This window comes from Cynocephalus volans, chromosome X, assembly GCF_027409185.1.
Source record: "Cynocephalus volans isolate mCynVol1 chromosome X, mCynVol1.pri, whole genome shotgun sequence".
Classification (NCBI taxonomy): domain Eukaryota; kingdom Metazoa; phylum Chordata; class Mammalia; order Dermoptera; family Cynocephalidae; genus Cynocephalus; species Cynocephalus volans.
In genome coordinates, this window is record NC_084478.1 from 67,636,963 (window position 1) to 67,924,548 (window position 287,586).

At 44.7% G+C, this 287,586-nt stretch overlaps 6 protein-coding genes and 3 pseudogenes across 8 annotated transcripts; 5 read left to right on the forward strand and 4 right to left on the reverse strand.

Annotated features, from left to right (window-relative positions):
* The first annotated feature begins 553 nt into the window (after positions 1 to 553).
* Positions 554 to 3,000, forward strand: HSD17B10 (hydroxysteroid 17-beta dehydrogenase 10). The gene is made up of 6 exons (XM_063084013.1): positions 554 to 621; positions 988 to 1,152; positions 1,854 to 2,018; positions 2,147 to 2,275; positions 2,357 to 2,465; positions 2,670 to 3,000. The coding sequence occupies exons 1-6, from the start codon at positions 595 to 597 to the stop codon at positions 2,858 to 2,860; spliced, it is 786 nt and encodes a 261-aa protein (XP_062940083.1). The 5' UTR covers positions 554 to 594; the 3' UTR covers positions 2,861 to 3,000.
* Positions 3,001 to 3,136: 136 nt separating this feature from the next.
* On the reverse strand, positions 3,137 to 15,532 carry RIBC1 (RIB43A domain with coiled-coils 1). 2 transcript variants are annotated; one of them, XM_063083150.1, is made up of 8 exons: positions 15,498 to 15,532; positions 14,492 to 14,581; positions 8,310 to 8,426; positions 6,921 to 7,002; positions 6,381 to 6,725; positions 4,327 to 4,445; positions 3,502 to 3,896; positions 3,137 to 3,386 (listed from the first exon to the last, which is right to left on the reverse strand). In XM_063083150.1, the coding sequence occupies exons 3-8, from the start codon at positions 8,424 to 8,426 to the stop codon at positions 3,305 to 3,307; spliced, it is 1,140 nt and encodes a 379-aa protein (XP_062939220.1). In that variant the 5' UTR covers positions 14,492 to 14,581; positions 15,498 to 15,532; the 3' UTR covers positions 3,137 to 3,304. The 2 variants fall into 2 exon arrangements, with proteins under 2 accessions (XP_062939220.1, XP_062939219.1); XM_063083149.1 differs by lacking the exon at positions 15,498 to 15,532 and adding an exon at positions 14,990 to 15,130.
* SMC1A (structural maintenance of chromosomes 1A) lies at positions 15,228 to 50,016 on the forward strand. Its single transcript, XM_063083148.1, has 25 exons — positions 15,228 to 15,408; positions 19,544 to 19,732; positions 19,843 to 19,955; positions 20,956 to 21,159; positions 21,253 to 21,491; positions 22,168 to 22,426; positions 22,520 to 22,660; positions 23,635 to 23,717; positions 23,871 to 24,078; positions 26,490 to 26,675; positions 26,755 to 26,934; positions 27,036 to 27,182; positions 27,277 to 27,414; positions 28,393 to 28,509; positions 28,614 to 28,720; positions 31,910 to 32,051; positions 33,991 to 34,136; positions 34,224 to 34,377; positions 35,372 to 35,482; positions 43,248 to 43,404; positions 43,883 to 44,037; positions 44,160 to 44,311; positions 45,440 to 45,509; positions 45,795 to 45,905; positions 46,347 to 50,016. The coding sequence occupies exons 1-25, from the start codon at positions 15,300 to 15,302 to the stop codon at positions 46,428 to 46,430; spliced, it is 3,702 nt and encodes a 1,233-aa protein (XP_062939218.1). The 5' UTR covers positions 15,228 to 15,299; the 3' UTR covers positions 46,431 to 50,016.
* Positions 50,017 to 99,267: 49,251 nt separating this feature from the next.
* Positions 99,268 to 100,047, reverse strand: LOC134368029 (small ribosomal subunit protein uS2-like; annotated as a pseudogene).
* Positions 100,048 to 101,974: 1,927 nt separating this feature from the next.
* Positions 101,975 to 183,865, forward strand: IQSEC2 (IQ motif and Sec7 domain ArfGEF 2). Its single transcript, XM_063083278.1, has 15 exons — positions 101,975 to 102,681; positions 126,136 to 126,165; positions 164,812 to 165,073; positions 165,954 to 166,355; positions 168,847 to 169,742; positions 170,814 to 170,975; positions 171,584 to 171,706; positions 172,706 to 172,872; positions 174,920 to 175,059; positions 175,834 to 175,959; positions 177,945 to 178,044; positions 178,652 to 178,813; positions 180,410 to 180,583; positions 181,050 to 181,099; positions 181,700 to 183,865. The coding sequence occupies exons 1-15, from the start codon at positions 101,975 to 101,977 to the stop codon at positions 182,663 to 182,665; spliced, it is 4,467 nt and encodes a 1,488-aa protein (XP_062939348.1). The 3' UTR covers positions 182,666 to 183,865.
* Positions 105,223 to 117,316, reverse strand: LOC134367062 (vesicle-associated membrane protein 4-like; annotated as a pseudogene).
* Positions 183,866 to 191,722: 7,857 nt separating the features above from the next.
* Positions 191,723 to 221,649, forward strand: KDM5C (lysine demethylase 5C). 2 transcript variants are annotated; one of them, XM_063085115.1, is made up of 26 exons: positions 191,723 to 192,189; positions 196,019 to 196,096; positions 198,370 to 198,492; positions 198,785 to 198,955; positions 199,484 to 199,618; positions 200,410 to 200,533; positions 200,632 to 200,813; positions 201,826 to 201,984; positions 203,840 to 203,959; positions 204,075 to 204,233; positions 204,916 to 205,097; positions 205,195 to 205,357; positions 211,646 to 211,765; positions 211,875 to 212,069; positions 214,649 to 214,830; positions 214,920 to 215,044; positions 215,172 to 215,319; positions 216,061 to 216,166; positions 216,878 to 217,236; positions 217,883 to 218,021; positions 218,527 to 218,706; positions 218,865 to 219,002; positions 219,188 to 219,793; positions 220,067 to 220,136; positions 220,279 to 220,478; positions 220,582 to 221,649. In XM_063085115.1, the coding sequence occupies exons 1-26, from the start codon at positions 192,040 to 192,042 to the stop codon at positions 220,945 to 220,947; spliced, it is 4,680 nt and encodes a 1,559-aa protein (XP_062941185.1). In that variant the 5' UTR covers positions 191,723 to 192,039; the 3' UTR covers positions 220,948 to 221,649. The 2 variants fall into 2 exon arrangements, with proteins under 2 accessions (XP_062941185.1, XP_062941186.1); XM_063085116.1 differs by having other exon boundaries at positions 199,487 to 199,618.
* Positions 221,650 to 238,308: 16,659 nt separating this feature from the next.
* Positions 238,309 to 239,634, forward strand: LOC134367063 (large ribosomal subunit protein uL6-like; annotated as a pseudogene).
* Positions 239,635 to 274,652: 35,018 nt separating this feature from the next.
* KANTR (KANTR integral membrane protein) lies at positions 274,653 to 274,883 on the reverse strand. The gene has a single exon (XM_063083272.1). The coding sequence runs from the start codon at positions 274,881 to 274,883 to the stop codon at positions 274,653 to 274,655; it is 231 nt and encodes a 76-aa protein (XP_062939342.1).
* Between the last annotated feature and the right edge of the window lie 12,703 nt (positions 274,884 to 287,586).

Genomic DNA, 287,586 nt, shown 5'->3' on the forward strand with positions numbered 1-287,586 from the left:
CTCCACATCCCTATCTCTGCTGTCCGATCTGGCATCTCTGTTCCTCTCTATCTCTGCCTCAATGTATTTCTCTCTATATCCCAGAATCTCTTATCTTCGGATCTCCGTGTCTGTGTGTTCCAGAATCTGGTTCTCTGTCCCTTCCTTGTCTGAGTCTGTCTGTACGTAATTATCTTTCTCCAACCGAACTGTGCCCTCCTGGAAGGCATGAACCTTTCATTATTCCTCTGGGTATCCCCAGTGCCCCGCACAGAAATCTGGCATACAGGAGTCTCAGATATATTTACACTTGAATGAAAGCTTTTTCTGAGGAGAAAGGGACTCACTCTCTATCTCCACCCCAAAAAGCCACCTAGAAAGTAAGGCGGAGGGTGTGGTGGTATTGCGCTGCTGCTATTGGGCTCTTTCCCCGAGATGAAGTAACTCTCTAGGAACACCTATCAGGACTTCGCCCTCTTGTCCAAGAGACTGCAGCAGCAGGCCATGCCCCTATGACCCGCGGCGGACCTTCCGCCCCGTAGGCCCCGCCCCACGGTCCTCCTTGACCAATCAACGAGCGCCTGAGCGGCCATCCAGTGGAGAAGCCGGCGCAAGATGGCTGCGGCGTGTCGAAACGTGAAGGTAGACTGCTGTTTGCTGCTTGCCCAGCTACAGGGGGTGGGACGGCGCGGCCATGGAACTAGGGGAAAGAAATCGGTGCTAGGAGAAAGGGTCATGCTTCTCTAGGCCTGGTATTGCGGCGGTTGGGCTCGGGACGTGAAAGAAAACACTAAGCAGCGTATGTACGTGAGGTAACAGGACAGGCTGTGTGGGGATGTGACCCCCCCCCGAGAGGTCCCATCGGTGAGGAGAAGAAGCACACCTGAGTCACGCCGCAAGGGTGACCAGGAGCCCCCTCCCCCTTCTCCGCAGAAGACTGGAGGACAGGCAAGTGAAAGGATAGGGGTGGGCTGGACGGTGTAGCATTGATCATGTACCTTTTCACAGGGCCTGGTCGCGGTAATAACCGGAGGAGCCTCAGGACTGGGCCTGGCCACTGCGGAGCGATTGGTGGGGCAGGGGGCCGCTGCTGTGCTTCTGGACCTGCCCAACTCGGGTGGGGAGGCCCAGGCCAAGAACTTAGGAAAGACCTGTGCCTTCGCCCCTGCCGACGTAAGTGGGGTCGCCTCTCCTCTCACAGGGCGTACATGAAGTCACCAACACCAGCCTGGGAACCCGTGTGGGTCCCTCCCATAAGGGTGTCGTCTGTGGGGGCGGTAGACCCATCTCGTTGTCCCTTTTGGCCTCAGCCTTCAAGCACTGGGAGCACCTGCCATAAGTACTCTCCAAAGCTGGGATCCCAACAATGGAGATGGGGATTGAACATATCAGAAGCTCCTGGAGGGGGTATGCATAGTTTGCAAATACATATCGTGCCCTGTAACTTTATATTTACAAAGTCGAAAACTTGTTTTCATGAAACAAACTACAGAAAGTAAAGCTTGATGAAATCATCTTAGCAGGTAAAGACACAAAAAAGCTAGTTTATCTTCCTATCAATAATTCTCAAAACAGGATTGTGTTAGTGCCCTGATCCACATCAAATGAAAATCTCCAGGGGTATATGAATTTATCAGAAGAGGGTATAGATTTGAAAAATGTTTTGCAACACTGCTCTATAGTACCTAACATTTCCACCTTTGCCCTACTCTTCCTTCTTTTTAAGTTTTACCACAACCCTTTCTCTTGGCCTGTCCCTTGCTCACACAATTCTGTTCTCACCCAAGGACTGGGCCTGTCCCCCCCCCCCCCCAGGTTTAGTGCTGAGCGTGTGTGCTAGGAGATGAATACCTTCTCCACTTCTCCCTTTAAAGGTGACCTCTGAGAAGGACGTGCAAGCAGCCCTAACTCTAGCAAAAGAAAAGTTTGGCCGTGTGGATGTGGCTGTCAATTGTGCAGGCATTGCAGTGGCCATCAAGACATACAACTTAAAGAAGAGCCAGACCCATACCTTGGAGGACTTCCAGCGAGTTCTCAATGTAAGGCCTTGGAGGTTCTCCAAGGGTAGGAGTAAGAGGTGTCTGGCTGTGGGTGCCCCCAAAGCTTTGAGAGGACAAAAGACTGCCTCTGCCTCAGGTCCTGCACCATTGCTCTATCCGTTCTCCAGGTGAATCTCATAGGTACCTTCAACGTGATCCGCCTGGTGGCTGGTGAGATGGGCCAGAATGAACCAGACCAGGGAGGCCAACGTGGGGTCATCATCAACACTGCCAGTGTGGCTGCCTTTGAGGGCCAGGTATGTGGGCAGGGGCAAGGCCTGTGCCTCCTCAGTGACTTGTCGGGGCCCTCCCACCTATAACCTCCACTCCTTTTCCAGGTTGGACAAGCTGCATACTCTGCTTCCAAGGGGGGCATAGTAGGCATGACACTGCCTATTGCTCGGGATCTGGCTCCCATAGGCATCCGGGTGATGACCATTGCTCCAGGTAGACATATCCTCTGTCCCTGCCACACCTGGGATTGGGCAGGATCTGTAGACAATTGAGAGGGAAAGGTATCTACCACCTAAACAACAGCAGCCTTCTATCCGTGGGCCCTGAGGAAACACCAAGAAGTAGGACTAAGGTGAGGAAGGGCTGGGTAAATATGAAAGCAAGGGTGGGTCTCATTACTCTGCCTGTCTCATCTAGGCCTATTTGGCACACCACTGCTGACCAGTCTCCCAGAGAAGGTGCGCAACTTCTTGGCCAGCCAGGTGCCCTTCCCCAGCCGACTGGGCGACCCTGCTGAGTATGCTCATCTGGTACAGGCCATCATTGAGAACCCATTCCTCAATGGAGAGGTCATCCGACTGGATGGGGCCATCCGCATGCAGCCTTGAAGGAGAAGGCAGAGAAAACATGCTCCTCTGCTCCTCCTTCCCCTGGGATACTACTCTCCAGCTTAGGAGGAAGCCCAGTAGCCATTTTGTAACTCTGCCCACCAAAAACTCTCTGTGCCTAATAAAGTCTCTATTTCTCACAGGGTGTGAGCAGTGCCGTGTGCTGGGGGAACTGGCATGGGGAAGACAGGCGAAGGCTGACAGTTGGATGCTCAGAGCCCAGGGGTGGGGTGGGAAAGGCAGTATTGCACACTTTTGGTGTTCTAACACATGGCCTTGATTTTAGTGAATAACTTTATTACCCAGAGTAGAAGGTGGGGGTACTTGCTCAGCTCTCTCCCATTGGGAAATGGATTAGAAGTGGGGGTATGTGGCATTTTTCTCTTTGGCTCCTAGCCATCGGTAAGCTTGATGGGGAAGAAGGGAGAGACGACCATCCTGAGCTCAGCGGCTGCTGGTATTGAACTGTAGGTAATATTGGGTTGTAGGCTCATTGGTGTAGATCATTGAATTCAGATAATTCTGCCTGTGAAATAAGTCCAGAGGCCTCAGATGATGTGCTTTTCCTCTCTCCCTTGTCCTCGCCATCCCTCCCTGCCCTCCCTTGGCATTCATCCCCACTGCCACCCCTGGGAACTCACTGGGATTTTTGCTCCTTAGCCAGCAGCTGGTTGAAAGAGCCCAGCCCCCTCTGAAATTCAGCACACAATTCCCTCTCCTGCTCTTCTAGCTCCAGAGCTGCCTGGGCTGAGCAGATGGTCTGGTTTTCCCATTCGGTATCCAATGCTTGTTCAGCCTGGAGCTGTGCCTTCTTCTCACAGCACTGTGCCTCCTGGACTTTCCTGATGGCAGCTCGTTGCACTGGAGTCATGCCCTTCCAGCAGTAGGGCAGAACCCGGTGGGGAGCCGTAGGGTGTTGGGCGACCTGGGGGTTCTCAGTCAATAGGTCACTTGTGATTTGGTTCTGGATCTCCACAAGGTTGGCCTCCTGTTCGTGCTGATGCTCACGGCGGTGCCGTTCAGCCAGCTCAGCTGCCTGGGGAAGGGGCCCAGATGTAAGCATTTGGGTGCCCAACCTCAAGAACCTTCATAGGGAAGGGGGGAACATGGCCCTATTCCTCTTCTCAGGGAGAGAAGGAACAGATACTGCATGGCCTTTTAATGACACTAAGATGGGGGGAGGGGCGGAATGGGCTGGGAACTTCTCTCTCTTCAGGAAGCCCTTAGATTGAGAGGCTGGGGATGAGAGGGCAATGTTCTGTTCTCAAGTCATCTTGCATCTGAAGGTGAGGAGAGGTGACTTGTGTCCTAAGAGGGACTTTAGGTGAAGAGGGAGTCCTCAGGTAGATGAAAGGGCCAGTGCTGATTTGAGAGGGGGTGTGAGGGGAAGGATGTGGCTAAGGTTCCTTAGGACTTTGTGCAGGGGGTTAGGGAGAGTCCAGTACACTGGATAGCTCAGACCATACCTGGGCTTTGTTGACATTGGCCACGGCAGACATCATGGCCACGCGACAGGACTCCTCCAGCTTGGCCAGCTGGGTGGCCCGCATATCCATGGCTAGGCGCAGCTGGTCACTGAGCATATCTACACAGAAAAATATGGCTGGAGCACAGTACTGGCCTGCTCCGTTCCTGGTTTACTCATTCACCCATTTGTTCAACAAGCTTTGTGTATGTGTGTGTACATATGTTTGGGAGTGGGGTAGTGTCCGAGTTGTAGGGATGTAGAAGGAGCTACTCTTTGGGACTAGGGATAGCCAAAGTGCAGCAACAAGGATTTCTCAAGTGCCTAACTGAAAAATGCCTCCAATGGACCTGGGTCCTAATGCCAGCTCTGCCGCTTCTGAGCTGTGTGGTCTTGAGTAAATCATTTCATCTCTCTGAGTCTCAGTCTAAGGGCCATGTGTTGGGCTCTCAGGACACCACGGAATTAGATTCTATCCTCAGAGAACTCCCTGTCTAGTGAGGGAGACAGATCAAACATAGATAACCAGACCACAATCTGGTAAGGGCAATGGCAGAGATGTGTACAGGGCATTATAAGGGCTTTGGGTGGTGATAAGTGAGAGGAAGGCTTCCAGGAGGAAGTGGTATTTGAAATACATTTTGTAAAAAGGTAAAAAAGCAAAGGGCATTCCAGGCAGAAGGCACAGCACGAGCAAAGGTACTGACTTTTTCTATTCCAGCCACATTGATCTTGCTGTTCCTAGGACCTAGCAGACACTGTACTAGGAAATTGGGATAAGGGGTGGATATGAGAGAGATGGTCATTTATCTTCGGTGAGCTAACATTGTGGAGAGAAGACAGACATTAAATACGTTCACAATTAGTTAAAACTATGATGTGTGGTCCTACAGTACAAGGTGCTGTAACAGGTGATTTTGAAAGGTGAACAGAGCAAGTAGATAATGACATGATCCTTGTCCTTGAAGGGCAGGGATCCTTCAGAGCAAGTAGATCCTCCCTCTAGGGTGAAGAGAAGGACGTGGCCACAGACAATATCATGATAATAGTAGCTATGTGGTATAGATTATTATCCCCATTTTTTCTCTTTTTGTGTGTAGCTGGCCAGTACATGGATCAAGTCCTGGACCTTGGTGTTATGAGCACCATGCTCTAACCAACTGAGCTAACCGGCCAGCCCTTTTTCTCTCCATTTTAAAGATGAAGAAACTGACGCACTGTAGTAGATTCAATTATGTCCCCCCAAAACTCACTGAAGCTTGAATTGTGTCCCTAAGTTTTATGTGTTAGAAAATTGGTACCAGAGAAGTGGGTTGTTGCTTATAACAAGTACCTGAAAATGTGGAAGCAGCTTTGGAACCGGGCACTGAGGAGAGGTTGGAGGAGTTTGGAGGACTCAGAAGACAAAGAGATGAGGGAAAGTTTGGAATGACTTAGAGATTGGTTACACTGTGGCAAGCAGAATGCTGATAGAAATATGGACTGTAAAGACCCTTCTAAGGAGGTCTCAGACAGAAATAAGAAGGAGTTTATCAGAAACTGGTGCACAGATCACCCTTGCTGTGAACTGGCTAGGAATTTGGCCACATTATGTCCATGCCCTAGGAATTTGTGGAAGTTGGAACTTAGGAATTGTGAACCAGAGTATCTGGCGGAAGAAATTTCTAAGCAACAAAGCATTAAGGAAGCTGCATGGCTACTTGGAACAGCCTACACTGAGTTATGGCAGCAAAGACATGACATAAAGCCAGAATTAGCACAAAGAGGACAATTCATTTGCCCAACCCAGCTAGTAAGCAGCAGAGCTGTCTGGTCTGTCTGTACTGTGCTGCCTCCAGGTAACAGAGTGCCAGGCTAATAGGGAACAACAGCTACACTGTCAGTCACTGAAGAAAGTCAGGGAGGTTGGGGTCTGCACAGCCTAGCCTTTCAGCATCAGCCCCATGGGTAATTGGACCTCCCCACACAGTTCTGGTCTTCTGGCTACTGTTCCCAGCTCAGGACCGCTCCCCACTGGGCCTCAGGTCTCTGAGTCTGGACTGCCAGGCTGCTTACCTATACATGTCTCATCAACCTTAGCTTGTTGTTGCTCCTGCAGCTGTCTCTCCAGGCAGTACCTGGACTGCTCCTGCTGCATTTTCAGGCACATGGCCCTACCTGGGTCTTCCCCAGAGAAGTACTGCAGGCTGGCTGGGCCATAGTAGGGATCACTGTCACTGAGATGGGGTGGAAACTCCTTCCAGAGTTGGTCTGGATCCCAACGGTCAAATTCATGCCTGTTCTTGAGCTGCTGCTTCTGCTCCCGAAACTGCTGAACTTTCTTGGCTAGTCGATGAGTCCGTTCTGCCTGTTCCTTCTCTAGCATCTGGACTACCAGATCATATCGCACCTGGTTGGAACCTGGGGGTGGTGGGCAGGGACATGGAGAAGGTACCAAAGGAGGGACAACCCATTTGGCATGGCCTCTGCTCCCAAAGCCCATCTGGTTTGTCCCACCACCCTAGGGCCTCAGGTCCCACTCAGAAGTAGCTCTACCTCAGCCCACTCAAGTTCTAGCTTTATCCCCTTGTCTGACCCCTTGCCTTGGGCTTTTACCATAAGCTGCCTCCCTGCTCTGCTCTGTTGCCTCCCGAAGCTTTCGCTCTTCCACCTGGTTGTTCAGGGCTTCAACATCCACCTGATCCCAAAGAAAGAAGCTAAATCAGGGTAGGGACCCAGCAGAGGGCCTTGAACACTCTAACATGAACTGCTTAGAATTTACCCACTTCAAAATCCTATAGCTTCCCAGCACCTACTAGATAAAGTTCCAGCCCCTGAGCATGGCTTGTAAGTCCCTCCATGGCCTAGTCTCTACCTCCTTCTCCAGCCTCATCTCTTAGTGTCTTCTTCCCCTGTCCTACCCTCATACTAGCCATAGGTGCTGCACTTACAGTTCCCTGCATATCTTAGGCTGTTTCGAACCTATAGCCTTTGCTCAAGATGCTCTTTCCACTTGGAACACTCTTTCCTCCCCTCTTTACCCAAACTCCAACTAATCCTTCAAGACCAGCTCAGGCTTCACCTTCCTGACCCCTCAGGCAGGTTCTATTCCCATAGAATCTAGGACCCATCATCTACATCACAAGTTCACCTCACTCTATTATCTCCACCACCAGATTGTGAGCCCTGCCAGGGCAGAGACTGGGCCTTAGTCAACTTTGTATCCCCACTGCCCAACACAGTGCTTGGCACAGAGCAGGCCCCGAGGAAACGTTTGCCAACTGGATCTTAATCAGACTGTTCATACCTCAGCCACCTCCTTACTCGTGTCAGGCACTATGCTCTGGTTTCTTTTATTCAGCCTCATTTTAGAGAGGAGGAACCTGGAGCTCAGTGATTTATCCAAAGACACACATCTAACAAATAGCAGACCTGGCCTTGAACAGGGGTATGGTGTCTTCCAGAATACCATGCTGCATCCCCTCTCTACCCACCCAGCAATCTTTTTGTTATTGTTGTTTCTTAAACTATCAATATTTTCTCTTTTTTTGATTATAATTTATTTAAAACATTTCAAAATAGTACAAAAGGGAATACGTTGTAGCGAAGAGTAAGTGTCCCTTCCATCTCTGTCCCTCAGCCTGGTTAACAGTTTCTTATGTAGCCTTGCAGAGACAGTTTAAGCATATGCAATACCAAATATTCTTTAGGTGTCTTTTGGCTCCATATTGCCTGTCTCTTGAGAACCAGGCCACCTAGCCCAGAGCTGACCAGAGAAGAGTCAGTTGCCACCTCACTCTACTCTCTTCCCCTGTACCACCGCATCCTTCTTCCCAAGCCCTTTCTGGGCCTGTGGGGCTGGGTGCCTTCTCCACATCTCCTTCCTTTCCAACCCTAGAGCCTGCTTGAATCGGAGGAAGGACTATAACAGGCACTGTTATGCTCTCTCCAGGTATAAGAGTGAAGTGGCCTTGGTCCTGAGCAATACCCCTCCTGCCAACTCACCCCCATGACTCGGTTCCGCACATTGAAAAATCGGCTCTGTCGCTCCTTTTCTCGATTTCTTCTAGCCTCGATGGCTGCCACCTCCTTGGGATCTGATGACAGGTCTACTTTATACATCTGGAGCAAGGGGGAAGTGGAATGGCCAATCAGTGCTGTCCACCATCCTAGACTCACCACCACTCCCATTCTTTTCTCCCCACAAAATCTCACCAGTTATTGATTCCTACCAATTTTACTTCCTGATTTATTTCATATCTGTATCCTCCATCTCTGCTGTCACCACTCTAATTCAGGCCTCACAATTTGGTGTCAGGCAGTATTCCTAGGTGCCTCACTGGCCTCCCTTGCTCCAGTGTTACTCTCTACTTCCTTCTCTGCACTGGCTACCAGAGTGACCTTTCTGAAAGCACATCTGACCATGGCACTCCTCAGCTGAGCTTTAAAACAAATGGCTCCACGGTGCTTACAAGATAAGGTCCAGGGCCGAGCCCGTGGCGCACTCGGGAGAGTGGGGTGCTGGCAGCGCGGCGACACTCCCGCCGTGGGTTCGGATCCTATATAGGAATGGCCGGTGCACTCACTAGCTGAGTGCCGGTCACGAAAAAAAAAAAGGCAAAAAAACCCCCAAAAAGATAAGTTCCAAGGAGGCTAGCTGGTTAGCTTAGTCAGTTAGAGCATGATGCTGATAATGCCAAGATCCAGGGTTCAGATCCCCTTACTGGCCAGCTGCCAAAAAAAAGATTAAAGTCCAACCTCCTTTGTCAGATTTATAAGGTTCCTTATGATCTGACCCCTGTTCACCTTCCTAAGCCTCAAACACATTTACAACATTCCCCCTCTTCCATTACATTCTACTCAGTTTTCCTCATTTCAGTAAATGGCACCACCATTCACCAAGTTGCCAAATACTCAGAAGGTATCCTTTAATCCTTCCTTTCCCTTACTCCCTCTTCTTTCAAAATAACCCTGGTTCAAGTCACCATTGTTGCCTTCCTCTGTTGTCTCCTACAGCCCACTCATCACACAGAAACCAGAAGTTTTATTTTCTGAAATAAATTTCCCCCTATTTATTTTAATTACTTTTCTTTGATTATTATTTTTATTACTTCTTGTTTTCTAGTCAAATGAAAGGCTAGAGGGCTTAAGTTTGCTTGCGTTCCTTCATATTTTGGGACGCCCACTTTTGGCATGTGAGCCAGGTGAAGCCACAGCCAAAAACATTTTTGCTAAGATAAATATGATCATGTCTCTCACCTGCTTAAAATCCTCCACTGGCTTCCGACTGCACTTAGAATCAGATCCAAGCTCCTTATCATGGACTTTCAATATCCAGTTCCTGCATACCTCTCCAGTTTATCTGATACCACTGTCCCCCTTGCTTACAGTGTTCCAGGCATACTGGCCTCCTATCAAGTCCTCCAACACAACTGTTCCCACCTCAGGGCCTTTGTACCTAGTGTTCCTTTGTCTGAAGCATCATTCCTCAACTCCTCCTATAGCTACTTCCGGTTTTTTTTTTTTTTTTTTTTGTCTTTTTGTGACCTGCTGTACAGCGCTCAGCCAGTGAGTGCACCGGCCATCCTTATATAGGATCCAAACCCGTGGCGGGAGCACTGCTGCGTTCCCAGCGCCGCACTCTCCCAAGTGCGCCACAGGGCCGGCCCTCCGGTCTTTTTTTTTAAAAAAAACATTTTGTAACTGTGAAATAGTTGATACATACAAGAGAATATATATATAACCCAAACACATATGTAAGTTATGATAAAATAGAGACCTATGAACCAACTCCCCAACTTAAGAAGCAGAACATTATCGATACCATTGAAGTGTCCTGTGTCTCTTCTCTCATCCTCACTCTAAAAGCACCTCACACACTATCAAAAATGTTACCATTCCTTCACTAATATTTGAGATACTGTGTATGTATGAATCCCTGAATAATATTTTTAAAAATTTTCTTGTTTTTGTCCTTTATAAAATATCAGGCTTTATGTATTATTCTGGATCTTGCTTTTTTCACTCAATGTTCATTCCATCATTTAACAAATATTTGTGGAGTGCCTACTAATGGTCAGACATTCCTTTAAGCATCTGGGAGACTGTGAAGAAACAAAAGTCAAGAAAGAAAACCAACAAAAATCCAAGTCCTTATGGAGGTTACTTTTTAGTGGGGGCAGGTAGACAATAAAGAGTAAAACAGGGGGTTGGCTGGTTTGTTCACTTGGGAGAGCATGGCGCTGGTAACACTAAGGTCACAGGTTCAGATCCCCATACTGGCCAGCTGCCAAAATAAATAAATAAATAAATAAATAAATAATTTTTAAAAAAGTAAAACATAATATGTGCATTAGTTTGTAAGATAAGTGCTATGGGAAAAATACAGAGCAGGATACGGGGAATTGGAAGTGCCATGGAAATAGGGGAGTGTTGCAATTTTAAATATGGCAGTTAGGGGAGGCATAGCTGAGAAGGTAATATTTGAGCAAATACTTGAAGAAGGTGAGGAAACTGCCCGTGCAGGTTTCTGGGAAGAGAGCAATCCAGGCAGAGGGGACGGCAAGCACAAAGGCCTTAAGGTGGAAGCATGAGAGGCACGTGTTCAAGAGAACAGCAAGGAGGCAAGTGTGGCTGGAGTGAGTAAGTGAAGGAGAGAGGGAGAGAGAGGTAGGAAATGAAGTTAGAGAGATAATGGGGGGCCAGATCATGCAGGAGCTTGTGGGCCACTGTAAAGGCTTTGGCTTTAACTCTGAGAGAAATGGGCAGCCACTGTAGGGTTCTGAGCAGTGAAGTCATGTGTTTTGACTTTGATCTTTAAGGGATTGCTCTTCTGGCTGCTGTGTTAAGAACAGACTAGGGGAGGGAAGGCAAGGCTAGAAGCAGGGAGACCAGTCAGGAGGCTACTGCAGTTGTCCAGGCAAGAGATGATGGTGACTCACACTGGGTTAGTACAGGTTGAGCCTCCCTTATCCGAAATGCTTGGGACCAGAAGTGTTTCAGATTTTGGATTTTTGGAATATTTGCACATACATTATGAGATGTCTTGGGGATGGGACCCAAGTCTAAACACAAAATTCATTTATTTCATATATACCCTATACACATAGCTTGAAGTTAATTTTATACAATATTTTAAATAATTTTGTGCATGAAACAGTTTGTATACGCTGAACCATCAGAAAGCAAAGGTGTCACTGTCTCAGCCACCCACATGGACAATCTGTGCTTGTTTGGCATCATCATCACTCCTGACTCTGAATTTATATCTTTTTTTTTTTTTTGTACGGTGCTGACTCTGAATTTATAAACTACTGATAAGCGATCATTTTCTTACACTTATTCACACATAAACTGTGTGTTGTGCATCTGCGTTTTGACTATGATCCCTCACATAAGGTCAGCTGAGGAATTTTCTACTTGTGGATCATATTGGTGCTCAAAAAGCTTCAGATTTTGGAGCATTTCGGATCATGGATTTTCAGATTAGGGATGCTTGCTCAACCTGTAGCATCAGAGGTGGTCAGATTCTGGATGTATTTTGAAGGCAGAGCCGACTGGACTTCCTGATGGATTGGATGTGCAGTGTGAGAGAGGTATCAAGAATGACTTCAATGATTTGGGTCTGAGCAGTCAGACAGATGGAGTTGCCATCAACTGAATAGTCTGTGTGAGGTTAAGAAGTATGGGGTAGGGTGGGGGTGGGGATCAGGAGATCCGCTTTAGACATGTTGAGTTTGATAGCATACAGATGGCATGGTAAATTTTATTATTGCTCAAAAATATTTTCTGCTCCTCCTTATGGAAGGATTATACATCCCTATCTCACTGCCCTTGAGGTTAGCCATGTGATTTGCCCTCTGCAATGTGAGGAGAATTGACACATGCCACTCCCACGCAGAACTAAGAGCCATTAAATGATCACCACTTTTTCTCTTCACTCTCTACTATGAATGAGACTGGCAATGTCCCAGGGAAGGGCTGCTCTTTCAGCCTGGGTCCTGGAATGATGACACAGAGCAGAGATGCAGGCAGTCCACAATGGACAAGAAGCATGAGTGAGATATAAAGCTTTGTTTTTTACAGGCTACTGAGATTTTGCGGTTGTTGGTAACCTCAGCATAATTTAGCCTATCCTGACTGATAACAAAGGAATTTAAAGCTATGGAACTGTAGGAGATCTCTAAGTGTAGATGGATAAGAATGCCCCAGAGGAGACAAGAAGAGGAGGAGCCAGCACAGGAGGCTGAGGAGTGGCCAATGAGATGGGAGAAAAACCAGGAGTGTGATGTCTTAGAAGCCAAGTAAAGAAAGTGCTTTTGGGAGGAGAGAGTGATCAACTGATGACGGATTAAGTAAGATGAGGATTGAGAACTGACTGATTTAGTAACATGAGGGTTACCGATGATCTTGACAAGAGCATTTATGGTGGAGTTGTGAAAATGAAAGCCTGACTGGAGTGGGTTCAAGAGAGACTAGGAATCTGTAGGACAAATATCCTAGTTAATTTGTTTTTTAATTGCAAGAGAAAAAAGACAGAGAAACCTGTAGATGAAAAGAGATTTATATATACAGGTGGAAAAGTTTTTTTAGTATATACCTAGGAGCAGAAGTGCTGGATCATAGGATATATGCATATTTAACTTTACAAAATAACACTAAGTTGTTTTCCAAGGAAATTGTACCAATTTACACTTCCACAATAGTGTATAAAAATTCCAGTCACTCCACATTCTTACCAACACTTGGTATTGCAGACTTTTTAATTTTTGCCAATTTGTGGGCATAAAATTATAATTACTGATTTTAATTGGAATTTTCCTTATTGCTAGTGAGTTTTCATATTTTTTCTTGTGGTTTTTGACCACTTTTGTTTACTTCTCTGTGAAATGCCCCTTCATATCTTTACACTTTACTCCTCTGTGAAGTGCCTTCATGTGAGGTTCATTAAAAAAAAATCAGGTTGTTTGTCTTTTATTAATTACAGGAGTTCCTTACATATTTTACACTCTAATTATTTCTTAGTTTAAATGTGGCAAACATTTTCTCCAAATATGTGACTTGTTTTTTTATTTGATTATTATTTTACAATAATTTTTAAGGTAACAACTGATACATACAGAGGAAAATGGTTAACACACATGTAAGTCATGAAGCACAATAACAAAATGAACACCTGTGAACCCTCCACAGAACTCAGAAAATAGAACATTATCAATATTTTAGAAGCTTTCTGTGTGCATTTACTCATATTTTCAGTTTCTTCATGGTGAATTTGAATGTAGTCAAATTTACCCATCCCTTCTTTTCCTTTGAGCTTAGAAGTTATTATTATTTAAGAAATCTCTCCCTATCCTGAGGTCATAAAGATATTCTCCTATATATTCTAAAACATCTCAAGTTTTGCCTTTCTCATTTAAGTACTTAATCCACTTGGAATTGAACTTTGTATTATGGTGTGAGATAAGAATCCAGTTTAATTTTTCCCCCAAGCTCCATCTCATCTTTTAATATAGAACAATAGTTCCCCTTGAATTATATGAGATTGCTGTCCTTTGGTCATTTTATCCCTTCAGCATGATCCTGATTGTTTCTCCCAATCAAACTTCATTTATGGCTCCACTACCAGATTCCATCAACCAAGCTTTCTCACTTTCCTGGCCTTGTCCTAAGTCTTTACGACTCTTTCCAGCTTTCAGACATCATTTGAAAAATAGTTACAGGAATGGCTATGGCAACCATCAGATCCATTCCAAGTCTAAGATTGAGAATGTCACCAACCTTAGCCTACTGGTTCCATCTGCCACCACAATATAAAGTCACTGAAGGAGAAGATTCAGCAGACATTTTAAGCTTCTTGGACTGCTAAGTCCCTGGCGTTAGTAATGAGCAGGTATAAGGTGATAGATAGTAGGGGTATGAGGGGAAGGAGAAGTGGGAAACAGAGTGGAGAGGGACAGGGGTGCAGAAGAAGAGAGAGGAGAGCAGCGAGGGGGTGTGGAGGTGAAGGACAGAGAGCAGAGAGGGAAGAGGAAGAAAGGAAGAAAGGGAAGGTGGCAGAGGGGTATGGAGCAGTGGGAATAAGACGGGGGAGAGGCAAGAATGGAGAGACAGATGGAAGGGAAGAAAGACGGAGGTGAACAGCACTGGCGTAGGGACCCTGACTCCTGGGGGTTCACACAAAATACCTTTCTCAGTAAGGAATCCCGATTTTTGAAGCTCCTAGGTTGGATGTGGGTCCAAGTCTGTTCTTAGTTTACAACGGCAGTCTCTGAACTCTGGAGGAATAGGAAGGAGGCAGGGGATAGGGGCAGTATCTCAGACCATAGCCTTCCTCAGCCAGTATCCTTGTCCCCCGGGAGTACCCCCAGCCTCATTCACATCCCACCCCCTTCACACCCCATCCCGTCTCCAATTCCACTCCACCATCAGCAAGGTCTGAGCTCACATAACACCTAACTCTTCCTCTGGCCTCTCCTTCCCGTCTAGCCCTCCGCTCTGTAGGGGCCTTCCAATTCCTGACCCCGTCCTTGTTCGAGGCTTCAGGCCGGCCAGGCTAAAGTCACAGCCGAGCTCCCACCTTCCTCTTGCCCTGAGGGGCATAACCCTGATGTGACTTCGGCAAGCGTGGGCTCAGGTCCTGCCTGCCTCCTTAGATCACAAAAGCTACTGAGTCCCCCACGTACCAACTCCTCCATGGCTTAGTCAGCTGCAGCAGCGATTTGTTGTTGCCAAGCAACAAGAAAGGGGGGCGAAACCCAAACGGCGGTCGTAAACTCGCGCCCTGGCAACGGATCTACAAAACCTCTACGCCAGATTGGAGTCCTCGCCCCTGGTTCCCGCCTGCGCCGGAAGCCGGAAGTCCCGTTTGGCCTGGACTTATTCTCGCGAGGTTTACTATCCGCCCGCCCTGCACTGCGGCGTTTCCCGCGCGGACAACCTCAGTTCCCGGGCGTACGGCGCGCCCTGCCCTACTGCGCCGGGGCCGCCGCCGTCATGGGTTTCCTGAAACTGATTGAGATCGAGAACTTTAAATCGTACAAGGGTCGACAGATTATCGGACCATTTCAGAGGTTCACCGCCATCATTGGACCCAATGGCTCTGGTGAGATAAACCTGGCTGCGGGCCTGCGCGGGGGTCCCGGCCTAGACCCCCTATCCGGCGCCGGAGTAGTGCAACCCACCCCATGTAACCTGAAACTTCGCGAACCCAAACGGGTTCCTTGCCCCTCCTGAGGGGGTTCGCCTCCAGCCCGCCGTCCCTGCTCGGGTGCTCTTAACTCGAACCTCTTCCCCAGGTGTCAGTTGCCTTGCTGTTTGCGCGGCCCCCGCCCCGAGTGGTACGGGCCGAACGGTGCGTTGCCCCGCCCACTACCCCTCCCGCCAAAATAGGAGCCACCCGTCGCGCGGCTCCCAGCCTTGTACGATTTCTCCGGAAATGTGGGACGGCTGGTAGCTTTCCTGTGGCGTCCGGCCCCAAACGGTGCACTTTTGCTTCAGCCCAGCGCCCCCTCCCACCTCGCATTGGTACGCTCCAATTCTTTCCTTTTTACTCTCCTCCGAGGCGGCACTTTTTGAATTTAGGATCCAGCGCTCGAGTCTTAGGAGTGCTTGGGGTCTCGACCCCCATCTCAGAGGTAGTTGTCTCGAACTCCCCCCTTTCCTTCCACCGAAACTGTGAAAAGCCGGAACTCATTCGCGTACCAAATTTGTTGAATGCTTACTGTTTATCAGTTCAAGTTGTGGAAAGAGCGGAAAATAGAATAAACCAAGTCCATGCTTTCAGTGCGCTTATATTCCAGAGGGGAAAGGAGATAAAGAAGGAGAAGATAAGATAATTTTAGGCTGTCATAAATGCTGTGTAGGAAAAGAGACGGGTTGGTGTGATAGTGACTTGGGAGGTGTCTTTAGAAAAGGTGGCCCGGTAAGGCCTCCATTTCCTATCTTAGCTTCCCATCTGTAAATGATATCCCTTGGATTCTTCTCGCCTACCCCTAGAAGTGGCCCCTTTGGAATCCTGCTGTGTTCCTCCATCCTAGAGATGTTCTAGCTGAATTATTTCCTAGCCTGAGAGGCTGCCCTTGCTTCAGTAGCTCACACTGAATACCTTCCTTGGATCTTGCCTGGGTTTGGCTCTCCGCCTAGAGCAGGGTTTCTCAAAAGTGGCACTATTAACATTTCCAGAGAGATGATTCTTTGCTGTGGGGTTGGTCTAATGTTCAGCAACATCCCTGGCTCCTACCCACTAGATAACAGTAGCACCCCCACTTCCCAGTTATGACAATCAAAAATGTCTGCAGACATTGCCAAATGTCCCCTGGGGGGCACAGTCACTCCCCACTCCCACCTTGTTTGAGAATCACTGGCCTAAAGGGTCAGTGCTTGGGATTCCAACCAGTTTCTTAGGGTTTTGGTGTAGTGGCCCCTGTGGAAAGAGCTAGAATGCACCTCTCGGCATTCAATCCCCTCAACATTGGTAGATTTGTATATACCCAGCTGTTCCGAATAGGCCCTTGGCCTGATTGCCGCACCCCCCCCTTTCCCCCATTATTCAAGGCCCACCTCTACAAGGCATTCCTTGATTCCCCTCAGTGAATTGCTCTTCCTCTCTGGCACACACTAGACACTTGGTACACATTAACGTTTATTTTCTTCTGTCTTGTATTCATGGTGTATGTTTTTGTATCTTCATCACTGGTCTATGAGTGCCCTAAAGAAGATATTCCTTGAAACGTTTTACCAGTTTTATCAGTGTTCAGCTCATAATATATATTATAAAAATTTTTACAATATTGAATGGTTGTGAGTAGAGAGGCCTGTGGTTGAGATGTCCTTGTCATTTCTGGAGATCATGGGAGAAGCCCAAAGGTTGGAAATTGGTCCCTAAAAGGCTGACTCCTGGTCTGCATGGTGTACTAGTCCTGCTGTGATAAGGGAGACAGTGCTGAGAGTTCAAACTTAGGATAGGACTGTCATTTATTGAGCACCTACTGTATGTCGAGTGCTTTGTTTATTGGAACATTTTACATTTAAATTCTCACAATGTGGCCAGCCGCCCCTCCCCCCAAAATTCTCACAATGACACTAGGAAGGATATACTATTAGCTTTATTTTATACCCGGGGAGACTGAGGCACAGAGGTGTGATAACTTGCCCATGGATCTCTGAGCCAGGATCAGAATGCATGCATGTCATAACTTCAAAGCCTTTGCTCCTGCCATTCCCAACAGAACTATGTGCCGAGCATTTGTTTAGACCTATGAGTCATGGTTTTTCAATTTTTTTAGTTGAGGGAATGGAAGGTCAGCTAAGAAGTAGTGAAACTAAGATTAGAACCTGGTCTGTTGGACAAGCCCAAGCTCTTAATCACAATCTTTTACTGCCTTCATGGAAGGACCTGGGTTGCTAATTTTATGGCTGGGTAGAAAGGCATTGGAAATCAGGTCCTCAGTTCAAAGTCATATAACATGTTTGGCAAGAATCTTGAGATAGAATTTATAGATATTGAGCTGTTCCTCCTTACCCTCCAACCCAGGTCTAAACCTTTAAAATGTCTTTTTTTCAGATTCTGAAATGAAGAAAGTAAAAACTGTAACTCCACTGCTGAAAAAATAGCCACTCTTGGCTGTCCAGTTAGCTCAGTTGGTTAGAGTGCAGCCTTATAACACCAAGGTCAAAAAAAAACACCACCAAGGTCACAGGTTCAGATCCCCCCATACCAGCTAGCCACCAAAAAACAAAACAAAACAAAACAGATAGCCACTCTTAATGTTAAAAACCTTATTTATTTGAATAGCTGATACATGGATACATGGACATGGTATGAAATTCATAAATCCCAAATGATGTGCAGTAAAATGAAGACTGCCCTCTGACCTCAACTACCTAGTTTCCCTCTCAGAAGCAGTCGCTGTTATACTGTTTATATTTTCATATATTTTTCCTGTGCCTTCCCCTCTCCCCAAGTTTTTATTATGAAAATTTGCAAACATATGTTTTGCTTAATCATTTGAAAGTAAATTGCAGACTTAATGACATTTCACCCCTAAGTGCTTCAGCATTTATCTCCTAAAATCATCATTCCCCTGTATTACCACTAACTATTCCATTACCACACTAAAAATTAATTTCCTTTCATCATCAATTATCTAGCTTTCCTAAGTGCTCCCCAAAATGTCTTTTCGTTTTTTTGGAAGCAGAATCCAATCAAAGTTCATGCATTGCATTTTCTTATGTCTAAATAATCTTTTATGTTCAGGAATGGTTCTCCCAACCTTTCCTTTTATTAATTTTCTTTTTTTTTTTTTTTTTTTTTTGGTGTCTGGCCGGTACAGCCAGCCTTTTTGTTTAGACATTGACTTTTTGAAAGGACCAGGAGGCCAATTGTCTTTGTTTTAAGGTTTCCTCATAGTATTATTTACCATGTTCCTCTATCTGCTGTATTTCTTAGAAACTGGGAGGCAGGTGGAAAAGCTTGTTTAGATTCAAGTTAGGTATTTTTGGCAAGATACTTTGTAGATGATGCTCTGTGCTTCATATTGCATCACAACAGGAATATGTCCTTCTAAAATTGTGGTAAAATGCACATAACACAAAATTTAGCAAATTAACCGTTTTTAAGTATACGGTTCAGTAATTTTCGATATATTCACATTGCTGTGCATCAGATCTCCAGAACCTTTTCATCTTTCAAAACTGAAACTCTACAAGGATACTTCAAAACGTTCACGGAAAGATTTGTATGTATCTTTTAGTTCTATTTTTCCGTGAACTTTTCGAAGTACCTTGAATACCCATTAAAAAACAAATTCCATTTCTCCCTCCCCCCAGCCCTGTTGTTATTGTTTTTTTTGTTTTTTTTTTTTTCTTTTCTTTAACACTTGAGATCAAACTATACAGAGTCTTGTATCTTGCTTATTTTACCTATTGTGGGCATTTGCCCATGTCATTAAAAGTTGCAGAACAATCCATTCTGCGAATATACCATTTCCTTAGATGGGGTTCTAGTTTCTGGCTGCTCTAATTAATAAGTGCAAGGAGACTGTTTTTTCTAAGCCTTTGACCCAGAGCTTTGGTTTGGCCCAGTCTTTATGCAGGGCAAAGGAGTATTCTCTCCTCCCATTAGTCTGAGCACTGAGTGATTAGGGGACAATTTTGTTCCTCTGAATGTCTCCTTTATTCCTTTTCCTCTCCTCTCCTTCCTGACTTTCTCTCCTCTGCTTTGTCCCCTCCTCCCTTAGGTAAGTCAAATCTCATGGATGCCATAAGCTTTGTGCTGGGTGAAAAAACCAGCAATCTGCGGGTAAAGACCCTGCGGGACCTGATCCATGGAGCGCCTGTGGGCAAGCCAGCTGCCAACCGGGCCTTTGTCAGCATGGTCTACTCTGAGGAGGGTGCTGAGGACCGCACCTTTGCCCGCGTCATTGTTGGTGGGTGAAACTGGCCAGAAAGCTCTCCTTGGGTCCTGGGAGGTGGCTAGACTAGTTGGCTGGGATAGAAGGGAGGCTTGACCCTCGCCAACTCATGCGTTGTCTTGTAGGCGGTTCCTCTGAGTACAAGATCAACAACAAAGTGGTCCAGCTACATGAGTACAGTGAGGAATTAGAGAAGTTGGGCATTCTCATCAAGGCGCGTAACTTCCTCGTCTTCCAGGTGGGCATTTTTAACAGTTATTGGCTATCTGCTTTTTGCCAGCCCTACTCCAGTCCCCACTGGGCCTGCTCCGTCTCAGTCTACATCATCTCTCCCCTGAACTAATGTAGCACCTTCCACACTGGGTTTCCAGTCTGGCCCTTCCAGTTTATCCCCTGGGCCAAGTACATCTTATAAGGACACAAATCAGTTTTTCTCCCTTCTTTCCTTAAAGTGTTTCAGTGATTCCTTATTGCCTTATGATGGTAATTCTCAAAACTGTAGTTTCCAGACTGGCAATATCAGCATCACTTGAGAACATGTTAGAAGTGCACATTCTCAGACCCTATCCCAGAAATACTGACTCAGAAGAGACTGTGGGGTGGGACACAGTGATTTGTGTTTTACCAAGCTCTCTAGGTTATGATGATGCCTGCTGAAGTTTGAGAACCATTGCCTTAGGATGAAATCAAAATCCTGAGGCTGTCATTTAGAAAACACCATCATTTGATTTTTGCCCACTGTCCTAGTGTCATCTGCCAATACTCTTCCCCTTCAGCCTTGCACTCCAGCCTAATTAAACCATGTACAGTTCTCCAAATTCACCTGCTTTCTTTGGCCTGCAGGCCTTTGCATGTTAATTTTCCTCTACATGAAATAACCTTTTCTCTCTTATTTTGTTGGTTAATTTTTCCCCATCTTCCAAACTTAGCTTAGATGTCACCTTTGAGAAGCCTTCCCAGATGGACATCCCTACCAGTCTCCTACCCCCAAGCTTCATTTAGTCCTTTTTCTGTGCTTGCTTCTGTCATTGCACATAACACTCTGTGTTGTCTTTGTTTCTGCCCCCTGTGCTTCTAAAAAGGCAGAGAATCTGCCCTCAAAGCCCATTGTGAAATGTGGCACCCAGTTGGGGGACAGGCGGGTGTCAGTGAACTTGTTTCTGAATGAATAAGTGGGAGTGGGTAGGGGAACTGGGCTGTCTGGGGTCTAAATAGGAGTGTGTTTTGATCTTTACTAGGGTGCTGTGGAATCTATTGCCATGAAGAACCCCAAAGAGAGGACAGCTCTATTTGAAGAGATTAGTCGCTCTGGAGAGCTGGCCCAGGAGTATGACAAGCGAAAGAAGGAAATGGTAAAGGCTGAAGAGGACACACAGTTTAATTACCATCGCAAGAAAAACATTGCTGCTGAACGCAAGGAGGCCAAACAGGAGAAAGAAGAGGTAGGTGGCCAGGCTACCTCTTGAATCTGAGGGGCCAGGATGGAGCCAGTGCCTTACTGATGCACCCCTTCCCCCCTTCTCCTGTTTGTGTAGGCTGACCGCTACCAGCGCCTGAAAGATGAGGTGGTGCGAGCTCAGGTACAGCTGCAGCTCTTTAAGCTTTACCACAATGAAGTGGAAATTGAGAAGCTGAACAAGGAACTGGCCTCTAAGAACAAGGAGATTGAGAAGGACAAGAAGCGTATGGACAAGGTAGAGGATGAGCTGAAGGAGAAGAAGAAGGAGCTGGGCAAAATGATGCGGGAGCAGCAGCAGATTGAGAAGGAGATCAAGTAAGAGGCAGAACTGGGCCTGCAAAATGTGGGAAACCAAGAAGCTGCGCTATTCCCTAGGGCTTCTCAGAGCCTAGAGTCCAGTGCCTTATACTGGTTTCTCTATTTTCCCCTTGACTTGCTTTGGCCAGAGCCAGGCACATTTCTTGATTTGCATTTTAGACAAATAGAATATTTAAGTATTCGGGCTCTGGATAGACAGGTATTAGGAAGAGGGAGAACTTGAAAGGAGTGGTGGTCTTGCCAAGTGAGAGGAAGTGATGGGAAGCTCAACCACTGGAGTGGCTGGGAAAGCCTTCCTAGAAGAGGAAAATTGAAGTTAGAACTTTAAAGGATAGGGATTTGAAAAGGCTGAATCAAATAGGGGAACAATTAAGTAAACACAGATGTGCTTGGGAGTTGTTAATGAGGGGCCTAGCCTGGTCTGGGTGGGGTTGAGGCAGAGGTGGTAGCTTTGCCTTATGGAGTGGCTGGAATGCTGGGCTGAAGCCATAGGTCCCAGGGAATAGTTGGACCCCTTTCTTGAAGTTCTGTGGGCATCAGGCTTTTGTTCTTTTAGGCAATTCCCTGAGGCTGGCTGGGGGACTCAGGCCCTCCTTTCTTTGGGTAAAAAGCCTAGGAACCTCCCTTCTTCCACAGTGCTAACTGGTCCTCCTCCCCCTCCCCCCGGCAAAAGGGAGAAGGACTCAGAGCTGAACCAGAAACGGCCTCAGTACATCAAAGCCAAGGAGAATACCTCCCACAAAATCAAGAAGCTGGAAGCAGCCAAGAAGTCTCTGCAGAATGCTCAGAAGCACTACAAGAAGCGTAAAGGTGACATGGATGAGCTAGAGAAGGAGATGCTATCGGTAGAGAAGGCCCGGCAGGAGTTTGAAGAACGGATGGAAGAGGAAAGTCAGAGTCAAGGCAGAGACTTGACCCTGGAGGAGAATCAGGTAAGCCCTGGAGGAGGTTTGCAGGGAGGAGATTGCTGAGCTGACATGGGCTGACTTGGTCATCCCTGTCCTCCTTCCCTGTCCCTAACATAGGTGAAGAAATACCACCGCTTGAAAGAAGAAGCCAGCAAGAGAGCAGCTACCCTGGCCCAGGAGCTGGAGAAGTTCAATAGAGACCAGAAAGCTGACCAGGACCGTCTGGATCTGGAAGAGCGAAAGAAAGTAGAGACAGAGGTGGGCAAGAGTTGCAAGATTAGGGATGATGGTCTTGACAATAATGACAGTAGTTAACATTTATTGAGCACTTACTATGTGCTAGGTACTGTTTTTTACATGAATTCACTCATTTAATTCTTCATTTATGACTACGTTTATGGGATGGCTACTATTATCCCTGTTATCCAAATAAAGAAACTAAAGCACAGAGGTGATGTAATTTGCCTAAGATCACATAATTATTAAGCAGCAGAACCAGGATATGAACGTGGGCAGTCTAGCTCTAATGCTTACACTCTTATCAAATATACTTCGCTTACTGCCTCCCTAATATCAATAATAGTAACAGTAATAACAGTGACAAAGTTTTTATAGTGCCCCAAGAGCCTACAGTGTTCCAGGCATTCTGCTAAGTACTTCTTTTCATGTGTTCGTTTATTTATTTGTTTGTTTGTTTGTTTGTTTGTTTATTTGGTGGCTGCCCAGTATGGGGAACCAAACCTGTGATCTTGGGGTTATAAGGCTGTGCTCTACCCAACCGAGCTAACTGGCCATCCCTAAGCACTTCTTTTAAATATTTAAGAGAGTGCAGTAGGCATGAATATTAATAGCTACTCTATAATAAGCACTTAATGTGTAGTCTATGAAATGGAGATTACCTACATTTTACAGATGAGAAAGCAGAGGTGCAGAAAGGCCTGTGAAGCTTTACTTTGCCTTGGTTTGAGCCTCCGTGATTGGTGAGGAAGATAGCCTGGGCTGGATGGAACACCTATGAGAGGTTCTGGAGCCCTGGGAGGCCCAGTGCCCCATCACTTAGCAGATCCAAGCTGAACACCATCTGTGTGCCGGCTTTTTAGTAGGCCTCCTGCATTAGTGACAATTGTCCTGGACTGTTGGGCTCTTGGATGGGTGGGCACATGGGGGTGTAAGCCAGGACCCCATGTAGTAACGTGTTCAGCCCCTGCTGATGGAATATATTTGTTTCCCAGGCCAAGATCAAGCAAAAGCTGCGGGAGATTGAAGAGAATCAGAAACGGATTGAGAAACTGGAGGAATACATCACCACTAGCAAGTATGTGTCTCTGCAACCTTCCCCCTTACTTCTGGTCCTGTTCTTGTGACTCTGCCTGTCTTGCCCGTCTTCAGGCAGGGCCCCCAGAATCCCTCTCAGCCAGGAATATTTTCTGACCAGCCAAGGTAACTCCCCTATTCCCTCACTTTGTAGGCAGTCTCTAGAGGAGCAGAAAAAGCTAGAGGGAGAGCTGACAGAGGAGGTGGAGATGGCCAAGCGGCGTATTGACGAGATCAATAAGGAGCTGAACCAGGTGATGGAGCAGCTAGGGGATGCCCGCATCGACCGCCAGGAGAGCAGCCGCCAGCAGCGAAAGGCAGAGATAATGGAAAGCATCAAGCGCCTTTACCCTGGCTCTGTGGTAAGAGTGGATAGGGAACTTATTTCCTGATCACTTACTCTCCTGCTCACTGTCATATGATTTTCCCAGCATGGCTGGCTGGTTGACTCAGTTGATCAGTGCGTGGTGGTACAACACTAAGGTCAAGGGTTCAGATCCCACTACTGGCCAGTCACAAAAAAAAAGTGATTTTTCCCAGCACCCCTGTGAGGACAGGGTTGCTAATCCCATTTTTATAGCTGGGGGCTCAGAGAGGTTGAATGACTTGTCCAAAGAAGCACAGCTTATAAGTGGAAGAACTGCAATTCAAGCCCAACTTGCTCTGACTCTTAAGCCTATGTTTTCATCACACCAATTGCATCTTCCTGAAAGGTTTGTCTTCCTGTGTCCACTCCTTTGTGGGGGATGGGGAAACCAGGAAAGCCTTTTGAAGGGGGAGTGGCCATGGGGCTAGAATTACTCTCCCAGGAAGTAGCTCTGTGCATTTTCTATATGAGCTTCCTTGGCATGTACCAACTGGCCCATTAGCTTTTAGGGACACCCTGGGCTCCATCAGATCTCTTGGTCTCTCAGCCTCTTTGATCAAATCTTGAGTTCCCAGGTTCCCTGAATATTATCCCTCTATATTATCCTATCCCTGGCTTCAACTTAGTTTGGTTCCACAAATATTTCCCAGTCACTCCTTTAGGTAATGTTGGGGAGATAAATATGAATTAGGCTCAGTCCCTGTCCTTGAAGATCTTATCCTTTATCCAGTAGTTCTTAGGGAACCATGCTTGGTTTTGGGGGTAGGGGAAGAGAACTGGTAAAAGATTTATTTTGCTGGGTGCTTGTTTGAGATAATGTATATAAGGTATCTGGCATAGTGCCTGGGTGGCAGTGGTCAGTGAAATGGTAAAAGTGAGGTTTAGGAATATGATTTTGGATTTAGACATGACAGCCTGAAGTAGTTGCTTGGGAAACCACAATAGGCTTTTCTTCCATAGCATGGGGGCTGTGTTCCTCTGTGAGACAGGAAGAAACTAAAGTGCTTTTCTTACTCTCACACAGCCAACATGATACTTCACTTCCGTGACCAGATGTGTAAGAGATTTTCCCCATACACCAAGCAATTCTCCAGTGGACACCAACCTGGGTGTCCTCTAACTCAGTTGAATTCTGACACTGTCTACCTGGAGATAAGGTTATATCCCACAGGTTAAGGGCTCAGTCCCATAAGACTGCCCTGTACTTCAGATGCCAGTCGCAAGTCTCAGGTTGTGATCCACTATGCTTCTAACTGGCTGGCTATAAATTGGGGTTGCCATCACCCACTCCTTGGGTTCGATTAATTTGCTAGAGCAGCTCACAGAACTCAGAAACACTTGTTTACCCATTTCTGGTAGAGAATATTACAAAGGATACAGATGAACAGTCGGAAGAGATGCATAGGGTGAGGTATGGGAGAAGGGGTGTGGAGCTTCCATGCCCTCTTGGGTATACCACCCTCCAGGAACCTCATCGTGTTCAGCTATCCAAAAGCTCCTGGAACCTAGTCCTTTTGGGTTTTTATGGAGGCTTCATTACGTAGGCATGATTGATTAAATCATGTCATTGGTGATGAACTCAACCTCAGCCACTCTCCCCTCCCTGGAGGTTGGGGGGTAGGGCTGGAAGTCTCAACTCTCTAACCTGCCTTCGTCTTTCTGGTGACCAATTCCCTTCCTGAAACTATCTAGGGGCCCCCAGCCATTAAGTCAACTCATTACAATGTAAAAGACACTGATCACTCCAGAGATTCCCAATATCACAACCTACCCCTATCTGAGAACAGGGATCCTTTACATCAAAACAGTCATGTAAGTCAAAAGATGCTGGCACTAGAATCCCATTCAGTCATCAGTTCATAATTAGTCTAGTCTATTGTCATATCATATGAAAACGTCTCCCAGGGCAAGGCCACTCAGGTTTGTAGGTTTCCATTCAATCTTGTCAGGTTCCAAAAGCAGGAGTAGTCTTGGCAAGCATATAGCTTCACCCTTTCAGGCATCTGATATAACTGAGCTGAGAGACAATATCATCTCTTTCTCTGAGCCTCTTTTGAGGTGTTAATGTGATATTGGGTTTCCCTCATTTCCATAACACATTTATTCATTCCTTTATCCTCCTCCTCTTACCCAAACTAAAACCTTTGGAAAGGATTGGCTACTGTCCTCATTTAGATTTCAGGCAGCAATACTAGTCTAGCAAGTGCCACCGCTTTGGTCCATTCCCATTTATATGGGGTTACACAGGTGCAGAATTATTGCTATCTTGACCACTAGGCAATACAGTTGCATTCACTGTTCCTGATACAGATTCTAGCCTGCCCCTCTTTCCAAGCTGGGAATTGGGATTCCTGAGCCAGCTTCCAAAAGCCTCATGCTTCTGTTTTCCCTTTCTACTTTACTTAGTACGGCCGCCTCATTGACCTCTGCCAGCCCACACAAAAGAAGTATCAGATTGCTGTAACCAAGGTTTTGGGCAAGAACATGGATGCCATTATTGTGGACTCAGAGAAGACAGGCCGAGACTGTATTCAGTATATCAAGGAGCAGCGTGGGGAGCCTGAGACTTTCTTGCCTCTTGACTACCTGGAGGTGAGGTTTGTGGGGATGGGGTCAGGGCAGTGTTCCAGAGCCCTCCGTATTCTGTCACTTACTAAGCTTCTTCCCACAGGTAAAACCTACAGATGAGAAACTCCGGGAGCTGAAGGGGGCCAAGCTAGTGATTGATGTGATTCGCTATGAGCCACCACATATCAAAAAGGCCCTGCAGTATGCTTGTGGCAATGCCCTTGTCTGTGACAATGTGGAGGATGCCCGCCGCATTGCCTTTGGAGGCCACCAGCGCCATAAGGTGTGGATTCCCTTGCCCAGGTTGGAGCAGGACAGGCTTAGTACTGGAGATTCCTCTTTTCAGTTTATCCTCTTCTTCTCTCCTCTCCCTGCTCTGTGTAGACAGTGGCACTGGATGGGACCCTGTTCCAGAAGTCGGGTGTGATCTCTGGTGGGGCCAGTGACCTGAAGGCCAAGGCACGGCGCTGGGATGAGAAAGCGGTAGACAAGTTGAAAGAGAAGAAGGAGCGGTTGACAGAGGAGCTGAAAGTAAGCCACAGGCAGTGCTGTCCCTAGGAGTGGAGGTTCTAAGCCCAGATCAACCTTCTCCTTACCATCTAACTCTTCTCCTTGTCCCCTTCAGGAGCAGATGAAGGCAAAGCGGAAGGAGGCAGAGCTGCGGCAGGTGCAGTCTCAGGCCCACGGACTACAGATGCGGCTCAAGTACTCACAAAGTGACCTAGAACAGACCAAGACACGACATCTAGCCCTGAATCTGCAGGTGGGGCCTGACCTTCAGTCCTGTCTGCCAAAATCTGTCCTCACATTCCTGACCTAGGTTTTTTGGGAGTGGAGAACTTGTTCCACTTCCCTTTCTCCTCCCAGCCTGCTCCAGGAAACCAAGCATAGCATAGAGTCAGCCAGCCAGGGGTTCAGAGCTTGGCTCTGCCACCTGTGTTATTAGGCAAGTTACTTAACCTCTCAGTGTCAGTTTTCTCATCTTTATTTGTAAAATAGGAGTTAGAATGATACCTACTTTATGGAGTCATTGCAAAGATTGAGTTAATACCTGTAAAGTTCCTACATTAGTAAGTGCTCAGTAAATGTTAGGTACTATTGTTAGTATAGTTCATTCAGCAAATATTTGAACTTTGAAATGAGCTATAGGCGTTTTAGTCCCTGTGGGTGGGGGTACTGTTCTAGGTATATTAATGTTTTTTATTATCGGGAGCTTCTGCAGACCACCCTGGAGATGTTTATATAATATGTAGTGTGTATGTATGTATGTGTGTGTATAATTTTACCTTTTTCTTTTTTTCTTTTTTTGACCGGTAAGGTGATCACAACCCTTGGCACGGTGTGGTCTGCACCATGCTCAGCCAGTGAGCACACCGGCCATCCCTATATAGGATCCGAGCCCGTGGCCTCGGCGCTGTCAGTGCCGCACTCTCCGAGTGAGCCACGGGGCCGGCCCTTTACCTTTTTCTAAACTCAAAAAATCTGCATTCTAAAACATCTGGTCCCAGGGGTTGATTCTCTGCCCAGTCCTGTGGATTGAAGCTGGCTAAACTGGAGGCCAGGGCGGAAGCGATGTGATGGCGAGAGATGATGGAGACTTGACTAGGACAGTGGTGCTAAGTCAGGTTCTCTCATTGTGCGGAGAACTAACCCTTCCTGACTGTGGGGCCAGTGCAGTCAGGGTAGCCCTTTTCCTCCAAGGAGCGTGGTCTGTCTTGTCCTCTCAACCCATTGCCTGTAGGAAAAGTCCAAGCTGGAGAGTGAGCTAGCCAACTTCGGGCCTCGCATTAATGATATCAAGAGGATCATCCAGAGCCGAGAGAGGGAAATGAAAGACTTGAAGGAAAAGATGAACCAGGTTGGTAGAGGGTGAGCCATGCCAGCATGTACATCAGGGCAGGATGGGCTGGAAACAGGACTCTGACCAAAAGGGCCTCTGCCCTCCCTGGCTTCTCCCCTCAGGTAGAGGATGAGGTGTTTGAAGAGTTTTGTCGGGAGATTGGTGTGCGCAACATCCGAGAGTTTGAGGAAGAGAAGGTGAAACGACAGAATGAAATTGCCAAGAAGCGGTAGGTAGAGGTATTGGGAGAAGAGACTGGGATGCCCTGAGCCTTCAGCCTGACATCCTTGGAAAGTCAGGTGGCATTATAAGGTAGAGACCAGCTCTTAGAACTGTGGGAATTTATTGTAGGTAGGCTTTAAAGAACAGGGAAATCAGAGAGGCAGAATGGCATACTATAGTGGTTAAGAGTGCCAGCTTTAAACTTGGTTTACCCAGATTAAAATCCCAGTTCCACAACTCATTATCCTCGGCAATGACTTGACCTCTCTAAGCTGCGGTTTCTATAGAATGGGATAATAATGGTACCTATCTCATGCCATTGTTGGGAGGATCAGATGAAGTAATCTTTGTAAAGTATTTAGCATAATATTTAGCACCTACTAAGAGTAAAAACATTAGCTTTTATCATTGTAATTGTCCTGATGGGCAAAGGGGGGAAGGGGGCATTAGATAGGAAGTTCTAGGTTGGAAGAATAGCCAGAATAAAACAAGCTTCTCTTTTCTTTCTGTTTAGTTTATTCATTCAACAAACCTTTCTTGAGTACCTACCTTGTGCCAGGTTGTCCTGTGCTAAGTATTGGAGGGGAGTGGGGGAGAGGGGGGTAAGACAGAGATGAACATGATGTAGTCTGCTGAAGGAGGTCATCCCCTGGACCCTGGGCTTCAATCAGCAGTTCATCTAGCCCTTCACCCATACAGTAAATATTCATTGTTCTCCTGTCCCAAGCCATGCTGCAAGGATATAGAATTGAAGCAGAAGCTGTTTTTTACCTCAGGGAACTTATGGAGCACTGGGGGAAACAGGTAGATCAGCCTTTTCAGAACAGTGTGATCGATGGTATAATTAAGATAGATACACAATACAGAGGAAATTTTCAAGGAACTGCAAATCAACAAGAGGAAAAAAAACAATGACGAGAAACCCAGTAGAAAAATGGGCAGAGGATGTAGTTGGCATTTTATGGAAAGAGAAGCTTAAATTGCTAACAACTGTAGGAATTGATGTTCAATCTCTTAATTGGAGGAATGCAAATTTAAAACAATCAAGTGATATTTGGTGAAAATAAGTCTACTTATGTCCTTATGTGGTACAGGTTGAGTATCCGTTTTCTGAAATGCTTGGGACCAAAATTTCAGATTTTTTTGGATTTTGGGATATTTGCATTATACTCACCAGTTCAGCATCCCTAATCTGAAACTCTGAAATGCTCCAAAAGAATATTTCCTTTGAGCATCATGTTGGTGCTCAAAAAGTTTTAGATTTTGAAACATTTCAGATTTTCAGATTAGGGATACTCAGCCTGTCTGTTTATGTCCTATGGGTATATCCCAGAGAGAGAATCACAAAGAGACACATTCAGGGTTGTTCATCTTGGCATAATTTGTGGTAGTGAGATGTTGGTGGCAATGTAGATGGCCATCCCTGAGGGAAAGTATAACTTAAATGAGCTGAATATGCAGACGGCAAAATACTGTGTAGCATTTCAAAGCAAGAACTAGATTTATAGGCAGTAACGTAGATAAATTATAAAACTGGTGTTGACTGAAAAAAATAAAATTCATAACACTGTACATTTGTGTAAATTTTAAAACAATGACATTTTACAAGTATATGCATTTTTAAGGCTGTGTGTGTGTATGTCACTCTGGGATACACATTTATAGTAGGGAAGGTAATGGGAGTGTAAATTGGGGATTGAAACAAAGGGGACAAGGGAAGGATCTTACACAGATATTGATGATAAGTGGGTTGTGAACTGTTGAATATGATTAACTCAACTCTGGACCTGAAGTCTAAAAAGGGAGTAACCCAACAAAGTGTAACAAACTAAGAACCTGCTCAGAACTATCAGGAAAGGTTTTACAGAACAAGGCATGAACCAGAGACCTGAAGAGTGAGTAGGATTTAGCCAACCAGGCAGCAACAGAAGGGAGTTCCAGGTAGTGAGAACAGCATGCTCGGAGGTGTGAGAGAGCATGCCTTGTTCTGGAAACTAAGTAGTTTTGAATGTCTGGAGTATAAAAATGGGGTCAGGAGGAAGGTGGGGGTGATGGAGAGGTCAGCAGGGGCCATATCACAGAGGGCTTTATGAGTCATACTTAGGAGATTGGGCTTAAAATTGCATGGCTCAAAATTATAAAGTTAATTACATTCCATTTGGATTATAGTGACTAATAGGTTTAAGCTGCTAGCATGACATCTGGCAGCATCTGTGACACCATATTGGGGGGTGGGGGGGCAGCTGGAAGTTAGCCCAATGTCTGTGTGTGTTGGTTACGTATTGAATTTCTGAAGAGATGGGGAGGAGGACAATAGCAGAAATCCAGTATTTTCTCCATGTTTTTGTACTACCCAAGCTTTGCCCCTTAAGAGGTTTGGAATTTGGGGGCAGAGGTTGGGATGCTAGAAAGAGTCAAAGCCCTTGGGCAAAAATGAGCTTCATGTAGCCAGTATACCTAGTAATGATGATGATAACTAAAATTTACTGAGTAATTACTTTATGCTAGGCATGGTTCTAAGGACTTTATACCTATTAACTCATTAAAAAAATCTCCAGTAACTCTGAGGTAACTACTGTTATTATTTCAATTTTATAGATGAGGAAACTGAGGCATGGAGATTATAACTAACTTGCCTGAGATCACAGTATTAGTAGGTGACAAAGTTGGGATACCAATCCTCTTAACCCACTACATTATATTGCAATGATGTATACAGGAAAGAGCCTGGGTTTTAGTGTTCGAACTGGGTTCCAGTGTCACATGTGCCATTTACTAGCTGTGTGGCCTTGGGTCTTTTACCTCTTGGCCTAAGTTTCCTCATTTGTAAAATTAGGATAATAATGCCTGCTTGTGGAGCTGTTGATTAAAGGATTAGAGATAATGTATGTAAAGTACATAGAAGCTTAATAAATGGGAATTACCATAGCTGGTGGATTCAAATGGACCTTTTTATGCCTCCTTATAGGAACTTGGGAGGGCGCTGGAGTCTCCAGTGTTTAAAAGGGGATAATTGGGGTTTGGCCCAGTCTTCCCTGCCTTGTGCCATGTCCACAGGGCTAGGCTGAGGAACTTAGTTCTCCAACTGCGGGGGACAGTTTTATGTGCATATGGGTGGATAAGCTGACTGGTGACCAAAATTCAGCAGTAACTCTGGGTACCTAAGCCCTGGCCTGATTCCCCTTTCTCCCCACAGTTTGGAGTTTGAGAATCAGAAGACTCGCTTGGGCATCCAGTTGGATTTTGAAAAGAACCAACTGAAGGAAGACCAGGATAAAGTACACATGTGGGAGCAGACAGTGAAAAAGGATGAAAATGAGATAGAAAAGCTCAAGAAGGTAAGGAAAGAGAGAATGAAAAGACAGACTAAAAATGAGGAGGAAAAAGTGGAAGAGAGATGTCAGACAGAAGGATAATGCCTATAATTTATAAATTTCTCATCTAAGTCAATAAGAAAAACAAACACCAAGACCTAAATAGGGAAAAAAAATGGGTGAGTGGCACAAACAGTTTAAGAAGAAATTCAAATAGCCCATAAAATAGAAATAATTTAGCTTTACTAGAAATCAAAGAAATGTAAATTAAAGCAAAAATCAGATGTAATTTGTCTCCTATCAGATTATCCAAGATTTAAAAACAAAAGGACAGTGTTAATACCAGCCATGGCACAGGAGATGTGTATTGTTTATGCAATATGGCATCATCCATTAAGAGGCTTCAGAATGTATTTAAATATACCCTCTAACTCAGTAATACTTGAGGAGATAATCCAAAATGCTGGCAAAGCTTTGTGCAATCAGGTTTTTTTATTTTTGCTTATTTTTTGATGTTTATTACAAGCATTATTTATAGTTCCAAATTGGAAACTACCCAATGCCCCTTGGAAAGTAGGAATTTAGCAAATCATGCTGTATTCATCTAAGTATTTGTGTAGTTAGTAGTCTTCAAACTTCAGTAATGCACGGAATCCCTTTTAAAGGAAAAGTATTTCCTAAGATCTCCAGTGTACAGCGTAACTGTGCTACTGACTGCTATAGCTTAGATCTTTTGAGTTTAGCATACCTGTGCCTACCGTGTATTGTGCAATGACTCAATTTTCTCACACCCTTTTTCTTTAAATTACTGTGAAGTCTTTGTTTCTTACAGCGTTCCGTCCTGAGGTGATTTGGTCTTCTCTTGGTTTGAACATATCATTTGACTTTCATGGCTGCCTATCTTTGTTGCTTGTTTGTATGTTTTCTTCATTAACCCCTGATGATTAAAGTGATTCTCTTTGGTGTCACTGGAATCTCAAGTGCAATTTCAGATTGGGTAGTAAAATCCTGGGGCAGGCCTAGATGGATATCTAGATGATCCAGGATAATATATTTATGTGACTTCTTGACTGTATATTTTGAAATAATTTTCAACTTAGCAGAAAGTTGTAAGAGTAGTACAAAGAACTCCCATCTGCCCATTGCCAAGATTCATCAGTCATCAACATGTTGCCACATTTGCTTTTGCATTTTCTATATGTGCTTATTATTTTTTGTAAGCCATTTGAGAGTAAGTTGCAGATATGTCCCCTTTATGTGACTTATTAAGATGAAAAACAAAAATTCTCCTTTTAAAAAATCAGAACTTTAAAAGTAAGGCAATAATCCCCTTTGGCTGACCACTCTAAGTCCAAGTCCCCTTACTGTTCCCAGAGGTAATCCCAGGTTAGTGTGTATTCTTCCAGAGCTTTTAGAGATTTACTTAAATACTTGTACTTTCATACTCTTATATGTGTACTCATAGAAAATACACAGTATTGTTTGTATGGGTTTTTAAAACGTTATTAATACTGCACACGACAGAAAGTTTTCATGTGGAGAAAATGCTCAAATATAACATTAAGTCAGAATATAGAGTTTTAATTACGATCTAATCTCAACTATGTAAAGCTGTCTATAAGTAATGCTGAGAGGAAATATGCTAGAATGTTAATTGGTTATCTCTGGCTGCTGAGATTACAAATGACTCCCCCCCTCACCCCTGCTTCATACTTTTTCTATACTTTGGAACTTTTCTACAGCAGGCAACTTATATAATTAGAGTGTGTGGAGGAGGGCAACCAAATAATTTAGAAAAAGATAAAAGAGGGCTAAAGGGTGATGGGGGCTGTGAAAGCAGAGCCCATTGATGAGCATTTCCAACAAACTGCCTGATGGGAAGGGTGGGAGCAAGAGGAGAAGATCCCAAGGTTGAGATGGGGAAAAACTTCACCTCTTCTCCTGTTCCCCCTGCTGGGACTAGGAGGAACAAAGACACATGAAGATCATAGATGAAACCATGGCCCAGCTACAAGACCTGAAGAATCAGCACCTGGCCAAGAAGTCAGAGGTGAATGACAAGAATCACGAGATGGAAGAGATTCGTAAGAAACTGGGGGGCGCCAACAAGTGAGTGGGTTTAGGCCTGGGGTGGGAGGAAGTAGGTAGAGCAGTCTGCCAGATTTGGGTCTCACCTAGCTCCCTGCACCTTTTTAGGGAAATGACCCATTTACAGAAAGAGGTGACAGCCATTGAGACCAAGCTGGAACAGAAGCGCAGTGACCGCCACAACTTGCTACAGGCCTGCAAGATGCAGGACATCAAGTTGCCACTGTCGAAGGGCACCATGGATGATATTAGTCAGGAAGAGGTGAGTATTATGGCTGGTGGCGGGAGTGGGCTGTGAACAACATTAACCAAGGGATGAGGAGTAAAAGTAACCAGGAAGGGTAGGTGAGAGAGAGAAAGATGGTGAGGGACAAAAAGAGGTATGCAGGAGAGATGAGGCAAGGTGATGTGGTGAAGGCAGGTGAGGTGCAAGGCCTTGGTGTAAGAAGTTGAATTGGGGGAAGAGCTGCAAGCCAATGGGTGGTGAGCCAGTTGAGCCAGGAGAGGATGAAGTCACTAGTTAACCATAGGGACCTGAGCTATGTTACCTCCAGCAGGTGATGGATGTTGGTAGGAGTGGGAATTGAGGGACATAAGCCAAGAGCAAAGGAAGACAGGAAGGTGGAGGACCTGAGGGATGATAGCTTAGCTGCAGTAAGGGAGGTAAGCCAAGAGAGGATTGGGTAAGGGACAACAGCATGCAGAGGCTTAGTTGTGGGAAAGGGAAGGACACTGGCCAGTAGAAGAGCCAAGGCATTTTATCCATTGAAAGCGAAGATTGGTAGCAAGGGGGTGGGGAGATTTAACTGAGAGGAGGTTTCTATAGATCTTGTTTTCGAGCTGGTCATGTATCTCAGTCCCATATTTTTCTCCTTTCCCCCCTTCCCAAATAGCATTTCAGTTTAACTCCATAAAATATTTTAAATACTAGAAATGTTCTAGGCATCATGGTAGCACATAACATTGCCCCTAATCCTAACCACAGTCCTGCCAGGCAGGCATTGTCCCCAAATTACAGATGAAGAAACTCAGGATCGGAAAGCATGACTTGCCCAGGATCATGCCGTTAGTAAGTGGTAGAGCCCATTTTGAACTCAGGTCTTTCTGCCTGCAAAGCCTCTGTTCCTTCTTCCACAGTGCTTTCTCGCATCATGCTTTCTCAAAGACATTGAAGGCTGCAAAAGAGCCTCCAGCCTCCCTCTAGAAGGGCACTATGGCCAGTCTGCTCCATTCGACTCTCCCTATCGCCATTGCAGGGTAGCTCCCAGGGGGAGGATTCAGTGAGTGGTTCCCAGAGAATTTCCAGTATCTATGCACGAGAGGCCCTCATCGAGATTGACTATGGCGACCTGTGTGAGGATCTGAAGGTAAGGATCAACCATGAGGGTGGGGTGTGGAGATATCTTCCCAGCTCTCCAGAGAGGTCAGCCCATCTGGGACTGATGGAGACCATAGCTGGAAAGAGGGCAGAGCTGGCAAGGGAGGGAGGGAGGATGGAGTTGTGAGCCAGGGTCTCCCCCTCATATGTACATGTATGCATATCTCCCACCCTGCTCCCCCAGTTGATCCTGTCCCTGCCTGCTGCCAATCTTCCTTCCCCTTCCACATAGGTACACATTTAAGTCCAGATACACACACAGAGAACAGACTTCTGTACAGTGAACAGATTGGCTTCAAGTGTTCCGTAGGGCTCTGTCCCGGGTACTCTTTCCTCCTCACTTGGCATTCTCTCATCCTGGGTATCTCTTTCACTCCCCTGGCTTCAGCTGCCATCTCTATTCTAGGTCCCACAGGTACCATAAATCCCAGCCTTCATCCCCAAATCTGCCACTTTTCCTCAGTGCCACCACTTGTTCAACCAAAACTCTGAGCCTTATCCTTAACTCCTCCCTCTCTCACTTTACATAGTCAGTTAATTACCAAGCCCTATCCATTCTACCTCCTAATAACTGTTGAATTCTATTCTTTTCTGTCTCCATTGTCTCTCTAGTGCAGGCCACTTTCATCTCACATAGACTATTTCAGGAGCCTCCTAAGTAGTTTCTGATGCTTTCCAATCAATACCTCATCATTATATCCAGGGAGATTTTATTTTATTTTTTTTAACTTATGGAAATTTTCAAACATTGGTAGAAGTAAGGAAAATGATATAATGAACTCCAGGCACCCATCACCCAGTTTTAACAGTTAGTAACATATGGTGAGTCTTGGTTTTTTATTACCCCACTCCCCATTGGATTTTAAAGCAAATTCCAGACATTATTCCTTCCATAATTACCTCAGCATGTATCTAGAATTTGAGAATTCTAAAAAAAAAAATACCAAAAAATATTTAACAATAACTCTGCAATATCATCTAATATTCAGTAAGTGTTTAGATTTCCATGAAAGTCTCTTTTTTTTTTTTTTTGGCAGTTTATATGGTTAAGTCAGGGTTCAAGTGAGGTCCATGTGTTAAAATTGGTCTCTTCTAGTCTATAACCTTTTTCTATCCCTTTTTTTTCTTCCTATTTGTTTATGGAAGAAACTGGGTCATTTTTGTCCAGTAGAATTTTCTGCGTTCTGGATTTGGCTGATTTTGTCTCCATGATGTTATTTTAACATGTTCTTCTATTCCCTGTATTTCCTATAAGTTGGTAGGTAAATATAAGGGTTTGATTAGATTGTTGGGGGTTTTTTTGGCAAGAATATATCATAGGTTATGCTGTGTATTTGTGAAGTTTTGCATCACATCAGTAGACATCTGATGTCAGTTCACTCCCCCACTCCTCTAATGTTAAAATTGATCTGTGTTCAACATAACCTATGAAGTATTCTTGCCAAAAAGTCAAAAATGGATCTCATCAGGTTTCTATAGCCACCACTTGTAAGAAACACCGGCACCAGAGGAACATGTAAAATAAAAGCACAAGGATGCAGTTAGCTAAATCAACTGTGGAAAACTCTAAAGGACAAAAGACCTGATTTCTTCCATAAATGGGAAGAAAAAAATAATGAGGGAGGGGGAGTTGTTACAGACTAAAAGAGACAAATCACCAATCGAAATGTGTGGACCTCATGTGAATCCATTGCAAAGAAAAGAGGGGAAGAGGGAACTTATACAGTAAATGAGGCTTAAAAGACGTATCAGCCAATTATAATGTGTGTACCTTATCTGGAACCTGCTTTGAAAAACCTATAAAAAAAATTTTTATAAATAGGACAATTTGAACACTGACCAGAAATTTTACGATGTTAGGGAATTGCTGTTAATATTTTTGATATGATAATGGTATTGTGGTTTTAAAAGTTCTTATCTTTTATAGGAGTGATCTCAGTGGGAGGGTGGGTATTTTGCCCCCCCTCAGGGCACATTTGACAATGTCTGGAGACACTCTTGTCACACCTACTTGTTACAACTGGGGTGAGGAGTTACTACCTGCATGTAATGGGTAGACACCAGGGACACTGTTAAACATCCTACAATGCTCAGGACAGCCCCCCCAGCAGCAATCACCTGGCCTGAAATGTCAGAGGTGGCACCCTTTTTTAGACATGTGAGGGTACTTCAAAAGTTCGTGGAAAAATAGAATTGAAAGATAATACTAATCTTTCCATGAACTTTTTGAAGTACCCTCCTACGTACTTAAGTATGGATGAAATACGTTTTAAATTTGCTTTAAAATGATTGAGTATAGAAAGGAGTTGGGATATATAGATGACAGAATATTGGGCATAAGTTGATAATTTTTGGAACTGGGTAATAGGTACATGGGGTTTTGTTATATTATTCTGAGTTTTTGTGTATGTTTGATGATTTACATAATACAAAATTAAAAAAAGAAAAACAACCATGGTCACTAGGTTCAGGTGTTGTTAGCCTGATCCACTTTTACAAAGTTTCCCATTAGCCTTACAGCTGTTGATGGTCATAGTCTAGACTCGTTAAGGGTTACACAATGGTAATTTTCTAATTTTTTCGTTCCTCCATTTGTTAGTTGGAATTCTAGAAAGAACTTTCCCACATCCACTATTTAGTTCCCTTGAGAAACAGTTAGTACAGGAAAGGTAGGATAAATACTAAATCATTTTCCTTTGTTTACCAGCTTTCAGAATAATGAATTGGTTGCCCTTATAACCTTCAAAGATGACCAGTGAGATTTTTAATTTGTATTCATTATAAACTTAAGTGTTCAGATGTATTCAATATGTTTTAGTCTGTTGGAGTCTTTTTTTTTTTCCTTGATGTTCAAATTGTCCCATCCTTGGCCAGTGGGAGCTAGTTCCAGTTTATTTTGTTATTGTTGCTATTTTTAGATTTTTAGTAAGGAAAATTTCATGTGTAAAAGTAAAATAGTACAGTGCTCCCTCATGTAGACATCACCAGTTTTGACAACTATCAACTCGTGGCCAAACTTGTTTTACCCACACCCACTCCATTCTCCCTCCCTACCCCCAGGTTATTTTAAAGTAAATTCTGGACATCATGTCATTTCATTTGCAAATATCGCAAGAAGTATCACTAAAAGAGAGAAGAATTTAAAAGAAAAAATAGAGCCTTATAGAGCATAGGCAGAGTAAAAAAAAAAAGAAAAAAAATTAGTACAATTATCATACCTAAAGTAATAATTCCTTAAAACGATGATTAGTCTTACATGTCCCTGATTCTCATTTCTCATTCTCTCCCCGCCCCCACTCTCTCACTCTCATACACATACGCTCTTGTGTGTGTGCTCTCTCATAGTTTGCTGGCTTGAATTGGGAGTCAACTAAGATGATATACAGGTAGGTAGGTAGGTAGATAGATAGATAGGATTGGTGAAGCGATTAGTTGATATGTCTCCTGTCTCATTTAATCTATAGGGTTCCATCTGTTGTTTTTTTTTTTTTTTTTTTTTTTGGCAATATTTTTTGGTTGTTGAAGAAATTGACTCGTTTTTCCCAAAGGGTTTTCCACATTCTGTACTTTGCTGATTGTATCCTATCATATTTAAAATGTCCCCCCAAAACAAAACAAAATAGTTCTGCTATCCTCTGTATTTCCTATAAGTGGGTGGTTTGATATAGATCAGTGCTGTTCAATAGAGATAAAATGTGACCCACATGTATAATTTTAAATTTTCTAATAGCTACATTAAAAAAGTAAAAAGGTGAAATTAATTTTAATATTATATTATGTTTAACCCAGTATATCCAAAACAGTATCATTTCATTGTGTGAACAATATAAAAATTATTGATGAGATATTTGATCTTTTTTTGTACTAAGTCTTCAAAATCCAGTACGTATTTTACACTTACAGTACATCTCAGTTTGGATGCTAAAATTTCCTCAGAAATACTTGATCTGTATTTAGATTTCCTAAAATTTATAATTGAAACAGGAGACCTACATACCCAAGTTGTTCCAAAATAAAAGTTTTCCAGTAACTGGATTGAGTATAAGGTTTTCAATTTAAATGAACTAAAATTCCATAAAATTAGGACTTATAGTTAGTTCCTCAGTTGCACTAGCCACATTTCATGTGTTCAGTAGCCACATGTGGCTAGTGGCAACCATATTGGACGGCACAGATTAATAGGCTTGATTAGATTCAAGTTTTGGTGTTGGCTTGTTGTGGTCACGACTCTTTCACAGGTGGTGGTGGTACTTCCATCAGGAGGTACATAATGTCCGGTTGTGGCTCTTTTTGTATGGTTTGCAGCCATGATGATCATTGCCTAGATCTGTTAATTCATCAGGGGTTGCAAAATGGTGATCTTATTTCATCATTTGTTTATTAGTTGGAATACTATTGAGAGATAACATCTCTCATCATTTATTTGGTTACTGTGTGGTACAGTTTATACAAGAAAGGCAGGATATATATGCTTGATTATTTCCCTTTATCGGGTTTTAAAATAGTGAGTTGGTTCCTTGGCATTCTCAAGATTTGTCCTGAGTTATTTTCATATCATTATGAATTTATGAATTTAAATATATTTGGTATGTTTCAGTCTGTTGTGGTTATTATTCTTCTTTATGGAATTCATTCAAGTTGTCTTCTAAGTCATTTTGACACAACCCTTGTCTTTGAAATCTTCCTCACTTTCTGATATGTTCAGGCTCATCTTCTACATTTCCCACCCCAGGCCTGGAATCAGCCATTTTTCCAGGAAGCTATGACTTCTCTTAGTAGGAGATGCTATTATTTAGCAACTACCATCTGAACACTGGAATGCTCATGATTGCTGAGTTGCTCATTGCTTCTATAACTTTTCAGTAGATTGGGCTACTAAATGCATTTTTTATTTTGAAGGGAAAATATATCTTGAGTTCATATGGATACTTCTGATTAAATTGTAATACTTTCACAGTTTATCATTGATTAGATCATGTTTGAGTCTCGTTATTCCTGCTTAATATCTTAATTCCTAGCAACACTAACGTAATAATATATTTCCTTTAACCTACTCTGTATATAATAGTTTGAAAATCACAATAAGATATTATTAGTAACAATTTTATTATTTGATGCAGTTTTAAATAGTTTAAGATTTCCTTGAGGTTCTTTTTGTCATTAAGCAAGTTAAAGGCTCTTTGGGCATGTATAGTCATTTGCCTATGTTTCAAAGTGTTTAACCAGCTTAATATATAGTTAGGTTTCTTTGTTTTATTTTGTTTTCAACTTTTAGAGATTGTTCTTTTTAGCGTTTTGATTTTTTTTTTCCCAACTTTAATTTTGAATTGTTTTGAACCTCCAGAAAAGTTGAAAGAATAGAACAAAACACCTATACTCCTTTCACCTTAGATTCACCAATGAATATTTTACCACATTTGCTTTCTCTCTCATCTCTCTTCCCTCCCTCCTTCTCACCCCACCACATGAACACTTTTTTTTGTTTTTACTGAACCTTTGAAGGAAGTGCAGCCTTCTTGATTCTTCAACACTAAATACTTCAGCATGCTAAAAACAAGAGATTCTCCTGCATAACCAGAATTCCATATTACACCTGAGAAAATGAGTAATTATTTTATAATATTTAGTATCCAATCCATATTTGAATTTCTCTAGGTGTTCCAAAAACGTCTTACAGGTTTTTTTCCTTTTGGAACTAGAATCTGATCAAGATTTATGAATTGTTTTTGGTGGTTATGTCTCTTTAGTTTCTTTTAATAGGGAATAGTCTCTTCACCGTTTTTTCATGGCATTTATCTTTCAAAGAATCTGTGTGAATTGTCTTAGAAAATGTCCCACATTATGGATATGTTGGTTTCTTTATAATATTGTTTAACCTGTTATTACAACCCTTGTATCTCTTACAAGTTGGAAATTTGGTCTAGCCTGGAGGCCCGATGGATTCAGGTTAAGAACACTTTCTTGGTGACGCTGTGTACTTTCTGTTGCATCCTGCCCAGAGGTACATCATGTCAGGATGTATCCACTGCAATCTTCAGGGTGATGTTTTGGCATCTTGTGAATATCTTGTTCCCCAACAATTTTTTACCCAGTGGTTTTCACATTTTGATTTAATTTTGTTTTATAATTATATAACATCTTCATGTGGTTCTAAAGTATAAAACAAGGTACACGGAGAGAACTCTAACTTCCATTCTTGTCCCCTTTACCTCTCTTTCTCAATAGGCAACCCTTTTAATTAGCTTTTGGATTATCCTTTTTTTGTTGTGTGTTTAAAATACAAATATATCCGTATGCAAGTATAGTCATATTCCCTCCACCTTTTCTTGGATAAAAGATAGCATACTAATTGTGTGCCTTTCCTATTTTGCTTAAAAACCTATCCTGGAGACCTCTCCACAGCAGCGTATAAAGATCTTCAGAAGGGCTTTCTAAAATGTAAATACATGTTGACTATCCCTTATCCAAAATACTTGGAACCAGAAGTGTTTCAGATTTCAGGTTTCTTCCGATTTTGGAATATTTGCAGAATACATACCAGTTGAGCATCTCTAATCCCAAAATCTGAAATCCGAAATGCTCCAATGAACCTTTCCTTTGAGAGTCATGTTGGTGCTCAAAAAGTTAAGATTTTGGGGGATTTTGGATTTCAGATTTTAGGATTAGGGATACTCAACCTGTATGTTCATGTCCTCCCCTCTCTCAGGATAAAGTCTAAAAGCCTTATAAGGCCCTTCATAATCTGGCTTCTGCTTGTCTATACAGCCTCTTCTCTTTCTGTGCCTTCTCCCAACACACTTGTATTTGTGCGTGCACGCACACACACATACAATTGCTGCTACTGCTGTATTAGATTTGGGGGGGGGGGCGCTTTTGAAGTTTATTGAATTGCTTTTGAATTGCTTTCAATTCAATGAATTAACCATGAGCAAACCCCCCTGGCTTTTGCTTATGATGTTCCCGACTTCATGGAAGACTGTTATTTCTCTCTGTCCTCACCCATTTATCCTGTAGGCCTTAGTTTAAACATGTTCCCAGGAGCCTTCCCTAGCCCCAGAGTCTGAGTTAGGTGCCCTTCTTGTGTGCTGATTCAACATTGTCTGCTTATTGTTGTTTTCACATTCATCCTTAGTATTCTGATTGTTTACTTATACGTGTTCCTCTGTTAGACCCTTGAACTCTGTGAGCACAGGAACCATGGCTCACAGGACATGATGGCCCTAGTGCCTGGCACTTGGTAGGCATTCAGTAAATATTTATCGACTAAAAGTGGCAGAAAGGCACAAGCCCAGACATGCGTTGCAATATCCATAAGACCTAAAACCAAACTCAGGTGGAGTTTGCTCAGATGTAGTGATCTAAGCAGAAAACGTGAGTTGCCTTATTCATTGTGAAGCTGTAGATGGAGTCCAGAGCAGCCTGTGTGGGAGCCTGTAGGTCACCTTGGGATGGTGCTAGCTCATGGCCTGGGCTGAGAGCCAGAGAGGGGCACTACCAGCTGCTCCTCCTGAGACAAAGAGTTTGGCAGGGCCTAGGAGAAGGGCTAGAAATGAAAAGGTGGTGTTAGCCTGTAATTTCCAGGGATGGTGGGAATGGTTACTGTGGGCAGGATCTGGTGGAAGGAGCTGAGCTGGGGAAGAAGAACCTGCCTTTTTCATGAGAACAGGCACCCAGGCTCCAATCGGTCAATCATTTCTGTCTGGGCCTGGATGTAGGGGCCAGGCCCTTGATGTTGCTGGGCCTGGGGCTTACAGGATGCCCAGGCTGAGGAGGAAATCAAGCAGGAGATGAACACACTGCAGCAGAAACTGAATGAGCAACAGAGTGTACTTCAGCGTATTGCTGCTCCCAACATGAAGGCCATGGAAAAGCTGGAAAGTGTCCGAGACAAGTTCCAAGAGACCTCAGATGGTAAGATCTACCCTTCTGTTTGGGCCTAAGATGAGGGCCGGAGGCTGGAGGTATGCCAATGGCTTGCTATACATCACAGCAGCTCCTGTTTTTACATACTTTTTTACTTAAAACTCCTAGGAGCCCTAAACAGTGGGGGTTATCATACCTGCTTTAGAGTGGAAAACTGCTGAGGTTTTGAGAGGGTAAATGACCTGCCCAAGGTCACACAGCTGGTTGCTGGTAGAGCCCAGAGAGGAATCCATTTTTATGGGGCTCCAGGCCCATGTTTCTTCCTCTACCCTGTATCCAGTGGCTTGCCCACTGAATGCAGGTACCTTATGGGACCCTCTTCTTGGGAACCTGTTCAGGCATTCCTCTCCTTCTGTGGGATGTCCCTCCTCTGGATTGTCTTTTGTAGGTCATTCTTGCCAGGGTGTGATCCTCAGCCCTGGCAGAGCCAGGGCACTGTGGGGTCACCTGTCTTTCCTTCTGGCAGAGTTTGAGGCAGCCCGAAAGCGAGCAAAGAAGGCTAAGCAAGCATTTGAACAGATCAAGAAGGAGCGCTTTGACCGTTTCAATGCTTGTTTTGAATCTGTGGCTACCAACATTGATGAGATCTATAAGGCCCTATCCCGCAACAGCAGTGCCCAGGTAGGCTGGAACCCCTTACCCAACTGGCTTCTACTATTGTCAGTTGCCCTTCCCTCGAGGCTTCCCGTCCCCATCTCCATCCAGGCTCAGATCCAGATCCTAACCCATCTGCCTTCCCTTAGGCATTCCTGGGGCCTGAAAACCCTGAGGAGCCCTACTTGGATGGCATCAACTACAACTGCGTGGCTCCTGGCAAACGCTTCCGGCCTATGGATAACTTGTCAGGCGGGGAGAAGACAGTGGCAGCTCTGGCCCTGCTCTTTGCCATACACAGGTAAGACTGTCCCCCAGGGCAGTTGGTGGAGAGACTGAACTGAGGCCATCAGAGGCTCTGGGGCCCAGGGATATGCAGAGATCTACGGAGGTGAAGATATTCTGGTAGAATCTGGATTTCATCCCTATTTCCCTGCCTACCACAGCATATCTGGCCTTGGTTTTCCTCGACCTGTGTTCCCCATCCACCCTCATCCACTTGGCATGTCCTCACTGGCTCCTGCATGTATTTAGTCCCACCTCCAAGCTTTTGCTCACATGGTTACTGGCTAATAAGCTCTTTCCATGCAAATCTAGCTTGACTGTTTCCATCCCTTCACACCTCCTCCTTCTCCTACCTTCCTCTAGGAAGCCCTCTTTGGCCACAGTGGCATACCCTGACCTCCCCTTCCTGAATGCCAGTAGTACTTGAGGTCTAATCCCCACAGCTTAGTGCTTGGTTGTACAGCATCATTCCATGAGCATTTCTTGAGTACTGCTCTGTACCAGACCCTGTAGAGGGATTGGGGACACAAATGAGTCAGACATGGTCTCTGGCCTTGAGAAGCTCATAGTCAGGTAGAAGTTAGCACACTTTCTGTTCATGGTGTCTAAGTGTTATAACCGGGTGAGCGTGGGTGCTGTGGATACACAGAGGAGGGACACAACCCAGTGCGGGGAAGGGTGTGGGTGGGCCAGGCAAGGCTTTTAAGGGCAGGAGACACTTGAGTAGGAAATATAAAGTACAGGTAGAAGTTTGCCAGGGAGACCAGCAGGCATTCTAGGCCAAGGGTGCAGCATGTGCAGAGACAAGGAGGCATGGCAGAGCATGGTGAGTGTTGGGATGGGGTGGACCTCTAAGTAGCTTGGTCATTATGGCCAGAGCCTATTTCTCCAGCCAGCCTTGAAACTCTTGAGAGGACCATGCTTGTGGTTCTGCAGGATTCTGGAGCAAAAGGCTGGATGTAGAGGAGAGTTTGGTTGGCGTATTGGCTTTTAGGGGCTCAGGCAACACTAAGACCTGGGTTTTTTAGTTTCTGAAGAAGTGGAGAATGAAGCTGGCCTTTTGATTGACCTTGGGGCTCTCCCACCCCACCTTGCCACCCCCTCAACCCCCTCAGTATCAGCTTACCTACTGGTTCCCTCCCAGCTACAAGCCAGCCCCCTTCTTCGTCCTGGATGAGATCGATGCTGCCTTGGATAACACCAACATTGGCAAGGTGGGTGCAAGGAAAGTGGGCCCCGGGAGGGAGGCCCCCAGGTTGGGGCTGGGTTTCAGGGAGCAACTCCTGAGTGCGCCCTAGCCATTCCTGCTGCCTGTTCTCTGTGCCTGGGAGGCTGGGCCCAGGGTCATCCACGCTGTGGTAGTCAGTAGCTTCCTCTCATCCTCTCTTTCCCCCACCGTCCACACCTACCCACTCCCTCTGCCTACTGGTTCTGACTGGAAAACACAGGGGATTGTTAGGGCTTGAGCCCTGCTAAGTGCCTGGCGGCCCCTCCTACAGGTAGCAAATTACATCAAGGAGCAGTCGACTTGCAACTTCCAGGCCATCGTCATCTCTCTCAAGGAGGAGTTCTACACCAAGGCTGAGAGCCTCATTGGAGTCTATCCTGAGGTAGGGTGGGCCTGGCTCAGGAGCCAGCCACACTCCCTGCCTGACTCCCTAGGGCAGGAAGGGAAGGCTGCAGTGGAGGGCCAGGGGTGGTGGTGAGGTGGGGAAGCATAGAGAATCAGGTCCTGAATGGCCATCTGGGCTTTTTGGAGCCCTGCTGTGGAAGCTTAGCCAGCCCAGCCGGCAGGGCCATTGCATTTGGCGACAGGTGGAAAGGCCAGGCAGAGGAAGCCAGACAGTGGAGAAAGGAGGAAAGTGCAGAGGTAGTCAGGGAGAGAAGGCACATGGGACTGAGCACATCCTCGCAAACCCAGAAAGGACCATTGCCTGGGCTTTGGGCAGGTAATGTAGGGAGGAGGGTTTGAGGTCCCAGTCCTGGGGTGCTAGACCCCTCTTACTTCTCTCCTTACAATTTTATTTTTCTTTTTCTCTCTCCTCCTTCAGCAAGGGGACTGTGTGATCAGCAAAGTCCTGACCTTCGACCTCACCAAGTACCCAGACGCCAACCCCAACCCAAATGAGCAGTAGCAGTAGTTCTGCCCTCCCGCCCTATCTGGATCCCTAAGCTGCCCTTTTCCCAATCTCTGGATATTTGGCTCCCAGTCTTCCCCTATCTTCTGGCCCTTTTTGGTATAGTCATGGGATTTAGGCACTGCTGTCAAGCACGAAGAAGAACAGAGGTGATTAGGTCTGGAGCAAAAATTCCTGAGCTACAGGGAGCATCCTGGCCTCTGGAAGGAGGTGCTGAGCTGAGCTGAACTGAACTGAACTGAACAGGGCCATCTGTCCATCTCTCCTCCCCAATCTCACCCTTATCACCCATAATCATGGGTCCCTTAGGTCCTTTGCCCACTGTGTGTGTGGGTATGTGTGTGTGTGGGTATGTGTGTCCACAGGCGTGCATGTGGGTGTGACTGTAAAATAATACAAGATATTGGAGACCTGTTTTAGGAGGAGCCTAGGCTGAATTTGATTCCAAGAGAGCTTAGGATGACAGCACCCTAGAGGGGCAAAGGTACTTGGGACCTCATAGGAATTTTAAGCAGTCACCTGAAGCTGCCGTCATTCACTCATGTATTCATCAAACACATACTGAATATCCTGTTTGTCAGCCTGTATGCTTGGAATAGAGTTGAATCAGACATGATCTTTATCCTCCTGGCTTAGGAGAAGGCAGTGGGTTAATGAATTGCTGTGGTTAGCTGGACATCATTTGTACAGTCAGCCCTCCATACCCGTAGGTTCTGTGTCCACAGACTTAACCAGCTGCCATTGAAAATATTTAGGAAAAAAACAAAAGTAATACAACAGAAAGGAATACAAACTTAAAAACAATACAGTACAACAACTATTTACATAGGATTTACATTGTATTAGGTGTTAAGTCATCTAGGGATGATTTAAAGTACACAGGAAGATGTGCATAGGTCATATGCAAATGCTGCACCATTTTACATAAGGGACTTGAGCATCTGCAGATTTTGGTATCTGTGTGGGTCCTGGAACCAATCCCCTTGCGGATGCTGATGGATGACTGTACTTTGAATTTGAAAAGAGGAGGATTACCTCCAGGCTTCTGGAGAAGGTCACATTTGAGCTGGACGTCGACAAATTGGTAGGATTTGGTCAGGCACTAGGAACAGAGCATGGGCTCTGGGGACAGACAGTTACAGATTCTGATCCCACTTTTGATCATTACTAGTTGTTTGACCTTGGGCAAGTCATTTGACCTATCTGTGCCTCAGTTTCCTCATCTATAAAATGGGGCTAACAATATTACCTACCTCATAGGATTTAATGATGTCAAGCTCCTCACTGGAGGCCTTATTACTGCTTGGATCCCACTAGCTGCCAACCTCTCAGAATACAAGCCTTCTCATACCTGGACCCCTGAGGGCTTCTGATCACGGCTGTTGGGACAGAAGGAGCCTCTAAATCTGGGAGGTGCTGAATGCCCTGGTTACTGGGAAAGTTCCAGGGCAATGATGAGGTTTTACCTGGTAAGGAGGGCCTGAGGAAGCCTATAGCTTCAACCATGTATGATAACGGTGCTTGGACTACAATCTGAGTTCTGAGGAAATAGGGGAGAGGTAGCCTGGGCCACTTCCCAGCCTAATGTGTGAGGTTCCTTTTGGGAACTAACATTAGCTGTAAGGACCGCGCAGAGGCATCAAAGCCTGTTGTGAGTTCAGCTTTTACTCACTGGCATATGCCACCAGACTTTTGTCTTAATCTGTATGTTGCTTTTTGGTTTTTTGAAGTTAAGTCAGTTCTAATTACCCAAGTAATGCATGAATCCGTTTTTTTAAGGAATTAGATTGTTACAGGTAAAGGTAGCCTCATTCAACCACCAACCACTCCCCCTCCTGATTCTTTCTTACTTGCTGTTAAATTTGTTGTATTTTCATCTAGACTTTAATACTTTTACATAAATATATGAATTCATTGGAAATATTGTGTTTAATGCAAATGGTATATTCTGCAATTTGCTTTCTTTGCTTAACAGTGTTTGTGAGATCTGTGCATGTTGTTAAATATGTATCAGTCCATCCTCTGTGATTGCTGTATAGATTGCCATCATATGACTCTACCACATTTTATTTGCCCATTTCTCTTGTGATGCACCTTGACTGTTTTCAGTTTTTGCTGTTACAAAATATTAACACAGGAGCATCCCTGTACCTGTGTGAAAGTGTGTGCATGTATGTGTGAAAATTTACCTAGGGTTGATTCCTAGAAGTGAAATTAGAGTCATAGGATATTTATATACTTGTTTTAATAGATACTTCCAAATTGCCCTCCTGTACTATTTACTCAGTATTTTTCTTGAGGCAATCTGAGGTCTAACATTGTTATCTATATCAGTTTCATCCTAAGTAGTGATATCCATGCAATCACAGGTTTATGCGCTAATCATGTATTTTTCTAATACATATTAAAAGGTGTTAACTATCAAAACAAAATAAATTTGTGTTCAACCAAAGAAGTCACATACCACCAGTGGTACATGTGCCATTATTTGGCGAATGCTGACATATGAAAGAGCTCAATTTGGGGGTCAGACCTGGTTCAAATCCTAGCTGTAGAAACTTGGGCAAGTTCCTTCAACTCTGAGCCTCAGTTTCCTCATCTATAAAAGCAGATAACACCTACCTTGCAGCAGTGAAGAGAAGATTAAATGAAATACATCTTAAGCAATTTGGCTGGCATCTAGATCACCATAGCCCTTTAAAGGTAAGCAATTGCTATTCTCCTCACTTTACATATGAGGAAACTGAGGCCCAGAAAGGTTAAGTAACCCACCTGCCAGATAACGTCCTGGGTTCGAGCCCGGGTCCCCTGATTCATTCTAGTGCTTTCTGCACTATAAGGGTGGTTATCAACCTGGACTGCACGTCAGAATCATTTGTGAAGCCTTTTTCTTTCTCAAAAACCAAAGCAATATATACACAGGTAAAAAATAGAATAGTGGTACAGAAGGGCTCATAATGAAAAGCAGCAGTTCTCTGCTGCACCCCCACATCCAAAGGATGTGGAGCTCTTTAAAAATAAATTGCTCTGGTCCCGCCTCTGGAAATCTGATTCAGTAGGCGTGAATAATAACCTGGATAACTAACCCCTACCTCACAGGATGGAAAGGATTACATGAGGTGCCTTGGGCTAATGCCCTGGCACACAGGAATACAAGTGCTACAAAGGAGCATCAAGGACTTAAGACCTGAGGATCAAGGAGGTGAGATGACTTGTCCAAGATTCCAGTGGTGTAGTGGCATAGTCTAGACTTCCACTCAGATCTCCTTAGTGCTTGCCTACTGCTCTTTCCTGTTGTGCCCTACTGCCTCCTGTCATTGCAAGGCAACTTGTGTCAGTGAAGGCTGTGCTCAGAGGAGGGGAGACACTGTGGTGTGTTTCCAAGAGCAAGCTTTATCGGAGGAGAATCCTTAGGGCTTAGAGGGACTAGGTTGACTCCCTTATATTCTAGACCCAGTAGCCTTGGTCTTGGAAGTTGAAGCTACTCCACAACAGAATCTACCTTTAATGGGCACTTCATGCTGGAAATCACAGTGTTGCACACCAGGAACACAAAGATGAATAAAATCTTTATCCTGCAGTTGAAGAGTTCATTGTCGGGGGGGGGGGGGGGGGGCAATTTGTAAAACAGCTGTTAACCATACAATGTGATCAGTGCTGTGACAGGAGAACAGGAGGGGCATCTAACTTAGAGATTCAGGGAGGTCATCCTCTGGTCTAGAGGATGACTCCTAAACTGAGTCCTGAGAGACTGGTAGGAATGAGCCAGTTGAGGAAATAGGAGTTTCCAGTTAGTGGAAACTATATGCAAAAAGACCTGCAGGCAAGATACAGCAAAGCAGTTTGTGAAGATTCCTGGGGAGGTGGAAGAGCAGCAAGAAAAGCTAGAGAGGTAGTTAAGTGCCTGGCTACAGAGTTCAGATTTATCTTGTGGGACAGTGTGGCTCCCAAAGTGGCTGTGAACCAGAAACATTGGGCGTGCTGGGCCCCAACCTCTAAAGACTCAGTTTCACTAAGTCTGGGGTGGGACCTTGGAATCTTGAGTGCTTATAAAGGTCACTACATGACTAGAGTGAGCCAGGTTTGGGAACCAAAGCTCGAAGGCAGTGGGAGCCATGAAATGGTTTTAAGCAAGTGGGACTCAGATGTGAATTTAACAAACCTGTTTCTGGCCAGCCAGCCAGTGTGGAAACGGATTAGTTTAGATGTTCAGGCTGTATGCGCCCATGCCTATAGTTTCCTTGTTCAACTTCTCACACTATTATTATGTTTGTTTATTTTGTCTCTGAATAAGCTGTAAGCACAAGGGTGGGCCCGGGGATATCTTGCTTACCAGTATATCCCCTGCAAAAAGCACAGTGCCTGACACAAAACAGGCACCCCAAAAAGTTTTTGAATGAATGAGTGAGCGAATGCATTTGAGAGAGAATGGAGATGGAGATTCCTTAGGAAACTATTGAAAAGACGGGGAGGCCTGTTCTAGGGCAAGGGCAGTAGGAATGGATTGGAGGTGATAAGGTATGAGCTGTTAAGGGAAGACGATGAACTGGACTTGGTGACTGATTATTGAATGTGGAGGGTGACTGAAGGGATAGAATGAGTACCATGAATAGCCAGGATTCCTACCCTATCCCAGTTGTCTCTTTCCTCATCCATCTCTGAATCAGAATCTCCTTCCAACTTCCTCAGTAGCTGGAATAATTCCCTCAAGTTTAGTTAAACATTCTGTGTGCTGTGTGGTCTCCCACTCTTCCCCGCACTCCCCAGCCATTGATTCATTCATCCAGTTCAATAAATCTTGGCTAAGCACCTCCTATGTGCAGTGAGGCTCTTCCAAGCCAGGACTCCAACTCCTTCTTTCCTACTTAAAGAGATGTTTTGGGGCACTTTCCCAGGTAAGACTCACATCCTTTATACACTAACATAGTGAGATGCCCAGAATGTCAGACCTGTAAAGGAACTTGGACATTTTGCCCAACCCCCTCCTGAGGCGATCAGGGGAATTAACTTCCCAAGATGCCAATGCTATGAAGTATTGGAGCCAGAGCTGGAACCTAAGTTCCCTTTCCACATTCCCTCTAGAGCTTTGATCTTGAGCTATCCCATTGCAGATCAGGACAGGCAGAGGTGGTCAGGGAGAAGGTGGGACTTAGGTTGAACCTTGAAGGTCAGTGTACTGACAGGCCAAACAAGATGCTTGCCAATTACACTGCCCCTTTCTGGAAACCCTCGGCAAACTTGCCATGCCCGCAGTCCCTTCTGAGGGGTTTCTTTAGCATAAGTTGCCATGCTCTGTACCATGTGACCTCACAATCCTGACCACAGGTGGCTAGATTTGGATAGTATCTGACTCAAGGACAGCCAATCTCTAGGCTGGCCAGTGGCTGGTTAGGTGGATTGGTGTAAGAACTCCACCTCACGGGTGGCATGTATTGAATGGCAAATGCATGAGAGTCAGACCTTCTTTTAGTGAGGGTGAATGTGAGGCATTCAAAAGAAGTCAACAGTTAATTAGAATCTAATGAGGCAGAAGTGGTGGATGAGAGGTGGCCAGAAACTAAACAGCAAAAGCAAGAAAAAGCTGCAGAAATCGTAAGTCAGAAAAGGTCATGAGACATTTGTATCATGAGATCATGGGGCCACAAGGTAGCAGAAGCCATGAAGCGGCAAGGCAACAATGGGTCAAAAGGATGCAAAAGCCATGAAACAATGGGAGCCACAATGTAGCAGGAGCCACAAGAAACAAACCATGAGACAAAACCGTGACAGATCCATGAAGCAGCAGAAGGCTTGAATAGATGAGATCCATGAGGCCACAGAAATGATACAACAAGAGCCACAAGGTAACGAGCTACGTGGCAGCAAAGCAACAGGAACGGAAGAGGCAGGAGTTAGAGGCAACAGAAGCTACAACACAAGCTGTGGATTAATAGGAATTGAAGCCCCAAGAGCTATGAAGCTGCAAGAACCAGGAAGCCTAGAAACTGTGAGGCAGCAAAAGCCATGGGCTAGCAATGAGGGGAGCAGAAAGAAATTAGTCAGCAGTAGGAGGAGTATAAATAAAGCTAGAAAGTTGAGTCACCATTTTGGGAAGCACCAGAGAAGGGAGCAACAGATGCCTGCAGCTGAGGGGGTGACAAGATAAGACAGGCTCTAGAGCTGCTTTAGATCAAGAACCATTTTCAAGTTTTTGTTCTGTGAGGCTGCCTGTGTAGCTGTTGTTGTCTTCCTTATTTCCCTGTGAATGATTTAATAAATCCCCATCACTGACCTGAGTGTGTTTTTGTTCCTTGAAATCTAGAAGAGATTAACCCTATAGTGTGCAGTTTAGATGGGTGGAGAGCAGGGCAGAAGGTCTTCCTGGTGGGTTTGAAGCAAGGTACAGAAGTGGGAATTCACCCATTCTTTCTCTCATGCCCTCACTTCATTTACTTATTGGCTTATTTTTCTCATTAATTCATCCACTCATCATTCATTCGTTCACTCACTTATTCATACCCTAACTCGTAACTCATTCACTTATTCACTTATTCATGCATTAATATAAACATTCATTTGCTCGTTTGTTCGTTCCTGTATTCACTCATGCATCATTTTCCCATCCATTCGTTCAGCAAGCATACGTTGAATTCCAGCTGTGGGTCAGGACCTGTGCTAGGTTCTGGGGATAAGATATACTTCCTGCCTTCCAGGAATTCACAGTTTAATTGGGGACTCAGAGAAGTAAGCAGATAAGTACACTAAGTGTGGCAGATGATACAATGGAAATGTAAACGAGGCAAAGTGAGCATATAGGAAGCATTGGATGGTTCTCCCTGGGGTGGGGCAAGTTGGAGGGAGTACTCAGGAAAGCCTTTATAGAGGAGGGGGCACTTGAATAGAGTCTTGAAAGAGGAGTTTGTGTTTATCACGTGGAAAGGTAGGAAAGAACATTTCAAGCAGAGGAGCTGCCTAAGCAAAGTTATATGAAGAGTGTGAAAGTGCAAGGGTTTTGTGGGGACTGGCCATTGTTTCATGCAGTGGAAGAAGTGACGGAACTCAGGCAACCAAGCTTAGCTTTGACCCTATGAGCAATGGGAAGCTGTAGAAGGAGTTGAAACAGGAGAGTAACAGAGTCAGACTGGTATTTTAGGAAGATCGCTCTGGTAGCTGGTGTGAAAGAAAGTTGGCATGAAACACTGACCTAAATAATGTACTTGAAGAAAGTACATGTAAGTGTCATAATTAGAGGCATGAACAAAGACTTTTGGGTGCCCCCGAAGAGGGGAAGAGAAGTTCTACCAGGGGACAAGGAAGACATTTTTGGAGGAGGTGGAATTTAAGCTGAGCCTTAAATAATAGGGAGGGTTCCAACTGGTAGAGATAGGGAGGAAGGGCTTTCCGGGCCTAGAAGACATGAAAATAAGCAAGGAGGTAGGAGTAATATGCCATGTTTGGGCTAACAAATATTCAAGTTTGACTGGAGCAGAGGCTGCATTTCAAGGAGAGGCTGGAAGGGAGACTGCAAGGTTTCTCAGAAAAATAATATATTCTGCTGCAGCAGGTCTGGAGGGACAAGGGAATTTAGGGAGGGTTGTGGGCAGGAGTGTCTTTTTTGTGCTTTTTATAATTAATTTTTTTCTCAAGTGTTCATTTTAAAATAGAAGTAATGCAGGCACGTTATTTGGAAAAATCAGTAAAATCAGTACAGAAGGACTTATTATAAAAAGCAAGAGTACTGCCTTACACATCCCCCACCCCCACTCTCACTTTTAGCAACCACTTTTAGTTATTTCTTCTGATTCTTATCTGCATACCTAAATAATATGATATGTGAGCAATTTTTTTTATCATCAATTTCAGACATTACCCATTGATGTCCTGCTATGATGTCCTCCTGCTTCTAATATAATTTAGTTTCTCTATTGGTTAGCATTCTGAATTTAAGTAACACTTTATTTCTTGTTTCATGAACTAGAGACAATATTTCTTGATCAGAACTTTGTTAGATGAGAGAATATCCTTTCCTTTAGCCCTCTTCCCCAGTGTTAACCTTCCAACTTCTGTCATCTGTTTTCTTATATTGTCAAAGCTGATAACATTGAATTCTGTTCTGTAATCATGATTGAGTTTTTTGGTGTTTTGTCTATAGTCTGATTCTAAAAGTTGAAAAGGAATCAACACCTGTTAATATGACTATATAAATATTTTTCATTGCAAAGCCAAGCAATGTACTTTTATAATTTTTCCTTGTAGTAGCTTTTTCTTTTTCCTAAAGTTTCTAATCATTTTCTCTTTCACTATTTTACTTTGTCACATATTTCTTTTTTTCTTTTCAAAATCTTCATTACATTAGGAATCCCATAAAGTCTACATTTTGCCCCCCAGGAGGCCTTCTTCCTAGATACCTTCAACCCCTTTCAAATATGGACTGGTTGCTTCCTAAGACCTGATGCATAGCTGTCATTTTGGGACTTCCCTTCACTGCTTTCCATGGTTATATCCACTATTTATTGATTCCTGGGGTTTTTGTTTGTTTGCCTGTTTTTCCTATTGTTTTGATGGAGCACATCCTCAAGTAACTTTTGGAAAGTTTATGTAGGAAGTAGACTTCCTGAGTGTGTGTCTGAAAATATCTTTATCCTATTCTCACACTTGGCTATAAAGTTTGGGATTCCATGTCATTTTCCCACAGAACTTTGAAGGTATTGCTCTACTTTCTTCTAGCATACAGTTTTGATGATAAGAAGTTTGATATCAGTCTGAGTCTCATTGGTTTATGGGTAGCTTTCTCCATTGCTTTTTCTCCTCTCTTTCAAGGACCCCAGTGACACAAATGTTAGATCTTTTGTAATAGTCTCAGGGTCCTTGAGGCTCTGTTAGTTTTTTTTCCTCCAGTCTGTTTTCTCTCTGTTTTCCAGATTGGGTAATTTCTATTGTTCTATCTTAAAGTTAACTGATTCTTTTCTCTCACCTCTCCATTTTGTTGTTAGCCCATCCATTGAGGTTTTTATTTTGGTTTTTGTATTTTTCAGTTCTAAAATTTCCATTTGGTTCTTCTTTATATCTTCTATTTCTTTGCTGGCAGGTTTTACTTTTTCATTTGTTTTCAGCATGTTCCAAATTGTTTGTTGAGGCATTTTTATGATGGCTCCTTAAAAACTCTTGTCAGATAATTTTAACATTTCTGTCATCTTGATGTCTATTGAGTGTGTTTTCCCATTCAAGTTGAGATTTTCCTGGTTCTCAGTATAATGAGTGATTTTCTATTGAAACCTGGGCATTTTTGGTATTGTGTTATAAGATGCTGGATCTTATTTAAATATTCTGTTTTAGCTTGCCTCCTCAAACACCACTCTGGCAGTGGAAGAGGGTATAATGCCTTATTACTGCCAAGTGGGTGTGGAAGTTCAGGTTCCCACTCGGTGTCCTTTGATATTGTGGGGGTGGGGGGAAGTGTTTCCTTGTTACTAACAGGTATGGGTAGGAGTCCTAGCTGCCAAAACTTCTCTGACACCACCCCAGTGGGAAGGGAGAGGGCAACTCATTGCAGCCAGTGAGGGTGGAAGTCTAGGCTCCCCACTCTTGGCCTTTGCTGTTGGGGTGGGAGCAGGGCCACAGTTTTCTTCTGTGATGTTTGGCTGTGGTAGAGTGGTTATTATCTAATTGCTGGTTCCTTCAGCCCTAAGTCTGGGATAGATGGGGTAAAAAATAAACTCAAGGAACTCACCACCATGTCACTCCTCTGCTACCAAATTCCCTACCCAGTTTGCTGCCTTCTCTCCATTTTCAGTCTTTTTATGTATATATATAATGTCTAAGAATTTCAGCTGTACTTAGTGGGAAGAATAGGGAAAAGTACTTCTACTCCATCCACCACTACCCCGTCATTATTTTTAAAGAATGTTATTCTTGGTGTTTTAAAATTTCATAATTATATGTTTAGGTTTGGAATCTTTTGTCATTCGTTGTGCTGGCCATTTGTTATATCCCTTTATTTTGAAGTCCTTTAATTCTGGAGAACTCTTTTATATTATGAGGGTACTTCAAAAAGTTTGTGGAAAAATAAAAAGATAATATGATCTTTCCATGAACTTTTTGAAGTACGCTTGTATTTCTTTGATCTATTCCTCTTCTCCATTTTCTTTGTTCTTTCTTTCTAGAAATCCTTGAAGTTGGATGTTAGACCTCCTGAGTTTATCTTTTGTAATTTTTTTATTCATTATCTCCTACTTTCCATCTCGTTCTTCCTCCTGCTTTTCCTCCCTCCCTCCACTTCCTTCCCTTCCTAGCTTTCTCCCTCTCTTCCTTTTGTTTTTGTTTATTTTCTGGGAGAAAATTTCACTTGATCTTCCAATCCTTCTATTGCACTTCTTTTCATTTGAAAATCACATTTTAAATTTCTAAATATGCACTAGTGTTGTCTTCTCCTTTCTTATAGCATCCTGTTCTTGTTTTACAGATGCACTATCATCTTTAATCTCTCTGAGAATAATAGAGGTATTTTCCTATTTCCTTCTATTCTTTGAAATATCTATTTCATTTGGGATTTTTTTTTCCTTTGCTTATTTTGGTCTCTTTCTTTCAAGTTTCAGTCTTTTCTCAAATGCCTGGTGATCAATGGTTGTTTGCTGATATTTAAGAATGTAGCAATAAAAATCTGATTGGAAGTTCTGTGTATGGGGACAGGGCTAGGCAACTGGTGGCTTTCCTTTGGGATGACTGGAGGAGAACTAAGTGCTATGATGCAGATTCCCTGAATGCCAGAATGCCAAGATCTTTTCTCTGAGGTTGTTCAGACTCCTTAGAGAAGAACTCTGATTTTTGTCTAATGGGTAGACACCTGGCTGCTGTGAGTTGTGCACAAGGGTGTGGGTTGATGGTTTGATATACAGCCTTCCAATTAAACTCCCTGTTTTCAGCCCCACATCTCATTCCCACCTTTTATCATACCTGGCATTGTCAAGATCCAAGACACTCCAGGTTTCTGCACAGAAAGATCAACTCTCCCTCTGAGGCATCACCTCCATGCATACGCTAGGCTATGGCTTACTCCACCATGTTTCATCAGTCACCATTCCTCCATTTACTTTATATCTTCCAGAAATTTGTTGAAATCTCTCTTTTGCTGAGGACCTGCTCCTATTCTCTTCATCATTGTGTTTTTACACTTTTTAAAAATTCTTTTATGATCATTTTAGCAGGGTCTCAGAAGGGAGTGGAGATAAACATGTGGTAAGTCTGTCATTTTGACCGGGAAATCTACTAGTCTACTTTTAACTGTTTGTTTTTTCATTTTTTTGGTAATTATCTTCATATCTCTAATATACATATTTTTCTATTTATCAACTTCTTTATCAATTTTAGTCATTATCTATTGACTTTCTGCCATTTATACTATCCAACTGCTCTCCTCCCATGTCCTCAATATAGTGGTGTCAATAATTAGATATCCTCTATTTCCTTACCTTTGTACCTTTTAACTAATAGACTTATACGTTCTCTTTCTATCTCTTAACTTTTGTCATCTGTACTTTCACTTTTATATTAACAAGGCTAACAATATTTACATTCTGTTCTGTAACTATAACTAAGTCATCCATGCTTTGTTGATAGGTCATTCTAAAAGTTTAAAGTTAATAAAGTGTCTACGCTTTTATGATTGTGTAAATACGAGTATTGTTCCACAAAGATCCAATTAGTGTACTAGGATTACATTTATATTTTTTTTATTTTAAAAAGAAAAGATGACCAGTAAGGGGATCTTAACCCTTGACTTGGTGTTGTCAGCACCACGCTCTCCCAAGTGAGCCACGGGCCAGCCCTACATTTCTTTTCTTACAGTCTTTTCCCCTGAAGTTTCTAATTGCCTTTCTTATTTTTTCCTTGCATTGTCTGACTTTATCACCTTCTTTAGTTATTACAAATTTTCAAGGAAAGTATAAAATCATTTGAATCCCCTTTTTTCCCAGATACCTTCCACCTGGAGCCCTCCCGTCTTCCTGCTCCAATTTGGACTGATTGCTCTGTAGGCCTGTGATAAAGCTGTCATCCTGGGACTTTCCTTCATTACTCCTCTGGGTTGGACCCAATCTTTCCTGGACCCCATATCTTCCACTTTCTTAGTCTGCTCCCTCATAGTGGACATTGTGGTTGTTCTCCAACATCCATTCCAATCTTCCCCCATTGTTTAACAACTGTGCAATTTGAGTGGGATTGACCCCGCCACCAGCTCTAGGTATAGGCCTCTACTGATATAAACCAATCTGAGTAATTTCATCCCCCTCACCACAGTGATGATTGGTTCAGGGATGATCCAATCACAGTGAAGCTTAGGACTTTTGTTCAGCTTTCAAGGGAAGAGGTGGCCTATCTTCCTTTGGATATGAACAAAGAAGCATGTAGCCTGGATGCTGCTGTTGGCCATCTTGTGAACATGTGGAAGGCCTACCTGAGGATGGAGCTGATAAATGGAGGAGGCAGAGCCAAGAGAATAAGAGAGAAACAGAACCATATTCTGATCATACTATGCCCGAAGTCTCCCTGTCTATGGACTCCTCAGTTAAGTTGAGCCAATAAATTGTATTTACTGTTTAAGCCAGTTTGATTTGGGTTTCCTATTGCTTTCACCTTAAAGCATTCTAATTATGCTAATTATCATCATCATTATTAATTCTAATTATTCATAATTATTCTAATTTAAGGCTTTTGGTTATCTCCCTTTGGAAATGGGATGAGTGCATGTTTGGTTATATGAGGTATATTTGCACTATATTAAGTGGAAGCATATTTTTAAAGCAGAAGTATGGGAGGAAGGGTATATATGGATGTTGGAAAACCAAAGGAGTGATCTCTAGTGCTCCTTAGCATCTAAATCTCCAGCTGTTTGGGGGGATTCTCCCCTAGTGGGAGTCTTGGTGGCAAGCAATGCCCCACTTCCTACTATGGAAACTGAAGGTGGTCAGATATTTCCCTTCCCTGCCCACCAGGCAAAAAGGGCTGAATACTCTGTTGATGGCTTTGAATCCAGAGTCAGCAACACAAAGAAGCCAGAGATGTACAAAATTAACAGAAGGATGATAGATTAGGACAGTATATTTGTAATGTGCAAAACTGACAAAAGATTAATAAATAGAAAAAGAAGATAGTAAATCCAATAGGAAAATGGGCATAGGATATGAAGAGTAATTTACAGAAGGAGAAACTTGAATATATTGAGATTTTCAATTCTACTGATAATTAGAGAAATAAAAATTAATACAACAGTGAGAAATTACTACAAGAATGGTAACATATAGAAAGTCAGATATTATCAAGTGCTGATGAGGATGTGAGGAAAAGGACAACCATGGGTGGGAGTATAAACTGGGACAGGTATTCCAGAGAGCAGTTGAGCAGTACCTCATGAAATTAAGTGTGTGTATACCCTGCAACCCAGCAATCCCGCTTCTGGCTATATATTCTGGAGAAGCTCTCACACAGGTCCTAAGGAAACATAGTTAAAGTTGTTCATGGCAGCATCGTTTGTGGTAATGAGGAATTAGAAGCAACCCAGGTGTCCATCACCATGAGACTGGATAAACAAAATGTGGTATATTCATAGGACGGAACACTATAAAACAATTAAGAGTAATAAACTAGATTTATATATAGCCACATGGATAGGTCTTCGAAACCTAGTGCTGAGTGAAAAAAGTAAAAAACAGAATTAAATTTAGCATAATACCACTTATGTAAATGTAAGATAACACTATATATTTTCATGGATATGCATATATCTAAATAAACATATGGAAGATCGGTTAAAAGGATGTACATATTAATTACACTACAGAGACTCGCTTAAGGGGGCAGGAGAATGGGAATGAGGATAGGGACTGTGGAAAAAATAATAAGATAAAATAAAGTAAAAGAGCAGCCTTCAATGGATTGATGATAATAATGTGCTATGAACTGAAGATTATGATTAACTCAAACTTGAAGTCCACAACAAATAACAAAATAACAAGACTGAGGATGGGCAGAGTTCATTTGAAGTGGCTTGTGATGGGTAGCAGTGGAGTAGCAGTACCGGTAGCCGTAATTCTAACCATGCCATTCCTGCAGTGGGACCTTAACTGTGGTTCCTCCTGCCTAGCCTCCCTAGTTCCTGCCCCATTTTCTCAGCCCGATCTCCAGACTTTTATGAGCTACCTGCTAATCTCACAACAAATCCCTTTTCTGCTTAAGTTAACTAGAGTTCATTTCTGTTACTTGCATCTGAGAATCCTGACTGATACATCATGCATTTTGTTGGAGAACATCCTTGAGTAACTTCTTAAGAAAGGTAAATTTTGGGGTCTTTGCATGCCTAAAAATGCAGTTGTTATTTTACCTTCATATTTCAATAATGGTTTGGCTTTAGAGTTCTATGTTAGAAACATTTTTTCCTCTGATTTTTGAAGGTATTGCTTTTAGCATGTACTGTTACTGATTAGATTTGGATGCTAATATTATTCTCATTCCTTTGCTGACGATCTGTTTTCCCTACCTCTGAAAGCATAACTTTTTTTTCTTCATACTTAGTGTTTTGAAATGTCACAGTGATGCTCCCAGAAGTGTGTTTTTCCATCATCATTTGGCTGGGCACCTGCTGGGTGGGCCCTTTGATTCTGAAGACTCATGTCCCTCTACTCTGAAAAATCACTGTTTTATTTCTTTGCTAATTTTCTCTCCTTTATTTTCTCTGTTCTTTCTAGAACTCCCATTCATTGCATGGTAGATCCCCTGGATGATTGTCTTTGTCTCCTTATTTTCTCTCATATTTTCCATGTTTTTTTGGGTGGGTTATTATTATATTTTGAGACATTTCCTTGACTTTTCTTCTACTGGACTTTTTTATTTTGGCCGTCATTTTTAATTTCTAAGTACTCTTTCTTATTCTCCAAAGGTGTCTTTTTCATAGCATCCCTTTTCTTCTTTTCTTTTATATATGCAATATCTTCTGTGTATGTGTGCCTAATAGAACTTTACTGGGGTCTTGGGGATAACAGAAGATAATTATCAGGACAGAAAGGTAGATTTTAAATGGATGCCAGATATTACCTCTCCAAGAGAATGTTATTATTCATGCCTCTCTGAGGGGGGCTGCCTACTGGCTGTCCCTCTCTATAGCCCCCTAGCCTGATATCATGTGTGGGTAAGATTATCTTCCACCAACTGTATGGTTGTGGCCATGTGCTCCCTACCTGCAGACCAGATCCCCAGCTCTCATCTTGGCACCAGAGAGAGGAAGCCATCATTCCATTCCCCACTCCCAGGCCGACTGCATTTCCTGTTCCAGCATAATGCTCCTCATATCCAATTTCTTTCTGGGATATTATAACACCTGCCTCACAGTGGTGACCTGGTCCCCACAGCCCACATGAGGTCATCACAATAGTCAGCAGCACAGTTCACAGAATGGATTGTTTTTAAAGTTAAATAACAATATTTGTAGTGGAACCAACAATCCAGTCTCATTGCTTTTTACAGTGTTTCCTTCAACAGGAATCAATGGCATTTCAAGCCTGCATGTCTCATGATGTGGTCCCAGCTGAGTATCTTCTATGAGCAAAGGCCTGGAAAAAAATATACACACATATATATATCTCAAGAACGAATAATAATTTTCAGCGATAGTCTAGTTCAGCCATACACGTTCGGGATAAAAATTTAACTCAGTGGAAGCATAATACTGTTAAAGTACACCCAGATTATGTCACTACACCGAACGTTTAACATTTTAATTATGGAGAATAATATCTGCTGGATGCTTATGCTGTACCGGGCACTTGAATTACCTTCATTTCATAAAGAAGGAAAGTGAGGATCCCAGGTGTCGTTCACCCAGAGTCACAGAGCTAATAAATGGCAGACAGGAAATTGCACCAGGACTGTCTAACCACAGTTAACGCATGTAACCACTACACAGAGCTATCCTGGTTTCCACCAGCCACATTCAGGTTAATGGTGATAGCACAATTTTCTCTACAATCAGTGGGTGGATACCTGAGATACCTCACTCTAAGTAAAGAGCCTATTCTGGTAAGTTTGCTTCCAAGGGGAATTGAAGCCCTTTCCTTTGAAGACCGAAAATTATTACCAGCTTTTATTTTTAAAACGTTTTTTTCATAGAAACCATAACACTTTATTTTTAAAATTTTTTAATCAAAGTAATACGAGTTTATAGACACAGTTAAAAAAAAATAAAATAGTGCTAAAGGATGCCTAATAAAACCCAGCATTATCCTGTCCCTCTCCTTCCCACTGCAAGTCCTGCTCCCTAGAGGCAACTACTTTCAACTCTTAGCTGTTTCTTCTGGCATTTACCATTCCCAAATCCCTTCCTCCTTGCCACCTCCCACTCAGAGACTTCTCAACAGCCAGCTGTTTGCTTTCTTAGCCTCCCTTGCAGCTAAAGATGGCCATATGACCCAGCTATGGCCAATGAGATGTTTGCTTGGGGCCTTCCGGAAAAACTCTTGCTTTCCCCAGTAAGAAATGCACACTGCTGATGCTGTCCCCTTCCTTCTTCTTTCTGCCTTGAATGCAGTTGTGCTGCCTGGAGTTGTGACAGCCATCTTGTGACCATGAGGGCATGAGCATGAGGAGGAGGACAATATGTTAAGGAAGAAAATGTTAGAAGAAGCCCGGTTCCTTGATGGCATTACGGAGCAGCTGAACCCATGCAACACTTCCTGCTAATTGAAAAAATAAATAAATGAAGCCGTATGTGTCAGTTGGGTTTTTTGTTACTTGTAGCTGAAAGGATTTTTAACTAATGGACTACCATGATTCTTCATAATATACTTATACTACTATTTCTAAACTTAGCAATTTGAGATACTATCCCTTGATGTCTTATTATGGTAGAGGAGGATTTTATCCCCCTCCACGCACACCCCTACTCTCCCTCCTTTCATTCTTCCAATATATTTATATTCCAATTCCTAGTAAATCAGTAGTCGCTACAGAGCCAAGAAATGTGCTATAATTATGTGGATTTTTCTTCATTTTGTTTTGTTTTCCTGAATTTAATAATTAATTGGTATTTTTTTCACTTGCATCATGCCTAGCCTTGATTTTCCTGTTTGTTTAATCAGTTCACTCATAAGCCTATTAACATATTTTTCCTAAATGCTCAAACCTGTCAGCCCCTTCATTTAAGATGAACACAATAAAAAGTTGACTGGGAGGTCTGTGTAACAGGCAGGAGTCTGTCAAGTCCATTGTTAGACTTCCCTTTAGGTGACTGGGTGGGGACCTGTGCAGTCTCCTAGAGTACCTCTAAGTACAGAAAGTGGAAGTCTTTGCTCTGGGACTGTTTGATTCCTTTGGAGAACCCTCTGGTGTTCTGCTGGGGTGTAGATGCTTGGCTCTTATGATTTCCACACATAAGCATGGGAGAGGTGAAGGGAGGTTGGGAGGAGGTCAGCTGTTCCAACACATACTTTCAGTGATCCCCTGGTCTACGTCTCTCTCCCACTGTCAAGATTCCTTTTCTGCACCTCTCCAGGATATTGTAGATTAGCCCTCTCTGGTGAATATCTCCCAGGTGTGGACCATGCCTATGCCTTTTCCTGCCCTGCTTTCTCAGTTACCTGCCCTTGCAGCCCTTTTCTTCCTACCAGAAAGCCTTTGAAATCTCTCCCCCATTGATGGGAACTCTTCCACTTTTCTTTGGAGTTATGGGTTTATACCCTTGATTCTTTTATTTAAGAGTCTCATGAGTTAGAGGAAACAAATGTATCCAACCTTTTCCAGTGGAAGTTGCAATCTGAATTTTTAACTGCACTAGGTTATCTGGATATACTAAGTCTGCAGACCAACATTTGTGAACCATTGGCAATGGGAAAAGCCTGGGTTTGGAAATCTTAAGGATTTGAGTTTGAATTCGACTCTCTGACCTCCTTACTCAAATCATATCCATGGGCCTCAATTTTCTCCTTTTTAAAGTGGGAATAATAATGTCTACCTGTTTGAGTTCTGGGAAGATTTCCTTACATACTGTGTATAAAGTATCCAACACAGAACTTGGCAGACAGAAGGTGTCAAAAAATAGGAGAGATCACTTTTTAATGGGAGCAAGTGGGAAATGCGATTGGAAAGATTTGAATCAGGTTTTCAGGGGGGTGTAGAATGCCAGGAATTATTCTTGTGACACTGAGGAGATTTGGCAAGCTCATGAGCAGGGGAACAATGTGATCCCAAATAATTTGTCTCATTGTCACATTGTTCTCTTGGTCTGGTCTGGGGAGGGAGCAAGAAGCCCTTGGCCCGGCAGCTTTTGGGTTAAAATCTTCATCTGTGTCTGAGTTATTTGTAACCTGTTGTCATGGCAACAAGTTTGGCAAGCGAGCCAGTGCTGCAAGCTCCTGACAGTGGGGAGGGGAGGGCAGTGGGAAAAGACAGAAAATTTGGAAGGGGGCGACGTCTGTGACCAGCGCCTCACTTTTCTCTGATTTGTCTGAAGCTTTCAGCTGGAGATGAGGGTGAGCATCCTCTAGGGGCAATTATTGGACATTGGAGACTCTCCTCCCCAATCTCCTGATTTTCAGATGTGAAAATAGGCCCAGACAGGTCCAGCACCTGGCTCAAGGCCACACAGCAAGTCAGGGATGGAGACAGCATTAGACTTCTTAAAAAAGGGTCATAGAACTGAAGCATAGCAAACCTGGGGGGAACCTTTGGAAACATTGCATCCACTTCCCCACCAACACACACATGCCTTTTCCTTGTTGTTGTTCATATGGGAAACCTGGGACCCAGAGTGGTTTAGAATGGACTCAGGGTCACAGAGCAATTCCAGTGCCGACTTGAGATCAGAATCCAGAGGCCTGGGCCCCCCCAGGCCTGGGAACTTCCGAGGATTCACAGTTCAGAGAAGCCCCTCTCTGCTGAGTGCCAAGGTAGGGCCTCCCAGAGAAAGACTGATTTGACTGCCTGGATCTTTGACCCTCTCAAATCCAGCACACGTGTGTTCGGGTCCCATTTCCCCTTCCCCTACAACTCCTTCATCTACATGTATGTGTGTTCTCCTGCCTGCAGCGACACTCTTACTCAAATGGCAGCCCAGCCCTACCCCAGCCTGGACCAAACACACCTGCCACATGCCTCCCCATCCAATCACCCACAGGGCTAGGCACTTCCTGAACATTCTCTTATGTAATTCAGTCCGCCCAATTATCATTCTGTGTCTCCCAATTTAGCAGGTGGAAACCTAAAGGACCAGAGAAAGATAAAACAACTGGCCCAGAGTCACACAGTGAGTCTTAGCCTGAATCCCTCCTCCTCCAGAAAGGTGCTTCTGCCCATTCTATCCCACACTGATTTCTCAGCCCTGAGTTCCTCCAACACTTATCTTTGTCTCAATCACCCCCTTAAACTTGTGCAATATGTTTCCTCTGTGTTCTCTGCCTTATGTGCAGCCTAAACTCCTCCTGTCTCCTCGTAGCAGATCCCTCACCAAGTCCAGGTGATTTTCTCCTTTCTGTCTGCCAAATATACCTTCTTTCCTCATCCTCTGCTACTGCCCTTCTCCAGCCTCAGCATCCCTCACATGAACAACCCAAGTCTACTCCCTGGCTTCCAGAGTGGCCATCTTCAACCTAACACTCTGCATACCAGCAGTGAGAGGGCATTGACACAACAGTCAACACATCCTTTCCTTCTATGACACCCCATCCCTCAAGGATAAAGTTCTAGCTCCTTGTTTGGTAGTTAAGGTCATCCACAGTTCTAGCCCCTGCCAAACGTCTGGAGCCTCATCTCTTGCCTCACACACTGTGCTCTGACCACTGAACTAACTATAAGTGCTTCCTAGGATGTACCAAGCTTTCTCTTTTCTAGATGTCTTTGCAATGTCTGCATGTAAGGCCCTTTGCACCAACTCCCCAAACCCAGTGAACTCGGATGTTCATTTCATCCATGCAGCCTACCTTGATTCTCAAGTTGGATTGGATCCTGTCATCTGGGCTCCCACAGCCCCCAGAGCTCCCCTCTGCACCTGCACTGAGTGGACCTGATGGCTAGGGCTCTCTTCCCTATCAGATCGGATGCTCTCTGAGAGCCGGCACTCTGTGTCTCCAGCGAAGTCCAGCATCTGGCTGGTCCCAGTTAAAGGTCAGCAAATATTCTTTGAGAGAATCCAGGTGCAGGAAGGAAATTTGGGTTCAGCTCTGTGACTGCGCACTCTCACCCAAGAGGGTCTGCGTGACGTCGCTCGTTGCCCGGCGGTTTCCTCTCAGGAGAGGGCGTGGCTTGGGTCAGTTGGTGCAGGGTGAGGTAGCCAAGCAGCCCGAACCAGCCAGCTCTTGAGCAAAGAGGCGTGGTAGAAAAGAGAAGGGGTGCGGGATGGAAAGGGAAGGGGCCCTCTGAGGTAGGTGCTATTATTTTCCCTCCCCTTTATAGATAAGGAAACTGAGACACAAGACTTAGGTGACTTGCCAAAGCCACACAGCTAAATATGGGTGTGGTGGGATTCCAACTCTGATCAACTCCAAGTCACGTTCCACATTGTCCTGGCTTCTCACAACATTCTCTTTGAACAACAGAGTGGTTAGTGGTGGAGCCGTGCCTGGAACCTGGGTTTTAGAGAAACAGTCATCAAGGCAGAAGAGAGAGAAGAAATCATATGCTGAACACGTACTGTGACCTTGTGCAGTGGGTGACCTGGAGCTAGAATGCCAAGCTAGAATGCAATATATTTATATGTATATACACATACAAAATGTAGTCAAAGTTTTCTGATGCTGGGTTGGCTGGTTAGCTCACTCAGTAGAGGGTGGTGCTGATAACACCAAGGTCAACGGGTTCGGGTCCTGTATGGCCCAGTTGCCAAAAAAAAAAAAAAAAAAAAAAGTAACATCCTCAAAGTTTCTGATGCTAAAAATAAAATTCATTGAATAATTTAAATGTTTGTCTTTGGAGGGAAGGGGAGTGCTAGTGGCGTTTGGGTATACTGGAGAATAAATAAATAAAACGAACAAACAAAAGGAATCAAGAGAGGAGCCTTGAACGAACTAATGATGATAATGTGCCTGATCTGAGGAGCATGAGTAACTTCATCCTCTGTCCAGAAGTCCCAAAATAACAAAATAAACCCCCATCCCACCAGAAGCAATATACGTTCATTGATGAAAATTTAGGGGAAACAACGCATCTTACCATCCAAACACAACCAATGTTAGCATCTTGGTGTATTTAGGCTTTATTCTAGACCTTAAAAAAATTTATGGGATCATGCCGTGTGTTGAATTATATAGTACCATTTTCACGTAAACATTTCCCATTAAAATTCTTTATAAACATCATTTAAATGGACGCAAAATATTCCACTGAGTGGATATACTTATGGTATTCCTTTCCACATGGGTTTTGGCATTTCTTTTATTATTTTTTCTTGCTTTCTTTAAATTGGTTTGGCCAGGTTTTACGTTTGGTTTTCTCTATGCTTTATTTTGGGAGATAGCATAAAGAGAGATTGTTGTTTGAGAGAGGTTAGGAAAAGCAGGGTAGGCTTTTTGGAAGTAGTAGTATTTGAGGGGAATTTTGGAGTATGTAATATATGCACAGGATAAAACCTTCACACATCACAAAAAAGTATACAAGTGAAAACTTTTTCTCACCCCTCACTCTCAGTTACCCAGGTCACCGATTGGGGTCTCCACTGTTATCAGTTCCTTGTATGATCTTTGTGTGGATATTCTAAGTCTGTGTGTGTGTTTGTGTGTGTGTGTGTGTGTGTGTGTGTGTGCGTGTGTGTGGCTGGTTTTTGTACTTTCAAACAGCTTTATTGAGATCATACCATACAGTTCACCCATTTAGAGTGTAAAATTCAATGGCTTTTAGTATATTCATAGAATTGTGCAACCATCACCACAATCAATTTTTAAATATTTTCATTATTCCAAAAAGAAACCTCACACTCCTTAGCCGTCACCCCCCCCCCCCCGCCACCCTCAGTGAGCTCACTCCCCATCCTTAGGGCACCACCAGTCTATTTCTGTCTCTACAGATTTTCCAATTCTGAACATGTCATTTGAATGGAATCATAAAAAATATGGCTTTCTGTGACTGACTTCTTTCACTTAACATAATGTTCTTAAGGTTTGTCCACGTTGTAGATGTATCAGTACTTCATTCCTTTTTAAAATATATATATGCAGACTTTATTTTTTGAGCAGTTTTAGGTTTACACAAAAATTGGGCAGAAAGTACAGAGAGTTCTCATACACCCTCTCACCCTATCCCAGTTTCCCCTATTATTAACATCTTGCGTTAGTGTGGTACATTCCTTATAACTGATGAGCCAATATCAGTATATTACTATTATTAAAGTCCATAGTTTACATTAGGGTTCACTCTTGGTGTCGTACATTCTATGGATTTTGACAAATCTATAATGACATGTATCCTTCATTACAGTATCATACAGAGTAGTTTTACTGCCCTAAAAATCCTCTGTACTCCACCTATTCACCTCTTTCTCTTTCCCCTAAACCCCTGGAAACCACTGATCGTTTTACTGTCTCCACAGTTTTGCCTTTTCCAGAACATCATATAGATGGAATCATATAGTAGGTAGCCTTTTCAGATTGGCTTCATTCACTTAACAATATGCATTTAAAGTTCACCCATGTCTTTTCATTTCTTTTTATTGCTGAATCATATTCATTGTATGGATATACCATAGAGTGTTTATTTACACACTTACTGAAGGACTTATTGGTTGCTTCCAAGTTTTGCCAATTATGAAAAAAGCTGCTATAAACATTTTTGTGCAGGGTTTTGTGTGGACATATTTTCAACTCATTTGGGTAGGCACCAACAAGCACAATTGCTGGATCATATGGTAAGAGTATGTTTATTTTTGTAAGAAACTGCCAAACTGTCTTCCAAAATGGCTGGCTGCTTAGTTCAGTTGGTCAGAAAGTGGTATTATAACACCAAGGTCAAGGGTTCAGATCCCTCCCCTGGCCAGCCACCACAAAAAAACCAAACCAAACCAAAACAAAATGGTGTACCGTGTTGTATTCCCACCAGCAATGAATGAGAAGTCCTGTTGCTTCATATCCTTGGCAGCATTTGATGCTGTCAGTGTTTTGGATTTGAGCCATTCTAACAGGTGTGTAGTAGTATCTCATTGTTGTTTTAATTTGCAATTCCCTAATGACACATGACGTTGAGCATCTTTTCATATGCTTCTTTGCCATCTGTATATCTTCTTTGGTGAGGTGTCTGTTCAGATCTTTTGTCTGTTTTTAAATTGGATTATTTGCTCTCTTATTGTTGAGTTTTAAGAGTTCTTTGTATCTTTTGGATACCAGTCCTTTATTATTATTTTTTATTTTTTTGTCTTTTTTGTGACTGGCTGCACCACGCTCAGCCAGTGAGTGCACCGGCCATCCCTATATAGGATCCTAACCCGCGGCAGGAGCGCTGCTGTGCTCCCAGCACCGCACTCTCCTGAGTGCGCCACGGGGTCAGCCAATACCAGTCCTTTATCAGATATGTGTTTTACAGATAGTTTCCTCCATTCTGTGGCTTTCGTTTTCTTTCATTTCCAAAATGTGGCTTGTCTTTTTATTCTCTTAATGTCTTCAGCAGAGCAGAAGTTTTTAACTTTAATGAAGGTCAGCTTATCAATATTTTCTTTTATGCATTGTGCTTTTGGTGTTGTATCTAAAAAGTCATTGCCAAAGCCAAGGTCATCTGGATTTTCTCCTATGTTATCTTCTAGGAATTTTATAGTTTTGCATTTTACACTTAGGACTATGATCCATTTTGAGTTGATTTTTGTGAGGGGTGTAAGGTCTGTATCTAGATTGATGTTTTTGCATGTGGTTGTCCAATTGTTCCAGCACCATTTGTTGAAAAGACTGTCCTTTCTCCATTGAATTGCCTTTGCTCCATTGTCAAAGATCAATTGGTTATATTTGTGTGTATCTATTTCTGGGCTCTCTTTCTGTTCCATTGATCTATTTGTCTATTCTTTCATCAGTACTACACTATCTTGATTACTGTAGCCTTATAACGAGTCTTGAAGTCAGCAGTGTCAGTCCTTCAACTTTGCTTTTCTCCTTCAATATTGTGTTAGTTATTCTGGGTCCTTTTCCTTTCCAGACAAACTTTAGAATCAGTTTGTTGATATCCAATAAATAACTTAGTGGGATTTTGTTTGGGTTTGTATCGATTCTATAAATCAAGGTAGCAAGAACTGACATCTTGATAATATTAAGTCTTCCTATCTATGTACCTGGAATGTCCCTCCATTTATTTACATTTTCTTTGATTTATTTCATTAGAGTTTTGTAGTTTTCCTCATGTACATCTTGCATATATTCTTTTAGATTTATACCTAAGTGTTTCATTTTTAGGGTGCTAATGTAAGTGATATTGTGTTTTTTATTTCAAATTCGAACTGTTCATTCTTGAGATATAGGAAGCAATTGACTTTTGTATATTAACCTTATATCCTGCAAGCTTGCCATAATTGCTTATTAGTTCCAAGAGGTTTTTTGTTGATTCTTTGGATTTTCAACATAGACAATTATGTCATTTGCAAGCAGAGACAGTTTTATTTCTTCTATCCTAATCTTTATACATTTAATTTCTTTTTCTTGTCTTATTGCATTAGCTAGGACTTCCAGTATGATGTTGAATAGGAGTGGTGAGAGTGGACATCCTTGCCTTGTTCCTGATCTTGTTGGCAAAGCTTCTAATTTCTCACCGGTAAATATGATACTAGCTGTATGTTTTTTGTAGATGTTCTTTAGCTATGTTTGTTAATTAGGATTTTTTCTTTTAAATTTTAATTTTTACAATTTTAGACTTATGAAAAAGTTCCAAGCATAGTACAAAGAACTGCTGTATACTCTTTATCTAGATTCCTCAAATGTTAACATTTTACTACATTTGTTTATTGTACTGTATTTCTTCCTCTGTCTCACATATATGTATGTATGTGTGTGCGTATATGTGTGTATATACATTTATATCTTTTTTTTGCTGAACCAATTGATAGTCAGTTGCAGACATGATGTCTTTTCAATTCCTAAATACTTCAATGTGTATTTCAAAAAACAAAAAAATGTCTTATATTAGCACAGAGCAATTATCAAAAATCAGAAAATTCACATTGATGCCATACTATTATATTTAATCTACAGGCCTTATTCAGAACTCACCAATTTCCTTGACAATGTCTTTTATAGCAAAAGAATCCTCTGAACAATGTGCATTTCATTATTATATCTTTAGTCTCCTTCAATATGGAAGAGTTCTTCAGTCTTACTCTGTGTTTCATGACACAAATTTTTGAAGAGTGCAGGCTAATTATTTTTAGGCTGTCCCTCAATTTGAGTCTGTCTGATGTTCCCTCATAATTAGATTCAGGTTATGCATTTTGGCAGGAATATCACAGAAGTCATATTGTGTCCTTTTCAATGCATCATATTAGGAGGCACATGATGTCCAAGTGTCCCATTAATTTTCATCCTAACTTTGATCACTTGGTTCAGGTACTGTCCACCAGGTCTCTTCACTGTGAAGTTACTGTAATTAATAAGTATCTTGTGGAGAGATGCACTGTGCTTATGTAAATATACTGTTACTCAAACTTGAACCTGCCAGTTTTAGCATTCACTGATGATTCTCTTCTGAAACAATTATTATGGCTGAGGTAGCCAAATGGCGATTTTCAAGTGCCATCATTCTTTCAATATAATTAGCTGGCTTTCAACTATAAGGGAGCACTTTCCCTTCTACATTTATTTATTTATATCCCCACGGACTCATGGTTGTCTATTTTACTCATTGGGTTATAACACATTAATATCATTATTTGGGTTTTTTTTTTTTTTTTGGTGGGGGGTTGCTGGCCAGTATGGGGATCCAAACGCATGGCCCTGGTGTTATAAGGCTGCACTCTAACCAACTGAGCTAACTGGCCAACCCTCATTCTTCATTGTGATATACAAATGCCCCATATTTGGCCAGCAGAAAGTCCTCCAAGCTGGCCCCTGTGTCCTTTGGCACATCTCCATCTTCCTTTGAGTACTTCCTTGCTTTCTGGCACCACAAGATGCTCCAGGCCCATATTATACTTTCTCTGCTCTAGCCCTGGAATTAGCCATTTTCCCAAGCAACCCTGGTTATTTTTAGTAGAGAATGGCATTCATAAACTAAGATTTGGGCACTAGGGGTTATAATTATATATTAAGTTTCTTTTTTTATTTGGAAAAGAAGTTGAAGCCACACTACTGACAACCAAATGCTCTTTGTTGGACTATTAGGAAATGGGAAATGTCTGCCTGTAAGAGTTGTTGGGTGTTGGTATCTTCTGAAAGCAAATTGCACCTTAAGATGTGGTACCACAGAGATTTGATTAGCAATGAGGTTGGGCTGGAACAGTGGAAAGGATAATAACAGCTTATAACTTCCATTTAGTGAGAACTTACTGTATGCCAGACAGTGTGCTGGGAGCTCTACAAACATTTTCTCCAATTCCTACAGTAACTCTGGAAGGTGGAATGAGTTAGCTACTAATAACTGAGCCAGGAAAAGCATCCACAGAGGGAGGAAGATGGTGGGATAGGACGTCGAAGAGGAAAAACAGCATACCTCTGAGTTTGGGGGAAGGCATGCTGGTGTAACTGGCTAGGAATTTGAAGACTGGAGGCTCTGGTCCCAGCTCTGCCATCTCCTGATTGTGAGATCACAATGTAGCCACATGGCCTCTTTGTCTGGCTACATCACAGGGTTAAGAGAATCAAACTAAATAATGACTCCACAAGCAGATTTATAAACCCTGAAGTGCCATACAAATGGAAATGGTTACTATTTACCTGGCCTAACAAGGCTGGAGACTCCTCTTCTACCAGAGATCATAATTCTCTTGGAAATGCAGTTGATTTAGGTTTCAGAAGAACCCCAAAGACCCATGTCCCTTCTTTCCCCATGTGGCAGAGGACTTCTAGGATATTCCTTTGGCTAATTTTGAGTTAGCTAATGCTACCAAACCTACCTTAATTTACATTTTTCTGGTAACTGTGGCAGGTAGCCTCTAGGATGATCCTCAATGATCCTCTACTCTTGGTTTTCACACCCTTGTGTAATCCACTCCCCTTGAGTGTGGGCTGATCTAGGGACTTGCTTCTAACTGGTAGAGTGCTGCAAAGGTGATAGGGTTTTACTTGGTAATTAGGCTACATAACACTGTGATTTTCATCTTGCTAGACTGTGATTCTGCTCCTTGCTGGCTTTGATGAAGCAAGTTCCCATGTTGGGGAGGATCCATGTGGCAAGGAATTGAAGACCAGTGTGAAGGTTAATCCTAGGTGTCAACTTGATTAGATTAAGGAATGCTGAGAAACCTGGTAAAGCTATCTTTGTAGGTGTGTCCATGAGGATGTTTCCAAAAGAAATTAGTATGAGATCCTGAGTGGACTGGATGGGAAAGATCCACCCTCAATATGGGCAGGAGCCATCTAATCTGCTGGGGCACTGGAGAGAACAAAAATGGAGAAAAAAGGCAAATCTCTTTACCTGCTGGAGCTGGGATACATTCTGTTCTGTTCGTGGACACCAGAGCTCAAGACACTTCAGCTTTTGGGTTCCAAGACTTACACCAAGGACACCATCAGCTTCGCTGGTTCTGGGGCCTTTGGACTTGGACTGATCCACACTACGAGCATCCAGTTGCAGATGCCTGTTGTGGGACTCAGCCTTCACAATTGCATGAGCCAATTTCCCTAATAAATCCCCTCTCACATACATATAAACATATCGTATTGGTTCTGTCTCTCTAGAGAATCTAATACAACCAGCATCCTGCCAGAAACTGTGGCCCTCGGTGCAACAGTCCTTGGGGAAATGAAAATCTGCCAATAACTGGGTGATCGTGGAAGTGGATTCTTCCTCTGTCAAGCCTTCAGATGAGACTCTAGCCCTGGCCAACATATTGATTACAGCCTTGTAAGAGACCGTGAAGCAGAGGACCCAGATGAGCTGTGCTTAGATTTCTGACCCATAGAAACTATGAGATAAATAAATGTTGTTGTTTTAAACCACTAAATTTGTGGTCATTTGTTACTGAGCAACAGATAACTAATATAGTAACCATCTTTTAAATAAGCTCCTCTAATTGTCTGTTTTCTGCTGTATTTCATACAACTCTGTGCTTTCCCATCCTTGAACCAAAGTTGAAGTTCTTGCTTCCTCCAAAACCTTTACACTGTACCCTCTGGAAAACTCATTCCATAGTTAAGAAGCTCTCCTATAAGATATACAATATTTGAATAAACAGAGACATACCTGGTTCCTGGATAGACAAGCCCAACGTTTATAAAAATGTCAATGTTCCTCAATTTAATTTAGAAATTTAATGCAACCTAAATAATTTTTAGTTGCCATTACATTTCTAAATTGTATCTCTTTAGAAGAATAAACACCCAGAAATAACCAGGAAAATTCCAAAAATGAGTAATAATTATTGAGTACCAACCAGTCTTACCACTTATTGAAAGACATTGTGAGGCTATAGGAATTAAAACACAGTGGCACTGGCTCAAAACTGACAACTAGATCAATGGAACACAATAGAAAGCTCAGGAAAAAAACATTGTCTTTGGAGAATCTAGTATATTGAAAGATGATATTTTAATTCTTTGGTGAAAATAAATGGTGTTGGGATAATTGTCTTGTGACTTAGCAAAAATAAAGTTGGCTCTCTGTCTCATTCCTTACACCAAAATAAATCCCAGGTGTATAAAGATACAAATATTTAAAAAACCACCCATACTTTATTCATAATTGTCAAAAAATGGAAAACTCAAATGTCCATCAGCAGGTGAATGGATAAACAAATTATGGTACAGTCCACGCAATGGAGGACTACTCAGCAATAAAAAGGAATGAACTCTTGATACATGAAACACCTGGGATGACTCTCTATCTTTTTTTTTTTTTTTGTCTTTTTCGTGACCGGCACTCAGCCAGTGAGTGCACCGGCCATTCCTATATAGGATCCGAACCCGCGGCAGCAGGAGCGTCGCCGCGCTCCCAGCGCCGCACTCTCCCGAGTGCGCCACGGGCTCGGCCCCCTGGGATGACTCTTAAAGTCATTAGGCTGAACAAATAAAGTCAGGCAGAAAAGAGTACATACTGTATCATTCCATTTATATAGTGTTCAAGAGCAGGTAAAACTAATCTATGGTGATAAAAGTCAGAAAAATGGCACTTTGGGGAGATAGTTGATGTTGAAGGGTCATTAGGATGATGGAAATGTTCTATATCTTGAGAGAGATGTGGGTGACATGGTTTCTTGCTTTTATTGAAACTTATTGAACTTTTCACTTAAGATATGAGCATTTAATTTTATTTAAAGATATCTCAATAAAAAGCCTTTATTAGTATTATTAGTTATAATATCACTCATAAGATATTAGAAAAAATATGAATAAATATTTTTGTAGTCTACAGTGGGGAAGTCCTTTCTCATGTGACACAAAACCCAGAAACTATGAAGGAAAAGATAGATGATGTTTTCAGTTTATTACTTTATTTTGTTTTGTTTTGTTTTATTGAACAGGTAACATATTTACGTGATGTGGTAGGCTAAATAATGATCTTCCAAATATGTACACATCCTAGTCCCCCAAACTGGTAAATATGTACCTTACATGGTATTTTATTTCATTCAGCTACGATAATAAAATACCTTAGATTGGATAATTTATAAACAACAGAATTTATTGCTCACAGTTCTGGAGGCTGGGAAGTCCAATATTAAGGTGCTGGCAGATTTGGTGTCTGGTGAGGGCCTGTTCCTCACAGATTATATCTTCTTGCTGCATCCTCACATGGCAGATGGGCAAAAAGGGGCTAACAAGTGCTCTCAGGCCTCTTTTATAAGGACACTATCCCATTGACAAGGGTAGAGCCTCCCAAAGGCTCTACCTCTTAATGCCATCACTTTGGGGGTTGGGTTTTAACACATGAATTTGGGAGAAACACATACATTAAGACCAAAGCACATGAAAAAAGGGACTTTACAGATATGATCCAGTTAAGGACCTTGAGGTGTGGAGATTATCCTGGATTATCTGGGTGGGATCAATCTAATCTCAAGGGAGAAAGAGGGAGGCAGGAGAGTCAGAGTCAGAGGAGACACAGAGATCAGAGAGAGACAGAGAGAGAGATTTGAAGATGCTACCCTGCTGCCTTTGGAGACGGAAGAAAGGGCCATCACCTGAGGAATGCTCGTGGCTTCTAGAAGCTGGAAAAGGCAAGGAAATGAATTCTCTCCTAGAATCTCCAGAAGGACAGCAAGCTTTGTTTTTAGCCCTGTAAGACCCATTTCAGGCTGACCTCCAGAACTGTCAGGTAAAAAATTTGTGTTATTTTAAGCCACTTAGTTTTTGGTAATTTGCTACAGCAGCAATAGGAAACTAACACAAGTAGTTTAAAAATCAAAACTATAAAACTATATGAAAAGGAGTACACTGAGAAGTATCCTGTCCCCATCCACCTATTCCCCCTTGAGCCATATGTAGGTAACCATTTTTATTAATTTCTTGTTCATTTATTCGGTGTTTCTTTATGCAACTATGAGCAAATATGAGTATCTATTCCTCTTCCTTCCTTTCTTACATGAAGGGTAACATATTATATATACTTTTCTGCCCCTCACTTTTTTTCAATTAACAATATAAGGATAGATAAATTTAAATTTCTGTTTAGTGAATGACATTATAAATAGAGTCAAACGATAAACTTGGAAATGCATGCAACCCACAATAAAAATGAAAAGCCGATTGTTCATTGATAAGGAATCACTCAAGTAAATTATGTTGAATTCATGGAATGATGTCAAATATATAGTATTAAGTGAAGAAGTCACTTGCAAAACAGTACGTATAGTATGAACCTATTTTTAAAATAAAACTATTACTATTAGCATAGAAAAATATAGAGAGAAATAATATATAACAAACTATTAATAATAGTTATCTCAGGGATGTGGGATTATGAGGGACTTTTTGCTTTCTACATTGAATGCTTGTGTAGTGTTCAAAATATTTAACATGTAGTATTACTTTCATTATTAGAAAAAAATGAAAGTATATATTCTAAAATCTAACTCCCATCCTTTACTAGTCACAGTTCTTGATTGCAAATGGTCCATTGCATCAGCGATGACCCTAGTTAACTGTAGCAGAAAATGAAATTATTGGAAGGTAGGGCAGAGTCATTCACTATTTGCTGGATTTCCCAGTCTTCTTAGAGTTAGATGGGACCATGTGACTAGCTCTGGACAATGGGCTGTGCATTTAAGAGCTGATCAATCCTCTTGCTCTCTCTTCCTCTGCTGTGGCAACCACGGAGGCCTTAGCTGTGAGATGAGTCAGCCACAAGATGGTGGAGCATCCATCAGCCTGGATCCCTGAGTTACTGTTTGGGAGGGAGCTGCTCTGAAAAGCCTCTAGACCTGCAGTAGATTTTTCATAAGCAAGGAATAAATTTATAGGTGTCAACTCACTGAGATTTTTTTTTTTAATTATTAAAGCATAAGCCAACCTACCCTGACTAATAGAAAGGGATGTCAGGTAATCCATGGATCCTTGACAGGCCTGGAGAACGAGGCAGGGTCAGGAACCGAGGGTGGTATGACATGACACAGTTAAGATTTTGCTATAGGAATGGTCTGATAGAGTAATGCTGTCACTCCCATTGCCAACTGAACACTTGTCGCTTCACACCTGGACCCTGCTGTTCCTTGATACTATTACTGTACTATGAGATTCTTGACTCTACAGTAGCTGCCTTGAAAAATCTCTAAATGGGCCGGCCCATGGCTCACTCGGGAGGGTGTGGTGCTGATAACACCAAGGCCATGGGTTCGGATCCCTATATAGGGATGGCAGGTTAGCTCACTTGGGAGAGCGTGGTGCTGACAACACCAAGTCAAGGGTTAAGATCCCCTTTCCAGTCGTCTTTTAAAATAAAAATTTTTAAAAAATCTCTAAATGACCCTGCACACTTTTGTGTCACTCCCCCAGCATTCAAATTTCAGGTAGGATCATGTGATGGGCCATTTTAAGGCCACATGCCCATGCACTAGCTACTAGGGGATAGGGAGAAGAAGTATGTGTCCCTCCTCCCTGGTTTGGGTAGTGCATGGTGGCACCCTGCCTCTAAACCTATCTTGGGATTCCTCTCAAATGAGAGTTGTGTTTGAATGCTGGGCAGCCAAAATGCCAATGTCCACTCCAGTCTACAGATTCTTCACTGACCAATCTTTCAACTCCTTGACTTAACTGATGCTTGCCTCTCCCCTGAAAAGAAGAAATCTTTCCCCTCTGCCAATAACGTCCGGGTCATTCTTCCATCATAGCCCCAACCCAGGATGAGTACTCTCTATCTTCTCTATGTCAATCTTGGCTTTATACAATCACTCAGATGTGAGCCACTAAAAATTCATGGTCTCCAGCCTCTACTTATGATGTCTGGTAATCCTGTTTCTCTGCTCCATCCTTTATTCCCTCTTCCTTTTCTCCTCACCTCACCTTCAACTGCACTTAAAATAGAAGACCCCAGACAGCAATACCCTTCCTTGCTGCAAAGTACATACAAACCCATGAGCATCCTCACCTGTCCTCTCCTTGCTCCTTCCCTCCTGTCATAGTGGAAGAGGTGCCCTTTTCCTGCTGACTAATCCTTTCACTGGTGCTCTGTGTCCCATTCTCCACTACCTCCTCAGGAACCTTGATCTATCAGTTTTCTCCTTCCCTCCTGTATCTTAAGCCCCTCCCCCTCTACTGACTTGGCCTTTAATCATGTTCAAGTCTCTTGCATCTTAAAAAAAAAACCCATTGCCCTATTTACAATAGCATAAAAAAGAATAAAATACTTAGGAATAAATTTAACCAAGGAGATGAAAGACTTATACACTGAAAACTATAAAACATTACAGAAAGAAATTAAAGAAGACCTAAATAAGTGAAAGGACATCCCATATTCATGGATTGGAAGATTTAACATTGTTAAGATGGCAATATTACCTAGAGTGATCTACAGATTGAATACAATCCCTATCAAAATCTCAGTGACCTTTTTTGCAGTGAAGGAAAGCTGAACCTAAAATTCATATGGAATTGCAAGGAACCCCAAGTAGCCAAAATGATCTTGATAAAACAACAACAAATTAATTGGAGGACTCACTCTTCCCAGTTTCAAAACTTACTATGAAGCTATAGTAATCAAAACAGTGTGGTGCTGGCAGAAGGATAGACCTATATATCAATGGAGTAGAACTGGGAGTCCAGAAATAAACCCATACATCCCAACTTTCAATAAGAAGGCCAAGACCATTCAATGGAGAAAGAATAGTCTCTTCAACAGTGGTGCTGGGACAAGTGAATAGCCACATGCAAAAGAATGAAGTTGGATCTCTAACTCACACCATATATGAGGGTACTTCAAAAAGTGTGTCGAAAAATAGAATTAAAAGATAATAGAGGGTTGGCCATTTAGCTCAGTTTGTCAGAGTGCAGCCTTGTACCACCAATATCAAGTGTTCAAATCCCTGTACTGGCCAGTGGACAAAAAAAAAAAAAAAAAAAAAAAAAAAGATAATAGGAATCTTTCCATGAACTTTTTGAAAACTCCTCATACAAAAATGAACTGAAAATGGATCAAAGCCAGAATGTAAGAGCTAAAATAATAAATTCTTAGAAGAAAACATAGGGGTAAATCTTCATGACCTTGGATTTGGCAAAGAATTCTTATATATGAGATGAATTCTCATCAATGAATTCTTACATATCAATTCTTATATATATACCAAAAGCACAAGCAACAAAAGAAAAATGAAAAAAATTAAACTTTATCAAAATTAGAAAAAAAATTGTGTATCCAAGGACACCATTTAAAAAGTGAATAAACAACCTACAGAATAAGAGAAAACATTTGTGAATCATGTATCTGTTAAAGGATTTGTATCCAGAATATATAAAGAACTCCTACAACTCAACAACAAAAAGACAAACAACCCAATTGAAAAATGGGCAAAGGACTTAAATAGAAATTGCTCCAAGGAAGATATATAGAAATGGTTATAAAACAGAAGAAAAGATTCTCAATATAATTAGCCATTAGGGAAATGTAATTCACAATAGCCAAAAGGTGGAAACAACCCAAATGTTCATCAGCTGATGAGTGGATAAACAAAATGTGGTCTATCAATACAATGGAATATTATTCCACCATAAAAGGGATGAAATGCAGATATATGCTACAACATGTATGAACCTTGAAAACATTATGCTAAATGAAAGAAGCCAGATGTAACAGGTCACATATTGCATGATTCCACTTATATGAAATATCCAGAAGAGGTAGACAGGAAGCAGATTGGCTGCCAGGGGCTGGGGTTAAGGGAATGGGGAGTGACTGCTTAATGGGTATGGGGTTTTCTCTGGGGGTGTTGAAAGTGATTCAGAACTAGACAGAGGTGATGGGTGCACAACATTATATATGAACTAAATACCACTGAATTGTACACTTAAAAATGGTTACTTTCAATGTTTTGTGAAATTTACCTCAATTAAAAAAATCATTGCCTCCATTACTCAAAAAGTTAAACAAATTGGCCATGTGACCCAGCAATTCTGCTCCTAAGTATCTACCCAAAAGAAATGAAAACATATATATGTACAAAAATTGTACTCAGATATTTACAGCCACATTATTCACAATAGCCAAAAGGTGGAAACAGCCCAAATGTCCACCAACTGGTGAATGCATAAACAAAATGTGGTATATCCATACTATCTGGCAATAAAAAGCAATAAAGTACAGATGTTTTACAGTATATATGAACTTCAAAAACATTTTGCTCAGCAGCAGCAGCCAGTGGAACCACGTGGCTGGACATGGCCCCTCTCCCCACCTCGGACCAGCCTACGGGTCTGACCCACTGAGTTTGGCCCAGCAGAACCACATGATGCTAGGGGTTCATTCTACAACCACAGACTCTGGAACAGGAGCCAAGATGGTTTAACATAACCACCACCACACCTACTGTCAAGCAAAGACAATTCACCTTCACAGTAGCGACCAGGGCTACTCCACAGCCAACTTCAGTGTAACAGAAGAAGCAAACCCTGTACCAAATGACCAAGCATCAGCGAAAAAATACTAGAAGTGCAAACAATCAAGAAAAAATGACACCACCAAAAGAATACAGTAATGGCTCCAAAGTCAGAGTCCACAGAACAGGGAATCCTTAAAATGTCTGAAAAAGAATTCTGAGCAATGATCTTAAGAAAACGTGAAGAAATAAAGGAAGACTCAATTAGAGAACACAATGAAACAAGAAAAAATATCCAGAACATGAAGGAGGAAATCTACAAAGAGATTAATACCTTTAAAAAAGAGTGTAGCAGAATGCTTAGAAATGAAAGATGCACTCAATGAAATCAAAAACACAACTGAGAGCTTGAAGAGAGGGGTAGAGCAAGCAGAAGAAAGAATTCAGATCTTGAAGATGGTCTTTTCAAAATAACTCAGGCAGACAAAGAAAAAAAAGAATTAAAAATAATGAAGAAAATCTAAGAGAGATGGCAGACAAACTCGAGCACTCTAACATCCGAATTGTCAGTATTCCAGAAAGAGAGGAGAAAGGAAAAGGTATTGAATATCTATTCAAGGAAACAGTAACAGAAAATTTCCCAGGTTTAGGGCAAGATACAGACCTTCAGATCCAAGAAACTCAAAGGTCCCCCAACAGATTCAACCCAAAAAGATCCTCCCCAAGACACATTATAGTTAAATTTGCAAAACTCAAAGACAAAGAGAGAATTCTAAAAACAGCAAGAGAAAAGCATCAGGTCACTTATAGGGGAACCCACATCAAATTAACAGCAGACTTCTCAAACAAAACCCTACAGGCCAGAAGAAAGTGGAGTGATATATTCAAAATACTAAATGAAAAACATTGCCAGCCAAGAATTCGTTACCCAGCAAGGCTCTCCTTCAGAAATGAGGGAGAAATAGTGTAATTCCCAGATAAACAAAAGGTGTAGGAGTTCACTACCACACAACCAGCCCTGCGAGAAATTCTCAAGGGAGTCATTCCTCTGGAATCTGAATAATGGTGACCACCATCACAAACACACAAGAAAGAGCAAAACCCACAGTTAAAACAAAAATGCCAGCAAGAAAGAGAAAGAAGCTAAATCATTCCACCTTAAATTCCCAACTAACATTGAAGAAGAGAAATAAAAGGGGAAATAACGATCAAAAGGTATTTAAACCATCTAAACAAGAAGCAATTAAATGACAGGAATTAAGCAACACTTGTCAATAACTACTCTAAATGTGAATGGACTAAACTCCCCATTCAAAGGACACAGACTAACTGACTGGATTTAAGAGCTAGACCCAAGTATATGCTGTCTTCAAGAGACCCACCTCACCTATAGAGACACACACAGACTAAAAATGAAAGGATGGAAAAAGATATACCATGCAAATGGAAACCAAAAACGAGCAGGAGTAGCTATTCTTATATTGGACAAAATAGACTTTAAACCACAAAACATAAAAAAAGACAAAGAAGGCCACTGTATAATGATAAAGGGAACTATCCAGCTAGAAGACATAACAATCATAAACATGTATGCACCCAATACTGGAGCACCCAGATATATTAAACAAACACTCTTAGACCTACAGAAAGAGATAGGACCTAATACATTAATAGTGGGTGATCTGAACACCCCTCTCTCAGTATGGGACAGATCTTCCAGGCAACAAGTCAACAAAGAGACACAGGATTTAATCTATACCCTAGACCAACTGGACTTGGCAGATAAATACAGAATAGTTCACCCAACAGCTAAAGAATACACTTTCTTCTCATCAGCTCATGGTACATTCTCCAGGATAGACCACATATTAGGTCACAAATCTAGTCTCAGCAAATTTTAAAAAATTGAAATCATTCCAACTATCTTTTCAGACCACAATGGACTAAAACTGGAAATAAACAATAAACAAAATGCTGGAAGCTATACAAATACATGGAAACTAAATAATAGGCTCCTGAATGACCTATTGGTCCAAGAAGAAATTAAACAGAAAATAAAAAAATTTCTAGAAACTAATGAAAATAAAGACACATCATACCAAAACCTATGGAATACTGCAAAAGCAGTGCTAAGAGGCAAATTTATTGCAATAAATGCTTATATCAAAAGAATGGAAAGACTTATAAAAAAAATAAATAAATGACCTAACAGTATGCCTCAATGAACTTGAAAAACAACAATCCACACCTAAAGGCAGTAGGCGGAAAGAAATAATTAAGATCAGAGCAGAAGTAAACGAAATAGAGACCCAAAAAACAATAGAAAAGATCAACAAAATTAGAAGTTGGCTTTTCGAGAAGATAAACAAAATAGACATACCATAGCTAGGTTAACAAAAAAGAGGAGAGAAAGTCCCAAATAACAAAAATTAGAAATGAAGAGGGACACATTACAACTGATACCACAGAAACACAAAAAATCATTAGAGACTATTATAAACAACTGTATGACAACAAATATGAAAATATGGAAGATATGGATAAGTTTCTAGACACATATAAATTACCCAGACTGAACCAAGAAGAGATAGAAAATCTGAACAGACCAATAACAAGCAAGGAGATTGAAGCGATAATTAGCAATCTTCCAACAAAAAAAAGTCCGGTCCAGATGGCTTTACAGCTGAATTCTATCAAACTTTTAAAGAGGAGTTAATACCAATTCTCATGAAACTATTCCAAACAATTGAAACAGATGCTACTCTCCCAAACTCATTCTATGAGGCCAACATAACTCTGTTACCAAAACCAGATAAAGACACAACAAAAAAAGAAAATTATAGGCCAATATCTTTGATGAACCTAGATGCTAAAATCCTCAACAAAATGTTAGCAATCAGAATACGGCAACATATTAAAAAAATTATACACTACGATCAAGTGGGATTCATCCCAGAGATGCAAGGGTGGTTTAATATATGAAAGTCAATAAATGTGATACATCACATCAACAAACTCAAGGACAAAGTCCATAAGATTATCTCAATAGATGCTGAAAAAGCATTTGACAAAACTCAGCATCCCTTCATGATAAAGACTCTCAACAAATTAGGTATAGAAGGAAAATATCTCAACACAATAAAAGCCATTTATGACAAGGCCACCGCCAGTATCATTCTGAATGGGGAAAAACTGAAGGCTTTCCCCTTAAGGACAGGAACAAGACAAGGATGTCCACTCTCACCACGTCTATTCAACATAGTACTGGAGGTACTAGCCAGAGCAATCAGAGAAGAGAAAGAAATAAAGGGAATCCAGATTGGAAAAGACAAAGTCAAACTTTCTCTATTTGCAGATGACATGATACTGTATATAGAAAAACCTAAAGTCTCTATCACAAAACTCCTAGAGCTGGTTAATAAGTTCAGTAATGTTGCAGGATACAAAATAAATTCCCTCAAATCAGTAGCATTTATATACTCAAATAATGAATTAACAGAAAGAGAAATAAAGAAAGAAAGCCCATTTACAATTGTCACACACACAAAAAAAGATACCTAGGGATCAATTTAACCAAGGAGGTGAAAGATGTCTACAATGAGAACTGCAAACCACTTCTGAAAGAAATTAAAGAAGACACAAAAAGATGGAAAGATATTCCATGCTCTTGGATTGGAAGAAATAACATTGTGAAAATGTCTATACTACCCAAAGCGATCTACAGATTCAATGCAATCCCCATCAAAATACCAATGACATTCTTCACAGAAATGGAAAAAACAATCTTACCTTTCACATGGAAAAACAAAAGACCCCGAATAGCCAAAGCAATGCTGAGCAAAAAATAAATAAATAAATAAAGCCGGAGGCATAACTCTATCTGACTTCAAATTATACTAGAAAGCTGTTGTAACCAAAACAGCATGATACTGGTAGAAAAATAGATATTCAGACCAGTGGAGTAGAATTGAGAATCCAGAAATCACTCCTCAGGTTTATAGCCATCTGATATTAGACAAAGGCAACAAAAATCTACATTGGGGAAAAGACTGCCTCTTCAACAAGTGGTGCTGGGGAAACTGGATATCCATATGCAGAAGAATGAAACTAGATATGCACCTCTAACCATACACTAAAATCAACACAAAATGGATTAAAGACCTAGGTATAAGACCTGAAACTGTAACATTACTAAGGGAAAATGTAGGTGAAACACTTCAGCTGTTAGGTCAGGGCACAGTCTTTATGAACATGAGCCCAAAAGCACAAGCAGCAAAAGAAAAAATAAACAAATGGGACTATATCAAACTAAAAAGCTTCTGCACAACAAAGGAAACAATCAACAGAGTGAAAGGACAACCTACAGACTGGGATAAAATTTTTGCTAACTATGCATCTGACAAGGGATTAATATCCAGAATATACACAGAACTCAGGCAATTATACAGTATAAAACCAAATGACCCAATTAAAAAATGGGCAAAGGAGCTGAATAGACTTTTTTCAAAGAAAGACATACAAATGGCCAACAGATACATGAAAAAATGCTCAGCATCACTAATCATCAGGGAAATGCAAATTAAAACCACATTGAGATATCATCTCACTCCAGTTAGACTGGCTGTAATCAAAAAGATGGTTAATAACAAATGCTGGCAAGGGTGTAGACAGAAGGGAACGCTCCTACACTGTTGGTGGGATTGTAAATTAGTACAACCACTATGGAAAACAAAATGGAAGTTTCTCAAACAACTACCGATAGATCTTCTATATGATCCAGCAATCCCACTTCTAGGTATATACCCAGAGGAATGGAAATCATCATGTTGAAGGGACACCTGCACTCCTGTGTTCATCCCAGCTCTGTTTACAATAGCCAAGATATGGAACCGACCTAAATGTCCATCTATGGATGATTGGATAAGGAAACCGTGGTATATATACACCATGGAATACTACTCTGCCTTAAAAAAAGAATGAAATACTCCCATTTGCAACAACATGGATGAACCTGGAGAAATTTATGTTGAGTGAAATAAGCGAAGCACAGAGGGTCAAATACCACATGTGCTCACTCATATGTGGGAGCTGAGAGAGAAAGGAAGGAAGGAAAGAAAGACCACAGTAGTGCTGTGGTCTAACAGAGGGAGGGAACATTCCTGGGACTACGAAGTGGAGTGGGGGGAAGAGGGGGAGGTGGAGGGAGGTTGGGGGATAATTGGGTGGGGAAAGGGGGTGCAAGGGTAATTTCTGGTGGTGGGTATGCCCCCCAGTGTGAATCTGGCCCTCACATTATGGGCAGGAGGGGTGACAATTAGCTCTGTATCTCATGAATATTCTTAATAAATAAAATTTTTTTAAAAAAACAAGAAAACCAAAAGAAACCATTTTGCTCAGTGAAAGAAGCCAGAGACGAAAAAACCCGCATATTATGATTCCATTTATATAAATTTTGCAAGAAATGCAAATCTAGATACAGAAAGTAGATTAGTGATTTCCTGGGGCTGAGGGTGGGAATAGAGAGTGACTGCTAATGGGCCTGAGGGATCTTTTTGGGGAGATGGGAATATTCTAAAAGTGGATTGTGGTGATGGTTGCACAACTCTGTAAATATGCTAAAATTCATTGAATTGTATACTTAAAATGGGTGAATTTTATGCTATATAATTATATCTTGATAAAGTTGTTTTAAAAAAACCCAAAAAACATGACCTTAGTGCCCTATTTCTCTCCTCCCTGTCATGGGCAAAGAGCTTGAGAACGTTGTTTGCACTCCTATCCATACTTCCTCTCCTCTTGTTCACTTTTTATTTTTTTCTCCTCTGGTCACCTCTTAATCCCACTGCATTTTGTCTTCCCCTCCTTCCTTCTTAACCCATTGTCATTTGCCATCCATCCCCACTACTCCATGGAAACTGCTCTCTGCAAGACTACCAGTGATCATGTTGCTAAGTCTGGTGGGTGGTCTTCAGCCTTTGTTACATGTAACATGTGGTACTGTTGACCACTCCCTCCACTTGGAACAAGATTGGCTTTTGGTTTCTGTGGCACCACACTCTCCTGGGTTTACTCTTTTTTTTTTTTTTTTTTTTTTGGAGCTGGCCAGTATGGGGATCCAAACCCTTGACCTTGGAGTTACAAGGTGGCGCTCTAACCAACTGAGCTAACTAGCTCTTGGGTTTACCCTTTACTCTTTGTCCATTTACTTCTCAGTCCCTTTTGTGGGACTCTCTTCCTCTGCCCTTTCCTTGAATGCTGGTGTTTGATAAGGCTACCCCTTTTCTCTTCTCATTCTTGTGGAAATAAACAAAAACCAACCAAATCAGAATAACAAAGGTCATTTATTCAGAGCTTGCTATAGCCAAAGAATCATGCACTGTCACTTGCCTTTTGGCAGAGACTCAAAGGCAGGCAGAGCAATGGCAAGATTTATGGTGAAAAAAGGGAAGGCTTCAGGTGTGCCTTGACTGGAGGCTGTTGGCATGGGAAGCTGTAGGTGGGTAACTAGAAGCAGGCATCTTAAGTGATTGGGTATCTTATGTGCATATTTGCTTTTCTCTGGTTAGTCCTAAATTAGAAATGCAGATGACAATTAGAGAAGCTGTCAGTTATTCATCAAGTCCTGGCCATTTGGGGCTGATCGTTACAAAAGTTATTGCTTAGCTTGCTGGATTGTCCCTAGGGGTAGCAATCTGGTTTCCTGCAAATCTGACTTACAGCAGCTGGCTTCTTGGACAGTTTCTTGTAGATAGAGTGGGTTTCCTGAGCAGATTGCTGTAGGTTGTGGGTCAGAGTTCTATTCACATATGGTCTGGCCACTGTCCATTTGTATATTCAGTCTCTCACTCTGTATAGTCTTGGTGGGCAATCTAATCCATTCCTATGGATTTAATAACCATCTACATGCTGATGGCTCCGAACTCTATAGATCTAGCCTACATTTCTTTCCTGAACTCCAGATCCATATGTCCAACCACCTCCTGGATATCTCCCCTTGGGCATCACACAGACACTTAAAACTCAGCAGGCCTCAAATTGAATTTCGTACTTTTCCCCAGGAACCTGTTCCTCTTTGGGTGTTCTCTGTTTCAGTGATGGATCCATCACTCATTCAGCTACCTCAGCTGTAAACCCAGGCTTCCTCTTTCACTTACTCTGTTAGCCATCACTTACAATCCCCTCACTAATTATGTTGATTTTTTATCTGCTAAATATTTTCTTTTCTTTTTTTTTTTTTTTTTTAAAGATGACCGGTAAGGGGATCTTAACCCTTGACTTGGTGTTGTGAGCACCACGCTCAGCCAGTGAGCAACCGGCCATCCGTATATGGGATCCGAACCCGGGGCCTTGGTGTTATCAGCACCACACTCTCCCGAGTGAGCCACGGGCTGGCCCTGCTAAATATTTTCTAACCAAGAGATTGTATGCAGGTGTTTATGGACCCTGGAAGGTTTCAGAGCATCCATGAACATGCTGAATTTGGTATGATAATGTGTATTAGCATTTTTCTAGGGAGAGTGTGCAGACCATAGCTTTCATCACATTCTCAGACAGGTCTGTGACTCAACAAGAAGTTAAGAACTATTTCTCTAAGACCATCCATTTCTCTTTATCCACCCTTCCACTCTGACCAGATGTGGTCACTATAGAAGACGGTTTCTCCCTATAACAGCCGCTCTGCTCTCTTACAGCTGCAAATAAGGAGGGGATCTTGCTGAGGCAATGGGCTGAGGCTAGCTGCGCTGGATGGCTCCTATGTGCCATTGTAACCTGTCTCCCTGCCCCGCCCCCCCACACCAACAGATCATTTTTTTCCTTTTCCTCCCCTTCCCCATCTCTCCTGCTTCATCTTCTCCTTTTCTCTTTTCCTCATTCTCTTTCCCTTCCTCTTTCCCTTCCCCAGATTCTGTGTCATGCTTCATTAGCACACTAGTTACAGGCTGATCGGATCATTGACACACATAGTTTGAAGCCTCTTAAAACCAAGGCTTGGGGCAGTGTTCACATTGTAAATTGGATCTCACTTGCAGCGTCCCCAGCACCTCCTCCATAGAAGAGGAAAGAGGAATGGGAGGCCTGAGCTTGGAGGTGTGGGGTAAATAAGAAGTGAGACCCCAGCCCCAAGTAAAACTGTGGTGGGCTGGGAGAAATATGTGGGGCAGGTCAAAGAACCACAGACCTTACAATCTTTGATTAAAACTTAAAGTTTGGAAGAAATTTTAAGTTCTCTTACATGATGTTCCTCCCATCTCTTACAGATGGTCCTTGATTCCTTTCTTTTCCTCAACTTATATTTCTAACAAGTTCTGCTGGCTTTACCTCAAAGTATTCTATTCTATTGATCTATGTGTGCATTCTTTCTTTAACACCACACTGTGTTGTGTACTGTAGCTTTATAGTACTATAAACCAGGTAGTGATCCTCCATCTTTGTTCTTCTTCAGTTGTTTCGGTTATGCAAGATTTTTGCTTTTCTGTATAAACTTTAGAATCATTTTGTCTATGTCTACAATATAGCTTGCTGGGATTTTGACTGAAATGATGCTGGATTTATACATTAAGTTGGGAAGAACTGACATCCTAACAATACTGAATCTTTTTATCCATGAACTTGGGATAGCTCTCCCTTTATTTAGATTTTCTTTGATTTCTTTCATCAATGTTTTGTAGTTTTTCACATTCAGATTCTGTATGTACTTTGTTATATTTATTACTGAAAATAGTGCTGCTTTCTTAAAATTTCAAATTCTAACTGTCCATTGCTGGTGTATAGGAAAGCAATTGATTTTTGTGCATTGACTTTGTATTCTGTGACCTTGGTATGTTCTTATTACTTCCAGGAGTTTTTGTTTTGCTTTGTTTTTTGTTTCTGTAAAATTGTTTGGGATATTCCACAATCACACAAATTTTGGTAAATTATATTTTCATTTTCATTTAGTTTGCAATATTTTTAAACTGCTCTGAGACTTCTTCTTTGACCCATGTGTTATTTAGAAATGGGTTGTTTAATTTCCAATATATATATTTTTTTCTGGCAGCTGGCAGGTAAGGGGAACTGAACCCGTGACCTTGGTGTTACTAGGCTGTGCTCTAACCAACTGAGCTAACTAGCCAGCCCTAATTTCCAAATATTTGGGGATTTCACAGCCATCTTTCTGTTACTGATTTCTATTCTAATTCCATTGTGGTCTGTGAGCATACTTTGTATGATTTCTATTATTTGAATTTGTTAGGGTGTGGCCCAGGATACAGTCTATCTTGATTAGTGTTCCATACAAGCTTGAGAAGAATGTGTATTCTGGATAGAGTGTTCTGTAAATGCCAATTAGATCAACTTGATTGCTAGCACTGTTCAGGTAAAAATATATTCCAAATCTGTCCACGAATCTTTCTCCACCATCACTATGCTAGCCCAAGCTATTATGGTCTCTTTCCTGGACCACCTAACTGGTCTCCTAAATAGCTTCCTAGTTGGCCTCCCTGTTTCCAGTTTTGCCCCCACTATAATCCATTCTCCACAGGTCAGAGAGAATGATGATATGTCAGATCATGTCACTCCCAGCTCAAAACCCTCCAATGGCTTTTTATTTATTTAGGTGGTTGGCCGATATAGGGATCGAAACCCTTGACCTTGGTGTTATCAGTGCCACACTCTGAGTGTGCTAACCAGCCACCCCTGCCAGTGGCTTTTCATTGTACCTACTATAAGATCTAAGTGCCTTCCATGGCTGACATGGCCCTACACAGTCTCGCTCCAGAACTTCTTTCCCACCTCCTCTAGTACCAGTCTTCCCTCTTGCTCTCTCCAGCCAAACTTCTTTTTGATGTCCCTTGAACAGATCGAGCTCATTCCTGCCCTAGGGCCTTTGCCCTTGTGTTTCCCTCTGCCTAGGATGCCATGCTCTGGATCCTCATGAAATGACCGGCTTCTTGTCATTCAAGCTCACCTCAACTGTCACTTCCGTGGAGAGTCCTTGACTAATCTATTTAATCTTGTTCCCATTCCTCACCCCATAACACTGCCTGTGTACTGTTTTTAATTGTTTTCATAACACTTTTGACTTTTTGAAATTATTTTGTTCATCTATTTGTTTTGTTGTTTGTGTCTGTCATCCTTTCTCTAAAATGTGAGCTCCAGGACAGCAGGGACCTCCTTTACTACTAAATGGCCAGCACCTAAAACAGTGCCTGACACCTAAAAATTTATGGAATGGCTGCACTTCTGCTTGAACATTCAGTGTCTCGTAGCTTACTAATTTGGTCCACGAGGTGGCCAGTGCCCACAGATAATTTTGTGTGTTAGAAATGTCACCTTCTCTTGAGCTACACGTTGAATTCCTGACCATATAAACAGGTTAGTAGAGAAAACAATGTATGATCATTACAAAAGATGCTGAGGAAGCATTTGATGAAACTTAACCCCTGTTCATGACAAAAAAATGTTCCTAGTACACCAGGAATAAGAGGTAACTTCCTTAACTTGGTAAAGAGTATCCTTCAAAATCCTACATCGAACACCATATATAATGGTGAAACATTGACACCTTTTCCTTTAAAATGAGTAACAAGACAAGGGTGCCCATCATCATCCCTTTTGTTCAACATTGGATTGGAGATCCCGCACAGTAAGGCAAGGAAACAAAACGAAAGAAATAAGGCTTTGGAAGGAAGAAACAAATCTGTCACTTAAATCTACTTTCTTGTGTCTTTCACTCACTGGTCCTCCTTCTGTTTTCTCTTCTACACGATAGCCCCAGGTCTTCTTCCCACTCTGGGTCTCCAATCACCTCATCTGTAAAACAGTTTCCCAAACACTTCTTGTGGTTCTACCCTCCATGCTTCTCTGAGTCTTTATCCTCCTTCCTACAGGCTAAATATCTCCATTTTCCTCGATGGTTCCCAATAGTGATGATTTCCAGATCTCTCCTTTCCCAGAAACACACTCCATGTTTTTAAATACAGTGCCCAGAAAAGGGGCTGAAAGTGAAGAAAGGCGTAGAAAGAAAACAGCTTGAAAATGGTAGAGAGAGGTGGCAGAGGGAAAGTGCTGGGTGGAAGCAGGAGGGAAGAGGCAGGGGATAGCATCTCAGGCAGAAGTGGCCTGGCAGGCATGCTTGTGGGTGGTGCCCCATCTCCTTGACTTATTTCCCTGGGATGGGAAGAGGATCCCCTGCATTGTTTGGGGACAGTGGTAGGCAAGGAGTCTGTGGGGCCATAAGCATTTGATGGCTCTGTCAGTCCTCCTTCCAGCTTTCCTACCCCTGGACTCCAAGACCCTCCCTCTGGTAGCTGGGGTGGGGGTGGAGGCCAGGGGCATTGACAAAAGCCAGCTCAGGATAGGAAGGGGAACTGAACTGAGCCAGGTCCCTGTCCAGGAAGCAAGAGCAGCCGCCACAGTGGGAGGGAGCAGCAAGCCAACAGCTGAGTGAGACAAGGCCTGGGTTATTTTTTTTCCAGTTTGTTGGCATGTGGGTGGATTTTTCTCCTTTTTTCTTCTCTCCTGCTCTCTGCCGTTTCCACAGAGATGTGGGAGTTTGCAAATTTGTCTCACTGGAGGGAAGAGGCAAGAGCTGATTTGGGGGGGTCCTTGTCAGGGACCAGGGAAGCAGAGAAGGACATTGCAATTTCGGCAGCAAGGAAACTAGGACCCATTTCCTGATGGTATCTCTGGGGCAATGAAGGCTCTCCCTCTCTCTCCTTTCCTCTTGTGGCTGCAGGGATGCTTTCTCACCTCACCTCACCTCAGTTCTTGGCTCACAAATCCACCCCACTTGGTGATTGCAAAAGCCTCCCTCTACTCCTCTCCTTGCTGTGCACTGCCAGATGCCCTTTGCTCGGGGCCCTGAGCAAGCTAGGGGCACAGCTCAGACTCTTCTAACTAGAGGTTGCCTCCCCAGTATTTCTGGGGGTTGGGGGTCTGAGGAGCTTTCCTTTTTCGAGCTCTACATTTAAAGGGTAAAAAATGGTACCTGTACATGCTAAGTGCCAACTGAGCATTTCAGGTTTTCAGAAGGGGAAGCTTTCTGAAAAAATTAAGGGGTGGGTAGTTTAGGGACCTAGACAAACTGACAAAGTAGCTCAGGGCATGCCAAGTGAGAGCAAGGGTCACGGGGCTGTGGGTCTGGACACTTAGATGCTGGTCCTGGTTCTGCCATTAATTTGTGATGTGATGTTGAACAAGGAAGCTACTTTCCTTCTCTTGGGCTTTATTTCCTTATCTGGAAAATGAGCTGGATCTCTAAAGCTCTACAGATCCCTGCAGACTGAATCCTGATTCCTGGCCTTGGCGGTTAGGAGCCATCTAATAAGATCATATGTACGTAGAGTGCACTGAACACCATCCAGGAGTAGATGACCAGCTGTTTGGCTGGGACTCAGAGGTTTCCTGGGATGTGGGACTTTCAGTGCTAAAATAATCCTTGGCAAACCGGGACAGTTGGCCACCCTAGCGAGGACCACATCCACTAGTTATTATTATCATTATCATCATTATCATTACCGCTAGAGGGCAACACTTTCTTATGCCTGGGAGTAGGTCTTATCCCACCCAACAGGTGCAGAACTGTCCCTTCATTCCAGGACCAGTCAATCCTCTTGGTTTTTCTCCTGGAGAGGAGAATACTGAGGAACAGAGAGATCTGGGAATCTTGAATCCTAGGAGCTTCCTGTTGTGCCCAATCTGTCCCACTGTGGCAGAACTGCCTGCTTCTCGGGGGACTGGGGACAGAGAGACACTGACAAGTAGCTTTGGTCTTTCTGAACTCAGCGGGCAGGAGCTGGCTTCCTCCTTCCTAAAGAATTGATCTCTGTATTTCCTTATATCCCCTATCACATTGAATTGTAGTCATAATTTATCTATATACCTCATTAGGTTGTTGATTCATGCATTCAACAAACATGGATTGCTTATTGCTTACTTACCACATACCAGTATTTTTGCCAGACTCATGGTGTACCGTGGGGAGCAAAACAGAGTGTCTGCCCTTCTAGAGCTAACAGTCTAATGAGGGAGGCGGAAGGTAAGCAAACAGAGAACTGCACAAATCAATATATAATTACAAACTTGGTAAATTTGAGGAAGGCAAAGACCTCATTGAGAGTATGTATCACAGAGATCTACCTAGTCTGGGAATAAGAGAAGGTGCCGCTGATGAACTGACATTTGAACTGAGATCTGAAGGATGAATAGGCAGTGAGTAGGCAAAGGCAGCAGAAAGAGCTTTCCACGCCAAAAGAACAGCAGGTGTGCAGGGCCCCGAGAGGGGAAGAGCCTAGCTCCCCAGGGAGCTATTTGCTCCTTGAGGGCACAGCCTGCCTCTTATTCATCTTTTGCTGTAGCTCCAGGCCTGGCACATAGAGATGCTGATAAATGTTTGTTGAATCGAATGGAATGAAATTTTGTCATGGAAAACATAGGCTGGGGGGGTCAAAAGGCCTTACTTCTAGTTCCAGCTCTTCTGGGCAATTCAATTCAATTTTCCAACTGCTTACTGTGTACTCATCACATGCGAGGACCCAGAGCCCAGTTGGGGGATGGAAAGGTGAACAAAATTGTCTCTGCCCTGAAGCAGCACGTGGTCAGGTGAAGTAGCTAACATGTAGACAAGTCCCTTCCTCTCTGAGCTTCTTTTTATCTGGTTATAAAATGAGGGATTTCGATGACATGATCTCTACTGTCCCTTCCAGTTTTAACAGTCTTGACCTGTTCTTTCTTGAATAACAGCCGGTTAGATGGCAGTGGGGAGCAATGCTTTTCTGATTTCTTCCACCCTATAGGAGCCACATGGAATAGGACTGGGAAATCCAGGCTTGGGTTCTGTTTATGGACAATTCCTCCTTTTTGTTTTTTAAAGATGACTGGTAAGGGGATCTTAACCCTTGACTTGGTGTTGTCAGCACCACACTCTCCCAAGTGAGCCACGGGTCATCCCCCATTCTTCTTTTTACATGTGTCTCAGGAATGGTCAAAGTTCCCAGCTTTTGGCTAGAATGTTCCAGCATTCAATGAACGTTTCTTTCTTTCTTCCCTGCCACCACTACCACCCCTCCACCCCACCCCCGCCTTGCCTTGCTCCTCCTCTCCAGTCTTTTTTTCTATATCTAGGACTGTATTTTGCATATGTCAGAGCTGGAAAGGGCCTTTAAAATCATCTTATCCAACCCCTCCACCCAGCATTTACATTCCCTATGCAACAGACCGTCCAAATGAGGCCATCCAGCCACTATTTGAAGACCTCCAATGACAGTGAGCTCGCCATCTTCACTAAGCTTCGCCTGTGAGAGGTTTCTTCCCTCTGGGATCTGTCTTTCTGTAATTTTCACCCATTGCTTTTGGCTGTGCCCTTTGGATCTAAGCAGTATAATTCCACTACATTGCCCCCCTGACAGCGCATTGGATATTTGAAGACAGTAATCATGTCCTCATAAGCCTGCTCTCCTCTAGGCCAAATATCATCTGTTCCTTCAAATGTTCTTCATTGTTTCAAATCCCCTCAGCATCTGTAAATATAGTTTAGTTTATGTAAGATTTATATCCTGCCTACCTCAAAGAGGATATTAGGCGACTCATCGGTTTATAAAGTGAAAGAAAGAAAATTAGGGATAAAAATGCGGAAGAAAACGGACTAGAGACCACGTAAAGGAAGCACCAATAGATGTTGCCAGGTACCTAAAATGAACTGGATTATAATTGGACTCTGAATTTGGCTCAAAGTTTTATGGCAGCTAGGACAAAATTGGAAACACATCGGGCTATGTAGTTTTATGTTCTGATAGGATCAAGCTTACAAATCATCTTCAGAGAGAAAATTTTTTCCTAAAACGAAACTCCAGACTCGCCTATTAGGGTTACTTTCTGTGCAGCTGTTCAAGATTGACAGGAACTTGGTTATATCTCACCTCTTCCCTCTGGGCCAGCAGGATAATTAATTAATTAGTCAAATGCTGTCTCAGTTTTAAGCACCATTATCTCTTTAGGGATCCCCACAGAAAAGAGGGTTTTTCTTTTCCTTTCTATGTTCTTCACAGATGGTCACTTTCCTACCTTTCTGCCCCCTAAACTCTGCAATCTTAAGAGTCTTTGGAACATTAGACCTCAGGAAATAGGGCAAGAAGAGAATGGTAGCCTAATGGTCACTGACCACAGCAGTTATATGCAAATAATTTCTCTCTGGTCCTCAGTATGGAAAATGAGTTCATTTCTAAGGTCTCTTCAGCTCTTATATTCCAACTGTAAACTCGTTGAGAGAAAGACCAAAGATTTTTTTTAAAAGTTTGATTTTCCCGTCTCATGCCTGGAAGCTAACAGGTATAGGAGAAGGTCTGCTCATGGACAGAGCTGTGAGAATCCAGTAGGAAAAACCAATTTGATCAGATGCCACCTTTGGATCTGAGGAAAATGTTTCGTGGCTCCCAGTATTATGACAAATTTTTGTTGACTGGGCACTGTCAGGGGTGCAATGTGGTTTTTCAGGGCTCCACATTCCTTGGCACAGCTGGCCCCAGGGGAAGGGGAATTGGAATAATCACACCAGGGACTGAGGCTTCTGAGACATGACTCTGGGAGGAAGCAGGCAGGAAAAGAAAGTAGTGCCAAAGTTTCTGGTGAACAGCAACAACAAATCAATACTAAACCCATCTTGCAGTTTATAATATTTGGTGCATACAATATCCATACAGGCCCCCTCCGCTCCTACCATGTTACTCCCCTGCCCCAAAACCTTCCTTGACTTTTCATTTCCTGTAAGAAAAGGTCCACATTCTACAGTTTGGCAACGGAGGCTACTTCAAGCTGAATCAAGCTATGTCTTCCCATCTCCTGTCCCTTACAACACAGACACACAGACACACAGACGCACAGACGCACACACACACACACACACACACACACACACGTCCCTTGTGTTCCCTTCCACCAAACTACATATGGTTCCCTAAACCCACACCATTTTCCTGACTCTGTTCCTCTCCTCGCACAGCACAAATTTCCCTTCAGCTCTTGCTCAGCTCTAGCACTTCCACCTGCTGAAATCCTAAGCTTAGCTCAAATACCTTCACATCCATAAAGACCTCCTAGCACTCCTGCCCTTGTGCCTCCACTCTAGTGCTTTGTACATTCTGTCTTGTTAGTCATGTTTGTAATGTATGGTAGTGGCTCTCTGACTAGCCTGAGAGCCCCCTGAGGGCACAGGCTATATCTGATTCACCCAAGGCTCTCCATCACCCTTCGCTGCCTTGTCTTTTTCCAGAGCACCTATCACCATCTGTGTTAGTGTCCTAGGGCTGCCGTAAAAAAGCACCACAAACTGGGTGGCTTAACAACAATGGAAATTGATTCTCTCACAGTCCTGGGGGCTAGGAGTCCAAAATCATGGTGTCGGCAAGGCCAGGCTTCCTCTGAAGGTTCTAGGAAAGAATATTGCCTCTTCCAGCGTCTGGTGGTTGCAGCTGTCCTTGACATTCCCTGGCTTGTAGACTCATCACTCCAATCTCTGTCTCCATCTTCACATGGTGTTCTCCTCATGTGTGTATGTTTCTGTGCCCAATTTTCCCTCTTATAAGGACACCAATTATTGGATTAGGACCCATACTAATCCACTATGACCTCATCTTACCTTGATTACATCTGCAAAGACCCTTACCCTTTTATTTCCAAATAAGGTCACTCTCACAGTTTCTGGGTGGACATGAATTTTTGGGCGACACTATTCAGCCCAGTTCACCATGCAACATGCTTTACATATTCTATTTGTTTATTGTCTCCTTCCCTCCCTAGAATGTCAGCTCTATGAGGTTGGCATTGTTGTCTATTTTGGTCACTGCTATATCCTCAGTGTTTAGAGCAGCGCTTGACACATAGCAGACATTTTGTAAATGTTAGTAAATACTTGTCCCAACCCCAGAGGTGATCTATATAATAGAAGCAGGGATAAGGAGGGAATGTAAGTATTGCCTAGAACGTAAATACTGTAATGCTCTGCAAATGTTTGCTGAATGAATAGAAATATCCGATGGATGTATTACTTTAACATTTATGGAACACCTATTTTGTACAAGCTACTGAGGGAAGATGCAAAGAAGTGAGAAGCCACTATGCCTCTGTGTGACCCTGAGTAAGTTACTCAACCTCTCTGTTTCACTTTCCTCATCTGTAAAATGGAAGTAATAACAGTACCTACCTCACAGGATTGTCATGACAATTAAGTGAGTCCATACATGTAAAGTGCTTAGCACAGTGCTTGGCACATGGTAAGCACCATAGATGTGTTAGCCATAATTATTATAGTTGTTATCTGCTAGCTCTGTGCAAGGAGTTGTTCTTATAACCAGCTTTATTGAGATATAGTTCACATACCATAAAATTCACCCTTTTAAAGGGTACAATTCAGTAGTTTTTAGTATATCAACAGAGTTGTGCAACCATCACCACAATCTAATTTTAGAACATTTTCATCTCCCTCCAAAAAAAGGCCCTATACTCGTCAGCAGTCTTTCCCCATTCCCCCACCCCCACCCCAGCCCTTGACAACCATTGCTCAATTTCTGTCTCTATGGATTTGCCTATTCTGGAATTTTATATAAAAGGAATCATACAACATGTGGCCTTTTGTGACTCACTTCTCTCTCATTAGTGTAATATTTTCAAGGTTCATCCATGTTTCAGCATGTATTAGTACTTCATTCCTTTTTAATGGCTAAGTAATATTGCATTGTGTGGCTATATCACATTTTGTTTATCCATTTATCAATTGAAGAACATTTGGTGGTTTCCACTATTTGGCACCTGCACACCTCCAGACCAGTCTGAGACCTCAGGCTGAGTAGCAGTAAACTCAGGAGCTGGAGCAGCCCATTGACCCTGAAATCCTCCTTGGTTACAGTCTTTTCAGCAGCAGCCTGCTTTTCCTTTTCATTCTCTTCAGGATCTCTGCAGAAGTAGAGAGATGAGGCATGACTTCCCATGGGTGCTCACGGGTGATGGTACCATGCCTGTGCAGAACTTCCCAGGCCAGCATCTACATCAGACCCACTGGGTGAGCCCCCAGTTGTTGCATGCAATGGCAATGCCCACATAGCACAGAGGAGAATCTGTTACACAGAGCAATGGTAGGCTGGTTAACATAAGACACCTGGTGGTCAGCCCTGGGATCAGTAACCATCCGAAAACATGGTTCCTGAAGGCTGCCTGAATCTGGTTAGTGAAGGTTCCAGAGTAAAGCACCCAGCAATAGGAGTGGCCCCAATGGAAGCAACAAACTTCAGCACAGCCCACTGGCCAGTATTCCTGGAGGGAATAACACTGACAATCAGCTGGGTTTTCAATGGCAACAATGGCACCAGCTGCCAACAGAAGCTTCTTCCAGGTTCTCTTTAGATTTATGATGTAGATGTCCTCACTTTTGCTTTTGTAGCTGTACTGTTCCATTCGGAAGTCAAGGTTGGTGCCACCTAAGCGGGTTCCTGCTGCAAGGAATTTGAGAACATCCTCCTCCTTCATTTGCATGACATCAAGGGCTCAAGACATTGTGAAAGTTTGCATTTAAGTTAGGACAGGAATCCAGAACAAAGCCTTATGGGTAGCTCAGAGAGCTCATTGTCGTTTTGATTTGTATTTCCCTGATGGCTAATGATGTTGAGCATCTTTTCATGTGTTTATTGGCTATTTGTATATCTTTTTTGGAGAAATGTCTATTCAAATCCTATGCCCATTTAAAATAAATGGGTTGTTGATTTTTGTTGAGCTCTAAGAGTTCTTTTTACATTCTAGATACAAGTTATTTATCAGATGTATGATTTGCAAATATCTTCTCCCATTCTGTGGGTTGTCTTTTCTGTGCAAGGTGTTTTTGCATGCTTTTTTCCAAGACCACCCCTGTGAGGTAGGTGTTATTGATGGGGAAATAGAAGTTCAGAGAGGAGAAGAAGGAATTTAAATCCAGTTTTTCCTGACTGTAAAACTCATGCTTTCTCCTATAACCCAATCTGCTCACAAAGATAAATTAAGACATTTTGCTGGCTTTAAGGAGCTCAGTCTGGCAGAGGACATAAAACAAGAAACAAATGAATGTGCTTTAAAGCCAACTTCCATTTGTCCCACAAATGCCACAAGAGAGGGGCAGAGGAAGTGCAGTGGGAGGTGGAAAGGAGAGAGAGCACTTCTGGCTGGGGAAATCAGGGTTGGCTTGGGTATGGTGGCATTTCAGTTAAGTCTTGAAGGACGGGTACAACTTCATTAGATGGAGATGATGGAGTGAATGGGGAGAGCATTTCCAAGGGAGAGCAGGAAATGAGGGTTGAATGAAGGAAGGAAGCTTTGATCTCAAGACTGGCTGCTGATGGGGAGTCCCAAAGCTTGTTGGGATGGAGATACTGGGACTGCCTTAGTTGAGATACCCAGGGACTGGCTAAGATGGTGGACCCTGGGATTGGCTGGGATAGGGGATCTGGGCACTGGCTTGGATGGAAACTTTAGAGGCTAGCTGGAGTGGGAGATGTCTGCAATGGTGTGTGTGTGTGTGTGTGTGTGTGTGTGTGTGTGTGTGTGTGTGTGTGTGTGTGTGTGTGTGTGTGTGTGTGTGTGTGTGTGTGTGTGTGTGTGTGTGTGAGTGGGTATTGGGGGGAGTTACAGGGGCTCCCCGGGATGGGGGGAACTGCAGGTTGGCTGGGCTGGAGGGACACGGGGCTGGCTGGGATGGGGGTTGGTCCAAGGACTGGCTAGGATGGGAGACCCAGGGATTGCCGGTGATGGGGGCTAAAGGGAGGTCGCCTGAGATAAGTCCAGGGGTTGGCTGGGATGGGGAATTTGACACTAGCTGGGATTGGCGGACCTAGGGGATGGGGGATCCGCGGTTGCCTGGACCTGGGGACTGCCTGGGATGCGGGTTCCCCGGATGGCTTGGATGAGGATCCTGCGCCTGGCGGACCTGAGGGACGGGCTGGGATGGAGGGCTTCGTTAGGCTGCATTAGGTGAATGAGTCCCTGGGAGCGGTGGAATGGAGAGATGTCCCGCGGGCTGTGATGAGTCTGGACCTGGAGGGGCGCCGGTGCCTTGGGGCTGGTCCAGCTGCGGGTGCGGGTGTCGGCCGCAGGTGGGGCGTGAGGGGGAGGGCCGGGCGAGCGGGGTGGGGGCAGGGGCGGGGGGCGGGCCGGCGGCCGGGGCGGTCCCGCGCGGCCGCGCTGCGCAGTGACTCCGCAGCGGGCGGAGCGCCGTGGGCCGAGTTCTCCCGAGCCGTGGTGGCGGCGGCAGCGGCGGCAGCCTCAGCTCCTGCTCCCCGTGCCGCCGGCCCCAGAGCTGTCTCCCGGGCCCCCCCGGGCCCCCGGGCCCTCGAGCCCGGTGCGCGCCCTCGCGTCCCGCCGGCCCCCTCCCCCGGCTGGGCCCGGGGGAGGGTGGCGCCGTGAGAGAGCGGGGACCGGGCTCTCCTGCCCCTTCCCCTGCCCCTGGGCCGCCAGGATGGAGGCGGGGTCGGGGCCCCCGGGCGGCCCGGGATCCGAGAGCCCCAACCGGGCGGTGGAGTACCTGCTGGAGCTGAACAACATCATCGAGAGCCAGCAGCAGCTGCTGGAGACCCAGCGGCGGCGCATCGAGGAGCTGGAGGGCCAGCTGGACCAGCTCACCCAGGAGAACCGCGACCTGAGGGAGGAGAGCCAGCTGCACCGCGGGGAGCTGCACCGGGACCCCCACGGCGCACGGGATAGCCCGGGCCGCGAGAGCCAGTACCAAAACCTGCGTGAGACCCAGTTCCACCACCGCGAGCTGCGGGAGAGTCAGTTCCACCAGGCGACCCGGGACGTGGGCTATCCGAACCGGGACGGCGCCTACCAGAACCGGGAGGCTGTGTACCGGGACAAGGAGCGGGACGCTTCTTACCCGCTCCAGGACCCTACCGGTTACACAGCCCGCGAGCGCGACGTGGCTCAGTGCCACCTGCACCACGAGAACCCAGCCCTGGGTCGCGAGCGTGGCGGGCGGGAGGCTGGGCCGGCGCACCCGGGCCGCGAGAAGGAAGCCGGCTATTCGGCGGCGGTGGGCGTGGGGCCGCGGCCACCGCGGGAGCGGGGCCAGTTGAGCCGTGGCGCATCCAGGAGCTCCAGCCCCGGCGCCGGTGGAGGCCACAGCACCAGTACCAGCACCAGCCCGGCCACCACCCTCCAGAGAAAGTAAGCTATGTGTGTTTGTACCCCCCGGTTCTTCCCCTCTAGATCCCGCTCCAACTCGTCCGTCTGAGTCCGTCTGATAAAGTAAGAATCCCGTGCTTGATTTCGTGTCCTCCTCTCCCGTTCCAACCTGCCACGAGAAGCCGGGTCCCCCTCATCCGGCGGACATCCCTTCCCTAGCCACCCCAGACGGGGTTGGCCAGATGAGTGCAGACATCTCTTTTCCAATACCGCGGTCGGTGAGGGACTAGAGCAGTCTTCACCACCACCCCCTCCACTTCTTCAAGCCCTAGCTGCATCCTTGCCAGAGGATGGGTTTTCATTTATTTATTTATTTTGGATGCGCTAGTTGGAATTTTTTTTGTCGGTGATGGTGTCGACTCAGAGCCCCAAGGGAGAGAAATACCCCCCCCCCTTTTTTTTTTTTTGCCTGATCTTGTCTCCTCTGGTGGCCTCAGCTCCATCTTTTCCCAGCGAGGCAGGTGGGGACCAGAATGGCTGCTGGAGGCTGACACATCCCTCTAAGGGGAACTACAACACATTCTGGCCAGGGGGGAGCAAAGATGGGGTAGCAAAGATGGAGGCTAGGCCCTTGGCTAGTTCCTTCAAGTCCACCCCCTCTCCACCCTTTAAGAAAAACAACACCCATTTAAAGAGCCCTGCCGGGAAGAGGAGTCTACAGTTCTCCCCTCTGTTGGATTGGTTCCATTTCCTGTGCTGGGGTCTGTGTGTCTGTCTCTTTGGGACACCTTGGCAGTATCTTTTGGGTTGGTGGGACATGGGCTGGGTCTCATTCTTCCATGTAGATACCCTGGTGAAATAAATGTATCAGGCTGAGAGAGTCAAAGGTGTGCAGGCTCACAGGACTGCCCTAAAGGCTCCCCTATTTCTTTTCTGCCGTATTGGAAAGAACACTGAACTGGGAGTTAGGAGACCTGGGTTCCCCTTCCAGCTCTGCTGCAGATTGGTTTTGTGACCTTGATTGAGTCCCTTCCTTTCTCAGACCATCAATTCCCCCATATCTTTTTAAAGGGCAGAGTCTGCCTTGGATGCTCTTTAAGGACCCCTACAGCTTAGATTTGGTGGTTCTGTGACTGATCCAGTCACACTACAGAGGAAGTCTGAAGTCCTCTAACAAATGGACAGGCTTCCCCCTCCTCTCTCCGCTCAGCTGGTCCTACCATGTGCCACAACCAGTGGAGTGTCTCTGGGAGGCTGGGCTGGGGGTGGGGAAGCCTTCTGCCTCAGGAAATCTGCCGGGAGACAGCTCTCTGCAACTCCCCCGTGGTGAGGCAGCCGCAGGCTGGGGTGCTGGGTTGAGATGGCTGGGCCCCAGGAGCAGCAGCTGCAGCTTGAGGGCTGGGCTGGGCTCCACTGCAGCGCACCCTCAGTTGGGTTTTGGCAAGGACTGCCCCAGAGGAGTCTGGGGCAAGGGGAATGGGCTCTCCTGCCTAGGCAGGGCTGCTGGAGCCCAGTCCTGGAGGACTGACTGTGTGCATCTTGGGGTACCACACTGGAAGAGTAGACCAAGGCCCATTCAGAAGAGAGCCATGGTGGGGTGGGGCAGAGGAAGACTGGATGGGGCTGCAGAAGCAGAAGACTTTTCTAGAGGGGTCAGGCCTGTGATAGAGGAAGCAGCCTCATTATGTGTGGCTCTAGAGAGAGGAACCAGGAACAATGAGAATATTTGAGATAAATCAGAAAGAACTTTCCAAGCTGGCTGTCTGGTGGTGCAGTGGAGTGCCTTGAGGAGAGGGGTGGGGGCTGGCTTGATGTGTCCTGCAGAGGCCAGTGGGGGCATCTGGGAGAGCTGGGCAAAGCATAATTCCTGAATCAGGTATGAGGCCCAATGAAAAGACCAGGGTCTTCCCCAATTGCAGGACTCCGCTATGCTCAGATTCCCCATCCTGCAGACGTGGGTGTGAATCTCTTGACTGGCTGGAAGCCTGTTTGCTCTTTAGCTCTGTGCTTCTGCCATCCACACAGGCCTGCCTCCTGGTCCTTCCCTCTTTTGGGGCACCCTCCAGGTTCCTTGTTAGATTTTCTTGCTTCACATTTCCTACTGGATTAATAAAGGGGTTCAGCTAGTACTTTGAATGTCTCTCTTAACCATGTATTAACAGTTCGCACATCCATTATTACCTCTTTTGTCCTCACAACAAGCCCTGTGCGGTAAGCATTAACAACTCCATTTAGAGATGGGAAAACTGAGGTTCCACGATGAAGGGACCTTGCTCAAGGTTACCCTAATGGAGCTGGCACTGGAACCAAGTCTGCCTGTCTCCAAGGCCTGTTACCTTTTCACTAGAGCTCTCCAACTCTCAGGAGTCTCTTTGCCGCAGGGCCTGAACAGGTACTGAACTGGGAGAGGCCAGAAGAACATTAGGTATCTAGAGGGTTTGAACAGGAGTAGAGTAGGGAGGAGAAGGGGAAGGGAAGAGGGCTGTCTCCCTCCTTTCCCCTCTCCTTCCCTCCAGGTGCCAGCAGGGCCCATGGATGCAGTAGCCATTGCTGCCACCACTGCTGCTGCAAGCGACTCCCCTGTTAGGCCTGTTCTGGGTTTGTAAGGAGTGGGTGAGAAGGCTGCTGCTGGAAGCGCGGGCAGGCAGGGTGGGAGTTTAGCAAGAGAGGCTGCAGCATTGGGGGAGGACCGGTGGAGCTGGTACAGGCTGGGCGCTCCTGGTCCCCAGGCTCCCCCTGGTGGAGGAAGAGGAGAGAGCGGGGCCTGGGCTGAGCTGCAGCTTGGAGGGGCCCGCTCTGCCTGGGGACTTCCTTCAGACCTTGTGCATCTGTCACCATAATCCACATTTTCCAGCAGAAGAAACAGAGGGCTCAGAGAAGTGAAGCCCAGCAGAGGTCACACTGCTAATAAGACAGAGTAGCAATCCTGTGAACTTTCCCTCCACTGCACTGGACACCAGCTGTCATGACCATCCCCATCCTTATCATCCACCCAGGACTCCCACATCCTCCCGCAATGTCTCTTCTGGACAGGTTCCAGGAGGCCAGTATCTCTTCTGCTGTGCTCTGGGTGTGGCCTTTCTAGTGCAGCACAGAGAGAGATGGGTCTCTACCTCCTTCTGGTCGCTTGTTCCCTGTATGTGATGGTCGTGTTTGTTTGCTTTTTAGTAGTTGTTGGTCCTGATTAACACTCAGGTCTTTTCACCTGGAATTGCCCCTCCTCTCCCCATGATTAGAGAAGAGCTCCACTGTCCTTGTTGATCTTGGCCTGGCCCCTTGCAGTTCTGGCACCTGGAATAGGTGTTCTGAGGCCACTGCTGAGTTGCTCCTCGCCGACAAGAGCTGCATTTCTCATGCTTTTTGCATGGGCCCAGATCCAGCTCTTCTGCAGGAGGTGGTGGGCTGAAGCTGGTTTGGTGGTAACTCTCTATCCTCTGCCCCAACCCCCACCCACCTCAAAAGCCTGGTTCACGTTTGGGGATAGTAGCTAGAGGGGCCAGCCTGGTGTTCTTGACAGCCAGGGCAATGCATGGTCTACCATACGGCCAGGGGTTGAACTCTGCATGTGGTGGTGTGGCAGCATGCTCCCCACAGGGGCCGAGGCCGCAGAGAGGCAGGGAGTGAGTGAGAGAATGAGCCCAGGGAGAGGCTGTGGGAAAGTCTGTCTCCTTTGGGGTCTTGGGTACTTTTCCTAAGGGGGTCTCTCCTTTTCCCAGGAGGGAAAACCATTTATCTACCCCTCACTGTGTTGTGAGGATTTTACTCGTGTAGGAGGAAATGATAATGTTGAGTTTAATGAGAATTAGAGGGAATCTTGCTTCTCTGTCTAGATCTGGGGCAAGAATGGGGTTGTTGTCATCCACAAATATTTCTTGGCTGTGTGCACAGAGCAGGAGGGGCCACCAGGCTGAGCAAAAACCATGCTCTTTGCGCTTACAGAGCCCTCCTTCCCCAGCGAGGGAGACAGAGTTGCAGGCCCAGCCAGGCTGTAGAGATGGTGCTCAGGACAAAATAAGTAGAGAGGGTGGGGAGGAGTGGAGGGTCTCAGAGAGAGGACGGATCAGGGTAGGCCAGGCCACTGGTTGAGGATGTGGGGGACAGTGAAGGTGGGGGTCTTTGAAGGAGAGTGGGTGGTCCCTGGTGTCCAATGGGGGGTGGGGGAGGAAGATACCAGACCCAGGCTTTGCCACCCCACTGCCCTTTCCTCATCTGTCCCACGCCTGCCTACTGTAGTCTCTGAATTTGCTGGGAACATAGTAAAGGCCTGGAGCCTGGGGAATAGGCCACACGTGTACTAAGTGAGTTTCAGCCTTCTGTGTGCGAGGCATCACCCTATGTGGCTTTATGTAATAATAGCTAAAGTTTTTTTACTGCACTTGTGTGCCAAGCACTATTTGTTCTAAGTGCTTTCCATGTATTAATTCATTCAATCTTCTCATGAATCCTTTCATGGAGATCTTGTTATTAACTCCATTTTACATATGAGGAAACTGAGGCCTAGAAAGTTTGGGTAACATGCCCAAGTTCACTCAATGGATAAGAGGCAGAACTATGAAGGAGCTAGAAGGAGCCCAGGTGGTCAGGCTCCAGGATCCACAGCACTGCTTATCACCCTGCCAGGAGTACAGAGTCCCCACCAAGTAGGTGTTATAATTACCCTCTTTTTTCAGACGAGGAAACAAGGATCAGAGAGGTGCAGTGACCTGCCCAAGGTTACACAGCTGGATGAGGCCCAGAACTGTCTGGCTCCCACACCTATGGTACATAATTGCCTTCTGCAGGTGGGGTTTAAAGAGATGGAAGCCACTCCAGGCATGGCCCTGGCTTCCCCTGATAGAGATCCCAGGATCACTGCTCTAGGCAGGCTCTCTCTCACGATCACCTCTCAAATTTTTGCCATAGCCTCCTAATAAATTGCCCCTCCTGCTCTCACTCCGTCAAGCCTCTGATGAGGTATAGCCAGGACACATTCTGCAGTTACAGCTTCAATGGTTCCACTCTCTCTTGGGCCTGCAAACTCCTCTGCCTGCTGTGCGTGGCCCTCTTAGGATCTCTCCTAACTCATCTCTCTCCTCTCATCTTTTTACAGTCCCTTTCACACAGACTGTGCTCCAGCAGGCTGACCTGTGTACCCTTATTGGTAGCCCACTCGAGGACCTCTGATAGCCTCTGGGTCTTTGCTCATGCTGTTCCCTTCTGCTTTGCTCTATCCGGTTCTCAGGCTGAACTGAGCTGTCACCTCTTGCATGTTTGTCTGCTGATCCCTCTCGATGCTTGGTCTACTCCTGACCCTTGCAATGAGCACTCTGTCCCTTTTTATACCTTCATGGTTGTTTACATCTTGTTTCCCCTCTACTAGATTGAGAGCCCCTTCAGATTCAGATTTAACTGAATTTAAGTGCATGTTGTGTGTCAGGCCCTGTGTGTAGGTGGTGTGGGCATGAGTGAAGGAGCTAGAAGCTTGGAAACATATAGCACAGCACATAGTAGCTGCTTGATAAATGTTGAGTAGACAAATGAATGCCCGATTAAGTCCTGGTGAACTAATGGCCAGGGGTACCTAATTTTTCTTCGTGCCAAGACTCCTGTAGATAGGCGTGACAACTTTAAAATTCTCTGGGCTTTTCTATGGCTTTTTCCTCATGCTCCCTGGAGCCATTTGGCCTTTGCTCTCTCTGCTCCTCATGCTCACCAGTCTCCCAATTTGTAGAATGTCAGCATAGCAGAGTTGGATGAGACTTTGGAGACATTTAGGCCAATCTCATTGTTCCCTCTCCCTACCATGCCATGGCCATGTTCTGCTATGATCGTGACCCTCAATGCAGAATCTTCTGTTCCAAAAGGAGCAAAGAGGCCTGCACGGGATCTGTGTGGGGTTCACCCAGCCCAGTGGGAAGTTGCTTATTTATCCATCAGATCTTTCTTGAGCTCAGACCCTGGACTGGGCACGGTGTCTCAGCCCCTATGGCTCATTCCTTGCTGTATTCCCTGGCAAAACGATAAACACTGGTCGTGGGGAGGAATGATGAATAAATGACTTATTTCTTTTGGGGGAGCTCATTTAAGACAAGATAATTTGCTGGTTACTTCTAACTTCCCTTCCTCATGGTATTTGGTCTCTCTCCAATCCTCCATGTTGAAAGCATTTACATAGGGAAGCCTGTTCCCAAGTGCTTGGTAGCTGAAGCTCTCTAGGACCTCAGCATTCAAAGTCTGAGGCCATGGAGGGAGGACTTGGTGTGAGCTCTAGGCAAGTTACTTCACTCTCAGAGCTGCAGTTTTCTCAAGCAGTAAATGGGGATAAAACTGTATTTTCTGGGTTTTTATTTTCTTTTTTTGGTGGCTGGCCTGTATGGAGAACTGAACCCTTAGACCTTGGTGTTACAAGGCTGTGCTCTAGCCAACTGAGCTAACCAGCCAGCTCAAGACCATATTCTCTGATATGTAAGATTCATGTTGCCCTGCACAGAAATGTAGCAAACTTTCCTGGCTGCCCGGCATACCCTCATCAAAATCCTGATGGGGATGGAAAGCTGAGGGCCGAGGATGGAAAATAATAGATGGGACTGCCCTGCCCCCTAGAGGTGGAGCATAGCAAACAAAACAACGGTGCTCAGACAGCTGCATCACATCCTTTCCAAAACAAAGATGACAAGCCAGAGCCACAGGCTGATCAGGATTATTCCGCTAACATTTTAGACATAAATTTGTCACTACTATCATCTGATAGGTACCATTTAATACCCAATGCATTTCTTTGGAGCTATGTGATTTTTATGCCTTTTAAAGGGTCAATATGACTGCCTATCCAGGTCTTGTGATTTCCTACTGAATTCCAGGATACAGTAGATTACATTCTTCTGAATAAAGCCAATATTTTCCTCTGTATAATCACTTTAGACTCATTGGCATTATATCTGTGATGACAAGTACCTAACTTTGTCCTTCTCCCAAATTTCCTTATAAAACTGGGAGGTATCTCATACAACCGTACAGCTAATACGCTACCCGACTTACAGACAACCCATTTCATGGTGATTGTTCTGAGAATTAAATGAGATGGCGAAGATGAAGCACCTAGCACACAGTATGTTTCCTCAGCAATAGGTATTATTATTAATAATAGCTTTGTAAAGCTCTGTGCTGTGGAAGGGCAGGAGGGAGAGGCCACGTGGGAGCTCACCACGTTTCTGAGAGAGAGGTCAGTCCAGTAAATATTATGTGCCTAGTATGTGCCATGCCTTATGCTATTGCAGGCAGAGTGTTCTGTGATTACTATTGTAGTAGTCTTAGATTAGTATAGTACAATAAGATATTTTGAGAGAGAGACATCGAGAGAGAGAGAGAGAGAGATCACATTCACATAATTTTTATTATGGTATATTGTTAATTGTTCTATCTTATTATTAGTTATTGTTTTTAATCTCTTACTGGGCCTAATTTATCAATTAAACTTTATTGTAGGTATGTATGTATAGGAAATAACATAGTATATTTTTGGGTTTGGTACTATCTGTGGTTTCAGGCATCCATTTGGGGTCTTGGGACATATCTCACTCAGATAAGGGGGGCTACTGTGTATAGTTCCTGGCTTCAAGATGCTCACAGTTGGGTGGAGAAGATGGTCCTGGAAACAGACTATTGCAGTGTGGCGTTCAGTGTGCACAGGGGGCCTGGGTACCCAAAGGAGGGACATCTACCCAGATTGTCAGAGAAGGCTTCCTGGAGGAGGTGATACCTGAGTTGAGGCTTGGAGGATGAGTAGGAGTTGTCTAGGCAGAGAAGGACAGCATGCGGGTTGGTGGGAATTGGGGGCAAAAGGGAGGTTAGGCAGAGGAGACAGTGTGGGCAAATGTGCAGAGGCATGGAACCAGGAGGGCATGTGTCGGGGAGGGGGTGCTTTGATCAGTTCAGTACAAACTAGAGCACAGACTGGGAGGGGGGGATCGGGACAGGAGCCTGGAGAATTGGCCAGCCCAGATCATGAGGACACTTGAATAGCAGCATCAGGAGCTTTATGCTGTTGGGGACTGGCAGCAAACATAGGGTTTCAAGCTGGGGGAGAGGTACTCATTGTGCAGTATGCGGCGGGAGCGGGGAGGGGGGTATGCGTGTTGAGGACCATGTTTCGGAGAGATCCCCCTAGAAGGCAGTTTGGAAGATAGATTGGAGAGTCTCCAGTGAGGCGACTGGTGCAGCAGTCTAGATGAGAGTCATTGAGGCCTGTGCTTGGGCAGCGGGAGTAGAGATAACCTATGGGGGAGAAGGATAATGACGACACGCTGACAAGTGCTGTGATAGAGGGACTATAGCCTAGCGCAGGAGCTCAGAGGAGCAGCTGCTGTTCATGACCACTAGGGTTTTAATAATACCGGTGTGAAAGTCAAGAAACGTTGAGCTGGAAGGTCCCTGAAAGATTATCGAGCTCAAGCTGTTCATTTTACGGACAAGAAGACTTAGTCCCAGAGAGAGAAAGGACTTGTATAAGGCCACTTGAGGTGTGAGCAAAAGAGAGAGCTCTGATTAGAAGAGTCACTCTAGTCTTAATGCCAGGGTTCAAAGCCTCTCTCCTTAAATGTGCTATTTCCTGCCTTTAAATCCTGTGAAGGTGGCAGGGATCATTATCTTTATGGACTACAGATGAGAAAACCGGAGTTCAAGGAGGTAAGTTGTTGGGGCGGAAGTGATGAAGATGAGGCAGCATCTAAAGGGGCTCTTGCTTTGATGGCACACAGACCCTCTGCTCTGTTCCAGTCCTTCTGAAATCAAATCTGCTAGATTCATAGCTTGGCAGTGAGCCCAGGGTTCTCTTTCTCCACCCAGCCCAGGCCCAGCCTTCTTTCTGCTAGCTTCTGCCCTAGATGGTCTCACTTAAAATAGCCAAGGCAGCTCAGAGGCAGTTTCTGGCCTGACAGCCAGTCGTGTCATCCCCCTTCTTCTGTTTTCATGGAAGCAGGTGGGCTTGTGTCTGTCATTACTGTGTTCCCATTGCCTTGGGCAGGGCATCTCTGGCCTGAATGTCTTTGTTCTGAGGCTCCATGGTATGATACTCAAAGAATAAGCTTTGGAGATACCAAGACCTAAGTTGGAATTTAGGCTCTGCCCCAACCCACTAGTTGAACTCAGCTAGATCATTTTACCTTTTCTGAGCTTTAGTTTTCTCATCTGTAACATGGGGTAAGAATGCTCATCTCTCAAGATTAACCAGGGTAATTGGAACGGCATTTCCTGATACTTGTAGCTACTCAATACTCAAACAGTCAGTTTTCTCCCTGCTTCATGAAAGCTCCTGTGGACAATGACTGGAAGAATTCAGTGCTAGGCAAAGCTTTGCTTCCCCCTGAAAACTGGTATATTTCCTCCTCCTTAATATGAGGCTGTCATAGCTCATTGTATTTTCCTTTTTTGCCTCAGCCACCAGTTAATTTGAAATACAGCTCTAGCATCTTTGTTGATTTTTTTTTTTTTTGAGTTCTCATTTTCTAGTTCAATTTCTATTCTGTCCTTATCTGTGTTCTTGGAGTAAGCAACCTCAAATCCTTTGTGACTCAGGCAGGTATAAATAACTAATGGGTGTAAATCGTTGAATGAATGGAAAGCTAGAGAGGCTGGACTGGCGATGGTGGGATTTGAAGAGGACTAGAGGGTGGTGCAGGCTGGGGCAGCTGAGAGAAATCTGCATGGATGGCTGTGGGGAGCCAAGGGGTTAGTTAGGAGGGGTCAGCCCTTCACTCACTTCTCTTGTTCCTGCTCTAAAAAGAAGCAAAGATCGGAGAACAGGACCTCACATCACCCAGAATCATCAACCTCCCCATTTTGTATATACAGTGTGGGAGACAGAGGTCCAAAGGAACAGAAGGGACCTGTTTTTAGAAATTAAGTCAAAGCAATACATATACACAATTTTAAAAAGGCAAATAGTGAACAAAGACTTGTATAGTGAAAAGCCACTGTCTCCCTGCCCTCCCCCCCCATTTCCCAGCCCCCAGAGGTGACCACTCTTATCATTTAGTTTTTCTTGTGGTAACTTCATATTTCTAAATAACATGCTTCTACAGTTATTTCTTCATTTTTCAACTTTCAACATTATCTCCTCACTTTTTCCTACTATGACAAAGGAGAATTGTTTATTTACAATACCTGACTCTCTCTCTCCCCTCCCAAATTTTGATGGTTACATTACTATTTGAGTTCCTCTCTTAGTTACCTTTGTAACTTTATTAAATACTATTTTCAACTGTGATTTCTTATTCCATCGATTTCCCACAGTGTCTCTTGACCACTCACTTTGTAAGATGTAGTTATTAGTGCTCTGTCTTTCCTGCCATCTCCCTTTACCCTCTTCTACCTCCCAGGCTCTGTGTTCTATACTAGTGCATCCAGCAAGATTGGTTGCACTCACATTCTGTTCTGTAAAAATAATTAGGTCTTCAGTGCGTTATCTAGAGAGATTGATTATAAAAGTTGACTGCATTACACCATGTTTATGTGATTATGAGTATGTCACTGTTATTCATTGCAGGGCCATATAATGTATTACAATTACACCTCATTTCCCACAGTCCCACTGTCACAACTTCTATACTCCCAGGAGAATGTTCTTAGCATCAAGGTCAAGTGAATTTTCCTTTCTTATACTCTATCAATTGCTCAAAATCCACCTTTTACTTGTTTCATATTTGAACCAGGACTTCCTTTTCCTTTTCCTTTTTCTTTTCCTTTCCTTCTTCCCTCCCTCTCTCTCTCCTTTATTTCTTCTTTCCTTGCTTTAATTTACTTACTTTCTTACTGTTGTGTGGAGTTCCTTGAAATCACGGGATAATCATAGCACATCTTCTGGGAATATTTTACTTGGAGATTTCTAGGACAGGGATTCTCTTTTTTAAAAAATTTATTTTATTTATTGAATCAAAATTGATTATACATATTTTGGGGGTTCAACATTGAGATATGTTGATCAAATCAATATTACTAGCATATATATTGCTACAAATCATAATTATTCTTTATGCCCCTTGTCCAATTTCTCCCCATCCCCCTCTCCCTCCCCCTCCCCCCTCTAATTACCCTAGATTTCTTCTCTCCTTCTGAAAGAGTAATGGTTACTCTGTTGATTTGTTGCCTAGATGATCTGCCCAGTGCTGAGAGGTGTGATCAGGTCCCCCAATATTATCATAGAGCAGATGCTGCTTCTGTCACTCTGCAATGGGCTTTGTGGAGAGAGACATCCTCTTCTTTTCTTCATCTCTACTGGTGACTCTCCTTGTGTCAATGAACTCCAGTGGTTGTCAGACCATCTGCATGGTGGTTGTGGCATCTAGCTGCTTTCGTGGCAGCCATGGTTATTGTGGTGGCTGTGGTGGGCCAGCCACATGGAGATGCTGTTTTGGGCATGCTCCTTGGTGCTGGCGGTGTGCCTGGTGGTAGGGTGTATCTGTTCCCCTTCTCCATGCCTCTGGTCCCTGGGTGGGTCCCAAGGCATTGGCACAGTGTGCCTGGTTGTGGTAGGGTGTATCTGTTCCCCTTCTCCATGCCTCTGGTCCCTGGGTGGGTCCCGAGGCATTGGCACAGTGTGCCTGGTTGTGGGAGGGGGGTCTGGTCCCCTTCTCCATGCGTCAGGTCCCCAGGCAGGCCCTGAGGTGCTGGCGTATTGTGCCTGGTTGTAGGAGGGGGATCCGGTCCCCTTCTCCATGCCCTGAGTCACCGGGCGGGTCCTGAGGTGCTGGCATGGTGTGCCTGGTTGTGGGAGGGCAGTAGGAGAGGGATTCTTTTTAAACTTCATACTGAAATATAATATGCGTGCAGAAAAGTGCTCATATCACAAATGATATGACCATGCCACAAGTGATATGATCAGTTTTTACCAAACACCTGTGTAACCGGCACTCAGATCAAGGTGTGTTTTTCATTGACCCTACCTGGTACTCAGGGAGTCCTTTCAATTTGAAGGACTATGTCTCATCTTACAATATTTCTTTGATAATTTCCTCCCCTTCATTTTCTCTGTTTTCTCTTTCTGGAATGTCTGTTAGTTGGATGTCAAACATCCTGGACTGATCTTCTAGGCCACTACCTTTTCTCTCATATTTTCTATTTTATCACTTATGAGTGAGTTAATAGAAAGTCTGACTGAGATGTCTGTGTATCCAGACTCACTTGTCCGCTCACTGGCTTTATTTTGGTGAGCCAGCAGGGAGCTGGTTGTTATAATGGGAGCCCCCCAAATGCCAGAAGGAAAAGCATTCTGTTTAGGGGGCTCCAATATGCCACTGGGTGCTCTAATTCATCCCAGATGGTTTAACTCCTTTAGCAGAGAGCCCTCGGATATTTTGCTAGGGGTGAATGCTAGGCAGTCTTCATTCTGGGTCTGGGGGTTGGGCTGGCAGGGAAGGAAGAATTTCATCTACTTACCTTCAGTTTGTCCCCCTGTGTTCAGCCCCATGGTTACTCCTACCCTCCCTCATACCTACCATCTCAAAGTCTGGAGTCTCTCAGGACTGCAGCTGGCTTGACAGGCTCCATCCTCAGCTGCCACCCCCTAAGTGGTGTCCCTGGCTCTTCCTCAACAGTGAACATTCTTATCTTTGTTTTTTGCTTCCAGAAATTTGTTGAAATCTCTCATCCACTGATATCACTCTCTCCCATCTTCATCCTTGTTATGAGTTCATACCTTTTTTATTCCTTCACTTACATTTTAGTGGGGTCCTGGGAGAGGGAGGAGATAAACATTTATGCTCTTGAGGTAAAACTAAGGCAAAAGCGACTTTTAAAAATGGTTTTTTTGCTTTCTCAATCCAGAGTGAGACTGGAAATTATTAGTAAGCCCCCCAGATAACAGCCTGGATGACCTCATGTTGGCCTGTGTCGCCTCTGGCCTCAGTCTCTGTTATGAGCATTCCTCTAGCAGCCTCTGGTGTGCCCTTTCCCACAACCCCCGCCATCCAGACCAAGGAGTCAAGAGAGCCCTTGGCTGAGGAACTGGATGCCTGGGTTCTGTCCCTAGCCCTGCCCCTGCCTCCCTCTGGACCCCTGAGCCAGACCCTCCACCTCTCTGAGTGTCTTCTCTGTGGCTCGATAGGCACCTGATCTGCTGTGAGCTGGGCTTGGCCAGGATTGGCTGGGTGTTTGGAGAGCAGCCCGGCCTCTTTGCTCAGGCAGAGGGAGCAGGTGGCCCAGAGATGAGCCCCAAGCACAGAGGAGGGGGCTTGAAGGCTGTGCTGCAACAGCAGGCTGCTCTAGCGGCTCCCCCTTCCACCCACTCTCTTTCCCATCATGGCTGAAACTCTATCCCTCTGCTTCCACAGCAGAGAGAGGAAGGAAGGGAGGGCTGGAGAGCTGGTTTTATTTTCCTGTGTGTTCCCTCTCTCTCTCTCTGTCTCTGTCTCTCTCTCTTTCTCTCTCTTGTCATAGTGCCGAGCTGATCTGGATGCAATACCTGTACCTAACCCCACGTTCCTTTTTCGGTGTTCCCTCTTTCCATTGTTGAATGATCATCTCTTCTAGAAGCACTCCCTGAATGTTCATGGTGTGGGGGACTTGCGCTGTGCTGTGTGGAGGGGAGGAGGGAGACAGGTGAGGGAGAGAGGCTAAGTTCACAGGCTGGTATGGGAGGAAGTGTCACTTGGCTCTTCAGAAGGAAGCAGTAGCTGTAGCTTTGGTTTTGGAGTCAGACAGACCCAGATTTGAATCTTGGTTTATTAGCTGTGTGACTCTGGGTAAAGCATATTGCTCCTCTGAGCCTCAGTTTCTGCATCTATGGAATGAGAAGAACTACCTCGCATGGCCATTATGAAGACAACATAAGTTCTGGACCACTGTAGGTGTATAATAAATACTAACTTTATTGTTATTATTTGGATTATTACAAGGCAGAATATGCTAAGGAGCAAATAAAGCCTGCTTATTACATTTATTATAGTTTTATAATATGTAATATTTGTTTATGATTGAAAGGAGTGTGAGGCTAGGAAAGACATTCTCTAGGAGGCAGCATTTGACCTTGTCACTTCTTGGGTCAAGCCCCCTAGGAGCTCCCCAGCAATAACAGGATGAAGTTCACACTCTGTTGCCTGGTGTTCAAGGCTGTCTTGTTGTAGTGTCTGCCTATCTTTCTTCTCTCCAAAATATAAATGTGAAGTGATACTTGCCTCTTTATTTCCTGAAAAAGACATGTTAAAAGTGATAGACAAATATTCCATCTGAAGTATGCAGCAATCTTTGTCATCATCATCACTGTCATTCTTATCATCCCACAACTTGTTCAATGAGTTGTGGTAAACAAGGACTATAGGAAGAACAATCACCAGCAAAAGGATAGCCAGCAACTGAAACCCCTGTGGCCTTCATTTTGCATCCCCACCACCATTTTTGCCTTTGATGTTGTTTGGATCCATTGCTGAAAGTGATCCAGTATCCAGCAAGCTTTCTGATTTATCCTGTGGTTCATTAGTTGTTCTTCTTTTTTAATAACCTTCATGAGATTTTCTTGCATGTCACTATGACCTCATCCACCCGTCTACAATACCTGCCTCTTTTTGTCATTTCTAGGTCTGATTCTTGGCTCAGATGGGCCCCTTAGAAAGGAGTCTTCCACTCCACCTGAATCATCTTTCAAAAGGATTTTACTTTCACTTTTCAATTCATCATGATTTAGGTGGCACTTGAACTTGGGAGGCATCTTTACCTCCCTCCAGTGCTTTTCCACTTCCTGGCTATCACAAGTAGATCTTCACAGCACTCACACTCCAGGGAGGCTCTTGCGTGCTGCTTTGGGTAAGCCCATAGCCCCACTCATCCCTGTGGCCACTCTGTATTCTTCCCAGCCCGGCACTCAAGTTGTACCGAACTATCTTGAGTTCCCTAAGCTTATTAGGCTTCCTTCTGCTTCCGTGCCTTTTTTCTGGCTGTTCTCACGGCCAGATGCCTTTTTACCCTTGTCTACATGGCAGATATCTACTCAACTTTTGAAGAATGTCTTCTATGTACCTCACGCTTTTCCAGGCACTGAGAAACAGTGAACAAAACAGACAAAACCTCTGCCGTGTGGAGTTGACGTTCTAGTGTGAGTATGTCAGGGAGGGGACAAAAGAAACAAATAAACAAGAAGATACATAAATATATCAAAATATGGATATGTGCTATGGAGAAAAATAAAGCTAGATAGGGGGATGGGGAGCACAGAAGGCCCAGTCAACTCAACTGTGGCCAATATTTGTACAACCATTGTCAAGCAGCCTTTCTCATTTAAGCCTTTTCCAGAGTTATCGCATATTCCTTATAACTATAATGCTCCCAGCAACTTTTTCTCATCAGTCCTGTTATTATTTCCATTATATTGATGAGGAAACTGAAACTTAGAGATGCAAATCACATAGCTAGGAGGGGCAGAACTGGGATTCAGACCCAGGCCTGTCTGACCCAAAGCCTGTACTCATAACCACTGTCATCTTACAAGCCTCACCACAATTCTCTGAAGTCAGAATTATTATACCTATTTTATAGTTGAGAAAATTGAGTTTCAGAGAGGGGAATGGACTTATCCGTGGCTGCATGGCAAATAAATGGAGTTGAACCCAGATCAGTCCAACACTCAAGGCTAGGCCCTTCTGTAAACCCCGAGGGCTGGGAATCTATGGACTTGCCTGCCTCTACATTTGCAGGGCCCAAGCAAGGTACCAGTTGAAGCCCTTGGCCCTCCCCCCATTCCCTTCTCACCTAGGGTTCCTGTAGAGCCTTGAAATATGTACAGATACCCCAGCCCACGTGTCCAAGCCCTGTGTATCTCCCCTTCCCCTTTGAACACTACTTGGGCCTAGCAGATGGTCCTGGATGATAATACCACATGATTCTTGAAAGTAAGATCAAGAAATTTGGGCATGGAATTCTGGGGTCCTGGGTACCTGGAGTACAGTCTGGAAGGGATAGGGCCAAAGATCCTCATTGGTATAGCCCCTTGGCCCCACAGATCCTTTGCCTCATGGGGAGGGGCCCCTAAAGTGTGAGGCCCAGTGTAGGGGTCTCTTTCCCAGTATAGCCCACGACATTGCCATTTGTAATAGGCTGGGCTCCAAGATCCCCCTCCTGTGGCTTCCTGAGCTAGGTCTCACTTTGTAGTGAAGGGAGGAGGGGGAGTTCCACAAGCCTGGGCCTTCAGGGTCTCTGGCTAGTGAAGAATGGAGTCTTTCCACTAAGCCTCGCTGGACGTGCACACAGATTCTTAGGGCCACCTTCACAGTATTTTGTTCAAAGCATCTTAGGAAACTTACCTTCATTTCTTAGTAGTTTTAAAAAAATTATACATATAATGTATTCGTCCATTAGAAAATATAGAAAAACTTGGAAAAGTAGAGAAGAAAAACATTATGCACAACTACAACACACAGAGACAGCCACTCTGAACATTTGGTATATTTCTCTTATTCTCTGCATTTTTTTTCATGTAGTTGAAATTATTTTGCACATAGTTTTGTCTTGCTTTTTTCATGTGAGCATTTTCCCACGTAATCGCACATTCTTCTTAACCACCATCTTTACTGGCAACTGATGTACCGTGATGTACTTTACCATCTTCTGAATGTAGGGCGTGGAAGCTGAACCCATTTTTTTTTTTTTTTTTTTTAAAGATGACCGGTAAGGGGGTCTTAACCCTTGGCTTGGTGTTGTCAGCACCACGCTCTCCCAAGTGAGCCACGGGCCAACCCTAGCTGAACCCATTTTTACACTGGCTGAAGTCATGCTGTGATGGGCATCCTTACACACACAGCTTTAAGGGAACTTACAGCTTTTAGTGAACTGACCTTATATAGGAGAAATTGTATTCAGTTTATTTCTCTTTTTGATGGTCTCTCTGTCTGGGTCTGATTCATTCTTACAGTCATTCATTTATTTACTCATTTCATCACCACTTATTTAATCAGAGTCTGGTTCACAGAGGTACAGAGAACTGGGGGTTCAGACAGAAATGACACCCAGCCCCAGACTGCTGGGAGCTCCCAGTCTGCTGGGAGAGTCAGGCATGGAAATAGACAGTTTCAAAATAGTTTGATCAGGGCTGTGATGGAGTCAAGAAAAGGATACTATGGGGAAAAAAAGAGGAAGGGCTCCTAACCCAGCCTAGGAACATGAAGATAAGCTTCCTGAGGAGGTGGTACCTAAATGAGTCATGGAGGATGAAGAGGAATTGGCTGGAATAAGAAGGGGAGCTTCCTGTTAAACACAATGAATTGAATAAACTTATTTCTGTTTGCTGCTTTCCCAAATCCCACTAAAATACGAGCAAAGGAACAAGAAAGGTAGAAACACATAAGGTTTGGGATGCTGACCAGAAGTAAACTATTCTACTTAGAGAACCCCAGCAATGCTCAGGATTCAGAGGTACTGTGCACCCCAGAAGGCAGGATGAGGTGTGGATCAGAAGACAGGGGAATGTTGAAAGTCTGTTTCCTCTTGGCTCTTCCCTTACGCCATCCAGTCAGGGACTCCTCCCCCCAACAACCAGTCCCATCCCTGAAGATTGAGGTTGATTCTTTGGAGAAATTGAAGTTAAGAGGCTTTGGACTTGAGGACACCAGGCACAGTGCAAGATGGGTTGAAAAAGGGCTGCAAAGGGATCTGCAATCTAAAACAGTGGGACTGCAGCCTCCTTCTCTCCCCCACTTCCAGGACACCAAAGTCAGGCACACACAGAGATCAAAGGATTCTTCTGTAGGGAGATTAAAAGATCCCAGGAAAAAGGCCTTCAAAAGATGACATTTGGGAGTCTTGCAACAAAAGAACAGGCTTTCAGCCCAATAACTGATAGTGAAGCCCTCACCTGGCAAGCTCTACCTGCACACAGTTTCTGAGCAGCTTTGTAGTGTCATGGGAACCGATTGCTGAGGATCACCAGCCAAGGACCCTGAATGTAGGTATATTTTATTTTATATAAGCTAAACCTTAATACAATTGGTATTTAAAGAAAAAAAAAAAAAACCCCAACTTCTAGGTAGCCAAAGATTATCAGATAGTCCAAGAAAAAACAAACAAACATAAAGAGGAATTTGGAAGGAACAGAGGTAATGAAGGGAGGAGAAGAAACCCGGGAAGTTAAAAATAGTGAGAGCCAAAATAAAAATTTCAGCAGAAGGATTAGAAAATAAAAAGTGAGGAGATATCCTAGGATGTAGAATAACAAGACAAAGAAAGGGACAGCAGAAGAGAAAAGATGAGAAAATTGGAGGATCAATTGAGAAACCGCAACATCCAACAATAGGAGTTCCAGAAATAGAGAATGGAGGAAACAGCAGGAAGGAAATTCTCAAAGTCATAAGACAGGAATATTTCCTAGAACCGAAGGACACACAGACAATGTTAAAAATGGATTAGCAATATAAGCATATATTTTATTTAGTTTTTTGGTGGCTGGCTGGTAAGGGGATCCAAACCCTTGACCTTGGTGGTATCAGCACCACACTCTAACCAAGTGAGCTAACCAGCCAGCCTGTGAGCATATACTTTAGAAGTATGAAAGTCAACTCAGAAAAAAAATAACTGAAAGAGTTGATCCTTATCAACATTTGCATAACAAAAAGGGGGGGAGCACTGAGGAAACTCATTTTTGTTAAGATCCTTTTACAATTTGCCTTTTTTTTTTTTTTTTTTGGCAGCTGGCAGGTATGGGGATCTGAACCCTTGACCTTGGTGTTATAACATTGTGCTCCTTTTTATGGCTGAGTAGCATTCCATGGTGTATTTATACCACATTTTCCTTATCCAGTCATCCATCGATGGACATCTAGGTTGGTTCCATATTTTGGCTACTGTAAATAGAGCTGCAGCAAACATGGGAGTGCAGGTATCCCTTTGACATGATGATTTCCATTCCTTTGGATATATGCCCAGTAGTGGGATTGCTGGATCATATGGTAATTCTATCTGTAGTTGTTTGAGGAACCTCCATACTGTTTTCTACAATGGCTTGCTAATTTACAGTCCCATCAACAGTGTAGAAGAGTTCCCCTTTCCCAGTATCCTCACCAGCATTTGTTGTTCTTGTTCTTTTTAGTAATGGCAAGTCTAACTAGGGTGAGATGATATCTCAGTGTGGCTTTGGTTTGCATTTCTCTGGTGACTAGTCTGGAGAAAATCATGTTAAGTGAAATAAACCAGACAAGGAAAGAGAAATACTGCATGTTCTCACTCATAACTGGTTGCTAAGAAAGAAAGAAAGAAAGAAGGAAGGAAGGAAGAAAAGACCTAAACAATTTCTTGAACTTTCAGAATACTAGAGATGGGGGTGAGGCATTGGGGGGCTGGGTTTGGGGAGGGATAGGTTGGGTAAAGGGCATAAAGAAAAATCACAATTTGTAATAATAATACGTTTATAATAAATAATATTTTTTTAAAAAAATCAGGGACTGGCCCGTGGCTCACTTGGAAGAATGTGGTGCTGATAACACCAAAGCCACGGGTTCTGATCCCTATATAGGGATGGCCGGTTCGCTCTCTTGGGAGAGCGTAGTGCTGACAACACCAAGTCAAGGGTTAAGATCCCCTTACCGGTCATCTTTAAAAAAAAAAAAAAAAATCACGCTGTAACCAAGTGAGCTAACTGGCCAGCCCCAATTTGACTTTTTAAACCTTTTTCATGCATTACTTTAATAAAATTAAAAATCACTTAAAAACATAAATGGGGCAAGTGTGTTCTAGGTCGCAAATACCAGATGTGCTCAGAAGGTAGACGGGAGGGTGCGGTGCAGTTTAGAGTTTTAGAGAGGTGGGATTTGATCCACAGGGAGGTCGTGGGGAAATTACTGACTGTTGGAAGCAGGAGAACCACATCAACTAATTTGTGCTTTAGAATGTTCCTTTAGCAGTCAGTGTGAGAAAGGAGTTGTCCATTGAAGACACTTAAAGCTAGACAAGGTGATGTTCTAGAGAGAAGGTATCCAGGGCTGGTTCTCAGCTTTTGAAGAGACCTGCATGATCCTGGGCCAGGGTATCTGCCTCTTTTTCCTCAGGACACTCCTGGGTGGAGCCCTGTTCACAGTTGCCCTTCAAGTCTTATTTTTTAAAAAATCTGCTTCCATTGGTGTCCAGCCTCCGTTCTGTTGGACACATGATTGTTTAGACCTGTCACTCAAATCCTGGCTTGAGGACTAGTTGGTCTCATTCAGGTGACTCGGTATATCTCGTTTCGGATGCATTTTGTGTCCTTTTGATTAGCTTAGCTTTCAGAGGACAACCTTGTTTATGTAATTCCAGGTTCTTGGGGAGAGGCACCATATTGTTACTTCAGTTACTGCTTATAGATGGCTTGGAGGATCAAAACCAGAAGCAGGGAATCCGGTTAGGAGGCCAGGGCAGAAACTCCAATATGGCAACTCAAGGGCCTCCGTTCTTTTCAGTCTTTCTGCTCTGTTGTCCCCATAAGTCCCCAAAAGGTTCAGGAACTTTCAATATTCTGCCATTTATTCTCCCGTCTTCCAGACTACCTCTTGTACCTGGAAGTAGCAACACCTAAATCAGATCACAGGACCAAGTTTTTGGTTTAGAAAATATTGTCACTGTACTCTTGGCTTCCATAAGTTACTCTTTATTGAACATCACTACTGAGGATGAGAATTGGCATATCCGAGCCTTTTGAGAATCCTGGGGCCGTAAGTGGCCTGTCATTAAGGGAAAGCTGTGGGAAGTAGCAGGAGAAATTGATCTACTCTACTGACATGAATTGACAAAACGGGGTCTGGACACTGACTGGGGCTTTGCTTCTACATGGAGACAACTGAATCTAGTTGATAAAGGAGATAAATTGGGGGGTTCTGAAGAAATGAGATATTTTAAGGCCTGAAGATTGCTTGGAACTCAACTAACATAGATCCATTGTTTTACAGGTGAGGACCAAGGTCGAGAGAAAAGTGACTTGTCCAAGTTTACACTACCAGTTAGGGAATGAGCCATAATAGAGCCCAGCATTCTTTCTGCCAGTCTATACTGCCTCCCAAAAGAATGGTGGCCCAGCTTCATGAAGTAGGAGGTAGACTGCCCACTGGGCAGGGCATTAGCCCCCGAAGAGGTGTAGGATAGCACAGTGTTGATGATGATTGTTGTCTGTACATAACTAATAATATGCTAAATGCCTAAAGGGCAATAGAACCCTGAGGTGAGCCAGCCAAATCCCCACACTGAGGGTCATACGATGCCGTGTACCCTCAGACTAGTAAGAATTAGTCCACAGTGAGGAGAATTGACTAATTCACTCTGCATCATGACTTGGAGCTCTTTTGCTCCCCTTTGCTGCCATTTTGAAGACTGTAACACATCATATAGAAATACTTTTGGAGCAGAAGTACACATCTGGGAATCTCTCAGAAGAAAGAGCACTGGAGAGGAAGGGACTGTCAGTATCTCTCTGACTTACTATTGGGGAATGGAGATGGGGGAACTCACCTTAACAGTGTATATGTACCCAGTGCTGAGCTATTGGTACAGTGGAGTGTGGGGGTAAGAGCACAAGCTTTGGGATTCACTCCAAGCTCCTCTACTTGTAATTTCAACCTCTCATACTCTGTTTCATCACCTTAAAATTGAAAGAATAATCCCCACTTTGAGGATCAAAGGAGGTAATGTACTGAAAAGAGCCTAACACTATGCCTGGTACATAGTAAGTGTTCAATGCTTTTTCACGATGATGGAGGTGATTATATATGTTGCTTAAACCTTAAAGTAGATTAGAGCAAGTGGCCAGTCTATGAGCTCTTTGAGGGCCTGTGTTCCTGGGTAAGGGCCTGGTGTACAGCAGACTGGATAAATGTGTGCTGTGTTTGGGGACAGGTGGGTGGTGAGGAGGCCAGCCTGCCTAGAGCAGAAGGTTAGTGTTAGGGAGAGAGACTGAGGGGCTTGGCCTCGATTCTGTAGGCAGTTGGGAAGTCATTGAAATTCGGCCCTTCAGACCTGGTACCTGAGAATAATTGAGCCAGGCTTCAGAAGCAATATGGTTGCTGCAGAGTGAGATGGAATGTTTTAATAAATATGATAAATGCTCGGTGGCCCTGGTCTTCTATTATTTTAGGGGTCTGAAAAGGCTAAAGGCTGGTGCCACTGTCATCGGCTAAGCATGTACCATGTGCCAGAACTGTGCTAGGCTAAACCGCACAGCTGCCTCAGGAAGGGAGGGATTCTTGCTGCTGCTCCCCCTACCTGTGCCCCATTTTACAACTGAAAACACCGAGGCTCAGCATAGTGAAGTGCCTTCCCCAGGCTTCTATGGCTAAGTAAGTAGTAGAACTGGAAGTGCTCTCCAACACCCTGAGGCTTTCCTGCCCCACCTCGCTGGTAGGGCCTCCATTCATTCTTTCCACAAATGCTCTTCTGAGGTTCTTCCTTGTGTGTCCCTGTCATTTGGCACTCAGTGTATGTAGATGGACGCTCCACTCACTAAGGTCGCATCTTGGCTCTCAGCTGAGGACAGAGCCTGTGGCGTGTTCATCTCTGTCTCCTTTGCAGCCCAGCATGGGAGAGGGCAGGAGGCCTGGGGTGAAGAGGGAAGAAGAAGAAAACAAAGGGGGAAACGGTCGCTTCCCATGCTTTCCCACTTCCAACCTCCCTGGTTCTCCTTCCTCCCTCTCCCTGCCCCCAACTCACCAGCTCCACTGTCCCAGCCCTCCTTCCCCTACAAGCAAGCCCCCTATGCACGCACACACGCACATTCTTCTTGGGGAGGAGTAGCTGGAAGGGAGGGGTGTGGCTCACATTTCACTCATTCCCTGGTTCCCTTGGAGCTGTCCCCCACTCCATTCTCTTCTCTTGCCCTTCCTTTGCCTCTGAGGGGGACTCACAATGAAGAAGGCAGACCAGCATAGTAGAAAGGAGCCCAGCAGCTGACTCATTTACCCTTCTCAGCCTCATTCTCTTCATGTGGAAAATAGCAGGTTGGACCAGGCAATTGGCAAAGCCTCTTCTGTGTTGTTAATAATACCTGGCATTTGTCTACTGGGTTCCAAAGGGCTTAATCATCTCAACAGCCCTGTGAGGATCGGCCTCATGTTACAAATGGGGAAACTGAGGCTCAGACTCAGAGAGGTGGAGTGACTTGCCCAGGTCATGGGGCTGGTAAGTGGCAGAGCTGATATCTGAACCTAAGTCTATCTGCATTTAAAGCTCAGCCTTTGTCCCTGCCCAGGGCTGCAGGCTGCTTCTCAGGCCACTCCCAGAAAAGCCACACTCCTCACTGGGACCCACTAGGCCTGATGCGGTTGGTCCCTGGTACCTTTTGACCTCACCTTGATCACTCTCCCCCTTGCTCACTCCACCCCAGCTGTGTTGTCTTCCTCCCTGTTCCTCCACCTGGCTAGGCACTTTGCCATCTCAAGGCCTTTGCACTTGCTAGTCTGTCTGCATGAAATACCCTTCCCTTCATTTTCATGATGTGCATTAGGCCTCAAGGCCACTACCTAGCGCAGAGGGAGGAGTTAGAGAACATATGCTGATTCTGTTTTTTTTTTTTTGTTTCCCTTTCAGATCTGATGGTGAGAATTCCAGAACAGTCAGGTCAGTACCTCCTTTCTTTAGTAGTAGTTGGGAGATAGGGAGGGCTTGCGGTGGGTGGCCTCTGGTTGTTACTTCAGGATCCATGGGTGGGGGTAGGGGCCAACTCAAGGGATTTTTCCTGTTGGTATTGGGGGCGGGCGTGGAGTGGAGTGGGAGGCCGGGGTACATGTGGCAGCCATGGGGAGGGGGTTGAAGACTGTTGCTCAGTCTCTCCAACCATAGCTGACTTAGAGGCTTGGAACTGCCTAGATGTAAAAGCCCAGCTCCAGAGAGGTCAGCTCTGGACCCAGGACATTTTACACCTTCTCTGCCCAGGAGAAGAGGGTACACTAGATGCTGGGTCTCCCTAGCCTAGAGGTCGCATTCCACCCTGAACCGTGTCAGCCCTGAGTAGTGGGATTTGGATGGACTTTGAATGTGACACATTCTGGACATTAGAAATATAAATGATGGTGACAAGTAAAGGTTTTTTTGCATGCTTGGTAAAAAAAGTTTACAAGCTTCAGTAAATTTTAAACCTGTGATCAATCTGTCACTTGAAGAGGCAGGAGTAAAACTGGGGTAGAGACAGGGCTCTTTGTGCATTTCCCAGGCCTTAACCTATCAGGAGCTTCATGAAGGCAAAAGTGTCAAGTATAGGGATGCTATGGAAATGATGGAGGGGTCAGGGTTGGGCCCAATCAGTCTTAGCAGCCAGGCTGGGGGCACCGGATTGGGCCTCTAAGATGAGATGAGCCCAGGCAGCAGAGGCATGGGATGGGTACAGTTGGTCCCAGTCAGGACTGCCACTAGCATATATGGCACCTTTGTGAAGAATAGAAAAAGATGCCCCTTTCAAGGGCATGCCCTCTGATGGATCAATTGGGCAAATGCTCCCTTTTCTCTGGGACACTCTTACCAGGGTTCTTAGCTTGGTGAGCATAGCATGGGCTGTGTATCAGCCCCCGTTCATGCCCTCTTGGCTGTATCCCCTTGTACAGGGCAAAACTTGCCTGACCATGTGGGCAGCAGCCCCAGTCCTATCTTCCAGGCATTGGCTATGGGCTGGAGGCAGAGGCCGCCAGCACACTGGCAGAGGTGTATAATGAGACCCAATCTGTCCTAGCAACTCAGGTAGGGGATCTGGGGTGAACACGCTGATGCCCAGGGCCAAGGTTGGGGCTGTGGATGCAGGCACATGGAAGCCAGCATTAAAGCAGCAGGAAATGTAATGGGCACATTCAGTCCAATGTCAGGCAGGAGGTATATGATGAGACGCAGTTAGTCCCAGCATGCAGCCAAGGAGCACGACCCAAGCACAGCTTGTCCTAGCACTTGAGAAGGCGCTTGTCTTGTAAAGGACATGGACTTCACTGTCCCACTGGGGGTTTGGAGAAAGGCAACCTGACCTGACCCTGAGCTCAGGGCTCCTACTGGCATTCCTGATGATATGCCTGCTAGTTGTGAGGAGCCAGATGGAAGGTGTCTCTAGTTTTCAGCTTTTCCCAGCAGGGGAGTTCCTGGGGCCTATAGCTCAGGGTATTTAATAATGATCATAATCATAAGTCATATGATGACATACGTTGGGCCTTTATAACTTACAGAAGTTGTCAGGGATTTTCTTTTGTTTGATCCTCCCAGTGACACTGTAGGTGGAACCTGGGCTGGCCTTATCATCATGGTTTTACAGTTGAGGAAACTGAGGCTTGCGGTGGTTATGGGTTTTGCCTACAGCTAGGTAACTAATATATGGCTGAGCCAAGATTCAAATCCAGCTCTGCCTGGCACCAAGCTTAGAGCCCTGCCCACACTGTCACCATGGGAGTACTCAACAGCCTTGCAGACAATAATAATCAACCTCATCCTCATCCTAATATTAGTTATCATAGCAATTATCACTGGTTCCTCACATACTCTGAATATGATCTTATTTAATGTTCACAACAGCCCTATTAGGTATGGATTACGATCCCTGATTTACAGACGAGGGAAAGGAGGTGCCAAGAGGGTCAGTGCCTTGCCCAAGGAAAGAAGAGCAATGGGGTAGGCTGGCATCACTCTGACTCATAGCCTGTACTGTTTCCAAAGCCAGTGTTTTTTTACTCAGACATGCCTCCTAACAGCCATCCTGGAACCATGGTCAAGAAGACTAGAGGGCCTTTGAGGACTCAGCAGTCAGGGAAGCAAGGGTCAAGCACAAGCTGTGGGAAGGGCCTAAAGCATAGCACCTGTGGGGCAAGATCTCGCAAACATGGTGAAAAGACCCTTTCACTTGGAGCCAGGGCTGAGTGAGGCCCTCTGAGGGTGCTCTGGGGCCCCACATGTAAATTCTTGAGTTCACTCCAGCTAGGTCTGAGAAGGGCTGCAGAGGACGGCCTCTGTGCAGAAGGTGCATGAGGAAGGTCTCCTTGGAGGTGGAATCAGCATGCCTAGGAAAGCAAGGGGTGGGTTTAGAGACAGGGATCAGTCAGTTGGGCTAAAACAGAAGATCTGGGCAGGAAAAGAGCAACTGTTAGAGTTCAGAACGCTGGTTGGGCTGGGTCACAACTCCCTTCTGTCATCAGTGGGTTGCTGGGGAAAGTTGGAGGAGAAGCTAGGCTGTATAGCATAGAAAGGGCAGAAACTTTAGATCCAGGCGAAAGTCTCCATTTTTGGCTAAGTCACTTCTGGTTACATGACTGGACAAATCCGTTCATCCCTTGGAACTAAGTTTCCTTATCTAATAAATGTGTGTGTGAGAGAGTGTGTGTGTGTGTGTGAGAGTGTGTGTGTGTGTGTGTGTGTGTGTGTGTGTGTGTGTGTGTGTGTGTAGGGGGAAGGGTTAGAAGGGTAGAAGAAACACCAGGGAGAGGGTAGGCCTGGACTGTTGTGGAAACTGAACAGCAAGGAGCGAGCAGAGTAGGTGGATTGCAAACCACCCATGGCAGTGCCCAGGCCTGAGGACTTCTAAGTGTGGGGTTCCGGGAGAAGTGTGGAGTCTAATTAGAGCTGAACAGCTGCTAGTGGGGGAAGGCTGTGGGGAGAGGAAGGTGCCTAGACTTCCTGTAGATCTGTGAGAAGCTGTCAGACCTAAAGGAACCTTAAGCCAAGGACCAGAGAGGAACTGGCCATGGCTCAAAGTCACAAAGCTAGCTCTTAGCAGAGCCTGCTTTCTAGCTGTGTGCTCTTTGCAAAGTTACTTAACTTCTCTGGTTCTTAATTTCTCACTGGTAAAATGGAAACAATAATTCTGACTTCTCTGGGTTGGTGAGAGAACAAAATAAAGCAAGGCTCAGTGTAAAATAGTGGCTCAACAAATTGTAGTGCCTTCTGCCCCCTCCCAGCCTAATCCATTGTCACATACTGTACTTGTATAGTCAAGCTAGAAAAATGTGAGAAGTGTAGAACTGGAAAACAGAGAGGGGCAGGAGGGCCCTGATAGAGCTCCTCACCAAAAGCCCAGGAAGTCCTGGCCTGAGGTGCCATCACAGTGAGGGTCAGGCTGGGACTCTGGGGGCCCTGAGGACCAGACTGGGGTTGCTAGGCATGCAAGGATGAGAGCCGGAGGAGGTGGCCTGTTGCTTGGGAAGGAGGGAGAGGGTGGGGGAGCTGCTGACACCCATGGAGCCAGGGATGTCCCCATGGCAACGGGAGCCACTGCAGTCGGGAGGCAAAGTGGGAGGAGGAGCCACTGCTGGCTCTGTTCCCAGAGGAGGCCTCCCACTCTGTGCCTCAGTGCCCCCATCTGTCCCACTGGAGTTTGGTTAGATAATCTCTAAGATTCTTCCTTGTTTTGACCTCCTGGTAATTTGGGATGGTCTAGGACTCACGAACCATCCATGGTTCCCCTATCCACATGTCTAAGACACTACCGGCCCCCAGAGCCACCCCAGCTGTGTCCAACTCCTCCCCCTCATGCCACCTTGTTCAGCCCAACCCAATTGTCCACCCTGCCCAGCTCTGTTCCCACCACTTCCTTTGTCTGTAACCTTGTCACTTACTGCCTGCTGAATGCTCTCTGGCTCTGGGGGGCCCAACTCCAGTTCTGCCCATTCTGGAAAGTCTGCTATGGCTGCCCTAGTCTGCCCTGACTGCTTCCTCCGTCCTGGGCTTCTCTGGCCCCAGATCTCTGAGCTCCTCCTGCCATTCTTAGTAGTCGCTGCTGTAATTTATCAGTCCTATGAGCTGGGCTCCACACAGGACACTTGACAGGCTCAAACCTTTACAGTAAATCTGTGGTATCGTGTTGTGAATCCTCATTTTACATATGAGACCATACTCTGAGAGCTTATGTGACTTGTCTGAGGTCCCCCAGGTACTGTGTGGCAGAACCAGGATTGAAACTCGGTTTGGTGTAGTTGCTGCTACCCCAGGTGGAATGTGATTTGTCATCATAACAAGCAGCAGCAGCAGCACTTACTGAATGATGGCTAAAGCTATCGTATGCTGGGCACTGTGCTGGGCATGCTAAATACTCCCTCATTTAATCTTCACAGTAATCCTATAGGGCATATGTTCTTGTCATTTTACAGATGAGAAAACTAAGGCTTAGAAAGCTAAATTTACCCCAGGGTAGAATTAAGATAGCAATCTATACTGTCATATTTGTGATCACCACGTACAGAATATTCCCTACATAGCAGGCATGTGTTGGGCGATCCATAGGGGGACGGAAGTGGGCAAGCACGGTCCCTGCCCATGGGGAGCTCCCAGTCTGGGGTTGCTGGAGACACAAATGAGCCAGCCCTAGCAAGCCCAAATGGGAGTGTGATAATGAGGTAGCAGCCAGTTTGTAAGGACAAGAGTCTAGAGGGGGGAGGGCTGGATTCTGACAGTGGGATAGAGGAGGAGGGACGTAGTGGGAGTTGGGGTAATTCCCCCAAAGGAGGTACCTTCCCAGGAAGCTCAGGAGGGGTGAGAAAGGGTAGAGGTTCCTCTTCTTCCCTGCCTCTTTGTGCTCTCCCGCCCCCTCCTGGCCTAGTACCAGGAAGTGGGTGACCCCTAAGCTGGCTGAGTGCCTAGTTGGCACCAAAATAAACTTGCCTTCTCTCTCTTCCCCTCCCCTTGCCTCTGTCCCCTCTGTCCTGGCTTTAATTAGCAGCCCTGGGGATGAGTCACTTGGCAGCTGGGGAGGGAGGCTGCGCAGAGCCCAGTCAAGCTTCAACTCCTGCCCTGAACCTTCCGGGCAGCGCCACTGTGTTCATGTGTGTGGGTGTGCCTGGCTGCATGTCAGGGAGACTCCGTGTCAGTGTGGCTGGGAAGAGCACAGGGGCATGTCGCATGCTGGCGTGTGTCCATGCATGTCAGGGTGGCTGCAGATAAGCATATCTGGTTGTCACTGCATTTGTTTCTGTGTGTCGCTGGATGTCAGTGTGTGTGAGTGTATGGCTGTGGGAGCAAGTGTCAGGAAATGAGGGAGCTTTTGGGTGAGCAAACACAAACGCCATATAATTGCATTCACCCTCCCTACATAAGTGCTCTTTATGTGTTTTTGCTTATGCAAGCCCTGCACTTTTATTCCCAAGTCTCACTTGCCTTAGTCTGGGTACATTTTGTTGCAGAGAACAGAAACCCACTCAAATTAGCTCAAGAATAAAGGGTGGGGGTAGGGGGGCTGTTGTGAGGCTATATCTCACAGAATCTAAGAACAGTAACTGAAGTACAGCCAGGCCTCACGCCAACTGTGGGACCACGAAGGCAACGACTAAGGTTGCTTTCTCGCTGTCTGCATCTCCTGGCCCCATGTCTTGTCTCTCTCCATGTTTCATGGCTTATCTAGTCCCTCTCATCTTTTTTTCACTAACTCCTCACTAGACTGGCTTCCTTGGCTTTCATGCAGCCTAATATGACAGCCACCCTGGAATCTCTGTGACCTTCCAGCTTCAGGTTCCACCCCCTGGGACTGCAGTGATTCTGCCTAGCCTGTGACAACACAAGGTGATAAACGGGGGTGTAGGTGGGAGTTGATTCTCTTAGAAGTAGGTGAGGGTAGAGAGGTAAAATGCTTGGTACCTGGTGTTTGTTCTACAGCAAGCGCAGTGTTTATATGTATACAAGTTAGGTCAGAGCCTGGGGGTTAGTCTGCTTAGAGGCCCACAGTTGTAAGATCACCCATCCATCATGTTTTTTGTTCCTAGTTTACTGCAAGACACCTTTGCTCGCTATGCTTTCAAGTCCCATGCTCTTGTATCAACATGCTGTTTTATCTAAAAAATGTCACCTTATTGCTACCAGTTTGTGGTGATTTTCATAGCCTTGGAACAACTCGTATAATGCTACCGATGGTACAGCTGCTACCAAGTTCTTGGTTGTTTCAGGAATTTTTATATTTTATTAATGTGGTGACTGACTTTATAGTTATCTGTAGTATATAATTACAAGCACACATTATCAATATTATCAGCTTGACGCTTCAGCTTACTTTTCCATTAATACAAACCCTGCAGTTTTTACATTAATTACAGAGGGAATTAATGACCCCTTAGACAAGTTTTCACCTATGAGTAAAGGGTTTGGAACCAGCTGTGCTGGTAATGACTGTCCTCCAGACGCAGGGGTGATGCCCACAGCTCTGGCCTTAGCCCTGGCCTTGCATCCTCTGGCCGAGACTAGGGGCTTCCCACCACCTCCTTGGGGACTTTCTGTTTCTGGCCCAGCACATAGTAGGTGCTGTTGTTATTGTTAATAAAAATGACAGTTTTATTATTAGTGTTAAAGCCGTCTTCCATATATAAATGGTAAACCTAAGTGGGAGAGATTATGCCAGGCTCAGGGCAGTCTCCTTCAACTCCCTGCCTCCCCCCTTTTTTAATATCCTGAGTAGTAATAAATGATTTGATTCAGAAAATGCTATATACCAGGTACTGTTTTAGAGCACTTGACACACATTATCTTTAATCCTTGAGGACACCTTGCCGAGTAAGGGTGATTTACAGGTGGAGAAACTAGAACCTAGAGAGGTAAAGTGATTTGCCCCAAGTCATCCATCCACCCATCCATCCATCCATTCAATTGTTCCTTCTCTCAAAGATGGTCATTATCGAGTACCTATTACATGCCAGACACCGCTAAGTGCGATTGATACGATGGTCAATACTAGAGTGATGGGCTCTGCTCTGATGAAGCCCACTGTCTGGTTGGGAAACAGACAATTACAGACAATTATAGGGGAAGTGCAGGGTGCTATAGGAGCACCTCGGAAGTATACCCAGTGCAGCCTGAGGGTCAGGGAGGCTTCTCCAAGCTGACATCTAAGCTGAGACTTGATGAAGTCAAGTGAGTAGAAGTCAGCCAGGGGAGGGTTGGGGAGGGGCAAGGTGAAGCGGAGAGTGTTGCAGGCCAGAGCTGTGGGAGGGGTGCTTGACACCTGCATTTGTGAAGAACTAAAGCTGTATGTATCTGCAGTGAGATGCAGCTATCATGAGAAATGGTCTGAAAGAGGGCAGAAGGTTCACTGGGAGGCTGGAACCAGGGCCTTGGTCAGGAAGCTGAGGAGTTGCAGGACCCAACAGCACAGTTTCCAGGCTTCCTGGCTCCTGGAGACATTTGCTTGCTGGTCCCTGGGCCCTCACAGGCTGGCCTGGGTGGCATCAGGCTCAGGATTCCGGTGCCTGCAGTGCCCTCTAGTGTCCACTGGCCTACCTTGCAGCCTACACCTCTGTGTGCGTTGTCTCCCACGAAGTGTGACCAGGTGCCCTGTGCTGGGGGCTGGGGACACTGGGATGAACAAGACACAGCCCCTGTCTTCACAGGGCTCCCAGCCAAGAAGGGGCAACAGGCATGTGAACGGTGTTGAGAGAAGCTGGCTGAGAGAAAAGCAGGGTGGAAGGACAAGGGAGGTGACCTGACCTGCTTGGGTGGCGTCAGGGCAGGTTCCCAGAGGGCACAACATCTAGCTGACGTTTGAAGAGCAAGGTGGGAAGGTGGCAGTGGGATTGCAGAAGGACAGCACGGGTAAAGGTGAGGCGTGGAGCAGCAGAGTATGACTGAGAATTGCAAGGACTTCTATCTGCATGGGGCACAGGTTGAAGATGGGCGGAAGGCTGAGACTAGCTTGAGGTGGAGGGTAGGGGCTAGCTCACAGAATGTTCTAGGATATCTGCCACTAGCTCATTCATAAGGCACTTAGTGAGTAGAATCATATAAGAAGCTTCCCTACCCTTTTGGCATGACAAATCCATCTGAGGAGCTGATGAAAGCTAGAGATGCTCTCTGCAGAAATTAATATTTTTCATACAAATTCAGGGTCTTCAGAGATACTCCCCTGATGCCTACCCACAAACCACAGGCTTCTAAATTGCTCTTCGTATAAATATGGAAACCCTTATCATGGCCCGGCTCTGCAAGATCGGGCCCCCGCCTACACCTCTCTCCTAGCCCTTTGCCTTTTCCACTCAGCCGCACTGGCTTCTTTGCAGTTCCTAGAAATACCACCTCGGGTTCTTTGTTTCCTCTGCCTGGCATGCTCTCCCGCTGCTGTCTCCACTTTTTGCTCAGTTTAATTCTATTAGTTGGTGAATGTCTGTCTCCTCTCACTTAGATATAAGCTCCATGAGAGCAGGACATTGTCTACCCCTGGTCACAGCTGTAGCCAGCACCTGGTCCACAGTATCTGTTGACCAAGTGAGTGAAGGATCCGCCAGTGCCCTGTGGCTGGGTGAAGCTCCTCGCCCTTAATTCCTTCTTCCCTTTAGGCTCTGGTGGTTCATCACATAAATCTACACAACATGCTCAGACATGTCTGAATTCCAAACGTGACCCCAGATTAAGGGATATTTTCCTAGAAGTCGTCCCCCTATCCCTGAAACAAATAGGCTCCCCATAGGTCTCCTGTACATCCCTGGGAGAAGGCTCAAGCTGAGACTCTTCATCATGTGCACACTCTGTCTCAGCAAATGCTTACGAGAACCAGTGAGGTGGGCACTGCCACTCCTCTTCTATAGATAGATAGACTGAGCCTCAGAGGGGGTTACCGAGCTAAAAAGTACCCACTGGGACTTGTATCCAGCTCTCCCAGGCACCGGAGTGTTAGCTCTTTGTCTCACCAGAGAAAGGAAGGGGCCTGTCTGACTTCACACGGCATTGGCCTTAGAGCCAGGATGGAAGGTCTGTCTCTCAACTCTTGCCAGGCCCAGAGGAACGTCTGGACCAGAGGTACAGCTCGACGGGCCATAACTGCAAATGGGCATGAGGTGAAGTGGCTGCAGGAGCTAGGAGAGTTGCTCAAGGAGAACACAAAAAGCAGGGGCTGAGGCCAGAGCTTTGAGGGCCAGGGCTTTGGGGGGGTGGGCTGAGGGAGAGGGGACCATAAAGGGCCCACAGATGCCAGCCTTGTGGTGGTCCGGAGAGCCTCTCTCTCAGTAGCTTTGGCTTTCTTGAGAGGAACCAGCTGCCCCGGCAGGGAGGCAGGAAGGCTGGCCTGTTGCCTGTCAGCTCCTATTCCTTCTAGATCACTGGCCCCCTGGCCCCTCCTAGGGCTGCCTTCTGCTCAGAAGAACAGCCAGGGGCCTGGGCTCTGGGGCCGTGAAAGGACAGGAGCACTCTGAGCTGGACCTGTGGTCTCTTCAGGAGCCCCGCATCCTTCAGACCCTAAAAATTCTCTCCTTTCTCCAGTCCCAGCCATATGGAAGACAGAGAGATTGCTGTGGTAGGTAGGCTGGGAGCCAGGGCACCTGGATTCTAGTCTGACTTGTTGTATGAACCTTGGTAAGACTCTTCTCCTCTCCAAGCCTCAATTCCCCATCTGTAAAATCAGGCTGGGCAATTCCCTTCAAAGAACAGCCTCTTGATTGTGAATGGCATTTCTTCTGATTTTTGCTTTTCTCTTCAGGCAGCGTTTCTCTCAGCCAATCTAGGAAACGACACAGAAAAGAGTGAGAGCTTATTGCAGTGGTAAAGAATATTGGTCAAAGCCCCATCTTGACATCCCCAAGTGGGTGATTTGAATTTTACTTGCTATGGGGCGTCCCAGAACAACTCCTAAAAATAGTCTCTGTAACTGTGCTGAAAATGAGGATGTTTGTGAAAAGCTTCTCTTGAAAGGTTTCTGTATTCACAAGCCAGAGATATGGCCAAGGGGACAGATTCCAGATTTGGGAATGGCCAAATCAGGTTCTTGGGGTTCTGCCCCTTACTCATGGTATGACTTAACCTCTCTCCATCTCAATTTTCTCTTCAGGAGAATAGGCCTAGTGACACAAACTTGACTGGGTGCTTGGGGAGATTTCAGTGGAAGTGCACATAAGGAGCCCAGCCGGGGTTTGGTCTCTGCGAGCTCTCCAGGCCGCTCGCTTCCTCTTCCTCTTACGAGGAGTTCCCAGCCCTCCTGGGGAAGCAGGAGAAGGAGCAGAGTTTCCAGTTGCAGTCTGGCCTGCAGCCCAGCTGGCCTGGCCCCGCCTCCTTGGTTCCTCCTTCTAGGGAAGGGCTGGGGAGGAGGGAGTGGTGACACAGTGGAGGCACCGGCTGGGCCAAGGGGCCTGCCCTTGGGACAGGTCCAGACCCATGGAGCCCCCCGGGAGGAGCAGCAGGTAGGAACCTGGGCCCCGCAGCCTGACCCGCTTCCTTCCTGCCCCGGCCTGGACCCAGTCCCTGGGCTGCTGATTCAGCAGCCTCTGGCTTCCTGGTTCCTGGCTCCCCTGTTGGACTCCTGGAGGCCTTTGGCTTGGGGGAGAGAGCCAGCTTGAGTGGGCGAGCCCATGGACATCCGGGTGTCCAGCACTGTAAGGACCCCGAAGCCCTGAGCAGCAAAGTGTGTGGCCTGTGAGGGGTAAGCTTGGTAGCTGTCCTGGTGTGCTAGTCTGGCTAGGCACCACAGGGCTCCAGCCACTCCCAGTGCTGAGATTATGATACCAGCAGCCTAAGGATCTCTGCATGTCAGATTCAACGAGATAAGGAGTCAAGGTCTTGGGTTGGTGACTGGCATGTAGATGGCACTGGAGGAACAGTTGCTCCGATGATGATCACTCCAGAGCCTCTGATAAGAAGAGTCACATATTCAAAGATTCTCTATAAGGTTTAAGATCGGGCATACTCACATTCACCGTAAGTGAGGTAGTAGGCAGCTGGCCCAGGCTGCAGTTACATCTCCCGGCTTTTACTTGGGCTTCCGAATGGCTAGGCCCTGACCACAGCCTTCCTTCAGGGGCTCGTGGAGGACAGGGGTTGGCTGCCCTGGGGGGACTGGCTTCACTCCCAGCTTGTCCTGGCTCTGGCCGACTGGTGTGACCCAGCCTCTGCACTGCACAGCGGAGGGTAGGGCTGGGACCAGGCCCTCAGCCTCACTACCTTGCTGTCCTTCCTCCTCCCACTTTGTCATTCTCCGGAGGACTTTAATTGCGGGAAGCAGGAGGCGGAGGGGCCTTTGGACATTACATTAGGGGTGGAGGCACAGTGCCACGGGTGGAGTGTGGGCCCTGCCACAGGGTGGGGGGCACAGCACTGGCCTTTGAAGCACAACTCCTCCTAAGAACCACCCTGTCCTCTGCCTCGCCGGGCCCCACCCACCCACTCAGCCCTGAGTCCCATCCTGTCACCAAGACCACTGAGACCTTGTCAGCCTCCTCCGCCCTCGCCCCTCCTCTGCTCTGGCACTCTCTGCCTCTCCCTGTCTTCTCTCTGTGTCTTTTGTCTCGCCCTTTCTCTGTCTTTCTCCTTCTCTGTCTCTTTCGATTTCTCTCTCCTTCTTCTCCTTCAGTGTTCCCCCGTTCCCTCTCCCTCCTCTCCCCCTTCCAGGTTCTTCCCTCACTTTGGGCCCAGAGCCTCTCCTTCCTCCATCCTTCCCTCCCTTCCTGTGAGGGGTCTTCTGTACGGGAAGCCCCCCATACATCTTTTCCCTTTCTCTTTCATCCTCCCCTTCCCCACCTCCTCCCTACCCATGTGGTGTCTGGTGTGAGGAGGGCTCCCTTCCCCCTTCCCTGCTGTGGTGTCCCAGCGTCTCTGTGGCTGAGGTCCCCACGGAGTCACATGGAACACACAAGGCCCAGCCCAGCTCTTTCGTCTCTACTGCCCCCTGTTGTCGTTGTGTTCTGTTTGTGGTTCGAGTGCCGTCCTCTCTTTCTTGACTTTGTGGTTTTTTCTTTTTTTCTTCCTTCCTTCCTTCCTTCCTTCCTTCCTTCCTCCCTCCCTCCCTCCCTCCCTCCCTTCCTTCCCTTCCCTTCCTCCCTCCCTTCCCTTCCTCCCTCCCTCCCTCTCTTCCTTCCCTCCCTCCATGCCTGCCACACCTCCTCTTCCATTCCCTATCCTCCATTCCTCCCAGCCTTCCCTTTTCCCTCCCCCACTCACTCTCACCTCTTTGTCCCCATTGCCCACCTGGCCTCTCCCTTCCCTCCCTTCCTGTCTCTTTCTCTATTTCTCTTTCTCTCTGTCTCTTGCTGTCTCTCAGGTCCACAGCGTCTCATACTCTACACCAGTATTGCTGTCCTACTCAGGTCCTTGACTCCATGAAGCTTACCCCCTCAGGCAGGCTGGCAGAGAGCAGGTAAGAGCTAGACCCATCCCTCCCTCAACCCCTCACCCTTCCAGACAAATATTCAGTATCATTGCCAGACCCCTCCCCTGCCTCCCTTAGCCCCTGTGTGACTGTGGAATGGGTGTCTGAGTATATGAGGAGAGCTCCCAGGAGATCAGGTCAGGAGACCAAGGAGGACTTTTGGAATCTATTTGTAGTTTGTCCTTCCTTAAAAAAATCCTTTCCTAGAGATCTTCCCTAAAAGGAGGGAGTGGTTAGTCATAGCGTATACGACATTTGAGCTGTTTTGAAGGATGAATAGGAGTTTGCCAGTTGGATAGACTGAGAAGGGTGTTTAGGCAGAAGGTGCAATCTGCCCACACCTTTGGAGAACAACATTATTTTCAAGTTAGTTAGAAAAACGTGTTATGTTTTCTAATTATAATCCAATAAAAGGAAACATTAACAGCAACAGCAAAAAAAGCTAGGCCCTCTCCCTCATGAAAGTTTAAAGATACTTGTGTTATAGAGGAAATAAGAATGGAATTTATGGACTATTTAGGATAAATGTCAATGGGAATACTATATATCAAAAGCTACAGGATATGCTCATAAGGATTCCCAGAGGAAAATTTATAGTCTTAAATACTTTTATTAGAGAACAACACAGCTTAAATTAAATGAACTAATTATTCCCATTAAGAAACTGGAAAAAGAACCAAAAAAAGCAGAATAAAGTAATTACTATAGATAAGATCAGAATTCCATTAATGAAAGAGAAAATAAAAGATTTGATAAAGTAAGAGGTGGCTTTTGAAAAGACCAGCAAACTAGGTAGACCATCCTCTGGCAGATATGACTGAGAAAAAGGCAAGAAAACATAAGTAAAATAAGGCATGAAGAAAGGGATTTAACCATAGATTTTTAGGAGATGAAAAAAAAGTTATAAGAAAAAGCTTTGTATACTTTTATGCCAATCAACATGAAAATCTAGATGGAATGGGTGCTTTTCTAGGAAGATGTAAATTACCAAAATGACTTAAGGAAGGGCAGAAAACCTGAATAGAATGGAAAAGTATAGAAGAAAGTGAAAAGACAGTCAGCGTTTTTTCCTCACAAATAGTACCAAGTCCAGTTGGTATTCTGAAAGTCCTGGTATGATGGATCTTGAAAGATCAGAGAACAGTAGGGCCGGCCCGTGGCTCACTTGGGAGAGTGTGGTGCTGATAACACCAAGGCCATGGATTCGGATCCTATATAAGGATGAGCGTGGTGCTGACAACACCAAGCCAAGGGTTAAGATCCCCTTACCGGTCATCTTTTTAAAAAATAAAAAAATAATAAAAAATAATAAAAAAGAAAGATCAGAGAACAGGAAGAGGTGGAGAGCTTCCCAGTTCATTCTGCAAGGCTAGTATAACTGGACAGGTTTAGACAAAAAACAAAACAACAACAAAAAAACAAACCTATAGCCTAATTTCATATATTAACAGAGCAGCAAACGTTTTAAATAAGAGTTAATCAAATGGAATTTATCAATGTATTAAAAGAAGAATATATCATGACAAATGAAGGTTTGCCCCAGAGTGCAGGGATTGATCAACATTAGGAAATCTGTTATTATAATTTATTACATTAATAAATTAAAGAGAAAAGATCACGTAATCATTTCCAAAACTCCTGAAAAACAATCTGATAAAATTACACATCCATTCTCTTGCTACATTGGGGTAATTTGTTACACAGCAATAGATAACTAATACAGTAAGCTAGCAATCAGTGAAAACTTCCATTACTTGGTCAATAATTTTTATCAGAAACCAAAGATAATCATCAACTGTTAACAGTGAAGCACTAGATACATTCCCATTAAATTCAGGAACAAAATAAGGATAACTGCTATCAGTGTTGTTAACCAATATTTTTCTAGAGCTTTTAACCAGTGAGATTTTTTAAAGATATGTGGTATAAATATTAGAAAGAAAGAGTCAGAATTAGTATTATTTGAAGATGATATGATTGCCTACTTAGATAATCAAAGAAAATAAAAGAGAAGAAAATTCAGTGTGATGGGTAGATACAAGCCAAATATACACCCAAACCCTAGCTTCTCTGGATACCAGCAATAACTAATTAGAAGACATAATAGAAGAAGACCTCATTCACAACAGCAAAAAATAATCTATAAAATCCCTAGAAATTTACAAGAAATGTGAAATACTTCTCTGTAGAAGACTATGGAAGTTCATTAAAGGTTGTAAGAAGATGAGTAAATCAAAAGTTATGTAAAAAAGATATTTTTTTTCCTAATTTGGTCAGAAGAGTCAATGTATTTCTCACTAACTCATTAAAATTTCAATGGTATTCTCTTTGGGAATTGAGCAATTGGATTTTAAAGTTCATTTGGAAGAGTAAATGCCCATGAATTACTAAGAACATTTTGAAAAAGAGGAATAATGAGGAGGACTTGCCCTGTTAGATACAAAAACTTAACATAAAGCTGCAATAATTACAAATCTTATATCATCACAGAAATAGAGGAATACACAGATGGAACAAAATAGAGAGCTTAGAAACAAACCCATATATTCTATGAGAATGTGATTTATGATAAAGATATTTCAAACCAGTTGGGAGTCAGTAAGTGAGATGGGACTATTGGCTACCCATTTGGGAAAAAAATGAAATTAAATCTGTACATCATGTAAAAACAAATACAAAAAATGCAACTGTAAAAGTACCAAAAGAAAATCTGGAATATTTTTATATTGGTGTGGAGAAGGTCTTTCTGAGCATGACTAAAAAACTCAGAAGCTATAGAATAAAGAGTAGTAATTTTGGCTACACTAAAATTAAAAACTTCTGTGTGGAGAAAGATACTATACACAAAGTTAAACATAAACAACAGGCTAGGAGAAAGTATTTACTATGCAGATATCAGGCAAAAGGTTAATATCTCTGTCTATATCTATATTGTCTCCTGGAAATCAATAAGAAAAACATACACAACCCATTTAAAATGGAGAAATAACATAATTTGACAATTCAAGGAAGAAATAGACAATGAGCTAATAAATGAGAAAGGATGCTCAAGCTTACTAATAGTTAAAGAAATATAACTAAAACAACAATGAAGATTCATTTTTAAGTACCAAAATTAAAAAGACTGGAAGGGCTGTGCGGAAACAGAACCTCTCAGTTAACCTTGATTGGCGTGCAAATTGGTACAATTTTTTATGGGGCCAATTTGTCAGTTACTACAAGAATCTTAAACGTGCATATTCTTCCAAGCTGAGAACCATATTTTGGAACTAGATTTCTAAGGTTTTACTACTAGAGGGACCTCAACTTGGACAGGCAGAGGCCTTTTCTAAAACACCCCAATCCAAATTGCAAACATAAGTTACACTTGTGCAACTCTTTATCACGTGTCCTTGTAGGATATCATTCTCCACCATCCCTTAAGAAGCATGATATGTGCTTCTCAAAATAATGACAGGATTATATGAGTAGGAATAATTTTTATTTTTATTTTTATTTTTTTGTAGCTGGCCAGTACGGGGATCTGAACCTGTGACCTTGGTGTTGTAAGGCTGCACTCTAACCAACCGAGCTAACCAGTCAGCCCTGGAATAATTTTTATTTTTAGCCAGTCTATAAAAAATTTTAAAGCAGTGGAAATAACTTTTATTTGCCCTTTAAACAAAATGTGTATTAATTTGGCCCTGCAGTTCAACTTTTAAGAATCTGTGTCCTTCAATAATACTTCCAGACATATGCAAAGATATTCAGTGCAGCATTACTTGTGCTAGTGAAAAATTAAAACAACCTATTTGTCCATCAGTAGGGAACAGCTTTTAGTCTATGATATACACGTACTATGGATTACTCTATAGCAGATCAAAAGATATACAGTATCTCTATAAACTGCCATGGCAAGATTTCTAAGACTCACTGCATGAACAAAAGCAAGTTGCAGAACAGGGCTTATAGTATGATCCTATTTTTGTAAGGAAAAGAAAACCCCCCTAACAAAAATGAAAAAATGTTATACATACCCTCTCATAATTTCAAAATTACTGGCCTTTTATCTTGATCCCATTTCCTTGCTTTTACTAACTCATTTCCCTCCTCCTTTATGCCTTTTCCCTGTATTCAGCTGTTCAAATCTTGCTTTTCCTTTTAATAACTAGCACAAATACCACCTCGTTCATTCAGCAAGTATTCTGTCTTGCCTGCTTTAGGTTAGATCTTTGTGCTGACCCTTGGTGTGATACTGGAGTGGAGTATATTTGGTCTTACTGTCAAGGAGCTCAAATTTAGAAGGGAGAGAGACACATAGACAATGATAGCATAGTGTGGTTTGGGATGGGACAGAAGTAGGCTCAGAAGGCTGTCAGAGAAGGGGTACTTAACCCAGTTTGGGAGTCAGGGAAGGCGTCATACGGGAGGGGACATTTGTTCTGAATCTTGAAAGAGTAATAACTTTCCTTCATCCCCTTCCCCCACCAGAAATGCTTTTGTCCACTCTTTGGCTCTTCCAAGCAGAAAGACCTCAAGGGGGAAAAATAGTTGTCAGTATGTTTATTCAAGTCCAAGGTCTGCCACATACCAACTCCGTGTCTTTGGGCAAGTTATTTAGCCTCTGAGCCTCTGTTTCCTCATTTGTACAATAAGGTTAATGCCTACTTACCTCTCAGGGCTGTTTTTAGGATTGGAGATGATACATTTAAAACTCCTGGGTGACTGTCAGCTCTGGAGGAGAAGGGCTACCCGTGTCTTGTTTTCCCCTTAGGCAAGTATGTAGCATTGGATTGGATCGGATCTAAAAACTGTATGTGTCTGGGGATGGTTCCGGAGCAAAGGATGGGCCTGACCATAGTGGGCCTTTGGGATGAGGAGGCTGAGAGTAGTGCATGGGATGGAGGGGATTGCTTCATAAGAAGAGAGAGCCAGGTGCCTGGTCTTGGCACAAAGGTGTCACAGGAGGGAAAATAAGAGCAGGTGGTCCTGGGAAATGGAGCCCAGTAGGGAGCTCTGGCCCTGGTTCTTGGTCCTCTTCTTCTGCTGTTGCCATCTCCTCATCTCACCGTCCACGAGGCATGGTGGACCACGACTTGCCATGGCATTCATGGCAATTTCAATCCCAACTCTGTCACTCACTAGCTGGGTGACTTTAAACAACTTACTTGACATCTCTGAGCCTAGTTTTTTATCTTTTAAAAAGGACAGGACCACCAAGATCATGAGGTTTATTTACTGAGGAGTAGATGAGATCGTTCAAATGAATCCATTCAGAATTTACCTTGCTGAGTGCATGGCACACAACAGGTACTCAGTAAAGAATAGCTGTTGTTAGTATTCGTTTCAGTAGACACTTGTGGAAGACTGCTTTGGCCAGGGCCTAGGCTACATAATGGTTCTTGCCCTCCATGAGTTCCCAGTCAGTTGGGGAGACTATGAAGGGCTATGACAGAGGAGAATGGGGGGGGGGGGCTGTGGAAGCCCAGAGGAAAGGATCTGGCCCCGTCTAGGACTGGTGCAGGTCAGCTTAGCCTAAGAGCTGAGTCTTAAAGGATAAGTAAGAGTTAGCCAGGGACAGAAGGATGAACTGTGGAAGAGTGGTCCAGGCAGAAGGAACAGCATATGCAAAAGAACCTGGATGTTATTGGGTAAGGCCAGAGGTTCTTAAATAGGATGCATGGGTCCCAGATGGGCTTCAGGAGGCCCATGAACTTCCTGAAATTGAATGCAAAATGTTGCATGTGCATACCTATGTGCATTTTTTGGGGGTGGGGAAGATGGTCCATGGCCTTCATTAAAAGCATAAATGGGGGGCTGGCTGGTTAGCTCGGTTGGTTAGAGCACAGCCTTGTAATGCCAAGGTCACGGATTCAGATTGCAAACCAGCCAAACTGCCTAAAAATAATAAATAAATAAATAAAATAAATTCATAAAGGGGTTTGTGTGCCTCCCCAAAAGTTGAGAGCCAATGTCATTGGTGACAAAGTGTCATGTGAATGGATTCAAAACAGGAGAAAAATTTGGTAAAATTTATGTTTTAGAAAAATTGTCTTAGCAGTTAGTCTGACAAATTGATTGTATGTTTGGAGGCCAGCTGGAAGGCCTAAACTGGGGTATTGAAGAAATGATTCGAGCAGGGCTACTGTGTTGCACATCTCCAGTGAGCACCATTTATGTAGAAGCATTTTCATTTCAAATTATGGAATCCAAATCTTTTGAGAGTTACTATTGAGATGGACCCAATAGATCTGTTGGGTGATGTAAACTGTTGTGGATGAAGAAGGTGAGGGAAAGGGAGGTGGCAAGGATGAGGTGATGTTAGTAGAAGGCCAGAGGGACGTGAGTCCAGGGTAACAGTCTGAGAGGAAAAGAGAACTCAGTGCTCACCCAGCAGCAAAGTCCTTGCTCTCAGACATCATTACTAACTTTCATCCTACTCCTCGTTCTTGGAGATCCCGGGTGACACTGGAGACACTTTATTTCCCTGTGGATTTTGGAGAGGAATTGCTTCCAGTTTGTGAGTCAGGTAAATGTTCCTGAAGAAAGGTAGTGTTTGAGCTAGTCATTCAAGGTCCATAAAGATTTGGAGAGCTAGAGATAGGGGAGGATGCTCTGAGAGCCTATACAAAGGCCTTGGGGTGAGAAAGGGTGAAACTGAACACTGGGGAGTGCAGAGATTAGACATGCCTCAAACAGCTATTTGGGGAGTTGAGGCTTTTTATTATTTTCCTTTGGTAGACAGCTGGAGAGCCATGAGCACTTCATGATCAAATAAGCATTTTAGAAGGAAGGGAGACTAGGGAGGAGACTGTTGCACTAATCCAGGAAAGAGAAGCAAAGGTAGTGGTGGTAGAGAGAGAGCAGAGGAGATGGATCTGAGAGGTGATTGGGAGGAAGACAAGGCTGGAGTCAGAGACTGAAGAGAAAGAGGTGGAGTTCACGGTAAGTTGGAGTGTTCAGGCCTGGCAACGGATACATTCATTCAACCAATACTTATTGAGTGCCAGGCACTGGGCTAGGCACTAGGGATATAGTGCTGAACAAAACAGATGCCTTTCCTGATGGATCTTACAGTGGGTGAGACAGGTAATAAATAAACAACTAAGTATATGGAATGTGTCTGATGTTGATAAGTTCTATGAAGAAAAATAAAGCTGGAGTGAGGAGGTAGAGAATGTTGGGGTGCCTTTTGGAAGGGAGGGCCTCTCTGATGAAGTAGTATTTGAGCAGAGATTTGAAGAAGGTAAGGGAGTGAGCCATGTACCTATCTGGGGGACGATGTTCAAGACAGAAGGAGCATCAAGTTAAAAGCCCTTAGGCAGGAGTGTTCTTGGTATGTTCAAGGAACAGCAGGGAGACCATTGTGATTGGAAAAAGGGTGAATGGGGGTGAGAGGAATAGAAGATGAGGTAGCAGGGGCCAGATCATGTATGCCTTTTAAAGCTATTTAGGAGATAGCATCAGCAGGATTTGGTGATTGACTTGCTAAGGGAGCAGGAAGAATTAGGGTGACTCCCAAGGTATGTTTTGAACTTGGGTGACTGGGTGTACAGTGGTGCCTTTCACTAAGGTGGAAAATGCAGAAGGACAGGTTTGCAGTGGTAAGATGCCGAGTTAGAGATGCCTAGGAGATCTGAAGGCCCTAAGGGTCATCCTGGTGGAGCTGTCCAGCAAGCATTAGGCTCCTTACAAGAGAGAGATCCATGCTAGAGAGCCACACCTGAGGTTATGAAATGGAAGATCACTGAAAGAGAGTGTGGAATGAAAGAGAAGAGGGCCAGAGCAGAACTGGGGAGGGGATACCAACATGTAAGGAATAGGCAGAGGAAGGGGGCGGGTCAGAGAAGTTGGAGGAAAACCAGCGGGGAGTGGGCTCATGGAAACAGGAAACAGAGGAAGGAAAGGGCTGTGCAGAGGAGGGCCTTGTTAAGGCTGTCAAATGTTGCAGCTGGGGGGAGTAAGCTGCGGGTGGAAGAGAGTCTATTGGCTTTAACCACCAGGAGGGCCTGGGCGACCTTCCTGAGAACAGTTTCCATGGAGTGGTGGGCGCATGAGGCAGATTGCAGTGGGATGAGGAGCTCGTGGGAGGTACCGAAGTGAAGTGGGGATGGCCAGTGTAGACGAATTTCTCAAGAAGCTTAGCTGTGAAGAGGAGAGAGGGACAGAGGGGGATGTGGGGGCAGATAGAGGGTTTTTATTCCCAGATGGGAAAGACTGGAGCTTCTATAAATGTTGATAGGAAGGAGGCAACGGAGGAGGAGAGGTTGAAAATACTGGAGGGAGAGAGGATGATTGTTGTGGAGGAGGGAACAAGGATGGGCTCCAGAACCCAGGTAGAGAGACTGGCCTTAAATGGAATAGGAGCCTGTCTTTCTCACAGAGAAAGAAAGCAGTGGTGATTGATGGTGTGTGTGTGGGGGGGGGATACAAGGTGTTGAGGGGATTGGTAAAAGAAATGCTTCAGGAAAGTTCAGAGCAACAAAGGCATGACCAAAGGCATGGATGCTGGAGCTAGGAGGAAGCAAAAAGTACTTCTGGCTGGGAGTCAGGGAGGACTTCCTGCAGGAAGTAGCATTTGAGCTGGGTCATGCAATTCAGACAGGATTCCAATAAGCAGAGATTTGTGCAGAAGGAAGACTATTCTAGGTGGAAGAAACAGAATTGACAAAGACTGGGTGTGCTGATGGAATAATGAACAAGCTGGTTTGATGAAGGCTGGGCATGAGTGAGTAGGATACATTGGTGCCACTCATCATGACAGTCATAATAATAGTTACCATGTATTAAGCACCAAACCTACCCCATGGCAGGTGTTTTACATGCTTGAATTAATTTAGTCCCACCACACCTTGCAGAGTATGTATTTCCTCATTTTGCAGATAAAGGAACATGAGTCCCAGAATGGTGAAGAAATGGATGCAAGGTCACCCAGCTAGTAGGTAGCGGGGCTGGTACTGAAATCCAGCTCAGTCTGACTACAAAGCCTATGCTTTTTCCACCTGATAGAAAAGGCCGGCTGAGGCCATATGATGGTGTAGTCTTGAATGCCAACTTGAGGAGTCTAAACTTTATCCAGGAGGCAATGGGGAGCCCAGATGGGTGTCTGAACAGAAGAGACTCATGCTTGAAGGTGGGCTTCAGGAAGGCTAATGTGGTCCAGGAGGGTAGGATGAGGAAGTCAGGAGGTGACTGCAATATCAGGGGGAGAGGTAGCAGTGGCCTGGCCTGGGTGAGCAATGGGACTGAAATATCATTTGTTCTTCTACACAGCCCTGAGAGCTGTGGATTTTTCTTCTTCTTCTTCTTCTTTTTTTTTTTTTTAAAGATGACTGGTAAGGGGATCTTAACCCTTGACTTGGTGTTGTCAGCACCACGCTCACCCAGTGAGCTAACCGGCCATCCCTATATGGGATCCGAACCTGTGGCCTTAGTGTTATCAGCACCACTCTCTCCCGAGTGAGCCATGGGCCAGCCCTTTCTTCTCCTTTTATAGATGAGGAATGGGAGGCTCAGAATGGGAGGGCCACTTACCAGGACTTGAGCCTGGCTCATGTGATTTTGCTGACTGAGTGAGTCTGTGGAACAGTGCGTCAGAGGGAGCTCTGGGTCTGAGCAAGGTGTGCCTGCGCACGTGTGTGTATGTGTGTGCTTGTCTGTCTGTCAGATGGACAGCAGTACCTTCCCTTGCCTGTCCACTTTCCTTCCCATCCCTTCCCAATCCTCCAGTTTCCTAGACTCCATACTCACTTTATTCCCTGAGCCAAGGGGTGTGGGAATGGGGTGATACTCTTTCCTTGGCTGTCCCCTAAAGATCAGCCTTTTCACTCCCAAGGCACCTGGTCCCCTCCTAGACCTACTGTCTGTCCATCCACCCCATGAAACTGAAGCCCAGCTCCAGTGACTGCCACATGCACTCTGACCCCTGGTGCTGCTCAGCAGTAGCCTAAGGACAGGCACTTGTTCCTGCAATGACTCTTCCCCACTGCTGTGGCTGCTTCTGTGTGGGCAGATGGCCACTTTGGGAATTCGATTTGGTTCACGAGCAGTTAACAATACTCACCACCATGTTCCCATTGCTGTTGTTTGCCAGGCACTTGATGTATGTTCTAGTCCTTGCAGCAGTCCTTTGGGGGTTGGTATCATCAGCCCTATTTTTACAGATGAGGAAACTGAGGCTCCAAGAAGGGCAATAACATGCCTGGGGGCACATATCCTGGAAGCACTTGTAGAGCTGGGGTTTGAACCCAGGTCTGTTTGCTTCCAAAACTGTGGTCTTTCTATACTCCATTTCTAAGCATCTCCTATTTTCCTGACCCTGAGTCTTCAGGAAATACAAATATTTGTCCTTTAAGGGCAGGGTGGATTTCTAGAGATACTGCCAAGTTCACCCAAAGGACCTGGTGGGATGAGTCTGAGACTTGGAGCTCCAAGAACTCCAGGTTCAAATCCTGACTCTACCACTTGCCCGGCCATGTGACCTCAGGCAAGTTATCTAACCTCTCTGAGCTTCAATTCCCCCATCTCTAAAATGCTACTTTGCAGAGTTGTGGCAGGGGTTAAATCAGATGATATATACAAAGTGCCAGTATAGAGTAGGTTGCCATTATTTATATTAAAATGACCTTAAGACTGAGCCCAGGCTGGGTATGGGGGAGGGCTGTCCCAAGAGGGAACCAGCAACAGGCTCTTTAGAGACTGGGTTGAGTTTGCCCTGGATAATCTGTCACACTGGCCTCCCCATTTGGATCCCCATCCTAGTCCCACCTCCTGGTTCTGGCCCTTCATTTATCTCCCCTGCTCTGCAAACTAATGCCTCTGCCTCTCTCTGTCATCTGCCGCCTGTGGCCTCTACCCCACCCTTCCTGGCCCCAGGGAAGAGGAGGAGGAGGAGGAGGAGACTGAGGAAGAGGAAGAGGAAGACGCTCACCAGTTCTGCTGTCCGGCCTCCGAGTGCAGTAGTCCCTCCTCTCGGTAACTGAGAGGACAAGGGCCATTTTCTATGCAGAAGCAAAAGCCTTAACCAGTGCCCCCCGCGGATCCTCCATGGAACCCTGTCCCCCGCTTCAGAAACCAAAGGGGCAAGCATCATGCCCCTTCCTCCCCTGCCTCCTTCTTGGAATTCCTATCCCCACTGCTGTCTCCCCTGGACTCCAGCCCCTGAATTTAATAGAGCTGGAGCCCTAGGTCTGACTAAAATGTGGGAGAAGCAGAGCTTGAAGCTTGGCGCTTGGAACCTGGACCCTCCCACACCCGCACTCCCACTTCCCAGGCACCCTGGAGCCTGCCACTCCTGGAGAGGTCTCCATATGACATCCCAAGGACCTACCTCCATCCTCTGTGAGCACAAACAGAGATGCAGGGTGCCTAGGGCTCAGAGGACCAGACGGGGGCAGGACCCAGCCTGCCTAGTTCCCCGTCATTTGTTCCCTTGCTGTGGCCACTGCTGCCATCTCCTCCACTGCTTAAAGCCCTCGCGCCATGCCCCCTGCTACTCCCATAGTGCTCTGTAAATTTGATCAGGAGGAAAAAGCCTTTTGGAGTGCGTGTTGTTGTGTACAAAGGAATTTCCATCAATAAAAGCTGTTCTCTTCTCCCTGTCTGATGTATGTTCCTCCCCACCCTACTTTCCTCTCCCCATCCCCACCAGGGCCTTGTCTTCTTTCCTATCCAGGGATGGGAACAGGGGCTGGGAGAGAGAGCAAGGTTTGATTCATGGTATTGTCAACACCCAAGAGGCACTCAATACATGTGTGAATGGCTCCCAACATGGGCTGGCCTATTGCCCTCCTCAGCCCATTAACCTGAGGCAGGTGAGCTGGCTAACCTTGGACATGTCACTTGACCTCTCTGATACATAGTTTCCCCATCTGTAAAACGAGGAGGGAGGTTGGACCAGAAGGCCTCCAAGGGCTCTTCTAGCTCTGACATTCTGTAAATCTGAGATGCTACAATTTTAAGAAATTATGATTATGTGAATTTATGACACGATTCAGTGACACATTCCATGCAATTCTGTGATTTCTATTTTTACAGTGCTGTGATTTTTGGATTCTCCAGTCCTGTGGTTTTAAAATTTCATGATTCTCCCATTTAAAAAAATTGATGTGATTTTAACATTCTGTGATGTTAAGGTTCTTTGGTCCTGCACTTTTAAGGTTCTGATTCTACAACTTTAGGGATCTCTGAATCTGAGGGGAAGCCATTTCCCCCAGATGCAGTGATCCTAAATATTCCCTACACCTAGCCAGAAGCTGGTTCTAAGACATCCTGGAGGTGTCGGCAGGAGAGTGGAAGGTGTCCTTTATGGGTTTTAGGACCCACACCTTCCATGATGTGTCTGTGTTAGGAGCAAAGCCAGAGAGCCCCAGAGTGGGCTCATACCCCGATTTTCCCTCTCTGAGCCTTTGTCATTAGACAAACCTGAGTTTACCTTCCAGTTCTGCCTCTGTGTAACCTTGAACAAATCTTCTCCTTGAGCTTTATTTTCTTCCTGAGTATGGTGAGAATGTATCTACCTGTGTGGGTTGTCATGAAGATTAGCAAGAAAGAACACGACGAGCTAAGCATAGGGGTTGGTACAGAGTTGGGCAAGTGTGCCATGGTTGGTGGCTGTCATTTTGATTAAGGCCCAGGTGAGAGTCCCTCCTCTCCTTTCTTTCCTCTCTCCCTCCCTTCAGCATCCCCATCATGTTGAACCTGTTGTTTTTCCAGAACTTCACCTCATTGCCTCACTCACACTCATTTGTTCATTCAAATTCTCGTCTATTTCTCTCCTCCCTCCCTCTCTTCCTGTATCTCTTATTTACTCTTCCAGAAAACATTGCTTGAGCACCTACTGGGTGCAAAGCCTCAATCTAAATACTGTGAGGGATCAAAAGTAAGACCGTGGATATGTTCTCCATGAGTTCTCCATCTCCCAGGGGAGATGAGAAATCCTTTGGGAAAGTAGGCAGGGTGTGAAGGGCACAAATGATTAGGCAGAAATGGCTTCAGTAACGAGCAAGATATGTTCCTAGCCCAAACAGAAGGGAGATGCCAAGATGGGTGGGGAGGGGTGGTGTCCAGGAGGGCTTGCTGGAGGAAGAGGGGCAAGAGTTGGGCTTCAAAGGCTGGGAAGGGTTTGAATAGTTGGCAAGGGGTGAGAAGGCATTACAGGTGACAGGGACCGTATGGACAAAAACCTGGTGGATGGTTCCAGGGTCATGTTGGAGAATGTTCAACTGGCTCTCCAGGGTGTGTGAATCTAGGTGTCCTGTAGCTGGGGAGGAGGAGACCAATCCAGCCTTCATTTGAGAGGAGATAGAGGGGAGTGTGTGGTGGGTGGGGATATGACTAAATGGAGGGAGAGGGAAGGTCACAGTCAGGTGGCAATCCTGGGAGCCATGGGGATGTGAACTTCTGTGTAGGCAACTGAATTGGCTGAATCAGGCAGAGCCTGTGCAGTGGGAAGGGGCAGGTTTATATCAGTTGTGAGAGAAATCTGTGTGCATGTATGGTCTCCATGTGCCTGTGTGTCCGTGTGCATGACTGCACGAGGCTGTGCTGGCCTCACAGTGGTGAGAGACGGTGCACTGTTATGTATCTGAGGGAGTGTGATTATGTGAGACTGGGTGTGAGGAACTCTGAGTGCATGAGGTCGATTGTGTAAGGTGGTGACTTTCTGTGCCTGGCAGGCTCTGTGCATGTGTCTGGTGGATGTCATCACAAGGCTGGGTGTGGGTGGATTTTAAGCATGTGGAGCTGTGGCTTTTAGGGTGACACTTGTCAGGCAGGATGGTCACACACACACAGACACACGCGACTTCTACCTGTGTTCTTCGGGACCAAGGTGGCTGCTGAGCAACTGGTGTGTGCTGGGCCCTGGCCTGGGTGTGATAGGTCCACAGAGGTGAATCATACCAAGCCACTGCCCTTGGGAAACAGGGGCAGGGGACGGGATGGACACTTCAAGAGAGAATCACAAATTAGCTGGTGATAAGGACCTACTGTGATATGGATGTGCACAAGACACAGAGGAGGGAGTAGCTGGCTGTCAGGCTGTGAGGGGTGGGAGTTAAGTCAGAACTGACTTCCCAGGAGGGCACTCCGGCTCAGGGTACTGCAAGATGGAGATGAGCTCACCCAGACTGATCAAGTCCAGGGGTGAAGGGCAAACAGAGGACATTCTGAGCAGAAGATGCAAAAGAAGAATAGGAGCCCAGGCATGGAGATGTGGATCAGGTCACCATAGTCTAGGAATTGCAAGTAAACTGCTGTTGCTACTTGATATTTAGGAGCTTATGGAGGTTGGGGGAGGAGGCTGGAACAGATTCCCAGGGGCTTCTGAAGCTCAAAGTGAGATCCTGGCCTAGAAGGTGGGGGATTCTTGTCCTGTGCAACCCTGAGCAAGTCACTTTGACCCTCTGGGCCTCAATTTGGATCTGTGATATTGGATGGTTCATAAAGCCTAGATCGTAAAGTCCATCCCAGTTCTGTGGATCTTCTACCCTTGGCCAGCCAAATCCATGAGTCATTGCTTTTGAAGTCAGGAGCTTCTTCCATCTAACCTCAGTCTTTTCTGCTTCCTCCTGGGTTGCTTCCTCACTCACCCACTCCATGAATATTGGGCCAGCATCTGGCCGCTTGTGTGCCACTGTGGGAAAGCCCAGGGAGATGGAGAATGAAAGGACTCTGCCTCGGAGGGGCTGCTCAGTGCCTGGGGCAGGGGCAGGGGTGGTAAGAGCATGAGCTTTGTGTTCAGATACACTTTTGCTTGAATCCTGGCCCCACCACTACTGAGCTTTGAGACTGGGCAAGTTACTTCCTCTCTCCAAACCTCAGTTTCATCGTCCGTGTTATCCCCTTCAGGCAGACCAACGCAGACCTTGCAGAGTTGCTGCACCTAGCAGAAAGTAGATACTCAATAAATGACAACTATTATTTTTAGGGCTGCAAAGAAGAAGAGCTGGCATTCAAACCCAGGTCTGTGCACTCCCAGAGCCTGTGTTTGCCTACTGCATACCCAGTCAGCTCCTTAGGTGGCCTCCTTCTCCCTTGTCAGTCCCTGTGCCAAGCCAGGTTGGGCTGAGAATTGGAATCCCTGTGGCACTGGGATTGGGCAGCAGAAATAGCTTGCAGAAGAACTGTTGGAGGAGGGAGTGGTGACTACTGTCCCTCCGCTCCCCCCCCCACCACATCTGGCCTCTGCCCCCACCACTCCTGGGTCCAGCCTCCTTGCCCAGTCTCCTCCTTCCAGAGCCCAAAGCCACTGGCCCCACCTAGGTGCACTGACCTCCTCATCTTGTTTTCTTGTCTCTCACTTCCGGCCTAAGTTGTCATGGGGATAGTCCTCAGCATCCCTAGCTTCCTCTTGCCCTCATCTTATGGTATCCATGGCAACAGCCCCCATTCATTTCCATGGCAACTGTATCCTGATCCCATCCCCTGCTGGCTGCCTGGCTCCGGGCAGTGCCAATAAAGGGAAGGAGGGAGAGAAGACCTCCCATTAGGAGCAGCATTCTGGGAGAGTCAAAGCCCCCTGCCAGGGCAGGCCAGCCCTAAATCCCTGTAGAACATGCTGCCCCACTTCTCCCCATCTTAGTGCCTTCATGGCTCACATGGTTCCCTCATTCCTCCTTTCTACCAACTCCTCCTAGGCGAGGCCCAGTCCACAAGCTTCTTTCCCCAGGAAGCCTTCAAGGCAACAGAGGAACTAGTACTGGCCTTGGGGTTTGAATCCCTGTTCTGCCACTTGCTGGCTCTGAGACCTTTGGCAGACACTTTCCCTCTTGTAGCCTTTTTCTTCATCTGTAAAATAGGAATCTTAATTCTTCCCTCATGTTTGCAATGTAGATTAAATAATGCCTGACACAGGAAAGGTGCACAGTAAGTGCGAGTTTTTATTTCTATTCTGCTCAGCCACCCCCAAGCAGAAGGGATCTCTCTCCTGTGCTCCCCCAGCACTTCCTCTGTTCCCCAGCCCTTCTAACTTTCTGATATGTACTGTGATTATTTGTGTAACATGGCTTATTTCCCCCTCTGCAGAGGATGCTCTCCAATTTCCCCCCACAGTATGGCCCAGCAGACAGTGCACATGGGTGTGGGTGTGCGTGCGTGTATGTGTGGGGGTGGGGGTTGTGTCTGTATAAGTGCATGTATGCATGTGTTTGTGTCTATTTTTGTGTATTTGTAGATGTGTGTTTTGTTTCTAGGTTTGTTGGCCTATGGGTGTGTCTCTGTTTTTGTACTTGTGTATGCATGTGCGTGCATGTGTGTGTGTGCATGAGCTTTGCTGCTGGCCAGGAGGGTTCCAGAGAGACAGGGGTCTTCCAGGCCCTCACTGAAGTCCAGGAATCTGAAGAAGGGATTGCATTTGCTTGAGCCCTGCGCAGATGAGAAACTGACGTACAGAGAGGGAAAATGCCATGCGCAGGCTCACACAGCTGGTAAATGGCAGTCAGGACCTGAACCTAGGCCTGCCCAGCTTCTTACTCTACAACATGTTCCCTGTGTGTGTGTTTGTGTGTGTATGTACATGTGAAAGAGAAGAAGAGAGGTTTTCCATGTGATCAGCATGTCCCCAGTGTTTTGGGGACTCTGATTTGAGAGATTCATATCCCCAGGTGCCTTTTCTTCAGCAGTGTGTGATGTCAGAAGCAATGCCCTCAAGTATTCTTTTTTTTGCCAGGCCCTCTTGTAGGATACTGTGCTGACAGCTTGGCCTCCCTGCCACTGTTCCCTTTGCCACCAAAACAGGGGGTGAGCTCTGGAGGAGGGAGTTGCCAAAGAGTGGAGAGCCAAGGGCAGCACAGAGCCGGGAGCAGGGAGAGGCAACAAGATGTCATGAAAAGACAGCCTGGGCCCTGGGTTTGCATCCTGGCTTTCCCATTTCACAGCTGTGTGACAGTGAGCAAGTTTGTGTCACTTCTCTGAGCCACAGTTCTCATCTATAAGATGGGGCTAATGGTGCAAGGATTCAATGAGCTAATTAACGCCCTTGCCCTGGGGATAGAGGTGACTACAGGGCCCTAAACTGGCACAGAAGAGGAGCCAGTAAGCCAGCCTGTGTGGAGGCAGGCAGGTGTGGAAGGGCACCCCTGAGCTAAATGTTGAAGAGTGAGCAGGAGGTAGCCAGGCTGGGGTCATGGGGCAGAGGGTATGTGAAGCAGGGGTCAGGTCAGGAGAGCCATCCATGGCCATGGTGAGGAAGTTGGAGGTTATCCTATGGATGATGATTCCTGTAAAACCTAAGTTAGATCACATCCCTCCTCTGCTCATCTCCATCAGAGCAAAAGTCAAAGTCTTTATCACATGCTCAGTGCCCTTCACGATTTGGCCACCATTGGCGCTCTGATCTTATCTCCTATCACGCTCCCCTCATTCACTCTTCTCTGGCTACACTGGCCTCTTCGCTGTTCCTCAAACATGCCAGGTACAGTTCTGTCTGAGGGCCTTTGCACTGGCTTTACCCTCTGGACCGCTCTTGCCTCAGCCACACAGCTCACTCCCTCACTTCCCATCAGGGCTCTGTTTATATGCCATTGCTCCAAAAGGGCCTTCTCTGACCACATCTAAAACACCACCATTTAGCACTCTGCTTTGTTTTCCTTCCTAGTTCTTATCCTTACCTGAACTGATAGTATATATTTGTTTATTTCTTTATAGTCCACTTCCTCCACTAGAATGTTGCCTCCCGAAGGGAATATTCTAGTGTATCTTGCTCACTTATATTTCCAGCACTTAGCACTGTGCCTGGCATGTAGAAGGTGCTCAGTTGTTTGTTGAGTTATAGGGAGCTGTGGAAGATGTAAAGCTAGGGCTTACAGACCCCTTGAGTCTGTTGCACAGATTGGGTTACAAAGCCTCCACATGCAGGGCTGTGAGCTAAGTAATAGAAAAAAAAGGTTCTGGGAGCCGTGGGTATAGGAAAATCAATGGGTTTTATTCAGATCTAGGAGCAACTGTCCTAGTGGCTTCTCAGAGTTCTGAGCAGCACTGCGGAACAGAGCTATTAGTCTTTTATACTTAAGTGCGCAACCCTGGACACCTGGGTGCCCATACAGTTTACATTAAGTAGTAACAAGGAACACCTGAGGATATTCACAGCAAATGCTCGGCAAGATTCTGAACATCTGAAGGGCCCTCACATTTTCCTATTTTTTCCCCTAACAATCCACCCCTTCAGGGTCCCTCACCGTACAATCTACGTGTTCAGAATCTTCTGTGATGTCCCCTTAGCAAGGATAAGTGACCCTTACATTCATACAACCTATCCTCTGTCCAATATGCCTTAAGGCTTGTCCTGTAGTTTTGTTCTTTCAATTATTAGCCGCACATGTCCGGTTAGTAGTCATCATTGGTAAGTTCAGTGTATATTTAATAAGCCAACACATTGGTCCCACAAATGTGTCTGTATCCAGTTGACTCTGGTGCCTGCAGCCAGAATACTATGGGCGAAAAGACAGAAGGGTTATTGGTACCAATAGGGGGAGTTCTCGCCCCTCTGGTAAGATACATGCTAGTTTGCCATCCTGGGAAAGGTTGGTTGCAGAAATAGGTATCTTACCTGGTTTATGATACCATACATTATCTGCTAGTACTGTTAGATCTGTAGGTTCTATATGTAGCAGTATAGGGGAACTCATAATTGGCCATAATGATAATACAAATGTGCCCTTTGGAATAGGGTGCTAATCTGTTCCAGGCCATGTTACCTTTATTCGAGGAGGCCAAGTACTTGTCACCCAAGGTGAAATTTGCAAGTCTTCTTCTAATCCTTTCCCCCAAGGCCCTATTAGGCCTACCCAGCATATATGGGGGGCTTCTTTTGTCCAAGGCCATTCCCATTGTACTGTCTGTCCCTGTTGTAAACAGGTTGGGGCTGGTAAGAGAATATTTCCATTCTTGCCATATCCTGGCTTCAAAAGCTCATCTCTAGTAGTGACTTGCAGCCATATAGGTGCTGCAGCCCTATGCAACAGAGCTTCCGCTGGAGAGGGCCCGCCCTTGCGGGGTCTCATTTAGAATCCTGACTGTCGGCTGTAACCGCTGTGTCCACCCCTTCAGTGATGGGAGTTGGGCAGATAGTCAGCCCCTTTTATAAAAGACCATTGTATTGCTCAATCATCCCTGCTGCCTGGGGATATGGCATATATAACTTCCACTGAATAGACAACTGGGAAGCCCACTTCTGAACCTCATGTCCAGTAAAATGGGTTCCATTGTCACTCTCTATAACTATAGGCCGACCATACAGAGCAGTCAGGCTATTCAATGCCTTCACAGTGTTTACCTGGTCTGGGGCCTTACAAGATCATACAAACAAAGGACCAGTGGCTGTATCAACAGCAGTGAAGATGTATCTGAAATTCTGACCTTGGCAGTGGTCCGACAATGTCCACTTGCCATCGAGTCAGGGGCACCCTTCCTTGAGTTATTTGTCTATATGGGGTACCCGTGGGGGTGTGGACTCTCTTCAGCACATACTGGGCAAGCATGACAGGCATTTACTACATCTTCCCATTTTATAGGCAAGGCCCATCTTTGAGCTGCCATCCACATGGTTTTGCTGCCAGCATGCTGCATTCGTCGATGTAACCACTGGGGTACATCAGTAGCTGGGGCTCTCTCCAGCCATCTTACCTTAGCCAAGGCATCAGCTTCATTTCCTGGACTGGCTAGGGGGAAATGTCCTGTGACATGAAAAAGGGTTACTTCTTTCTCATGCCCCAATTCCCATAACTCTTGCCACATGGATTGTCCCCACAGGGGTTGGTGGCCTGCCATCCACCATTGATATTTCCAAGTAGAGATCCAAAGGGTTAAACCTTTGTACACAGCCCAGCTGTCAGTACAGATGGTTAATGGCCCAGGCTCATTTTTTATCACCATCCAAACAGCTCTCAATTCTGCCCATTGACTGCTTTTCCCTGTGCCATTTTCATACCACATGGTATCTGTTAAGGGCTGGACAGCAACAGCTGTCCATGATGCTGAGGGTCCCATGCTAGAGCCATCTGTATACCAAGCTTGTTCTGCGATAGGTCCCTGTCCCTCATGGAAAGGTGTAGCCTCCACCTCCATGGGTAAGGGTTGTGTCAAAGTTTCCTCCACAACCTCTTCTGGTCCTAGCACAGTTTGCAACTCTTTGGACAGGACTCATTGACACAGTGCTACTTTGTTCTACATATGCTCCCCATTTAGACAGAGTGGGAGTCTGAGCTACACCTGTTTTAGGGTTGGCTGCCCACGTGCACAGCCAACCTAGTATGGGATATGTTGTCTTTACTAGGACTTTGGCAGTTCCTGTGATAGCTTCAGTGGCCATCAAGGCAGAATATACAGCTGCTAGCTGTTTTTCTATTAGAGAATAGCGTACTTCAGCGCCCTTCCAGAGCTGAGACCAGAATCCTACAGGTTTTTCGAATCGGTCTTGTCTCTGCCACAAACCCCATCCTAACCCCTCTTGGGTGATATTTACGTCTAATTCAAAACGTTTAGTGGGATCAGCAACTTGTAAAGCCTGTACTTGCTGCATTGCCTTTTTTGTAGCCCAGTAAGCCTGTTCTACTTCCTCAGTCCAATCCCAGAGGGCTCCTTTCTTTGTTAATGCATACAGTGGGTGTGCCATTTGAGCCATATGGGGTACAAAAGCTCTCCAATACCCCAGAAGTCCCAAATATGTTTGTAGCTGGGCTGCAGTTGTGGGTCAAGGGTATACCTGTATCTTGTCTACAGTAGCTTCTGGGATGACCCTCGTCTTACTTGACCAGACCACTCCTAAGAATTTGACTGATAGCCCAGGTCCTTGTACTTTGGCTATGTTCACGGCCCACCCACATTGTTCCAAATGGCCTAGCAGCATTGGAGCTGCCTGGGTTAAATCTGTAAAAGAATCAGAGATTAACAACACATCATCAATATAGTGAAACATTGTAACCATGCTGGGCTTTGTCTACTTGGCTAGGTCCCCAGCCACTAAACCATGACGGATGGTTGGGCTATACAGATAACCTTGAGGCAATACTTGAAAGGTCCACTGCCTCTCTTCCCAGGTGAAGGCAAACTGATCTTGGCTATTGGCCAAAATTGGAATAAAGAAAGCATTTGCAAGGTCTGATACATAATGATAAGTTCCCAGCTGAGTTGTCAGCTGATCCATCAAGTCATGAACCGAAGGCATGGCTGCATGCAAAGGAGGCACTACTTTGTTTAGTTCGATAGTTTACAGTCATTCTCCAGGTATCATCAGGTTTTTTCATTGGCCATACTGGAGCATTAAATGGGCTATGAACTCGACGAATAATGCCAACTTTTTCTAATTCTAATATAGTGGCACCTATCTCTGCATGTCCTCCTGGTAGGCAATACTGCTTTACACTAACCACACATCTTGGCTGGGGTAACACCTGTGGGTCATGTTTAGCATATCCCAGTAACACAGGCTTTATTGTCTGTATTCATAGCCAAAACTCTCCAACTGTTTTTTGCAGGTGCAAACCATAAAGTACATCCATACCTAAGATGTACTCAGTTACTGGGGATATATAAAGTATACACATGAGGGGGCAATTGTCCTATGCTTAATAGCAGTGACACAGCTTTGACTTCAATAGTATGTCCTCCATATCCATCTATATGATCTGTGGCCCCTGGAAACTTATCTGGATTGCCATATATCAGGCTACATTCTATGCCTGTATCTACCAACGCCAAAACACGCTGCACATTAGTCCTTGACCAGTGTATTGCCAATTCAACGTGAAGCCTCCAGTCCTCGCCTGCCCTCAAAAGACGAGTACCTTGGCCTGCTCCCTAATCAAACTGGAACATTTCATCCACCTCCTCAGAAGCAATCAAAAAATCCTTTAAGTCCACCAAGTGCACTTTGCTACCTGTTTCTGGACGTTTAATGAAATGCTGTTCAGGGTGTAATTGTTGCCACAAGGCAAACAGGACTGCATTTGGCTACCAGTCAGTTTTCTTTTTATCAACCCCTGCTGCAAGCAAGTCAAGCCACATCTGTTTACAGCTAGTCCTGCTTGGTCCCTTCGGGACAAAATCCCAAGTATTTCTTGGGAGTTTGGTCTTAGCCACTTTTCGGACCATTTTGCTTGTCTTTTCTCCTCTACTTCACCCGAACTAGCTATCACGGTTGTTACTTCATGTATAGGATGACCAATGTATGGGGCCAGTATGGCCATCAGTGACCCAAAGGACATTGATGGGGCATTTTGCAGCACTATGTCTCTCATGCTGCCTCTAAAATTTTCATCGTCTGGGCCACAGGTGTTCACATTAAACATGGACTGCCTCATCCCCAGCTCCCAAATTATTTGAACCAATTCAGTATATGTTTGCCATTTACTCACAGTCTTGGGCAGTTCCCCAGCACTTACCCACACGGTTCGGGCAGCTGCACTCACCCATTCCATTAAAGAGTGATTATCTGGCCCTTGTGCATATCTGTGGCTATTCTGCAGCTGCTGCCTCCGGGATGGGTGTATGGTAATGGAGGGCAATTTCTCCATCTCCTCACCAGAGCACATCACACTATCCACCCGTAGGTCCCATAACCGCAGCAGCCAAGCAGCTAGGGGTTCCCCCTGTTTCTGCCAGAACTCTCTCCCTAAATCAACTAATTCAGCCTGGGTATATGGGACATAGGTAGTGAATTCAGTTACCTGTGGATCACCCTCCGGTTGTCCACGTGATTCTACAGACTGCTCGTGTTTCAGTTTCTGGTGCACAATAGGTCGTGCCTGGAGACGCAGAGTCTCCTCCAACTCACCACTGGGTTTGTCGTTCTTCCAGGTGTGAGAGGCAGGGGCGCCCAGTCACAGCACGTCATCCTCCAGACAGATTATCCGTGCTTCCAACAGCTCTGCTTTCTTCTTTAAATCTCAATCAGTTTGTATAATAGCAGTAGCCAGGCTCTGGTCAGCAGAAAAGTGGCCACCGAACACCATATACTAAAGGATAGCCACATTTCCTCCCCCTCCCAAGGGGCTCTCCGAGGCCACACTGCTTCATGGAGTGCCTGGTCTATGCTGACTTTGCAGTATAGTGAGCAGTAACCGGATCCCGGTCACCTGGAAAGTGGCTGGAGGGCACAACATATTCAGGGGCAGCCACATTTCCTCCCTCTCAAAGGGGCTTTTGGCTCCCTTACCTGCTCAAATATCCTGCCGAGTATGCCAATTGTAAAGCTAGGGCTTCCAGACCCCTCGAGTCTGTTGCACAGATTGCGTTACAAAGCCTCCACACGCAGGTCTGTGAGCTAGGTAATAGAAAAAAAAGAGGTTCTGGGAGCCGTGGGTATAGGAAAATGAACGAGTTTTATTCAGGTCTAGGAGCAACTGTCCTAGTAGCTTCTCTGAGAGTTCTGAGAAGCACTGTGGCTCCGAGCTGTTAGTCTTTTATACTTAGGTGCACAACCCTGGACACCTGGGTGCCCATACACAGTTTACATTAAGTAGTAACAAGGAACACCTGAGGATATTCACAGCAAATGCTCGGCAAAATTCTGAACATCTGAGGGGCCCTGACATTTTCCTATTTTTTCAAACAGAGGGTTTTAGTGGGAGAACAAAATGGCCAGATTCGTACTTTTGAAAGCTCTCTCTGGCCACAGGATGGAGAACGGATTGGAAGAGGAGATTAAAGGCTGTGGTAAAAGTTCAGGTGAAAGTATTTAGTAGAGTAGCCATCTGAGTGCATTCATTGAGCCCCCCATGACAGAAGCTTTTATTGAGCACCTACTCTGTTCCAGGCCCTGTGTTCTGTGTTCACTAGATTACCAAATTCTCTTCCTGTGCTGGGATTCTGGGAGTCATGAACACAAATAGCTGTCACGCTTTGCCAAAGCTAACCTGGGCCATAAAAAGGACAGACATGTGCTGTGTGTGGGAACTCTGAACAGGATCAGCAGTAATTTCTGGCTGGAGGCGGGATTCAGGAGGGCTTCTTAGTGGTGGCATATGACCAGACTCTTGATGGAACTAGGATGTGGGGGGATTTCTCAGATTGCAGATGGCAGAGAGGATGGCAACTGCATTTCAGCTGGAAGGTACTGTATGAGAAGTTTGGCGGTAGAAAACAGCACTTGGGAGAAACAGGATCTGGGCCAGGCTGAGGGCTGAAGGGTGGATGGAGTAGAAGGCTGGCAGCCAACCCTACAGTATGGCTTAATCTTTGAGTCTGGGCTCTGGAGTCAGACTGCCTGAATTCAAATCCTGACTCTATCATTAGTAGCTGTGTGACCATAGATGTGTTACTTAACCTCTCTGGACCTCAGTTTCTTTATGTGTAAAATGAAAACAAATAACAATACCTACCTCACAGGGTTGTTTTGAAGAGTAAACAAGTTATTAAGTGTGAAGTAGTAAGAAGGGTGCCTACATGTGCTAACTGCTCCATAAGTATTTGCTATTTCATCTTGGAGAGGCCTCAAATGCCAGAATAACGAACTTGGGCCATCTCTTGTGGGCAGGGGCAACTATGGATGGTTCATGAATAGAGGAGACAGTCAATTAAAACTGGGCTCGAGCTGTGTGCTGGGAGGCGAGAGGGTTGAGAGGTTGGTGGGCAGGATCCTGCAATCCCGAGGGGGAGGAGAGGAGCATCTTAGATGCAGGGGGTGGGCTGGGACAGGTCTGCCCCCTGGAGGATGACATCAAGGGCCCCTGAGGCCCAGGAGGAGCAAGCATTTGGGGTGGAGGGCAGTCCCCTGGTCTGTTTCCACTTTGCTCCTGGCAGTATTGCAGACTAACACTTGGGAGGGTAGAGGATGAGTGGTGGGAGTTACCACCAGGGCAGAGCCAAGCTCCACCACCTCCAGCCTGGAACCCAGCCTCATGGGTGCGGCCTACCCCCCTACACCCAGCCCCCAGCGCAAAGTGCTCTGAGTGAGGCATGGCTGGCAGGCCTGTTGCAGCTCAAGCTCCTGCTCTGGTAGGATCCCTTCTATACCCACCTACACCTACAGAGGGCTTGCCTCTGCCCTGGCCTTTTCCAAGTAGGGATTGGGGAGTAGCCCCTTAGTTCTTTCGCCAGCCAAGAGCCCCCCAACTTTGTGCCTTCCCAAACCAGAACATTCTGTGGGTCCCAGCCACACCATCATCCCCACAGTCTCCTCCATTCCTCACCTGCCTGTTCCTCCCTTCCCGACCCTTCTCCTGTTCTCCCCAACTCTGTGGCTCCTCACTGTGCCTGCTCAGCTCAGGGCGCCTGGGCTCTGTCGCCATCTGAGTTCCCTGGCAGCCTGGTTGCCATGGCACCATGGGAGCAGGCCTGGCAGAACAACAGCTCTGGGTAACAGGGGCAGGCAAGACCTGGAGCCCGACTCCTGCCACTCTTCCACCTGGACACCCCCCTGCTCCTCTCCCCCAGCTGAGCAGAGGAGGCCATGAGGAGAAAAAGGAAGCTGCCCCTCAGGGCAGCTCTTTACCTGTGAGGACACCGGGTGGGAGGCACCTCCCACTATCATTGAGCCTGGGAACCCTGGGAACTGGCAAGGCTGGGAGCACCAGCAGCTGAGGGCAGGGACGGGGCTGCAGGGGCAGGGCTGGGCTGGGGAGGGGAGAGCCTGGGCAGGCAGGATGCAGGGGTGGGCCTCGGGCACCTGGGGAAAGGGCTGGGAGGGGGTGGCGCTTCAAGGGGGCTGGTCTGTGGTTGTGCTGGAGATCAGACTGGGAGGGAAACCACAGTACATTGTGTTGGGGACAGGGACATGAGGGGATGGAGCTGGGAGGGGAAGAGGTCTGGGGGAGGGGTGGAGCTGTGAGGGAACTAGTCTATCAGAGGATGGAGCTGTTGGGGACAGAGCTGTTAGAAAAAGGGGCTTGAGGGGACAGGACTGGGAGGAGCCTGGACTTAGAATAAGGCTGTGAGGGGACCCGGCTGTGAGGGGTGAGTAGAACTGGGGACAAGACTGTGAGAAGACAGAGCCTTCAAGGAAAATAGTCTAAGAGGATGGAGTTAAGAGAAGACAGGGCTGGAGGGGAATGAGGATCGAGCTGTGAAGGCAAGAGGGTTTGATGGGAAAGGACTGTGGGGGCAGTGAAGACTAGCTTGAGGGCTAAAACTCCCCTCTGGTCTTTAAGTGTTGGGGTCCCTATATCTGTGAGTAAGCAAGGGTGGATGGGATCAGGGGTAGGGATCTGCTCCACCCACTCTCGGTCTGGCCCAGCAGGCCCCTCTCCTGTTCCCGCATCCTGGCTCATCTTATCTCATCCCCACAGTGTGGAGGGTGATGCCCCAGGCAGCGACCTGAACACAGCGGTTGATAGCCCTGGGAGCCAACCCCCCTACCGGCTGAGCCAGCTGCCCCCCACCAGCAGCCACATGGGGGCTCCCCCTGCTGGGGTGGGCCTCCCCTGGGCTCAGCGGGCACGCCTCCAGCCAGCTAGTGTCGCTCTGAGGAAGCAGGAGGAGGAGGAGATAAAGCGCTCCAAGGCCCTGTCAGACAGCTATGAACTCTCCACAGACCTGCAGGACAAGAAGGTACAGAAGAGACAGCTCTCTGGTTGGGAATGGGAGTGGGATGCAAGAGAGGGCCAAGGGAGGGGTTGGGTATGGTGCTTGAGGTTGGTATTTGGGGAGGGACAGTGAGACTGGAATTGGAGAAGACTGGCCCCAGGACTGTTCACCCTACTGGGGACTCACTCATTCACCACCCATCCACTGGTTCTCATATTCGCTCAGCACACATTTCTTGAGCTCCATTTCTGGGTTCTGGAGATGTAAAGCTGAATGAGATCTGGACCCAGTCCTCAAAAAACTCAGTTGAATGGGGTAGGCACACACATAAGTTGACAATTTCAGAACAGTGTGATACAGTATGTTGTTTCACTAAAAACAAAAAAACAAACAGCCAAAACAAAACTACGTATGGGGGAAAAAACTGGAAGGACATATACCAAAATGTTAATTGTGGTTATGACTAGGTGTTTGGACTTTAGGTGAACCAATTTTCCTTCCTTCCTTTCCTCCTTTCTTCCTCCCGCTCTCCTTTCCTTCCCTCCTTCTTTCCTTTTCTTTCTGCTTCCCTCTCTTTCCTCCTCTCTCATTCTGTTCCTCCTTACTTTCCTCCATCTTGTTCTTCATTTATTTCTTCCTTTCTTTCCTTTTTGGCTTCTCTGTTTGTTTTTTTAAACTGTTTCTGAATGATCAACATGTACTTCTTGTCAATTAATGAAACAAAACATAACCCAATCCCATGTGACCAGTGCTAGCTGAGATTCAAGTGAGAAGACAACACTGACACATCCAGGCAACTGGAAGCAGTTAGCTGTGACTTGGGTGGCAATGTGGCTGAGGGCCCAGGGCCATATAAGGCTATAGTGAATTTCTGACCTTGTTCCCCTCAACCCTCCCCTGCCAGGTGGAAATGCTGGAGAGGAAGTATGGGGGCTCCTTCCTGAGCCGCAGGGCTGCCAGGACCATCCAGACAGCCTTCCGCCAGTACCGCATGAACAAGAACTTCGAGCGGCTTCGCAGCTCAGCTTCAGAGAGCCGCATGTCCCGCCGCATCATCCTTTCCAACATGCGGATGCAGTTCTCCTTTGAGGAGTATGAGAAGGCACAGAACCCTGCGTACTTCGAGGGCAAGCCTGCCTCACTAGATGAGGGTGCCATGGCTGGTGCCCGGAGCCACCGGCTTGAACGGGGACTCCCATATGGAGGTTCCTGTGGTGGGGGCATCGATGGTGGTGGAAGCTCCGTCACCACATCTGGAGAGTTTTCTAACGACATCACAGAGCTCGAGGACTCCTTCTCCAAACAGGTCAGGATCCCTGAAAAGGGCCTTTCTTCCCTTTCATCCCCATACTCTGGCTATTCCAACTACTTTTTACCTGTATTCCAAACTGAAAGAGGTTGGAATAACAACAAATAGCTATGGTCTGAGCTGGGACTGTGAGAATCATGAGAAAGAATTGGCAAGATAAAAAATTACATTGTTAGAACAAGTAAGTCAAAATATGGGTTTATACAACAAATAATAAAAGTTCTCACTATTTGGAACTTGATCTACTATCAAATAAAGGCTTAACAGGTAATGAGCTCCTACTACGGGCCAGGTGCTGTGGATGCCTCATAACAGACCTGCAGGACAGGGCTTATCATCCCCATTTTACAGAGGAGACTGAGGCTGAGTAACCAGCCCTGGTTCTGGTTCTCAGGGATCTCCCAGTCCACTAGGAAATGGCAGACATATGTGTGCATTACTGTCTCTTAAAATAGACTGTGCTCAGAATCATGAGAAAGGATCACATATAGTACTGTGGGAACCCAGAACAGGGAGAGGAAACTTTCTTCTGAGAGGACTAGAGAAGGCTTCTTTGAGAAAACAGCACTGGAGCTCAGCCTTACCAGACAGAGAAGATTTAGCAAGTTAGAGATAGTTGGGGAGGCTATTGCTTGCATGGGCATTGTATCAGCAGAAGCATGGAAGGGTGGGAATGTAACTGGTAGTGAGGGTAGTGGGAGATCATTCTAGACTTGGGGTGTTTCAGCCTACCTGCCCAGGTGTGAATCCCAGTTCTGCCATTTCCCAGTTGTGTGACCTTGGGCAAATTGTTTAATCTCACCGAAATGTGATCAATAAAATGGAGAGAAAACCTTCTTTTCAGAGCTGTTTTTTTTTTTTTTTTTTTTTTTTAAAGATGACTGGTAAGGGGATCTTACCCTTGACTTGGTGTTGTCAGCACCATGGTCTCCCAAGTGAGCTGATTGACCATCCCTATATAGGGATCCAAACCCTTGGCCTTGGTGTTATCAGCACCACACTCTCCCGAGTGAGCCACGGGCCAGCCCTTCAGAGCTGTTTTGAAGATTCAGTTCAACTAGGTAATATATATAAAAGCACTTAATACATGGTAGCTGCTAAGTATATATTAGTTTTTTTCCAAAACCAGGAAATACTTGGCAGAAATTGTTGAATGAGTGAGTGAATGAATGAATGGATGTAGCTTTATAATAGAAGAATTCACTCTTGCACTAACTTCTGTGGCTTTGCCATCAGCCTGGCCGTGTTTCCTTGGAGCTAGCAAAGAGGTGGGTAGCGGGAAGGAAAGAATCATTCATCCATTCATTCATACAACAAAGATTTAATTGAATATCTCTTCTGTGTCAAGTAATGTGTTGAGCTGAGCTGAAAAAGAGAGAAACCAGGCCTGGACTCATCCCTCAAGGGACAAATGGGGAATAGAAGGGGACACAGTCTGGTGGGGCAGATGGACGAACTGGTCTGGTCCCAGCTCTCAGTGCCATAAAGGTCTGATGGAGAAGTGTATCAGTTATCTATCACTGTGTAACAAGTTACCCCCAAATTTAGTAGCTTAAAACTGACCTGAGAAATTGAGCTTAAACATGGAACATTTATTATCTCATACAGTTTCTGAGGGCCAGGAAGCTAGGAGTGGTGTGGCTGGGTGGTTCTGGCTCAGGGCTTCTCAAGAGGCTGCAGTCAAGCTGCAGTGTGGGACCGCAATCTCCCAAGACTTGACTGGGCTGACAGTTCTGCTTCCAAGCTCACTCACTGGCTGTTGGCAGGAGGGTTCAGTTCCTCACCATGTGGACCCCTCCATAGGACTACTCATGACGTGGCTTCCCCCAGGCAAGGGGTCTGGGAGAGAGAGTACAAGCAAGCAAGACATTCAAGATGGAAGGGGCAATGTTTTACAACCTAATCTCGGAAGTGACATACCTTCACTTCTGCCATATGCTGTTGGTCACACGGACCAACTCTGGTATTGTGGTGCCCAAGGTTGTGAATACCAGGAGACAGGGATCATTAGGGGCCAGTTTGGAGGCTGGATACCACAGGAAGGCAGAGTTACCAGGTGTGGTCCAGATTCTCAAGGCTAAATATTATGGATTTCCTAAGAGAGAATCACACAGAGAGCTCTGGGAGCCCGGAGGAAGCTGGGATTTTGGTTTGACCTGGAGGATGGCAGAGGCAGGAATGTAGCTTGAATCAGGGAGGAGGTAGCATTTGGCTTGAGTCTATATGGACATGAAGGAAGTATTGGGGTGTCTGAAAAGGGAACTTGTAGGCATTAGTCGCAGCTCCTGTGAGCTCACAATGGCTCCCTGGGAGTTATTTTATAGATAATTGAGAACCTATTGAGTGTAGGGGAGGGGAATCCACCTTCTCAGCTGACCCACCCCCCTTTTTCCTTCCCTCCCTCCCCCTCATTCCACCCTTCACCATTCTTCCCTTTATCTTTCCTTCCTTTCTCGCCCTTTCCCTCCTCCCCTTTCCCCGTATGCAGGTAAAGTCTCTGGCTGAATCCATCGACGAGGCCCTGAACTGTCACCCATCAGGGCCAATGTCTGAGGAGCCAGGGTCAGCCCAACTGGAGAAGCGGGAGTCAAAGGAACAGCAAGAGGACAGCTCAGCCACGTCCTTCAGTGACCTTCCACTCTACCTGGATGACCCAGTTCCCCCACCATCCCCTGAGCGACTGCCCAGCACAGAGCCCCCACCCCAGGGCCGGTCTGAGTTCTGGGCACCAGCCCCTCTCCCCCCAGTTCCTCCACCAGTGCCACCGGGGACCCGGGAAGATGGTAGCCGTGAGGAAGGCGCTCGCAGGGGTCCTGGGTGCTTGGAGTGCCGGGATTTCCGTCTGCGGGCTGCCCACCTTCCCTTGCTTACCATTGAGCCTCCCAGTGACAGCTCCGTGGACCTGAGTGACCGCTCAGATCGCGGTTCTGTCCACCGCCAGCTGGTGTATGAGGCTGATGGCTGCAGCCCCCATGGGACCCTGAAGCACAAGGGGCCACCAGGCAGGGCCCCAATCCCACACCGCCACTACCCAGCCCCTGAGGGACCAGCCCCAGCCCCACCAGGGCCCCTGCCACCAGCCCCCAACAGTGGCACTGGGCCCAGTGGTGTGGCTGGGGGTCGGAGGTTGGGAAAATGCGAGGCAGCAGGTGAGAACTCTGACGGTGGAGATAACGAGAGCCTTGAGAGCTCCAGCAACTCCAATGAGACCATCAACTGCAGCTCTGGCTCCTCTTCTCGGGACAGCCTGAGGGAGCCTCCAGCCACTGGCCTGTGCAAGCAGACTTACCAGCGGGAGACAAGGCACAGCTGGGACTCACCAGCCTTCAACAACGACGTGGTACAAAGGCGGCACTATAGAATCGGCCTCAACCTCTTCAATAAGTATGTGCTCCTGTTCCATCCAGCCTCCTCACCCCTTCCTACCCTGCCACTTTGGTCCTTGGGACTGAACTCCAAGCAGTGATCCTGGTTCTGCCATCCTCTCATGTTGTGGAATGGTGTCTCTCTCCAGCTGTTCAGGAAAGAGGATTGGCAACAGGGTGGCAGAGTAGACAGACCCGCAGCACACCTGGGTTCAGACTGGCTGTGTGATCTTAGGCGAGATGCTCCCTCTAAATGGATTCTGAACCTGGCCTTCCCCACCTCCCCTTTTTAGAGGGTAGGTGATGTGGTGCATAAAGAGCTCTAGTCTAAGAAACGGGAGACCTGGACCCCTAGTATGCCTTTGGCCATTCACTGAGTAGCCCTGGGCAAGGTGTGTTCCTTCCTTGGGCTTCAGTTTTTCCATCTATCAAATAGCAGGGTGTGTATGTTTGAGGTGTGGGGGGCAGGGTGGTGGGTTGGACTACTCAATGCCCATGACTGAGCTCTTTCTAGGAGCCTGGTCTTGTGCCAGGTGCTTAGGAGTGGGGTGGGAGTGTGACATTTGATTAGAAAATAATTAGAAAACATTAGATGTAATTAGAAAACATTAGGTATAAGGCATTATATGTAATGCCTTACATTTTTATGGCTTATTAAACACTGCCACCTATATTTAATTCTCATAATAACTCAGCAAGGTGGGTAGTAGTGTCCCTATGTTATAGGTAAGGAACTGAGGTTTGGAGAAGTAAAGGGAATTGCTTGCTAGGAATATCAAAGCTCCTGCCATAGAGCATAATCTCATTAGATACTGATTTTCTTTCAATTGTGGTGTGGCTCCAGTGAAGGAGGAAGTTGGGTTGAGGATACCTTGGAATTTTGAAGCTCTGTGAAATGGGCAAATGGCTTCCTCTCCCTGGGCCTCAGTTTTCTCATCTGTACCATGAAGGGAGTGGACCAAATTACATATTTGATTTCTGTGGTTCTCTGAGGCCATGGTTAGTTGGGCCCAAAACTAGTTCAAGAAGTGGGACAGAGGGCAGAGTTCCAGGAGGACGGTCATCTCATCTACCTTCCCTCTTTCTGCAGGAAGCCAGAGAAGGGTATCCAGTATCTCATTGAACGGGGCTTCCTGTCAGACACACCGGTGGGAGTGGCTCACTTCATCCTGGAGCGGAAAGGCCTGAGCCGGCAGATGATAGGGGAATTCCTAGGGAATCGGCAGAAGCAGTTCAACAGAGACGTATTGGAGTGAGGACTCCAGGATGGGGCAGGCTGGGCCAGGGATTCTTGGAAAAGGGGAGCAGGAAGGAGGAAGGTGGCAGCCTGTCCTTTTTGTTTGGAAAAACGTTTCAAAACAGGATGAACAGGGCTGGCCAGTTAGCTCACTTGGTTAGAGCACAGCCTTATAACCTCAAGGTCATGGGTTCGGATCCCCATATCGGCCAGCCACCAAAAAAAAACAACAAACAGACAAGCAAAACAGGATGAGTAGACCTTCCTACTCCAATACCCCTTCTGCCCCAAAGGGGTCTGATCTCTTTTGGCCCTATTCCTATTCTTCTGAGTGGCCCCAGGCATGGCATGCTCCTTCTATGGCCTGCTTCGGGCCCCAGTTTTCCCATCTCTGAAATGAGTGGATTAATGGAAAGGACCCTTAATGACCATGTGTATTGCCTTGATTTTCTGGGATGGATTCAATTTCAAACATTCTGTCCTCATATGTACTTGCGTGGGCCACAGGTCCCCATTTTGGAAGTCGGTCCATGGGAGTGTTGGTCCACTTGAGCAGGTCAGGGTGGATCAGAGGTTTTCTGTGGAGGAATTGAGAGTGTTCCGCCCCCTTCTTTGCTCCCCAGCTGTGTGGTGGATGAGATGGACTTCTCTTCCATGGATTTGGATGATGCACTCCGGAAGTTCCAATCCCATATCCGAGTCCAGGGTGAGGCCCAGAAAGTGGAGCGACTCATAGAAGCCTTCAGGTGTGCCTGTTTCCCACTCCTGAAGCTGCCTCCCCCCTGACCCCAACTCTGGGAGCCAATGTATTATGTGCCTACGGTATAATATTATGTATTATGGTCAGTTCTCTGAATCTCATATTTTCCTCACCATAAAATGGAAATGATAAATCCTATCTTGTAAGGCAGTTGTGAGGATCAGAGATAGTGCATATAAAGTATCTAGCTCAGCATCTGGGACATGGGTATTTAATAAGTGACAAAAACATCAGCAATAACAGTTAACATTAGTGGAGCACTTACTAGGTATCAGGTGCTGAGCTGGGCACTTTACATGATTATTTCACTGAATTCTCACAAGCACCCTATGAGGTAGGTGCTTCTATTGTTATTCCCATTTTGCTGACAAGAAATCTGAAGTTTAGAGAGGTTAAGTAATTTGCCCAGTGTCATGTAGCAAGTAAGAGGTAGAACAGGAATTTGAACTCAAGTGTGTCTGACTCCATGGTCCATGCCATTAGTCATAATACTCTACTATAAATGTTTTGGGGATCAGACAGAGCTGGGTGTAAGTCCTGGCTCCACGACTTTGGGGTATTTAGAGGAGACACAGAGCAGTTGCTGAGAACTTGTTTCCCGTAATGGAAGAAGGATTGGCTTTGCAGTCAGAAAGATCTGGGTTTTCATCCTGGCTTCACTATTTACCAGCTCTATTACCTTGGGCAAGTTACCTCACCTTTGAGTCTCAGTCACTTCATCTGTAAAATGGGAGAGCTAAAAGCTACCTTGTAGGTAGCTGATTGTGATGGATTACATCAGACAATGGACATAAATTCCCTGGCAAAGCTCTGTAAAAGGTAGCAATTGTGATTTTTACATGCTAGTCTTGGGGAATCAGAGTTTCCCCAGAGGGCTAAGGAAGATTTTCTGGAGAAAAGAGTTGGTGATGCCACACTGGGTGGATGGTAGGTGGGTAGAGGTTGCTGGTGGCTGAGTCTGGCCTTGATCCCTCCTGCCCTGCAGCCAGCGGTACTGTGTCTGTAACCCAGCCCTTGTGCGCCAGTTCCGGAATCCAGACACCATCTTCATCCTTGCTTTTGCCATCATCCTCCTCAATACCGACATGTACAGTCCCAGTGTCAAGGCTGAACGCAAGATGAAACTAGATGACTTCATCAAGAACCTGAGAGGTGACCAGACTTCCTTATCAGCTTTTCCTGCCCTTCACCTGGGAAGGGAAAGTGGGTGGGGTGGGGGGTGGGGAAGGATGAGGGAGATCCCATCCATTCCTTGGAAAATAACCTGTGAGTTCCCTGGGCGGTCACTTATTAATTCACTCAAATAGTCATTTGCCCGTTTGCTCATTTACACACTGACTATTTAGTGAGCATCTACTGTGTACCAGGCTTCTAGGTCCTGGGGTTATGGCAGTGAACATGATAGGTAAAAGCCCTAGCTCTTACAGGGCTTACACCAGTTTACTCACTCAGTCATTCACTTGTCCATTCCTCACTCCCTCTTTACCTCTCATCTTCCTTTATGCCGGTGAAGGCTCATTTAATTATTTTAGGTACCTTTTCCTCCATTCATCCATTTATTCACTTGGCCAACCAACCAGCCAGCCAGTCGACACTGAGTGCCTAGTGTGTGCCAGGCCCTATGATGGGTGCCAAGGACAAGGAAGGGGAGTCTGCCATAGTCCCTGATTTGAGGGAGCTCCTCATGTATGGGAGTGACTGACTTGTAGTACCCAGGAAACTAATACAAGACAGAAAGTGAACCGTGACATCAGAGAGGCCAGAAATGCAATCAGAGCTCAAAGGAGGGATAGCCCACCTCCAACTGGCTTCCTGGAGGAAGCAGTATTTTTCATTTAAGGTGGGCCTAGAAGGCATGCATAAGGTGACAGAATAGAGATTAAGGAGGGTTTACCTAGCTGTAAGAATAACAAAGGCACAGAGATAGGAAATGTGAAGTTGTTTAGAGAACAATTGAGGAGGAGTGGATGATCGGGGAAGGTCAGTTGAACCAATATATTAGGGTCTTGAATGTCACTGAAATGAAAGAGGGAAACAGAGTTGAAGGGAAAAAACCCAAACAAACCCAAAACAAGACAAATTTGCTGACCATTGGAGTGCACAGTTGATAGGCTTTAAAGCCTTCTGGCAGCTAAGGTGAAAAAGGTAGATGAAGGATGTTCCTGTAGCACCTGTCCAAGGAAGTGGTGTGGCATTTCCAAAGGAGAAAACATTTTCCCTAGCAGAAGCTTTGGAGAGAAGAGTGAGTGGATTTCACTCAGCAGACAATCAGGAGTACAGAAGGATGATAGACTTGGGAGGAGGGAGTTAGACAGATCAGGAACCATTTGGAGCTGTCTCCTACAATCCTGCCATTATTCATTCATTCATTCTCTCTCTATATATATATGTACGTATATATTTTTATTAAATAAATAAACAAATGAAGTTGATACATGCTCATTTCAGAAATTTTAGAAAATACAGAAAATTAGAAAATTTCTTCTAATCACCCAAAATTCTGCCCCCTAGAGGCAACCATGGTTAATATTTTGGTGTAGTCTAATCTTTTTTCCCATGCCTATGTAACTTTTCATATAGTTAAGATCATGCCGTATATGTAATTTATTATCTTAATTTTTTTCAATTTCCTTGCTACAAGAATTTTTTCATGCTACCGAAATCTTTTTGTGTCAAATTTTTAAAAACTGTATATTATTTTACTAAATGGATTTACTATCCTTTACCTAATGGTACCTTTATTGTTAGAACTTAGATTGTTTCAAATTTTTCCCATAAATAGCACTTAGTGAACATTCTTATACGTATATCTTGCACATATTTCTGAGTAATTCCTTAGGGCAGATTCCTAGAGAAATCATCACTGGATTGAAAATTTAGGCTCTTCCAAAATTACCTTCCAGAATAGGTTTGTTACTATACATGCACACTTCCCTGCACGCTTGCTAGCACTGGATATTATTTACAATTATTTTTGCTAATTAGACAAAATCCCCACCATTTGGAAAAAAGCAACTGACTGTTTTGATGAGGGGCATCTTCCCTGCCCCAATCCTGGCTGGGGGACTGAGGGGACCAACTGACCCTCTGTCCTGACGGATAGCATGGCCCATGCCTAGCTGTGGGGTGTTGTGGAGAACCCCTACCACCCACTCCCCCTATTTATATGACATATTCCTGTGTTACTCCCCCCACTCAGGGGTTGACAACGGTGAAGACATCCCCCGAGACCTCTTGGTGGGCATCTACCAGCGCATCCAGGGGCGCGAACTGCGGACCAACGATGACCATGTGTCCCAGGTGCAGGCCGTAGAGCGCATGATTGTCGGCAAGAAACCGGTAAGTGCCCTGGGAGGCTGCAGCAGGGCCAGGTTCTGGCCTGCCTCCACCACTGAGTGGTAAGTCACCACCCCTCTGAGCCATAGGTTCCCCTCACCTGCAAAACGGAGTGGGTGAGAACACATTCCTCAGGGGGTCATGGCACAGATTGAGATGTCCTATGTGAATGCATTTAGTGCATTGCAGGGCCCGTAGAAGGTGCTGGATAAACATTAGCATCCTCCCCAACTCTGGTTTTGCCTGTCCATCCCAAGTGAGGAGCCAAGCTAATAGTTAGCTGAGAACCAAAGCAAGAACACACTCTGGTCTTTTAGTCAACAAACATTTAGTCAATAAACATTTCGACTAAGCCCAGCATTTCACAGGGCACCAGAGACATAGATATGAATCAGGCATGGTCTCTGCCATTGGGGGCATTCACAGACCAGTACTTTATGGTCTAGTTTAGGGGAGCAGAAAGGAAGGAGAGGCCATTTTCAGCCTGAAGAAATCAGGGAAGGCTTCTTGGAAGAGATAACTTTGGAATGGGGATTTGAAGGAGGAGTGCAATGTGGCTGCGCAGAGCTGGGCAAGAAAGGCATTCCAGACAGAGGGAGCTACAAGGACAAAGGCAAGGCAGCAGAAAAGTTTAGGCCTTAGTTGCATATACTGCTTGTGTCAGAGTAACACATGCATACAGAGGTAAACTTTCTCTTGAGGTTGAATGTTAAGGTGCCGGAGGTCTGAAGCTGATGGGCTGGACTTACTGACACCTATTTCTTCATGCCTGTCTAGGTCCTGTCTCTTCCTCACCGTCGACTGGTTTGCTGCTGCCAGCTCTACGAGGTGCCAGATCCAAACCGCCCCCAGAGGCTAGGGTTGCATCAGCGGGAGGTCTTCCTCTTCAATGATCTCCTTGTGGTATGGGCATTGTAGGGAGGAGATGGGAGGGAGATGGTGAGCCTGGCCCCTGGGTCTGGCGTGAACCACGTTGACATTGGTGTGTGGAGCATGGTGGGTGAGGTGCTCTGTTATGCCATCTGCGTGGTCTCAGGCAAGGCACAGGCCTTCTCTGCCCCTCCTTCTCCTTGAGGATCCATTTGGAGGTAGTGACAGCCACATGGGCAGAAAATGTGAGGACCAGGGGAGATGACAGACTCCAGTCTAGGAAGTGGTAGGAGATGTTTCTGTTCACCTCAATAGCCCAGAGAGTTGGGCGGAAAGAAGTGAACCTGTGACCCTGGGCCCTTTCCCCTGGTGGAAATGCACATGCAGCTCTTCCAGAATTCATGTGAGTCCCTTCTTGGATCCCAGCATCCCAAGAGTCTATGCCATGGCCCCCACACCCATCCTTCATCCATACCAGCCCTCAGTGTTTGGAGTCCTTTACAACTGGGCTGAGGTCTCCAAAGCACCGACTTGGTCCCAGGATGAAGGGCAGGCCAGGGTGGAGTGTGACTCAGATCTAGACCCTCGGGAGCTCATGGTCTCACAGAGAACAGCAGTGTGTGTGTTCTGGTGAGCCAAAGAGAAACCTTTTGAGTGGTCAGAATGCTTGAAATGGTTCTTAAAACCGAACTCATGACCAGTACAGATGTTGCTCTTTTAGGGGTGGGACTCTTAGGACCCTGCAGGTCAGAAGGGACTTTCAGGTACTCCTGGGCAAGAGCCAGCTTCCTGGATGGCCGTTTGCTTATGTGACTGCAGGGACAGAAAGTTGCCTTCCTGCAAGGCAGCCAGTTGCCCTGTCAGGTAGTTCTGACTGCTAGAATCTGTCCTCCTATGGGTTTCCTCTAACCACCTGTACTTGACCCTTGGGATCACAAAGAACAAGTATTCTACCTCTGCTCTGAGGTAGCTCTTCAGGGATTTGAGGACAGCAATCCTTTCACCCTTGGTCTTCTCTCCTTTAGAGCAGAGTTTCTCAGTCTTAGCACTGTTGACATTTGGAGATGGATAATTCTTTATTGTGGGGTTGGGGGGATGCTGTCCTATGCATTGTAGGATGTATAGCAGCACCCTGGTCTCCACATACTAGATGCCAGTAGCAACCCTTCAACCAAAAATGTCTCCAGACATTACCTCAATGTCCCCTGGGGTGCAAAATCGCCCGTAGTTGAGAATTGCTGCTTTAGATGAAGCACCTCCAGTGCTTTCCCTGAGCCTTAATTTCCTCCTCTGTGAAATGGAGCAAACCCCTACCTCATAGGGTTTTCATGAGGGTGAAATGAGGTCAGATGTGGAAAGAGGGGAACCTGTGACCCCGGAGTCAGTCTGGACCTAAAAAAGTGCTTTGTATCAGTGTGCAATTTAACCATCCTGAAGTGAAAACATTTGCTTTGAAGAGCCACTTACAGAATGCCTGACTGTTCACAGCCCATGTTGGTTGAGTACTTGACAAAGGCCTTGGGTTGTTGAGGGAAGACTTGTAACTCTATGCAGATATTGCCACTCCAGGCTGGCTCTGGTGGGGGTGGTTGAGAGAACCTGAAAACCAGACTCTTGCCCTCCAGTCCAGCAGGGGGCGATCACATACTCAGAGGACTATCATAGAGCCTGACCAGGGAAAGGTAGTGAACCAGCACTCCAGAAGCTCAAAAACGGGAAAAAATTTTTTTCTATGGAGCATTAGAACAGGCCTCCTGGAGGGAGTAGCATTCAGTTAGTTCCTGTAAAAATTGTAAATTCCTGTTGTGTATTATCAGTACATCAGGAACTTGCATATTCCCATCTCTTTCTGTTCTGTTCCTCAAGCTTCAGTTCTCCCCAACTTGTGGGTATGTGTGTTTGTGTGTATATATCTGTTAGTGGGGGTGGGAGGGGAGGGTGGTTACTAGAAATAGGTGCCATTTGGCAATTTCCCACCCCAGACCCTGCCTCTTGTCTTTTTCCCACCCCTGCCAAAGGTCACCAAAATTTTCCAGAAGAAGAAGATCTTGGTGACGTACAGCTTCCGCCAATCCTTTCCCCTGGTGGAAATGCACATGCAGCTCTTCCAGAATTCATGTGAGTCCCTTCTTGGATCCCAGCATCCCAAGAGTCTATACCATGGCCCCCACACACATCCTTCATCCATACCAGCCTTCAGTGGAGTCCTTTACGACTGGGCTGAGGTCTCCAAAGCACTGACTTGGTCCCGGGATGAAGGGCAGGCCAGGGTGGAATGTGACTCGGGTCTAGGCCCTGGGGAGCTTGTGGTCTCATAGAGAACAACAGTATGTGTGTTCTCTGGTGAGCCAAAGAGACAGTGATGACGCTGTGCTCTGAAGGCCTCAACCAGGAGGAGCTTTGATGGTTGGTGTTCTGGGCAGCAGGAGTGATGTGAGTAGAGGCTGAGACACGAAGGAGAGGATTTCAAGAGAGCAAGGCAGATTTCAGTTTGTGTTTACATTCTGGAGTACAGAAGACCACGGCCACCAGGTGTTTGGGGGCTTTGGGGGCAAAAGAGAGCCGCTGAAGATGCTCAAGGAGAGCCGCTGAAGATGCTCGAGCAGAGAAGAGACATGATCAGAGTTGGACATTAGAAAACTTATTTCACGTATTTGTCACCTTACTGCAATCCTGACAGAGGCATCAACCTCCCCTCTCCCCTCTCCCCTCCCTATCCCCACAGATTACCAGTTTGGGATCAAGTTGCTGTCTGCAGTACCTGGTGGGGAGCGAAAAGTCCTCATCATCTTCAATGCCCCCAGCCTCCAGGACCGGCTGCGCTTCACATCTGACCTGCGTGAGTCCATTGCCGAGGTGCAGGAGATGGAGAAATACCGTGTGGAGTGTGAGTAGCCCAGCCCCATCTCCTTCCCCCTCTCCTGATTCAGTGCCCTGCAGAAACCAAGAATCCTGTCCTCTGAGAATCTCAAGAGTTGAGGGTTAGCTTGTCCAACCTACCTACCCTCGTTCCAGGAACCCTTCAGCCTCTGCTTGAATACCTTCAGTGACAAGGGGCTCATTACCTCCCACCTCAGATTATTATTTCAACCCCTAATTATGAGCCAGCTCTTCCTTCTATTGAAAGGCAGCAGGGAGAATAATCAAGGTATGGAGGAAGGACTCTAGTTTCAGATCCCAGGTATGCTACTTTTTATATATAGGTAAACTGGGCAAGTCGCCTAATCCTCCAAGCTCCAGTTTCTTCCTACATGAAATTGGGATAATGAAATCTCTTTCAAAGAATGGCAGAGATGAAATGAGACAAGGTAGCCAAAGTGTCCTAACACATCCTATGTGTTCAACAAATATTATTCCCCGTCCTACCCTCTCCTCTCACATACCAATTCCTGAGCTCAGTCCCAGTGACCTATCCTCCCAGGGGCTACACCAAGTCATTTTGATCATATATAATGCAAAATAATGATTACATCTCATTCCTCCTGATGCCCTCCAAGTTTTCTCTTCTCCAGGCTAAGCAGTTACAGTTAAGTAACATGGTGTTAAAGAGAAAGAAGCAGGTAGACAGAAAGAGAGAGACAGAGGCAGTGGACAGCTCCTTGTTGAGGCCTTCACAGTTCCAGAGTCTACCTACTCCTCAGCAAGGCAGAATAAGAAGTCTTAGTTCACCACATCCCCCAAGACCCTGGGGAAATCTAGAGAGAGGGATTAGCATACCAAGATGAGGGAAGGGTAATAAACAAGAATTTTTATGACCTCTGTGGGGAGGTGGGGGTATAAGGAGGCTGGAGAGCCCAGGCTCTGGAATCAGGCAGACCTGCTTCCAGAATGTTGGCTCCACCGTTTCCAGCTGCATGACCTTGGGCAAGCTCTATGACTTCTGGGATTCTCAGTTTTATCCTCTGCTCAATGTGGATGCTAATTCTGACCTCAGAACTGTTGTGAGGATTGAGAGATGTGTAGCACCCAGCATACTGCCTGGCACATAATAGAGGATTCGATGCCTGTCAGTTTCCTGCTCCTGCCCTTCCAGGAGCCCCTCTGCTTTGGAGCAAGGTATCTGAGAACTGAGTGAACTCGGGAAAGTTTGCCATAGGCTAGAAGGGCCTTCCACTCCTTACTGTGAACCATCTGCTGTGAAGCTCTTTTGTGATGAGCACGGGTGGTTCAGGAGACCTGGCTGCAAAAGGGTAGGGGAGGGAAGAAGTAAGAAGGGTGAAAGGAAGGGAAAAGGAGCAGGAAGAGCAGGCACTGAGAAGGATAAAGGGAAGACTGAGCAGGAGGAGACAGAGGCTGGGAGCTTTGGGGATGAAGCTGCAGTTTGGGGTGAAACAAGTGCTGGCCGTCCAGGGGGCAAGACGGAGGCCTGAGGGATAGAGGGAGGGTGGAGGAAGGGGGGAGACCCCTGGAGGGCTGGGGTCAGTCAGGCGGGCTCTCATTCCATTCCTGACCCTTGCTCCCTGTCTCCCCCATCACCACCCAGCGGAGCTGGAGAAGCAGAAAGGTATGATGCGGCCTAATGCCTCACAGCCTGGAGGGGCCAAGGACTCAGTGAATGGGACACTGGCCCGCAGTAGCCTGGAGGACACTTATGGGGCAGGCGACGGGCTCAAACGGGGTGCACTCAGCAGTTCCCTGCGAGACCTCTCTGATGCAGGCAAGTCTTCTGGGCCCCTGCCCTGGCTGGGGAGACATGGGACCAGGTGTCCTCTTTGCCTCCTGTCACTGGCTGCAGCCTTCCCTCCACCTCCTGCGCACGCACGCGCCCTGCCTTCACCCAGAGCCCTGGGCACTGAGCCGCAGGGGGCCTGGTAGCCAGGTCAGAACAGGTGGAGCCCAAGGTTTGGGCCATGGAGTGTGAAGTGGGGCCACAGGCTTAGCCCCTCTCTCTCGCTGCTCCACCTCTCCTCTTTTCCCTCTTCTGTCTCTCCAGTACCACCTCTCCTCCTCCTCCATCTTTTCCTCCTCTCTCTCCTCCTCCTCCACCACTCCTCCTCCCCCTCTTCGATGGGGGAAAGGGATGATGGGGTGTCTGTCCCCGGGAGGGGCCCAGCTCTGGAGCCCAGCAGGGTGGGGAGGGGGGGTTGCTGCTCTGACGCTGGGCTCCTTGCTTGTGGGTGCAGGGAAGCGGGGGCGCCGTAACAGCGTGGGATCGCTGGACAGCACCATTGAAGTAAGTGCCAGCTCCTGCCCCATTCGTCCTCTGCATGAGCCCTGCCCTGGTCACCAGAGCCCCAGAGGAGGAGGGGACCTGTTGCTTCCCCCTCTTCCCTGCTGGGAACCATGCAGCTTCCTCTCCCAGCCAACCACTCTCTCCATCTGTCCTCAACTCTGTCTGTCCTCACTCTGCCTGTCTTTCAGTCTGTCTTCCACTCTCCCATGCCCCTTCTCAACCCCAGGGCCAACTCCTATAGGAGTAGGGATACCCTTGGAGTTTGGCCACGAGAAGCTCTGACCTCCAAGTATTGCTCTTTGACCCTGAGCAAGTCACTCTGCCTCTCTGGGCCTAACTTTTTCCGTGCCTGCAAAATGGGGATGAGGAGGAGGTACTGCTAATCCTTCTCCCAGCTGAGGCTCAGCTGAGATAGTGGATGTGACAGCAAAGCTTTGCAAGCTGGGGAGCTCCACATACACGTTCAGGACTGTTGTTTGGTTTTTATTATGACCTGGGGGTCCCTGTCTCCCCAGTTCCAGCCCTCAGGGACAGGGGAGGAGTTTAGGGTTGGGGGTTTAGAATGTCTAGACTGGCCTGACTCCCTCCCCTACCTTCCAGGGGTCTGTTATTAGCAGTCCACGCCCTCACCAGAGGATGCCACCTCCGCCCCCACCCCCGCCGCCAGAGGAGTACAAGAGCCAGAGGCCCATCTCCAACTCCTCATCCTTCCTGGGCTCCCTATTTGGAAGCAAGCGGGGCAAGGGTCCCTTCCAGATGCCACCGCCGCCAACAGGCCAGGCCTCTGCCTCCTCTTCATCTGCTTCTTCCACCCACCACCACCACCACCACCACCACCATGGTCACAGCCACGGTGGCCTGGGGGTGCTGCCTGATGGGCAGTCCAAGCTCCAGGCCCTGCATGCCCAGTATTGCCAAGGACCGGGTCCTGCCCCACCGCCCTACCTCCCACCCCAGCAGCCCCCTCTACCCCCACCTCCCCAGCAGCCCCCACCCCTGCCCCAGCTGGGGTCCATCCCGCCACCTCCCGCCTCAGCCCCACCTGTGGGGCCACATCGCCACTTCCATGCCCATGGCCCAGTCCCAGGGCCCCAGCACTATACCTTGGGCCGGCCAGGCAGGGCTCCCAGACGGGGGGCTGGAGGACACCCTCAGTTTGCTCCACATGGCCGCCACCCTCTGCACCAGCCCACATCCCCACTGCCTCTGTACAGTCCTGCCCCCCAGCACCCTCCAGCCCACAAACAGGGCCCCAAGCACTTCATCTTCAGTCACCACCCACAGATGATGCCAGCAGCAGGCGCAGCGGGGGGCCCTGGATCCCGGCCACCAGGGGGCTCCTACTCCCACCCCCACCACCCCCAGTCACCATTGTCACCGCACTCACCCATCCCACCCCACCCCTCCTACCCACCCCTGCCTCCACCCTCACCCCATACCCCGCATTCACCCCTGCCACCCACCTCCCCCCATGGTCCGCTGCACGCATCTGGGCCTCCTGGCACAGCCAATCCACCCAGTGCAAACCCCAAGGCCAAGCCAAGCCGGATCAGCACGGTGGTCTGATGAATGGAGAGAGTGAGCTGGGGAACAGGAGCGGCTGGGGAAAACGCAGGAGAGGGACCTTGCACCCTCTCTGCTTTCTCAGTTTTTTCAAAATATATATACACATAGCAATGTCCTCCTCCCCACTTCCTCCCTGCCTTGGGACCCCTCCCCTAACCCCCAGCAGTCGCCATGGGGTTTTCTTCCAGATTCGCGGACACTTGCCACTCGAAGCCTGGACTCAGGATGCTCCAGCGCTGGGGAGTGGTGAGGGCCTTTTGGAGATCATTGTCCTCTTTTTCTTGTCTTCCTCCTCTCCCCTTTTCCCTGGAGGCCTAGCTCAATGGCCTCAGACCTCCGGGCCAGTGCGAATTCCCTCTCAGCTCTGGCTGGTGGAGAAGGGAAGGCATCCAGAGCTGTAGAGGTGAAGGCTTCCCCAGGGCTCCTCTGGCTGTGTGGGGCTAGGAGAGAGCTCTGTAGAGTTGTGGCCAAACCTCAGTTGGCTTTGCCCTCTCTCTGACCTCAGGGCCTGGCCACACACCTCCATGTGTCTTTCTGCCTGCTGGAGGACATAGACTGTCAGTGCACTCAGTGGGTGGGATCCCGCTTGTGCTGGCCCCCTTTTGGGGCAGTGCTTCCTCTCCTGAGCCAGTCTGTGCCCTCTCTCCAGTAGGCCCCAGCCCAGACCTCTTTGGCTTCAGGAACTTGCCTCGCCCTGCAACGTTCTTATCCTGATCAAAGTCCAGACAGGTTTTGGGGGGGCTCAGGTCTGGGATGAGAAGGGCACTGCCCTCCCTCACCCATATTGCATGCCCCCCCATTCCCTTACACCTACCCCACCTACAACTGAAGACAATGCACTTTACAGATAATGCCCACACACACCTCGCTGGGGCAAGGCACTCAGCATCAGCCCTGGGGAGAGAGGCTCCCAGAGGGCCACCATGAGCCCACGATCTCCTTCTTGAGGCAGAGACAAGCCATCAGAGCCGGGGCCGGGAGCCAAGATGCCTGAGTCCTTCTGTCCGTCAAAATCTCTGCTGCCTCTCCAGCCCTTTTGCAGCCCTGTTTATTTATTATAAATATATTTTTTACAAGCCACAGCTCTTCTTCTTGCCCCGCATATCCAGCTCCTTTCTCAGCTCCTGCCTCCCTCTCCCCTCTCCACCATGGGCTGCAGTACAGACAGACAGATGGACCCTGGCTGTACGAAGGGCCAGGGCCCCTAGGGCTTGGGGGTGGGGGAGCGTGGCAGTGGGAGGGGGCTGTATGGAGAGGAGCTGGGGTTCAGGCATTGTCTTTTTTCCTTCCTGTATATAAGAATGTATATTTGATGCCTCATAAAAAGACCTTGTGCTCATCTCCCGCCTCTGCCTCCTACTTACGTCCCCCTTCCCTGCTGTGGAGCTCATGGAGAGAGAGGCCTTAGCCCAGGGAGGTAATGCACTAATGGTAGAAGTTCAGGCAACTGGTGGGTGAGATGCTTTGCTTGGGTGGGAGGTAGGGCTGAGGGAGTTTTTCCTATTTCATTTCATATGCAGTCTGTGTGACAGAGTGGCAGGAGTGTAGGATTTGGAGTTGATCCAGTCCACATCCTGGGATTTTCACTTCTAGGCATGTGAACCTGGGAGAGTCACACTCTCTGAGTCTGGGTTTCTGCAATTTAACACTCAGTGATAAGCCACGCCACGTGGAGTTGTGATGATTACATGAGGTAATGAATGTCAAGCAGACAGGACAGAGCAGGTACTCAGTAAGTTAGTTCCCTTGTCCTTCTTTCACAGGTTGGACACTTCCTTCCATGCTTGTGGCATCTATTCTCACCCTTCCTTGGCCTTGCCCACTCCACATAATGGCTGGTCACATTTCTGTTCCGGGGGGTGGGGTGTGTGTGTGTGTGTGTGTGTGTGTGTGACTTAGGCCAGGAAGGCACAGGGCTAGATATAAGAGTTCCGTATATAGTTAGAATGTTAGATAACAAATAGCTGGACTCCCTCCATTTTACAGAGGAGAGGACAGGCCGAGAGAAGGGAAGAATTTTCCCAATGCCACACAACAAGTCAGGATGGGGTTTCCTGACTTCTAGCCCAGGCCCTTTTTCAGTTTCCCAAACTGCTTCCCTATGAAACAGACATGTTTGTAGCACCACTGATTATAGCCTGGATCTCAGCCTAGCACAGGAGGGATGGGGCAGAGCAATGGCCCTTGTTTAGGGTCAGCACGGCCCCCAGAAGCAGCATTCAGTCAATATTTTGCTGTCTTCCTAGAACCTGGAGTGGCCCCTAAGAGGGAATGGTTTGGATGGCTTCACTCTTCAGCAGCTTGGACTACCAGTTTTGCTTTCTTCTTCATATGCACATATAAAGGCGTCTCAGGGGGACAACTGGCGAAAGCAGCAGCTAGGGCCATCTAAGCATTTGATGCCTCCTCACAGACCAGACCTAAGCATCTGAAAAACTTAGAGGGTCCTCAATCAAGTCCAATCAGCACTTTTTTGTTTCTTCCCTGTTTGACCAAGCTGAACTACCTTTGGTTGCTCCCCCTTCTCCCACCTTTGGCTTGCTGGTTGCATCTGGCCAAAGCTCAGCTTTTAGTGCTCAGATCCTGGCTCAGTGACTTGACCGTGCTGCCTTTGGCAAGTCACCTAGCCCTTCAGAGCCTGGTCTTTCACCGGTAAAATGGGGATAACAATATTGCAGGACAGTTGTTAACAGGTGCGTGTGAAGTGCCTATCTCCTGCCAGACACAGTAAGCTGTTCTACAGAAACAAGTACAAACTCCTTGTCATGGCATTGGAGGTCCTCCATGGGGTGGCCCAGCTGATCTCTGTAGTTCTCATTTCTTGCTCACACTTTGGCTGTCTACTCACTGTTGCCTGAAAGTGCCTGTGTGTACTTTCCAACCTCAGTATTTCATTTGTGCCTTTCCCCCTGCCGGATGAGCTCCCCGCAACATCCCTGATGATTGTCCCACTCTTGCAAGATGGGTTTAAAGGACCGATCCTTCACAAAATGTGCCCCTTACCCCATTCTCAGAGATCCCTCATGTCATTCATCATCCATCTTCCCCATCAGGCCATAAGTGGCTTGAGAGTGGCACTGGTCTGCATCATCTCCATCCGGAGTATTGCCCAGCACAGTGCTTGGCAAAGCACAGATGTCACTAAAATTTTGTTGATCAAATGAATGAATGAATAGTTCTTTCTAAGCTAAGTCTTAGAGTAAGGTATCTTTGCCTTGGTTGATTTATTGATTGATGCAACCTGTGTACCAAGCTTTTGGGCCCCTCTGGGACCTACTTGCTCATGCTTCCTTCTACTTTCCTAAGTTCTCCTCCTCCCATCCTCATTGCAGTCCCAACACTGGGATGTCCCTGTCCCCACCCTGTTCCTCTCCCCAGAGGCTCACTGTTCAGACTGTGAAGGGGTAGTTCATCTCACCTCCCCATTTTTCTGATGACCTGACGACAGGAAGCCCATTGACTGTTCTCACATCAAAGGTGCTACTGCCAATCTCTTTGGAGATGCAGATGGGCAGAGACAACACATAACAAAGGACAAAGGTACTAGAATCTCACAGAGTTCTTAACTTTGTTCTAGACCAATGCTGTCCAGTAGGTCTTTCTGTGATGAAGGAAATGTTCTATACCTGCTCTGTCCACTAGCCACATGTGGCTGCTGAGCACTTGAAATGTGGTTAGTGCAACTGAGGAACCAATTTTTTTTTTTTTTTTTTAACGCGGCTGGCCGGTAAGGGGATCTGAACCCTTGACCTTGGTGTTATCAGCACTGCACTCGAACTGACTGAGTTAACTGGCCAGCCCCTAGAACTGAATTTTTAATTTCATTAAATTTAAATAGCCATGTGGGTAGTGGTTACCGTAGTCACTTGTCGACAGTGCAGGACAAGACTTTCAGGAGTGGATATCCTGGTGGGGATAAAGTCAAGACAATGTAGTAAATACAGGCCCAGAAGGAAGCACTGAGTGTGTGGGAGCACAAAGAAAGGGAAAACCCAACTTGGGGTGGGTGGGTGGGGTCAGGGAAGGTTTTCTGGAACTGCCCCTTTAGCTGAGTCTTGAAGGGTGAGTAGGAATTAGCTTGGTAAAGGAGGGCATTTGTCAGAGGGAGCAGCACACGCAAAGGCCTGGAGGGGTGAGAGAAAGCAATGTGTTGGTGGCATGGTGAGAAAGAAGTGGGAGAGGGCAGATTGCAGGGTGGCCACAGCAGATACTGACGGTTGGAGATCAGCAGCCTCTACTGCAGATCCCCGTGTCTCTGTTGCCAGTGGGTTTTCTCACCCCAGCCTCAGCAGCAGCTAAAGACCAGGCAACACATTGGGCTATCTAGTGTCTCCACTGTAAAATTTTTCTCTTCGTAATCAATGAGTATCTTGTGGAGAGATGCATTGAGATTATGTAAATATCCTGTTACTCCTCAAACTTTCACCCAACAGTTTTAACATTCACTGATGATTCTCACCTGAAACAATTATGGTCAAAGTAGGCAAATGGTGATTTTCAAATGTCATCATTCTTTTGACACATATTAGTTGGCTTTCCACTATGAGAGTTTTCCCTTTTCTTACATGTATTTATTTATATCCTCACGGACTCATGGTTGTCTATTTTACTCAATGTGTTATATATAACCCATTAACATCATTCTTTATTTTGATGTTCAAAATGCCCCAGATTTAGCCAGCAGGAAGCTCTCCAAGCTGGCTCCTGTGTCCTTTGGCATGTCTCCATCTTTCTTTGAGCACTTGTTTTCTGGCATCACAAGATGCTCCAGGCTCATCTTACACATTCCCTATCCCAGCCCTGGAATCAGACATTTTTTTCCAAGGAGCCCAGATTCTTTTTAGTAGAGAATGGCATTTATAAAACAAGATTTGGGCCCTTGGTGTTATGGCTGTATTTTAAAAGTTTGCTCTTTTATTTGGAAAAAGTTTGAGCATCCATTGATGATTTTCTAACACCATCATTCCTTCTATATTTATTATTTAGCATTATACTTTAAGGAAGAGTTTTCCCTTTTCCCTCATTTTATTTACATATATTAATGTGGGGTCATGTATTTTTAATCAATGAGTTATAATCTACTGCTATCAATTCATTTTAAATTATCCTTATTTGAATATATCATTTTATTATGTATTTATATTAAGCATATGTTATACATCTATATTTCTCTCTGTTTTTGTCTATGTATCTATGCATCTATCTGTCTATCTAATAAACCATGAGTTCACATAGATACCTTGAGGAGACTCTTATAATAGTGCAGGCTAGAGACAGTAAATGGCTCACAAGAAGAATAGAAAATGGTAAGGGAGGAGGGGATGGATTCCAGAGCTATTTAGGAGTTATAACTGGCAGCTCATACCTACTTCAGAACTGGAAGAGACCCTATTTTAGAAATAAAAAAAAAGTGAGGCACAAAATCACTCTCATCAGTTCACCCACAAAACATGGATGGAGTGAGTATGGTTGCAAGTCCAGCCAAGCCTTCCAATCACTACTCTGTGCTCACTTCGTGCCAGAGCCTCTCTCACAGGTGGGTGGGTGAAGCTAAGCCAGTCCCCAGCCCAGGATGAGCTCTCTGATGCTTACTAATTCTTAATCCTGCAGTGCTCACATTCTGGTTGGTCCCAGCAAGACACAAGGCTTGAGAAAGGAACCTGTTTCCTGAACACCTTGCTGTGTGGGGAGCACAATCTGAGACTTTTATAGGCAGAATTCTACAGTAGTTAGACAGACCTGGGTTTGAGTATGGCTCTGCCACTTACTAGCCATGTGAATTGGGTAAGTTTGCGCTTCCCTGGACTTTGGTTTCCTCATCTGTAAGACAGGGATAACAATACCTACTTCATAGCACCTTGCCCTTGATGAATGGTAGCCATCATTATCTCTAATCTTCCTAACAACACTGTAAGGAAGGGATTATTTAGCCTTATTTTGTAAATGAGAAGCTCAAGGCTCAGGGAGGTGAGGTACTTGTCAAATTTCAGTGGGTGAATGTCAGCTGCAGGAAAGCGGAGACCATGTTTGTCTTGATTACTGTTACATTCGCAGGGCCCAGAAAAGTGCCTGGTGCATAGTAGGAATTTAATAAATGTTTGTGAATGAGTGAATTCAATCTCATTGGCTTTGAAGACTCTATGCAATTTCCATTTGCCTTTCCAGAATAGGGGTGTGTCTGGGCTAAGAACCTCAGAGAAGGCTGTAGGAAGCCTGAGACCCAAAACCTGGTCTCCTGACTCCTGATTGATGCTCTTTGTCCTTCACCAAGCTGCCTCCAAATGGAAAGGCTGAACTTCCTTCAGCCTTAGATTTGGCATATTCTCCTACCTTCTTCATTCTCCTCATCCTCCTGCCCAGTTTTATTCCTGGTGAGGGCAAGCGACAGGAAGAGCATTTAACAAGGAGTCGGCAACTTCCTTTGTTACAATGGGCAAGTTATTTAATCTTTCTGGAATTTGGTTCCTCTGCATCTAAAGAATGGGTAAATTGACCTACATCTTTCCCAAGACTGCTACAAAGATTAAGGGAAATAACTGGTATGAAAGAGCTATGTGGGCTGTTGATACTTATCCACGTGATAGGCTAGTGATATTACAGTGATTAGTATCTCCTTACCTAGCTTTCTGTTTCCTGCCCAGACAGTTGTTCAGTTGGATCATTCACCTGGTGGGAGGGTCTGAGGTTTCCCCTGACATACAGAAAACTAAAAAGGAGATATCACTTATTATATTACTGTATTACAAGTTCCCTCCAAGCCAAGTGGCAATAAGATTCTGAACACTTAAGGTAATAATAAAGGATTTAGGTGATAGAAACATGAAAGCACTAGCACAATGCCCAGCACAAAGGAGATTCTTAATGAATTTTGACATATTGGTTGTTGACTCTCAGAAATAAAAATAACAGTTACCAGATACTGAGGCCCTGCTATGTGCTAGGTCCTGTACAACAATCTTGCAAGGTAGGTATTATCATTCCCATTTCAGTTTCAGAAGTTGGGACTTGACCAAGGTCACATAACTAGAAAATGGCAGAGTTGGTGGGACTGGCCTGTATGACCCCAGGGTTTGAGCTCCTGCTTGTGTGTCCTGTTCCCTTAGCTAGGATGTCCTTAGCCCAGTCTTGAAGTAGGCAGAATGTACCTAATTGGCACATAGTACTGTTACAGCCAATGTCTGACGAGTAAAAGAAATTTGCCTACGAGAACCGGGTGATAGGAAAGGGAAAAGAGTTTATTTCTGGCAGCCAGGGCTACGCAGGCCAATCGAAGTGCGCAGCCCCGAGTTGAAACCTCTTGCAGCTTTTATTTTTAGCTAGGCGGGAATTTTTCGCAACTGACACAATCTAGCCAATGCAAGCAAGCCAGCGATACATAAGCTAATTTTGTGGGTAGCCCTGTAGCCCTTCCCCACCCTGGATTCCCCATAGGGACTTTTCAGGCTAAAATGGCAGAGCCGCCTAAAATGGCGTTGGCCATGCTACTCTGATTTTTTTTTTATTTTAGCAAGCGACTTGTACAGAAGCAGAATGCATATGTTAAGGTCAGTAGGGGTTGGGGCGTCCCTTAACAGTATGTGATTAGGAACAGTTAACTGGGTGAAGGAATGACACTCCCCACTCCTCTCAAACACATTTGAGCTTTTAGATGCTTAATATACACAGGAAATGTTTGCAAAGAGTATACATTTATTTTCAGTCAATATATATTAAGGCTGCTAAAAATATATACACTCATTCACCTTTTCTTTTGTTCACTCAACATTCATTTACTGCTCACCATGCTAAGTGCTAAGAATGTATAAGGCCACACGGTCCCTGCCCTTAAGTAATTCATAGTCTGGTGGAAGAACACAAAATAAGCACTTTATCAGCATTTACGCAAGTACTGAAATATGTACACAGGAGGTGTTCAAACTATAGGCAGTAGGCCCACAGCTGATGAATAATAGAGATGATCCCCAAATGCCATAGATGCCTGATGAATGTGGACAAAGTACTGGTTTGATACTCAAAGTAGTTGCAATGAACCTATTCAGAAACTGCTCAAGGAGCATGCACACAATTGGAATAGATGTACACACAGTAGGTACTCAAATGCATATGACAGGGGCTATACATAATAAATACAATGTACACAGGTGTTTGATAAATACACTGTTGGCTCACAAATAGGCAAACAGTAGGTGTTCTACACAGTAGGCACTGGTAGGCGATGGATAATTATGCTGTTGATAAACATCCCATAGTTAAAATATATATACATTCAGGCTTATTTTGTAGGAGTACATGCCACAAATGTGTACACAGTAAAAGGGCAAACAGAACAGTTGAAAGCATTCATTAAAATGCTGGATGCCAATGACTCTTTGGTGTTAAGAATGCAAACCCCCATCTCTGAGAGGCCTCTACGTAACCTTGGACGAAAAAAATATTTCCTTTCTGTACTTGGGACCCAGGATTCTAAAAATCCATAATCCCCGGGGAGTGAGCAGCCTCCTGCCTGCCTTCTTTCAAAGCCCCAGACATGTCAGGGACTACAGCTCGGAGCCTAGTATGTCTCCCCCAACCTGTGTGCCAGCGACGGGGTCCTTCGCAATCAGGCACCCGAAGCCGCCTTCCGTGACCCACACAGGAAAGACCAGGCAGAAGGGACAGAGAACGTTGGGGCGGGACTAGCGACCTGGCTGAGGTCTGCGACAGGGTACCACTTTGGGCCCACCACCCACCAACGCCGGCTCCTCTTCCGGTCTGTCTCCGTAACGCGCATGCGCACAACTGGCCTTTAAACGTGCACCGCCGGCCCATCCGGAAAGAGGTTCCGGCATACTGATTACAATCTTGCTCCTCCGCCGCTGAGGTGGACTATTTTCTCTCAGTCGGAGAGGTATTTTTGAGTAATCGCTTCCAAACAGGGGACCCATGCCAGCCGATTTAGCTTGACCCCATGGGATGAAGGCTTCTTAGGCCTTGGTCTGACGCAAGGTATATGAGGTTCGGGGGGACACCCCGCGGAGGGATCCGGTTTGTTGTGGTGAGGGAGGGGGGAGACGCTGACAAACCAAGATGGCGGCGGCGGCGATGAAGGCCGTGGCGTTTGGGAGGTAACTGTGGCGGCGAACGTTGTGGTAGTTGGGAGGCAGCTGCAGAGTTTGGAAGGAACAGAGCAGGACGAAGAGGCGGTAGCAGTAGCGTCAGCCCGAGACTCTCAGAGCGCGGCAGCCACACGCCCCCTTAGGTCCTTGGCGGGCGGCGGCCGCCCGGCTCTGGGCCTAGTCTCCGAGCAGTGCCTCGGCTTCAGACGGCGGCGGCGCCATGAGTCCTTAAGGGCGGTCCGAACCCTCCTGATCCCAGGCCCAGTCCCCGGGCCCATCATGGAGCCGGGGTCCGACGACTTCCTACCGCCGCCGGAGTGCCCGGTCTTCGAGCCTAGCTGGGCCGAGTTCCGAGACCCTCTTGGCTACATCGCGAAAATCAGGCCCATCGCCGAGAAGTCGGGTATTTGCAAGATCCGCCCACCTGCGGTAAGTCTCGGGGCCGGTGGTCGCCGTCGGCGAGGCCGGGGATGAAGGCGTAGGGTAGTCGGCGAAGTGTGGGGCGGGGGGCAGCTCGAGGTGTAGGGAGGTGGGTGCTTGGGACAGTTGCGGATGCGGCGCAGGTCGGAGAAAGGGTGCTGGGGCCGGGGAACCTCTCGTGAAGCCCACAAGTGACCTGGAGCCAAAGACCCACCCCCACCCCTGCTGTTCAGAATCACTCCTAGTTCAAGACGGGGATTCCTAGTGGGCCGAGGAGAGTTCATAGAGAGGCACCCCGCACATCTCTTAGTTACCCTGAACCACCTGGGTTAAGGCTGTGCTAAATAAAGTCCTTTTTCCTATCTACTGTCATCACTTGCCTTAAGGCAGATAGCGTGGCATAGTGGAAAGATCACAGCTCTGAAGGGAGACAGATCTGAGTTCAAAACTCTACTTTGAACTTTAGCAGCTGTGTGACCTTGGGCAAATAACAATCTCTCTGAGCCTGTGAAATGGGTCACAGGAATAGTTATTTCGAGGACTGGATTAAATTGGGTAGCGTCTATATGTAGTAGGCACTAGATAAGTGGTAATTATTGTGACTGTGAAGGTGTTTGATGTGGTCATTAGTTTGCCCCCATGTGGATTGACTCATATTTACTCACACCCTGCCAGGCCAGTTCATCTATGATAATATCCTGGCCTGGTGGACTGGTCAGGAAATCAGTCTCACAGGGAATGCTCTGTCTGGCTCCCCTGAGATGGGCTCAGGGTATTGTCCTTTTCTTTTCCTAGTTGAAGGCAATTTCAGGGCCTTTCCTGCACATCACCCCCCAGACTTGACTGTCTGTGGAGAGGCCTGAACCACTCAGCCTGGTAGTGGGGTGTGAGTTTTCTCAGAAGATTTCTACTCTGCTCTGGCCCAGGAGATAGGAGGTCCCAGAAGATAGAGCATTCTTGTGGTGCCCAGAAACAGAATGGAGCTGTGGAAGTCTGCTCCCTTTGGAACACTTGATTCCCAGAGATCAGCAACAAAGGCCATATCTTTCCTTCTAGGCCTGGCTTTAGGCCAGAAGACCCCCAAAGGGCTAGGACAGGCTGCTGCTTTGCGGGCATGGAGGAGAAATGTTGATATATATTGCCCAGTGACCACTTGGGATTCCAAGGGTAGGAATTGAGTTTGGCTGGAACAGAGTGTTTTTGAGTGGGTGTCTCCTGGCTGAAACAGAACGGGAAGCCTCGTTCCCACCTGAGGAGGGCACCACAGGCCTCCTTATCCAAGTTGGTGCTTTCTGGTGCTCAGCCACAGATATAGGCTGGTTTCAGATAGATCCTCTGGGAGGTGTTGGTTAAGCTGATTTCTTCCTTCTTGGAGCCTGGCCACAGATTTCTGAGGTATCCCTGTCCATGATGAGGGAGTGGCAGTGGGTAGTGAGAGGTCAGGAAGGAGAGCAGAAGGAAGAGGCTGGGGCCCTGGGCAGCCTCATAGAAGTACCCCCTGAAGTAATCTGGCAGGCCTGTGGGAAGGAGGCATATCTGACAGGGGTGGCTGAGGCCTGAATTTCTTTTTTTCTTTCTTGGACTCACTTGGGCAGTCTGGTCTTGTGCAGTTTGTTGTTACCCTGCTTTGGGGGACCAAGAAAGGGAAGAGTGACATGTCCCAGGTGTGTGTGTGTGTGTGGCCAGGAGGGGGCCGTCCTTTGTTATGTCTTTTTTCTCTACTCCAATGGTGTACCTCCCTCCAATCCAAGAGACCTAGTTCTCTCTGGTTTTGTTTTGTTTTTTCCTCCTCTAGGGCTGCTCCTGGGCCACTTTTAGGCAGCTGGCCTTCTTATTGGTGTTTGAAGTACTCACCCAAGCATACCCAGGGTGGGAACTTGTGTATGTGTGGGTGCCTGGGAATTGGAGGTTTGCCTGAGGAAGGGTGGTTTGGGGTATGAATTGCCAGGCAGGTGGTACTGCACTTGGGAAAGGTGGATGAGAGGAGATCGTTGGTACCCTGGAGTAGACCCAGGGGAGCTCGGAAGGATCTTGCTTCCTGCACCAGGTAGCCATTCTTTTTATTACCACATCCAACATACTGAGCATTTGGCACACAGTAGTTTGGAACTAAAGGCAGGAGGTTTGTTGGACCTTCCCCAGCTATGTGTTGTACCTACGGCTTCTGCTCTAGGACTCCAATTCTGCCATTTCCTATCAGGTGCTTGATGTTGCACTGATTCTTGTCTAGAACCTGATTCAGCAGGAAAGAAGAGGGCCTATAGTTTTGGGTTTGAGCACCTTTCTACCTGGGTTACCTGTGCTGAGGGGAGTGCCCTACTCTTATGGGAGAAGGAGGGCATGGGGAGCTTGTCTGAGCATGAGCCATGCCATTTTAGCCTACGTTTCTTTTTTCCTCCTGCTTCACAGAGCCCCAGGTGTTTGTTACTTGTTTCAGCTGGGGGGGGGGGGGTATTAGAGTATGTGCGCATGCAAGTATGAGTCCTCTGGCCCCTTTTCTAAAAGTGTATGTGCAAAAGAGGTCAACAGCTTGTTCTTTTACTGCCTCCCTCCCCCCTTCCATATGTATGCATGTGTATATGAACACTGGTAGCCCAGTGTAGTGCAAAGAGCCTTGAACTGGAGTTCAGAAGACATGGGTTCTAGTCTTGGCTCTACCACTAACTCAGCATGTGATTTTGGAGAAATCACATTTCTTCTCTGGGCCTCACTTTCCTCATTTGTAGAATGAAGGCATTGGTCTAGGTTACTCTGGGTTCTTTTTGCCACCCCAACAGGAACCAGTGCTCTGGGGAGGAGAGGACTGTGTGGGAAGCTGGAGAGGGGTGTTGGGGAGGGGGTTCTTCACAGCCATTTGTTGGGCAGGACAGAACAAGCTCCAACTCGGCAGGGCAGAGTCTCCCCCGCTTGGATTATCTTTCCCTGACTTCCCTCCCCCTCCCCAAATCCTTCCATTCTTTGCCACCACAGTCGGGCATCCCAGCACTTATCCCCCCGGGGCTTCCTCCCCTGCCTCTTCCTGTACCTGGCAGGTGTATGAGAGAGGACCCGCAGGAAGCCTTCCAGACCGGGTGAGTGATGCAGATTCTTGCTCCCTGTTCCTTGCTCTTCCCTGCAGTGTCTGTCTCAGGCCCTTTAAACTGAGAGAACAGACATTAAAGACCCAAACCTTTAAATCCTGCCAGAATTGGAGCTGAGCTACTCTGCATGTGTACTGGGCAATGCGGTCAGCCTTAGATGTCAAGTCTTAATGGTGACTCCTTTGAATAGCATTTTCATTTGAAAACCAGTTTAATTTTCCATATTGGTCTTGTGAGGAAGCCAGGGTGAGTGTTTATATTCTCACCTTGCAGATGAGAAAATAGGGTCAGAAAGGTAAAATTCCATAGCTAGAAAGTAGTGGAACTAGAACATGAACCCAGGTCTTCTGACTCCAGATTCTGTGTGCTTTCCAGTACTCCCAGACTGTGTGTCCTACAGCACATGCCCAGGGGACGAGGGGTTAATGTGGGTGTGGGGAGGGTTTGGGGTCAACTGTTTTGGTCTCCATCTCTCTATTTCTTGAAATCCTGGCACTGTACTGTTGGGAGGGACTCAGGGGAAATTTCCCAGGACATGTGCATGGGGCCTTGGATTTGGACTTGAGGGGCTTCTAGGCCCTGTTGTGAGTTCTGAAGGGTGGTGGGGTGAGTGGGTTGATTGTTGGCCAGATTAAAGGGTCTGGGGTGGCTAGAGATCTGGGAACTGTGTAAATGGGGTTCTGAGCTGCTTTTGGTGCCTTCTGGTCTTGCATCATGCTGGGTTAACCCAAGTTCCTTTCTGTTCTCTACCCTCTCAGGACTGGCAGCCACCCTTTGCTGTGGAAGTGGACAACTTCAGATTTACCCCTCGAATCCAGAGGCTGAATGAGCTAGAGGTGAGAAGACTAGCAGCTGGTGGTGGGGTTGAGAGAATGGATAGCTGAGTTCTGATTCCACTTCCCTCATACCTTCTCTGGCTAAGGTACTTTACCTAACTAGGCCTTTTATTATCTCTCTTTATTGCGTCTCTTTAGTGTGCCAAGGGCATGGTGGAAGCTTTAGAACTCTGAATGTAACCAAGAGCAGGGGCATTTAGCCTTTCTGATTTGATAACCCCAAAGGCTGAGGATGTTCCTTTCCCACAAAGGTTTGCTACTTCTGAAGCTCCCCCTGTCAACTAACCTACCCTACCTGGGTCAACAAAAGGGAGATATAGGACTGGCTGAGATCCTTTCTTTCTTGGCCAGTGGAATGTGGCCTCATTTATCCAATTCATCCACAGCTCTGTGCTTTCTACCTTCCTTCTCTTGTGCTTGGTATTGTGGGAGGTGAGGTAGATGGGCGGGAGCAATACAAGAACTGGTCTGTGTAGAGGTTGGAATGGTGAGAGACTTGTTCAGAGGCTCAGGCAGGTAGGCTTTTCCCTCTCCCTTTTGTTCTGTACAGGAATTCCAGGCCCTTTGCATGGACAGGTGAGGTTCTCTACTGGGGCTTGAGAATGCCCTGGGGTAATGAGAGTGGGTGCCCTGAAGCCAGTTCCAGGTAAGGTCCTGGAGTTTTCTATGGAAGATGTAGGTTAGACGTATGCTACCACCTTCTCCCCATTATTATGTATGTGTTCACAAGCCTTACTAGAAGTCTGGGGGGATGGGGATTAAGCCCAGCTGAATACTCATAACCTAAAAGCTTACTTGTCTTCTAGACCAGAATTCCTCAACCTTGGCATTATTGATATTTTGGGCCAGATAATTTTCTGTTGGGGCTGGGGACAGGGAGTGTCTTGTGCATTCTAGGATGTTTATCAGCATCCCTGGCTTCTACCCATTAGATGCCAGTAGTTCCCTCTCCCAGTTATGACAACCAAAAATGTCTGCAGACATTGCTAAATGTCCCCTGGGGGGCAAAATCATCCCCTATTGAGAACTACTGTTCTGGACTCAGTCTAGGTGCTGTTCCAGCTAGGGCAAAAGTCATCTCTCGTGGGGAGTGCAAGTTCCTTAGAGAAATCTAGCCAGGTGTGTGGGTGTACAGCTAGGGCAGGGTGTTTCCTAGCATGGAATAAGAGCAGGTTTTCTAGAGAGGGAGTGCTGGTTAATGAAGGGGAGGAGCAGGGATGAGACCAAGGTAGGAAAGCTAAGGGGTTGAGGTGGAGGGGGTAGTGTTCCTGACTCCTTAAGGGTTCTCACAGCCAAGGTCATTTTTGTCCACAAATAGACCATAGTTTTCCTCAACTATGAAACAGACAGAACTGTCCTTTCCTCTAATGGGATCAGGGCAAGGTAGTGAATGGTGATGACTATCTAATTCTCCTTAGAACCAGGCACTCTGACTAGAGTGAGGAAGTTATAGACTTAGGGCCTTTGGGATCCTTTCTTGGGTCACTGAGATTTCAGGGAAGCATGGTACATGACTTGTTTTTGGGATTTGGGGCCCATATCGGGTCCTGGGTTGGCCAGGTGCCACTGCTGCTTCGGTACACCATCTCTTAGTTCTTTAGACCATTCCATCTATAGCATGCACTCTCACTCCAGCTGCCATGGAACACGTTTCATGGTGCGTAAGGAGGTGAATGCTCCTTCATAGCCTTCATTTTCTGAGGCATGCCTAGAGCTTAGATACAATTCTAGAGTTTCCAGAGGGTCTTCGCTGGTCCTCTTAAGTCCACACCTCTGGGGTAAGTGGACTGGACAGTTACTTTAGTTTCCTTTTATAATAATAATTTTTTTTAAAAAGTAGGTCCAGAGAGTGGAACTGAGTGGTCAAGGCTATATAGCAAATTAGTAGCAGAGGGAAAGCTAAAACTTATTTGATACCTAGATATCTTGGTGCTTGTTATATGATTTAACTCCTCCGAACCTCTGTTTTCTCATCTATACAAGAGATGATAATACACACACTACCCTGTCAGGGAGATTGACAGAGAATATATATAAAGCTTTGGCTTTCATGACCCTCTCTTTTGGGACCTTGGGCTTCTCTGATTGTCTAGAAGGTTACTGAGATGAGAGAGAGGTGGGGCTAAGCACTGCCTAGAGCCTGGGATCCAGTTAATTGGGAGAAGCCCTGGGTAGTATACATGGGCTGCTCTATTCCCTTTTTCCTTCCCTAATATTGGGCCAGAAGACGGGGGGAGGGGGTGGGCAGCCTCTTTGAGCCATTTCTTCTTCAGGCCCAGACGAGAGTGAAACTGAACTACTTGGACCAGATTGCCAAATTCTGGGAAATCCAGGGCTCCTCCTTAAAGATTCCCAATGTAGAACGGCGGATCTTGGACCTCTACAGTCTCAGCAAAGTAAGAACAGGTTTTTCTCAAACACCCCCCACCCCAGTAGCCTTGGTACTCTGGAGGCCCCCTTGGTTTGGATATTGGATCTCTAGGCTACAGTGGAAGGGGCATAGCCTGGTAGCACACAAGCTGTCATCAGTACGTCTTGGCATTTCTTGTTGTAATTTGAGGTTGGGAGAAGAGGGTAGCCCGCAGTGAGGTGAGGGTCTGGACTTGTTCTCATTGCCCTTTCTACAGGTCTGTTCCCTCATGTACATACACATAGCACATCCATGTCCCTTCCTGCTTGTCCTTTCAGATTGTGGTGGAGGAAGGTGGTTATGAAGCCATCTGCAAGGACCGTCGGTGGGCCCGGGTGGCCCAGCGCCTGAACTACCCACCAGGCAAAAACATTGGCTCCCTACTACGCTCCCACTATGAACGCATTGTTTATCCTTATGAGATGTACCAGTCTGGAGCCAACCTTGTGGTAAGGATGCCACGCTGGGGTGGAGTGAGGTTTAAGACACAGATTTCCGCACTTGGTTTTAGTGGAACTGGCTCAGTGGACTGGAGACCTAAGAACTAGACTCTACCCTTTCCTAGTGGTGCTTATTCTCTTGCCACACTGCCCAGGGTCAGAGGTCCTGGGGTTATCTGTAAGGCCAGTCTACTCTCCATTATGTGACAAGGTCTTAACTGATAGAAGAATTCAGAAAAGGCAGAGATCTTTTGAGCTAGAGAGGTCTGGAAAGAGATGGAGTCTGATTTAGTTGGGGAGATGGTTGGTGGGGGTCAGCGGTGGTTGAAAGGAGGAATGACATAAGCAAAGGCACTGAGAAGAATTCCCAAAGTGTGTGCTGCTATCAGTGATAAAGACCAGTTGGACAGGGGCTATTGGTGTGGATCAGGTGGGTGGATCACAGCTTTGGTTGCCATTGGGCAAGGGTAGAGGGAAGTCCTTGCTGTTGGGCGCTGGAGCCCCATGTCCTGACCCTTACCCCTCACTTGTCCCCAGCAGTGTAACACTCGTCCATTTGATAATGAGGAGAAGGACAAAGAATACAAACCCCACAGCATTCCCCTTCGACAGTCTGTGCAACCTTCCAAGTTCAACAGCTATGGCCGGCGGGCCAAGAGACTGCAGCCTGATGTGAGTACTTCCCTTCTTCTAACTTAGAACTTCGGGATGGGCAGTCCTCTCCCTCCCTTTGGCCAAGGCTATGTTCCAAGTTCAGCTCTCCCTTCTCTCATTCTTTGAGTTCTTCTGAGCGTTAGTGTGCCTCTGGCTTCACTCTTGCTGTTTTCTCCACTCTCAGCTGAGCTGCTGTTGAGCTGGGTCTTGATCTATTTGTACAATATCTTTTGCATGTCTATTCTTCCTGTCTGTCTTGTTCCTTTCCTGAGTCACTCTGCATAAAGAGGTAGAACTTTTCTTTCTCCTTGTACCTATGTCCTTCCTTCAGGCAGAAGCTTATGTGCCAGGCATTCTTTTCAGCACTGAGAATACAACAGAGAATAAGATAGACACTGTCCCTGGGCTCCGTGAAGCACGTAATGTAGCAGATCATATTAGTCACTGCCATTTATTGGTAATGCCAAGCACTGTTAGATTTTTTAATTATTTATTTATTTATTTTTGTTAGGTTTTTAAAACATATATTATCCCTAAACTCCCTTATAACTATAAGGTGGGAGTTAATCTCATTTTACACAGTTGGGAAAACTAAGATCCCGTCTTTAATTCCTTTCCAAGAGAGGGCTGAGGAGGGAGCTCACTCACCCCTAGTCTTCAATAAGCAACTCTGAATTCTTGCCCTGGCCCATCTGTGCCTCAGCCCCTGGCATGAGCTCAGGTGCTATATAGTCTGAGCTATTGTTCTTTTAGGGTGGGGCAGTCTGCCCCAGATAGCAGTCTTGATTCATTTTCTTCTTTCCTCCTAGCCGGAACCCACAGAGGAAGACATTGAAAAGAATCCAGAGCTGAAGAAGCTACAGATCTACGGGGCAGGCCCCAAGATGATGGGCCTGGGTCTCATGGCCAAGGATAAGACTCTGCGGAAGAAAGGTGAGGCCTAACAGGCTGAGAATAGCTTCACCTGGGGATAGGAGGCAGGGCCCAAAGTGTCCCAGACGTATGTTTAGAGCCACGTTTCTCTCTCCCAGATAAGGAAGGGCCTGAGTGTCCCCCAACCGTAGTGGTGAAGGAGGAGTCAGGTGGGGATGTGAAGGTGGAGTCAACCTCGCCCAGGACCTTCCTGGAGAGCAAGGAGGAGCTGAGTCACAGCCCAGAGCCCTGCACCAAGATGACCATGAGGCTGCGGAGGAACCACAGCAATGCCCAGTTTGTAAGGACCCAGCCCTGACTTCCTAATGCTCTGCTTCTCATCCCTTCAACGAGCATTTCCCCAGCATGGCACTGGACAAGGATGCATTAAGCAGAAAAGTGGGCCTGGTGGGCCCTGCCTTCAGGTAGCTCACTTAATTGGGGAAACAAGGCCAACTCACATGGACCAAAGAACAAGAAAGGGTGATCAAGTGCTGTCAACATGAAGTGCTGGAAAGGGTCCAGAGAAGGAGACTCACTCTCCATTGCTTCAGGATAAAGGCTAAGCTCCTCATTACCATGCATGATCCAGTCCCTGCTGACCTCTAGCCTCATTCCCCAGCACTGCCCACTTCACTCCTCTGCTATAGCCACACTGAACTACTCCTAGGTATGTTCATTTTTTTCCCCTGAGACGCCATGCCCTGCTCTTTCATTCACCCATCTTTTGCACATGCTGTGCTCTGCCCCATTGCCAAGCTTCAGTTTGCCTCTAGATTTCAGCTAGTTTCAAGTGTCACCTTTCAATGGAGTTCTTCCTCAAGGCTGTCCCTCCTTATCTCTAGCTGACTTGAGTGCTTCCTTCTCTAGGCTCCCACAGTACCTTACATGGGCCATTATTGGCAGTTTTTAATTTTTATGAACACATGTCTCTAGAACACGTCTTTAGAGTATTGTATGCTCTTGGAAGGCAGATACTATGTCTCGCTCACCTTGGTACCACAGAGTCCAGCATAGTGCTAAATACAGGCATTCAGTAAGTACTTATTGAATGAATAAAAATAGGATTCCAGACTGAATGATAAAAACTGCTCTCACAGCTCTACCATCTTATTGGGGAGATGGTACATGCATGCAGTTGAACTCCAGACCTAGCATGACTAGCTTTTACAGGGCTATGAATGATTCATCTAGCAAGCATAGCAGATTTCCAATGGAGAGCTCTCTGGACTAGGGTACTGTCTGGAGGGGCCTGATGTTTAAAGGATGGACAGGGCTTAGGCTGATGAATTTTTGCTTCCTTCCTCTGGCAGATTGAGTCATATGTATGCCGGATGTGTTCCCGAGGGGATGAGGATGACAAGCTCCTGCTGTGTGATGGCTGTGATGACAACTACCATATCTTCTGCCTGCTGCCTCCTCTACCTGAGATCCCCAAGGGTGTCTGGCGGTGCCCCAAGTGTGTCATGGCGGTAAGGCCTCCCCCAGCCCCAGTCCATGTCTGCCTTATAGGGTATCCTTACCTTCCTTCATCTGGCCTATTGAGGGCAGCCTCCTAGCTCAGCCACAGTCTTATATTTTGGGTCCCTGGGGTGGAGCTAGGCTGCACAGAACATTGGGAGAAAGGAAGAGGAGACTCAACCTTTGCTTCTGTCCTCTTCTGTCCTAGACCACCTGGGCAGGTAAGCGTCATGATTGGACAGATTGTATGTGACGACATATAAGCAGACGCTAAATTGTGTCAGACAGAAAAATGGCTAAGGGTAGTAATCAGGGAAGATGTCAGGAATGAGATTTGAAGGACAGGAATACCAAGAAAAGAATGTTCTTTGGATTTCCAAGTTCTTTATTCTTTGGTTTATTTTTATTTTTATTTTTTTAAGAAAGCTTAGAAAATAGACAAATTACCTATCATCCCACCACCCAGAGATTTTCTTCTCATCTTTTTGCTGTTGCTTATATATAACTATATTAAACAAATTTGGAATTTTAATATATATTTTTACTTTTTACTTCATGACCATTTTTCTATACTGTTTATTCAGTGTATTATATCTCTTAGGGGGTCCATCATATTGGTATAGTATTTATTTAGTTGCTTTCCTGTAATATTTAGACTGGTTTGCAATGATAGAAACTTTAAGTAGAAGAGGTGGGAAGGCATTCCAGGCTTGGGGATGGAGGAGTAGCAGGAGCAGAGGTATATGGGGGAGAATGTGCCTAGCACATGTAGGGCCAGTAAAGATAGCAACTGAAGCAGCAGTGAGAGCAGCTAAGCAGCTTGGAAGTCTGGCAGGTACATTTTATGAGCTTCCTGCCTTCATCCTCATTCTCGGTACTCATCTTCTACATTTCTCTCTGGGTTTCTGGGAGCAGACATTGATGGTCTGTTGCCTTATCTTAGGTTCTCAACTGTGGTTGTAGAGACCGGGCGTGCATGTGCACGCATACACACACTCACAGATGAGGAAAGACCAGGGCAGTGCATAATGGCCTTGGCAGTGGTGGAGATTGTGGTGGGGAGGAGTTTGGATACCAGCAGTATCATGGATAAGGAAGACTGTCAGCTCTACTTGGTTCTCTTCTTTAAGTGGTTATGATCCAGTGGACTGGATTGACATTTATTTTTCAGACAGAAGCAGGGTATGTGTCTCACTCTGGGGTACATAGAGTTGTCATCTAAAACCATGAACATAGATACAGTGTGAAGTAGAACTGTCTTCTGAGATAGTCTAGAGAACAGGAATAGTGTAGGGTTTGGCACTGTAGAAACTGGTGCCTTTGTTTTTCATATTCCAATGTACTAGAATATTCATTGCCATTTTCCCAGGCTTATTAGTTCCAGTCTGGGCATAAAAAAGCTTCTCTAAGCACCCTGTATGAACTCATATTTAGCTAGAAAGAAAGATGGTGGCAGAAGAGCGTAGGATAGCATATCTAAGTCAAAGCCCATGGTTTAGATAGTAAAGTGCTAAAGGAAGGAAAGAACATGGGCTGTAGTGATGAGGGAGGACTTTCTGGAGGCCATCGGACTGGAGTTGAGTTTTGAAGAATCAATGAAAGAAGGTGGGAGAGGACATTCCAATAGGGAAGAATGTTGTGAGCAAAAAGCATGATGGAAGTGCATGTGGGGAATGGAAAGACTAAGTTGAAGTAGTAAGAGAAAAAGGTAGAGCTATACTATAAAATTAGGCCTGCCTCAGGGGCCTTGAGTTTAGATCCGGAGCTGTTCTCCATCCCAACTCCTACCCATATTCCAGTTCCACTTGTGAGGATTCTCCACCTCTTTGCCTCTGTCTTGGTGACATGTTCTCCTTTGGGTTTCAGGAATGTAAGCGGCCGCCTGAAGCCTTTGGCTTTGAGCAGGCTACCCGGGAGTACACTCTGCAGAGCTTTGGTGAGATGGCTGACTCCTTTAAAGCTGACTACTTCAACATGCCTGTGCACGTAGGTGATGGAGGGCTAGGGTTGTAGGTGCTGGTGCCTGATGATCTCAACTCGTCTGGGTCAATGGGGCGAGGATCTGATGGGCCACGGTCGTATGCTACACCTGTTCCCCCAGATGGTGCCCACAGAACTTGTGGAGAAGGAGTTCTGGCGGCTGGTGAATAGCATTGAGGAAGATGTAACTGTTGAGTATGGGGCTGATATTCATTCCAAAGAATTTGGCAGTGGTTTCCCTGTCAGTGACAGTAAGCGGCACCTAACCCCTGAGGAGGAGGTGAGTGGATGATTTGTTGTTATATGTCAGCTGTGTGAGCTTAGGCAAGTTATTTAGTATCTGAAAGACTGTAAGATAGGGTAATTATGCCTGCCCTATGCAGTTGCTGTGAGGCTTAGATGAAATGACACATGTAAAGAACACAGCCTAGTACCTTGCATGTGCAGACATAAGATGGGTTCTTTCACCTCTCTGAGCCCATTTCCTTACCTGTGAAATGGGGATAATATCTGCCTTGCAAATTTGTTATAACAATTAAATGAGAAGGCACAGCACAGACTGCTCTAACACTTTATTTATATGAAATAACCTGGCAGGGTGCCTGGCTCATTCATAAGAAGTATTCAGGGAATGAGATTTGTATGCACAGGAAAAAAAATGAGGGCCCAGTCCTGCCTCAAAGGAAGTGTGTGTTTTGGTACAGAACAGGGGTTTTTAACTTGCAGGCATTTTGGTGTATGGATATATCTGTAAACCTTCCAGAAATTGAAGTGAATTGAATTGAAATTTTGTATGGATGCATTTTGTGGGGAGAGGTGGAGAAAACCTATACTATTTCTTAGGTGTTTCAAAAAGGTCTGTGACCTCAAAATTAAGGTTCCCAAAGTTAAAGGAAATGATTTAGGATCTCATCTCCTTAGCATAACCCTCATCTCCTTTCCACAAATACCTTACCTGACAGGAGTATGCTACCAGCGGTTGGAACCTGAACGTGATGCCAGTGTTAGAGCAGTCTGTGCTGTGCCACATCAACGCAGATATCTCTGGCATGAAGGTGCCCTGGCTCTACGTGGGCATGGTCTTCTCAGCCTTTTGCTGGCATATTGAGGATCACTGGAGTTACTCCATTAACTACCTCCACTGGTGAGTGGGGCCCTGGGGAGTCAGGAGGCAGTCAGGGTGGGCTCCCTGCAAGATCATGGATGTGATCACTGTATGTGTTCTCTTTCCACTTGTGCAGGGGTGAGCCGAAGACCTGGTATGGGGTGCCCTCACTTGCAGCAGAACATTTGGAAGAGGTGATGAAGAAGCTGACACCTGAGCTCTTTGATAGCCAGCCTGACCTCCTGCATCAACTTGTCACCCTCATGAATCCCAACACCCTCATGTCCCATGGTGTGCCGGTGAGTGCCCAGGAAACAGGGACAAGGGATAGGAATGATTTAGGGATGTTCTTGGTGGTGGTGGTGGTGGTCATCATCATCTGGAACCTACCCCTATTCTTTTCTCATTCCTGTTCTGTTTCAATTGGGCTATAGGTTCGACTGCTCTAATAGAGACCCAAAATAATAGTGGTGAGATACACAGTGTGATGGTGAGCCTTCTGGGCCATGTGTTTGAGGGCAAAACCTTAGGGATAGCTTATTATCAAATCTGCATTCCAGCCAGTGGAAGAGGGAAATGGGGAAAAGGCTAGACAATTCTTACTTTTAAGGGTATACATCATTTCTGTTCATCTCCTGTGAGAACTTGGCCACATGACCACATCTAGCTGCAAGAGAAACTGGGAAATGTTGTCCTTATTCTGGATGGTCATGTACCACCTACAAAGTAGAGTCATGTTATTACGAAAGTAAAGAAGAATGAGTATTAGGGGACAACTAGCAATCTCTGCCATGTTTTGCATACTGTACCCTTTTTGGAGCAATATGTAGGTCTTTTTACTTATTTTACAGGTCAAAAGTTTAACCCAGAGTCCTGGGCCTATCCTTCTCCTCTGTGTACTTCTTTCCCACCCCGTAAAATATTTTGCTGGGTATACAGCCTAGCTTACCTGGGAGAGACTTTATATTCCTGGGAGTTTCTAGCATTGATTAGCATCAGCCAGTTTTCTGGTGTGGAGCTTAAGACAGCCTGATCAGTAGTCCTGTAGGAATAAGAATTAGTACATCCTCCATCTCTGCTTTAAATCTTATTCTGTGCTAGTCCTCCCCCCTACTCCTTTCCATCCCCTCTGGCCTTGGCCACACTGCCACTTACTCTAATGGGTGGGACATAGTAGACAGTCAGTAAACATTGAATTAATGTATCCTTGAAATATCACTGGACATCTGTGTAGTAGGGCTCTGGGCTAGGTCAGTGGTTCTCACCTGAATTTCTTCTTGCCTTCACCTTGTTTGGATATACTATATACCCTGTGACTAATACTTTTTATTATACATTTTAGTGATATTTAACCAAGGATTGGGGTATCTAGGGAATTGGACAGGGGGAGGCATTCTACAGCAGTTCAGGCAACCTTCCTCCACTCAGAGGAAGCTGTCCTTTTCTCTCCCCATCTCATCCCATTTAAGGATTACTGGACTGGACATAATCAATGGTTCTTTCAGTTCTACTGCTTCACAAGTAGACCTTGAGTCTGACTTTTCCTCAGACTTCTCTCTTCCTGACCCATAGCACAGCATCAGTCCTTGTGTGTAAGCCAAGGAAAACTGTAAGAGTAGAAGAGGATTCTCTTAAGGATTCAGGCACCTAAAATCATATATATGGTCATGGAACTGTTCAGTCCTTACCTCTTTTTAAAAAATTGTATCACTGACTTTTAAACATGTGCTTTTTGCTTCCACCTCCACAGCATTTCTCCGGCTCGTAGCTTACCAGCTTCTCTAGCCAGCTGCTGCTTCACCACCCTGCCCTCTGTCTGCCCTGCCCTTCCTATACGTAGTTTCCGGCATCTCCAGGCTCTTGGCAGTATCTGTCCGCCAGTCCAAGGCATCTGTGATTTTCATGTTCTCATGCTGGCAGGCTACAGTTAGCCAGCTGGAGCTCCCCCCCAACAGAGCTATCTTTAGCCCCCTGCCCCCTCCTCCCGCTGCCTTCTCCTTTGGTGAGAGAAGGCCATTTCCTTTTATAGATATGTAGTGTAAATATTATTTTCATTAAAAAAGAAACCTTCTTCCTTTCCAAAAAATGAAAAATAGGTCATTCCTATTTTCTCCACCATAAACATTTTGTTATGTTTGTTTTTCTGTGTAAATTGTGCTGTAACAATAATCAGTGTATGGATATTATAATCTCTTGTAAGTTTAATGGTCTAGAACCGCACTGTCCAATTTGGTAGCCACTAGCCACATGTGGCTATTGAGCACTTGAAATGTGGCTAGTCCCAACTGAAATGTGCTGCTAAGAGTATAAAATACATGTTGGATTTCAAGACTTAGTACGAAACAAAGAATGTGAAATACCTCACTGATAACTTTTGTGTGCCAGTTACATATTGAAATGATGATATTGTGGATATATTAAGTTAAATAAAGTATATTGAAATTAATTTTACCTGTTTCTTTTTACTTTTCTAATGTGGCTACTAAAGAATTTAAAAGTATATATGTGCCTAGCATATTTGTCTTGGACAGCGCTGGTCTAGAATGACTTCGTTACTATGAAATACTTATAACCTTCATTTTAAAAAAACAATTATTTAAAAAAAAATAATTTACATGGCCACAATAATAACCACATTGTATATTGACAAAATAAAAAATAATAATAATTAGCTTTATTGCAGTATGATTTACATACCATAAAATTCATCCATTTTTAAGTGCACAATTCAGTGAATTTACAGACTTGTGATACCATCACTACAATCAGGTTTAGAACATTTCCATCATCCCAGAAAGATCCCTTATTCCCATTTGCAGTCACTCTCCATTCCAGCTCCCAGTCCCAGGCAACCATTCATCTGTTTTCTGTCTGTAGATTTGCCTTTTCTGGACAGTTCATATGAATGGAATAATACATGGTCTTTTGTGTCTGGCTTCTCTCATTTAGCATGTTTTCATGGTTTATCCATGTTACAGAGTGTGTCAGAACTTCATTCCTTTTATGGCCCACTAATAATTCACCAGTTGATGAATATTTGGATTGTTTTTACTTTTTGGCTATTCACAGTTATCATTTTAAATAGCTACAGAATGTGAGGAGAGCTTTTCTAAACAACCACATAGGAAACAGTAAAGTGATATTACCAAAATGAGGGTGCATGTTAAGGCAAAGAGTTAGGAGCATTAGGTTCTACTCCTGGCTCTGTTGTCTGAGGCTTCTCTGGGAGTTAGTTTTTGTATCTATACAATTAAGGCTGGGGCTAGATCATACAGCAGATATTGCCAGAGCTCCTTCTGTGTGCAAGGCCCCTGTCAACAACCTGAAGGTAAATAAACCAGTCTGTCCCTTTGGGTATGCACAGTTGAGTGGAGGACAGAAAGGAGTAAACAGGTAGAATGAAGTATTAGAGGCACTACTAAAGAATCACAAATTGGGTCATTTAAGAAGGGGGTGTCAGGAAAGGGTTTGTAGAAGTGTTGATCCTTGAAAGAAGAGTAAGAGTTTACCGGTCAGAGACGTGGCTTTATCGTGTGGGCATGATGATTCAAAGGAGGGGCTCTCAGCAGACATGACATGGTCAGATTTGCATTTTTTGGAAGACAGATTTGGTGGTAACAGGCCAGTTCAATAATACAGGCAAGAAATGCTGATATTGCCTCTAAGTATGGATAGATTTGAGAAGAAGAAAATGTACTGGAAGTGGGAGCTGATAAATGACCCAAGTAAATGTGGATGAATGGGGAGATTCAATATTGTTAGGATGTTAGGTCTCTGCCAAATTAATCTAGAATCCTAGCAGAGGAGTGGTTAGGTTGAAGGATATAAACAATTTTAGGTTCTTGATACATATTAGCAAATTTATTTTCCAGAGAGTAGAATTTATTGATTCCCTTGTCAGCACTATACGTATTTCACTGTCTTCATCAGCATTGAATATTCATCTTAAAAAACTTTGTGACTTCTTGGTAAAGATGACAAATTAAACATACATATGGCTACTTCCATTCCTTACTGAAACTCCACTAAACTGACACAAAGGGATTTTTTTTTTTTTTTTTTTTTTTTAAAGATGACCGGTAAGGGGATCTCAACCCTTGACTTGGTGTAGTCAGCACCACGCTCTCCCAGTATGGAGAGCTCCCAGTATGGTGCTCTCCCAGCACCACGGCCATCCATCCCTATATGGGATCCGAACCTGTGGCCTTGGTGTTATCAGCACCGCACTCTCCCGAGTGAGCCATGGGCCGGCCCAAGGGATTTTTTTTCTTTAAGGTAAAATATCACAGAGATGGAGAAAACAAGAGGGGAGACAAAGATAGACAAATTCTTGATACTAGAAAACATATAAGGGTACTTCAAAAAGTTCATGGAAAGATTCATATTATATTTTAATTCTATATCTCCATGAACTTTTTGAAGTACCTTGAGTGGATGAGAAAACTGAATCTTAAGCCAGTAATGAGAACATCTGAGAACCAACCCTGTTTATACATCAGAATCCCCCAAAGTTTTATAGTCAGTGGCACCAGGCATTCTGGCGGGTAAAGATAGATGGACTGAAAATAAGGATTGGTTCATGTCTGTATAAGAAGCTGTGAGATCCCCTGTACTGGACAGCTGGAAACGTAAGCCTCCTTCACTTAGTAAAAGACTGGTGGTTTATTTCTGAAGAGGTTAAAACAGAGGGCCTCTGGGTCGAGGTCTCCTAGGTACAGTTGAGGGTGGAGTTATAGGGAAAATAGTGGAATTTATTATTGTATTCATACTGGATGCTGAAGTTCTCAGCCATCTTCCTCCACTTGGCTGTTAGAACACTGGTAGCCAGGCCTTTTTTCTAGAGCCAAAAAATGGAAGGGTTTTCTCTGGAGAATCCGACTGGCCTGAGAGGAAAGACCTAGAGTTTTGCAAACTAAATGGTTCAGCTAGATCACCCTACAGTGAAGTCATAGTTAACAAGCTTCACCTATGTACTCAGAGCTTCCATTCAGCTTTTTTTGTCTCAAGCAGCCACAGATTAATAGACAACTGAGGAATCCCTTGATAACGAAATAGAACCGAATAAACAGAAAGAAAACAACTTGGCGAAACAGGGTAAGCAGGGAGACATAAACTTCAAAAGAAAAGGAAAAGAAACCTTATTAATATCTTCAGAGATAAGCATGTACTGCAAACATTAAAGAAGAGCAGGATACTATTAAAAAAGAGCATATCAAGAACTATTAAAAAAGAGCATATTGAGAACATACTGAACTTTTGGAGATTAAAAATATGATAGCAAAAGTGAAAAACTGAAAAAAAATCTTAGAAGATAAATAGTTGAGGAAATCTCCCAGGAAATAGAATAAAAGATAAAGATGGAAAAAGGTAGAGAACGTTAGAGGATTTTTCTAGAACGTTCGATATTCAAATAATAGACTTATAACAAAAGAGAACAGATGAAAACTGAAAGGATGAAATCATTAATGAAATCCTTCAAGAAAATTTCCCTGAACTGAAGGACCAAATTTCCAGAACCAGAGGGCCTATGCAGTATATGACTGAAAGTAGATCCATACCAAGATATATCCTGTGAATTTTCATACCAAACACTGGGACCAGAAGAATCCTTTAAGCTTCTTGAGAGAGAAACAGGTTTAATTCACAGCATTAGAAATCAAGATGGTTTCATACTTTTCAACAGCAACACTGGAATCTAAAAGACTAGAGCAATGCCTTCAAAATGATTTTCATCTTAGAATTCTATATGCAGTCAAGTGTGAGACTAGAGACCTTCCCTTTACCCCCTCCCCCAGAAAAGGTTCTTCCCACCATTTCTCAGGAAGCTATTGGAGGGGGTGCTCAACACAGCAAAGGAATAATCTTAGAAATAGGAAGACATGGTATCTAGGAAACAGGAGATCAGGAGATCCGTCACAGGAGAGTGATGTTTCAGGGAGGATAGCTGGTCCAGATTGGAACAGATCAGAGAGACTGCTACAGAAAGGTGAAAATTGGTAGAAAAGGAGATTTGGACACTTGTCAGAAAGTTAGGCATTAAATTACTAATACATGCATAGAGAATTAAGCAAATTGAGAAATAGAAGACAATTTTTAATATAGTCTCAGATCATGTTATTTAGTGTTGTTAAGGTCAATGCCAAAATGATCAGAAGAGGTGAAAGTGATTGGCTCTGGGGAAGGGTGAATGGCAGGGCCTGCTTGTTTTATAAAAAATCTTATACAACTATTTGATTCTTGAAACTGCATATATGACTGATAAAAGTAAATAATGGGAAAACTTGGCCAGCTTAATGAAAAGTGACATTTGTAATTTTTATAAAAATTACTAGAGAAGTTAAAATATTTTAATGTGTACATTTCCTACTTTGACTCTCAAATCTTCCCATTATCTGTCAATACAGATCAAAACTTTTGAGAGCAGACACTAGGGGTCCTTCCTGTCAAAAGTTGGAGGGTCTGGAATTCTATTGTCAAACTGTTCCCTGACACTTTTCTTTGTCTCCTTAAGGACCCTGGACTTAGATCAGGTTGCTGTAGACTGAAAAACCTCTATCTCAATGGCCTTAGCCTATCTTCTTCCTCAGGTTGTCCGCACAAACCAGTGTGCAGGAGAATTCGTCATTACCTTCCCCCGTGCTTACCACAGTGGCTTCAACCAAGGCTACAACTTTGCTGAGGCCGTCAACTTTTGCACTGCTGATTGGGTGAGTCTGGAGTGTGGTGGGATGGCAGGGAGAAAAAGGAGGATTGTGGGGAAGCTGAGGCACCACGACCTCCAGACTTGGCCACACTCAACCTTGAACCTGTCCACAGTTGCCAGCTGGGCGCCAGTGCATTGAGCACTACCGCCGGCTACGAAGATACTGTGTCTTCTCCCATGAGGAGCTCATCTGCAAGATGGCTGCCTGCCCTGAGAAGCTGGACCTAAACCTGGCAGCAGCTGTGCATAAGGAGATGTTCATCATGGTGCAGGAGGAGCGGCGTCTACGAAAGGCCCTGCTGGAGAAGGTGGGTGGTGGGGAGAGTGCCCTGGGTCAGGCACTCTACCCTGGTGGAGATTGGGAGAGGCAGAGGTGTTACCAAGGAGGAGAGGATGTAGCCTCTATTCTTGGAGTGTAGTGAAAAGAACTAGATGCATCTGGGTTGAAAACCGCATTCCATTTTCTGCTCTACCTTTTACTAGCAACCTTGGACAAGTCAATTTACTTCACTACATGTTAGTTTCCCCATCCAGAAAATGAAGATTAAGACAATGCTTATCTTTTTGGATACTTGAGTGGATTAAAGATAATGTTTGTTTAGTAACTGACCCATAGCAGGTGCTGGTATAGCAGCTATTCATCATTGTTTAAATGACCCAGCAAGACAGACTGGCATATGAAACCCCCACTGCTGATTATCATACCCTCTCAAGTTACTTGATCTCTCATAGTCGCACTTTCTCACTCTAAAATGGGAGTAAATACCCAACTCGCAAGGTTGTTGTAAAGCTTTGAGTAAGGTGATTTATGTCAAAGCATATATTACTGCCCTTGCAATCTAGCAGCCGCTTTTGGTAATATTACTACATGAAAAAAGTGATTGAAATATGGAACGTTTCTTAGGAAATGCCACATTATTACATTCAGATGGTTCAGTAACCCAAACTAGGACAATAATGTTACCAAGTAGAAGGCAGTCATACTTTAATAGATTTCTCATGAGGATGTGTCAGTTGTGTATGTAGCTGAGTGGAAGCTGCTACAGAGCTATAAAATCCACTCGTGTAATTTCAGCTGCCTTCTTCAAGCTCCACATTTGCCCAGTGCCAGTGGTAAGCATGGGAGCTACCTGCAGGAAGTGTGGGGCAAGGAAGAGGGATGCACAGTTGGGCCAGACATGCTTTTCCCTGCCCTCTTCCTCCAGGTATCGGTACACCTTCGATGAGTTCCCTGCCATGCTGCATGTTAGGGAATTAACTTAGTGTGAGAGTCTTCCTTAAGATTACAAAGGACTTTTTGTCCCAGGGGATCCCTTACTACCTGTTTGGGGTAATACTTATTTATTATAAAGCCCATTCATAACTTTCCCATGAATGTGGACTGTAGGAAGAATTATAGCTATAGTAGTGTTGGAAGTTGGGCCTCTCAGTTGTGGTGTTATTTAATGAGTCCCTGGAGTTTTCTAGGCATCATTTTCTCTCTCTGTTCAGTGCTGTTATTAATTGATGGTCCTGTGACTGTGCCAGGCTACCGGAAGGAGCCAAAGCAAAGCGGGGAGAATAGACCTTCTCATCCTGACTTTCAGAATTCTTTATACTTGGTCCTTATCTTGAAGGAGGGTTCTGAACACTGTAGTGTTGGAATCCTGTAAGAGATTGTGTATATGTTTGAGTACTTTTCTGGGGAGAGGACTCATAGTTTGCAATCAGTTCTCAGAGTCCATGATCCAAAAAAACCTAGGGGCTTCACCCTTAGAACATTCTCTGGCTTTGGAGTCAAAATTGAATGCAGTCAAATCCTCACTTTGGCAAGTTATTGACTCTCACTGAGATTTAGTTTGTTCCTTAGTTAAATGAGATAGGCCTGTGAAATTATGTATTCTTATCTGAAAATTTGAACTAATAACAGTAAATAGTTGTTGAGCACTTATTCTCAGTGCTAAGATACTTGTCTAAGTCCTTAGTTGCTTTGCCTTTGTTAATCCTTATAACAACCCAATAAAGAATACTGTTATCGCCATCTTATAAGATAAAGAAACTGAGATCCAGAGAGGTTTAAATAATTTACTCACAATCACACAGTAAGTGGCAACGTGGGATTTGTAATGTGCAGTGGGCTCATAGCTTATACAGAGGTTATGTGTTAAAGTTGGTATATAAGACAAAAACTGTTAGAGCCAACATTTCTCTTTAAAATTCCTAAAATTGCCCATATATATAGCATTGTGCTGTTTTTCAGTTATTCCAACATAGCTGGCTTTTCCTTTATTTTTGGAATGGATTGTGTTTTCTTCATCTGAGCAACAGATGAAGTTACTGGCTTAAGTTTGGAAGCCATGTTGCTGGGGAAAAATTGTATCTTTAAACCCTGGGCACAAGCTCTTACAGTTGAATTTCTGTAAGTTATGTATGCATATGCATTGTCTCCTGCCTGCTCAGCAGCCGGCACGGTGCCTGGAGCACAGTGGGTGCCAAATAAGTGGAAGCCAACATTGTTCCCTAGTGTACACCCTCCATACTAGTCAGGACAAGAGCTCTTGGCCACTCCCACACATTGCTACCTCTCTGGTGGCTTGGTCCACCACTTTCCTCACCTTCTCCTACCCAAAAGGCTCTTTCTGCTGATCTGAATCTTACCTGATCTTTCTTCCTCTGTGAAATTCCCTCTGCCTCATCCCACACTGATCTTGCCCTGGTTCATCTGATTCCCCCAGCTTTGAGAGTCTGGACTTCACAAAAGGCAGGTGTTCTCTGTGGGGTTTGGCCTCCCAAACCCCACGGCCCTCAGCATAAATTTGAGTCTAAAGTGGGGCTTGGTGGTGGCTGAGATGGGAATTTCTGCCACCCTGTTCTAGTTTTATATAACATGTGGGTTGAACATCCACAGGGCATCACAGAGGCTGAACGAGAGGCTTTTGAGCTGCTCCCGGATGATGAGCGCCAGTGCATCAAGTGCAAGACCACATGTTTCTTGTCAGCCCTGGCCTGCTACGACTGCCCAGATGGCCTTGTCTGCCTGTCCCACATCAATGACCTCTGCAAGTGCTCTAGTAGCCGGCAGTACCTGCGGTAAGCATGGGGCCTGCTTGCAGGAAGTGGGGCAAGGAGGAGGATACAGAGTTGGGCCAGACATGCTCTTCGCTGCCCTCTTCGTCCAGGTATCGATACACGTTGGATGAGCTCCCTGCCATGCTGCATAAGCTGAAGGTTCGGGCCGAGTCCTTTGACACCTGGGCCAACAAAGTGCGAGTAGCCCTGGAGGTGGAGGATGGGCGGAAGCGCAGTGAGTGATGGGGGGATGAAGGGACTCCACAGGCAAGTTCTATTCCCTTTTCTTCTATACCTCCAACTCCCTTCCTCTGCCTTCACTCAATACTGCCTACTCCTTGCTGCTCTTAATCTCCCTTCAGGCCTTGAAGAGCTGAGGGCACTAGAGTCTGAGGCCCGTGAGCGGAGGTTTCCTAACAGTGAGCTGCTGCAGCGACTGAAAAACTGCCTGAGCGAGGCGGAGGCTTGTGTGTCCCAGGCTCTAGGACTGGTCAGCGGCCAGGAAGCTGGGTATGGCAGTGTGAGGTGTTGGGGCACGAATAGCCTGATGAGGATCCAGCACTGGGGAAAGTGCTACGAGGGGTGGACTCTGGATACCACTGAGCAAACTGGACATTAGCAGGAAGCTGCCAGGCACAAGTGTGAGGTGGCCTGGGAGGTGTTGGGGAGAGCAAGGAGACCAAGCAATGTAGAGTGGAGAGGGGAGCCTCACTGATAAGAATGCTAGGAGTGTTTATTTTTATCAATGCATAGAGGAGATTTGAGAAGCTGAGGGATTTTATGGGCAGGGAGGAGTTGGAGGTTTAGGGGCAAGAACAGGACATAGATGTGTAAAGCTGATCATAGCCGCACAGCTTTAGAGTCATAGTAGAGGATGGATTGAGAAGTCCAGCTTCTCTTACCATCAGTTGGTTTCTAAGATCTGCCCCCCACCCCCCAATATATTTCCCCTCTTTTAATTCTTTCCTCTCATCATTTGAACTCATATTTTTTTGTTTGTTTAAAAAACCACTTATTGAGGTATGATTGACATACAGAAAGTTATGCATATATAATTTATACAACTTGATGAGTTTGAATATAAGCATATACCTGGAACTCACTTGTATTTTAAAACCCTCCCTCTAACCTGGGCAGCAGGGGGAACTCTGAAGTATGCTAGATCAAGGCGGAAAGGTGTTGGATCTTAGCACAGAGATGGAGGGAGGGGACTGGGTTTGGACCTGAAACCCCACATGTGAAACTCCATAGCCCCCACAGGGTGGCTGGTCTACAGATGACCCTGGCTGAGCTCCGGGCCTTTCTGGACCAGATGAACAACCTGCCTTGTGCCATGCACCAGATTGGGGATGTCAAGGTGAGGAGGGGTGGGTTTGGAGTGCTGCTGAGGGATTCAGGGGGATTGAGAGACCAAGCAGCGGGCCGCTCTTGGCTCCCTTAAAAAACTTAAAAGTGTTTGGGCAGGACAGAATGCATACGTAAGAAAGTAGTGGGGGTATGAGGCAAGGATGTAGTGACTGCTTCTTAGAAATGTGATTTGAGGGGCAGGTGGCAGGGGTATGTACAGGATGCAAAATCTAGGGAAGGTTTCCTGGAGGAGATGGAGGAGAAGGAGATAACAAGGGTGTTTGTTGGGCCTGGCAAGTTGAGTAAAGATCATGAAGTAGAGGACAAGTGGGATGGAGAGGGCAGTGCACACCAGTGTGAGCACGAGAGTTTGTGCAAGAACTAAGCATAGCTAGCATAGCGTAGGGCAGAAGGTCTCTTGCTGCTCTGAGTCCTCTGGAGAGTTAAATAAAGCAGAGATTCCTGACCATCCCCTATTAAAAATTTCTTGGGGTGGGGCCCAGAAATCTGTATTTTAATAAATTCTCCAGGGCATTCTAATGAGCAGCCAGGGTTACAAACCACTGTCTTAAGGTTTGGAGAAGGAGAGCCCAGCTCATGTTAGGCTCCTCTTTCTGAAAAGATTGGAGGGCAAGAAGGTAGGTGAGGCAAGAGTATCTGATGGTGGGACTTCTAAGTGGGCCCAGCTGAGGAGTTTGTTCTTTATCTTGTATCCTGGTAGGGTATTCTGGAACAGGTGGAGGCCTACCAGGCTGAGGCCCGTGATGCTCTGGCCTCACTGCCCTCTAGTCCAGGGCTATTGCAGTCCTTGTTGGAGAGGGGGCAGCAGCTGGGGGTAGAGGTGCCTGAGGCCCAGCAGCTCCAGCGGCAGGTGGAACAGGCACGATGGCTGGATGAGGTGAAACGCACGTTGGCTCCCTCAGCCCGAAGGGGCACCCTAGCTGTCATGCGGGGATTGTTGGCTGCGGGTGCTAGTGTAGCCCCTAGCCCTGCTGTGGATAAGGCCCGGGCCGAGCTGCAGGAGCTGCTGACCATTGCTGAACGCTGGGAAGAGAAAGCCCACCTCTGCCTGGAGGCCAGGTATGTCCAGCCTCTTCCCCTCCCTGCCCTACTCCAGCCATCAAAGTGGAGAGCTTGAAGGTAATTCCCATGGGTGGCCTTGGGCAGCATCACACTCTTGTACTGGTATGTTGACACTCCTTCCCTCTTTTGTTCCCTATCTTGTCCTTATTTTTTTTTTTTTTTTTTAAACTCTATATACGCATAGAGGCAGAGATAGGCTGCTGGAGGAGCAGAGATGGACAGATGCAGAGATACAGAGAGCACTAGCCCTAGAGGCTGACAAAGTGCACATGCACAGAAGCACAAATAACAGGCAGATGGACAGATGTTGGTAGAAAGACGCTGCACACGGAGCAATCCAATCTGACAAACTGCAGCAACAGGTGGCACACACAGGTTGTGTGTGTAGGCCCCGCCAGCAGGCTGACAGACTGGCAGACAAGCAGAGGCGCAAGAGCTGGGGCAGAAGGCTGAGATTGGGTGCGTGCAGTCTGCAGGAAGCAGGGACTGGCAGCCATCCATAGGCAGAATACAAGCAAGTAGGCCCAAGGGGCAGCAGGAATACCAGGCACCCAAGGGACCTAGGCACATATATCTGGTGGTCAGGCTGGGCTTCTGGTCAGGCAGACCACACCAGACTCAGTCCTTTTTCCCCTCCGTTTAGGCAGAAACATCCACCAGCTACCCTTGAGGCCATAATCCGCGAAGCAGAAAACATCCCTGTTCACCTGCCCAACATCCAGGCTCTCAAGGAGGCTCTTGCTAAGGCCCGGGCCTGGATTGCTGATGTGGATGAGATCCAAGTGAGGCCCCTGCCACCCCCAACCCTCCACTCCAGGCCTTCAGTCCAGCGATGGCACATACACTGGGTTGTGCTGGGTTGGGTTGGCTAGAGAGGAAGAGGGCACGCACATAGTGAAGAGGCAAAATATGCTTGGTGAGCAGTGTGAGAGGAGGGGTTGTAAGACCGGCCTGAAGGAAGAGAGGGTGCTGGTTAGCAGGAGGGTGGTGGGGCAGGGAGGCAGGTGGTGTGGAGTGGAGCAGGGTGGGGCAGGGAAGAGGTAGAAGAGGCCAACCGCACAAAGTAGCTAGTCTAGTGCTCCCGGAGACTGACTGGATACTTGGGGCTAAGCCAGTCAGTGGATGCAAACATCGTGGGAGAGAGCCAGGTGTTCCTTAGGACAATGCCTGTTTTTTTTCCTCAAGACTGTGGGTCCAGTCCATCTTTCCAGCTCAGGGCTAGGCATGGAGAAAGCATCAATAGATGTTGGCAAGTTGAACTGAGCTTTCTCTCGCCCCTGTCCCCAGAATGGTGACCACTACCCCTGCTTGGATGACTTGGAGGGCCTGGTGGCTGTGGGCCGGGACCTCCCTGTGGGGCTGGAAGAGCTGAGACAGCTGGAGCTGCAGGTATTGACAGCACACTCTTGGAGGGAGAAGGCCTCCAAGACCTTCCTCAAGAAGAATTCTTGCTACACGCTGCTGGAGGTGAGGCCTGGGACCTTGACCTACAGCCTCTCCTGTGCCTGGCCCGGCTGTTGGGAGATGGCTCATATGAGAACTTGGGTTTTTGGGGGACACCAGGGAGGGGAGGAGAGGTATGGGAGGTAGGGGAAGCCTGGTCATTCCTCCTCTGCCTGCCTCAGGTGCTCTGCCCATGTGCAGACGCCGGCTCAGACAGCACCAAGCGCAGCCGGTGGATGGAGAAGGAGCTGGGGTTGTACAAATCTGACACAGAGCTGCTGGGGCTATCTGCACAGGACCTCAGGGACCCAGGCTCTGTGGTAAGGAGCTTGGCACAGATGGGAAGAAGAGCCTGGCAATGATAGAATCTTTGAGCTGGGTGACCATGGGTAGAGTGCTTGCTCCCTGAGCCTTAGTTCTCCTGGTTTGGGAGTGGGGTTTTAAAGGGGCCAGAGAAGGGAGAGGATAGGCTGCTGACCTATTCTTCCTGTCCTGGGCACGGCAGATAGTGGCCTTCAAGGAGGGGGAACAGAAGGAGAAGGAAGGGATCCTGCAGCTGCGTCGCACCAACTCAGCCAAGCCCAGTCCACTGGCATCATCAACCACAGCTGCCTCTGCAACCTCCATCTGTGTGTGTGGGCAGGTGCCGGCTGGGGTGGGGACTCTGCAGTGTGACCTGTGTCGGGACTGGTTCCATGGGCGGTGTGTGTCGGTACCCCGCCTCCTCAGCTCCCCAAGGCCCAGTCCCACCTCATCTCCACTGCTGGCCTGGTGGGAATGGGACACCAAATTCCTGTGTCCACTTTGTATGCGCTCACGGCGCCCACGCCTGGAGACCATCCTTGCACTGCTGGTAGCCCTGCAGAGACTGCCTGTACGGCTGCCTGAGGGCGAAGCCTTGCAGTGCCTCACAGAGAGGGCCATCAGCTGGCAGGGCCGTGCCAGACAGGCTCTGGCCTCTGAGGATGTAACTGCTCTGTTGGGACGGCTGGCTGAGCTCCGCCAACGGCTACAGGCTGAATCCAGGCCTGAGGAGCCTTCTGCTTACCCTTCAGCCCCTGCCTCTGATCCTGGATCAATCAGAGAAGGCAGTAGCAAGGATATACATAAGGTGAGCTGCTTAGCCTAGCTCTTGTCCTCAAATTTTTGGTCCTAGCCCCCATCCCTAATAAGGCTTCTACCCTGTCCCTGTTCTCCAGTGTTTGGTCTTGTTTGGCCCGGCCTGCATCCGTCCAGGTCACTAGACTCTGCTCCCTGCTGCAGCCTGTGTCTGCCGCCCTCCTCCTGCAGGAGGCGGAATGTCCCAAGTTTGGGGGTTGGGAGGAAGAAAAGGGCTTGGTTCTTTGGTTCAGTTACCCCTACCTACTCTTGCTCTCCTTGGCAGGTCCAGGGCTTACTGGAGAATGGAGACAGTGTGACAAGTCCTGAGAAGGTAGCCCCGGAGGAGGGCTCAGGTAAGAGAGGTGGGTGTAGGTGTGGTGGGGGTAGGCTGTTGACTGGATATAACTAGAGTGACCCATGTGGTCCTCAGCTCTGTTGTGGTGTGGGGACAAGACCAGGGGCAGTCTAACCTAGCCTGTTCTTGCAATCCCTCAGATCTGGAGCTGCTGTCTTCGCTGTTACCACAGTTGACCGGCCCCGTGTTGGAACTACCTGAGGCAACCCGGGCTCCCCTGGAGGAGCTCATGATGGAGGGGGACCTGCTGGAGGTGACCCTAGATGAGAACCACAGCATCTGGCAGCTACTGCAAGCTGGGCAGCCTCCAGACCTGGAGCGGGTCCGCACACTTCTGGAGGTGAGGATAGGGGTCACGGGCAGGGCCAGGAGGTCAGGCCAAGCAACAGGGAGCCCAGGCCTGACCACTGGCCCACATCCCATCTTTCTGTCTGTGATCACAGCTGGAGAAGGCAGAGCGCCATGGGAGTCGGGCACGGGGCAGGGCCCTGGAGAGGCGGCGGCGGAGGAAGGTGGACCGAGCTGGGGAGGGTGATGACCCAGCCCGAGAGGAGCTAGAGCCAAAGAGGGTACGGAGCTCAGGGCCAGAGGCTGAGGAGGCCCAGGAGGAGGAGGAGCTGGAGGAAGAGACGGGGGGTGAGGGCCCTCCTGCACCCCTCCCCACAACTGGCAGCCCCAGCACCCAGGAGAACCAGAATGGCTTGGAAACCGTGCTAGGGGCCACTTCAGGCCCCTCAGCCCCTTCATCCACTCTGACTCCCCGGCTGCATATGCCCTGCCCACAGCAGCCACCACAGCAACAGTTGTGACAGTGGCTGGGTCTAGCACAGACCCCAACAGAGATCCCCCCTCGGCCTCAAGGATCCTCTTTCTGACCATCAAGCCTGCTTCTTGGGAGGTGGGTGGGTGGGGGAGGGGGGTATGGCTACCCCCTTATCTGCCCACCCACGAGTCCCTTGACTTTTATATTCTGACTCCAAGGTATTGTTCAGACCTCAGCTCCTGGGGGCCGGCCCCTGGAGTCCCCCTCCCTGGTAGCCTCTAACCAGCATTCCCAGATACCTGAGGCAGATAGATGGATGGGCAGGGGGGCAGGGGCAGCTGGGGCTGGGCCAGCACCATTCCACAGACAAGGCCAGTGCATATGCAAACTGGGGGAATCTCTTCTCCCTTCTGTCCCCAGTTCCAGCCCTGGCCAGGCCACGCTACACTAACCTCCCCGCCCCCTCTCACTCTTTCTCCTTCCACCCTCTTTTCCTTCCTCCCTCTCTGTTCTTCTCCCTTCCCCTGACTGTTCCACCCAGGAGGAGGAAACTTCACATAGCTGTGCTCACAGTTTTTTATTTTAAAGTAATTTGGTTGGGGAGCTGAACAGGGCTCCCTGAGAACTGAAGAAAGCTTTTGGTGCTTGTCCTCACAACCACCTCAACCCTTCCTCCCTGTCCTCCTCTGTCTCCTTTCCTCCTCCTGGGTTCATGTTGTAATAAAAAAAAAAGATTGTTGGTGTGTAATTAATTTGTTCAAAAGGAAAAAAAAAAAAAAAAAGAAACTTGGTTCCAACTGAAGCCTATTTTAATTTTATTTTATTATTTTCCTCTTGTTAGAAATAAAACCCTTAGCAACATTTTTTGGAAACATGTTTCTGAAGTGCATTTCTCTTCAGTAGAGCAGTGGTAGTGCTGGTGGGAGCACTAGGGCTGAAGCCAGGGAGCTCTGGGTTCTGACACTGAGTTCCACCAGCTTCTCCTTAACCTTGGGCGAGACATCCTGATCCTCCCCTTCTCCACCCTCGGGCCAGTTTCTCCCATTTCCAAACAGATGGACTCTAGCACCGCTCACCTAAACTGTACAACAGCCTCCCCCAACTTTATGCTCTCCAGTCTATTCTCAAGCTTCCGGAGGAATTTTTTTCCCTAGCTTTACTGAGGTTATAGTTTACATACCATAAAATTCACCCGTTTTAAATGTACAACTTAGTGATTTGGAGGGTTGTTTCTAAAGTATAGATCTGATCATGTTACTACTTCAAACCTTCCATGATGCTTCATTGCGTTTAAGATCAAGATTATACATAATCTCATCCTAGGATGCTTTCCTGTCTAACCCACATGCCACATAAAGGAACCCTTCCCTGATTTTTCTCTACCGGTTCTTTCTGCCCCTGATGAATGGAGACTAAAGCTCAGATATGTGGTCCTTTGCAATCCCCGAGTTCGTTTTTTAAAAACAGCTTTATTGAGATATAATTCACAAACAATTCAGTGGCTTTAGTATATTCAGAGTTGTGGAACCATCACTGCAAAAAATTTTAGAACATTTTCATCACCCCAAAAAGAAACTCCACACCCCTTAGGTGTCACCCCCTCCTCCCGATTTGCCTATTCTGGACATTTTATATAAATAGAATCGTACAATATGTGATACTTTGTGTCTGGCTTTTTTCACTTAGCTTAATGGTTTCAAGCTCATTAATGGTCCCATAGTAGTTGGACAGATTTTCTTCCTTCTGGGCCCCAAAGTGTTTAAGATGACAGTGCTGGACTAGATCAGGGACTGTCATGGGAGACCGTTCACATGTTTTTGTGGGCGTTTGCATGCATGTGTTTATCTGACAAGAAGATTAACCAGCTTGCATCAGGATACATAAAGGGATCCTTGACCCTCTAAAGGTTAAGAACCATTCTTTGTGATTCTGAGTGTTGTGTGTTAAGATAGTCTGCCCATGATAACGAGGATACAGAGGAAGAAGCAAGAGCATGGAAGCCCTGAGAAGCCAGCCAGCTTCCCCTCATGCCTTGGTCCTTGAGGGCTTTCACTCCTCTCGAGGGGCTGCATGGGGACGCTAAATGCCAGGTCCTGATCCCTAGCCCAGGAACTCACACTGCCAGTCTATTTTGTCCTTCCTCATCTGAATGTACAGTGGGTCCATTTTGCTCCATTTCTCCTCTTTCCCAAGATTTCAGTTGATAGGAACCTAACAATGAATGAGAAAGCCCACTCTTCTGGCAGCTGTGATTGGTGGGAGGGTCTGGCTCAGCCCTGTCTCATCCAGGCTTCCAGTTGGGGCCCTGGGCTGTACAAGTAAGGAGAGGCAGGGGCCAGTGAACAACCCCGTCCTGGGCCCAGTTTGACCCTATGTCCCAGTCTGGGGGGAGCAGGCTGGCCTTTTGTCTGCCCACCACCTGGTCTTGATCATGAAAAGAGGGCTGGAGGAGATGACAGGAGACGTATGTAAGAGCTGGGACGAGGGCAGGAAGGGGCTCAATCTCAGCACTTCACTACCACCCCTAATGCACTCACATTCCAGGAAAGGGAAGGGAGCAGCTCCTTGTGAGACCTGCCCTGGGTGCCAGGCTCTGTGGGAGATATTTCACAAAGACCCTGACACAGGAAACAGACCCCTAAAAGAACAGGCCTGGCCCAGGCATATCAGTCTGGCAGAGCTGAGATTTTCACCAAGTCTCTGTGAACCTAAGGCCTGTCCTGTGTGACAGAAGACGTCCAAAGTAATCACCCTGCAACCAGGAAATAGTTCATAGTGGGGGTCTCAGTGTTGATCTCTGCTGTTGCTAGGTTGGGAGCTCAAAAGTGCTATAGCCAGATTGGCCTTAATAGGTACAAGTCCATATTGCTGAGATTGTGCATAACTTACATGCCTATCTGCATTAGTTATGTATTGCTGTGTAACAAATTACCTCAAAAATTCAGTGGCTTAAAAGAGCAAAATTTACCTCACAGCTCCTGTGGGTTAGGAATCTGGGCACAATTTAGCAGAGTTTCTATTTCAGGGTCTCTCAAAGCTGTAATCAAGGTGTCAGCTGGGGTTGCAGTCATCTCAAGGCTCAACTGAGGAAAGATCTGCTTCCAAGCTCACTCATGTGGCTGTTGGCAGGATTCAGTTCCTTGCGGGTTGTTGGCCTAAGGACTTCAGATTCTTGCTGGCTGTTGGCCGCGGGTCACTCTCAGGGTCCTTGCCATGTGGACCTTTTCATAGAACAGCTCTCAACATGGCAGCTTGCTTCATCAGAGCAATCCAGTGAGATGAACCAGACAGAATGAGAGGGAGAGTGCTCACATGTGAGACAGAATCCAGTCTTTATGGCCTAATCGCAGATGTGACATCCCATCACTTTGGCAATATTCTATTTATTAGCAGTGTCTCTAGGTCCAGACCAAACTCAGAAGAAGGGGATTACACAAGGGTGTGAATACCAGGAGGCTTGGATCGGGGGGCCATCTTGGAGACTGACTACTACAGTTTGTCCTCTGGTCCCCAATGATTCATGACCCTTCCACATGCAAAATATATTCACCTTTTCCCAAGGTCCCTAAAAGTCTCATCCCATTATGACATCGCCTCAAAATCCAGAATATCATCTAAATCAGGTCCAGGTGTGAGCAAGGCTCCTTGGGTGTATTCCTTAAGTATGGCCCTTTAACCACTATTTTTCTCCATCTGTAGATCTGTGAAACTTAAGAGGCAAGTTATCTGTTCCCAACACACCCAACATACAATGGTGGAACAGGCATTGGATAACTGCTACAGACATTCCAGTTCAAAAAGGGGAGAAATGGGAGACACAAAGGAGTCACTGATCTATAACAATTATGAAATCCAGCTGGGCAAATGGAAGTTCCTTGATTAGATTTCAAGGCCTGGGAATAATTCTCCATGGCTCTTGGCTCTGACCTCTGGGCTCTTGGTTCTACCCTCTGTGCCTTCCTTCCTTTTTCATGAAAGGTAGCACATGTTTGCAGCTGAGCAGTTTTCCCAGTCTGCTTCCTGTCAGAATTTTTGGGGTCCAATGGGTTCTTTTCATTTTGTACTGTCTCTGTAATCAGCTGCCATCAAGAAATAGTTCCATAGAGCGGCTTGGTGTTTCTTTTCTGTTGGCAGGTTGGGCACTCAGCAGTGGCTATAGCCACACTACCCTTGGTGGAAGTCCATATTGCGGAGCCCATGCATAATCTCCATGCCTGCCACCGTGGCCGTTTTGGCAAGGAAAAGGGTGACAGGATAGAGGTTGGCTGACTTCCACAGAACAGGGCATCTTGTCTACCTGATTGAGATCCTCCTCCACAGTGGATTCTCTCTGGTGCTCATCTATGCGGGACATATATGTTCTCACACTCCACCAATACCAAGAAGGACACCCACATACCTTTTCCTCGGACTTCTTTATCAGCAATATTTCAATCCTGTTCTTTTCAAGTCCTTGGCCATCTAGCCTAATCATTAGCAGCTAATCATGAATCAGTGGAGATCTACCTATACCTCTGACCATCTCTGCAACCAGGTAATTTTCCTACTGGGATAATTTCCCTTCTCGCTATCCTTCAGGATTAACCTCGTAGTAGGGCTGTAACACTGCAAGTAGCCACTTCCAGTAGGTACCAGCATACCATGCAGAACTATCTGTAAACCAAGTTTGAATTTCCCTAAGTCACCTGGTCAAGGGAATTCCTCATGAGGCCTCAGGTGAGAAGGGGATGGTGGTACAACAGGAAGGAGCATGATCCACCTGCTGGCAGCTTAATTGTGTCTTCTAGACCTGCTCATATAAACCTATTCTATTTGGCAGTGGAGTGCAGCTGCACATGGATAACTTGATGACTTGATGGGATAGTTAACACACAGCTCACCATGGGCAGTTCAGATTGCACAGGTCACTTGGTATCCTATGCTCAGGTGTTCGTTCACAAACTAAATCCGCTTTTCCATTTTTATTTTTGTCTGTTTCTGGGACTCCTATTATGATGTCAAATTCCGATTTTATCCTCCACTTCTTTAGTCTTTATTTTTTTTTTATTTTTTTTATTTTTTTATTTTTTTTTTTTACAGTTTTACAGAGTATAGTTTTAATCGAAAACTGAATTAAATTATCCATCACCTTTTAAACATAGAAGATTTCTCTTCTAAAACATAACAGTGTGGATAAACCCTTTACATTCTGTGTTTCTGTTTAGCTACCAGCTTTTCTCTTTTCTTTCATAGACAAATTTCTATTGATTGTTGTCGTAGACTCTAACTCTAGTTCCTCATCTTCCATTCACTCCTTAACCTGCATAATTCTGGCTTCCATCCCAATTTCTCTCTGATTCTTACTAAGGTTACCAATGACCCCCACATCACTAAATCAGACATGAATTTTCCAGCTTTCATGTTTCTCAATCAGTTCTTTCTTTTTTTTTTTTTTTTTTAATTTTATTTTGTCGATATACATTGTAGCTGATTAATGCTCCCCATCACCAAAACCTCCCTCCCTTCTCCCTCCCCCCCCTCCCCCCCAACAATGTCCTTTCTGTTTGCTTGTTGTATCAACTTCAAGTAATTGTGGTTGTTATATCTTCTTCCCTCCCCCCCCCGATTTGTGTGTGTGTGTGTGTATGTGTGTGTGTGAATTTATATATTAATGTTTAGCTCCCTCCAATAAGTGAGAACATGTGGTATTTCTCTTTCTGTGCCTGACTTGTTTCACTTAATATAATTCTCTCAAGGTCCATCCATGTTGTTGCAAATGGCAGTATTTCATTCGTTTTTATAGCTGAGTAGTATTCCATTGTGTAGATGTACCACATTTTCCGTATCCACTCATCTGATGATGGGCATTTGGGCTGGTTCCAACTCTTGGCTATTGTAAAGAGTGCTGCGATGAACATTGGGGAACAGGTATACCTTCGACTTGATGATTTCCATTCCTCTGGGTATATTCCCAACAGTGGGATGGCTGGGTCGTATGGTAGATCTATTTGCAATTGTTTAAGGAACCTCCATACCATTTTCCATAGAGGCTGCACCATTTTGCAGTCCCACCAACAATGTATGAGAGTTCCTTTTTCTCCGCAGCCTCGCCAGCATTTATCGTTCAGAGTCTTTTGGATTTTAGCCATCCTAACTGGGGTTAGATGGTATCTCAATGTGGTTTTGATTTGCATTTCCCGGATGCTGAGTGATGTTGAGCATTTTTTCATATGTCTGTTGGCCATTTGGATATCTTCCTTAGAGAAATGCCTACTTAGCTCTTTTGCCCATTTTTTAATTGGGTTGCTTGTTTTCTTCTTGTAAAGTTGTTTGAGTTCCTTATATATTCTGGATATTAATCCTTTGTCAGATGTATATTTTGCAAATATTTTCTCCCACTCTGTTGGTTGTCTTTTAACTCTTTTAATTGTTTCTTTTGCTGTGCAGAAGCTTTTTAGTTTGATATAATCCCATTTGTTTATTTTTCCTTTGGTTGCCCGTGCTTTTGGGGTCGTATTCATGAAGTCTGTGCCCAGTCCTATTTCCTGAAGTGTTTCCCCTATGTTTTCTTTAAGAAGTTTTATTGTCTCAGGGTGTATATTTAAATCCTTAATCCATTTTGAGTTGATTTTAGTATACGGTGAGAGGTATGGATCTAGTTTCATTCTCCTGCATATCGATATCCAGTTATCCCAACACCACTTGCTGAAGAGGCAGTCCCTTCCCCAGTGAATAGGCTTGGTGCCTTTGTCAAAGATCAGATGGCAGTAAGTGTGTGGGTTGATTTCTGGATTCTCTATTCTATTCCATTGGTCAGTGTGTCTGTTTTTATGCCAGTACCATACTGTTTTGGTTATTATAGCTTTGTAGTATAGCTTAAAGTCAGGTAGTGTTATGCCTCCAGCTTTATTTTTTTTGCTGAGCATTGCTTTGGCTATTCGTGGTCTTTTATTGTTCCATATAAATGTCTGAATAGTTTTTTCCATTTCTGAGAAAAATGTCTTTGGAATTTTGATGGGGATTGCATTGAATTTGTATATCACTTTGGGTAGTATGGACATTTTCACTATGTTGATTCTTCCAATCCAAGAGCATGGAATATCTTTCCATCTTCTTGTATCCTCTCTAATTTCTCTCAGCAGTGGTTTGTAGTTCTCATTATAGAGATTTTTCACCTCCTTGGTTAACTCAATTCCTAAGTATTTTATTTTTTTGGTGGCTATTGTAAATGGGCAGGCTTTCTTGATTTCTCCTTCTGCATGTTCACTATTGGAGAAAAGAAATGCTACTGATTTTTGTGTGTTGATTTTGTATCCTGCTACTGTGCTGAAATCATTTATCAATTCCAACAGTTTTTTTGTAGAGGTTTTAGGCTGTTCGATATATAGGATCATGTCATCTGCAAACAGGGACAGTTTGACTTCATCTTGTCCAATCTGGATGCCCTTTATTTCCTTCTCTTCTCTGATTGCTCTGGCTAGTACTTCCAACACTATGTTGAATAGGAGTGGTGAGAGTGGGCATCCTTGTCTAGTGCCTGTTCTTAAAGGAAAAGCTTTCAGCTTTTCCCCATTCAGGATGATATTGGCAGTGGGTTTGTCATATATGGCTTTAATTATGTTGAGATACTTTCCCTCTATACCTAACTTATAGAGGGTCTTTGTCATGAATGAGTGCTGAACTTTATCAAATGCTTTTTCAGCATCTATAGAGATGATCATATGGTCCTGGTGTTTGAGTTTATTAATATGGTGTATCACATTTATTGATTTGCGTATGTTGAACCAACCTTGCATCCCTGGGATGAATCCCACTTGATCATGATGAATAATTTTTCGTATGTGTTGCTGTATTCTGTTTGCTAGTATTTTAGTGAGGATTTTTGCATCTATATTCATCAAGGATATCGGCCTGTAGTTTTCTTTTTTGGTTATATCTTTACCTGGTTTTGGTATCAGGATGATGTTTGCTTCATAGAATGAGTTTGGGAGATTTGCGTCCGTTTCAATCTTTTGGAATAGTTTGTAAAGAATCGGTGTCAATTCCTCTTTGAATGTTTGGTAAAATTCTGCTGTGAATCCATCTGGTCCTGGGCTTTTCTTTGTTGGGAGCCTTCTGATAACAGCTTCAATCTCCTTTATTGTTATTGGTCTGTTCAAATTTTCTACGTCTTCACGGTTCAGTTTTGGGAGCTTGTGTGTGTCCAGAAATTTATCCATTTCCTCCAGATTTTCAAATTTGTTGGCGTATAGTTGTTTGTAGTAGTCTCGAATGATTCCTTGTATTTCAGATGAATCAGTTGTAATATCGCCTTTTTCATTTCTAATTTTTGTTATTTGAGTCTTCTCTCTTCTTTTTTTTGTTAGCCATGCTAATGGTTTGTCAATTTTATTTATCTTTTCAAAAAACCAACTTTTTGATTCGTTGATCTTTTGAATTGTTTTTTGGTTTTCAATTTCATTCAGTTCTGCTCTGATCTTAATGATTTCTTTCCGACTGCTAACTTTAGGATTGGATTGTTCTTGTTTTTCTAGTTCTTTAAGGTGAAGTGTTAGGTTGTTCACTTGCCATCTTTCCATTCTTCTGAAGTGAGCATTTAATGCAATAAATTTTCCCCTCAATACTGCTTTTGCAGTATCCCACAGGTTTTGGTATGATGTATCATTGTTTTCATTAGTTTCAATAAACTTTTTGATTTCCTGCTTGATTTCTTCTTGGACCCATATGTCATTAAGTAGAATGCTGTTTAATTTCCATGTGTTTGCATAGTTTCCAGAGTTTTGTTTGTTATTAATTTCTAGTTTTAATCCATTGTGGTCTGAGAAGATACATGGGATAATTCCAATTTTTTTGAATTTATTGAGACTTGATTTGTGACCTAATATGTGATCTATCCTGGAGAATGATCCATGTGCTGATGAGAAGAATGAATATTCTGAGGTTGTTGGGTGGAATGTTCTGTAGATATCTGCCAATTCCAATTGGTCTAGAGTCTTGTTTAGATCTTGTGTTTCTCTACTGATTCTTTGCCTAGATGATCTGTCTAATATTGACAGTGGAGTGTTCAGGTCCCCTGCTATTATGGTATTAGTGTCTATTTCCTTCTTTAGGTCTAATAGAGTTTGTTTTATAAATCTGGCTGCTCCAACATTGGGTGCGTACATATTTATGATTGTTATGTCTTCTTGATGGATCAGTCCTTTTATCATTAAGTAGTGTCCCTCATTGTCTCTTTTTATGGTTTTTAGGTTAAAGTCTATTTTGTCAGATATAAGAATAGCCACTCCTGCTCGTTTTTCTTTTCTGTTTGCATGGTAAATCTTTTTCCATCCTTTCACTCTTAGTCTGTGTGAATCTTTATGGGTGAGGTGGGTCTCTTGTAGGCAGCATATAGTTGGGTCCTGCTTTTTGATCCAGTCAGCCAGTCTGTGTCTTTTAATTGGGGAATTTAAGCCTTTAACATTAAGAGTTGTTATTGAAAGGTGTTGATTTATTCCTAGCATTTTATTGGTTGTTTGGTTGTCTTAGGTGTCTTTTGTTCCTTGCTTTCTGATTTACTGTTTGGTTTCTTTGTTTGTTGGTTCCTTAGGTTGTAGATAGTGTTTTTGTTAGCTTGTTTTCTCTTCATGAATGCCATTTTTATTGTACTAGCGGGTTTAGATTTTTCTTAGGTTTTTATGGCAGTGGTAGTTATTTTTCGGGAACCAAACCCAGTACTCCCTTGAGGATTTCTTGTAAGGGTGGTCTTGTGGTAGTGAACTCCCGCAGTTTTTGTTTGTCTGAGAAATATACTATTTGCCCCTCATTTCGGAAGGATAGCCTTGCAGGGTAGAGTATTCTTGGCTGGCAATCTTTGTCTTTTAGTATTTTGAAAATATCATCCCATTCCTTTCTAGCTTTTAGGGTTTGTGATGAGAAGTCTGATGTTAACCTGATTGGGGCTCCCTTATAGGTGATTTGACGCTTCTCTCTTGCAGCTTTTAAGATTCTCTCTTTGTCTCTGAGTTTTGCCAATTTGACTATGACATGTCTTGGAGAAGGCCTTTTTGGGTTGAATACGTTTGGAGATCGTTGAGCTTCCTGGATCTGAAGATTTGTGATTTTTCCTATACCTGGGAAGTTTTCTGCCACTATTTTGTTGAATATGTTTTCAATGGAATCTCCATTTTCCTCCCCTTCTGGAATACCCATGACTCGGATATTTGAGCGCTTGAGGTTGTCTGATATCTCTCTCAGATTTTCTTCCATGTCCTTGATTCTTTTTTCTTTCTTTTTGTCTGCTTGTGTTATTTCAAACAGCCCATCTTCAAGTTCAGAGGTTCTCTCTTCAACTTCGACAAGCCTGCTGGTTAAACTCTCCGTTGTGTTTTTTATTTCGCTGAATAATTTCTTCAGTTCAGCAAGTTCTGCTACATTTTTTTTCAGGACATTGATTTCCTTGTATATTTCCTCTTTCAGATCCTGTATACTTTTCCTCATTTCATCATGATGTCTAGCTGAGTTTTCTTGTATCTCATTCAGTTTCCTTAGAATTATCACTCGAAATTCCTTGTCAGTTATTTCAAGGGCTTCTTGTTCTATAGGATCTAGAGTATGAGATTTATTAACTTTTGGTGGTGTACTTTCTTGATTTTTTGTATTTCTGGTGTCTTTTTTTTGGTGTTTATTCATTGTGGCAGGGGGTTTCACAGTCCACCGGTTTGAGACTAATGACTAACTAGGATGTTGCTGTGGTTGCTAATTTGGTATGGCTCCCGCCGTGACTGCTCAGTTGGCCTCTAGTGTCTTGTGTGTGTGGTTGCCTCGGGTCTTGGGCTTCTCCGGGGATCCACCTTTCTGGTCAGCTTGTACTCTGCTGGGCTGGTGGATCACGTACCACAGGGTGTGTGATCTCTGTTGAGCTTTCACTTTCTGTACAGGACTTCTCCCCGTTCCGTGTGCTCTGGCCCAGGCTGTTAGATCGTGCAGTGGCGACCCCACCGGGTGTGTGGTTTCTGTCGAGTCTCCCCCCTCTGTGCACACTGTGCTGGGCTGGGGCGTGTCTTCTGCACCCCTCGTCTATCAGCTGGGCCTTCAAGACCCTGCTCAGCACCGCCTCGCCCAGGAAGTCTATCAGGTTTCTGCTAGGCACAGACAACCGGTCTCTCTGGGTGCCTTTGTAGCACTGTGTAGATCTTTCTCGGGTCTTGTTCACCTTTGTATCCCCCCGGTATAAACCGAGTCTAGTGCCTGCCTGCAGCCTGCTCTCCGGCAGGTTCAAGCGGACCTGGGAACTCTCCTACCACACTATTCCCAACCAGAAATTCGTTAGGCTTTTTTCCAAACTGGTGGTCGCAGAGATGTTATCTGCCTCCCAGTAACAGGAAGTTTACCGGGGCCGGAGTCCAGGGTGTGGTGGAGTGACAGTCGGCCCGCCCGTACTTTCTAGCCCTCCCAACACTGGTCGGGACGCCCCACACCCCCAGCCCCGCCAGAGAACCGTGGAGGGAGTGGGAGAGGAGGCCGGCCCGCAGGGTCCGGAAAGCCCCGCGCCAGGCCAAGCAAATGGGCTCAGTGATGGCCGAGCAGGGCGGAGCTGCCCGCACCTGGGAAAATGGAGGCAGCACCGGGGCAGTGAGTGGCCTGGTGGTGCAGGCGGGAGCCGCGTGGGCCAGGGATCACTCACAGTGCTGTGCCAGGTCGGGCGCTCGCTCTGTCTCTGGTTTGTTGCCTTCCGTGTTCTCGGCGCTGCCGCCTCGGGCTGTTCAGTCGCGGCGCCGCTCGGGCGCTCCCAGGAATCTTCTTTAATGCCGGCCTGAAACCTCGAATCCTGAATAGGGCAGCTGGCCGCCTTCAGTGCGGCCCCAGCCTCCGGGATCCTGGCTGCATCCACAGCAGCCCTGGCGCCGTGTTCCCTGTTTCAAGACTCGCTTTTGCAGCTAAGAATCAGTTCTTTTCCTGCTCCACACTTCAAAGCTGTTGCCTGTAAATGAGGCAGCCTCTCCTGCCGGGGGCAAAGTGGCGTTGAGCCCCCACGACCGGCCAGCAGCAGCAGTCCTCCCTTAAGAGATGGCCAGAGGAAGGTCCACAAGTTTCCCGGCTGCCTGAGGCCCAGTGGCCACCTTTTCCACCTCAGCTACTCCGCGCCAGCCGCCGCAGCCGCCGCCATCTTGAAACCCCACTTCTTTAGTCTTTAAAAAAATATTTTGTATCTCTTTATTCTTTCCTGTTGATTTCCAATAGAGGTCCTCAGTTTGTTCCATGCACTAGTTTGTTCTTCAGCTAGCTGTAGCCTTCCTGCACTTTATGCCATCTATACTGTGTATTCCAATAATGTATCCAGAAACTGGAGAAATCACCACAGGATTTCTCCTAAGCCCAATATAAGGACCCAGGCAGAAACTTCACGTGTTATCTGATCCCACTCTGGACAACAATGACAGTCTGGGTCACCATGACCAATAACATTAACATGAACTCAAGACCAATATCCACTCTATTTCAAAAGGTCTGGATTGTGGCACAATTACCCTGGCTGCAGGTCCCTGTGGGGGAAGTAGGGAGGGAGATGTCACCAAACACACTTGTGAAAAGTGCAGCAAGGTCCTTCTTTGAATGGACCCTCCTCCATTCAAGGGGCTCTACATTTTTGGGACTAGATCAGGCCTCCATTTCCCAGACTAGAAAATTTTTTTGTTTATATACCAAATAGGACTTTATTAGGCTGTCCACCTATTTTGGTCCTAAGGAAACCATGCTTAATTAGCCACTATTATAGATCCCCACAGGTCAAACCATTCTGATTACAGCTATGACTCTGCTGTGCATTATAGGAAAGAGACCCAACTTGTCTCTGGAGGAGATCCTATCATTTCCATTGAAATTAGGGGGTCCATTCATGATCTCTCACCACGAATCCAGCCTACAGAAATACAGTACTGCGTTCAGATCCCTATACCGGCCAGCTGCCCCCAAAAAACAAAAACAAAAGCAAAGAAAGCACTGCAATGCTTTTTAAAGAATACTGGTGCTCACTCATGTATTAGTTAAGATAAAGTTAGCTTCTGGAACAGAAAAAAAAAAATTCTGTGATTTAAGACAATACAAGTTTACTTCTTTCTCCTGAAGTATTCCAAAATAGGTGTTAATAGTTGGATTTCCCTCTTCTAAGTGATGATTCAGGGGCCTCAGCACCTTCTGTCTAGAGAGTCTGCCATCTTCAAAACATGGTCACCACTGTGCTATTGTCATCTCCATCCCAGCAAGCTGAAAGAGGAAAAGACCATGTGGGAGGTTTATATGAGTTAGGCCTGGATGTAGCGCACATCACTTCTGCTCACATTCCATTAGCTAGAACTCAGACAGTGGGCATACCCAATTGTAAAGAACACTGAAAAATGTAGTCTGAAATTTTTCCCCAGGAGGAAGAGGAAACAGGTTTAAGACCACCTAGTCTCTGCCACTGTTCATAATGTATTTCTCAAAGCCTTTGTGAAAGGAATGTCCACATGGTTAAAGGGTGAGTTGAATGGGTTACATCTGATTAATTGATTCCAAAATTCTTATTGCCCTAAACATTTGGATTCCTCTGTCTACATTGTACCACGGAATTTCTGGCACCTTAACCTCATTTAACACAGGCTACTGTTGAGTCCAAGTTTCAGTCAATCAGTATAACAGCTCTTAGAAATACTCCTAGCTGCTCCAGCTAACAAAGTACATCCAGGATTGCTGATGAGTGTACCCATATTGAAAAGTTTGGCCCTACCAAAACCAGATAAAGACATCACAAGAAAATTACGGATAAATATCCCTTATGAATATAGATGCAAAATCCTTAACAAAATATTAGCAAACCAAATCCAACAGCATATTAAAAGTATTATACACCATGATCAAGTGGGATTTATCCTAAGAATACAAGAGCATGGCAACAAAAGAAAATCTATCAAAGTGATACATCATATTAATAGAACAAAGGAAAAAAACCACATGACCGTCTCAATTGATGCAGAAAAGGCATTTCAGATGCAGAAAAGACACAGAGCTAATAAACAAATTCAGCAAAGTTGCAGGGTACAAGACCAACACAAAAACCAGTTATGTTTTTATACACTAGCAATGAACAACCCAAAAATGAAATTAAGAAAGCAGTTCCATTTATAATAGCATCTAAAATAATAAAATACCTAGGAAAGAATTTAACCAAGGAGGAGAAAGACTTGTACATTGAAAACTATAAAACATTGCTGAAAGATATTAAATAAGATCCAAAGAAATGGAAAGACATCCTGTGTTCATGAATTGGAAGACTTAATATTGTCAAGATGTTAATATTAGCCAAAGCAATCTACAGATTCAATCCAGTTCCTATGAAAAAAATCTTTTAAATTATAAATTTGTTAATATTATTTTTTACATTTTAAGATGTTGCAGAGGAGTTGGCAGGGAGGGGGAGAGGGAAAGGGGGAAGGAAATACGGTGTGAGAAGGAGGAAGGAGGGGGGCATGGTTGAGGCCTGTGGCACCCCCCTCATTCCTGCAGGGGACAACAGGGGGCTTCCGGTGGTGGCTCAGTCATTGCTGGGCTGGATGCAGATGTCAGGGGGGTGTAACTGAAGTCCTCAGCCCCCTACCACTCCAACTCAGGAGCCCGGGGCACTTCCTGTGGCAGCTCAGTGGTCATCACTGGGCTGGTTGCCGGTGTCGGGGGCATGGCTGAGGCCCCCGGCCCTCCCCTCTCCCTGGCTTGGTAGCCCAGGGGCTTCCAGTCCTTCTAGGTTTTATAGGTGTTCTTTGGTATTGTGAGACCTTTACTAGTTAATACCAAACTTTGTCTCTGGTCTATGGGTATTCTGTTTTTTCTTTCAGTTCTGTGTTGGATTATTTGCTGTTCCCACCACTTAAACTCTGCACTGGAGCTAATTTGTTGTCCTTTGCTTACTTCTAAAATGGGGGAACTTCCTGTGGAGACCAGCACTTGAGCCCTGTGGTTGAGCTAAATTGCTGCTTTGCTGCTGACTCCCTGGGGAAGGCTTTTTGTGAAGCTCAGGTTTTAATGGTTGACCTCGTATGTACTTCTGGGTCTCATGAGGTCCAGTACACCTGAGGTGTGGAAACTCTGGTCTGGACATCAGTCTTTTCAGAAAACTACTCCCCCTGCAGTTCTATATTCCTGAGCAGTCTACACAGAGTGGGCCTGTGCTGATTGGGGAGCAGATATGCTGTCCTTGCTGTGCCCCAATGTTCCCCTGGTGGACCCATCTCCCTAACTGCCTGCACTCCAAACACTTCCCATGGGACGGGCCATGTATCTGTCCCTTGCGATGACTCACTGGCCTCTGAGTGGCTCCTTTTTCAGTTGTGGCTCCTCGCTCCTATGTGGGTCCATGGGAACCCTGTTTAGTGGTCTTGCTGGCCTGGGGACACTGGATTTCCACATGCAAATGAATGAAGTTGGATCCCTACCTCATACCATATACCATGAACTCAAAATTGATCAATTGCCTAGATTTAAGAGCTAAAAACATAAAATTCCTTAGAAAAAAACATAGGGGTTAATTTTCATGACCTTGGATTTGGCAATGGATTCTTAGCTATGAAACCACTATCAACATCCCCCACCAGAGTGGTATATTTGTTACAATCAATAAACCTACATTGACACATCATCAACCAAATTCATAGTTTACATCATGATTCACTCTTGGTGTCACATTTTCTATGGATTTTGACAAATGTATAATGACATGTATCCACCATTGTAGTATCATACAGAGTAGTTTCATTGCCCTAAAAATCCTCTGTGTTCCACCTATTAATCACTCCCTACCCACTATCTCCTGGCAACTACTGATCTTTTTACAGTCTCAATAGTTTAACCTTTTCCAGAATGTCATTATTTAGGAATCATACAGATATGTAGCCTTTTCAGATTGGTTTCTTTCACTTAGTAATATGCATTTACAGTTCCTCCATGTCTTTTCATGGCTTGGTAGCTCATTTCTTTTAGCACAATAATATTTCTGTGGATGTACCACAGTTTATCCATTAACCTACTGAAAGACATCTTGGTTACTTCCAATTTTGGCAATTATGAATAAAACTGCTATAAACATCAATGTGCAGATTTTTATGTAAACATAAATTTTCAACTCATTTGGGTAAATACCAAGGAGTGCAATTGCTGAATACGGTAAGAGTATGTTTAGTTTTGTAAGCAACTGTCTGTCTTCTAAAGTGGCTGTACTGTTTTGTGTTCCTACCAGCAATGGATGAGAGTTCCTGTTGCTCCACATACTCATCAGCATTTGGTGTTGTCAGTGTTCTGGATTTTGGCTATTCTAATAGGTATGAGGTGGTATCTCATTGTTGTTTTAATTTTATTTCTCTAATGACTTACGATGTGGAGCATCTTTTTCACATGCTCGTTTGCCATCTGTATATCTTCTTTGGTGAGGTGTCTGTTTAGGTCTTTTGCCCATTTTTTAATTGGGTTTTTTGTTTTCTTATTGTTGAGTTTTAAGAGTTATTGTATACTTTGGATAGCAGTCCTTTATCAGATGTCTTTTAAAAATATTTTCTCCCATTCTGTAGCTTGTTTTCTCATTCTCTTGACAGTGTCTTTCATAGAGCAGAAATTTTTAATCTTAATAAAGTCTAGCTTATCAATTATTTCTTTCATGAACCATGTATTTGGTGTTGTATCTAAACAGTCATCCCCAAACCCAACATCACTTACATTTTCTCCTTTGTTATCTCCTAGGAGCTTAAAAAGTTTTATGCTTTATATTTAGGCCCATGATCCATTTTGAGTTAATTTTTGTGAAGGGTGTAAGGAAGATTTCTTTTTTTAGTGCAGTAAAAGAAGCTTCCCAGTGTCTGACTGTGCCTTGAACTAAAAATTTTAAACCATAATCTTGCCTTTAAAAATGTTTTTCTTAATCATGTCAGCAATATATATCTACTGTTCATAAACAGTCAAAAGATATGACCTATTATTAGACTAAAGCAAGGTACAGCTTCCCAAATGCAGCATCACCCAGAGATAGGGAGTGAAAAAAGCCAGTCATATGTACACTTTAAAACGCTATGTACACACATTTATCCTCATGTCCAGTATAGGCAAATGTTCTCCATACTTTGCTTCAAAAGCAGAAGACACTGAGTTGCAGAGGGTATAAGATACAGAACATGTTGAACATATTTCAAGCCTAAAACATGCACTGAAATAGCAAGAATAAAGTTTCTGTAAATAAACATTTTGATCTGGGATCAAGCAGAGAGTACATTAGAACAGATTGGAAAGAAAGTTTGCAGGTAGGCCTGTTTCATTCTCCTTTTAAAACATTTAACAATTTACTTATTAAACATCAAGTTGAGCTATTTAAACCAAATGATATAAAGACTGATCATTACTTTAAACAGGAATCTGTTGCTCCTTAATGTTCATGGGTAAAAGTTCCACAGATGTAAGAACATTATTTACTGGAAAGATTATATGTATTACAATTAGAGAGCACTGCTATAAAATTATTGCCTGTTTTCTCTTATTTGCCTTTTAAAACTGTAAAACATAACCACATACAGGAAAAGGTATGTGTAAACACATTTTAAAAAGCAAACATCTGTGTATCCACAACCCAGGTCAAGAAATAGAAAGTTACCAAAGTCAAAGAAACTATCCACATGTCCTTTCCTTTTCACAACTCCCTCCCCCAGCCCAGAAATGAGTACCTGATATATTATCTTTTTAAAACTTTTTATGATGAAATTTTCTAAATGTAAACAAAATTACAGTATACTAAACCCCCTATGTATCCATCATCAAGCTTCAACAAAATTTTGCCATATTTGTTTCATATACCACCTATCTCCCTCTCTCTCCTTCTTCCTCCCTACCTTTCCCCCTCTTCCTCTTCCTCTCTCTCTTTTTTGAAATATTTTAAAGCAAATTCCAGACATTATGTCATTTCACCCCTACGAATGTAAGTATGCACCTCAAAAAAAGACATTTCCTTATATAATTACAATACCATCAGTACACCTAACATAATAAAGAATCACTCCTTAATGTCATCATATTTATATGAATGTTGCTATATTCAAAATTTCCCAAATTAACTTTAAAAATCTTTTAATAGTTAGATTGTTTGATTCATGATTCAAACACTGGCTCTCTTTGCTACATCTACTGGGAGAATGAAGACCATTCTCAGAAGACTGTCGACATTCCAGAAGATGTCACCATCACTCTGAAGGGAAGCACTGCTATGGTGAAGGGCCCCAGAGGAACCCTGTGGAGGGACTTCAGTCACATCAATGTAGAGCTCAGTCTTCTTGGAAAAAGAAAGAAGAGACTCTAGGTTGACAAATGGTGAGGAAATAAAAAGGAACTGGCTACTGTTTGCACTGTCTGTAGTCATGTACAGAACATGATCAAGGGTATTACACTGGGCTTCCGTTACAAGATGAGGTCTGTGTGTGCTCACTTCCCCATCAATGTCATTATTTAGGAGAATTGGTCTCTTGTTGAAATCCGATATTTCTTGGGTGAAAAATACATCCGCGGGGTTTGAATGAGGCCAGGTGTTGCTTGTTCACTATCTCAAGCCCAGAAAGATGAGTTAATCCTTGAAGGAAATAATATTGAACTCATTTCAAATTCAGCTGTTTTGATCCAGCAAGCCACAACAGTTAAAAACAAGGATATCAGAATATTTTTGTATGGTATCTATGTCTCTGAAAAAGGAACAGTTCAGCAGGCCAACAAATAAGATCTAAGAGTTGTCCAGCTACAGAAACAAGCCACAGGATGATTCCCAAGACATGCTGGTAAATTTTAATGATGGAATAAAAGACCTCTATTGAGGGCCGACCCGTGGCTCACTCGGGAGAGTGTGGTGCTGATAACACCAAGGCCACGGGTTCGGATCCCATATAGGGATGGCCGGTTGCTCACTGGGTGAGCGTGGTGCTGACAACACCAAGTCAAGGGTTAAGATCCCCTTACTGGTCATCTTTTTAAAAAAAAAAAAAAAAAAAAAAGACCTCTATTGATTTGAAACTTTTTCTTAAACTGATAATCCTTTCCAACTACTTGGCAAGTAAACAATTCAGGAATAAACCCTAGTGTGGAAGATGTTGGAATAGACGGTCCCCAGTGTCACTCTCTCCCACAAATCAACCAATTTACACCTATTAAAAAGAAACGACAGCCAAGCTGGGGCCACTAGAGCTCTGGGGAAGAGGATGAGAGACCTATAGAGTTCACGAAGGCAGGAGAAGCCACGACGAGAGAAAGAATCACTCTCACCATTTTGAGCCCCGGGTGCTTCAAGACTGAAGCTGGTGAGCACTGGGAGCAAGAGCTGGCAAAAGCTGCAGCTGTGCTCTTCCTATGAAGTTGCTTGGACACTGCAGGGGAGAAGAGGGCCTTGGTGGCCCTCAGGCCAGCAGGACTACTAACAGGGTTCCTGTGGACCCACACAGGAGCAAGGAGCCACTCAGAGGCTGGTGAGTCATCGTGAGGGACTGGCGCATGGCCCACCCCATGGGAAGTATTTGGAGTGCAGGGGGTAGGGGAGACAGGCCCACTGGGGGAACATTGTGGCACAGCATGGACAGCTGATCTGCCCTCCAATTAGCACAGGACCACTCAGTGGAGACTGGTCAGGAATACAGAACTGCAGGGGGAGCAGTTTGCTGAAAAGACACAGGTCCAAACCAGAGTTCCAGAGTTTTCACACAACCCAGGTGTACTGGACCTCATGAGACCCACAAGTACATACGAGGTCAATCATTAAAACCTGAGCTTCACAAAAAGCCTTCCCCAGAGAATCAGCAGAAAAGCAGCAATTTAGCTCAACCATAGGGTTCAAGTGCTGGTCCCCACAGGAAGTTCCACCATTTTAGAAGTAAGCAAAGGACAACAAATTAGTTCCAGTGCAGAGTTTAAGTGGTGGGAATAGTGAATAATCCAACACAGAACTGAAAGAAAAAACAAAATACCCACAGACCAGAGACAAAGTTTGATATTATTTATTTTTATTATTATTATTTTTTAAAGATGACCGGTAAGGGGATCTCAACCCTTGACTTGGTGTTGTCAGCACCACACTCAGCCAGTGAGCTAACTGGCCATCTCTACATAGGATCTGAACCCGTGGCCTTGGTGTTATCAGCACTGCACTCTCCCGAGTGAGCCCCGGGCCAGCCCTCAAAGTTTGATATTAACTAGTAAAGGTCTCACGTCACCAACGAACACCTATAAAACCTGGAAGGACTGGAAGCTCCCTGGGCTCCCAAGCTGGGGTGGTGGTGGGGGCCAAGGGCCTCAGTCACACACCCCCAACATCCACACCCAGCCCAGCAATGACCACTGAGCCACTGCCGGAAGTGCCCCGGGCTCCCGAGCTGGTGCAGTGGAGGGGGCCAAGGGCCTTAGCCATGACCCCCTGATGTCTGCAACCAGTCCAGAGATGACTACTGAGCCACTGACTGACTCCCCTGGGTTCCCAAGTTGGGGTAGTGGGGAGCTGAGAGCCTCAGCCACACCCCTGACATCTGCATCCAGCCCAGCAATGACTGAGCCACCACCGGAAGCCCCATGGTCTCCCCTGCTGGAATGAGAGGGGTGCCATGGGCCTTGACCACACCTCCTCTTTCCACCTTCTCCCACCCTCTTTCCCTCCCCCTTCCCCCCTTCACCTTTATTGCTCCACAACAATATCTTTTAATGTAAAAAAAGTAATAATATAAATACATAAATAAATTTTTAAAATAAAGTCCAGTGTGCTAAGAACAATGCAAAAAAAAAAAAAAAAAAGGATTCAAACATTGACTTTTATGGTAACTACTTCCTTACTTTTCTTTAAATTTTAGCACCTACATATGAATTCCTATTGGTGTGGTTTAGCTTTTCCTGTTTTTTTTTTTTTAACATCATCAACATTATGTTTTTAAGATTTATTCATATTTTTACATATAGCTCTACTTTATTTTCTTGCCTGTATAGTATTTCATCACATACATCTACCATCATTTATTTATCAACTGTACTTCTGAAAGACATTGAAAGACATTGAATTATTTCTGATTTTTGGCTATATAAACAATGCCGCAAGAACTTTTTTATACATGTCTCCCGGTATGCATAAGCATACATATCAGTAGGGAATAAAATTGTTGGGACAAAGGGTATACACATCTTCAACTTTTCTAGCTAATGGCAAACCTCTCTGAAGTAGTTTTACTGATGTTTGCTCTGAGCAGCAGAGTATGATAGGTCCTATTGTTCCACATCTTTACCAATCTTTGGTACTATCAATTTAACAGTTTTGACAGTCTTAGGGCCGTGAAATGGCATCTTGTGTGGTTTAAATTGACATTTCCCTGATAATTAATGAAGCTGAGCATCTTTTCATATTCTTATTGGCTATTTGGGTACTCTCTTGTATGATGCCTGTTCAACTCTTTCACATATTTTTCTATTGAAATAATATTTCTATAATATTTCTCTTGTTGAATTGTAGAACTTCATTTTATAATCTGGACATAAAATCTTTGATAGTTTTAAGTGATGCAAATATATTTTCCCATTCTGTGGTTTACCTTTGCACTGTTTATGGTGTCTTTGGGTGAAAAGAAGTTATTAGTTTTGATGTAGTCGATTGTATCTGTTCTTTCCTTTTATAGTTTGTACTTTTGGTATCTTGTTTAAGAAATCTTTTACTATTCCAAAGTCAAGAATATTCTCCTATGTTGCTTCTTTATTTATTACATTTAGGTCTATAACCTACCTGGGAATTATTTGATGTTTTAAAACGTATGATGTGTTTTTTTGTTTTGTTTTGTTTTTTAAATTCGGACACCCAATTGTCCCAGCACCATTTATTGAGAAGACTGTCCTGCTACCTCTATTCTACTGGGCCACATTTCTGTTAAATCAAGTATGCATAGGTCTTTTTTCTGAGATGTCTGTTTCACGGGGCTATTTTTCTATCCTTGTGCCAACACTAGTCTTAATTACTATAGCTTTATTTTTTTAAAAAAACCTTAACATTAGATAGAGAAAGTCCTTCCACATAGTTCTTCAGGAGTCATGCCTACTCTTGATCTTTTTTCGTTTCTATACACATTTTGGAATTGGTCAAGTTCTACCAAACCCAACCAACAAATCCACCCCATTAGGGTTTCCTTTTTTTTTAAAGATGACCAGTAAGGGGATCCTAACCCTTGACTTGGTGTGGTCTGCACCACGCTCTCCCAAGTGAGCTAACCGGCCATCCCTATATATGGATCCGAACCCATGGCCTTGGTGTTATCGGCACCACACTCTCCCGAGTGAGCCACAGGCTGGCCCTCCCATCAGGGTTTTAATTGGAATTGTATTGAATCTGTAGATCAGTTTGGGGAGAACCGACATCCTTATAAGATTGAGTCCACCAGCCCATGAATATGGTATGTCACTTCATTTATTTACATCTTCTTTTATCTCTTTAAAAAGTTCTATCGTTTTCTCCATAAAAGACTTACACATCCTGTTAGACTTATTTCTAGGATTTCTAGGTAATTTTTTTTTTTTTTGCCTAAAAACCATATTTGTTTATTTATTTATTTTTTAAATTTTATTTTGTCGATATACAATGTGGTTGATTATTGTGGTCAATTACCCAAACCTCCCTCCCTCCTCCCTCTCCTCCCTCCCTCCCAACAATGTCCTTTCTGTTTGCTTGTCACATCAACTTCAAGGAATTGCAATTGTTATGTCTTCTTCCCCCCGGTTGTTGTTGTTTGTGTGTGTGTGTGTGTGTGTGTGTGTGTGTGTGTGTGTGTTTATTTATTTATTTGTTTTTAGCTCCCACCAATAATTGAGAACATGTGATATTTCTCTTTCTGTGCCTGACTTGTTTCACTTAATATAATTCTACGTCCATCCATGTCATAGCAAATGGCAGTATTTCATTCGTTTTTATAGCTGAGTAGTATTCCATTGTGTAGATGTACCACATTTTCCGTATCCATTCATCTGATGATGGACATTTGGGCTGGTTCCAACTCTTGGCTATTGTAAAGAGTGCTGTGATGAACATTGGGGAACAGGTATACCTTCGACTTGATGATGTCCATTCTTCTGGGTATATTCCCAGCAGTGGGAATATATGGTAGATCTATCTGCAATTGTTTGAGGAACCTCCATACCATTTTCCATAGAGGCTGCACCATTTTACAGTCCCACCAGCAATGTATGAGAGTTCCTTTTCTTCCGCAACCTCACCAGCATTAATTGTTCAGAGTCTTTTGGATTTTAGCCATCCTAACTGGGGTGAGATGGTATCTCAGTGTGGTTTTGATTTGCATTTCCGGAATGCTGAGTGATGTTTAGCATTTTTTCATATGTCTGTTGGCCATTCGTATATCTTCCTTTGAGAAATGCCTATTTACCTCTTTTGCCCATTTTTTAATTGGGTTCCTTGTTTTTTCTTGTAAAGTTGTTTGAGTTCCTTATATATTCTGAATATTAATCCTTTCTCAGATGTATATTTTGCAAATATTTTCTCCCACACTGTTGGTTGTCTTTTAACTCTGTTAATTGTTTCTTTGGCTGTGCAGAAGCTTTTTAGTTTGATATAATCCCTTTGTTTATTTTTCCTTTGGTTGCCCACGCTTTTGGGGTCATATTCATGAAGTCTGTGTCCAGTCCTGCTTCTTGAAGTGTATCTCCTATGTTTTCTTTCAGAAGTCTTATTGTTTCAGGGTGTATATTTAATTCTTTAATCCATTTTGAGTTGATTTTAGTATATAGTGAGAGGTATGGGTCTAGTTTCATTCTCCTGCATATTGATATCCAGTTCTCCCAGAACCATTTGCTGAAGAGGCAGTCTCTTCCCCAGTGTATAGGCTTGGTGCCTTTGTCAAAGATTAGACGGCTGTAGGTATGTGGGTTGATTTCTGAATTCTCTATTCTATTCCATTGATCAATGTGTCTGTTTTTATGCCAGCACCATACTGTTTTGGTTATTATAGTTTTGTAGTATAGTTTAAAGTCAGGTAGTGTTATGCCTCCAGCTTTATTTTTTTACTCAGCATTGCTTCGGCTATGCGTGGTCTTTTGTTATTCCACATAAATGTCTGGATAGTTCTTTCCATTTCTGAGAAAAATGTCATTGGAATTTTTTCCATTTCCTACAGATTTTCAAATTTGTTGGTGTATAGTTGTTTATAGTAGTCTCGAATGATTCCTTTTGTAATATCAGTTGTAATATCACCTTTTTCATTTCTAATTTTTGTTATTTGAATCTTCTCTCTTCTTTTTTTTGTTAGCCATGCTAATGGTTTGTCAATTTTATTTATCTTTTCAAAAAACCAACTTTTTGATTCATTGATCATTTGTATTGTTTTTTGGGTTTCAATTTCATTAAGTTCTGCTCTGATCTTAATGATTTCTTTCCATCTGCTAACTTTAAGTTTGGATTGTTCTTGTTTTTCTAGTTCTTTAAGGTGAAGTGCTAGGTTGTTCACTTGCCATCTTTCCATTCTTATGAAGTGAGCATTTACTGGGATAAATTTCCCCCTTAGTACTGCTTTTGCAGTATCCCACAGGTTTTGGTATGATGTATCATTATTTTCATTAGTTTCAATAAATTTTTTGATTTCCTGCTTTATTTCCTCTTGGACCCATATGTCATTAAGTAGAATGCTGTTTAATTTCCATGTGTTTGTATAGTTTCCAGAATTTTGTTTGTTATTGATTTCTAGTTTTAACCCATTGTGGTCTGAAAAAATACATGAGATAATTCGATTTTTTTTAAATTTGTTGAGACTTGATTTGTGACCTAATATGTGATCTATCCTGGAGAATGATCCATGTGCTGATGAGAAGAATGAATATTTGGAGGTTGTTGGATGGAATGTTCTGTAGATATCTGCCAAGTCCAATTGGTCTAGAGTATTGTTTAGATCTGTGTTTCTCTGGTGATTCTTTGCCTAGATGATCTGTCTAATATTGACAGTGGGGTGTTCAGGTCCCCTGCTATTATGGTATTAGTGTCTATTTCCTTCTTTAGATCTAATAGAGTTTGTTTTATAAATCTGGCTGCTCCAACATTGGGTACATATATATTTATGATTGTTATGTCTTCTTGATGGATCAATCCTTTTATCATTACATAGTGTCCCTCATTGTCTCTTTTTATGGTTTTTAGTTTAAAGTCTATTTTATCAGATATAAGAATAGCTACTCCAGCTCATTTTTCATTTCTGTTTGCATGGTAAATCTTTTTCCATCCTTTCACTCTTAGTCTATGTGAGTCTTTATGGGTGAGGTGGGTCTCTTGAAGGCAGCATATAGTTGGGTCCTCCTTTTTAATCCAGTCAGCCAGTCTGTGTCTTTTGATTGGGGAATTTAAGCCTTTTACACTGAGTTGTTATTGAAAAGTGTTGATTTATTCCTGGCATTTTATTGATCATTGTTTGGTTGTCTTAGGTGTCTTTTGTTCCTTTCTTTCTGATTTACTGTTTGTTTTCTGTATTTGTTGGTTCCTTGGGTTGTAGATAGCCTTTCTGTTTGTTTGTTTTCTCTTCATGAATGCCATTTTTATTATACTAGTGGGTTTTGATTTTTCTTGTGTTTTTATGGCAGTGGTAGTTATTTTTCAGTTACCAAACCCAGTACTCCTTTGAGAATTTCTTCTAAGGGTGGTCGTGTGGTGGTGAACTCCTGCAGTTTTTGTTTGTGTGAGAAATATACTATTTGCCATTCATTTTGGAAAGATAGCCTTGCAGGGCAGAGTATTCTTGGCTGACAAACTCTGTCTTTTAGTATTTTGAATATATCATCCCATTCCTTTCTGGCTTTTAGGGTTTGTGATGAAAAGTCTGATGTTAGTCTGATTGGGGCTCCCTTATAGGTGATTTGACGCTTCTCTCTTGCAGCTCTTAAGATTCTCTCTTTGTCTTTGAGTTTTGCCAATTTGACAATAACATGTCTTGGAGACCTTTTTGGGTTGAATATGTTTGGGGATCTTTGAGCTCCCTGGCTCTGAAGATCTGTGATTTTTCCTATACCTGGGAAGTTTTCTGCCACTATTTTGTTGAATATGTTTTCAATGCAATCTCCTTTTTCCTCCTCTTCTGGAATACCCATGACTCGGATACTTGAGCGCTTAAGGTTGTCTGATATCTCTCTCAGATTTTCTTCAATGCCTTTGATTCTTTTTTTTTTTGGTCTGCCTGTGTTATTTCTAACAGCCCATCTTCAAGTTCAGAGGTTCTCTCTTCAACCTCTGTAAGCCTGCTGGTTAAACTCTCCATTGTGTTTTTTATTTCACTGAATGAATTCTTCAGTTCAGCAAGCTCTGCTATATTTTTTTTCAGGGCATTGATTTCCTTGTACATTTCTTCTTTCAGGTCCTATATACTTTTCCTGATTTCATCACGTTGTCTAGCTGAGTTTTCTTGTATCTCATTCAGTTTCCTTAGAATTATCACTCAAAATTCCTTGTCAGACATTTCAAGGGCTTCTTGTTCTATAGGATCTATAGCTTGAGAGTTATTACCCTTTGGTGGTGTACTTTTTTGATTTTTCATATTTCTGGGATCTTTTCTTTGATGTTTATTCATTGTGGCAGGGGGTTTCACAGTCCAGAGGTTTGACACTATTGTCTGACTAAGATGTTGCTGGGGTTGCCAATTTGGTATGGCTACCTCAGTGACTGCTCAGTTGGTCACTAGTGCCTTGCATGTGTGGTTGCCTCAGGTCTTGGGCCTCTCCGGGGAGCTACCTCTCTGGTCAGGTTGGACTTGGCCAGGGTGCTGGGTCACGGGGCAGTACTGCAGGATGTGTGGTCTCTGCTGAGCTTCCACCTCCCCTGCTGGACGTCTCCCTGTTCCGTGTGCACTGGGCCGGGCTGCTGGGATGCATGGAGGCACCACAGAGCATGTGGTCTCTGCAGAGCTTCCCCTTCCCCTGCTGGATGTCTACCTGCTCCGTGTGTGCTGGGCTGGGCTTGCGATGGAGCTGGGTGGAGGTGGTGAAGCCTACCTGCTGGATCGTGCCGCGGCAGCCCCACACGACGTGTGTTCTCTGCAGAGCTTCTGCTTCCCCTGCTGGACGTCTCCCCGCTCTGCACGCACTGGGCCGGGCTGCTGGATCGCGCGGCGGTGGTGTGTTCCCTGTGGAGCTCCCGCCTCCCCTGCCGGACATCACCCTGCTCCATGCGCACTGGGCCAGGCTGGGAATGGAGCCAGGTGGCAGCGGTGATGCCTACCTGCTGGATTGGGTGGTGGTGGCCCCACAGGGTGTGTGGTTTCTGTGGGGCTCCGCCTCCCCTGCTGGACGTCTCCCCACTCCATACGTACTTGAGGTTATGTTTTTATAGTTGTAAATCGGTTGATTTGTGGGAGAGAGTGACGCTGGGGACCATCTATTCCACCATCTTGACCGGAAGTCCTTAGGTAATTGATTTTTAAATGCTATTTAAATGGTAATTTAAATTTTTTTGTTTTCTAACTTTATCTGCTTTTATACAGAAATGCAATTGATGTTTGGAGATTGATTTGGTATCCAGCAAATTTTAATCCTGAAATATTTATCTCCATTCTTCAAATATTTTTTCCTATTTATTTAGTTTATTCCTATACTCTTTATAGTGCTGTTAATCAAGATGTTGGCACTTCTATTCTCCATTTCTCTTGTTTTTAATTACTATTTTCTATATTTTTATTCTTTCTTGCTGCTTTCTGGGAGAGTTCCTCAATCTCATCTTCCAACTCACTTATTCATTCTTCATCTCTAGTCAACCTACTATTTATCCATCTATTGTGTTCTTTATTTCAACTATATATTTTTCATAGCTAGTATTTCTAATTTTCTGTGCCTGAGGGAAGGTAAAGGAAGACCCCAAAGAGAAGGTGGTTAAGAGTGTCTGGAGACATAAATAGGGGCTTGCCAGGTTGTGAGGAGAATCCACTGGTGAGTCCAGCAGTAGCTAAGGCCTGGAGACCAGACAGCAGGGCCCAGCTTGTCTTGCTGGGAATGGCTGGGGCACAGGAAGCAGGATGAAAGGGCTTAACACTATAGGGCCAGGGCCATTGAAGCTGGAGGGGAGTGCCTTGACTTGTGACTTGTGACCCCTACAGACTGTGGTGACCTCTGGAAAGATGGCAGCTTCAAGGCAGTGTTGGAGGACATCCAGCCCTTTGAGGTGAAGAGAGCTCCTGCACTTCATGCTCCAGCTCCATCCCCCTTCCCTTGGGGCACCTGCCAGCAGGTCTTTCCTTTCTTTCTTGGATAGTAAGGTAAGTGGAGAAGGGGAGCCAGTCCAGAGGGGATTGGGAGTTGAGTTCAGCTTTGGAGGGACTCAAGCTGTGGAAACGACTTCAGGGCCATCTCCTGCCTGGCCATATCATCCCCTCAACTACTGCCAGGAAGTGCTGCTGGAATTGAGGCCTTCCTGCCCTTTACCTGGTATTCAGGCCTCATTTTCTTTTGAGGACCTCCTTTCTAGCACCTCCCTGTCCCCTGGACAATGGCATCCCCTGGTTTGTCCTGTGATCAGCTCCAGACAGAAGGGTAGGTAAACGGCCAGGCCTTTCCCCTAGACTAGGGCTTAGGTCAGGCTGACCCAGCACCTGGTGCATCCATTACTTCCTACCTCCCCTAACTGCAGACCTCAGAGTCCCTGGCTAGGCTTGTCCTGCTGTGTGGCCTGTGTGGTTACCTGCTCAACTTACAGCTTGAAGTGGGACAGCCCCAATACTGACAACTCTACACAACCAGACTTTGCAGATCAAAAGCTGAGTTCCAAGGGAGCAGAATTGAGCCCAGGAGGAGTGGATACGCTGAAGGGTACTCAGAGGGGAAGGGCCACTCACCCAGGGGCTGCTTAACTGCCTGGGTGTGAAGCCTTCATATGTCTCAGAGAAAACATCACCCTGGCTGTGCCTCTGGTTCTGATATGGAGGGAGAATGGGGGTGCTGAGAAAGGATGGGAAGGGAGATTGCTGAAAACATGTATTACCTTGTACTTATTTTATGTAGTTATGATTTAAAAGAATATACACAATAATAGAGAAGATAGTAAATCTTTAATTTATATAAATATCTAAATAAACTGTTTTGAGGCTGGTTAGTATGGGGATCTGAATTGTTGACCTTGCTGTTATAATACCAAGCTCTAACCAGTTGAGCTAACCAGCTAGCCCCCTGTTTTCACATTTTTATTGACATACTTGAGCATCTTCTATGAATACACTGTACATTTTATGTAAGGTTTTATGCTAGAAATGGCTCCACACAATTCCTGATCAAGACTTTATACTAATGATCTTTTCGAATTCTTGATTGTTGCTGTTAATGAGAAATGCTTTTTGTTCAAGTAGGTGGTAGAAAATGGAAAAAGAATTTATGTTTCTTCCTCCCCAACTAGCCAAAATTTCTATTTCATTTTTGAAATCATTTAAATCCAGTTGAACATTTTAATAGTTTTTAAATAATTCCTTTCCTCAATTTATTCACAGATGTTCCTCTATTCCTTTTGCTGTAGACTGAATGTTTGTGTCCCACCCCCACATTCATATGTAGAAATTTAATTCCCAATATGATGGAATCTAGAAGTGGAACCTTTGGGAGGTGATTAGGTATGGGATTAGGGCCCATATAAAAGAGACCCCAGATAATTCCCTTGCCCCTTCTGTCATATGAGCACACAGCAAGAAGGCACCAACCTATGAACAAGGAAGCAGGCACTCACCAGACACTGAATCTGCTGGCACCTTGATCTTCGGCTTTTCAACCTCCAGAACTGTGAGCAATAAATTTCTGTTGTTTACAAGACACTCAATCTATAGTATTCTGTTATAGCAGACTTTTAATAACTTTTCTTTATGATTCAAATTATAACAGCAAGAGCACCAGGAAACCATTTTTAACCTCACTTTTCTAAAGCTGAAGTTTTGCTTTGAATCCCAAAACTTTGTCAGTTCACATTAATCCAAATTTCTATTAAGCATATTATGATATATTATTATATTATCTATTAAGTATATTCAGGGACCCAAAAAGTCAGCTAATCTTTCCATAGATCTGCCAGGTAAGAATCATTCAAGGTAAAAAAAAAAAAAAAAAAAAAACTTTCTTTTTCTTTTTTTTTTGTACAAACCTTTGAAAATATTGTTCCTTTGGATCAGCTCCCACACTGAAGTATGAAATGGCAGAGAGGGATGTTCTAATTCCTTGTCTTTATACAAAGCTGCAAACAGGTGGGAGGTTAGTGCCTTGTATTTAATTAGATTCACCATACTGATAGTATCACTTCCTGTGGAAATCAGATGAAAAGGCAAACTCTTACAGCTGAGGGAATGAAATAATGTATTACTTGAATTTCAGGGTTTTCAGAACAAACTGATGTAGTGCCTTTCTATTTTCCTATCATTATGGCATCATTCACTACACAGACTTATTTGAAAATATTAATGAAAATGCAATGGATGCTCTTGGATTGGATCCTTTTGCTATAACTTACAGGAAAGTAAATTGGTGAAATTTGAATGGGGTCTGAGGATTAGGAGGTAGAAATGTATGAACATTAATTTAGTTACATTGATGGTTGAATTGTAGTTATGTAGGAAATTGTCCTTTTTGTAGAAAATGCTCACTAAAATATTCAGAAGTGATGGGTTACCAGGTCTACAACTAACTGGTTCAGGAAAAGAAGTTCTCTGTACTATTCTCGAAACTTTTCTTTAACTTTGTGATTGATTCAAAACATAAAATAATACATAAAATATTTGTTTGAATACTTTGACCTGGAATAGTCTGCTCAACATTGTTGCTTCTCTCAATAATTTTCCATGCAAATCAGACATTTAGACTGAGGAACGAGGGCTTGTTGGGCACCCAAACCCAAATTTGAGATAACCCTCATGACTGGAACATCATTTGCAGACACTGAGTTAGTCTTAGAAATATGATGACATTCTAGTTTTACTAAAAAAATTGTTCATTATGATATTGTGATGGTTAATTTTATGTGTCAACTTGACTGGCAATGGGACGCCCAGATATCTGGTCAAACATTATTCTGGGTGTTTCTGTAAGGGTGTTTTTCGATGAGATTAATATTTAAATTGGTCGACTGAGTAAAACAAATTGTCCTCCCAAATAGGTGGGCTTCATCCAATCAGTTGAAGGCCTGAATAGAAAAAAAGACTGACTGTCCCCTATGTAAGGGAGAATTCTTTTTGCCTGACTGAATTTGAACTGGGTCATTGGCTTTTTCCTGCCTTCAGACTTGAACTGAAACATCGGCTCTTGTTGGGGTTCAAGTCTGCCGGCCTTCAGACTGGAACTACACCATTGGCTCCCCTGGGTCTCCAGCTTGCTAATTCACCTTACAGATGTTGGGGCTTTTCAGTCTCCATAATTGTGTGAGCCAATTCCTTATAATAAATCTCTCTCTCTCTCTCTCTCTCTCTCTCTCTCTCTCTCTATATATATATATATATATATATATATATATATATATATATATGCATAGATAGATATAGATATAGATACAGATACAGATATAGATACAGATATAGACAAAGTAAGGAAAGAAAAGGATGAGCTCAGGGATCTGAATTCCCAGTTCAAGCATTGCAAAAATGACCTGAGAGCTTCTATGCATGTCCTGAAGGAGATCCTTATCTCCTGTAGCTGCAGGGCTGAGATTGCTAAAAATCAAACCCCAGATCTCATCGTGCAACTGGCTGAATTACAGTGTAAGTTGATCTCCCAGGCTTGCAGTGTCTACTGTTAAAGTGAGGGCATTGATTGAGAAGGAATGGGATCCTGAAATTTGGGAAGACCCTGATGGAATCCTGAATGTGTGAGAAGAACCTGATGAAACTGGGGACGTTGAGCCCCTAAATTTTGAGAGTCTTCTCTGCCAGTGGAAGCAGCCTTTCCACTCCTAGTTGGAAGTAGCCTCTTCACCCTCCCCTGAAGAGATTAACCTTGAATAGCCTGAGGAAACTGTAATGGCCTCCTGAGGCAGTTGCTGAGCAAGAAAATGCTGATTCTCCTCAGGACCCACCCCCAGTACCCCTCTTTGCTTCTAGACCTATAATTAGCCTCAAGTCCCAGCAGGTCCCTAAAGGTGAGATACAAAGTGTGACCCATGAGGAGGTGCACTACATTCCAAAAGAACTACTTTTTAAATTTATACAGACAGAAATACAGGGAACCCGTGTGGGAATGGACACTAACGGTGTGGGATAATGATGGAAGGAACATAAAGTTGGATCAGGCCAAATTGATTGATACGGGCTCAGTAAACAGAGATTCTGCATTTAATGTTGTGGCTCAGGGAGTTAAAAAGTACTCTAACAGTTTGCTTGGTTGGTTGGCTGAAACATGTATCAAAAGGTTGGCCCACAGTGAGTAATTTAGAAATGCTGGACCTGCCTTGGTTAAATATAGAGGAAGGGATTCAAAGGCCTAGGGAAACTAGAATGTTAGAGTGGATTTGTCACTTAAGACCTACTGACCCACACGGTGGGGGGTGGGGGGGGAGGCCAGAAGACAAAAAGAAGACACATCAGGACTGGGATAAAAATTTGTGAGGAACATCAGCATCCTTGAAGAGCTCTGTGATTACTCTTCTCTGTAGGCCATTACAGTGGGAACTGCAGTCACTGAATTGGGAAACCAAATGAAATGGAAGTAACTGGATCCCAGGATGGCAGGAGACAAGAGGTGGCACTCATCAGCCAAAGGCAAGGTGGGCATGGTTACTGAGATGGACAGCAGAGTTAAAGCAGCAATCAGAATAGAGAGACCTACGGTGTTGGCTAGTTGATCATGTTGATTCTAGAAGTGAAAATAATAGAAAGCCTACTGAATTCTTATTTGATCTGCATAAGCAAAAACATTCTAGGTCAAGTAAACAAAAGTCTAAGCTGAATCATAAAAAAGTATCACAGCCCCTCAATCAATTCCCAGACTTGAGCCAATTTAAAAAACCCAGAACAACTTGAATGAAGGGGAGGCTGAGTCCCCTTGAGGAAGCATCCTGGTACACTGCTGAAAACTTATACTGCTAATCTTTCTCCCAGCCTTCCCCAAAGAGACCTACACAGCCTCTTACCAGGGTAACTGTACATTGAGGAAAAGGAAATAATCAGACCTTTTGGGAGTTACTGGACACTGGCTCTGAACTGACATTAATTCTAGGAGACCCCAAACATCACTGTGGACATGTCAGAGTAAGGGCTTATGGAGGTAAGGGGACCAATGGAATTTTAGCTCAGGTCCATCTGACAGTGGCCTAGTGAGTCCCTGAACCCATCCTGTGGTTATTTCCCTAGTTGTGGAATGCATAATTGCAAGACCATACTCAGCAGCTGGCTGAATCCCCACATTGGCTCCCTCACCTGTGAAGTGGGAACTACTATGGTGGGAAAGGTCAAGTGGAAGCCACTAGAACTGCCTTTACCTAGGAAAGTAGAAAACCAAAAGCAATACCATATTCCTGGAGGGGTTGCAGAGATTAATTTCACCGTTAAGGACTTGAAGAATGCAGGGGCGGTGACATCCTCAGCAGAAGACAGATGGATCTTTAAAAATGACACTGGATTACTGTAAAAGTAACCAGGTGGTGTCTCCAATTGCAGCTGCTGTTCCAGATGTGGTTTGATTGCTTGAGCAAATTAACATATCCCCCAGTACTTGGTATACAGTTATTGATCTGGCAAATGCCTTTTTATCCATACTTCTCCATCAGGCCCATCAGAAGCAGTCTGCTCTCAGCTGGCAAGGCCAGCAATATGCCTTCACCGCCCATTAAAAAAAAGTCTATCCATATACCTCTTCCCAAAATTTCCTTGTCACCAATTTTCCAATCATGTTCCTCCCAAGTCCTTGGCTATCCAGCCAAACCACTGGCCACAGCCCATAAATCAGTATATAGCCATGTCTGGCCATTTCTCTATCCTGCCTCAGGGACATATCAACTGTCCATCCCTGTGTCATAATTTAGTTCGCAGGGATCACCTTTCCCTTCCACAAAATATACTTGCCCATGACATTGATGACATTATGCTGACTGGACCCAGTGAGCCAGAAGTAGCAACTACTCTATACTTACTGGTAAGATGTTTACAAATCAGAGGGTTGGAAATAAATCTGAAAAAAATTCAGGGGCCTGCTACTTCAGTTAAATTTCTAGGGGTCCAGTAGTGTGGGGCATGTCGAGATACCCCTTCTAAGGTGAAGGATAAGCTGTTGCATCTGACCCCTCCTACAACCAAGAAAGAGACACAACACTTAGTGGGCCTATTTGGATTTTGGAGGCCATACATTCCTCATTTGGGTGTGTTACTCTGGCCCATCTACCATGTGATCCAAAAAGCTGCTAGTTTTGAATGGGCCCCAGAATAAGAGAAGGCTCTGCAACAAGTCCAGGCTGCTGTGCAAGCTGCTCTGCCCGTTGGGCCACATGATTCAGTAGATCCAAAGGTGCTTGAGGTGTCAGTGGCAGTTAGGGATGCTGTTTGGAGCCTTTAGTAGGCCCCTCTAGGTGAATCACAGAACAGGCCCTTAGGATTTTGATGCAAAGACCTGCCATCCTCTGCAAATAACAGCTCTCCTTTTAGGATCAGCTTTTGGCCTGCTACTAGGCCTTAGACGAGACTGAATGCTTAACCATGAGCCACCAAGTTACCATGCAGCCTGAGCTGCCAATCATGAACTGGGTGTTATCTGACCCAGCAAGCCATAAGGTTGGGAGTGCACAGCAGCACTCCACCACCAAATGTAAGTGGTAAATAAGTGATTGGGCCTGAGCAGGTCCTGAAGACACAAGTTACATGAAGTGGCCTAAATGCCCATGGTCTCCATTCCTACTGCACTGCCTTCTCTCACCCAGCCTGCACCTATGGCCTTGTGGAGAGATTCCCACAATCAGTAGACAGGGGAAGAGAAGACTCGGGCCTGATTTACAGATAGTTCTGCTTGATATGCAGGCACTATCTGAAAGTGGACAGCTGTAGCACTATAGCCTCTTTCTAGGACATCTCTGAAGGACAGTGGTGAAGGGAAATACTCTGAGCAGTGCACCTAGTTGTGCACTTTGCTTAGAAGGAGAAATGGCAAGACATGATCATATACTGATTCATGGGCTGTGGCCAATGGTTTGGCTGGATGGTCAAGGACTTAGGAGGAATACGATTGGAAAACTGGTGACAAGGAGATTTAGGGATGAGGTACGTGGATAGACTTTTTTGAATAGGCAGAAAAAGTGAAGATATTTGTGTGACATGTAATGCTTACCAAAGGGTGACCTCAATTGAGGAGGATTTTAACAATCAAGTGAATAGAATGATCTGTTCTGTGGATACCAGTCAGCTTCTTTCCTCAGCTGCTCCTATCATCACCAATGGGCCCATGAACAAAATGGCCAGGGCATCAGGGAAGATTATGCATGAGCTCAGCAACATGGACTTCTATGGCCACTGCTGATTGCCCAACCTGTTAGCAGCAGACACTCACACTGAATCACCTGTGGTATCATTCCCTGGGGTGATCAGCCAGCTACCTGGTGACAGGTTGATTACATTGGACTGTTTCCATCATGGAAGGGGCAACATGTTATTCTTACTGCAACAGACAAATAGACACTCTGGATATGGGTTTGCCTTACCTGCACACAAAGCTTCTGCCAAAACTACCACCCATGGACTTACAGAATGCACTGTCATGGTGTGCAAGGAAGGGGTTAAGGTATGATGCCCTTCAAATTGAGAAGGTACTTTGAGACCAAAGAAGGAGGTGGACAGGTCCATTCAGAGATATACAAAGTTATATTTTTTAATTGGGTGACTTAGACATAGGAAAGCTGGATGTAGTACAGAATCAGACATCGGCTGATGAGAGCTCTGACTCTCTGAGGTTAGACAATGTTTATATAGCAAAGCCCCTGTCACTAGAAATAACTTCAAAGGAACATCTTAAGAAAAATAAATGGAAAACATCATTCACCAGGTGTCTTTGTGATTCAAGAGGTAGGGGATCTTGTGATTTTAGTGCTCAGACCACTGACGCCACCTGCTGTAATAAATCATTCACTCCTTGAAACCTATGTTTCTTTTACAGCTTGCCCTAAGGTTAAGGTGTAACTGGTGAATGAAGCAAAGGAATGAGGTTAAGCAGGAGTCAACATGGCAAGCAAAGAACAAAATGGCATTGTTTTTGTTCACCCTCTAACACATGGCATTCCATACATTGTTGCTTCTGGTCAAGAAACTCACTTCACAGCAAATGCAGTGCTGCAATGGGCCCATGCTCATGGAATTCACTGGCCTTACCAAGTTCCCCCACCCTCCTGAAGCAGATGGCTTGATAGAACAGTGGAATGACCTTTTGAAGATGCAGTTACAGTGGCAGCTAGGTGGCAATAACTTGTAGGGTTGGGGCAAGGTTCAGCAGATGATAGTATATGCTATGAACCAGCAGCATCCAATATATGGTGCTGTTTCTCCCACAGCCAGGATTCACAGGTCCAAAAATCCATGGGTGGAAATGGCACCATTATTATCCCTAGTAACTCACTAGCAAAATTTTTGTTTCCTGTTCCTGAGACCTTATGCTCTGCTAGCCTAGAGGTCTTAGTTTCAAATGGAGGAATAGAGGCTGGCCGGTTAGCTCAGTTGGTTATAGTGCGGTGTTATAAGACCAAGGTCAAGGGTTTGGGTCCCCATAGCGGCCAGCTGTTGGGGAAGGAAAAAAGGGGGTGGGGGAGGAATGCTTCCACCAGGAGACACAATGATTCCATTAAACTGGAAGTTAAGACCTGCCACCCAGCCGCTTTTAACTCCTCATGTCTCTGAATCAACAGGCAAAGAAGGAAGTTAGTTACCCTGTTGGCTGGGGTGATTGATCCTGACTAACAAAGGGGAAATTGGGACTGCTACTTTACAATGGATGTAAGGAAGAGTATGTCTGGAAAACAGGAGATCCCTTAAGGCGTCTTTAAGTATTACCATGCCTGTGATTAAGGCCATGGAAAACTACAACAGTCCAATCCAGGCAGGACTACAAATGGCCCAGACCCTTCAGGAGTGAAGGTTTGGGTTACCCCACCAGGGGTATGCTGAGATGCTTGCTGAAGGCAAAGGAATACGGAATGGGCAGTGGAAGAAGGTAATTATGAATACCAACTACGACCACATAACCAGTTACAGAAACAAGGGCTTTCTCATGAGTGTTTCCTCCTTATTTTGTTGTGTGTGTGTGTGTGTGTGTGTGTGTATGTGTGTGTATCAAATATCTTTGTTTTCTTCCCTCTCTTATCCCCTTATCATGTAAAATAAGATGTATTGACTTTAAAACATAGTATTTAAGAATTGTTAACTTTACATCATAGTATTTAAGTTACAGGATATCAAAGAGAAGAGCAAACATCAGTAAAGGACTTTCCTCGTTTTCTGGAAAGGGGGGAGTGCATTTTTGGTTGTACACAGAATTGTTGTATCATGTTAAATGGAATTATGATCTTGTTATAGTATTCATTTGTAGATTAAATATAGTTTAAGGAGATGTGTGTGGGTACCAAGTTGACAAAGCATGGACTTGTGATGGTTAATTCTATGTGTCAACTTGACTGGGCCTTGTGGTGCCCAGATATTTGTTCAAAGATTATTCTGGGGTTTCTGTGGGGGTGTTTTTGGGTGAAATTAACACTAAGTTATTAGACTGAATAAAGACGATTGCCCTCCTTGATTTGGGTGGGCCTCATCCAATCATTTGAAAACCTGAATAGAACAAAAAGGCTGACCCTTTCTGGAGTAAAAGAGAATTCTCCTGCATGATTGCCTTCAGACTTGGATATAAGCTTTTTTCTCCCTTAAGACTTAAACTGAAATATCAGTTCTTCCTGGTCTGGAGCCTGGAAGCCTTTGAACCATTGGTTCTCCTGGATCTTTGGCTTGACGACCACCTTGCAGATCTTGGGACTTGTCAGCCTCCATAACCATGTGAGCCAACTCCTTACAATAAATCTGTCTGTATCTCTCTCTGTATATGTGCTTATATGCATACATCCTATTGCTTCTGTTTTGGAGAACCCTAATACAATTTGAAAAAAAATGTTTGTATAAATTAAATCTATTTATATGTCAGGTTCTCAAAAATTATTTTTAAATGTTAGGATGCATTAAGAGTACTTTAAAATGAATTGCATTAAAAATTTAAAAAACCCACATGAGGTAAATGAAGCATTAATTTTTGGTTAACTTAATAAAAATTCAAAAAATTCACAAACCAAATATTACTTATACTAATGTATGAACATATTTTGAATAACATATTTTTTGAAGCTGCAAGTTCCTATAATTAATCAACTCTAATGAATCAATTTAATTAAATAATTCTACTGTTACACTGTTTTTACATTTTTTTCTAAAATGAAATAACTCAGAATGAGGGCTGCTCAGTTAGCTCAGTTGGTTAGAGTGTGGTGCTGATAACACCAAGGTCCAGGGTTTGATCCCTGTACTGGCCAGCCACAAACAAACAAACAAACAAAAAAAAGAATGAGTGGAATTTCTATTAAAAACCAGCATTTGGCTAATTTTGTTAACATCAAAATCTAAGAATAGAGAAATTGGGGAGGGAGAGTGAGAGAAAGAATGAAAGACAGAAAGAGAAAAGGATGAAAGATGAAAAAAGAAGGGAGGGAGAAAAGGAGGGAAAGAGAAAGAATGGGGAAGAAACAACTGAGAAAATAAACAAAATCAATTATGTTCCTTTTAGCAGCACGTAATAGTAGATACTGGTGATTCTGATAATGAAGATATAACTTCCATATTACCAGAAAAAACTGTGAAAAAGAATAGACTGAATCTAATAAAAATTTAAATGTTTTATATACGCACACAAAACAAAATATCTTGATGAGCAGGAGCAGAGTAAAACTTGGATTAAGTGGAATGATTCCCAGAAAAGGTCAGCAAAGTGCTGTATAGTACAGCCCCTGCACAGCTCCTCTCTGGTGGCAGGAGCTGCACATTAAATCTTTCATGTCAGCATAATAATCACTGGATCTAGAAGTTTAAAGAGGAAAAAACAATTGTAAATGTTTGTTAGAAATATTTTTTAAACATTTATCATTGTTTTTATGAACTTGGAGAAATACTACATGTCCTTACTCATGAGTGGGAGCTAAAAAAAAATATATATATATATATATACACATATAAAAATAAGAAAGAAAGAAAGAAACAAACAAACACCAATCACAATAATATGTTGAACTTTGAAGGAAAGAACAGATCTGTGGTTACCAGAGGTGGGAAAGGGGAAGTGGAGGGAGGTTAGTGAGAAGTTGGTTAATGGACACAAGGAATGATTGTTTTGTAATTATGAATATACTAATTATCCCGATTTGACCATCACATATTGTACACTGGCATTGATATTCAACCCCGTACCCCACAAAAATGTATAAGCAATTATATTTCAATAAAGAAAAAGAAAAAAAGACATTTATCATTATTTTTACTTATTTTTATTTCTTGGCGGCTGGCCAGTGCAGGGATCTGAATCTGTGATCAACTCAGCTAACCGGCCAGCTCCTTACCATTATTTTTTAAATCACAACTATCAATAACTACCACCTCTGGAACCTATTTGCAGCACTGTAGGGTACCTGGGCACACAGGCTGGGAAACTCCACTTTTCATGAGGAAAGGCTTATATTTTTGCCCTTGGAAGCTTCTAATACGGAGGGACATACATTTAATTTTTTGCCTTTTCTTTTTGTGCTTAATGCTGTGATGAACACCCTTGCATACGTCCCCTTATATATCTGTGTGTTTCCCTGGGATTTATTATACCCAGAGGCAGAATTGTTGAGTATATGCATATTGAATTTGACAAGGTACGTTCGGATAGCTCTTCCAAATGGCTGCACTATTCCACTCTCCCATCAGCCACGGAGGAGGGTTCATAGGTCCTCATATCCCCACCACCACTTCGCACTACCCTGCTTTCTAATTTTGTTGGACTGATAGGAAGTGATATCTCACTGTTATTTTAATTCCTCAGATTTCCAAAGATCTTGAATACCTCATCATATGTTGTTGGCTTTTCAAATTTCCTCCTCTGCAAATTGCCTGTTCCATGCTTTGCCCAATTTTCTATTGGTGTTGCTCTTCTCTTCCTGTTGATTTACAGGAGGTCTTTGTATATTCTAGCTACTAAATCCCTTGTTGATTTAGACATTGTAAATATCCTTTCCCAATCTGCAGATTATCTCTTACCTTTGTCCATAGGGTCTTTCATCAAGCACAAATCCTTAATTTTGATGTAATCAAATTAATCATCTCTTCATTGTAGTGGATTATAGTCTTGAATTTTTTTTCGTTAGATATATTGTTTTGAAGCTTTGTCCAAGCCTCTAGGTCACAAAGATATCACCCTACAATTTCTCCTATTAATATTACAGTTTTATCTCTCACCTTTAGGTCCTCAATCTATCTAGAATCCATTTTGCATGTGGTGTGAGGAAGGAATCCGATTTTATTTTTCTCCATGTCATAAGCCAGTTTTCTCAACATCATCAACTAAACAACTGTCCTTTCTCCATTGATTTGTTATACATTAGGTTCCTTTATATACACAGGTCTGTATCTATGCTGTTCTATTGGTCTACTTTTCTGTTTTTGTGCAATGACACATTGTTTATATTACTAAATTAAAAGAAACAAGAAAGAAATGATAAGGCAGAAATAAATGAAATAGAGAACAAAAGACAACAGTGAAAATTAACCAAACCAAATCTGGTTCTTTGAAAAGACTAATAAGAGAGACTGACCTCTGAAAAGAGAGATCAAAAAGAAAAAGAGAAAATTAAAAATCTGTGATACACAATAAAAAGGGGGCAATAACTATGAACAAAATATATTAAAAAATGAACAATTATAAGTGATATGCCAATGAATTTGAAAACCTAGATGAAAAGTATACATTCTTAGAAAAATATAACATGCAGGCCGGCCCGTGGCTCACTCGGTAGAGTGCGGTGCTGATAATACCAAGGCCACGGGTTCGGATCCTATATAGGGATGGCCGGTTTGCTCACTGGATGAGCGTGGTGCTGACAACACCAAGCCAAGGGTTGAGATCTCCTTACCGGTCATCTTTAAAAAAAAAAAAAGAAAAAAAAGAAAAATATAACATGCTAAAATTGGCACAAAAGAGAGGTCTTGAATAGTCCAATGAGTATTAAAGAAACTTCTCCTCCCTCAAAACCCCAGTTGGTTTTGTAGGTGAGTTGTAGCAAATTTTCAAGGAGTAGTTAATTCTGATCTTATGCATAATTCCAAGAGCAAAACTTATCCATTCCATTTTTTTAGCCTAGCGTAACCTAGATTGTAAAACCAGATAAGGAGAACCCAAGAAAAGAAAATCCTAGGGCCATTTCATTTATGAAACAATATCCACCCCCCCCCCCCAATCAGAGGTATACTAATGTGATTCACTATATAAGTGGTCTAAAGGAGAAAATTTATAAGATTATCTCAATTTATGCAGAAAAAAAGCAGTGGATACATTCTTTTTATGTTGAGGTTAGCACATTATCTCGATTTTTAAAAACTACGTGTGTAGGTGGGTTACATTACTACTGCTTCCCATTTCAGGATAGTAAAGGGGACAGTAGGTCTGATGAGTTAAGACTTACTGCTTTCAGGCGACATTGAGGCATACTGAAGACCAACAGAACACTGTCTTGTTCCCTTCGAGATGGTGGGGACTGAATACTGCTCTGTGAGCTGACCCATGGTTTGAGTGAAGAGCCCTGAGGCTATTGTGGCCCAGTTCCCTAAATAAATGAAGGGTGTCTTGTCTCCAGGACTTAGTATCCTCAGACACCATTAGTAAATCATCCAATAACCTACAAGGTCAGATTTCCTTGAAGGCAAAGTCATGGGAATTGAGATTCCTTCTGAGAGCCTGTCTGCCCAGGGTGGGAGAGTCAGTGTAACCTGGGAAGGGACAGTGCAAATTATCTGTGGCTGATGGTGAGTGATGGCAGAGTTTTGGGGAATTGGGGTATCCTGAGACAGAGAAATAGTGTTGGTCAGGTCAACCTCGAAGAAGCCTGAACTGGATTCATTGTGAGGATGATGGTGGGTTCAGAACTCTGGGACGAAAAGGGGTGACATAATTCATTCATGTTGTGCGGGTCCTGATCGTGGTGAGGGACCTGTCTGCTCTTAGAAATTATTTTTGCTCACTTTCTTAAAGAAGGACAGGGCTATTGTACAAACTCTGGGTTGGCATTAAGACACCCAGTGTGAGGAGGACATTGATAACAGGCTCTTTTCCCTCTTTTACCAGTTTTGAGTGGGCCCTGGGTCAAGGTGGCAACACATGATATATAATTTTTATTTTGATGGGAATTACCCTAAGCAACTGTCCTCCCTTGTTAAGGTCAGCTGTCCACAAGTTGACTAGGACTTCTGCAAGGGCCCAACCCAGAAAGTTAGCTATTGTGGGTCAGATCAGGGTGATACAGATAACATGGGAAGGTCCAATTATATTCCAACTGGCCTGAAGCACAATACTATGTCTAATTTGCAAGGAACATTTCTACTTGCTATGTTAGTAGACACACAAGTTTAGGCAGGAAGGCACATACTTCAGTGAGGCATCCCACAGTAACAGGAAGCCATTTCAGAAGGTAAGAGCTAATCGACTTGCTCTCAAATAAAATTGCAGCAAACACCAGATCTGATTAGAGAAACAGCATGGGGAGACAAAGCAGAACAGGTGACCTTAGTGTTGAGGGGGAAATGTCCATTTGGCCATCAGTGGAGACAGGGACACTAGGATTGGGGGACAAAAGGAGATGGAGTGTGGCCAGGAGTGATCTGGGCAGACCCAATGTAACCCACACTATTCTTTTCTAGCCAGAGGACGGCTGAGGTTTACTAAAGCACTCATTTTTCCAATAGTCAGGTTTTCGTTTTTGTTCTTAAGCTATAGAGGTAATTTCCAAGACACAGTCCAACATGGAACTGTACTTCTAAGGAATGAGGCCTTGGCTCTTTTGCTCTTGTAGGGACACGAGTTTAGTCTCCTGCTTTCCCCACTGGTTTTGAGTTTTATTGTGAAATGGGCTGATGAGCCAAGGGCTGCATTTGGAATCCCTTAGGAATGTTGGGCAGCAGTCCAGATAAAACTTGCAAGCAATGACCAGAGTGGCCTTCGAAATCTTTCACATCAGAAAACTTTCTGTAGCAACCATTTACTTGATTATAATAATCTTTTGGGTATTCATGTGGTTTGAGTTTGCACCTATTGGTTTTGGACCAATCAGATTTGATCGGGTCCAGTTTCTTTATCACATTCATTATTTATTTTTCCTTTGAATCTCAGAGGTACAGAAGGTAGAGAACCTGTACTCTACTGGTCATGTTACATTATTATCTTTGATAAGTAGAATGTGTATCTTTTAACTTATTTATTCATTTTTTATTCCATTTCACCTGGGTTCCCCATTTCTATTTCCACCACCACCACCCCCACAGGCATATTCTAATGTGTTTATTGTGATTCTCTAATTCTGCATGTCTTGTCAGGTGTAAATGTTATTGGGTTTGAATTCTCTGTGTTTCTTTCCAATTTTTAAGTGCATTCAACATACAGGAAAGTTTCTAAAACATACGTACAGTTTAAAGAAGTATAATAAAACACCCACATACCTACCTGCTAGCTTAAGAACTAGAACATTCCAGTATTTGAGAAGCGTCTTGTGGATCCCTTCACATATCTCCTTCTGCCCAAGAGGAAACTGCTATGTTGACCTTTATGTTCTCATCCCCTTGCTTTTCTGAAAGTTTTACCTCCCATGTATGTATCTCTAAACAATATATTATTTTTTGTTTTTTAAACCCAAATGGCAAGCACACACCTAGCTAGTTACTGAAGGGGCAATATTGGTACAATTAGAGGACAGTCCCAGGAAAAGATAAACTGAAGAGAGTCTCTCGGTCACGGTCTAGCTTCAGCTTCTCTGAGAGTTTATAAGAGCCACTTCTGGGGAAGTCAGAGGGTAAGGTCATGAGTGAGTCCGGGAAATAAACTCATGGCTCATCATGGTGGGGGCACTGGCAGGGCTGCTGTGCAGACCAGAAATTAGTTGTCTGGTAACTGTATGTTTTAAGGGGGAGTGGACCACTTTGACTTTTCCGCTTCTAATCTCCTCATGACCAGCCCCCATCCTCAGTAACAGATGACAGCAGATAACTCCTGTGGGGTAAAGCGCGTGTCTATACCTGCTCCAGGCAGCTGCGGCACTGGCGGGAGGGGCATGCAGAAGCCACAACAGCACGTGGTCCAGACTAGCCAAGTACAGACCGTCTGAGCCAGGCTCACCTGGGCACTGTGGCCTCAGGTTAACAGGACAGGGTGGCTGTGTCCACCTTATTGAAGAACAGATACTAAAGGATGAATGTCATGGGGAGTGGGTGACTAGGCCAAGGGCATATACACTTTTTATTTTTTCTTTCCCCGCTTTCTTTCTTGTTTTGTTTATTCCCTATTATCCACACTCCCATTCCTCCCCTAACACCTGCCACACAGGTATCTTCTGAATATGTTTAGCTTATATCTTTTCGTTTGTGTGAGTTCTCCTAAGATGTGTATTTGGTGTGTATGTGCATATACTTGTAACTTAGTGAGTAGTGTTATGCTATATGGTTCATTCTTATTCATTCAGTGCTATGTGCTGAAGATCATCAGTGTTGCTCTGTGTATATTTAACTCACTGATCTGACTGGGAAGAGGCCTTCTACAGAGTGCATCCATCGCTATTTCCCTGTGTACTCCCCTGGTGATGGACACCTGCCATGCCTACAACTTCCCACTGTTGCAAACCACACCATAATGAACATTCTCCTACGTGACCCTTTATGGATCTGAGACTTTCTTCATGGGGATACTGAATTTGACTATGTAACTGCCATATTCATCTTCGGAATGGCTGCCAAAGTCCCCACTACCAGTAGAAGTGCATGAGGGTCCCTGTATTCCCACATACCCACTACAGCACTTGGCATAATCCAGCTTTTTTAAATTTTGTCTATGAGATCTTTTTTTTTTTTTTTTCCTGGTCTATGAGATCTCAAGTGAAATCTCATTGTAGTTTTATTTGATACTTTTCTGATAACTAATGCATTTGAGCATCTTTTCTTAACACCTGTTAACTTTTTGAGTTTTCCACTTCAGGAAACTTCTTGTTCATATCTTTTGTAGATCTGCTTGCAACTGGAGGCCCCTCCACTGTTTTTCCTCTACATGTGGGCTCCACTGATAGTCGTGATCCTTGAAGGCTGGACCCTAACCAGGGTTTCTACACTCTGCAGCAGACTCTGGAGTGCCTTTCCATATGAATTTTAGGATCAGCATTTCAATTTCTGCAAAAAAAGCCTGCTGAGAGCTTTATAGGCATTACATTGAATCTACAGGTCAATTCGGGGAGAAATGACATCATAACAATACCAAGTTTTCCAACACACGAATGCTAAATTTTCCATTTATTTTGTTCTTCTTTCAGCAATACAGGTGTACATGTCTTTCACATCTTTTGTCAGATTTATTCCTAAATCACATTTTTAGCTGTTATTATAAACGGTATTTAAAATTTTTCTATGTCCAATTGTTTGTTGCAGGTATATAGACAGGGAAGAGGACAGGTGGCGGAGGGAGTGGGGAGAAATGAGGAATGACTACTAATGTCTGTGCAGTCATGCAGTTTCTTTTTTGGGTGATAAACATGTTCTAAAATTGATTGTGGTGATGGTTGTACAACTCTGTATACCTGGTTTTCGTATAGTAATGTTATACCCTGTAACTTCCTGGACTCACTTATCAGTTCTCGTAGGATGATTTTTTTTTTCTTTTTTTTTTTGGTAGATTCCATTGGATTTCTACATAGACAATCATGTTGTCTGTAGATACAGTTTTACTTCTTCCTTTCCAATCTGGATGCCTTTATTTCTTTTTCTTGCCTGACTGTACTGGCAAGAACCTCCAATACAATGTTGAATAGAAATAGTGAGAGTGGACATCCCTGTCTTGCTCCTAATCTTGGGGGGAAAACATTCAGTCTCTCACCACTAAACATGATGTTAGCTGTGGGTTTTTTTTTTTTTTTTTTTTTGTAGATGCCCTACATGAGGTTGAAGAAATTCCCTTCTATTCCTAGTTTGCCGAAAGTTGTTCTGGTTTTTTTTTCCCCGAAATCAGGAATGAATGTTGGATTTTGTCTAATGCTTTCTCTGCATTTATTGCAATGATCATATGGGTAACCTTTTTTGGTTTGTTAATACAATGAATTGCATTAATTTTCTAATGTTAAACCAACCCTGCATTAAAAGTGATAAATCGCATTTGGTCAAGATATATTATTCTTTTAGTACATTGTTGGATTTAATAAAATTTTGTTTAGAATTTGTATCTCTTGAATTTTCACTTTAATACTAATGTTTCCTCAAATTTGCCTCCCCACCAAGGACCTATTTTAGTATGACACACTCCTCCTATTCATATCCTCTAGACTGTGCTTGGGACTTTTCCCAACTGTAGAGAGGGCCCAAGAATATTTAGAACAAAGACTCAAAAGCATTTTTGCTGTGATCAATCCTACCTCTGAGAGTGTGAATCAACTCCTGGCAGCAGCCTTGCCTCTTAACAGAGGGATGTCCCCAGTCTAAAGGGCCACTGCACGCTTTAAATGCTTAGGAAATCCCCTTACCCTAGGTTAACCCCTGTGTCACTGCTCCACCATTTGGTATTTCTCTGTTCCAGTGAGGAAATATTTGACATGGGTCACCTCTCCAGAGGAACCCACCCTTAAACATTGCTTCCTGTTTTCCCACTGAAGAATCCTATTCCATTCTGACTACCTAAATTAACTTGATATCCCACACCCTAAGGTGCCCAAATAATGCCTTCCAATTCCCAACATTGTATTTCTTGTGGATAGCTTTTGTTTCCACGACATTGGAGGAAAACACAGGTCAGGATATGCTCCGTGCTTTCCCTATTACACCATAGAAGCTCTTCTCCCTTCACTCCTCTCTGCACAAAAGTAAAGTGATAATAACAGCAAACACATATATAGTGCTTATGATGTGACAAGCACTATTCTAAACACTTTATGTATAGTAACTCATTTAATACCCTCAATAACCCTATGAAGTAAGTATTATTATCCCCATTTTTTACAGAAGGAACTAAAGAAGATAAGAGGTTAAGTGACCTGACTAGCTATGAAATGGCAGATCTGGGATTTGAATCCAGTCTGCCTCCAGAGTCCACTGCACTACCATGCTCTCAAGTGACAGAACTGTGGCACTGACCCATGCTTGTACACTCATTGAGGGACGCCCCCCATCTATGTAAACTCAAAGGTTTCAGAATGTCACGCATTTGGTATCTGTGGTGCCTTTGGCCAAATCTGGCATCAGTGAGAGTTTCTCCCTGCTGCTGACACCCAAATACACATACTTGGAAACAAAAACTATGCAGGGAGCAGAACACTTTTTAAAAAAAGACATTATTTAATGTCCTCTGAGTGACAAGAAAAAAATACTGCATTCATGAAGCAAGATCAGGAAGCTATAAAAAGGAACAGTCGGAGAACAACAACAAAAAAGCTTGTAGAGTCAAGCAATAATCAAAGAAGGCTCTTCAAAGAAGCCATAGGAAAAAAACACATTACAAAAACAAGTAGACGGACAGCAGACTTTGTAGCAGTAATAATGGAAACTAGACGACAGTGTCATAATATCTTCTAAGTGTTAAGGAAAAAGAGGTAATTCAGAATTGGGTACCCAGAAAACCTATATTTCACAAAGAACAAAGTGAAAAAAGGCATTTATATACGAATACAGACTGAGTTTCCTATTAAGTGATACAGGATCCTCTACAGTATATATTTCAAGAAGAAGGAAAATCATTCCAAAAAGGGAGGTATGAGGTATAAAAAGAAAGGTGGGCAAATAAAATGGTAAATAAGTATTTAAATCTAAACAAATACTGTCTGTATAAAATAATGATATTGTTAGTGTCTCCTTTTTGTGTTAATGTCTTCCTTAAAAAAGGAAGAAAATAGTGAACATAATAACATGCAAATTGGGAGAAATTAAGGTTTTATAAAGCCTTTGTATTGTTTGGGTGGGAATTATGATAATGTTTAACTTTGGACTTTAGGTTAAATATATTTGGTAAAATTTCAAGGTTAACCACTAAAAAAATCTCTGGAGGAACTAATCAAGAAAAATAGAGAAAGGGCACAAGTAATATGAACAATGTAAAAGATACAGCAAAAATTTAAAAAATAAGAGAATACAATTAGTTTCAAAACTTAGATGAATCGGACCAATTCCTAGAAAACTCATTTATTTAGTAGATGATATCACTACAACTTTGACCAGACAAATATAGTAGATGGTCAAAGATGCAAAAATCCTAAACAACTTACTAGCAAAACAAATCCATGATAAAAAAAAAATAAGATTTAACGTAGCATGAATATGTTGGGCTTAATCCCAAAATGCAAGAACAGTTTAACATTAGAAAGTTCCCATAAGAAAGTAGCTGTGTGACTCTGAGGGAGCAGACTGGTCTTCTTTGTTAGCCTTAGAAAGGAGATTGAGGAAGGGGTAGGTCCCGAGAAGGAAGTTTCTCAAGGGGGCAGGCTGGGAGGAGCCCGGGGCCCGTGAAGGCCTCCACCTTGTATATCATACACTGCTATAACAACACACAAACAACTCTTTGGTAGGTACCTTAACCTCTTTTACAAATGATACAACTAAGGCTCAAAAAAGGTTAAGAAACTTGAGCAGGGTCACAATGCTAGTGAGTAGTTGATCTGGATCCACAGCTCATGCTCTTCACCACTATGCTGTTCTCCCTTTACTATCAATAGTAGCAGGTGTTCAATAAATAGTGGCCAGGTGCCAGGTACTTTACATGTGCTCTGACACCCACCACAACTGTCCAAGGTCAGCATTAGCCCCTTTTACTGATGAGGAAACTGACGCTCAGAGAGAACAGGCAATTTGGCTAAGGTCACACAACTGAGATGTGGGGGCTCCATGCTTTGAAACTGGTCCTGCCACACTCCATTGTCCACTTTTCTTAGATTATTGTGGGTGTGAATGAAGCCCAAGGAGAGATGAACCCCAACATTTGAGGATAAGATAGGTAGGCCCAGTTCATTCTACTCCATGGCTGGTGTCAGGAGTCAGAAAAATTCTCCACAATACCTCTGCACATGGGGCTAAGGGAGACCCCATAAATCTCCAGGACAGTGGGAGTGACCCCAACCCCAGGGGAGGTCTAAAGGAAAAAGGTCTCATAAATTCCATGGTGTAGACAAGGAAGCCAGGGACACTGGAAGCTGGTGTGAAGAAGCTCATGGTCAGTCATGTCAGAGCAACTTCTCATTAACTTCCTGAACAGTTACTAGATCAGCATGCCAGGGGAGGCCCCAAACTTCTCATGTCTGGATTTTGCTATGTATTTTGGGTGGAAATCTCCAGTAGGATGGTCTCATGGAAAGACAGGTGAACTGTGAGTATAGTTAGGCAGGTTGGTACACACCACGCTGCTTCCCATCTTTGGGCCTTTGCCCACACTGTACCCTTTGCCTGGATTGCCCTCTCCTCCCCTTGTTAATCATCTAAAAGATTCCTTATGTTTTAAGATTCAGTTCATATACCATCTCTTCCAAGAAACCTTCCCTGGTCCCTGAGCTGGGCTGTGTGTTCCTTAGGGGCTCTCACAGTCTACAGTCTATTGTACCCACCACTGTTACTGTACTGCCCATACTACCCTGAAATTATGGTTCTATGTCTGGGAACATACCTTGTTCATCTCTGTCTTCAGTGTGGAGCAAGAGGCCTGACACATAGTAGGTGGTCAGTCAAATTTTGCCCAACTGAACTTATAACTAGTTGGATGGTTAAACTCAGTGTGATGATGACTGATGAACTGATGTTGGCCTAGAGAGGAAGTCTCTGGTGGCATGCCACAGAGCTCTACATATATTGATGACATTCTGATGAAATTAGTGGGTGACAAAAAAACTGGAGTAGGTCACACATTAGACAACAGAATTAGTGCCCACAGAGTCAAAGGCAGGCAGAAACACTGGAGCCAGGTTGGTCCTAAAGGGGGTTAGGGGCAAAGTCAGGACAAAAACCCATATCCTGTTGCCATTTTGACAATGAAAAAAAAAAGTCTTTTTGAGCTGAAACTTACCTTTCTGTGGTGTCCACCATTATAAAAGTACTTACTATGTGCCAGGCATTGTACCAATTTTTACTGTTCTCACCCCCAAGTGCCACACAATAACGTCTATTGGAAGTGACCTGCTTGGCCTGGGAACCAAGAAACAGGTCCTCACCGAGCAAAAGAAAGGGGGATGTTAGCTGGGATCAGAAGGCCCAGTGAGAGCTGGGGTTTTGTTTTTCACCAAGTAAGAGGTGGCCATGACAACACAACAGTTTGAGGACTGTTTGAGAAAATGGCAGGCCCATTTTCAGGAGCCCTAGGGTGTAGAGCCAGTCACGGAGAACATGAGGCTTTGTCACTACCCTACCAACTGAGAATTTTCTTCCCAAAAGAACCCAGGAGCTATCACTACTTCTTCACAGCCTCCACTCTTCTGAACAATGACATCCAAGCTCCTTAGCATGGCAGTAAAGGCCTTCATGCCTAGTCTACTTCTCAAGGCATTTATCTCTCTATCCTCCACATTAATTAATGAAGTCATCCATTCATTCAGTTTATTATTATTCCACAAATATTTATTCAGTGTCTACTAAATATGCACTACTATGCACTATTCTTCTTGGCACTGAGGATACAGCAGTGAACAAAACAGAAGTCCCTGCTTTGTGGAGCTTACAGTCTATTGGAGACAGACAAACACTAACCACAATATATAAATATAAAATATAGCAGGTGGTGATCAGTGTTTTGTTGAAAAACATAACACACAAAATAAAGAGATAGAAAATGCAGGTATTCAAATGGGGGTATTTTAGATATGTTGAGCAGGAAATGCTTCTCTAGGAAGTACCTAACATGCTTAGGGAACAGCAAGGAGGCCAATGTGGCTGGAGAACAGTAAATGATGGGGAGAGTAATAGGAGATGAGGTCAGAGAAGTGAAGAGAACCAGGCTGTGTGGGGACTTTTGGGCCATGGTGAGGACTTTGGCTTTTGTTCTGAGGGAGTTGGCAGCCATGGGAGAATTTTGAGCAGAGACGGGACATGATCTGATTTGGATTTTGAAAAGAATTTCAAAGAAGAATTAGTAATAGGAACTAGAATACTAGGCAAAAGAAAGCAAAACAATTATTAGCTTCTAGAAAAACAAAAAACAAAGGATATGCAATCAGAATGTAATATGTGGCTTAGATGTGAACAATATTTACAATGTCATACTCATACAAACAGTGACTATTGGTTGAACAAAAATTGTATGAAATGCTTAAAGAAGTAATAGATATAACCATAAAGATGAGCAAGCAACAAGAGACTACTAGGGATGACTAGGCAGATTAGAAAGTAAAATATATGAAGCTTGTACAAATAAAAAATACAAGTTTTGAAATTAAAAACTCAATGGAAAGACTAAACAGAAGATTAGACGTAGCTGAAGAGAAAATCTATAAGCTGTAAGATATAGCTGAAGAAATTGCCCAGAATGAAGTATAGGAAGACAAGGAGACAGAAAATATCAGAGAGATTATGAGATGTGGAAGACAGAATGAGGAAGTCCAAAATATGACTGACTACATTCTGATGAAGAAAAAATAAAAAGAATGAAAGAAAGGCAATATTTGAAGAGATAATGGCTAAGAATTTTCCAGAAATTATGAAAAACATGAATTCACTAAGCCATGAAGCACATTTCTAAAGGAGAATAAATAAAAAAGAAATACATGCCTAAACATGTTAGAATTAAACTGCAGGGCCCCCTGCACATCCCACTCCAAAAAACAAAACAAAACAAAACAAAACAAACAACCCCCCCCCCAGCAATTAGACTGATAGCAGACTTCTTAACAGTAACAAAGTAGACTTCTCAAATCCAAAAGAGAGGGCCGGCCCGTGGCTCACTCGGTAGAGTGCGGTGCTGATAACACCAAGGCCACGGGTTCGGATCCTATATAGGGATGGCCGGTTTGCTCACTGGCTGAGCGTGGTGCTGACAAATCCAAAAGAGAATGGGATTATATATCCTAAATGCTGAGTGAAAATACCCCAAACAACTATCTTTTAAGAATGAGGATGAAGACTCACATATAACAAAGACTGGGAGAATTTAACACCAAGAGACTTGTACTAAAAGAACATTTAAACACTATATTCATAATGAAAGAAAATGATCCCAGGAAGGACGGTCTGAGATGTAAAAAATGTATACATGTAAATCCAAACAAACACTGTCAATATAAAATAATACTAATGGTGAGGTTAGAAAAAAAGGAACAAACTAACATATTTGAAAACAATAGTATGTGGTCAAGAGAGAAATGCCTAGAGTTGAAGGTCTCTAAGCTTCCCGCATTCTTCAAGAGGGGGATTAAAATACTGTTTAACTTTAGACTTTATAAGTTAAATAAATACCGTAAAATTTCAAGGATAACCACAGAAAGAATAGAAAAAGAAATCCAAAAAGTAGGGAGGAAAAAATTGAATAAGAAAACAAATCTCAAAACTAAAAAAGCAGGTGAGAAAAGAGAAAACGAAGCATGTGGTGGTGGGCAATAGAAAAAAAAAAAAGTATAATGGTAGAAACAAGTCCAAATACATCACAGTAAATGTAAACAGACTAAAAAATTAAAAGACAGAGATCATCAGATTAGATTTTTTTTAAAGGTCCAGCTATATGCTCTTTCCAAGAAATATAATTGAAAGCATAAGGGCATGAAAATGTTCAAAAGTAAAAGGATGGAAAATTATATACCACACAAATCCTAACAAGAAGAAAGGCTTATGCTGCTATGTTAATACAAGATAAAGTAGACTTCAGGGAAAAATACATGATCAGGAATACAGACAGTCATTACATATTTACCAGGAATATATAACAATTCTTAATTTGAATATTCCTAAAAAATATCCACAAAATATATAAAGCCAAAAAAAAAAAAAAAAGAGAGAGAGAGAGAGAACTACAAGAAGAAATCGACAAATCCACCGTCATATTAGCATACCTCTTTGAATTATTGGTAGATAGTGAGCCGAATATTAACACACCTCTTTCAAGTATTGGTAGATAGTGACCAAAAGAATCAGTATAAATAAATAAAATTTAAACAACACAGTTAATAAACGTGATAATAGACATATGAACTCTGTATTTAACAATTAGAGAATATGCACTCTTATAAAGCACATAGGAAACATTTAAAAATATTGATCATGTACTAAGCCATAAAACAAGTCTCAAAATATTTCAGAGTTGTTATCACAAAAACCACATCCTCTGACCATAATCAAATTAAGACAGATTTAAATAACAAAGGGATAAGTTTTTTAAATACTCAAACATTTGAAAATTAAAAAACTCACCTCTGTGTAACTCATGGGTCAAAGAAGTAACTAACCATGAAGGAAATGCTGAAGTACTTGGAACTGAACAATAACGAAAATATTATGTATCTGAACTTGTAGAAAACAAGACAGACTGAAAATTAATGAGCTTGATGTCTAATTTAAGAAGTTAGAAAAAGAACAACAGAATAAACCCAAAAAATGTGGAAGGAAGGAGATCAAAAAAGATAAGAGCAGAAATTAAAGAAATAGAAAACAAAGACACAATAGAGAGCAGTAACAGAGCCAAAAGTTGGTTCTTTGAAAAGACTAATAAAATAGACAAACCTCTGCTGAGATTGATTAAGAAAAAAAGTGAGAAGGCACAAATAACCAATATTAGCAATGAAAAAGGCGACATAGCTATAGATTATATATAAGAGAATAAAAATATAAGTGAACTTTATGCCAATGAATTTGAAAATGTAGACAAAAATGGACCAATTCCTAGAAAACTATATCTTACCAAAATTGACTGAAGAAGAAAAAGAAATCCTCAATAGTCCTATAATTACTCAAGGAATTGAAGCAGTAGTTAAAACTCTTCTCACCAAAAGAATGAACAAATAAACAAACAACAAACAGCAGGGGGTTTTCCACTTGGTATGTGGATTACAGGCAGGTGAAGAGATATTGATCCCCTCAACCCTAGAGGTGTCGAGGTAGGACCTGAGGCAGTGGAGACCCTAGGCAGGCCACCATCTCTCTCTATGGGCCGCCTCCTCCAGAGATCCTTAGAGGGTGGCCCTCAGTGAAGTGTGGTCTGACAAATCCCTCTGCAGTACCCTGTAGGTGAGAAGCAGGAATGAGTAACATCCAGCACTCAGTTACTGCTCTGTGGTAAATATGCTAAGCAGGGCCAAGGAGGTGCTCTATCACTTGGACAGTCTCTTCAGTAGCCACCTTTTGTAGTCTTCTGCTCATTGAGAACAAGGGGCCTGTGGAGCTGCTGGAGGAGTCTGTCTTCCAGTTTCCAAGAAACACCACACAGAGCTCAAGCTGCGACTGCTTGGAATGGGGTTGGGTGCAGGGAGGCCAAGCAGGGGCTTCTGGAGGATGTAGCTCCAGGCAGAAGCCCTGAAACTCTGTCTTCACGAATTTCAGATACTTCTATCCGTTTGTAGCTGATGAGCCCTTTTAATGGTGTCCAAGCTAGCTGCAGGGTGATGATTCTAATAATGATGCATGTTCTGCAAATAAGAACTTCATCATTATTTTGAAATAGTTAATATCAAAGAGTCCAACTGGATTTGAAATCTACTCATATTACTACAAGAAATGTTAACAATATATTTGTCAGTGAAACAAAAAGAAAAGTTGTTAGATATAATTTCAATTGTTAAACACTTTGAACAATTTAAAAATTGGTTTTAAATAATTTATCACCTACTTCTACAAAGAAAGATTTTTGTTGATGACTGTTAAGAATTTAAAGAACACATCATTTAAAAAGTCTTGGTTAGGATTTGTGTAGCCATGTCAAGCATAAACCTTATATAAAATAAACATGTTATAGAAGAAAATTTCAAGTTTCTCATTTAAAATTTTGAAAAGATTTTAATTTACAAGTTTAACACTAACTCAAAATTAAAAAGGAAACAGCAGACCAAGATGGTTTTACAGGAGAGTTCTACCAAACAGATAATTTCAAAGCCATACAGCATCTTCCATAATATTGTAAAAGAGGGACTGACTCATTCTATGATACCAGCAGAACCTTGATGCCAAAAGCAAATAAGGACAGCATGAGAAAAGAAATTAAAGATCAATTTTACTCATGGACACAGATGCAAAAATCCTAAACAAAACCGAACTGAATCCAGCACTGTAGAAAAAGGAAAAGAGACCATGACCAAGTTGTGTTCACACCAGAAATGCAAAGGTGGTCTAACATGAGGAAAACCTATAAGTGTCATTTACCACATTATCAGATTACTGGTGAAAAAAATATAATCATCCTAAGAAACAGAAAAGGCACTTGATTAAAAATTCAGCACCCTTTCATGATTTAAAGAAAATAATAAAAACTTCTTAGCATAGAGGAATAAGATGAAACTTGTTTAACTTGATAAAACCCGTAGAAACCTACAGCAAATGTCATTCTGAAAAGTTAGTGGTGTTTCCTCTAAAACACACAACAAGGCAGGGATGCCTACTATCACCTTTTCTATTCAACACTGTACTGGATGTCCTGGCCATCTCAGTAAGACAAGAAAAATAAGTGAAAGGCACAAAGACTGGAAAGGAAAAAATAAAACTGTTCTTATTTATAGCTGATATGGTTGTTAACACAGAAAACAGAAACAAATATACACTACTTAAAAGGAACCATGGCTCCTTGGAGAAATGGCTGATTCTAGGACTGAGGCAGGAAAATACAAGATGAGTCTTGAGCATCTTGTAGTGCCAGAAAGTAAGGAAGTGCTCAAAAACCAAGGATGGAGGCATGTCAAAGGGACACAGACGCCAACCTGAAAGAGCCCCCAGTGGCCACAGCTGGAACAACTGGAGCAACAAAACAAAGAACACAGTATTGGATTTATTCCTTAAATTATTAAATAGATATGCATGAGTTCATACTCATATAAACAAGTGACTGAATAAGTAAGTAAATAAATAAAGGACAGGAGACAAATATTCTTTACAAAAGAATTCCAAGTAATATATATAGATATGTATGTCCCCTTCCATAATCTGGAGCTTCATTCCTCCCCCTCCCCTTGAGGGTGGGCTAGATTCTTCCAAGAACAGATTATGAAAAGGGAAAAATAGTGACTTCCCAGTGGAAAAACCTGGCAAAGACGACCTTAACCAAGAGATGAAGGTTCACATTACCAGGGATGTCATGTGGATTCCACGTACCCCCGATACAATGTAATCAGAAGGGCGTTTAAACTTGATGGTTTTTTCCCCCCAAACAACCCCAGTCTAATTATGAGAAAAACTTCAGACAAATCCAAATTGAGAGGCCATCTACAGTACTCCTCAAAACTGTTAAGGTCATGAAAAACAAAGACAGATTGAGAAACTGTCATAGACCAGAGGACATTAAGGAGACATGACAACTAAATGCAATGTGGTATTTTGAATTGGATCCTGGAACAGAAAAAGGACATTAGTGGGAAAACTGATAAACGCATGTAAAGCCTGATGTTTAGTTAATAGTAATAAACGATGTTGATTTGTTAGTTTTGATGCATGTACCACAGTGAGGAGTGTACAGGAACTCTCTGTACTATCTCTTTACTATTCTGTAAATCTACAATTACTCCAAAATAAAAAGCTTGCTTAGAAATAATAAAAGTTTAGTAAGGCATTGTCTGCAACTTTAGAGGTTAAAAAAAGTTTAGTAAGGCAAATGGTTATAAAATCAATACACAAAAATTGACTTCATTTCTATATACCTGCAAAAGAGATAAAAACACATTAAATAAAAAGATCCCACTTATAATATCAGCAAACCCATAAAGTACCAAGCAATAAATCTAACACAAGATACACCAGACCTTTATGCAGAAAATTATAAAGCTCTGCCAAAAGACATTCAATAATCTATGTATAATAGAGGGATATATCGAGTTCATAGACAGGAAGACTCAACATCATAAACATATCAATTCTCCTCAAAATGATCTATAGATTCATTGCAATTCCAAAATTTTTATAAAACGTGACAAGCTGATTTTGAAATGGTTTAAAATAACAAAGGGCCGAGAATACATGATACTCCTGAAGAACAATAAGATGGGAAGATTTTGCTCTATCAAATATCAAGATTTATTACGAAGCTAAAGTAATTAAGGTAGTGTGGCACTGGTTCAAGGACAAAAAGTTGGCCAATAGCAAAGAGAGCCCAGAAACAGACCCACCCGGCTGTGGAACTGCCATGTACCACAGAGTTCGTATTCCAGACCATTAGGTTATCTACTCGGAAAATAACGAAACCAGCTCCCTACCTTATACCACATAACAATCAATTCTAGTTGAAGTAAGGACTTAAATGTGAAAGGTAAACTTTAAATCTTCTATTAGAAGAAAATAAAGAATATGTTTATGACTGTAGGCTAGGGAAGACCAGGCAAAAAAAAGTGCTGGCTATGATAGAGGAAAGGTTGATTCGTTCGATTCAATTAAAAATAGAAGTTTTGGCTCACATAAAGACACCATAAAGGAAAAAAAAAAAGCCACAAACTGAGAGGAGATATTCAACACATGTAAGTGACAAATGATGAGTACCCCAAATAATTAAAGAACTCCTACAAATAAAACATGATTTAAAAACATTTTTAATGGGCAAAAGATATTAATAGTCCTTTCACAGAAGAGGAAACACGTGGCCAATAACCACAGGAAAAAGAAAAAGCAGCCAACATAACATGTCCCCTGAGGGGGCCCATGTTTTGGACTTAATAGACAAAAACTTTAAATGAGCTATAATAAATATTTTCAAAGAACTAAAGGAAACCATATCTAAAGAAGTAAAGGAAGGTATGCAAACAATGTCTCACCAAACAGAAAATGTCAATAAAGAGATAATTTATAAAAAAGAATCAAATTGAAAAGTACAATAACTGAAATGAAAAGTTCACTACAGGGTCTCAACAACAGATTTGAACTGGTAGAAGAGAAAAAGGATAAACCTGGTGATAGGTCAATAGAGAGTATCCATTCTGAGAAACCGAAACAAAAAAGAAAAAAGAGAAACAGAGCCTCACTGACTTATGGCAAAAGTCAAAGATAAAAATAAAATCTTGAAAGCAACAATAGAAAATTACTTGGTGCACGTAAGGGGTCCTCAATAAGATTAAGGGCTAACTCTCATCAGAAACCGTGATGGCCAAACAGACACATGAAAAAGCGCTCAGCATCAGGAAGCATCAGGGAAACGTAAATCTAAACCACATTAAGATACCATCGCACACCAGTTACACTGGCCATTATCAAAAAGACGGAGAATAACAAATGCTGGCGAGGATGCAGAAAAAGGAGAACACTTCTGCACTGTTGGTGGGACTGTAAATTAGTGCAGCCATTATGGAAAACAGTCTGGACATTTCTCAAACAACTACAGATAGAACTGCCACACAATTCAGCAACCCCACTGCTGGGTGTCTACCCAAAATAACAGAAAGCATCATGTCGAAGGGACACCTGCACTCCCATGTTTATCGCAGCTCTATTTACAATAGCCGAGAGTTGGAACCAACCTAAATGTCCATCGAGGGACGACTGGGTAAGGAAAATGTGGTATATATACTCGGTGGAATACTACTCGGCCATAAAAAAAGAATGAAATTCTGCCATTTGCAGCAACACGGATGAATTTAGAGAAAATTATGTTAAGTGAAGTAAGCCAGGCACAGAAAGAGAAATACCACATGTCCTTTACTTATTTGTTAAATAAACAAATATATAAAAAAAGAAATATACAACAACCACAGTAATTTGTTGAACTTTCAAAAGGAGAGATGGAACCGAGGCCACCAGAGGTGGGAAAGGGGGAGGCGGAGGGAGTAAACTGGTAAAGGGCCACAAAATATGATTATATTGTGTAATGTCGAATATACTAATTATCCTGTTTTAAGCATCATATATTGCACATAGGTATTGATAATCGACACTGTACCCTACAGATACGTACAGTCAATTATCTTTTTTTTAAAAAAAAGAAACCATGGTGGTCAGAAGACAGTGTAATGACATCTTTAAAATGTTGAAAGAAAAAGACTGTCAACTGAGAATTCTGATGTCCTTTGAAAATGAAAGAGTCACAACAAAGTGGCATTTTTTTAAAAAGAAAGTTAATGAAAGAGAGGTTAAGAGTTGAGACTTTGTTGCAACACTAATATCAGGCTGAAATTAAAGGACTAAATGGTAACTTGAAGGTAACAGTATAGGTATTATGAAAGAAAGTATTTTTGTTTCTAAATCTTTTGTTCTTTCTATTTTAAAAGACAAATGCATAAAGTAATACTAATAAAACTATGACAATGGGTTTATAATGCATAAAGAGGTAATTTGTATGATAATAATACAACAAAGGAAGCAGGAGGAAAAGAGGTATCTTGAAGGAAAGTTTTTATATACTATTTGAGATTAAGTTAGTATTAATCTAAAGTAGATTATTTCAAGTTATGATGTTAATTGTAACACCCAGGGAACACAACTGTTCAGAGAAACATTATTTATTATTCAATATTGTTCATAAAAGCCAAACATGAAAACAAGTGAAATGTTCATCAACTGATGAATGGACACACAAAATATGGTAAATCCATACAAAAGAATATTATTTGGCAATAAAAAGGAATGACACATGCAACATGGATGAATCTCAAAAACATTATGCTTAAGTGAAAGGAGCTAGTCATAAAGACCAATATATTATATGATCTCACTTATATAAAATGTCTAGAATAGGCAGATCTACAGACAGAGACAAAATGTATTAGTGGTTTCCTAGGGCTGGGGAGAAGGGGAGTAATGGGAGTGACTGCTAATGAGTATGAACCTTCTTTGGTGGGGGTGGGGGCTGAAAATGTTCTGAAATTGATCGTGGTGATGGTTGTACAGTTCCATGAATATACTACAAACCACGAAACAGTACCCTTTAAAAGGGTTAATTTTATGATGTGAAGTATATCTCAATAAAGCCATAACAAAAAAATGGAAGCATTAACAGAATGTCTGTGTGCTAATGAGAAGGATCTTGTAGAGAGAGTGGAAAACTGGTGAAGTGATGTCCTTAAGCAGGTAAGAAAGAATGAGATCTAGTGCTGAAAAAAAGGGACTGGATTTTGATGACAGCAGGAATGGAGATACTAACAGAACAAGGCCGAGTTTACGAGTACAGATGCTGTGCGGTAGTTGGATGTCGTGGTGGGAATCTGTAGATGTTTTCTTCTGATGGTTTCAATTTTTTAGTCAAGTAGGAAGCCTGAACATGAAGATGGGAGTGGAAGTGCTGGAGATTTGAACAGTCACCTAAGAGGGTAGGAGAGTAAATGGCCCAGGGAAATGCAGTGGAGCAGGCAGAGTCGAATTTCAGCAGGGCTGGGGTTTTGTCTGGTCTGAGGTTTTGTCTGGTAAGTATGCTGAAGTGCCAGAGGGCGAGGAAAGTGAGGATGTATGCGAGGGAAGGATTATAATGAACGGCCATGGAATCTAAACTGATTAAAGGAGGGACATGGGAGCATGGGGGAAGTGAAGGACAGTGAAAACACTCGGTCCCAGTGGGTTGAAGGATTGTTGGAGTTGGGGTACTAGAGTGAGCTAGGACAGAAGGTTGGATAGCAGAAAGCCTGAAACTGAGATTATGGAGGCAAGACTATTAGAGTGGATGGTTGAGTTGAAAGGCAGGATCTTTGGAGAAGAGCAGATCACAGAACTGAGAGATGAGAACACTGAAGGATCATCTGTAAGGATATTAAAATCAGTAAGAATTAGGACTGGAGCGTGTGAACACAGAGGGATAGCTGATGGTATAGTCTGATGATTTGAGATTTAAAACATGGGGGTTGATATTTACATAATTTCAAAGTATCTTGTCACAAATCACTTATTAATTACAGAGGAAAAAAGAGTAACTACAGTGAAGAAACCTGGCAGACACCAAGTGGTCAGAGTGAAAAAAACCAGTATTGGGACAAAATGACATCATTCAATCAATACCACTGAAATTATCATTCGATACCATGAAGATACATCATCTCTTCTGTGGTGTTCTTGCCAGAATTACATAATTTTATCATAATCACAACAAAACTTCAGACAAACCCATATTCTATAAAATAACTGAGCAAGAATCTTTAAAAGTATCAAGGTCATGAGACACAAAGAAAGACTAAAGAACTGTTTCAGACTGGAGGAGCCTAAGGAGACATGAGGACTAAATGTAATGTGGGATCTTTAACTGGATCCTAGAAGAGAAAAACATTAGTGGAAAAACTGATGAGATCTGAATAAGTTCTGTACTTTTGTTAATAGCATTGTACCAATGTTAATTTTCTTTTTTAATAAAAAGATGACTGGTAAGGGGATCTCAACCCTTGACTTGGTGTTGTCAGCACCACGCTCACCCAGTGAGCTAACCGGCCATCCCTATATGGGATCCGAACCCGTGGCCTTGGTGTTATCAGCACCGCACTCTCCCGAGTGAGCCACGGGCCGGGCCCCAATGTTAATTTTCTAATTTTCATACTTAAACTGCAGTTATATAATTTCTTAACATTTGGGGAATCTGAGTGACGGATATGTGGGAATTCTTTGTATAATTTTTACAACTTTTTTAAAGTCTGAAATTATTTTAAAATAAAAAAGCTTAAAAATGCTAAAAACAAACAAAAGGGATGTTTAAGAAGGAAGGTGAGAAAATGGTTAGAAAGGGCAATTAGGAGCAAGAATACCTACCCCTACCTCCCAGCCTCCTGATAAGAGGGGTAAGAGGGGGTTGCTGGGGGAGCAGTGTTCACAGGAAAGCCAGATTGCCATTCAAGCAGTGGTTCCTGAAGAGCACGGACAGCTCCACACAACAAAGAATTGTACAACATCCCATTCAACTTTAGAACGTCCCACCAGACAATCATGTAGGCAAGAAACCTGTTTGTTCTTTATTCATTCAACAAACATTTATTGAGAGAGCCTACTATGTGCCAAGCACTGTTTTAATAGGGATACATTGGGGAACAAAAAAAGAAAAATCCCTGCCCTTTTGGAGCTTACAATTGAGTGGGAGACTCAGACAATAAACAACACACATAATAAAAAGGTAAATTATATATCTTGTAAGAAGGTAAAGGGTACTATGGAAAAAATAAAGCAGGGTAAGTGCTAGGAGAGAGTAGCAATTTTAAATAGGATGGTCAGGGTAGTCCTCACTGAGAAAGTCACATCTGAGTAGAGTTCTGAAGGAAGTGGGGGCATGAGCCTCATGCATATGTAGGGGAAGAGCATTCTAGGTACAGGGAATGGCCCAGTACAAACCCCCCAAGGTGGAAGTGCGCCTAATGTGTTCAAGTAACATTAAGGAGGCTGGTATGTGCAGAATAGAGTGAGCAAGCAAGGAGAGTAGTAGGAGGTAAGGTCAGAGAAGCTGGGGAGGACCAGATCATAGATTTTAACACAGAGTACCTCAAAAAGTTTGTGGAAATACAAATCTTTCCATGAAATTTTTGAAGTACCCTCGTATATACTGACTTTTCTATAAATTCAACAGCCACATAAATTGAGGGAAGATTGCACATTGTTTTGTTTAGAACTTTATAAAGAATTGTTCATCATTTAGGAAAACTGCATCATCCTACCTGTGGCTACTGAGTCACCAATCAACACACATGTCACTGTCACATTCACAGGTGCAAGTATCCTTATGTGCAAGACCACTTATTTCATCATGTTTTCTAGTGGAGTCATGTCTCAGTTTTTACATATTGAAATACATATTGTTTTATTATAAATTACTTTTCCTTTACTTCTCCCTTGTATTACGATTAGGGCATTATATTGGTTTTCAGGAAATTATGTGTGTAGATAGGTTCTATTTTCTATGCACTTCATTTTAAAATAGTGAAGGGATCATTTAAAAATATACGTTATAAAAATGAAGTGTTGGGTCCAATAGACATGGTAAGAAAATGAAGGGAGTATTCAGAAGCCAGGATGAGAATGGAGGGGATTTTACTGATGACTGAAGGTGAGTTCCAGAAGTCCTGATTGAAGGATTTCAGGATGGGGACAGAAAAGAGCATGTCCAGGGAGGAAAGGGGGTGTAACCAGGAGATCCCTGGGATTCTTGTAGTGACTAACTTTATACAGGATAAAGGGCCATTAAAAAGTGGTTTTCATCCAAACTGGACATAAAAAAAAAAGAAGTGATTTTCAATCTAATTTACTCTCCACGCTGGGTGTCTCTACCTGTTTAATAGAGTAGGCTGGGGAACAAAGAGGGTTCTCTCCTCAACGAGACCAGAAACGGCCCAAGGCCAGATCCTAGTTTTTACCCACAGAACAGTTCCAAGTCCCAGGCTAAGCTCATTGCGGTAAACAATGCACCTGTAGCCTCTTTAGGGATGGGAAAGAGACAGGTAGAAAGATGAAAAATAATAACAAAGAAAGACAAAACATTCAGAAAGAAGATCCAACGGGGGCAGGGTCAGAAACAGGGAGAAAACAAAGACAGAGACCAAGAGAGACAATATTCTTTTCAATCACGATAGTCATTATTTATTGAAAATTTTCTAGGGGCCGAGCGCTGGGCACAGTGACGCATACGCATTGTCTCAGGTAGAGATTATTAGACCCCCATTTAACAGATGAGAAAACTGAGACCCAGATGGGTAAAGTAAAAGGCTCTAGGTCTCATAGCTAGTTTTAATTGGTTGGGTCAGGATTCAGCCTCCTAGGTCCAGGCTATCTCAGAGAGGGAGACAGAAAGAGACAGAGACGGGGGGTGCGGAAGGGTTCGGGGGTGGGGAGAAGGAGACAGACACGGGCGCCGACGATCACGTGAGCGGCAGACCTGCCCAGAATGGTTTCCCTAGAGAATGGGGATCCGGGCCCGCCGAGGGCGGGCACGGGCGGTGGGCTCCGCAGGGTACTCACCTGGTTGCCGTCTGGGGGCCGCAGGAGCACTCGCCCTCCCTTTGCTACCCGCACGATCCTCCGCAACCCGCGGACCTAGGGTTGAGAGGTCGCCCAGGTAAAAGCTCGCCCAGGCCCCACCCCTCATGCGCTCTGGCCCGGCCTCTTTCCCCGCTACTCACTCCCGGCTAGTCTCTACGGCTTCTCACCGGACACCTCCAGCCGTCTGCGCCGCCGCGCGCACAGATGCCGGGGCCTCGCAGCAGAACCTTGCGAATTCACCGGACCTTTCCCTCCCGCCGGCTGCAGTGCGAGCGGGGTCACAGGCCTCTGCCGCTACCGACGGCTCTCCGGATCCCATTGGAGGAGTGCCCCCCTTCCTTCCCTGGGATTGGCTGGAGATGGAAACCCTTTATTTTTATCCCCAAGGCGGGGATCCAAGCGGAAGAAAACTCCGCCCCCCCCGGGGGTCTTTGATTGGTTTACGAGCCAAGCCCACCCTTTAATGGGATTCGCCAGAAAAGGAGTACTCGTCATTGCCCTTTGCAGGCCTCCTCGACAAGGCTTCGGGAGTTAGTTGGACACACGCAGGCGCTAAGCGCGGAGCCAGGCCGGGCGCGAGTCACTGAACAATTGGAGATGCCGGGCTTCTTGACATCTTACTCTCCGTCAGCCACCTTGCACTTACACTACTCTGCTAAGGCACGTGACTCTGCCCCCAGTTTCCCATGGTTCCACCCCCACCTGCACAGATTTCTGAGCCGGGTTTTTCTCGCTGAAAATGAGCGGAGTTCCTAATTCCACCCATGAAATGGTTATGGGGAAATGGCGCGCCACCCACCAGCACCTGCTACTTACGGAGACATTGGTCAAGTGACGACCTCGCTCGGAGCCTCAATTTAGCCATCTGTGAGATGGGAAGATACTTAAAATTTTTTTCTTACAATGTTCTTGTGAGGATTAAACGAGAGAACATAATTGCCTAGAGCATAAATAATTAAGGCCTCCCCTCCCAATTCTTTCCTTTCCCAAGGAAAAGGAAACTATGGGAGGGAACTATGGCCCAGAGAGGCAAACTGGCTTGAAGTCACACAGCAATAAGACCCAGAATAAAACCCAGGTTTGTGTCTTCCAAAGGAAAGTTGTTTAAAGAAGGAAGGAGAGACTGGAAGGACCCTCTGATTAGCAGGGTTTCTTGATTTGGGTTCCACAGACCTCCAATCGAATCTGGAGACAGGGCTGGGGAGGTGGCCCATGAATTTGGATGGGAACAAATTTACATCTTTATTTTCCCTTTCTTCTAACTGAAATTTGGCATTTTTCCAATAAAGACTGTAATTAACCATAGCAGTAATAGTAGTATTGGTGACTGTCACCAATAGAAATCAAACTTTCATATCAACTTATATATGTTGCAGATCTCTCGAAATATATAATCCCATCACTATTTTAAAATCGTGATGGTCATAGTCATTAGACCCTCCATTAGATGTTATGACTTAATGGATTAAAGGGAGCACATATATTACTATAGCATATATTCGCTATTTCCATATTTTAATAACTATATTTCAATATAATCAATTTCCTTTGTAATTCTAGGTATTTTATTTTATGCATTTAAAAGATTTTTATTTTTTCTGAGTAAAGATCCATAGGCTTCACTAAATCACCAAAGGGGTCTGTGGCACAGAAAATATTAAGAATATTTGTCTTCAACTCTGGACTCCAGGAGAACAAAGACTTGGTCTGTCTCATTTCCTTGCTGTATCCCTATCACCCAAGTCAGTATTGGGCACACCATAGGTGCTCAGTGACTGTTTACTGAATGAGTAATAGGATTCCTCCCCAACCATACTCCACACCACCAATTGAGGGAGCCAGTGCTGGCCCCTTTGGTCACCTAAGATGGAGAGACATTCCTGAACCTTGTTTTGTCCCTGCCTATCTGATTCTGCTCACAGAAGTGGGTGGTACTTTAAAGGTCTGGCCCCAGGAGATCTCAGGAACCCCACACCCAGGAGCAGGGCCTTCCACTGCAGAGGAATGGGGTAAGCTGCAAAGGATACAAAGATAAGTAGTATCACCATGGGGACAGACCCTGGGGCATATTGGGTCCGTGACTTCATCTTCCTCCTGGTTTCTGTTTAAGGTCCCAGCAAATGGGGCCCATCTTCTCTGGTCTTCAGTGAAGACTATGTTTTGGAGCTAGATGTTACCTTAAAGACCTTCTAGAACAACCCTCCCTTTTGGAGGCCCAGACTGAGGAGTCAGGGCACAGGGAACAAGATGTCACTCTGGGCAAAGAACATTCTCTCCTCCCATGCTGCCTCAGCCCAGGACACGAGCACATTGGCCAATTATATTTGAATCTCATAATTGGCTCCTAAAAGTGTCCCTGAAGTTCAGAGACCCTCTCTGACAGGATGGGTAAAGAGGAGTCTCAATACCAGGATAAGGGGCTGGGGTTTTGATTGGGGGGACTA

Bases quoted from the DNA above. Each gene is read 5' to 3' on its own strand.
- HSD17B10 (XM_063084013.1), top strand. From the start codon at position 595: ATGGCTGCGGCGTGTCGAAACGTGAAG. The intron at 2,276-2,356 runs GTATGTGGGCAG...CTCCTTTTCCAG, and splicing joins TGGCTGCCTTTGAGGGCCAG to GTTGGACAAGCTGCATACTC. The intron at 2,466-2,669 runs GTAGACATATCC...TGTCTCATCTAG, and splicing joins GGTGATGACCATTGCTCCAG to GCCTATTTGGCACACCACTG.
- RIBC1 (XM_063083150.1), bottom strand. From the start codon at position 8,426: ATGTATAAAGTAGACCTGTCATCAGATCCCAAGGAGGTGGCAGCCATC. The intron at 3,897-4,326 runs GTATGGTCTGAG...CCCCTTCCCCAG, and splicing joins CCAATGTCAACAAAGCCCAG to GCAGCTGAGCTGGCTGAACG. The intron at 3,387-3,501 runs GTGAGTTCCCAG...CTTATTTCACAG, and splicing joins GCTAAGGAGCAAAAATCCCA to GCAGAATTATCTGAATTCAA.
- SMC1A (XM_063083148.1), top strand. From the start codon at position 15,300: ATGGGTTTCCTGAAACTGATTGAGATCGAGAACTTTAAATCGTACAAG. The intron at 15,409-19,543 runs GTGAGATAAACC...CTCCTCCCTTAG, and splicing joins CATTGGACCCAATGGCTCTG to GTAAGTCAAATCTCATGGAT. The intron at 26,935-27,035 runs GTGTGGATTCCC...TGCTCTGTGTAG, and splicing joins GAGGCCACCAGCGCCATAAG to ACAGTGGCACTGGATGGGAC.
- IQSEC2 (XM_063083278.1), top strand. From the start codon at position 101,975: ATGGAGGCGGGGTCGGGGCCCCCGGGCGGCCCGGGATCCGAGAGCCCC. The intron at 102,682-126,135 runs GTAAGCTATGTG...TTTCCCTTTCAG, and splicing joins GCCACCACCCTCCAGAGAAA to ATCTGATGGTGAGAATTCCA. The intron at 171,707-172,705 runs GTGTGCCTGTTT...CCTGCCCTGCAG, and splicing joins CGACTCATAGAAGCCTTCAG to CCAGCGGTACTGTGTCTGTA.
- KDM5C (XM_063085115.1), top strand. From the start codon at position 192,040: ATGGAGCCGGGGTCCGACGACTTCCTACCGCCGCCGGAGTGCCCGGTC. The intron at 198,956-199,483 runs GTAAGGATGCCA...ACTTGTCCCCAG, and splicing joins AGTCTGGAGCCAACCTTGTG to CAGTGTAACACTCGTCCATT. The intron at 220,479-220,581 runs GTGAGGATAGGG...CTGTGATCACAG, and splicing joins GGGTCCGCACACTTCTGGAG to CTGGAGAAGGCAGAGCGCCA.
- KANTR (XM_063083272.1), bottom strand. From the start codon at position 274,883: ATGTCGCCTTTTTCATTGCTAATATTGGTTATTTGTGCCTTCTCACTT.